The sequence below is a fragment of the Ochotona princeps genome, chromosome 4 (genome assembly GCF_030435755.1).
Source record: "Ochotona princeps isolate mOchPri1 chromosome 4, mOchPri1.hap1, whole genome shotgun sequence".
Lineage (NCBI taxonomy): Eukaryota > Metazoa > Chordata > Mammalia > Lagomorpha > Ochotonidae > Ochotona > Ochotona princeps.
Window position 1 is genome coordinate 16,531,881 of NC_080835.1, and position 287,238 is coordinate 16,819,118.

Consider the following 287,238-nt stretch of genomic DNA (forward strand, 5'->3'; position numbering starts at 1 on the left):
CCTCTGACTTCTGCTTGCAGCCATGATAGTAGTAGGGTGGGGGGCGGTTCCTGCTTCCCCTTCGGGATTGATATGAACACCTGTTTTCCTGGACAAAATTCTCCATCGCTGTGATTCACTTCTGGTAGTTCCCATTCCATTTCCTCCTTTTCTCTGCTCTAGGGCCACGGCCTTGTAAGCGGCCAGGATGGAACCAGAGCTTTGGGGTAAGGGCACTTGGAAGGCCGTTGGCTAGGCCTTCCCTGCTGCTCCCTGAGGCCCCTGTGTTCCGCAGAGGCTAGGGAAGAACTGTGTTAAAGAAACCATTCAGATGTGTAGATGAGGTCTCTATGGTAATGAGAAACTTGAACAAGTGTTGTGAGAAATCCACCAGCAAGAAGGTGTGTTTTCCTCCCACACTGGCTGGTGGTCTCCAACAAGCTGGCCTGGGAGTTGTGGGGGCTCAGGTCACACATGTGTGCTGCTGCGAACTGAACAATTATCATGAGCAGTTGGGATCATCTAGCCTGGCTACAGTCAGCATAGTTCGGTTGAGTACCAAGGTTGCCCTGGTGCCCCAGGTGCTGCTGGTGCCTGCAAGCCTGGGGCCAGAAGACTTGCCTCAGTAGGTGGTTCTGTCTTGCTGTTGATATAGGAGTAAAAATAAAACACAGAACAAAACTAAGAAAAAAAAAAAGATTTAAGATGCAACTGTCAAGTGGGATACATTTTTAAAAAGATTTATTTATTTTGATCAGAAAGGCATATTTACAGAGAGAAGGAGACACAGGGAGAAAGATCTTCTGTCTGCTGGTTCACTGCCCAAGTAGCCGCAAAGGTTGGAGCTGAGCTGATCCGAAGCCAGGAGCCAGGAGCTTCTTCTGGGTCTCCCATGCAGGTGCAGGGTCCCAAGGCTTTGGGCCATCCTCTACTACTTTCCCAAGACACAAGCAGGGAGCTGGATGGGAAGTGGAGCAGCCAGGACATGAACTGGTTCCTAGATGGGATCCTGGAATGTGCAAGGCGAGGATTTAGCCATTGAGCAATCACTTCAGGTCTTTGGGGGTACACTTTTAATTGAGTTTTGCGGGGGTGAGGTGAATAATGAGAGATCATTCATGGCTTCTGCCTGCCATTGTTAGGGAGTCTTAATAAAGAATGTGGGGAAAAGCAGCAACCCCAGGTAGCAGCCAGATCCTCCTCCTCCTCAGTGCCCCCTCAGCAGTACACTCATTCGGGACCCAGCAGGAACTCCATGGGCAGAAGTTTGGGGGAGTGGGCCTGGACCTGACACTGAGCACAAGCATGGGAACACCACCCTTCCTTACAGCACCCCTACAGTGGTGGCTTGGGGACCACTTGGGGTGCCATCCCCTACAGGATGTCACTGAGATGCAGAGAGAAAGCAGAGCTGACCTATGGCAATGACCTCTGGACATTCTATGTGCCCAAGGTCAGACTGCAAGTGAATAGCAGGTTAAAAGAGTAACAATAACAAAACAGCAGTGTGAATTCCTTCATGGTCCCTTTTAGGGAGCAGGCATTGTGGTACAGGGGGGTCATTTTGCTGTTTGCAGATACCCACAGCCCATATCAAGCACATGGTTCCAGCACCGCTTCTGTTTCAGCTTCCTGCTAACATGATCACTGGGAGGCAGCAGGTGAGGGCTGTAGCACTCAAGTCCCCATGTCACCCACATGGGATTTCCCGGCTCCTGGCGTTGGCTGGGCCCAGTCCTGGTTGTTGTGGACATCTACGTGAGTGAATCAGTAGATGCAAGATCTCTCTCTCTCATATCACTCTACCTTTCAAGTACATCAAGATCCGTAAATATTGGAAGCATCTTTGTTCTCAGGGCCGAAGTAGGGCTCAGTGGCTGGTTCCTATTTTCCAGCCGCCAACCTCGGCTGTCTTGGAAGAAATCTAGGTCTGCTCAGGCCTGGACAGCCCCATGCTCTTCACCATCAGCGTGTGGCCGACCAAGTTCTTCCTAAGCTGTCCCATTTTCCATGTACCCGGTGGGCTTAGAGATCATCCTGCACCCTGGACAGCTCTCTGGTCCTCCTTGCGTGCCAAGCCCAGACAGGTCCCCATGGATCTGACCTTGTCCTGGATGCAGCCAGAGGAGCCAAAAACCCTTGTTGCCGTTCTGCAGGAAGTGCAGCACCTCTTCTAGTGTTTGGGCAAGGTGGACAGATGCCAATGTGCCTGGGTCCGTGGCTCTGCGTGATCCTGCCATCGCCTCCTGTGGACTTCACCTTGACTATCTAAGAATGGGATGCACCACTTAGGTATGGATTTAATGAGCACAGTCTCTTTACAATCTGGATCTCAGGGAAGTCCTGACAGGTTTCCCATCCCCTCCCAACTAAGAAGTGTGTCTGATGTCTGATGTGGCCGGGCTGGGCCTGAGAGGGAGGCAAGGGTTACGCAGTATAAAGGGAGTGGGGAAAACCTTGCTTTGCTTTTCTTTCTTCCTTCCCCTGGCGTTCTCTCCCCCAAATTGCTTGGGTTAGATGGCTCAGCCCAAACCCACACTACCAGAAATGCAGAGAAGGCTGCCAGGAGAGCGGGGTGCGGTGGGGGACGCTTTGAAAAAGATCAAGGGAATCCCAACAGGTGTAGAGTCCCCAGCAGCAGCAGCAGCAGCTGAGGAGGGAGGCAAAGGCACTGCACCCCAAATGTGACATGGTTCCTGATCCTGGCCTTCTGTGAGCCGCTGAAGGTAAGGTCCCCAAGAAACATGGGTTTAGACCATGCTGCACGCATGAGCCATTCACAATGGGTTTGCCTGCTGCTCCTGCCTTACAGGCAAGGGACCAAGGGAAAAAGAACTGCGAACCCGCAGGTAGAAGCGCAGGAGGCGGGGATCCCTTCAACTCTGCCTGGAGCCACAGCGCCACCTTCAGGCTTGATTCTACGTTGCAGTTTTCCTCCCAAAGCTCTCTTTCTGCATGTAATAGGCACGGAGCCGGATCGCATCCACTTCACTAAACCTGCCAGCTGTTGTGCCGCAGAGCGGCTCAGATGAGTGCGGGGTGGAGAAGAAGATGGTTGCTAACAGGCATATGGCAGCCAGGGTGTCCGGGCTGTGTGGCAGGCAGGAAACTGGCAGATCTTAGAGACTGGGAAATGGAGACTGTCCTGCGATGTGGGGAGTCTGCCACACAGGTGCGACCTGACCCCAGGCTCTGCACTTCCACAGTGACACCTGCAGTGGGCCTGCAGCACACACTGAAGGGTGTGTGTCCTCCGAAGTATCTGAGGATGAGGCTGTCTTTAGAAGCCTGAGCTCTGGAGTCATGAGGGGTGGGGCTGAGGATCAGCCTCTGCCCTCAAGGTGGTTGAGAAGCCAGTCAGCGCATGGATGCTCCTCTCCTTCACACTCACACGGTCCCTCTGCATACTCTTACTCACCCATCACAGCCCGCTCACACACTGCCTTGTGCGTATATCTCTGACTTTTCTCCTTGTCAACATACCCTCTTGAGACATTGCTCATCTGTGTGTCTATTTGTCTAGACAGAGAGGTCTGGCCAGGAGCCAGACTTAATTCTTTTTTGTGTCTCCTAGAGTCAGACACAGTGCTCAGAAAATGATCAATGATTGGCTGAGTGGCTGTGGGTGGATGGGGGAATGGGTGGTGAGCGGATGAGTAGATGGATATGTGATGGGTGAGTAGGTGGATGGATGGGGAGATGGGTGGATTGATGGGTGGATGGATTGCTGGCTGGCTGGATGGCTGGATGACGGATGAATGGGTAGGTGGATGGCTGGATGGTTGAGTGGATAAATGGATGGATGGATGGGTGAGAGGAAAGGTAGATGAATGATGAAGGGGTGAGTAGCAAATCAAATAAGTCTAGAGAATGGGGAAACTCCCGATAGAGCCCAGACAAGGATGGCAACTGTTTCTAAGGAGATGCACATCTCAGAATACCAGTTTGCAAGCCACATGCTAAAGGCGTCATAGAGGGAGTGAGCATGTGAAGAGATTCTGCTGGCCTCACCCTCTCCCTGCTGTCACTCTCCTCAGCATTCAAGGAATGAGCTGGAAATCAGTGGTTCTCAGAGAGCCTGTAGGACGGTGGACCTTTCCCTCAGAGACTCTGCCTCAGCCTGGGGACCTGAATTTTTTTTTTAAAAAAAGATTTATTTATTTATATAGGAAAGGCAGACTTACAGACAGAAGGAGAGACAGAGAGAAAGATGTTCCATCTGTTGGTTCACTGCCCAAGCGGCCACAACAGCCAAAGCTGAGGCTAATCCAAAGCCAAGAGCCAGAAGTTTCTTTCAGGTCTCCCATGTGGGTGCAGGGTCCTAAGGCTTTGAGCTGTCCTCGACTGCTTTCCCAGGCCACAAGCAGGGAGCTGGATGGGAAGTGGAGCAGCCAAAACACAAACTGGTGCCATATGGGATCTCAGTGGTTAGGAGGTAAGGATTTGTGCTGCGTCTGGGACCTGACTCTTAATCAACACAATCCACGTGCCTGTGTTGGCAGGGTAAGTGTGCCAACCACTGATGGAGAAGGATAAGCACATTGGGATGTGCTGGAGGTCGCCTTTGCTGATGTCCATCCCGAGAGGCTGAGCAATTGACCTAACAGCCTAGAATAACCAAGAGTACCAAGCACAAGTACCAAAGAGTCCTCAAACAGGAAAGCCCAGAGGAAGACGAGGGATTCTGGTTCCCTCTTCCTGCCCCATGCCTGTCCCGAGCCCCGGTCCTATTCCCTGGAAAACCAGACTTTCTCTAGCCTGCGAGCCCCCTGGTGAGAAGGACCAGCCTTGTTACCTCCTCCCTGGTGACACCAGAGCAGCAGGGCTTCCTCTGTTGGCCTTGCAGAGACAGACGCCAGGAGCAGTCCTTGCTGCCCATTTCTGCCCACACAAGCTAGTGTTCTTGGGCATGGGCTTTGCCAGCCAGCTGCATCAGTCCTGAAACACAAGCCCTGGTCAAGTTCGAGCTGGAAAGGGCTCAAAGATGGCAACAGGACCAGAGCATGGTCCTGGATCAGGGCACTGCCAAACAGCCTGTCAAATATAAGTGTGTGAACAGCCCTCCCAGACCAGCTGTTGAGCTCCTGGCAGGGAGAGGAGAGCCCAGGAGAGGAAGGAGTCACCCAGGAGAAGAAGGAGGGGGCTGGAAGAGGGCAAAAGCAAGCACACAGATTCCCCAGTGCCGACTGGCCCTAGGGGTTGGAGACGCTGAACTCCTGCCACACTGGGTCTTCAGGTGAGCACCTACTGCCTGCCAGATCCCTCATTTGGCGTCACCATTTTGACAAATTCTCCCATGTACATATTACATTTCATACTCAGCATTGTGCTGGAAGATAGGTAATATCACTCTGCCCTTTCCATATATAAACATACTGAAATTCAGAGAGGTAGGACAACTTTTCCAAACCCTGAGCTGATCACATCAGCTGCCAAGTCTGGACTGCAATTCAACATCTTTGCCTTTCCAGGCTCCCTTGCAGCTAGTATGCTATTCACCTTTCCCTGGTGGCTGCAGACACTGTCTCCTACCTATTTCAGACCCACATCCTAGGCCATGTCTTTCCCCCAAACATCCTGGAATTCCCTCCCCTCTTGAAGAGAGGTTCAGCGGTACACTTGGTCCCCATTTTCAACTCACTCTCCACCTCCACCCACCCCCCTCCCCCAGCCTTCATTTAGCAGGATCTCAGGGGAGTGCCATGGTTAAGTACACAAGTCCAAGACCATGTGTAGATTGAATCCTAATTAACTTGCATCTCCCAGCTAGTGGCTGCCGGCCATGACCAATCTAAAGGAATAGAACTGGACTCTAAGGAGATTTGCTCTGAACTCCATACACCATGAGGTCTTGGCCAAGCCTGAAAGTACGTTTGGGCCTCAGGTGCCACCTGGAGAATGGGTGTGTAGAACAGATAGATGGTCATCTCCCTGTCTTGGATGGAGGCATCCTGGGTGGGCTTTGGTGTCTGAGCCGAGCAGTTTTGGGGTGCCTGCATGGGGGAGACTTAGGCTGACTCAGAGCAGGGGATTAGGTGGTGAAAAGGAGAGAGGGTTGAGTGGGTCAGCCGAAGGGCCTTGGAGTCCAGCGAAGGGATGTGCAAACTGAACTAGTGTAGTGGGGAATGGCATGGAAGGCAGGAAAGCAGGGATTGGGGAAGACTCTTCTGCTGGAAGAAGACTCTGCTGATGGAGGGTGGGGGAGTGAGAACCCAGACCAGGCAGGCACCTACCATTCACAAGATGAGGGTCTGGGCCAAGTGTGTTTTGTAGTAAGGGGTGAGGATGGAGGCATTCTAGAAATGTCCAAGCAAGACTCTCTGGGACTCCATGATGTCACTGCGTGGCAGTGGGTGGGAAGCAGATAGGATGGCTTCAGAGGATTGATCTGAGGGTTGCTGAGCTATGGAGTGTGATGAATCCAGGGGCCGATGAAGAGAAGCAGGGAACTCACAGCACTCGCCCAGGGGAAAGAGCTGGAGGCTGGTATCTGTTGTTACCTTTCTCCTTGGACACATCAGCTCCACTTGGAGCCTGTCTGATCAGTAGGAAGCATAGCAAGCAAGTCCTGCCTGTGGGATAAGGATGCCGTAGGGGTTCTGCTGGGCCACCAGCACTGTGGTCTGTGCACAGGATGAGCCATACAAACAATGCCAATTGCCAGGGCTGTGTGCTCCCAACCCACTTGTGGTGCACAATGTGACCTGAGCAATCACTGCATCCTGGTGGCCAGCTGGGCGCCAGGCCCTATGATAAGGGATTTGCTTCTACTGATGGATGAGCTGATGTCCTCCTCCCAAGAATTCTACAAGATTCCCTTTCATTTAGCACTGAAGATCAGAGAAATGGGGTGACTTGGCCCAAACCTGATAGCTGTTAATAAATATTTAATGGCATACAACAGCCTCTCCCCCACACCCCATTGGGGAAGGACCCTGGAGGTCCTAGCTGAAATATGGCAATAAGTGGGAGTGGGGTGGATGAAAACCACTAGGTCTTGAACAAATGCAGCCCTGGCTGGCTCTGCAGGTTGGAGAGAGGTTGCAGCACGGAGTCCCCGCTCCCCCAGCCTTTTCTCCAACTTGGCGGATGCTATTATTCAGCTCAAGCCATCACCAGGAACTGCAAGGCAGTTAATTACATGGGGATAATCCCCTTCTTCACCAGCAGCTGATCTTCCAGGGTTGTGAGGAGATAAGATTTATGCCGCTTTCTCTTCCTTTCTCCTCTCATCAACATAGATTCATATTTCAGTTTCCCACCTCCGAAAACGCACACACAAAAAAACGGGTACCGGCTCAGCCCACCACTGCCGGAGAGAGATAAATTAGGCGACTACAAAGAGCCAGTCCTCTAAACTCCATCTCTCTCCCTGCCTTTCATGTGGGTGATCATAAACAGAGTCGAGAGCAGCTGAAATATATCCTCCACCGCCTGCCTGCCTCGTCCCACTCAAAGGACGGAGACAAACGCACTGATAACAATGTGTGTGCAGTGTCAGCGCAAGAGAGAGGCACACGGGCCCCCCGCCGGCCGATGCCAGCCTGGAGAGCAGATCAGATAGAAAGGCCTTTGTCCGGAGCCGTTCTCCGGTCACAAAACGGCTTCAAGAGGCCACCCGGAGAAGCCGGATGCCGGGCTGCTGCAAATGCTTTCATTTTCTGGATGGCAAAGTGTGTGATGCTATTTGCTCAAGAGAAAGAGCCTTTGGACTCTGTGGGCTGTGCAGCACGACCAAGCCACGTGGCTCTGGGCCAGCTTCTGAAGAGTGTGGACAGAGGTCGCCTACAGATCAGCCCACGGAGCCAGGCCAGGGACAATGGGCCCAGTTGGAACAGATTCTGAGCTCTTGAGAGCCATGGGTCCTCTGAGGTCAATGACATTAGCCTATCAAGGAACCAGATTGGGGTGCTGAAGGCTACTGTTGCAGCACACTGCCTTTGGTTACATTTTTTTGTGTGGGGAGGGAGGAAGCTTCACCGGAGTTCTCAATGGTAAAGAATTTGATTGGCACATGAGGAATGAGGGGACCACAGAAAGAAACCAGTTTGTCTGAAAAAAATAGAGCAAGTTGGCGGCAGACTTGGGAAGGATGAAAGTCCTAGTGGATGCTGTCACCTGCTGAAAAGCGCTGGGCATGGTTGTCGATGTCATTGCACCTGTTCATGACAGCTAAGAGGTCTCAAGGATCACCTGCAGCTCCCCACAGGAATGAGGAGTCAAGTTCAGAGGAGGTGGGACAAAAGCTGGAGGTCACACAGTTGGTGCCAGTTCCAAGCCTCCAGCACCCACGTTCCTGTGGTACCACCTTTCTCAGGGACTCCTGCCTGGTATCCCAATTTAGAACTGGGGCAGGGGCAAATCTAATATTTGAAAATGGTGGAGAAGGGCAGAGGTGTATGTGAGAAGAAAGCAAATACAAGAGCTGAGAGTGGCCCCTGTAATACAATGTCATCCCCCAGGACGTGAGACAAGGGTCTTTAATGGACTTTGAGATTCAATTATCCCTTTTATATCTGCAGCCAGACTGGCGGCCTAAGTCATTCATTCACCGCAAACACACCCTAATTCACAAATCGAATGCCAAGCAAATCAGGTTTGAAAGTCGCCCTGCTTCTGAACCATCTGTTGTCAAAGACGGGCACTCAGCGGTCCCTCCCAAGGGAAGAAGGCTAATCAAAGCCTTAGGCACTGTCTCTAGTTCAAGGCCTGGGGCTTGTCTCAGACAGAACTCGGGCTGAGTGAAGCATTTCCACTCTGCAACTTTTAAAGCAGGCCCCCACTCTCTTCCTGGGCCACTCTCTCTCAAACCCTTGAAGGGAACACCTCCTGACTTTCTGGATCACTCCACCCCACGCCCCCTAACAAAGACTTTGCAAGTGTGCGATTTCAGGGGAGAGCCAGTGCACTTGAGTTTTCTGATGGCTGCTAGGGCATGCCCAGCCCCACTCTCCTACAAGGCTGCTCCTCCCTACGGAGCCTGTGCCAACTTGGTTAAGACGACAGCCTGCCCAGCACACACCCACTGTCATGGGCTCCACACTTCCCTCCTCTCTAGCACTTTCAAAAAGCTTTCTTCCTCTTTGTAGGTCACAAGAGTAGTGAGTGTTCATTGCAACGTATTCTTTGATAGAGATGCATGACTCTCTGTACTTCCATCCCACGTTATTGGGTGGGCAGATTCGGTTGCCAGCAGCCTGATATATATCCTTCCACACGTATCTTTTGCTTCACATGGTTACCAAATGCCTGCCTTTTTCTTTTTTTAACAGACAATAGATTAAAGCATATGTGTTTTTTTTTTGTTTGTTTTTGCAAGGTGCTCTTCTGGAATTGACAAAATATCACGGACATTTTTTCAGGTCAGTGGAGACATCCAATTCATTCTTTGTAATGATATTACCTACATGATATCATGCAGTGTGCCTGTGGTATAACTGCAAACCGCTCTGTCTCAGTTGGCCCTCCCAGACGTTATGTCACGCCTAACCACTCAGATCTATGAGTGTGACACTTTCCCTCCACCAATAAACTATCTGGAACAAGACCTTTTGCCAGTCTCCGTGACCCCTTCCCCCTCACAATGCTTTTAAGAGCAGCCCTTGCCAAGGTGAGTTCGACCCTTTCAGCAGGACCCAGCCAAACTTTCAAAAGCAGGTTTCACTGCTAGGAGATCTGATGTTCTTTTTTAATAAAGGATAATGAAAGTAAAGTGCAGCCAATGCCCTACAACGCCCGCAACAGGCACACTTTACAAATGGGAGATTTTACAAACACCAGACTTATTAAAATTTTTTTAAAAAGCATCTGCCAGACACACTTAAGCATTGACAAGCCGAGGGAATACAGAAAGGGCTGATTAGGAAAGAGGGAGGTTGAGTGCGCCTGCGCTTTTTCAAAGAGGAGGGCCTGCTAGGTCGGGGTAGGCAGCCCCTGTGTCTTTGTGCTCAGTGAAACCCAAGGCTAAAACACTCCGGTCTGAAACGCAGCGAAGCTGCATGGGAACTCTCCCAGGCAATCAGCCTTTCTGAGGCTCTTCTGTAAACTGGTATCACAATTGAACAGGGTTTTTGTTGGTGGTGTTTAATATGAAATCAATCAACTAATTTCAAATTTAGCAAATATTTTAAGTTGGTATCCTTTAGAAATCCTTATTCCAAGACTCTATCCTGCACAAATAATCAGCAATGTTGGCCAAGATGCACCTGTAAGGATGTTGGTCCCAGCATACTTACAATGTTTAAGCATTGGAAATAAGCTACATGGGCTACAACAAGGAAGTGAAATATTTTATGTCACTATTTAAAAAGATATTCACAGAGCTGGCACAGTGGTACAGCAGGTTAATTTTCTACCTATGGCATTGGCATCCTGTATGGGTCCAGGTTCATGTCTTGGCTGATGGCCTGGGAAAGCAGCAGAGGATAGCTCAAGCCCTTGGGCCCATGTACCCCTGTGGGAGACCTGGAAGTGGTTCCTGGCTCCAACCTTTGACTTGCCAAGCTCTGGTTGTGGCAGCTATTTGGGAAATGAACCAGCAGATAAAAGATCTCTCTCTTTCTTTCCCTCTCTCTAATTCTGACTTTCAAGTAAAATAAAAAAAAATCTTTTATTCACCATGTTGAATACCAAGATTAACTGCTCATATTATGATGTCAAGCAAAAGAGAGATGAAACTATGTTAAAATGGCAAGAAAGCATACCTAGAAGCACACTGAAAGGAAAAGCAACAATAGGTTAGTGGTGGTTTTCTCTGAGGGGCGGTGCCATTCAGTACTTTTCTTCTTTTTTCTCTTTTACTTTTCTGTAATCTAAACATTTCCTCCGATGAACTAGCATTGCTTTTTGAATGATTAAACCATGCATGAAAGATGGAGTGGACTCTGCTGACTTTTTAAGACCATGGGATGATGTTACAAGAAGAGTTGGGTAGGAATAAGACTAGGGGCCTTTTCAGGTAGGGGAGCATCAATGACAAAAACTTCCTCACCCCTTATTGTCTTTCAGGCTGTGGGACTCTTTCATGCAATATCTTCTGCTGGGAAAATGACACACAACAATAATCAAATGGCACCATAGATCACATTGCACATGTATTCAATGCTGAGTATCCACTCACCCTGGGTCAAGCCCTAGGGCAGATGATCAACTCTGCATTCGACTTCATAAAAACGAGACTACACTATGACCCTGTGATTGTACATGGCACACAGCACAACTCCCTCAAATGTCCTTCTGCTACTCTCAGAAAGGAACACAAAGGGGAAAAATGAACAAGTGGAGGCATGCAGTGGATGTCAGGTGAAAACACAATGGCAGTGGCCCCAGGACCTCTGATAACAGAGTCTGTTCTTCATGTGCACCTGCTCTAGGAAGAGCTGCTGACAGGCAGGCCACCATCACACCAAGATCTGAGATGTCTGCCATCTGTTCTGAAAGTTCTGGACCAGTGAGTGTTCTCAGCAGGACCTAGAGGCAGTTATTAATCTATCTGTTCAGCAAACACCTACGGTGTGTCACATGCTTCAAGGAGCTGGAGTAACACAGGAGAACCAAGTGGAAGTCCTTGCATTCTATTGCAGGAGGTAGACCACACATAAAACTACAAACTGATACCACCTAGGCCATGATCACTGCTATGAAAAAAAATGGCAATGAGACAGACCAAGGGGACAGAATCTCAGGAGGCTCCTCTCTAGATTTGAGTATGAAGAAGTCCTTAGGGCCCGGCACTTAATCCTCACCTTGTGAACGAACGCCAGGATCTCATATTCAAGTGACTTACACTTGAATCCTTGACTCTCTACCTGATCTGGACGAAGCCAATCTAAGATAAAGGAATGAAGAACAACCTCCAATTTCTTACACCCTTTCCCTTTCCACATTCTTCTGGACACAGATGGCTCATCTCATCTCTTCACCATTCTGTCTGACGTCCTTCACCAGAACGATAGTAGCACAGACAAGACAATCAGTAAACCTTGGCCATGTGTGATGGGAACCGAAGGAAATGAACTTAAGAACTCAGCTTGCCAATAAATCTCTCTCCCAAATACCTGGATTTGCTTATCATCATTTTCTTTTTATCTCAGCCACCCTGTGCACCTGCTCCACCTTGCATTCTTATTTCCCAAAGAAAGAACACAAGGATGATGATGTGAAAGGATCTAACAGCAGCCAAAACTAGAAGTGGCAAGAGACTGAAGGACCCTCTCTGTTGCCTCCTGCATTGACAGCTCAGTGAATGCCTCGAGACAGGGAGGCCAAACACTATCAGCAACTGCATCAAATACTATTTTTTTATTTTTAGTATTAACTCTATGAGGAACTAAATGCTCTCATCAAAAGTCAGGGGACAAAGAAAACTGACGTGCCATATGCCGCATCTCTTAGGGCAGCACGCTTGTTTACACAGTAGCATTTTATATGTCACCGGTGATTCCGAATCATCACTTTTCATTTCTTCCTGCTGACATGGACTGACTGTAGAGGGAAGGGGCATATGAAAACAATAAAAGCGGCACAAAGATCCTTTGGTGTAAGCAACACACACATGCGCACGCGCGCTTAGTTCAAATGAACTGCCAGCAATATCCTTCAGACACTTGGTAAACATGATCATCCTTTCTACAAGCATGAAGGTAACAGGTGCACAGTACCATCAACAGGAAGAATGCTAGAAGCTATACCTCTGACATATCACAGTACTGAACTCTGGGTCAGGCTTTGGAGTCAGTCCATTGAGCCATCCAGTAGCTGTGACATTGGGCATGCTGATCCTACTCCTTAGGCCTCATTTTCCCTTTGAGCTTAGTGGAGATCATCCACCCACGTGTGGAGTAGCTGAGATGAATGGCGGCCAGCAATGAACAGAGCAGGCATTCCAAAGATGATCATTTCCTTCTTCATTCCACTCCTCATAGCTGGAGGCCACCTGGCAAATCCATTTGGACGTATTAGAAGTCTGAGAAGAACCAGTTTAGGGACTCTGGAGCTATAAGGAATTGTCACTGAGAGGTAAATGGTGGTACCCACAAGTGAAAGTTCTCCCCCGTGCCTTCTGTACTTGTGGCAAAGGCATCTTAGTTGGAATATGTATGAATCAGAACCATCCATCTTAGTTTTGTCTTTAGCATGAATTAGAGGATCTGGCACACGCAGGCAAGCAAGCATGGTTCTGTGGAAATAACACACACTTTTGAGCGAGGTAGGTCTCTATGAGGTAGGTCTCACCAAATCCTAGTGGTGCCCCTTGCCTTTTAGCAACTCATTCCTTTGGGCCTCGGTATTTCTAATCTACAAAATGGCTAATTAGCAGCTACTTTAGGGTGCTGTGAGGATGAACCGAGGGAGGAGAGGTGCACCCTAATACAGCACTTGCCACTCTGAGGCACTGGGAAACCATTACCTTTGCTTAACATATATCTGCTGAGCGAATTCGTGAATAAAGAGAACTCAGTCCACTTGGCAATACACACCTTCAACCCCACCCACAGCACAAACATCACATTTTCCTATATGGGTGTCAACAAGCAGCTATTTCTGGTAGTGGCAAGAATTCTTCTGGTTCTGACTTTATGCTAGACAGTCAGAGCAAGCTCTGGTTCAGATCTGGGATGAACAATACCAGTGGAGCCCCTGCCTGGTCCCCACTGCTACCCCAACACACATACATAACAAAACTCAGCGTACAAGTAAAAGGAGGGTCCCAGCACCTGTCCCCACTGCCATGCTTTATGAACACACAAGGAATCCTCCATCAGACTGTGGACAAGTCAGCCAGATGGCGCCCTAAGTTACTAGCACGAGTCACACACATGGAGTACCCTGAGGAAATGCCCTTCTTAGTACCATTACTTCTAAGATGTTCTTGCAAAAGCTTCTCAACTTCGGTATGGTTACAAGAGCTCACCGACCAAAACCACATGAAGGATGGCCTACAGGGTAGCTGAGACAGTAACTGTTCAGGTCCTGACAAGCAAGAAAAATGAACAAACAAGCAAACAAACAAAGATCTGTCATAGATGGGAACAAATAAAATCAAGTGCAATGTGGGATCTTGAATGAGATCTCCATAAAACTTGCAGTTTAGCTGGAAAAAAAAGGATAGTCTCAGGTAGTCTCAGAGAGGAGAAAGACAGACAAGATCTGGCCAAAGGATGTATGGGAAATGGACAGCCAATCCCAGGTCAGTCAATGATCTATTAGGGGTGAAAAAGATTGACGAAATGATTCAAGCTTAACCCTCACCTCCTTCTTTTTCCATTTGATAAAACCTGAGCTCCGGTGGTATTTCTCTTTCATCCCCGGCACTTCAAATCCAAATCCCAGTGAGACAGTAAACATGAGCCACTTCATCATAGTCTCCCACAACAGGATTTGCTCCTGACACTCAGTTATCAATATAAATATTGGATGTCATTAGTTCAGATGGCTTTTTAGATGAAACATATCATGTAAGTGATACCGCCAAATTGGGGTGTAGCCTTGTGTCTGAGTTTCCCTAAAAAGTAGGGTAGAGAGGACCCCACAGGCCCAGTTTAAGTTAAGTCTGTATTTTAAAGTTGCACAGAAGTTCAAGTAAACCTGCACTTGAAAAAAATATTTATTTATCTGAAAGATGCACAGAAAGAGAGATTTTCATCTGCTGGTTTGCTCCTTAAATGCCCACAGCAGCCTGGGCTGGACCTGCCACCCAGGTCTCCCACATGCTGGGCAGCAACCCAAGGAACTGGGCATCTTCTGCTGCTTCCCAGGTTATTAGCAGGGAGCTGAACTGGAAACCTGTGTAAGCAGGACTCAAACCAAGGAGTCCAAATCAGGGACTTTGATACTGGACCTGGATGTCCCAGATGGCATCGTTAGCCCTAGGCCAAACACCTGTTCCACCTTTCCTTTATATCTGAGGAAGTCTGGTAGCCAGGCAAGAAAAGTTGCTCAGTCTCACCCAACGCAGTGCTTAACAGATCCACAGCAGGAAGCCACCTGTTTTCTCCCAGCTGCTGGCAGCTACAGCATCCTTGTTGTCTTGAGCAAGGAGACGCATGGACTCGCCCTGGACCTCTGTCTCAGTCAGACTCTCCACCAGGAGGACACAATGTCCCTCCAAGGAAAAACATTCTGGGAGGTTCAGAGCACACATTGAGGTTCACCATTCTTCAGGCTGGGATGTGAGCATGAGCATGCAGGCAATATGCTTGTTCAAAGTTAAGATTTCTGGAACCTGTCGGTAGATTGCTTCTTTACCCTCTGCTCTCCACCGCCAATGATTCTCTTGCCTCTCTCTTATGTCTCTCAACTTCTGTTACTGCAGGGTGCATTCCACATAGCATTTTATCCCAGTACACCTACTTGAAAAGCAGCAGAATCTATTCACTCACCCATTCATTTATTCAGCCTGTATGCAAACATTGGAGGCCATTTGGGGCCTGGGAGATATAGGAACATACAAGGTCTTCACTTCAATGAAGCTTACATGTTAGCTGGGGGAGATGGGCAATAAGACAAAAAAAGATACATGAGCATGGCAACAGTGCCGACTGTTAGGAGCACATTGAATCAGGGTGATGACAAAGGCTCTAACAGGCTATTTTAGTTGGAAAGACCATTTGAAGAGGTTACATTTAGGGTCAGGACTAGAAAAGGTCAGTCTTGAGGAAAGAGAATTCTGGGCAAAGGGAAGCACTCTGGTGCAGAAACCCTAAGGCAAGCAGAAGACAGGAAGAGCAGATGTGCGGGTCAGGCAGCAGAGAGCCGAGGGCCAGCATGAGCCCCTGTTAAGACCGGGTGGTGTGGGGCCTTGAGGGGTACAGTAATTAACATGGCAAACAATGTAGCAGGAGCAACGAAGCCACAGAAGGTGTTCTGTGTTTGAAACAAATATGGCTACACTCTGTGGTGAGTTAGCTGGGATGGTGGAGACATGTCGCAGGATTAGAAGGAGGAAGCTCTCATGAAGAGAAGGTGGCAGCTAACCGGATGAACGATGCTGGTTCCTGGCCCAGGGTGTGCAGAGGAAAACAGAGAATGCATTGGGGATATCTTCTGGAAGAAAACCTGATAGAACCAGCTAATATGTAAGCTATGATGGAATAAGGGGAGTGAGCCAAGACGGTTCTCAGCCTTTTGCACAGGGTGCACTCAGGAGCAGGGGTGTCTCTGGTTGAAACAAGAACTTCCCCACCCCCCTTATCATCCCGCTGAAAGGAGGAATTGGGAGCAAGGGATGAAGTTTTATGAACCGACTGCAACTCCCACTGTATTATATATGTATCAGCAAAGGACTAGGAAATCCCAGATGTTGCCTTCCTTTTCAATTACTCGTTAAACAAGAATAGACACGTGAGTAAAATACTACGATGTTCATAAAATACTCTTGCGTGCAGACGTTTGGCAGTAGAGCCACAGTTTTCCCAGGCAGGCCTAAGTAACCAATCCATCACCACATCACAGCACGCAGCCATTCAGGGAGCAAACTCATTAAAAATGTAATCCTATGATTTTCATCTTAATCTCTTTTTCCCATTAGCTTTGATCAATGCCCACAAATACAATTTAGCATAACTTTTCATTTAGATGAATGACTGAGTGGGGTACCTAATTAGTCTGATACAAGTTAATTGATAACTAAAATCGGTCTGGTAATTATGAGAAACCACATACGAATTCTGCAAACATTTTATTAGCACCAAAGCCAGGTGACTGCTAAAGGCCCCATTCGCAGTATACCTACCACATGTTCAAAACTGTTTCTTTTGGCTTTTAGATGTTAGGTGACAGTGTGCTGTATGGGTTATAGGTCCGTATATAGGGAAATGGTTGCATATTCTGATCCCACACTATAACACACGCACAGGCCAAAGTTGGGCCAATTCAGAGTCCATGAATTCCTCTGCTACGTGCAATCTTCTGCTATATCCTGCCAAAAAAGAAAGTGAAGGAGGGAGGAAGAGAGAGAGAGAGAGAGAGAGAGAGAGAGAGAGAGAGAATTAGGCTAGAACCTATGTATAACTAAGCAAAATTGAAAGTGGGTGCTGATTTGGACAAGAGCAATCTTTGCAGCCTGCTCCATAGAAGGGGACCATGTCTCCACTCGCAATGTTTATAAGTCAGGAGTTACACATGTGGTGATTTTGATACCAGCTCATCTTTCTTACCACCTATGGAGAAATTTCTATGGCTTTCAGAATCCAAAGCATTCCAAAACTCTTTGCACCTAATAAAGTCATCTATTACTTCCATTTTCTTCTTGTCCTTGTTGTTTCGTCTTTTTTAGAGTTATATTCACTTATTTTTGAAAGGTAAGAGCGACTGAGATTTTCCACCCACCGATTGTAACAAAGCATTTCCTTAGCACAAAAACTATGTGACTGTTAGGAAACAAAACGTCCTTTTCAATTACATTCACCAATTCTTCAAAATTGCTTCTCTTGACTCTTGGTAGTCAAGTGATAGCATGTTGCATAAGTCTAGGACAGGATGTAAAAGCTGGGCTAAGAGGAAGCCACCCAGGAGCCAGGAGCTCCATCTAGGTCTGTCCTATGGGTGACAGTGACCTGTGCAACCAACCATTATCTGCTCCCTCCAAGGGGATGCATTAGCAAAAAGCTGGATAGGAAAGCAAAAGCTGTCACTCCAATACAGTGGGTGGGCATCTCACCTGGTAGCGTCACATTTGCACCACAACTGCCTGGCCCCAAATTGATTGCTACAAGCTTTTTAAAATTTCCTCCTCTTTGATACCAACATCCTCGAGTTCTTTCAAATAATAGGCATCTTTAGTCAAAGCTCAAAGTCAGTGGCCCTGACTCCTATTGTATTCACTGCTCCTGAACGGTGGGTTCTCCACTTGAGTTTTCAAAGCCATTCCAATAGGAGCCAGAAGAGTGAAGAATCGTGCCCACCATTAATGATGATGATGATGATGACAACTATCCTCTAAAAAAGCCTCTTCTAATGGCCTCAAAAAGAGGGTGAAGATTAGAAGGGTTGGTGTGGGTGGTGGTGGTTGGGTCCGCTTCAGTGGGCAAACAACACAGAGCAAGGACCTGGGTTTCAGGCTGTGGAGGTCTTCCCAGCATCACTATCCACGCATGCAGTGCACCTGCACCTACCCAGTACCATTCGGATCTGTCCTGCCTCCCAGCCCCGCTCCCTCCCCAGATCAAGGCTTCCCAGCAATCGCTGGGGCCGCGCCTCAAAGTCACTCTGCCAGGATAACGTTTGTGAACAAAGAAGCTGAAGATGGGGGAAGGCGGCAGACATTCTCTCTCAGATTTTTAGCATCTAAGGAGCTCGGGGGTATCTGGAAAGGAAGTGCCATGGGTCCTCAGCGGAAGTGGAAGTCTGGCTTGGACCCAAGTTGCCCTAATGTTAGTGTGGCAGGTGGGGGCTCTAGGCACCGCCCCTCTGTGCTGTGTTGACCTGCTGCGAGGGTTTTCTGGATCATTCTCGCGCTACTTCTTCACCTTCCCTCTGCTCCTACCCTGGAGCCTGTTCACTACGAACCAGATCAGCCTATGTTCACATTGCCTAGAGGTAGACATTAAGAATTCATCTCACAGGGTGCTAGTTGACTCCAGTTAAGTAGACTAAGACTGAAAGAACATTGCTGGAAGTGGTGCTAGATTGTGTGTGGAGCGATAGCTAGGCTCCTAGGCTGACTACCCACAAGAAAAAGCAGACTTGTGGGAACTGGTGAGAGATGCCTTAAGCCTGTGGGACTTGCTAGCGGAGGTGCACAGCAAACAGATGGACATACATACCTGCTTGGGTTTCTTAGCCCAGAGGCCCAAACTAGCAACCTGTGTCTTGGATTCATGCAGATGGTTGGGGATGGGGCTGGAGTGTGGTGAAGAGAGTACTTTTTGAAAAACAGGTCCAGGACACAGTGTCATGAGCTCCTCTAGTTAAAGGAAAGAAATAAGAAGGACAGGCAGCCCTAGCAGAATATCCAAGAGATGTTCCACTGCAGGGGGCAAGACAAGATTGTTACATGGAGAGGTTGTCAGCTGCATCACTTTTTCTGATCAATGACTGAGACGAGAATGAGAGATGTCATGATAAATCAGGCATTGTTGCTCAGTGGAGAAGGTTTGTTGGAAAGATAGGTTAAGCCAGCTTGGGGTGGAACTGAGGAACATGTGAGGGTGATAGTGAGAAAATGGAGAAAAACCATAAGCCTTCCAAAAAGTTGCCTGAGAGGAAATGAAGGTGATCTCGTAGGGCAATATTATTGTTCTCTACATTTGTGAAAATTAATATTTGATTTTGATATGTTTGATATGCTTTTGATAATGTTTGGTTTTGATATATTCCTGGGATAGTCATTCACTATCAATAGTGGCTGATTGGCTGCCCTTTAAAGATGCCTTTACATTATACCACCCTGAATGGATATCCCATTTCCAGTTCATGCAAACCTGTCTACCCTTCAGGACATGAAATGCGGTTCAATTGGTCACTGTTGTTCAGTCATTATAAGACCCACAGAAAGATAACCCCAAATATTCATTAAACAAAATAAAAATATTTTAAAATTGGAGAGATATAACTTGTTTAAAAATTGAACTAAGGGGGGCCAGCACAATATCATAGCAAGCTAATCCTCTACCTGTTGTGCCAGCATTCCATAGGGTGCTGGTTTGTGTTTTGGCTATTCCACTTCTGATCCAGTTCCTTTCTAGAGGCTGCAGAAAGCAGCACAGGATGGCCCAAGTCCTTGGGTGCCTGCACCTATGTGGGACATCCAGAAAGAGCTCCTGGCTCCCAACTTCAGAGCAATCCAATCCTGTCCTTTGCAGCCATCTGGGGAGTGATCCAGCAGATGGAAGATCTCTGCCTTTCCTTTTCTGTGTAACTTATTTTCCAGTAAAATAAGTAAATCTCTTTTTAAAAAGATTTATTTATTCTTATTGGAAAGGCAGACTTATAGAGAGAAGGAGAAACAAAGATTCTGTCTGCTGGTTCACTCCCCAAGTGGTCGCCATGGCTAGAGTTGAGCTGATCCAAAGCCAGGAGATTCTTCTGGGTCTCCTACATGGGTGCAGGGTCCCAGGGCTTTGGGCCATGCTCTTCTGCTCTCCTAGGTCACAATCAGGGAGCTGGATGGGAAGTGGAGCAGTTGGGACACAAACCAGTGCCTTTATGGGATCCTGGTGGATGCAAGCCACTGAGCCATTGCTCTGGGCCCAAAATAAATAAATCTTAAAAAAATAAAATAAAAATAAAGGTTGAACTAAGGAGCCAGGAGTTGTTTGCACAACTAGTCCTTGACCCACACCTTTGGGTCAATTCTTAGGAAGGTAGAATTGATGGAGGAGGGGTGCAGAGTCCAGGTGAATGGCTGACCCCAGTGACCCGAGAAAGGAAGGTAAGATGTGGATGGGAACAGACAGATTTGGAGTCCAGGCCGTTGACAGGCTGTGTATTTCACAAACTCGGGACTGCTGTTCACTGTAACGTCTACCCCTGAATCATTACCATGACTGTTTCCTTGGAGATGAAGCAAGCAGCTTCAAGGAGACTGCCTTTCTAATTCACACAAAATAGCCATGGCAGCTGTGGGTGGAAGTTTGGTACTGTTAATTAAGCTACTTTCTATCTTAGGATGTAGTCTGTCTGAAAAAAATGGGAGCTACATTCATTGAGGGAGGAGAAAGTTTGAGAACAGCAGAGAAAGGGTGCACAGTTGTCGGAAAGGGGGGGAGGAACAGAGCAAACAGACTTCAGCCATGTAGATCCCTGTATTGGGACCTACAGTCACTTTTTTTAAAAATAAGCTTTATTTGTTTTATTACAAAGTCAGATATACAGAGAGGAGGAGAGACAGAGAGGAAGATCTTCCATCCGATGATTCACTCCCCAAGTGAGCCGCAACGGCCGGTGCGTGCTGATCCGATGCCGGGAACCAGGAACCTCTTCCGGGTCTCCCACGCGGGTGCAGTGTCCCAAAGCATTGGGCCGTCCTCGACTGCTCTCCCAGGCCACAAGCAGGGAGCTGGATGGGAAGTGGAGCTGCCGGGATTAGAACCGGCGCCCATATGGGATCCCGGGGCTTTCAAGGCGAGGACTTTAGCCGCTAGGCCACGCCGCCGGGCCCTACAGTCACTTTTAAATGTGCGCTCGTCAGAAAGACAGGGCACTACCCTCCTTACAGAAGAGGTCAAGAAAAAACCAAACGGGGCTACCTTGTGGATGAACAGAGACTTATCTGCAAGCCCAAGAGACTCAGGGATTCCTGGGCCCACCTGCAAGTTACAGATTGAGTTCCTGTCACCTGCATTTTAGTAAGTCTTAACCAGACACCTTCGTTGCACTATAAAGTTTAGGGATGAGTGGTGAACACTGGGAGCAGGAGGCAATGCATTGAGACGATGCATCCCTAGGGATAAAGTCCTCACCAGCACATGTCAGAGCTATGACGACTCTGAAGCCTAGGCAAGGCATGGATCTTTCAGTGTTCACAGCATCTCATTTTCTTGAGGCATTTATCCTAAGCTGAAAGAGCTTGCCTCTGGAATCCGATCTTAACAGTTGTTGAAACTTCACTAATCATCTTGTGTCCCACTGCAAACATCTTTTCCATGTCTCTTAAAAGAGAGTAGAATGTTGGCTATAGTCTGTAAGGAAATGTCTTTTTTATTTTTATTTTTGATGATTTTTACATAATTAATCAGGGTGATAAGGGTCAAGGGCTACAGAAAGTGGGTGAAACCATTATTTCCACAGTCTCCTTTTTTTTTTCCTGTATCTGGAGAAAGAGGGGAGATAGGTGGAGAAGCCACACACAGCCTCCCAAATGCCTCTGCAACCTGGGATGGAGGACAGCCACCCCATACCACCTCAGGGTCTCCACTGTGGGGCATGCTCTGAAGATCCTGCTCAAGAGGTTTTGATAGTTCAACAGTGTTTAATTACTGCCAATCTTGCCACTCCAAGCACAATGAAATCTGTTCAGAATCCACTGGTTGACATAGTTCACCTTAGAGTCTCCATTTGCCCAGATATTTACTGCCAACAATTAGCTGGGAATATTGATTAATTTGTTCTGTCCTCTGTCCTCTGTTATGGTACCAGGTGTCCTCTGCAGACTCCAATATACTTAATGTGTACCTGGATATGCTGTCTACTGTTCTGTCTAAGCCACTGAGGAGGCCCACCTCTGACACATGCACTCCATGGTCGACCATAGAACCTGCAATTCTCTCCATGGTTGGGGTTCTGAGTACAGCAATTCAATTGGGGGATCCCCAAAGAAACTTCATCTGAGGTGATCCCAGACCTGATTCTTGTGTGTGCTTGCCAGTATGGGGTCTGGAACAATCTGTGGCCCCAAATCAACTTATGCACATGCTGGTGGTTGCAATTACTGGATCAGTTCTGTTTCCAGCCCTGTCTTCTACACAAGCCAATGTGTATTGCAGTCTTACCCAATCCTGCCCACCACACACCTAGTCCTCATGGACACCAGTGGGAGCTGCAGTCTAGTCAGAGTGACCCACAATAACTTCCACGGGGCATGCTCCTTGCCCTGGTTCCCGTGCTTGCCAGTATGTTCAGCAGACTGGTCCTGTCTGTCCCACATCCCATTCAGCTTTCATACATGTCAATGAGCATTGAAGCCTAGTTCAATCCAACCAGCCGCACTATCCAACCCACTCACAGGCTGCTGGGTGCTGTTCTGTCTAGCCACGCCTACTGCAGTCCTGGTTTTCATGCTCTCCAGTGGGAGTGATAACCCAAGAGGGAGGTGCCCACTGTTTCCCTACTGGGCCCACTCCCAGATCTTGCATTCTCCAGGTGGTTCTGCAGTTTAACTTGACAGAATTTGTGCCCCCGCCCTTGTGCCAGCATCTGCCAGCTGATGCTGCAACAAAGCCCAACCAACCCACACCCACTCAGGCTTATGCATGTACCAATAGGAACAGTCAACCCAGCCTGGCTTTCTCCTAATCCAGCTCACATGAGGCCAACAGATGTTGTAGCCCTGCCTGGCCTGGTCTGCCCCCATACCAACTCTCACACTTAACAATGGGAGAGGTGATCCAGCAGGGGAGCCCACATAAACCCCCCCTACTGGGCTTATCCCCCACCAGGACCCCATGTGTGCTGGTTGGGTGCTATGGCCCAGTTTGGCATGGCCTGCCTCACCTCGGCTTTTGTCAGTGGGTGCTGTAGCTTGGCCAGACCCAGCCCACCCCCAATTCCAGCTCACACTGGGGGGGGGGGGTGCTACACGTTAGCCCAGCCCAGCCAGGCCCCAGTCCAGGCCTTCATGTGAACTGGCTAGTGTTGTGACTGATCCTGGCCTGACCAACATTCCATTCTGGTGCTCAGATTTGCCAGTGGGTGATGTGAACTGGCCCAGCCTGTTTCGCCCCCGACTTACGCCAAATGTGTGCTGATGGGTACTGTAACCTGACCTAGTCTGGGCTGCTCTCTATCATGGTTCTTCTGCTCACCTGCAAGGACTGCATCCTGACAGAGGAGTTACCCAACTTCCTCCATCAGATCCTCTCCCAGTGTCAGATCTCGCACATACTGGTGGGTCCTTGGGCCAGCCCTACTTAGTCCACCTCCTGTCCTAGCAGGAACAGTGACCTTCCCTGACTGGCTATTCTGGTTTTTATTATTGGGTGTTACAGCCCAGCCAAGTCTGATCCACACCCAGACACAGCTCATACATGGCTCAGCAGGGGCAGAATCTTAGCCTAGCCTGTCCTATACCTGATCTGGTTCTCAGGAGCACCAGTGGGTGCTGGAGTCTAGCCCTGTCTGACACACCTCAGATCTAGTCCACACTTGTGTCAAGGGACACTGCAGCCATGTCCAGATCAGATAGCAGCCCCCATTCCGGCCCTTGTACTCACCAGTGGGAGCCACAACCTAGCCATGGTGTCCCCATTGCTTCCCAACCAGGCCTGTTCCCAGTCATAGATCATGTGCATGCCAGTGGTTGCTCTGACCCAGCTTGGCATAATCCCTCACTTATCTTGGCCTTTGCCTTTGGATGCTGTAGTTTGGCCTAACCCAGCCTACCCCCATTCCCAACTCCTGCTCGTGGGTGCTAGAACCTGGGCCTGCTCAGTCTGCTCCCATCCCTGGCTCATACAAACTGGTAGGTGTGACAGCCTAGCCTGAGATGATCTGCACTCCGTCCTGGTTTTTGCACTTTCCAGTGAGCTAAAGTTTGCCCAGCCCTGCCCAGTCTGCCCCCTTTCAAAACCAACTCACACATTTGCCAACAGTTGGTGCTACCTTGCCCACCCTGCGCAACCCCCAGGCCTGGACCATGTGCTCACCAGTAGGAGCTATGATTCACTAGGGGAGTTTCTCAAGTTCTCCCCACTTGTCCCACTCCCAGACCCAGATCTCATCAGTGGGATAGCATGCCAGTAAGTGCTAGGCCTTTGCCCAGCATAGCCTGCCTCTCAATCTTAGCCTTGTATGAGCTGGTGAGTATTGCAGCTTGGTCCACCCTCACCCTCTTTTAGGATGCACATATGGGTGTTGCCGCCTGGACCTGCAACCTGTGAGTGTTGGCAGGTTCCATGGTCACACCTAGCTCAGCCAATCACCACCCTAACTCTTGAACTAACCAGTGGGACTTGTATTTCCACAGAGTTTGGCCCACATAACCACCACAGAATCTACTTCTGGACCTGGTTCTTTCACATGCTAGTTAGTGTCATGGCCTTGCCTAATGTGACCCACCCCGTTTCAACATTCAGTCAGGTACTGGGATCTAGTCCTGCTAGACAGGCCCTCAGCCCTAGCTTTTGCGTGGACTGGTGTGTGGTGGTCAGCAATGTTCTGTGCTAACAAGCCTAACTCAGGACTCTCATGCGGGATGGCGCATCAGTCTGATCCATATAGCTCTTTCAGTCTCTGCCCTCCAAACCACTAGGTCTCCGTCTCCTTGCTTACCTGCAAATACAGTGGCCCTGTCATTGGATTCATTCCTTACCTACACATACAGTGGCCTTATCCATGGATGCCCCTAGGCAGTAATTTCACGACCCCAGAGCTCATCACCAGGCAGCCAGTGTGTGAAGCGAATGAGGAACTAGGATCCCCAACAGGATGCCTGACCCGGCACAGATTCCTCTAGCCACAACCACGTGTCTGGGAGAGCCAGACACCCGTGTCTCTGCCCAGACTTAGGAAATGTCTTTTATGAAGATAGAACCAGAGGTCAATTTAACTTTTAAGAATGTATCAGTACTTCTGCTCCTAGTAAGATGTAGTAAGTGGACTTTGCTGTTTTTATCACATGGCACAATGAAAACCCTTGGACATTACCTACAAAACAACCACTAGAAGATTACCAAAGGCAAAGAGAAGGAGTTGGCATGTTGGCAGCCAAGAGACACCATGATGGTGAGTGTCCTGAAGGTTTTTTTTTTTTCCTTGCATCAGATCTGAAGCTGAGGAATCCAGTGAACCTGAAATGATAAGAGTTGGAGAAAAAAAGAGAGGGCTGGGGGAGAGGAAAAGAGCTACAGGACAGAAAAAGGGACAGTCTAGATAACACAGGAAACTTTTGACAACAGTTGTTAACTTCAGCCAAACACATGTAAATCAAAGACAGTGCCTCTCCACCTGCTGATGTCCAGCAAATATTTGTGCAGAAAATAATAAATGGAAGAAGGTAAAGGGCTGTAAAAGATAGTACAGGTTTTTACTTCACTCAGATTGGTTCAATGATGACATCGGTACAATGTAATATTAAGTATATGAAAATAAGACAGCAACAACAACCGTTCTACTAGGTAAATAAACACACCTCCAAAACACTGTATATACATGAAAATACAGGAAACATGAAGGCAAAAATAGAAAATAGAAACAAGGAACAAAACACAAAATGGCAGTCTTAAGACCTAAAATATCAGTAATTTCAATAAATGCAAATGGCCTAAATATACAAATTAACACACATAGACTGGCAGAGTAAACGAAAAACAAAATCATGTCTTAACTACATGTTATCTACAAGAAACCCACATCAAATACAAGAATAAAGGCATATTCAAAGTAAAATGATGGCCAAGTTATACATACAAGATAAAGCAAGAGTGGCTATATTAGATTCAGATGAAGTAAGTTTCTGGACAAAATAGAAATATTGTGATCAAAGGATCAGTGTACCAAGAAAACTGGGTGTATATCAAATAACAGAGCTACCAGACATGAATAAAGTGAATGGAGAAATAAACCTACATGCCTCTCTGAAGCACTGACTGTGCAACTAGACAAAATCAACAAGGACATGGAAGAACTCAATGACAGCATACTCCACAGCTCATAATCTGCATTTATAGAACATTCCACTGTACAGCAGGCTTACACTCACTCCTATTCAATGCTCATGGCACCAACACAAAGGTAGACATATCTTACGCTCTAAAACAAGTCTCAACAAACTGAAAAGAATTGAAATCATGTAAAATGTGTTCTGTAACACCAGCGATACCAAAGTGAAGATCAGCGAGAGAAATGGGACAAGGAGCCTCAAGATATCTGGGATCCAAGCAACACCCTTGTGAATGGCCCACTAAGCAAAGAGAAAGTTTTATGGGAAACGAAAGAACAGATTGAACTAACAATGAGCATATCAAAATCTGTAGGACAAAACTAATCAGCGCTGAAGGAAACTCACAGAATTTGGAATTTGGAAAAGGAACATGAATTGTCCAACAGTAACCCTACTTCTATAACTCCCACCTCAAAAGCCCAGGGGGAAGAAACAAGAAGAGTGAGCAAACCCATCACAGTTAGAAGGAAAGGGATGGTGAAGAACAAAATAGCACGAGAGAAAATGAAATCAACAGGTAAGCAAGGGAAAAAGAACTGGCTCTTGGAAGAACAGTTCTCTTAAGGACAAATATGTAACGAGACTGATGAAAGAAAACAAGGTACAACTGATATTAAGAATGAAACATGATACAGATTCCTCAACATTCAAAAGAGAAGGGATTTCGGAAAATAGCTCAACATTGATAAATTTGGCTACTTGGACAAAATGAACCAATTTCTAAAAAAAAAAAAAAAGGCATGAACTTACCACCCAAATGCAGGCAATATGAAATAGATAATTTGAATTGCCCTGCAACTATTAAGGAAATTAAATTTTTAAATTTAGATCTCCAGAAAAGGAAATATGTTTGACGCACCCCCCCCCCGAGAAGTCTATGGAATATTTTAAAAAGAATACCAATTTTCTACCACCTTTTTCTGAAAGTAGGACAGCTTCCCAATGTATTTTGTGAATTGAGTATTACTTCAATGTGAAAACCAGGTTAAGTATTAAAGAAAACTACAGATTAATCTCCCTCATGGATACAGACACAAAGTTCTTAACCAAATGTTAACTGATGGAAATCAGCAATGTTTATTAGAATTATATATATCATGACCAAATGCAGTTTATTACAGAACTATATGCTTGCTTTGATACTGTAAAATCATTGTAATTCAACATAATAGCACACAAAATTGAAAAAAATTACATAATCATACCAATCCATGCAGAAACATATTTGACAAAATTCAGTATCCATTCAGGAAATTTTAAAAACTCAGAAAAGCTAGGATTAGAAGAAAATCTCTTCAACTTAAGAAAGACCATCTACAGAAACCCACAGTTAAATTTATACCCAATGAGGAGAGCCTGAATGTTTTCTTGCTTCCATTAGGACAAGGCAATTGCGTCCATTCTTGAGGCCCTTAGTTAACACAACTCTGCAACTTTAGCCATGTTGTAAGAAAAAAGTCACACAGATCAGAAAGGAAGAAACAAAACTAACTCTGTTAGTACATGACAAGATTGTCCAGGTAGGAAATCCCAAGAAATCTACCAAAAAAAAAAAAAAGCCCACCCAAGTGAGATTCATAAGTGAATTCAGAGTAAGACCAGAGGATACACAATAAACATGCAGAAATCAACATAAAATGAATACATGGACGTTGAATAGAAGACACAATACCCTGTTTGATTGCCTAAAAGTATAAAGTTGATGTAGCACTAACAAAATGTGGAGAATCAGTATGGCAAAAATGAAAAACCTACTGATGGAAGAAAGAAGTCAAAGAATAGAAATTAATGAAGAGACATATATTAGTGAATTGTAAGATTCAACATACTAAAGATGGTGGTTTCCCCCAGATTGATATATATGCTTCATGTAATTCTAATTAAAATTCCAGCAAATTTTTTTTGTATATACAGACAAGATTGTTCCAAATTATTTAGAAAGAAATCGTAGAATAACTAATACAAATTGGAAAAGAAGAATTGAGAGCACTCAGCCTTCCTGATTTCAAGACTACGTTAATATGATATTGGCATTGTGCAAATGGAAAAACACAGAGATCAGTAAACCACAGCAGAAAAGCAAGAAATAGATCCATGGGATTATCTTCAACTAATTTTTAGAAAGAATGCAAAAGCCCATCAAGGGAAGAAGGGTACTCTTTCCAACAAATAGTGCTGGAAGTAATTGAATATATCTGGAAAAAAAATCATAAAAAACAACAAAAATTTGCCTTAAAACTCAAAAAGAGATTCACAGTGCTGAAGAATGAATTTAAAATGAACCATGAGTTACAACATATAATAACACGAAGCTAAACATTTTAGGGAAAAATAGAAATTCTTCAGGCAGGGCTGTAGGAGAGAGTGCTTCGATTTGATAGCAATCAATAAATTGGACTTCATCAAAATTGGAAGTTTTGTTTCTCAAAGAAAAAAAAAGGGAAAAAAAAGACAATGTACCAACTTGGAGAAAATAGTTGTCAACCACACATCCAACAAAGACCCATTTATAAAAGTCTTTAAAAATCCCTTTGCCATGGGCATTTGTTTCAGATCGCCCACCCTCCGCCTGAATTCCTCCCAAACCTATTTCTCTGCATTTCCCAGTCATAAGCTCTAGAATACTGAATTTTATCTTTGTTCTCCTTTCCTTAAGCAAACCTTGACTGTTCTTGTCCAGCTAGGGGTTCTTAACTTCTTTCACACCAGGGGCCCCTTTGCCATAAAAGGGAAGCCTACAAGTACCTCATAAATATATTCCTTAGAATACAACTAAGACACTGCTAAAGGAAAACAGGACAGAGACAGAGAAAGAAACAGATCCTCTATCTGCTAGCCCACTCCCCAGCTGCTTCCAACAACCTGGGCGGGGACAGGCCAAAGCCGGGGGCTGGCAACTCCTCTGATGGGTGGTAGAAATCAAACTATTTATCATCAGCCGTTGCCTCTAGAGTGTACATTAACAGGAAGCTGATGTTAGGAGCATCCCTCCAATCCAGGCTGCAGGAACCCTTCACTGCTGCACTAAGCACTTGCCCTTCAAATATTTTATTTAAGGTGTGATAGAAGAAGAGTGGGCATTAATCTTACTGATTAGGCTGTCTGGGTTCCACATCAGTGCCCGAGTTTTATACCCTGCTCCGATTCCTGACTTTAGCTTCCTACAAATGCAGACCTTGGGAGGCAGCAGTAATAGCCCAAGTACAACTGGGTCCCTGCCACTTACATGGAAGCTCTGCATTGTGCTTCCAGCTCCCAGCATTGACCTGGCCCAGTCTCGGCCACTGCAGGGTTCTGGAAAGTGAATTAGAGGATGCGGTTCTATCTATATGTCTCTGCCTCTCAGATATGCAAGAAAAAAATTATATATATTTTTAAAAGTAATAGAATAATGCTTGCCTTTTATTAACACCTTACATAGCAAGTTCTAGCAATGGTCTACTAGCCAATTTTAATATGCAGATGAACATAAGCTTGATATCCACATATCTGTGACAATTACAATGTGACATGAAAATACCTATGTTGTCTGTGGGTCACGGTAAGGACCCATAATCTCACTGTGATTTATCGTCTACTTCCCCAACTAAAGTGCTAAGTGTTGGCTTAGAAGTTAGTGGATGTGGGGTTGGTGCAATAGCTCAACTGGCTAATACTCTACCTCCAACTATGGCATCCCATGTGAGTGCCAGTTGGTGTCCTGGCTGCCCCACTTCCTATCCAGCTCCCTGCTAGTGGCCTGGAAAGCAACAGAGAATGGCCCAATGCCTTGGGACCCTGCACTTGCATGGGAGACTTGGAGGGAGTTCCAGGCTCCTGGCTTCAGACCAGCCTAGCTCTGGCCATTGCGGCCATTTGGGGTGTGAACCAATGGACAGAAGATTTTTCTCTCTGCCTTTTCTTCTCTCTGTAAATCTGCCTTCCCAATGAAAATAAATAAATTATAAAAAGGAAAGAAGTTAGTGGATGTGAATGTGTTTTTTCACCTCCCAGTACACGATTTCCTCCAGGAACGCATTAGGGAGTCTGTGGATCCTGCAATAAGAAAGAAAGAAAACCTGCACCTGCACCTTCCTTGGTACAAGAAGCATGGGGGGAGAGCTTGAGGCAATTGGTTTGGGAGACAGAGAAAGAGAGAGCTGGCCTTTGGGCTCCTGTGTGCTCCTTGGGCAAGTGTCTGAAGTGCAGCCTTGGTGCCCTGCTGACTAACAGAGGAGCTTCAAAACCAGGCACTGGGCGAGGGTACCCCAGAACCCCGAGAGTCAAAGACCTGGGGAAAGCTTTGCAGATTTCTGATCTTCAGTGATTCAGTGTCATTCTGCAGGGCACACATGACAGACACATGTTTCGGAAGAGAATTGTCTTATGACTCAAGATAAAGGTAACAGCTCCCACCCCACCCCTGCCAGCTCACTTGCCTTCCTTCCTGGCGGGGTCTCTCTACTTCCCGGCCTCAAATAATGACCTACAGTTTGGGGAAAAAAAAAATCTGCCCAGGAGTCTACTTGACAAAGGCCAAACACTGTACTTTGTCGTTTCGGAAGCTTGTCATGCTTGCAGTCCTGCTCTGTCTCTCCCTGCGGCTCAATTAGCTCCTACTCTCACAGGTAGCTGCTATGCTATTTTATGTGGGAATGCTGGCCTTTGAAGTTCAACCCAAGTTTTTGATGCTGTTTTGAGTTCTTGGAAGAAGAAAGGAAAATCCTGCAACACCATTCCTCCAGTCCATCCCCCACCAGCCTTCTGGGAAAATTTTGGTTCCCCACATCTTTGGCATTTGGTATTTCCCATCATTTTAATTTCAGCCATTCTGTTCTAAATTGCATTTCACATGCTTATTGCCCTCTGAGACATTGTGGTTTTTTTTTTAAAGATTTATTCATTTTATTACAGCCAGATATACACAGAGGAGGAGAGACAGAGAGGAAGATCTTCCGTCCGATGATTCACTCCCCAAGTGAGCCGCAACGGGCCGATGCGCGCCGATCCGAAGCCGAGAACCAGGAACCTCTTCCGGGTCTCCCACACGGGTGCAGTGTCCCAAAGCATTGGGCCGTCCTCAACTGCTTTCCCAGGCCACAAGCAGGGAGCTGGATGGGAAGTGGAGCTGCCGGGATTAGAACCGGCGCCCATATGGGATCCCGGGCTTTCAAGGCGAGGACTTTAGCCGCTAGGCCACACCGCCGGGCCCAACACATTGTGTTTTTGGTTTGTTTGTTTTCTCAAATGTCTGTTTAAATCCTTCACCTGTTTTTCTGTTGGGTTCTATGTCTTTTTATTATTGGTTAGCAAGAACTGGTTACAGACCGCAGATACAAGCCCTTTGTCGGGTATATAAATTGCAAAATGTCTTTTTCAAATTGGTGATTTGGCTTTTTTCCTACTTAATTTGAGAAGAAGAGAAGTAGACAGAAAGACAGAGTGAACTCCTATTGGCTAGCTTTCTTCCCCATCCCTCCCCCACCCCAGCTGCTGCCACCCCCTGTCCCCTCCACAGCCTGTACAGGCCGGGATTGTGGCAGGCTGAAGTGGGGAGCCAGGACCTCAATCCAAGTTTCCAGTGGAGGTGGTAGGAACCCAAATGTGTGTGCCCTCACTCCTGGCCCCCCAGGGTCCTCATTACCAAGACGTTGTAGCCAGCAGCCAAAGCCCAGAATTGAACCAGACCTTCCGATGTAGGGCATGGGTACCTGAAGCTCTAGTTAATGCTTCACTACTGGATTGAATCTGATATTAAAACCCTCCAATATACATTTTTCCTTTTGTAGTTGATGCTGCTGTTATGATTCTCCTTTCGATGAGTCTGAACCACCTCCCTGAATTTCACAGGCACTGGGGCAATGTTTCTTCCACTTAACCTGTCTGGGAAAGAACTGACATCCATGGACTAGACCTGAGTGGGGCAGGGGATGAACAATGTAGAATAAGAATGTCCCCCCGAATGACTGCACATGCTACAACAGGTGTAAGTTAAAACATTCCCATAGCCACTCCTGAGAGAAAAATGTAAAAAGTATCAGGTAAGGCCCAGCATGGTAATCTAGTGGCTAAAGTCCTCGCCTTGCACGTGCCAGGATCCTCTATGGGCACTGGTCCTAGTCCCAGCAGCCCTGCTTCCCATCCAGCTCCCTGCTTGTGGCCTGGGAAAGCAGTCGAGGACGGCCCAAAGCCTTGGGACCCTTCACCCGCGTGGGAGACCTGGAAGAAGCTCCTGGTTCCTGGCTTTGAATCAACTCAGCTCCAGCTGTTGTGGCCACTTGGGGAGTAAACCAGCAGATGGAAGATCTCTCTCTCTCTCTCTCTCTCTCTCTCTATCTGCCTTTCCAATAAAAATGAATAAATCTTTTTAAAAAGTAACAGGTAAAATTATATGTATATACAAATTATTTGTACCAAGATAGGAACTGATCATAATCCACTTGTTTAGCTTTTATGAAATTTTTGTATTTTTGTTGTATCTTACTTATTTGAAAGTCAGAAAGATAGAGGGAAAGAGACAAAGAGATGGAGAGAACAAAACCTCATCCACAACAGCTAGGACTAGACTCCGCTGAAACTGGGAGCCAAGAAACCAACCCGGGACTCCCACATGGGAGGCAGGGATCTGAGTACTGCTTCTTGGGATGTGCATTAAGAAAAGCTAGAATCAGCAGAGCAGGAACTCACACCCAGGCACTCTGCCATCGGATGTGGGTGTCCCAAGAAGCAGCTTAACTGCTCCACCAAGCATCCACCCACCCTCCTACCCAGCTTTCTTACCTCTCATGGAAGCAGTTTCATCAACATTTCATCATTAGATAAGATTGATGGGAGTCCTTGGACTTGGGCTGAGCAACTGTACCAGGCCTGGACAACCCAATCCATATAAACTTTAATTACAATAACCTGGTTTGTGTTGTAGGCCAAGATTAATTATAATGGCATATTGTATTTGACCAAATATATCCTGGTACTCAGGTCACTTCAATACTTAAAAATTGATGAAACTTTAGTGCTTTTTATCTTAAATTTAATTTTTTAAATGTTTATTTTATTTTTATTGCAAAGTCAGATATACAGAGAAGAGGAGAGACAGAGAGGAAGATCTTTTGTCCAATGATTCACTCCCCAAGTGACTGCAACGGCTGGTGCTGTGCTGAAGCCAGGAGCCAGAAACTTCCTCCAGGTCTCCCAGGTGGGTGCAGGATCCCAAGACTTTGTGCCATTCTCTGTTGCTTTCCCAGGCCACAAGCAGGGAGCTGGATGGGAAGTGGAGCTGCTGGGATTAGAACTGGTGCCCATATGGGATCCTGGTGTGTTCAAGGTGAGGACTTTAGCCTCTAGGCCACGCCGCACCAGGCCCAATTTTTTTTTACTTTAAATTTTAATCCCAACAGCCACACAGGTGCATGTTAGCCAGATCAGTCAGGTAGCTACCGCATGGCATAGACAGGAGTGATTTAGAGGTTAGCAATGGGTTCTGGGGACACGAGTGATCTAATCTGGCTTTGTCACTTGCAAACAATGGCTAACACCTAAGGATGGCTTCCTGCTTATACACTGAGCACCTTAGGCAAATCAGGGACCATTCACACGTGCTCATTAAGTACTCCACCGACGCCTATTGATTTTGTACATCAACTTGTTAGATATTGGTGCCCAGTGGCTTGGTCAGATATCAGGCTAGAAATGGCTATGAAGGTATTTTTATGTTGTATTTATTTATTTTTAAAAGTAGAGCCAGCAGAGAGAGAGATCTGTTCACACATTCACTTCCCAAGTGGCTGCAGCAGTGAGATCTGGTTCTGGCTGAAGCCAGGAGTTCTAACTCTCCAACGTGGGTGACAGGGCTTCAAGCACTTGGGTCATCTTTCTCTGCCTTCCCAGGCACTATGGGAGGGAGTTAGATCAGATGTTGAACATTCTGGACTCAAACCTGACACTCTTTTATGGGATGCTGGCTTCTTAAGCAGCAGCTTACCCACTGCACTGCGACACCAGCCCGGTGTGAAGGGATTTTTAACTAGTGGTTAGTGTTGAAATCAGTACACTTTGAGGAAAGTAAGTCACCTTCCATAAAATGAGTAGGTCTCATCCTTCTGGAAGGAGATCATAGGAGAGAAGACAGATGGGAGAGGAATTTCTCCAAGGATGGGCAAGGTTCTGCCTCCAGGACGCTGTATGATTCAGGACCATATCCTTCCTATCTGCTGCAATTTCCAGGCTACCTGGAAGCCCTGTTAAGTTTACCCTTTCCAGCTGTCACAACTGCATGAATCAATTCATTAAAATAAATACCCACCTCTTTGCCCCTATCCCCCATGCATGCATACATGCACCCTGGAGAACCCGAACATACCACTCATCCTAACTCCCCTCCATGGGGAAACTGAGGCAGGAAGACTTGTGGGCTCACATCCTTACACTGCCTACGCTTCTTAGCTATTTGAAAAACTGTGTCATGTCTCTAGGTCCCAATCTCGTCACTGGGAAATGAAGACGAGCAAGAGCCCGGAGCTGATGGAGCTGTGGTGAGGACTTCTTGGGGTGGGGGAGGGGAAATCAAACATCTAGCATGCAGTAAGTGTCCAATAAACATTATTGATGGGCGTCTTCCATCTCAGAACTGTGCAAGCAGAACCTATCGCTGCATCACCAAAGATCATCATCACAGGATTAGAGGCAAGGGCGAACCAAGTTTAGAAAAGTATCTTACATTAGACAAATGGAGGATCTTTCTTACAGACAACTTTGAAAATAAATTTGTGCCATGCCCTGTGTCAATGATATAAAACTCACTGTTTCTCAGTGCCTCTCTGCTGTGCACTCAGATCCCACTGGTTCACGGTGTCCTTGCATTCATACTGCTGTGGAAGTGTGATTGCCATTTTCCATTTTATCGATGACAAATTGAGAGCGTGAGCAAATCGGAAACTCATTTACTCCAGCTCCTGGGTGGCGTCTCCCACCACCTTCATATCACCAGCATCATCAGGTGATTAGTTTGCTGTAATAATCCTTGACAAAGCAGCTTGTAAGTGAATGGACATTTGCACCGAGTCCTTGTGGAGAAATTGAAATCTGAATCGTTCCCTTCTCCCTCATTTTTCTCTGCAGCTGGGTGTGCACATTTGTAAGTCAGCTTTGAGGCTGTCTTATAATCTTAGGAGGTGCTCTGCTGGGCGATTTTGCACAGGTAATCCAAAAGAGGATTTTTCATTTAATCGGGTGTGATTAAAATTGCATGTGGCTTGTAAAAAAAATGAATTGTTAATAACTGGGAGAGCCTTGTGTCCTTTGAAAATATTTATCGTTAAATGAAAGGAGACTTCGCAATGTCAATACATTTCATTTTGTTTGTTCCACCCCACCCCCTGCCTTCGCTCTTGTGTCTTCCCCCTTGCATTTCAAATTGCTGTAATCCACAGATTAATTCGAAGGTATTTCTCTTGGTTATGTTCATGAACGTCAGGTTTTATAGAAAGATTATTTTTGCATGCTTCAATGCCTTTTTCTCCTTTACTCTCCTTTCTTTAATGTCAAGGATGAATAAATCCAGTTTAATACAGCTTTCATTGGGGAGATTTAACAAAGAAACCATTGGGAGCGAAGCCAAACCTCCTTCTGTTTTTCAATGATTATCTCTTTTACGTCAAAAGGAACCAAGCCCTCTAGCCTGAGGATTTGGAAGAAATCAGCCTAAAAACAGTGGAAGTCCAGGCATAGGGGTCCAGTGCAGATGGTTCTCAATACGCCTGTGTCTTCACACTCACTCTCCTAGGAAGGCCTTTGCCTGAGCTGGTTGCATTGGTCATGGAGGCAAGAGAATGTGTTCCAAGGGGTAAGTCCATCCTGTTTCTTGGGAAGTTGGATATTGTAACTTGTTCTACATGTGGTCTCTCTTACCTCTGGGCCTTGGCACTGCTGTGTACATGAGTTGGACTGGCACAGTGACATTGGGTGGTTTAAATAATTGGGACTCTAATTTATGCTGGAATAGATCCATTCCTCTCTGGACCATTAACACCTGTTTCAGTGGAAGTGCCATGTAATGACCTACCGGATTATGAAGTGACACACTCCCCCGAGACAGTGTTGTTCTTCTTGTTCACGAGCTCTTACCTTTCTCGCATTTTTATGAGCCATCTTTGCTCTGTCTCCTTGGGGGAGCTAGCAGAAGATACGAGCAAAGCTGTGGAGAGGATGCTTGCCAGAATCCGGATTTATTATGCTCAAATTATAACCTGTGCCTTCGGGGTAAGTGCCATGGTGTGCAGAGCTTTGCTCAGACCCTGTGTCTGAAGGTCAGCAGCACAGGGGCCAGCACGGTGTCATGTAGGCTAAAGCTTTGCTGCGATGCTGGCATCCCGTCCGGGCTCTGGTCCCAGCTGCTCTACTTCCAATTCAGCTTCCTGCTAATGAGCCTGGCAGAGCAGCAGAACATAGCTCCAGATCTTCTATCCCTGCACCCACGTGGGAAACCTGGAAAATGCCCCAGGCTCCTCATTTCATACTGACCCAGCTCCCCAAAATGACCCGGCCATTGCGGTCATTTGGGGAGCAAACCAGTGAATGAAAGCTGTCTCCCACTGTCTCTCCTTCTCTCTAAATCTACCTTTCAAATAGAAATAAATTAATCTTTTTTAAATCAGCATTTACTGTTCCAAGGTTAGGTAAGCAAGGAGCCTGAAAAATACACTTCCTTGGGGCTGGAATGGTGGCTCAACAGGCTAATCTTCTGCCCTTTGGCACCAGCATCCTATGTAAGTGCCGGTTTGTGTCTCGGCTGTTCCACTCCTTATCCAGCTCCCTGTTTACAACCTAAGAAAACAGAAGAGGATAGCCCAAGTCGTTCCACCCCTGCACCCGTGTGGAAGATCCAGAGAAATCTCCTGGACCCTGGTATCAGATTGGCTCAGCTCTGGCTGCTGTGGCCAGTGGATGGAAGCTCTTCTCTGTCTCTCCTCTCTTTCAAATAAAAACAAATACATATTGAAAACAAAATACACTCCCCCTTTGAGCAGGTAAGTCTACAGTCTAGGAAAGCCATGGAGGATGTAGATAAATATGTATGTGAAAAGGATATTCCTCCTAGTGGTTTAGAAGCATGAAAATTGGAAAACAGCCTAAATGTCTGATAGTAAGGCGTGTGAAAGCCCATCCAGTGGAACATTCTAATAACCATTCAAGCAGAATTATAAATGATTGAAATGAAGGAATATTATAGATATAACACCAAGTGGGGAGGAAAGGTCATTGTGGACGTGCAATGTATGATTCGGTTTTTACAAGTGAATACAGAGCTGGATTGCGCTGCCAGGCAGGAGCCAGACAGACACTGAGCCAGTCGAAGCATGGAGTGGGCTTCTGCTGGGCGCCTGGCCGTAGGTATACTCGGAGCCTTTCTTTCTCTAATACTTGGCTTGCCTGCATTTCCTGATTTTTCTCCAGAGACCAGCTATTGTTCTGGAAATTAAAGTATTCTACAAAAGTCTTTTTTTTTTTCAACTGAAAAGAGAAGAAGCAGGCCACTTCAGGGCAGCAGGCTGTGTGGGCAAGGCCTGGTCTGGTGGGTTCAGTATCCTCTGGGCCAGCTCCTGGCACTTGCCCATGACCCTCCAGTCTCCCCCATTCTGACCCCTAAGTCCTTGATCTGACCCCCGTCTTGCTTCCGCTGCCTTCTCAATCCCACTTGCTTTCTGTACAGCCCAGTCCTGCTCTAGACCTATGATGTTTCCAGTGCCTCGGACAAGGCAACCTTCTCATTTATCTGTAACAGAGGCATGGAAATAAATCATGCATTCACAGTCTTTCTCTCCCATGGAAAGAACACACACGCAGAGGGAGAGGGAGAGAATCCTCATGAACTTCTGCCAGAATACATCCTTTGCAAATTCACTCCATCCTTTTAAGGAAAGTGATCTGATACTTCCTTCTCCACAATGAAAGGTTAGAGGTCAGGTTGCTCCAGCTGGGCCATCCTGTGGCTGGACAGGAAAGGAGCAGGGAAGCAGTATTATGTGTGAGTCTGTCATCCTCACTCCTGGGGCACTGGGCTTCCTGGGGTGAACCTCGTGATTGGGTCAGTACCAGACTTCCATGGCTACCCTGCCCATGGCCATGTGGAAGGTACACTACGTTTCCTGCCTTTTGACTTTGGACTTGGACCACACGACTTGGCTGTGGTCAAGGACCATTACATGATGCTGATCAGTGAACACAACAAGAGGAAACATGTACTGTGTTTACGCCTCAGCTTGTCTTCTGTTCCAATGAGGGCCATGAGAAGACTCACAAGTGACCCTAAGCAGTCACTGTCCCTTCCCCTGGTCAACATCTTTGGGACACATGGGACAGACCAGCTAGCCACTGATCCAAAGATGATAAAAGTTAGATGGAGCAGAGTTGGAGCCAGCCTACAACTTGGAAACACTGGAGCCTGGAGCTCTGCCCAGCCCAGCCATGCTGTGGCTGACCATGAGCATGCAAATACTGTCACACATCATTGAACAATGGGCACACTCCAAGAAGTGCTCCATTAAGCGTTGTCATCATTGCATAGATATGGAGTGCATTTGCAGCTACCACATTTCTGGACAGTATAATCCTACCGGCGTTTCACATCAGGGCCTCTCTGCAGGGGCTCTGACTTGGCAATGATCTTCTACCTGGCCTGCCAGGTGGTCTCTGTGGAGGTTACCTTGACCTCATCACTCTTGCCTCCTGCACACCTGCAGTATCAGCATGATGTGGGCACCAAGGTGTGCAGCTGGCATGAGTTGCACCTGATCGCGCTTGAATTACAGCTGGGCCCCAGAGTGCTTTTGCCAACGGAACAGAGAAATGAATCCTGGGTGTCTCTGGGTAGTAAGCTTGAGAGAGAGAAAGAGAGAGAGAGAGAGAGAGAGATTGAACCCTGGGGTTCCAGGAGGCCACTGCAGCCTGGAAGATCTTAGCACCTGGGATGGAAGAGGTGATTGCAAAGATCCAATAGTCACACACACACACACACACACACACACACACACATTGTACTGATACAAAGCCACCAGCTCCCCTTGACAGCACTGATGGCTGTGGCAAGTGATTTCTAAGATATAACCTCACAGGTCTTCCTTGTTTGTTCTTCCTGGGCCAGGCTGTGAGTTTCCCAGCTCTTTCCACCCTGTCTCCTTTGGCTCCCAGGTCTTATCATAAATTGGACTAAAAGCAGCCAATAAGACCCACGTGGGAGCCTGTGTATTTTGCTATTCATAAATTCTTCCTGTCATCTCTTCATCTTCTTGCAGACTCCCGTAAGCTTTAGGCATGGCTATGATGGAGCCAAGGTCTTTGCAATGGTGTACCAAGGGTGGTGTTTCCCATTTCTAATCGAATCCTCACATGTGTTGACTGTTTCCCCAGTCTCCTCACCGAGTTCTCCCAAATGCCTACAGTGCTCCAGGCTCTTGCTGGCCTGCTTCTCCAAGTTCTTCCATCTCTGTCTGGAACCCAGTTGTTCTGAAGTCATTTGCACATTTGTTCATTGCTAGCAACAATCCCGCTTCTGGTACTTTCTGTATTAGTCCATTTGACATCACTATAATGAAATGCCAGAGGCAGGTTACTGCACAGAGAAGAGAGATTTATTTTGGTCCCTGACTCTGGAGGCCCAAGGTTGTGGGGGGGTGGCAAAGGGAGGGGGAGTGCATCTGACAGTGGCCTTGAGGCTAATGAGTCCCAGCATGGTTCAAAGCATCATCTGGGAAGACGAATGTACCTGTGTGGATGTCCTCTGATCCTTACAAAGACAGCAGTAGTCAATCCTGACCACTCTTCCTGGTGATTGCATCTGACCTCACCCCCTCCCAAAGGCCCCCCATTAAACAGCACAATGGGTTAGGTTTCCATTCTGTTAACAACTCACAGCAGGACACACTAAAACCAAAGCGCTGCAGGAAACGCATAGGGCTACATGCAGCTAATGGGTCTTTCCACACTCAGAGATGTCACATGGAGAAATTGCCTGCCTGAAGCCACAGAGCCAGCAAGTAGCAGAGTTGGGCAGGAAACCCAGACAACCCAGTGCAAGGGCCCTTACTCATACCTGTCCAACCCACAACGACTTGTGGGGAAGCGACTCCTAGCCTGCAGCTATGTGACCACGAAAAGAGTGACAGGTATAAAATGGCCCATCAGAGGGCAGCCTGTCCTTGTCTCTGGTCTATAGGGTTGGTCGCTTCCAACCCCACCTGGTCCCCTTTGCCCCCTTAGTGCTGGGAGGGGAGCTGTTTTTCACAACATTATTCTGTAGGGCAGTGGTTGCTCAATCCCTTCTGCAGGCCCTGGCTGTCTGGATGGCCCACAGTTATATAAATGGTTTTCAGATTTTTAAATAGGTGGAAAATAATCAGGAGAATGTTTGACCTAAGAGCATGATATGCAATTTGGAACTTTTTTTTTAATTGACAAATTTTGAGAAATTCAAAATGCATAGAAAAATAAGTGGGAAGTACAGAGAATTCCTACCAATCCCCTCATCACCCCCAGCATCTTCTCAGCCTCTCTGATCATGACCATCTTATGTTAATCTGGTGTACTGGTTACAGCCAATGAAGCAATACAGACCTCGAGCATGAACCAGCGTGGTATTATATACTCTGTATGCATTCAAAGTTGCCTCCATGCCTTTTTGTCGCTTCATGGCTCATTTCTGTTTAGCACCAGATACAACCCATTGCCCAGCTATAATGCACTTGATTTATCCTGCACCTGTTTCTCTATTTGGGCGCTCATAAAATAAGGCCGCTGTGAATATCTGGGAGCAGGTTTTGTGTGAAGGTAAGTGTTCACTTCCTTTGGGTAGTTTCCAAGGAATAAGCTTGCTGGATGGTGTGAGCAGGGAATGCTAAGTTCGGCAAGAAACCACTGAAGTGGCTTTCTAAGTGGCTGTGTCGTTCTGCAGACCCACCAGGAATAGCAGCCCTCTCGTCCACATCCACAACAGCATTCCGCACCCTTGGTGTTGTCCATTTCAGCTGCTTCCGATTTTAACTTGCAATTAAGTGGTGATGACCTATGACCCGTGCCATCTGTTCTTTGTATGCTTATCCCATTCTTGGGTGAGACATCTGTCCGGACCATTGGCAAAGTTTTACACTGATATCCTGGGGTTTTATTGTTGAGTTGAGAGTCATCTTTGTCCTTTGGGAGATGAGAGTCATCGTCGCTCTCCTCCCGGTCCATAGGTTGTCTTTTCAGTTTCCTGACGGATTTCTTCAGATCCCATGGTCTGTACCTAAAGGGCGCTGGAGTCCAGGCATGCCCACCCAGTTACACACCGGCCAGTTGCGCCTTTGCCGAGCCCGAGCGCTGGCCAGCTGGGAGCTTTTCTCAACTGTCCCTATCCCAGGTGCAAGACAGCATCTCATTTCCTCCTTCACTCCTCCTCTGTCACTCCGGACCACAGTCACTGGGTCCTGACTGCAGGTGTGACTCTTGCCCAAACAACTTGTATGCTTCCTCTCTTTTCCTTCCTTCTCTTTCTCTCTTGCTCCTTTCTTCCCTCGCCTCCTCGTCTTTGCTTGGTTGTTTTACAGTCTCCAAGGGCCTGGCCAAGCTCTCCTGCTCTGGCGTTCCGCCTCCCACCCTCCTCCCTGATCCTAACCCTTCTCACTTTCCCACGCCCCGCCCTGCAACCCCAACCTCGCGCTGCAGGGCGATCGCCCCCTAGAGGCGGGTCCCAGTCATTGCGCAGCCCAGCCCTCCCTCTTCACCGGTGTTTGGGAGGTGATCACACCTGGGAGATTCCTTCTGTCCCGTAAATACTGGTGGGTGTCACAGTATTTCTCAATCTCCACATAACCTCCCTTCCCCCCACATTTCCTGCCTTTTGATTTTTTAAAAAATGTGTTTAACATTGAATCCCAGGGTTTTTGTTTTGTTTTGTTTTGATTTTTTTTTTTAATGAAAGGAATGTAAATCTAGAACGTTGTGGGCAGAGGCACGCATGAATAGCCTGACAGGCTTCTGGATTTATATTTTATCTCTTAAAAATTATTTATTTATTTGAGAAGCAGAGAGTCTGCAGAGAGAACTCCCGTCTGTTGACTCACTAGCCGAATGTGTGTGGCGGCTAGGGTTGGGTCAGGGTTGGGAATGGGGTTCAGGCCTCTTGCATGGGTGTCAGGAACCCAACTGTTGAAGTTAAATCAGGGGCCAGAACTGGGAATTGAACCCAGACACTATGACTCCAGACATGGATGTCTTAACTACTGGGATACAGGGTGGGTTTTTTTTTTTTTAAGTTTATTTATTTATATAGAAGACAGAGTTATGCAGAGAGAGAAGAAAAGAGAGAGAGCGAGATCTTTGATTCTCTGGTTCACTTCCCAAACAGCCCAATGGCCAGGGCTGGGCCAGGCGGAAGCCAGGAGCCAGGAGCTTCACCTGGCTGAGCCAGGGAGTGCAGGAGACCAAGCCCTTGGTCTCTCCTAGGCTCATTAGAAGGGAGCTGGATTGGGAGTGGAACAGCCTGGGCTAGTACTGGTGCCCACATGGAATGCTGAAATTACATGTGGAGGCTCAACCCCCTGAGCCATAGCACCAACCCCCTGCTCCTTGGGTTTTGACAAAAAGTATGTGTGTTAGAGTGTATTGAACAGTCAACATGTGCTGGGGGCCTTCACACTGGGAGTGCTGAGAAGGAGCCGAGCCGAGAGAGCCCTGTGTCCTAATTCCACCCCTGGGCCAGGTGGATGAGAAACCTGAACTCTGACATCATCAAATCCTGGCTCTTCCGCTCACCGACTGGGGGGACTTGGCCATGGCACCTTCCTTTCTGGAGCCTCAGTGTTCCTGTCTTGCAAGGTGAAGATTCCCAAAGGCACACGTCGCCCGGGCTTGCACTCAGTGATGCTGGAAGAGCCTGTGGGAAGGTCCATGGCACACGGCGGCCCTGCTGGAGGACGCGCATGGACAGCCAGCTGCAAGGGGCAAGCCTGTGCCAATTAGACTGTTGGTGAGGGCTACACCACTCTTGTACTCCCTGCCCAACCTGCTGGGCACTGAGCCTTCTGGTGCAAGAGGCATACAGGAAGCAACACACACACACACATACACATACACACATGCACACATGCATACATATACTCGTACACACATATGCACATACATGCACACACGTGCACACTCACACACTCATACTCTGATCCCTTTGGGCTGATCTCTAAGTGTGGTCTCTTCTATAAAACCCATTTAGTGACCCCAGGGATCTGCTCCATGTCCTACCACCAGCAGCCAGCCCAGCAGCCCCCTCCTTCCGCCCTCCTCCCTGTATCCAGAACAGTCCTCACTTGGCCATCTCCATCCTCCTCCTGGTTCAGGCCACCCTCCCCGCTCAGGGCTCTCCTGAGTTGTCTTCTCCTGTGCTCCTGCCACCTGCCCGCAGCGTTAGGAATAAGTTTCTCACAGGCAGCTCACTTTGCCACCGAAGCTTGCCAAGGTTGAAGAAAATGCCTGGTGGCGATGCTTGAACACAGAGACCTACAGAGTCTGGCCCGGACAGCTGGAGCAGTCATCTTTGCCCACTCTCTCTTACCATCCAGTGTACCTGCTGGCCCTTCTCATCCTTGACCATGGCCAAGCCCAGCCTTTTGCCTTGGCCACTCCTGATCTCTATCTGTGGGATTTTTCTTGGTGTTCAGAGCCCACCTCAGGTGCCCACAGGTCCTTCTGATGTGTCTTACCTGGGTGTGCACTACCATGGGACGATGCCCTGAATCAACCCAGTCCTTTTGTCGCTCTTGGGAGCAGCTAACCACAGGATGTGCTGGGGAGGTAGACGCCTGAGTTTCTGGTACGATTGGATGCTCCAATCTCTCCAGTCCTCTGCACTTGGGCACTCTTGTCCCCCTTGCTTGCCTCATTGCTCCCAGGGTTACGTTGGGTGCAAGGTGGGGCACACACGGACAAGCCGCTCTCTGCTCCCCACTCCAGGGGACTTCCTTGAAGTGGTGGTAGGGGCACCCACTCATGCTGAACCCTTAACATCTGATAGGAAATACACTGATTCATGGAAACTTACACAGGCACCAGAAGGCCAGTTCAATGTGCTCAGGTAAGCCATGCATGTGCAGCCCTGGGCGCAGGGAGCTGCGGTGGTGGGCAGCACACACAGCGCACAGTGACCCTGCTGCCCAAGGTCCCTCCCTGCCTCCATTGCCCCTGTGGTATCTGCAGAGCCCAGCCACCGACTGACCCGTGGGGCTGCTGACACATTCCCTGCACCAAGAACACAAGTATCTGTCCATCTGCCCGTCCCCTGCTGCTCTTCCACCCAGCAGTGCCTGCCCTTAGTAGGTGGCCCCAGGAAGGCATCCTGAACACGTTCTGAAACACACTTGGAAAAACCCCAGGCCCTATGTCTTGAAAACATCCTGCTAACACAATGAGTTAACAGCCTGGAAGACTCAGAGCATGCATTTTATTCTAGACCACAGAGTAGAAATGAACATTGGGGGATTTAAAGAACAAGTTTCCTGCCCTCCAAGCTTACACTCGGGAGGTGAGTGGGAGGAGGAGTGTGTGACCAGAAGACAGGTGCTGGGGCCCTGCGGCAAGGTCTGGGGTCTGGGGAGGTTGGAGACACCTGGAGCTATGCCTCCTGGGCCAGGCAGAGCAGCAGTGGGCACGGAGCCACGAAGGGACTTGAGATCCATCCTGTCCTAAATCATCACCTTGACGTGGCTTGGGAGAGGATCTGAGAATTTTCCAGAACTCCAAGTGGCAGAAAGCTGGCTGGAGACCCTAGAGAAGGCTGACAGTTGTGTTGAGGGCATGGGGAGTGACAATTCAGAGGACAGGATGAAGGAGCACACAGCGGCAGCCAGAGTGACAGCTGTGGAGGCAAGGGAGACCCTCTGGTGTCTTGCATCAGTCCTGGACACCCACAGGACACAGCCGGATGCGGAAAGGTGGGCTCCACTCATGGGAGGGCAGGTCAGAAGGTGTGGGGGTGTGAAGGGGGACCTTAATTGACTGTACTTGAGCAGGTCTGACAGCCACCACTTGCACTATTTGGTTCTCACCTCCCAGGGGACGGAGGTTAGGAGAGTTCACTTCCGTGGGAGAGCAATTGATGGAATCCAAAGCCCACACTTGCTGTGGCAGAGCCTGTGGCCCTTCTCTTTGTAGAATACTTGCATGTTCAGGCTGGGAGGACCCATACGTGCTAGGCTCGGATGGGACACTTGAACGTGGTCTAGGACAAAGGTTGCAGGAAACACAGCCACAGCAACAAGTTCATGCGCAGAGAGATCTATTCAGCTATGGATGAGACACCCCCAGGTTTCCCAGGAGGCCCAAGGACGCAAGCCTTAGTGATGGACAACAGCCAATACACACACTTCAAACACCCTCTCATCACAGGACTCTTCCTCCAGGCAGCCCTTGGGGATGGCGCCTGCGATCCACACCTGTGAGCTATGAGACTTCTCCCGGTTTCCCCAGAAGCATTTGAGCACATGCAGCTAACTGGAACACCTAGGGTACATGCCTGCAGTCTGCTCCCAGGGAACTGGGGCAACTTGCATTTCAACATTCCCCTTTCCAGAGGAAGGGGAAGAGATGGATACAGCCCTGAAGTGCTCATGCTGCAGGGGAGAAACTAGGGTTCACATTCCCAGGTTTCCTCAGTGCATAAAGCAACCCCTTGACCCATGCTACGTAAGTGCCAAGACTCCCATTGGGTGCTGAAACCGTGGTTAGCACCAAGCCTTACATGTGTGATGACTTTCCCTATATGTATACAGCTACGCAGTGTGCCTCTGTCAAGTTGGAAGTACAGATCAGGCACAGTGAAACATCACCAAGAGCTATGGATGGGATGGAGCTATGGGAAGCGCGCAGGGGAGTCGGGTCTGTGAATGTGGTCTCTCGTGAAAGAGTTGAGACAAATATTCATCCAGCGGCACTTGACCAAGGCTATCGTGGACCTCAGCCAGGGGAACCCCGAATAAGCAGGTGCAGCTATCAAAGACCTCGGGTCTCAGGTGTTCGAGAAACTCCCTCCTTCAGGGGTCCCGCCCAGCAATCAGAAAGAGGTCATGCCAGGGCCAAGGACATGCCCGCCTCCTTCTCAGGGTTCTTGCCAGCCCTTCCCTGTGTACTCTGGTGCCAAGCCTCTGTGTTCTGGCTGCAGGTGGTACAGGACTTCACAGCTCTCCTGAGAGAACTGACTCTATTTTTTGTTTGTTGTGTGGGCTCTTTTGGCTTCCTTGCTGTGGGTGTGACGTGCGTGCGTGCATGTGTTCAACCCCCTATCTTTTTAACAAGGAGGCAATGATTCCTAATTGAAGTCATTTTAAATTGCTTTTGCATTTGCTTGCAGGATTATTTCCGTTTGGCGCTCAGAGTTTAGTTCCGTCCTCTGCTGCCTCTGATGGTGCGTTTGCCACGAGCCAGCCCTGCGGTGACAGGGGCGTGCGACATGCTCCTGTGTCCTGCCTGCCACTCCACTTTCTCCCGAGCGTGAAGGAGGAAGGGTCACCACTCGGGAGTCACCCCAACCTAGCAAAGCTGCAAGAAGGAAGGGCAGAGCAGAAGATTCCACCTGAAAAAAAAAATCCCTCCCGAGTACACCCCGCGTCCCGGAGAGCGGATCCGAGCCAGTGGAAGCCTTAAAGTTTTCTCAAGTTCCAGTTCTGAAATGGGTCAGGCAACTGCAAACTGGGGGTGCCAGTAATATGACAGTTATGGTGATTTCTGCATATACGTGGTCCTCCGATCTGTTCTTTCCTCCTAACAGAACGCTGGGTTTGCTTGTTTGCAAAACATCCTGTCCTCTCAGCAAGGGCAGGTTCTCTGCAGCCACTTTGGGATAAGCCTACGAGAATCACCCCATGCCTGTGATCGGCCTCTGGTTCACCATGTGACCTCACTCTGCCTAGGCTGGCTGGGGCAAGCCTCTTGCAGAGTTCATGGGAAGCATTTCTTTACTGGAAAAGGAAAAAAGTAAGAGTTTTACAAAGAAGTTCTCTTTTTCTGTTCCATGCTTCCCATCTGGAAGGTGAACTGTGTGTAGACGTGACTCCTGGAACCCAGGCCGCCCACTTGTGGCCAGGAGAAAAGGCTGAGACAGCTACAGGAATATTATGTGAGATAGCAAAATATCTTTATTGATGAATTTAAAGCTCACACACATTTCTAGTCAAGAGTCAGATCTGACAAGTGGGCCTGGGGATCCCTCTGCTGGGTCGCTGTCCAATGGGCTTGGCATTCCTGGAAGCCTGGTGCCTTCTGGAAGATTCTGTCATCTGGCTTTCAGTTTCCTGGATAAGAAAGCGGAGGTCCCTGAGCAGCGACACGGCCTTCCCAGGGAGACACATCTCAGTCGACATCCCTAGCACCAAGTTTGGAGAGTTTCCCCAGGGTGTAGACAAACTTCCCCTCACAAGGGTACTACTAGCCTTTACAACGTTTCTAACCCAATTTAATTATCCATTAATTATTTCACCCTACAATCGGAGGATAAGACAGTATTCACATTTTTAGAAGTTATTTTCACTTTATTTGAAAAAGATGGAGACAGAGATCTTCCATCCACTGGCTCACTGCCCACATGCCTGTGAGAGCCCGGGACAAATGCAGGTGTGTGAACTCAGTCCAGGGCTCCCATGCAGGTGGCAGGGATCCAAGCACTTTAGTCATCAGCTCCTGCCTCCCAGAGTACGTACAGGCAGGAAGCTGGAACTGGAAATAGCCCCACTGGACTCAAATCAGGCATTCCCCTATGGGAGGCGGGAATTCCACGCATCACCTTAACCACTGAGCCAAATACCATCCAAGGTAGCTAGTGTCACGCCCACTTCATAGATGAGGAAATAAAGCCTTCAAGGGGAATGGGCCATGTGGAGGACTCCTGAGTAGACGGCGGCCTCAGGACTCTTTGTCTTTGGCGGCTCAGGACTCTTTGTCTTTGGCGGCTGAATACTCTCCTTTTTCAAGTCGTACTTAGATGTGGCTCTGGACAGAGCCGGACGCGGTGAGATACCATTCACCAACTTGTCCACCAGAGGGCAGCAAGAGGTGGCACTTCTGAAGCAGCCTGTTTCCGTTCCTAACTTCTGAATGGATTTATTTACCAGTAGGTGTTGTGTGTGCCAATGGTCATCTCCCTCACATCCCAAGAGGCTAAGGGGAACCAGAGTGTCACCCGTGTTGGAACATGGAAGATCCGGTTGAGGTGATGCGGTGGACTCTGGTGGCTGGGTGAGGTAAGAGAAGAAAGGAGGGGTAAGATGGCTAATGAGGTCACAGGGACCATGCACCAGCCACATGTGGTGTAGGGTGTGCTGTCTCACCACATCTTCTTCACAAACCCTTGGCTTACTAGCCATCATCATCATCAGAGTTGTAACCTCAGAGAACTTGAGCCACTCCTCCTAACCCACATAGCTGGCAAGAGGTCTTGCTGGGACTTGAACCTGATTCTGTCTGGCTCCTGAAACCAAACTTGTCCTCACTACTCCAGCAAAGGTGGGGCTAAGCCCCCCAGATCCCAAGTTTCATCCTTCATTGGGCCAGAGCCAAGGCAGAAATCAAACCACAGCAAAGGAAAAAGTGTGTTTGCCAGAGAAAGATACTTCCGGAAACCCACAGTAGCAAATGGAACCCTTGCATAGACAGGGCTCTAGACCACAAAAGCAGATTTACGATAACGGAAAGTGGCACCTCGTGGAACTGGACATGCCTGTGTGATGCCACAAAGCTTAGAGGGGCCCATGGCTGGCATTCAACATGGAGCCACCATTGCATTGCAGGGGGCTGCTTAAATATGTTTGGAATTTCCTGCCCCATACCACCTGCCCCATACCTGGTCTACTTTGTAGTTCACTTCAGCTTTCTTGCTTTTCCCCCTCATTGCATCTGAAAGGCAGACAGAACAGAGGATGATAAGGAGAAGGTGTCCCTCTGCTGGTTCATTCTACGGATGACTGCGAGAGCCAGCACTGGATCAAGCCAAAACCAAGCATTTGGAATTCTATCCAGGTCTCCTGTGAGGGTGGCAGGGATGCAAGGATTGGAGTCATTGCCCTCAGCACCTCCAGGATAACAGAAACTGGAATACTAAGTGTGGCCAGGCCTTGGGTCAGGCGACCTGATAGGGCATCCCACCCAGCATCCTAAGCGCTGTGCCGAACACCTGCCTCATCTTATGATGCATGAGCCATGAAGAAGGCCTTGGAAGCACAGCTTGTCAGTGTGGTCGAGGCTTACCTGCAGTGCTTCCTAAGCAGGTATCTGGAGGGCTTTCTGGAGGAGGCAGGATGCAGAGTAGATCTGGACCTCCCCCTAGGTCCAGCCCTTGGACAATCCACAAGAGGCATGGGTTCCTCTCCTTTGCCTTCCTTCAACTATCTACCCCCTTACTGCCCCCCTCCCCGCCCCTACCAAGGCGGGAGCCCCACCATCCCAAAATTGCCACCAGCCCTTTCTCCAGTCTCGTTGTGTCTCACTGCCTTCCACCCTTTTGCTCTCCAGTCTGGACAAGAGTTGTGCACTCATTCAGCAGAAGAAAAACATAAGATTGCAAGTTGGAAAGCCAGGGCGAAGGCTGGCTATGTGACCCTGGGTGATCAGCACGCCTCCTGCAACTGCCCCGCTGGGATCGAGGCTGGCTGGGGGCAGTGGCAGTGAGTGAGCCCTACGGTCCAGGAGCTGGGGTGCCAACATTCACATCTGGAGAGTGCGCACCACCACAGCTTCTGGTGCCGCTGGCCGTGAGTGCAGAGTGCCCATGTTCACAGGTGCCACTTGTGAATCTGAATGTGCCATCCCAGTGCTTTGCCCCACAGCTCCTCCCAGTGGCCTGTTTATTGCAGGTGCATCTTACTCACCCAGCAGAGCAGCCAGCAGGCTGTGGCCAGGAGCAAGCTCCTGGGGTGGAGAGCAGTGAATTCCCACCCATGTTGCCTTGTCTTGTTTCTGGGACCCCGAACAACCTCTCTGGGCTCTGTGCCTCACCTGCAGTATGGAACAGATAAGAAGACCGGCTGCCCAGTTAGGGGCTTGTCTCAAGTCTTGTTCCAGAAACAATGATTTTCAATAACAGGGACTGGTGTGTCTGGGGCTCCAGGGCTGGATGTGTGACAGGGAGTTGCCGATGGAAGCTCTCTCTCTTTCTGTCTCCCTCTCTGTAACTGCTTTTCAAAGAAACAATCACACACAGACAGACCACCACCAACAACAACAATAAAAAGAGAATTATGGAATTAGAGGAGCTTGTCTTGGGAAGGTATTAAGACTACATGCAGAGCACTGCAAAGTTTGTGGAACATGAAATTTAAAGCTAAGCTTCTTTTGGTGTAAAATTTTTAAAAGATTTATTTTATTTTTAATTGGAAAGGCAGATATACACAGAGGAGGAGAGACAGAGAGGGAAATCTTCCATCTGTTGATTCACTCTCCAAGCGGCCACAATGGCCAGAGGTGCACCAATCCGAAGCCAGGAACCCAGAGCCTCTTCCGGGTCTCCCACACAGGTGCAGAGTCCCAAGGCTTTGGGCCGTCCTCGACTGCTTGCCCAGGCCACAAGCAGAAAAGCGGGGCTGCCTATCTGGGATCCTGGCGCATGCAAGGTGAGAACTTTAACCACTAGGCTACCATGCTGGGTCCTTGTGTAAAAGCTAACCTGTGCATCGTGTTTTTATCATGCGGGCTTCCGGGAAGAGGTGAGGAGAGGGAGTCTGTATAAAGATGACGGAATCAGAATCGGGACCAGTGATACACAAAGAACTCCCACGAAGCAATAAGCAAACCACAGTGCCATGTGCGACCGAGCAAAAGGTATCTCTCAGAAGCAGCAGAAGGAAATGCATCAATGAAAAGATGATCAGTTTCACTGGTAACTAAGGAAATACAAACCATTACATAAAGAGATCTTCCATCCACTGGTTCACTCCTCAGATGGCCACAGCGGCCAGAACTGGGCTAGTTCAGAGCCAGGAGCCAGGAGCTTCTTCTGGGTCTGTCCCATGGATGCGGGGGCCCAAGAACTTGGACCATTCTCCACGGTTTTTCCATGGGCAGAGACTTAAGCTGCTATGTCATGGCACAGGGCCCATAATGACATTTTTATTTGACTGGCATTACTGGCAGAAAATGAAAGGTCAGGGAACACCAATGGCTAGCAAGTAGGAGGGACAATGGGAGCTCTCCAGTACTGGAGGGTGCACTGGTGGGGGTCATTCCACTGTGACTTCAGGGGTATCTCTCCTACAGCTTCACATCCATGCCTGTGTACTTCACAGAGCAATTCTTTCTTTGCGTATTTGTTTGTTTTAACATTATGTTTTTGCTGCAAAGGGAGATTTACAGGGAGAAGGAGAGACAAAGATCTTCTGTCCGCTGATTCACTCCTTTAATGGTCACAACAACCAGAGCTGAGCCAATGCAAAACAAGGAGCTATGAACTTCTAGGTCTCCCACAAGATTCAGGGTCCCAAGGCTTTGGGACATCCTCTAGGGCTTTCCCAGGCCACAAGCAGGGAGCTGGAAGGAAAGTGGAACAGCCAGACATGAACTGGTACAAGTATTTCTATTCCATAGCATAACTTAACAGTACTACCACAAAAATGGGCTGTCAGAGTTTCAGATTTCTCTTGGAAGCTCATTAGAGATAGAACAACTATCTATAAAGTGTTAAGGAGTTTTACAGGACACTGTTCAAACGATACTTCTCCAGAAAGAGCTACATCAAACAGGAAACGATAGTCTGGCAACAGGTACACCTCTCCAAAGCTTACTGCTTCTGACAACCCTTTCTAATCATCTCTAACGAGTATGTGGGCTGATGGGGCTCAGCAAGTGACCATGGTCAACCTGCTCAAAGTGGAGGGCTGCTGGAGTCCCCCTCTCCACATGGGGCACAAATACCTCCGGTAGAGGGAAGTGATGGTTTGCAGGCTCTCAGTGGTACTCTCCAGGTCTCCCCATGTCACAGAAAGCCAGATGGATCATCTCCCCAAGGATCTGTCTTACAGCACACCCAACTGGAGTATTTGCTAAAGAAAGCCCTCACTCCCACTGTGGCTGTCTCAGAGAAGGGGCTGGCCTTCATCAGTTGCTGAGACACTTAGCTATGAATGCGTGCAATTTTGAGACCGGGTTCTGCAATGGGATTAGTGGCTTAAAGACCACCTAAATAACTCAATGTAAAGGAGGAAGGGACCTTTCACTGAGGAGCAGCAGGTCACGGGATGGATTCCATCCACTCTTAGCCCCCAGGCCACGGTTGATTGGTCTCTGCATCCATCTGTCTTGACGGGAGTCCCAGGAACCAGCATTCTGAAGAAGTCACTTGGCCTGTTTTACTCCGTGTCTTCTTCTAATTAGAATCATTCCCAGGCCTGTTTATTCATTTAATTATAAGGATAATGCTCACAGCCATAAATCCATTCTTACTCATTTAGCATTTAACCACCCTCTCCGTACTTCTCACTGGTCATTCATTCCGCTCCGTTTTCACAATTCCCAAGCTTCCTCCGGCATCTTCAGTCCAACATCAGGTCGACCTTGGCTTTGCCTTCAGAACTCTTCAGTGGCACCAACTTCACTTTTGTCCCCTGGGAGTTCTGCTCTGGTGTGGTAGTAATTCTCCCACCAAAGTCTGCCTAAGTACAGGTGTGTAACCCAGCAGCTCCACTTCCAGTTCCACTTCCTGCTGCTAATGCATCTTGGAACGCAAGAAATATGGGCCTCTGCAACCCATGTGGGAGAACCAGAGGCAGTTCCTGGTTCATAGACTGGCCCTGTCCTGGCCATTGTGGCCATGTGGGGAAGTCAGCCGATGGATGGAAGATCTCTCTCTTCTCATGTCTGTCCTTCTCTCTGTCACTCTGCTTTTTAAATAAATTCATCTTGAATCAAGAAGGCCAACTGAATTCTTCCTGCACCTTCCTCCCGAAAGCCCACCCTAGTTGCAGGAGGGGAAGGGATTGTATCCTTGGGACCCCCTGGACCTTTCATTGGCCAGGCAAGAGGTGACCAAGCAAAGAACATGGAATATGAAGTCAGGAGGCCTGACCAGCCCCTCTTTGGACCTTGAGGACACCGTTGTCCATTAAGGGTGTGGCTACTGTCATGGGCTTCCAGGCGCCCCTTGGTTCCTTCAAGGTGCATGGTGGGAAAGGTGCAGGAAGAGGCTTGGTGAGGGGACCCCCAGTGATTCTTTTCCTCTTTTTCCACAAAAAATGATGCTTTTTCTTTCAAATTACCACAGATAACTGTGTTGGGGTTGAAGGGAGCAGATAGGTTCTCAAATAACAACAATGAAAAGTGTCTTGCTGGATCCTAAGACGTGCACATTGGAGCCCTTGGCCCAGGCACTGGGCCAAGTGTGTCTGGCCCATCAGATCCCTCCATTTTATAAATGTTACAACCAAGACTTGCTCAGATAAAGGGCTTGTCCCAGCCAGTCCTTCCTGCTCCGCATCCTCCCAAGGACCCCCAATTAAGCCCTGAGGTAGGCTGCCGGATCACCCATTCAGGTCACTACTTCCCAGCCTGCTAACCACCAGTCCAAACCAGAGTTCAGGGGCTCTGGCCGCAACCCCTCTCTTGGCAGCCTTGGAGAGATGAAGAGAGCTAGGGTTTCTGGGTTCTTTCTTGAGTAGTTGTGGGAGGCTGGGGAGTGGGACCCCTCAAAGGGGCTGTGCTCTTGACTGGGGTTGAAGTCCACATGGCAGAGCTGTGGGACAGGGATCCGGCTCCCATCTGGCCACCTGACGGCCATACCTGTGCAGGTGGTGCATAATGCAACTGCTATCCACAGGTAACACAAACCTCGCCTTTGCGTTCCTAGCTGAGCTCAGAACGTCGGATTTGCACAATCAGCGAGACAAGCAGGACAGGTAAAGAGAACGTCAACAAGGATAAGCGCTAAAGGCTTGACTAAGGCAGGGAAAGGAACAGAGTGAGTGCCAGCAGTGAGAGCCGGCAAGACAAGGGCTGAGATAAGACCTTGGCAGAAGAGTCACTTCCCCGCACAACCTCTAGGTGTCAGCATCATCCCACCCTTAGGGGGCAGGACCTCGGACTCCTCCCAAGCCCCTGGGCGCGCGTCCTGTGGGTCCACCTAAAAATGAAACCTGGAGAAATCCCAGAGACCAGAGATGAAACGTTTGTGGGATGCGAGTCTGGATCCGTCTCTTGGGCTGGGCACTCGGTAAGCAGGGGCGCCCACCCAGGCGAACCCGGGACCTTTGCGCTTTTTTTTTTAATTTATTTATTTTCATTGTAAAGGCAGATATACAGAGAGGAGGAGAGACAGATAGGAAGATTCTCCTTCTGATGATTCACTCCCTAAGCAGCCACAATGGCCTAAGCTGCGCGGATCCAAAGCCAGGAGACTGGAGCCTCCTCCGGATCTCCCAAATGGGTGCAGGGCTCCAAGGCTTTGGGCTGTCCTTGACTGCCTTCCCAGGCCACAAGCAAGGAGCTGGATGGGAAGCGGGGACACACGTGTGCTTTTCATCTGAAGGCTGTACATCAGGAGCTAGTTCGAGAGGTGAGGAGACAATATGGCGGTGTGGTACCCACCTGCCCACAGACTCCACATTGAGTCCCCGCACAGTAGCTACGGGAGCCGGCCGAGAGATGACAGTGCCTCTTACCTTTACAGTTCTGAGAAAAATCTACTTGTGGAAAGACTTGCCCAGCACCTGCTCCAAAGAGTGCATGGTGGAAGGCCCTGGGGATAAGCAGAAAGGAATGAATCCCAGTGCCTGCCAGGGTCCACCCTCTGTGAAACAGCCCTTGGGACCGGGCATCCCCAGCCCTAGGCCTGCGGAATGAGTATTTGGGGTCTTCTCCTTACCATCCCTTCCCCAGCCGCTAGCAGAAAGGCAGATGCCAGCCACATGGAAAAGCCTGAAAAAGGAGCTAAGGACAGGGCCTGGGAACTCCTTGGGGTCCCTGTAGGGGCATAAGAGCCCCTAATGAAGGCCAAGAGCCCCAGTTCCTCCGTGGCCACTCACCCACTCAATCATGAAACTTCACTGGCACCAGAGGGTCTCAATCACTTCGGCAGGTGTCCTGTTGGCCTCCAGGGGACAGGCATTGGCTGACACCCCAGGACTTTGCAGTGGTCTGTGACTATGCCAGGGATCACCAGAGTGGGGTCAGCCTGAGTGTCCGGAGGACTGCCTTTGTCGTTGGCAGCCAACCTGGGGCAGACAAGAGGGGGTCAGTCACTTGAGACTCAGTGCTGGGCTGGCGATGCTCAATACAGGTCAGTATAACCTTTCTGGAAAATGGTGTGGAGGTTCTGAAAAGCCCCAGAAGAGAACCTCTGTATGATCCAGCAATCCCACTGGAAATGAAATGCATCTGTCTAAGAGACACCTGCAAGTCATGTTCATTGCAGTGCTGCTCCTGATAGCCAGGAAATAAAAACACCGTGAAGTGTTGAATGAAGAAAATATGGTACATCTACACAATGGAACATTACTCAGCCATAAAGACAGGTGAAAGAAACCCTGGCATCCACAACAACATGCATGTAACCAGACCTTGTTAGGATAAGTGAAAAAAACCAAAGCACAGGAAGACAAATACTGTGTGTGCAGGCCAAAATATAGGTGATCTCACTGAAATTAGAAACGTAAGGATGGCTCCCAGGGGCTGGGGACGACCAGGGAAAGTGATGGATGCCAGATTACAGCAAGCTTGGAATGATGTTCTGGGGTTGTACTGCACAGCAGGGTGACTAAACATACTGTTATTGTGCTGTATGCTTCTCTATTCTTAACAAACCTAGGGGCCCAGCGCGGTGGCCTAGCAGCTAAAGTCCTTGCTTTGAATGTGCTGGGATCCCATATGGGCGCCAGTTCTAATCCCGGCAGCTCCACTTCCCATCTAGCTCCCTGCTTGTGGCCTGGGAAAGCAGCCCAAAGCCTTGGGACCCTGAACCTGCGTGGGAGACCTGGAGGAAGTTCCTGGCTCCTGGCTTCGGATCAGTGTAGCTCTGGCTATTGTGGTCACTTGGGGAGTGGATCATCAGACGGAAGATCTTCCTCTCTGCCTCTCCTCCTCTACACATATATCTGACTTTGCAATAATAAATAAATAAATCTTTTTTAAAAAGCCCTAGAAGAAGGCCTGGTATTTGGCTTTCAAGTAAATAATTTTTTTTGAAACAAAGTAGAAGATATGATTTGGGATGTTTCCACTATAAAGAAGTACTAGATGCTTGAAAAAACTACACAATATCCACATGTTATCAATATCACATGGTACCTCATAAACAGGCAGTTTATATCTGTTAGTAATCGTTAAAAATTAATAAAAGTCAAAATTACAACTGCAATTTAAAACATGTTCCTCTAAATCATGGTTTGCATTGCTTTGCTCACCCCTTGATGACCACAGCTATGTATCATTCTTCTTAACATTTATTAAATGCATTTGCACAAACAAATGCCCCGAGCAGTCCCTGACACGTAGGAAGTGCTTAATAAATGTCAGCCCCATTACCGCTAGTGTACACCAATGGTGTCTCATTGGTGATTTCCAGTTTTACATTCTTCACAGAAGGAAGAACTTATATTTCTCTGTCAATCTGATGGTAGGCAGAATCCTTCCGGAATTTGATTACTTTCCCTCCAATCTTTTACAGATCTCTGGCTCATGTCCTTTCTAATAGCCATCCTAAAGGCAGTGTGCAAAGCACTCACCTTTATCTACATAAAAGGAACATTTCTCATAATTCTATTTCATGAAGTGAGATATTGATTTATTAAATTTAGTGGTTAAAAATAATATCCACAGACTTAAACAGTTTTGGAGACAAACTCAGTTAGCAGAGCTTACAGTTCTTCTGGAGGGTGAGACAGAGTGAGGGCACCCAGAGCACAGGCCTATGGACGATGCTTCTTCAGGTTGCAGATCCAGGCAACAAGTTCCCAGAAGCACAGGAGAGCCTTGGTCAACAGGAACATTGGCTATTGGAGATTGGCTCGGAGAGCTAACATTGCAGTTTTAATGAGCATTAAGGTCTACAAGATGGATCCTTGCATAATTGTTACTGGGCTGATTTACTTCTCAGGTGTCGCTTTAAAAGAACAAGAAATAATAATCGAAGGGGCTAGGACTGTGGTTTGCTAGTAAAACTGCCACCTGCGATGCTAGCACCCCGTTTGGGGGCTGGTTTGAATCTCAGCTGCTCTGCTTCCAATCCATTGCCCTGCTAATGACCTGGTCAAAGTAGCAAAGGATGGCCAAGTGTCTGTCACCCACATGGGAGATACGGATTAAGCACCCCGCCACCGACAGCCTGTCTTAACTCTGGCCTTTGTGACCATCTGAGGAGTAGTTCAGCAGATGGAAGATGTGTGTGTATGTGTGTGTGTGTGTGTGTGTTTCCCTCTCTGCAATTCTTTCAGATACATATGTAAATAAATCTTTAAAACAAAATAATCAAAGCCATTTATTGTATAACTTTAATGAACCTTAAAATGTCTGTACTACTCAAAGCAAATGACAGATTCAAGGCAATCCCCCTCACAATGCCAAGGACATTTTTCACAGATATAAGAATACACCATAAAATTTGTATGGAATCCCAAAAGACCCCACAAAGAACAAAGCAGAAGACATGACATTACTTGATTTAAAAGTATATTACACAACTACAATAATTAAAACAGCATGATATTAGATTATTGACAGACTCACAGGGGCAGATGTTTGGTCTGGCAACTAAGACATTGGCTAAGACATTTGCATCTCACATGAATTAGAAGCCTGGCTCTGCTCCTGACCTCAGCTTTCTGCTAATGCAGACCCTGGAAGCAGCAATAACTGACCTGACTAGTTGCATTCCTGTAACTCAGTGGAAGGTGGGGATTAAGTTCTTCCTGCCTCCAAGCTTTAGCCTGGATCAGCCCTGGCCATTGCAGGAATTTTCAGAATGAAAATTCAGAAGTCCAAACACAAACACCAATTTAAAAAAAAAATAGAGGATTTAGAAGTAAACCCACATACATTTTCAGGCAACTGATCTTTGACAAAGGTGCTAAGAACATATATTGGAAACAGAGACTCTTCTTAATAAATGACTCTGTGAAAAATGATATCCACATATGGAAGAATGAAACTCACCCTTCCATCTCCCATATCGCAAATCAGGCCAGAGTGACTCAAAGGCCTAGATGTAAGGCTTGATACTTCCAGACTACTACAAGAGAGATGCTTCAGAACTTTGGGAGTGGCAAGATTTTTTTTTTTTGGATCAGACTCCAAAAGCACAGGAAACAAAAATTAAAAAAAAAGAGAGAGAAATGAGATTTTTGTCAGCTGTAAGAACTTCTGTACAAGAGAAACAACCAACAGAATGAAAGAAGATGAGAATACCTGCAAGCCATACCTCTACAAAGAGTGAAAACCCAGATATCTAAGGAACTCAACAAATCACTGTGAAAAAAAAAAACAAATAATACAGAGCTCCTAAATAGACATTTCTCAAAAGAAGAGATCTAAGTGGTCGATTGACACATGAAAACTGCTTTGATCATGGATCATCAGGGAAATGCAAACCCTACCCACAGTGAGGGATCACCTCACTCCAGTGAGATTGACTGTTATCAAAAAGGCTACACAAGTGTAGGCAAGGACACGAAGAAAAAGGAACACTATGCATTGTTGGTGGGAGTGTAAATTAGGACAGCCATCGTGGAAAACATTATGGAAGTACCTCAAAAAAGCTAAAAATAGAACTACTGTATTATCCAGGCATCCCACACCTGGGTATAGCTTCAAGGGAAACAAAACCCATCTGTCAAAGAGATATCCACACACCCACATTGGCTATAGTACTATTCACAACAGTTATGGAGTGGAAACAGCCCCAGGAGCCATCCACCGACTGACGGATAATGACAATGCCGTGTGTCTACATGATGGAATATGGCTCGGCCACCAAGACTGGGATTTCATTGCTTTCAACAAGGATGGACTTGGAGATCATTTCATTAAGGGAACTAAGCAGACATAGGAAGACAAGTATCACAAGATCTCTCCCGAGTGTGCCACCTAGAAACACTGACCTCCTGGAAGTTAAAAGTGTAACAGTGGTCCCCCGAGCTTGAGGGCAGGAGGAGGGAAGGAAAAAGAAAAGTTTATTGAATGGAGGCTAGGTTATGGCTGGGTTTAGTGGTCAGAAATTCTAGTGTTTTGGGTGACTCTAGTTAATGCTAGTGCCCTGTTCATCCTCTTAAAAGACTAGAAGGGATTTTGAAAGTTTTCACCACAAAGGAATATTAGAGAACACGAATCTGTTTACCCCAATTGAACTTTGCCCAATGTACACATGTCTTGAAACATCACATGATATCCCATACATATGTACAATTTATGTGTGTCTGCCAAGAACAAAGAAAGTTATAAAAATGAAACTGACTCAATACCATGCCATTCAAGCTTATTATTCATTTGCAGTACAGATTTATGAATCAACAGAAAAATAAAATAGGACATCTTTGCAGGTTCATGGAAGATATTGAAAGTAGTTAAATCACAAACAGGGCTAAATTAGTTCTCTGTTTTCAATTGAATGCCAATCCTTCCTTGCTCAGAAAGTTTTTCTTGCGGCTTTCCAATGTAGCCATGTGTTTTGTTAAAGTTTATCTATTTGGAAGACATTATTACAGAGAGAGGGAGAGAAAGATCATCCACCTGCTATCTCACTTCCCAAATGTCTACGACTTCTGAGGCTGGACCAGGCCAAAGCCAGGAGCCAGGAACTCCCTCCTGGCTTCCCACATGGGTGAAGGAACTCAGGTACTTAGGTCATCACCTGCTGCCTTCCCAAGAACATCAACAGGGAGCTGGATGAGAAGTGGAGCAGCTAGGACTGAAACTAACCGTTCATTATGGGATGCCATTATTTCAGGCAGTGGCTTAACCCATTGTGCTACAAGGTCAGCCCCCAAACATAACAATTCTTTGAAGTCCGTGAAGCGTAAGTCTTTTTAATCTCCACTTCAAGTTTAGGGAATTGAAAATCTGCGTTTTCAGTTTTTAATAGCATAAACGATAAAAGTACACATGAATATTAGAGATTAGCTAGGTTAATCTACTTAGTGATGAATAAGTCAGGACTCTGAAAAGCTGACACAATTTCCAAAGTTCTTAGCAAAGTCTTAGTGGATTCAAGTAAAAAGCAATGAAGTGCCAGCAAAGTTGGGCTCGATAGATCTGTTTCTCTGACAAAGTAAATCACCAGCTGTTTTCGTGCAGCGGTATGCAAGTAGAAATCAACCAGGGTGAGAGTATATTACAACAGAGGAATCAGCAAGTGTTAAAAATCAGATTTTTGTTTTACCAAGGGCCAATTAGTCCTGTGTTCACCTTGTCTATTGTACATAAGATCTTTGCACACGCCTATTTGTGATTTTCCACATGTGATGGGTAAGACTTGTCTGCCTTCCCCAGGGAAAGGAAACCTCCCAGAACACAGGCACCAGGCCTGTCTTTGTTGGTTATCTCTGCTCCATCACCAGGAACAGTGCCTGGAAGTGGACATATGTGGAGATATGTGCACTTGACCTGGAGCCCCAAGCTTTGTTTCTGCAGCAGACGTTACTTTCGCCTGTGCGCCTCCGTTTTTCCCTGTGCATTTCCCAGCCTCCCTTTGGCATGCTTCTGTAACCAAATCCCGGCCCATGCAATGAGACTCTAGTCATGACCTCTAAAATGCCTCACGTGGTCTTCAATGCACTTTCTCTCCTCCCCTGAAGGCTGGAAAAGGTAAAGGAAGCCCAGATTGGAGTGGATCTATCCAGGTGAATTAACCTGAGTCTCTTTGAGCGCAGTAGGAGGAAGAGGAATCTTTATTGAGAGAATCCCTGAAATTGTGAGCATCTGCTTTGCTCTTTTCCCAAACTCCTACTCGACTGTCATTGACTCCAACCCTCAGGGCAAGCCACAATATCTTGGACCCCAATTTCACAAGATGCTCCCTGAAATCCTTCTAGGATCAAAATCCACTTGCTCTGCTTGTCTGGTTGTGTTTCTCCTGCCTAGCATTGTATGTAGACACCACAGCCGTTTGCTTGCTAAGAGACTCACCCACACAGTCATGGGCCACGTGATGACAGACCACCTACACAGTGGTGGTCCTGAGAGCTTTTCTTTTGAAAAGGTCTGAAAAAATTTCCCTGCTGGTCGATGACTTTGTAAACCACACAGCATCACAGTGCAAGGTTAGCCGGTTGTTTGTGTTGACGTTGCCTTACACATCTGCCAGTAGCATGAAACCATGGCGCTTAGCATGATGTTCGAGTTCCCAGCTGGTTCATTTATTTAGCAAAAGGCAAAAGATTGATTCAGTCTGAAGATCAACCAGAGTATGGCTTATGTGTTTATAGAGCTATACTTTTTTACTGGCTCTTGTTTTTGCTATGTTATCCTTTTTGTGGTTATTCAAAAGTGTGTTATCTCTATCTGTATCAAAAGGTTGGCTGTCAGAAGGTTGTAGATGACAGCAGTATAACCTCCTACCTCTCCCAGTTACCTGGTCTCTTGATTCCCTCTAGAGGGTCCGTGTGGAGCTGGCCATCCCTCCCATGCTGTTCTGCATCTGGGTACTCTGTGATGGTCACATAACATGGAAGCCACCTAAGGACACACATCCCAGCACACGTCTTCATCACACACACGACTGTGCAGAATTTAAAACTTCTACAGAAAGCATTTTTAATATCTTAGCCACTCCAAGTGATTCCTCGGAATATTTAAGCACTCAAAAGGTACAATGTTAATCAAAACGGCAGCTCGTCAAGAGCCTGGGGAGTCTGCAGCAATCTGTCCCCCCTCTCTCACCCCGCATCTTGCACCACTTGCCCTCAGCATCCCAGCAGCCTCAACCTGCCCCATGATTTGCATGCTGCATCCTCAGATGGTTCCGCTTGGGTGACTTTGTGAATCACCTTTTTTTTTTAATAGACGTGACCTGGTTTTCCCACAAGCATCCAGCAATGCCTTTTCTTAGTTGTTACGGAGGCTGCCTGGTGAACCAACCTCAGCTCAGAGTCCTGCTGATTTCATTGGTTTCTCTTCCTGGCTCTCCCATAAGGGTATTATGTGTGAGATAGGTCAAGGGCTGAGGTCTCTCTTCCTGTTGTAAATGAAGGCCACTGCCGTGGCTCTCATCCTGGTAACCATGGTAACCACACACCATATGACAGGTGTCTGATTCTCATCAGGCATTTTCTGATAGGAAGCGTTTTTCGTCCTTCCTGGATGCCCTCTACTCGGCGTGGGGGTATCCAGGATAACCAGGGAAACAACTCAGCCTAGAAGATCTGGAGCTGCAGCTTTAATTAAATCTCCAGTTTCCCCAGAACATTCTGTATTGCCAGGCCTGGGAGTGAAGGAAATCTCCTAGGAAAGCTTTTATGAGAAAGATCTGAGGCACTTCTGCTCCACGGGTGGCAGCAAATGGGGCTCAGTAGGAAAATATGCCTGGCATACAGTAGACACACAATTAATACTTGTAGACAAGTTCATTTAATAAAATTGAGCTTATACAGTAAACGAGGTTCGTCCCAAGCCTGAGGAATGCCTGCATGAGATGGCCATGTGAACGATGCCACGGTTATTGAGTGCCTGCTGTATGCATCTGTGAGAGATTCCACGGAGGCCCTGAAGTCAGCTTGCTGACTGAATCCCAGCTCCCTGGAGTGGCTGGAGGGCATGTCGGGCTGTGTGGGGCTTAGAGGGACCACCTCACAGAGGGCTTGAGCTCCCAGCCCCTTGAATTTATTCCAGGAGAAACTTTGATGGAAGTTGGTTGGCACTTTGCATTTCAGAATCACGTCTTGGATGCCTTTAAGAGAAGAAATTAGAGGGAGACTATTGCTTTGACCAAAGACATGATGTTCTAGAACTTCTGGACCTAGGACTGGCTGTGTTGTGTCCTTCCTCTTGGAACCTGGTCAGCAAGTGGAGAGATGCTGCAGCCTGTGAGGGAGGCCATGTGGAGGACCAAAGTGCACCTGCTGATGGTCCAGGTGTGTTCCCAGTGGCAGTAAGCCCTGATCACTAACCCTGTGAACTCCCAGCTGGTGCTAATAAATAAATAAATAAATAAATCTCCCAGAAGACAGCACACAGAACACCCAGATGAATCCAGTCAATTCCCATGGTCATGCTAAGTCATCAACATAGCTGTGCAGAGATCTAAGCTGTGAGTTTTACGTAGGCATCTAGAAACCTGGGCATTTGGCACCAGGCTGTGGTCACTTCTAGTCCTGCTGGGAGGCCATGGACTTGGGATTCTATGAGCAGCTTCACAGGAATTTGAAAGCCCAGTCATGGGTGAACTCTGCACATCCCTTCTCACACACGTGCCCAGCACACCTACTGTCAGTTGGGGGTGAGCAAATGTTGGGCCGAATTTAATCAAAACGCTGCACACAATGAAAAGCATTGTGGAGGCTGGGGAATCACCATGTGCTTCATCTGAGAGAGCCTTCCTGATGCCTGGGACTTTTAGTGTCCTCTCCCTCTAAGCATACTCCTGTCATTCCCTATCACTACCATCCACCCCCCTGTTCAGGGAGGGTACTCGCAGCTACTGCAGGTGACCCTGCAGAATGAAGTTCTTCTTTGAATACAGACCCGAAATCTGAGCTGCAAACTTGACCTGGGGGCAGGAGGATGATTTTTCTAGCTATTCTCAGATTAGCTCAGCCTTAGTGTCTTGGTGTTTATTCGGGGAGAACAAATGGCAAATGATAACGAGCTGGAGATGAGCCCCTGGGCAGGCTGCAGACAGAAACCACTATGTTCATCTTCCCTGGACCAGTGGAGGCCCCAGCCACTGAGGGCTCCATCTGCTAGTCTGCTGTAGGAGACACCACCCAGCTGGCCGAGATGGCAATCTGCAGCCTTGCCTGAATGCTTGACAAGCTCTCGGAGGACTCACATCCCTGGCCTCTGTGCGCAGCCCCCAGGAAGAGAGAGAGAGTAAGCAAAGGGTTAGTAACCTGCCCGGGAGAAGGACCCAGTGTCTCAGGCCTGAGTCCCAGCCACTGTTTACCTGCTAAGGGAGTGTGTGACCGCCGTGGAGGGCCCTACAGTCCGTGTGTGTGTGTGTGTGTGTGTGTGTGTGTGTGTGTGTCTGTGTGTTCCAAGCAAGGAGAACCGTCTGAGAGAGCCCTCAGGTCCCGGGTGCACGGGTGGAGACGCCGGCCTTGTCACGTGCCGGCCGAGTGGGGGTTGCTGGGTGACAGCCACTGGGGCCAGCCACCTCCCTCCTCCTCTGACGTCCTCGCAGCCGTGCCCCCGCCTTCGCTCACTCACCGCCCCTGTGGTGGCAGGGAGCGGAGCTCGCCCGGATCCCGCGAGCTGCCTGGCGGCAGAGGCGGCGGGAGGTGGGCCCGACCACGGCAGGTGCGCGGCTGCCCGGACCCAGTCCCCGCGGGCAGCCGGCATCATGGTGCTGTCGGTGCCGGTGATTGCGCTAGGCGCCACGCTGGGCACTGCCACCAGCATCCTCGCGCTGTGCGGTGTCACCTGTCTGTGCAGGCACCTGCACCCCAAGAAGGGACTGCTGTCGCGGGACCAGGATCCTGACCCGGAGAAGGCGAAGCCCGGTGTGCTCCAGCCTGTCCAACAGGTGAGCTGCTGTACCTGCCACCGCCTGGGGGTTCTCGGGGCTACAATGTTGGGGGAAGTGGGGAGGTGGCTAGGGTCTCCTTTGCAAGACAGAGCCTCTCTGTCTCTCTAGGAGGAAAACCACAGACGTGCTTGAGGGATAGGGGAAGCCTGGTGGGGGCGGGGAAGATGTGCTGGGAGATGGACAGGAAGGCTCATTGTGGGCTGGGGACACTGCAGGGCCTGTGAAAGAACTGGGGGCATCCACAGGGAGGGTTAAAGGGGAAGGAATGGGAAAGGGGAGGTGAACAGGATGGAAGCTGGGAGGCAGACTGGGAAGGGAGACAGATAACCAAGCAAGTACTGAATGGGGCTTCAGGAAACCAGGGTGGTGGCACTAGGCAAGGGACTGTGAAAAATGAGAAGCCTGCAGAAGTAAGGGGGGACAAGGAGGAGACAGTGAGAGCGAGGAGGCAATTGTGGGGTTGATGCAGGATAAACTGTGCCACAGCTGAGAAGAGGGTGTCTCCTCGAACCAGGGCGGAGATGGCTGCTGTCCCCATGGAAGCCGGGGAGCCGGGGTGTATGTGGGAGTGGCATTTGAACAGGGGACATTGAACATCTGGTCCCCTCCCCAACCCAAGCAGCTCCCAGCTGCAGCCAGTCACAGTGGGTTGCTGGGGCCACCCCTCAAAGGTCCCTGAAGCTGTCCCTGGACCCCAGAGGGCTTTTTACCTCCTCTGGTAGCATCTGCTATCCTCTAGAGCTCCCTGGGGTGGTCACTTCCCCCTTTGCAGAGAGCAGCAGAAGGCTGGGGGGCTGCTGTCCCCCCTGCATAAGCTAGGACTCCTGGGGTGCATTCCCAAGGTGGGAGGGGTGAAGATTGGGGTCTGGGACCTAAGGGGAACAGCATCCTTGGCACCTGAAGGGGGGAGCAACCCATCTCCCTCCCTCCCTCCCCCAAGGGACAACTTGAATGGCATCTTTAGGCCTCCGGATGCCTCTTCCTCCTTCCCTCATCAATTATTCAAAAGCTCCTAGGACTGGGTGCCTGGGGAGAGGAGAGAGGCAGAGGCTGTGTCCAAGGCTGCTGTCTTTAAGCGCCTTTAAGAAAAGTGACATTGACACAGGCTCGGCAGGAGCCAGCTGGGCAGCAGGACGTAGGGCCAGAACCATCTGGAAGTGGGAGGAGTGGGCTCGTTGCTGCGGCGGGGTTGAACGAGTGCTTCTCCGGAAGCCGGGGCCAGCTGCCTCCTCCTTCCTCAGTGCACCTGAGGACAGCTACTCTGCCTTCCACGGTGACTCTCCAGGCTCCTCCGTCCCCAGAGAGAACCCCTGTCATAAGTGACCTCTGGGCTACCTCCCAGTTCTTGGTCTTACTGACACACAGGAGCCCACCTCACTGCTGGTGATCTGTGAAAGATCGACCAGGTTGCATCTCTCTCCTGCCTGCAATCCTCCACCATTTGCCACGGGAAGAAGTCCTAGCAAACACTGATCTGGTCCATAATCTGTACCAGCGCCTGTCCTAAGATCTTCATATTCATTGTGGCATTAACCAGCCAGGTGAAGGAGCCAATGGAGGATTCAACATCAAGATGAGGAAACCGAAGCCCAGTGAGGCTGACTCACTCAAGTCCACACAGCTGGAGAAGTCTGTGCACCTTTCACTGAGCTGGTTAGATTCTCTATCTGTGCCCTCACTAAGCCCCTCCCTGCCAGCACCACCTGCTCCATCTGGCTGGTGTTTGCTCTGCAGCCAAGTTCATGTCCTCTCCCCTACACTCTCTCCTCCCCTGATTTGTGATCATTCTTAAAAGATGCCACGACCTTTTTTCTTGCTCCCCTTCTGGATCTTGACTTTTCTCACAGGCGACTCTTTCTTGCCCTTTAGATCTATCTTTGTTGAAACATCAGGGAAGATTTTACCTCCTGCACAGGAAATAAGTCCACGCCCCACTCAGCCAGTGCTCCCTCCCGCATGGCTCTTCTCAAACTCTTACAGCATTTGTTACAAATAGATGTGATTCTGTACAGCCACTTGTATGTATCCCCAGTGCCTGGTCAGTATCAAGCCACTGCCAGGTGCCAGGTGAAATTGATGGACAAGGCCCCCATAATCCAGCCAGTTGTGTTGTTGTCCAAGATTTTTCTTCAGATGTGGGTGCGTGCACTGTGTGTGTCTTTTCAAGCCAGGCATATGCTTGGGAGGAGACCAAGTTGATACATGGCACCTAGCCATTCACAAGCCCTTGCTAGGTTCCCATGGGTGGAGGGAGGCATAGGATCTGGGACATGGTGGGAGGTGCTGAGGGTACAGGGGTGAATGTGGGGAGGCTGAGTCTTTTCGTTGCCCTAGCTGCCCTCGTGTTCAGAGGCATTTGGTTGCTGACTCAGACAAAGTCAACAGAGCAAGGCAACATTACTGACATTTCAGAATGAGGAAAGGACGTGATGTTCTCGGTGGTAGATGACAGCAGGAGGGCATGTGGGGCACAAGTTGGCCAGATGAACAACAGTTAGAGAGCTTGCTGAATATGCCCCCTAAATAGAGAGGGCACGGGGAAGGAGAAGAAGGGGTCCAGCTCTCTATAGACTCCCGAAGAGGCTTCCGAGGCTTATGGCATCCCATGAGAACTGACTGGCACGTGGATTGGCACAGTCCTGGCCTGGGCCTGGTTGAGATGATTGAAAAAAATCCCTTGGATTCATAGGCTGTACTTGGGAATCTGATGGATGAAGTTGAAGTTCCCAGTGAGAGAGTTTTAAGAGTTTTATGGTCCTGGGTAAGGGAATAGTCTAGCTTTGCTTTTACCAACCTCTAACTAAAGCTTGTCTTTTCTTGTAGCATTTCCCACACCCACAGCTCTGTTTTCCAGAGGAAGCCCGGGTTGTTTCCTCGTACCCCACAGCTGCTGCACTCTGCTATCACATTTGCACGCATCTCTTGTTCTGAATGATGAGTTGTTTATGAGGTTGGCTGCTAGATCCCGTTACTTATTGCACAAAGAAAGCAGCGCGCACACACACACATCTCTAGGTGTTTTTATAAATTCAGTTCAATCAACTGCTCCTTGGTACTCTCTTGTCTTGTATTTCCTCCTGCTTTGCACACCCTGGGGGAAGTATTCCTAGACCTCTTAGGAAGCTAACGGAGTCCCAGAACAACAAGGTCAAGGGTCCTTGCCAAGTGAGAATTGGCAGAGGATGTAAGCTCTTGTCACCTACCCCCTTTTGTGTCCCAGCCAGCTTCCACACCCAGTTCTCATGGGCTTTTCTATTCCCTTCTTTCTCCAGCTCCCAGGCACTTAGCCTTCCTATACCCACCACTCCTGCTCTGCCAGGATCTGCTGGGAACCCCCTTTTGGCCAGCCCAGCCCTGAGCTCTGTTACCACCCAGTGACCTGGAAGCAGGAGCCAGCAGGCAGAGTAGGGAGGCACAGGTGGGGAGGGTAACAGTATACACACGCTGTTCCTGTGCAGCAGCCAGACAGGTGGGTTCTCACAGGTGCTCCCCAGTCCTTCCTGGGTCCTTCTAGAACAGATTGCCTTTTGCCCAGCCCAGAGAACAGCTGAGCTAGCAGAGACCCCAGGGCTCAGCGCCTCTCTCACTCAGCACTTAGCGGGAGACCGCCCTGCTTTCCCAGAACTTCCGTTCTGAGCATCTTCTTGTTCTCCTCAAAGACCCAGTGCTGTCCCTCAAACTAACCTGTGGCCTGAGCCTTTCGGGTAAAGTTGCTCAGACCTCAGCAGTGGTGCCCAGGCCTCTCTCTCTCTCTCTCCCCCTGTCCCTCTGCCTCCTCCCATACAGCACTGCCATGTTAGAAAAACCCATTCTCCTTCCAGAGATGTTGGGAGTCCTGATATTGTGTTTGATGGAACTCTGGTAGAATGAGTTCCAGCTGCTGTGAAATCATGTAAGTGCTGTGTGTTAACACTTAGGTGCATGGTGGAGTATTTTCTCTCCCAAGGTCAGCAGTAGGCCCATCCATTTTTCTTGGGCCCCTGACAATGTCTGACGTGCTGGGCACCACGTGAGAGCGCTCCAGTGTTTATTTTGAGTTAGTCATCTGGTACCTAACACAAAATAAGAGATGCAGGGAAGCTGTGAATCCATGCACAGAAGCCTGAAGCCAAGCCCAATTTATAGAAGCTGCTGCTGCCCTGGGTTGGGGGTGGGGGAAAATAGGGAATGATTTGAGGGGTGAAGGGAGCAGCTTGGCTTCTGTTCCTGCCCTCCCTCCCCATGTAGGTACTGCTTGCGTGTGTGTGTGTGTGTGTGTGTGTGTGTGTGTGTGTGTGCTCACTTTACAAAATTGCATCCAGCTCCACATTTATGACTGGTTTACTTTCCTGTTTGTAACCAGTCAACCAGTAAGGTTCTTATTAAAATGTGTCATTTTGTAATATTAGGTTTGTGAACTTTGGATATCAAGCCCATGTTTTCGTTACTGGGAGAACCAGGAACTATGGTTGTCCTTTCTGTGGTCTGTGATGAGCCACTTGGCTAACTAACTGCCTCCTGCTGCTGGTCCTGCGGCTGCTTCCTTCTTTCCCTTTTGGGTTGGGGCCTCCACATCATCACTAGTGCCCCATTAACCCTCCTGCTGGCTTTCCTCTTCCTTGGACCTCCAGCACCACACCCTGTGCCCTCTAAGATGGATTATCTTCATCTGCACCTGTGTGAGGGTGGACCAGGGGTACAGGTATCATATTTCACCAGCTAATGGGCTCATGCATCCACGGTTCAAGAGCACATGTTGGGCACACTGATACAGCAGTGGAATAGACATATGCTCTTGCTGATGAGGGAGGAGACAATAAAACCCCCTTAGAACTGCAGAGAGGGACCCTCCGGGGGGCTTGGGACAGTTTGGGAGGGCATTCCTGCCTTCACCCCAAAATAGAGCTTTCTCCAATTGAAGCTAGCTGCTCTTCTGCATTGTCCCCTGCACCCCACTGACCACAGGAGGTCCCCCAGTGTTTGACCACACTCCTAGGACTGATTTGATTCTGTCTGGGCTGCTGGAAGGTCTGATCTTCGTGGATTCGCAGGCTAAAGCCTTCAGAGGGATTTCTTTTATGGCTCACGGTTAGTTGGTCCCCTGGCTGATGAACTCTCCCACTCAGGTGAACCACAACTGAAGATACACAGAGTAATCAATAGCACTGACAGAACAGCTAGCATCTACCAGGCTCTTGTACTTGTGTCAGTCACTGTCCTAAGTACTTAGGCTACCATATTAGTTTTCATTCTCACAATAACCCTAGGAAATATGCATGGTTATTATTGCCATTTTACAGATCAGAAAAAATGAAGCAAGGGGCACTTAAGTCCCCTGTGTAGCAGCAGAGATGGAATTGATTTTTACTGGTCTGGCATCAGATGCCACATTTGTGATTACAGAGCTGGAGAAGGGTAGAAAATGAGTCAAATTTTTTTTAAGCCACTGTGCCTCCCAGACAAGGCCTGCAGGTGTTTGTGAATGGACCTGCACCTTTGTGGGTTCACAGGAAGTACCTTTCCCAGGCTTCTGGTTGCTTCATCATCTCTTACTTCCATCACACTTTCAGGCTTTGGGTGCAACCCAGGCCCCTTCAAGAAATTTTTACACAGTAAACATGTTTGGGCTGGTTGCTTAGCAACGTGGAAGACAGTATGAATTTTTCATCAAGGAATTAGCATAGATTATTTCAGGGAGCTAAGCACTCCCCAGCTAGAAACAGCCCTTGGAAGCCCTCACAACAGAGATCTCTGTGAGTGTGTCCGTCTCGCCTTCCCCAAGGGCATGTCCCGACCTTTCACTGCTCCTACCTTTCCCAGTGGCTCCATGTAGGTGACTCAAGCTCATAGCTCTTGTCTGTATGGGACTGACTATTCATTAGCACCTTTAGTTAATGCCAGCAGAAAACACTGCTGTGTGTTTTTCCAGATTTTCTGACAATGACTGGATTACGATCAACTTCTTGGGATGCAGGGAGAGGAATAGAGATACCGTTAGTTCATGATGGAGGAAATGTGTGTTCTTCCAGGCATCAGGGGCAGTTCCCTTTCCACCTCTGCCAGAGCGATACTGTACTCTGCACCTCCAGACTTTGCTCTTGCTGGCAAATGTGGGAGAACCCTCATCAGTGGAGGGGTGAGAAGGCTTTCGTGGAGCCAACTGTTAAGAACTAAGGGATTCTATACACACACATGTGTGCCTAGGAAGGGTCCCCATCACCAATTTGGTAAGAAATCATGGGTCTGTAGACTTTTAGAAGAAAAATAGCTGACAAATGCATGATGCCTTCTACCCTCCCTCTCCCTGCAAATGGGCAGGGTGCCTCCAGTGCCACAGTGAGCCTCATGCACCTCACGGTGTAACTGGGAGGAAAGCTACATTAACAGAAGAGCACAAATCAAGAAGATACATAATGGTAAGTGACCCGAAGAGACAGTTCTGGTACCACAGAGTGCAAAGGGCACCTCATCTACCCAGGGAGGTCAGGAAAAGCTTTGCTGGGCTGGGGAGAATGGTGACTGAGCTGGGAGCTGGAGTTGCAGAATAAGTGAGCTAGGGTGCTGAGAGGTATGTCAGGGGCTCCACAATGAGAGCAAGGGGCATGTGCAAAGGCCCTGCTGCAGGAGGAAGAGCAGGACCCAAGAGGACCTGGGAAGAGGCCCGCCCGCCTGAGGAGCAGAGGGTCGGGATGCCCAGAGAACACAGGCCTGGGAGGTGGGCGGGGCCTGTGCAGACAGGGCTGTGCGCAATAGCCTTGTTTGTTCATTCACGCAGCAACCATGAATGTGCACGTGAGGGGCACTGATTGCAGTTGTTTTCAAAGCTTTCATTGAGATGAAATTGACATCAAACGAACCGTTTCAAAGTGTGTGAGTCAGCGCCATTTAGTACGTTCACAGCAACGCGCAGCTGCCACCTCCACCCAGTGCTCAACCATTTTCCTCCCCAAGAATAAAGTCCTGTATCTATTAACCAGTCACTTGCTATAGCACTCTCTCTTTCGGTCCCTGGCAACCAGAAATCTGTTTTTTGTCTTCATTGCCTATTCTAGACAATTCCATTCAATGAAATGACACAATATGTGGTCCTTGTGACTGGCTCCTTCCACTTGGCATAATACATCCCAAGGTGGTCCACATGGTAGAAGATATTAGTGCTGTGTTTAATTTTTTTGAAGGTTTGCTTAGTACTGTGTTTATTTTTAAGGCTGTAAAATATTCCACTTTCGATACACTTCATTCTGTGTATCCACTCATCAGATGGTGGACATTTTGGCTCTCGTGTGTACTGCTGCTCTGCTCGTTTCTGCACACACATTTGTCTGGATAGCTCTGTTATTTTTTATTTATTTTAAAGCTTAGTTGAAAAGCAGAGTGACAGAGATTTTGCCATCTACTGTTTCATTCCCCAAATGCAAGCATTAGCCAGGGCTAGGCCGGGCAGAAGCCAGGATCCTGATACTCAATCCAGGTCTCCAACATGGATGACTGGGACTCAAGTGCTGGATTCATCACCTACTGCCTCCTGGGATGCATTAGCAGGAAGCAGAGTAGCCAGGATTTAGATCCAGACTCTCTAACAGAGAATGTGGGCATCCCAAATGATGGCTTGACTCACAGCGTCACAGAATCTACCCCTTTTGTTTTTAGTTATGGCATGGATATATGTACGAGTAGAATTCCTGGATGATAAGGCAGTCCTGTACTCACACTAGTGAGGAGCCGCTGTGCCACTGTCCACAGGGTCAGCCCATTCCCGCCAGCAGTCTACAAAGGTTCTGGGTATCCCCTTCCCTGCCCACAGTTTTTCTTTTGCCTTTCCCTTGTTAGAGCTGTCTATGTGGGTGCAAAGCGATTCTTCACTGAAGTATTTCCTAAACTCTTAATAATGAAAAGAAATCCGAATTCTGCTCTTCAAAATATCCATCAGTAACCAGCAGGTGTATAACAAACATCAACTATGTGTGCTGGGTGCCCATTACAGGGGGCCACATGGGCACCGCAGTGGACACATTCCATGGTGCATAGAGAGTGTGGCCCTCTCGTGGAGAGCCCTGGCTCCTCTCCTTACCTCTCCCAGCAAGCTGGCACCTGCCCCATCTTTCTCTCCCAAGCATGGACCCCTCCTAGGTCCCAATCTGCTTCCCTAGGACACCTGGGGACCTTGCAATCCTGGGCCAACAGATATTTTTTGGTCTTACTTCCTTGTGCGTTGACATCACTGGACCAGTGTGATGCTGGGGGATGGGGAACACTGAGTGGTGAGATGTGATGAACACACATAAGGCTTTCCACCCAGGAACTGGCTGGAGGCTGACTTCCTAAGTGTAGGACATTATCAATGCTTTATAACATGGGAAAGTCCTGAGGATTTTTCACACAGGGCCAAAGGGTATTACAATGATACTTGGGGTAGTTGATTGACTGGATTGTGCACTTGGAATTTCTTATCATTTTCCCCATTACCATCAGTCTAACTTCTTGCTTTCTGAGACGCACTAGCCAGCGTGTTTCTGGACCTAGATAGAGTCAACTAATGAGAGGCAATTGTATACATGAATATGAATAAAACAGGAGTGCAGGGGCCAGTGAAAATTCTGCAAAATGGAGGCATTAGTCCACTTGGCCCAGACTGTTGGGGACTTTGACACATTTCATTGGCTTCCTCCATCTCCAGGTCCATCCGTGTAATCCAAGGTAGATTTCACTCTCTTAGCAAGTATAGTAGAGTGAGACGATAGCAGAAGAGAGGGGGAGTGCAGACTGAATGAGGGTGAGTGGCTGGGCAGGTGGATGAGCAGGAATGGATTCCTGGTGCCTCCACCTCTAGCTGCAGCCAATAGGAAAACTCCAGGCCAGGGAAGTGGGGCAGGGCGTGACTCGGCTAAAGGATGCCTCTGCGTGCCTTTGGGGATAAGGAGAGGAATGAGGTGATATTGGTGTGATATTCACTTATTTACTTACCTATTCAAAAGGCAGAGACAGAAAAAGAGAGTTTGCATCTACTGGTTCGCTCCCCAAATGCTTTGTAAGAACCAGGACTGGGCCAGGCTGAAGCTAAGAACCCAGAGCACATTCTGCATCTCCCACCTTGAGCCATCACCACTGTTTCCCAACTGCAGCTACAGCAAGCTGGAATAGAGTGGAGCTGGAACTTGAACCCCGACATTCTGATAATGGAATATGTGCCTCCCCCTGCAGTATCTTAGCTGCTGCACCCACTGCTTGTTTCAGAATTGTCAGTTTCTATTGACTTCCTTCTCTGCAGGTGTCTGTCCTCCACTTGCTTAGTACTAGGGAGAACTGCAGGCAGGTGGACTTAGCTGCAAGGCAATGGGGCATTGTTCTCCCCCCATGCCCCACACTCCCCCCCACACACACCAGAGGCTAGGGTTTAGTTGGAAATGTGTTGTGGACCACACAGTTGAACTAGCTGTTCAGAAGGCTGGAGCTGAGACACTGAATGGGGAAGGATTGAGTGGTCTGAAGGAGAGGAAGGTGAGGCTGGGCCAGGTGGCTTAGTGAGGCACTGGAAAAGCTGCATGCACAGAGTGTCTCCTGTGGACTCTGAGCTTGCCCTGTGTTCCAGATGCCCTCCACTCCCTGCCCTGTCACAGTCACATCGAGGAAGGGCCAAGGCTGCTGCAGAGGAAGGCAGGCAAGGAAGTGATATCATGCTACAAGTTACTATCTGGTGCTCTGGCGGACCCTTTGCTCATTTCCTGCAGTCACGTCATTTAATGAGCTCATCTCTGCCTGATGGAACAGGTGCCTTAGGCAGCAGCACCGTGACTACGATTTCAGACACAGCAACCTCAATGCTGGATATGTGGAAACAAACAATGGAAAGATGTGAACACAGGATCACGGATCTTAGCCAAATCTGGCCATGCTCTGGCCTTGCAATTCATATTGGCTTCTTGCTCAAATCAGCTATAGGTAACTAGCTTGAAGAGCACCCAGAAGCAGGGTCTCAGAAAGAAAAATGCTCATTTTGTGCTCAAGATGCTGAGCTAGAATTGAGAAGCAAGTGAGACTTATAAACCTGAACCTGAACTCAGACACTGCTATTTGAACCTGAAGGTTAGATGGGCTTGGCCATTGTGAATTCCTGCTCCCCCTTGGTAGCACCTATGGAATCCAAATTTCTAAGTGGATGAAGAAGATGAATGCCCCAAAACTGCTCTACATGAGTCAGTTAGGGGTTAAGCTGCCAGTTGCGATGCTGGCATCCCATATAGGTGCTGATTCATGTCCCAATTGTTCCACTTCTGATACAGCTCCCTGACAATGGCTTGAGAAAAGCACCAGGAAGTAGCCCAAGTGTTTGAGTCCCTGTATCCATGAGGGAGACCCAGAAGAAGCTTCTGGCTCCTGGCTGTTGTCCTGGCCTCATCCTGGCCATTGGGACCATTTGGGAAGTGAACTAACGAATGGAGGTGCACGCTTCCTCTCTCTCCAACTTCGAATTTCAAATAAATAGCTAACTCTTTAAAATAAATAAGCACAAGCCCTCATCACTGGCCTTGACTCTCAGGATATTTTACGTATCTGAGTCACTTGCAATGGTTTGGCTACCATAAGTTCATCTTGAAGGAAAGAGAGGATCTGTTATAAAGGATCTGAATGGGAAACAGAAGATGCTCCACTTGTCTTGAAATGGGAAGCTGGAGGGGCTTTCACTTGCCCTGTGACTTCCTTCATGAATTGCTGGAGAGCGCCTGCCCCTCAGCCCAACAGCTCACTTCTGGCAGGTGACCTTCCCCCATCCTGGTTCTCCAGCGTTCAGTTCTTCCTGGTCCCAGTATAGTCAACTTTCTTTGTGGATATCCTTGGTTGTCCACACTTTCATGAGTATCTGCTTTGTGAAATGTCAGTTACCTAGGTTGCTAGGATCCTTAGTGATAAGATCCTTAGCCAACGTTAGCTGTAGTCACCAAACCAAAGAGCTAACGACAATGAAGGGAGGGTCTGCACAACGTTTTGAAGTTATTTGCATATTCCCATGGGACCCAGCATCCAGCACAGTGTTCTGCACACCTCCCACCTTTTAATAAGCAGACATACCTGTAAGGTAGGAAGTAGGGGACTGCTATTATGCCATTTCTAGGCACTTGAAATGAGTTGAGGTAGACGATCTCCTGTTTACAGTAGCTTGAAACCAGGTACTCTGACAGAAACAAAATTTGATTTCTGTGACAATGGTTTTGTGGTTTGCTCCAGTGTTGGCCCAGTGACCCAGAAGGGAAATACAGTGGGTTTGTGTCTCTTTTAAGAAATGGTTTCACACTGGCTTTGGATATACAATGAAGAGGCAGATGTCAGAAATAGCGCCTAAGTGGGGGCATTCCTTGAAGTCCACCTGCTGGTAGAGAAATAGCACCAAAAATCTGTGATCCAGGCATTTCCATGCCTTTAGTCATTGCCTCACACTCAGGGACTCTTTCCTCCTGGTGTGGATCTCTTGGATTCATGCCTGCCCTTACACATTGCTATGTCCCCACCCCTTTCCTGGAGAAGACTCAGACATGCCACTTTCCCTCTCTACCTGAACTCTCTACCTTGACCCAGTCCTCCGTTTGCTGCCACTGAATCACTCTCAGCATGTCTTTGGACAGGTCTTACCTCACTTTCTCCATTTCCATGCTTCCTGTGTGCACCTGCTGATCTGATTCATTGAGAATTTTGTCAGTGCCATTCTCCTACTCACAAACTCTCCAAACCGATCTGCTGTTTATAAAATAAAATTCAGGATCTTTTGTTTGGTGTTTGCAGCCCTTTGGACCCTGGCCTCCCCGTCTCTTTCCTTACCTCCATGTTTCCAACCTCAACTTTTCTTGCCGGCTGCCTCCCAATGCTGTGAGCATGCCCTGGACCTACACTGCTTTCATTCTTCCCCTTGCATAGACCTCGGATTCTCCCATTATTAGCCATCCTCTAGCAAGTTTAATTTAATCACAATGACATTATGGAGCTACTCCTTAACTACTCTGAAGTACATGGTCCAGATGTGTGGTCTTTTACCACTCCCTTCTGTGTTTTTTTATATTTTCATAGACATGCCCCAGAAATAGCACATAGCTTCCATCTGGCATGTTAACTCTTGCCAATTGGTAGTGGTTCAAGGTAGGACCTTGAACCAAAGACAACATGAGAGTAACAGGAAAGCATGCTTTGATTGATTAGCCATGTCTGCCATGAGCACAGGCAGGTGGGTTGTAGCGCAAGTGCTTCCTGTTTCCCATGTATGGCACGTCTTGTCCCCAACTTGGATGGTCAGTTTCCTGGGGACAGGGAGATATTCACTGTCTCCCTTCATACTGAGGATAGGTGAATTCATAGTCAGCGAGTGACAAATGTATATTGATCTGTTTGGGGACCAATGTCATGTGGAGAGGAATTGCTGCTCCAACTTAATGCCATACCCCACCACTTGGCTGTTCTTTACATGGATGGAAAAGAAGCTTGTATTTCCCAAGTGTGCCCCATCAGTGGACATATGATGTCTCAGATGAGCGGTTCTGCCATTCTTGTTCATGCCACATCACCTTTGATGGATAATATCGTGGACTTGAAGGATTCTGCCAAATATGCCTCCTTCCTGTCCCATGAAACAAAGCTTGCCAGAATGCAAACGTGCAGAAGAGACATTTCTACAAAGATAACCTTGAATGGACTCTCATTAATTTTGAGATGGCTAAAAAAATGAACAAAATATTGCTTTCCAGTGCTTTCTCATTTATGATATGCTAAAGCAGCATCCAGGATGGAAACAGGTACCTTCTTCAATCACCCAAGCACCATGTGGTCAGAAAGTCCTACAGCTGTCCCGGAAGAAGATCCTGAATGCAAAGTTGAGAAAACTGAGCTCTCACCAAACTCTTCAGCCTTTCATACTCCTGTGGCTCTCTTAGGAAATCAAACACCAAAATACGGTGGCTGCAAAGTAAGATAACTTAGTGGGAGAAAAAAGTCCACAGACCTAAAAAGGACCACCATTAGGAAGATCACAGAAACCAATATCTTGTAGAAGTTATCAACCACACAGAGCGGAGGTCCCTCTGCATGAACTCAGAAGGACTCTGAATCCCGAGGAGAGCAATGCAGCAGGACAGGAACCCAGGTGGAGATGCTAAAGGCAGGAGGTGGCTGACAGGTGTCTCTCAGAGAAATCACGTCCCCTTGGCCCTGCTGATGTGGCCAGAGATGGGAGGGGAAAGACAGGATGGACCGGTGGGAAAACTGAGTGTGAGATCCAGGGGGGTTTGCTGGGAACTTTGTAACATCCCCAGTGTGTGAAGAGTGCTGAGATGCTAAGAGCATAGTCTGGACATTGTGCTGGCTGCCATCACAAGAGAAACATGTTTCTGCACCAAAAATGTGCAGATTTTGAACTGAGCACAGTCATGAAGCGGCTGTCCATACACCCAGACATGTTTTCAAATTAATGGATTAATTTATTTGAAACACAAAGTGAAAGAAAGAGGATGAGGGGTATACACGCGTGCACATGCACACACACACAGATTGTATGTGAGGGCAGGAATCAGCAACTGCCATAAAAAAATGTTCTCAATAGTGAATAATGACTGAAGGGGTGAACCAGTGATTGGCTGGACTATAGGGTGAGGACAGGACATCCTTCTGCCAGCCCCAATGGCTTTTCCTTGCAAGATTGAAAAGCACCAGATCAGGGCCCACTGCGGTGGTCTAGCAGCTAAAGTCCTTGCCTTGAATGCGTCAGGATCCCATATGGGCGCCGGTTCTAATCCCGGCAGCTCCACTTCCCATCCAGTTCTCTGCTTGTGGCCTGGGAGAGCAGTCGAGGATGGCCCAAAGCCTTGGGACCCTGCACCCGCATGGGAGATCTGGAAGAAGTTCCTGGATCCTGGCTTCAGATCAGCACAGCACTGGCTGTTGCGGTCACATGGGGAGTGAATCATCAGATGGAAGATCTTCCTCTATGTCTCTCCTCTTCTCTGTATATCTGCCTTTCCAATAAAAATAAAGAAATCTTTAAAAAAATAAAGAAAGAAAAGCACTAGACCATGGCATCTTTCATTCATTGGTCTTGCCCAGGTGAAGTTCCCATGGCTGTGCTGTAAAGCCTGCAGACTCTACAGCCTCGTGCCTGGGTTCAATTCTTAGCTCTGCATCTTTAATCACACATCAAATGTTGCTTCTCTGTGCCTCAGTTTCCTCCTCTGGAAAGTAAGCCTAACAGCCATGCCTTCCTCATAATGGCAAAATGCATGGGCCTATATCTGACATGTGGTTAATCCTGATTACAATTTGCCATTCTTCCAAATCTGCACTCAGGATGCCTTTCTTGTCCCTCAAATTGTTGGTGAACACAGCTTTTCTCCCACCCACCTGGCTCCCATATGTCGTGGTCTGAATAGTATTTACTGCCTCTCAAGCAGTCTTTTAGGGTCTGCTGGTCCCTTGTTCTCTGACTCTTGGGAAATGTCATCTTCATGAGGAAGATAGTTGGACACTGTTGCACCTGCAGCAGACCAGTTCTGCAGCTTTCATAATCGCTGGATAAACGCTTGAATTAATGGCTTACCACACAGGAAGGGCTAATGCAGGGGCTTGCGGCTGTTCCCAGTTGTGTCTCATTCTTGCTGGATTGGAAGAGGTGCATTTACTGGGTTGATGGCAGGGCTAACCCACCAACACATCTCCTATGTTGTTACCCTAGATATCAGTTATGGGTCAAGGAGTAGGCTGCATCAACCACACTCCCTGTGGTTAGCTTTCACTTTTAAAATAGCCATAGAAGGAAACAAGAGGAGGAAGCAGCAAACCTCCTAGAGAAATGGGGTTGGAGAAAAGATTGAGGATACATACTTAGTAAAAACAGAAGAGAAGATGTTGGAAGGGATAACAAAAGATAATGCTGGGGAAGCATTGCCATGGAAACACTGTGTGGTGCCTGGATCAGAAGACAATACTATAGTTTCAAAGTCAAGTTCAGCTTCACAGTTTGAAATCCATCACCTGCTTGGGACCTGGCCCTGTGGATTGGTTTCCTAAGCTGTCACAAAGGAGGGGATCCTGGTACTGGCAGCTTCTTAGAAGGTGGGGCAAGCTATCAGACTGACAGATTTGAGTAAACTCAACTGACAGAGAAGGGAGGGGATGTGCTGATGAGTGGCTCCCCGTATGAAAGACACTCTGAGATCCACTTGACCAGGCTGTTGGGGGTCTCCTGTGACCAGGATGTCCCTCAGTGAGCTGTGGGCCTCGCCTCATATGGGGACCCCGGAGAGCTTCTTAGATACACAGATTCTCCAGGTGCCACCTAAACTTGGTGCAGTCCAACCTCTGGGGGCCTGGGACTCTGGATTCTCCAGGTGAAAAGGGTGCACAGCAAAGGATAGAATCAGCATAGAGAACGTTATTCTCCCTGACGGAAGGGCTGCAGGAGGCAGAGCAGAGGGTGCTGGGACCAGGCAATGGCCAGGGCATCGATCTAAGTGGGCAAGTGATCAGGTCCACCTGGAGTGTGAGGCAGTAGATGAAGTGGATGGGAGGCAGCATGGCCAAGTGGAACAGCACAGGACTCTGGAGTCAGCCAACTTGGTTTGAATGGTGTCTACGGTTCTCTGGTAGGCTGCAACTATGGGTCAGACACTGACCTCTCCTACAATCTCAATGATTTCTTTCGTAATATGAAATTAATTGCAACAGTGCTTTCTGAAGGGTTATTAGGAGGATTCCATGAGTTTGCATGGGAACATTGCATAACACAAGTGGGCAGGGATCTAAGATAGAAGAGGTTGAGACCTTGTGTTTGAAGAGAAGCCAGGTAACTGATTTTGAACTTGAAGAGTCTCATTTTATTGCCTTCAGCCCCTGAGGTTTAAGAGCTGTTTGTTACATGGCAGTTGGACTTCCCTGACTGATATAAGGCTGTGCACAAGAGGTTGCTTGTCACAGAGTAGCCACCTATTGTAGGTGTGTGCAAGAAGAAGTTAGCAGGCATGCCTTCACCCACAAAAGAATTGGACAGAAGACATCCAGGCTAAGGAGTGGTTAATAACCCCTATGGCGGCACCCCAAGTTCTCCGCAAGGGTTGGGAAAAAATCTGGGGAAGATTCCAAGATGTCTTCTAGGGACAGAGTGGGCTGTTCTCTGCCCAGACTTGGTCTCCAGAAGTTGAGTCTCCTATGGAAGCAAGATGATTGGCTCTCAGCTACTTCTAGCTGGACCACATGGACTTCATGTTTATTGTTTGGACATTAGGGAGAGAGTCATATTTTTTGATGGAAAAAGAGAGATTGGGGCAGAGGACAGAGAGCATGGTACCTACCAGTACCCTGGGAAATGAGCCAAATCAGAAATAAAACAAGAGAAACTCTTCCATCCTGGTGGTAACTTGAAACATTTAGCACTAAAACCATCATATGGAACCAAGTGACAAAAACCACACATAATTGGAGATTTTCAGGGCAGGTTGGGGTGGGGGAGCACTTGTGTCAGATTACTTCCTCTTCCTTAAAGTACACATTACCTTCCTCTGCTTCCAGAGAAGAAAGGCTGAGAAATGCTGGTTCAGAAATTGTTGCCCCTCAAATGCAGGTCCAGACTGACTCTGGTTAAGATGTATCCAGGAATCACTTAGGAAGGCTACTGTAGCAGCTCATCACCCCTGGCTGTGATAACTCAGAATGTCTTCAGACACTACCAATGGCCAGTGTCCCTGAGGGCCAAAACTGCCCCTGGCTGAAAACCACTGGTAGATAAATTCATGGTGTATTCATAAGGGAGCTCTAGAAGGTTCATGGATTGGGCTGGTATGATGTCTCAACTGGTTAATCCTCTCCCTGCAAATGCTAAATTTTGTCCTGGTTGTTCCACTTCTCATTCAATTTCCCTGCTTGTGACCTGGGATAGCAAAAGAGGATGGCCCAAAACCTTGAGACTCTGTACTCACATTGGAGATACAGAAATCCTGGCTTCTCACCCCTGTCTTTGCATTGGCTCAGCTCTAGTTGTTGTAGCTATTTGGGGAGTGAACCAATAGATGGAAGATCTTGTCTCTCTTTCGGCCTGTAAATCTGCCTTTTCAATAAAAATGAATAATCTTTTTTTTTAAGGTTAATGCATTAAAAAATTTATGCTATGTATCTTTGTGCCAGTACCACGTTGTTTTGATAACCACTGCCCTATAGTATGTCCAGAGGTCCGGAACTGTGATTCCCCCTGCTAACTTCCTGTTCTTCAGGATAGTTCTAGCTATCCGTGGTTTTTTGTGCTTCCAGATGAACCTTTGGATCATTGTTTCCAGTTCCATGAAGAATGTTTTGGGCAATTTGATTGGGATTGCGTTGAATGTATATATTGCTTTTGGCAGTATAGACATTTTAGAAAGATACAGCCAAATAATCTTTGACAAAAAGACAAACGACAATCCAGGCAAATGGGAAGGTCTGTTCAATAAATGCTGTTGGGACAACTGGTTGATAGCCTGCAGAAACAAAAAAATAGATCCACATCTCTCACCATACACTAAGATCAGATCTAAATGGATAACAGATCTAAACCTACATCCAGAAACCTTCAAACTTTTGGAAGAAAATGTTGGAAACACACTGGAACACTTAGGGGTAGGCCCTCACTTCCTAAAAAAGACTCCAGATGCAGTAGAAATCAAGACCAAAATAAACAATTGGGACCTCATCAAACTAAGAAGCTTCTGTACAGCTAGAGAAACAATCAACAAAGTAAAAAGGCAACCCACAGAATGGGAGAAGATCTTCGCACACGACATAGGTGATAGAGGGCTGATCTCCAGAATATACAAAGAGCTACAAAACAACCAAAATGTCAAAACAAACAAGCCACTCAAGAAATGGGCACGGGAAATGGGCAAACACTTCACAAAAGAACAAACCCAAATGGCAAATAAGCATTGGAAAAATGCTCAAGTTCCCTGGCAATAAGGGAAATCCAAATTAAAACATCAATGAGGTACCACCTAACTCCAGTAAGACTGGCCCACATGAATAAAAGCACCAACGACACTTGTTGGCGAGGTTGCGGGGAAAAGGGAACCCTACTCCACTGCTGGTGGGGCTGCAGGCTGGTACAGCCTCTATGGAAATCAGTATGGAGAATATTCAAACAACTCAAATTCAACATACCATATGATCCAGCAATAGCACTCCTAGGAATATATCCAGAACACTTGTTCTATGAGAAACCAACATGCACTCCTATGCTCATAGCAGCACAATCAGTAATTGCAAAAACATGGAAACAACCAAAATGCCCATCAACAGAGGATTGGATAAGAAAGCTATGGTTCATCTACTCCATGGAATACTACTCAGCTATTAAAAAAAAACAAAATGCAGTTCTTTGTGGCCAAATGGGCCAAACTGGAAACCATAATGCTAAGGGAAATGAGCCAATCCCAAAAGGTTAAATACCACATGTTTGCCTTAATTTAAGATGATATGATGTTATGTATAACATGTTATGTTTTGAATGTTATATGTTGTGTATAAACTAAAATTGAAGTATAGGTGAGGTGGTCACAGAAGGTGGCTGGGAATTCGCATTTACTTTTAACATATTGGTTACTCATTACTATGTCAATTAATTCCATAATGATGTAAATTTTTGCTGATGGTATGTTGGAGCTTTCAATTGACTGGGATGATACTCTGCTGGCTCTGTCTTCAGACCAGAGAGGGTATACCTAAGAAGCCATTGAACTTGACGGGACAATAAGATACTGGACTCTATGTTTGGTATACGCTTGCAATGGGGAAATCTCAACTGAACTTGAGCTGTGGTTATGCAACAAGGTGGAGGAATCCACCATGGTGGGAGGGTTTGGGGAGGGGTGGGGAGAACCCAAGTATCTATGTAATTGTGTCACATAATACAATGTAATTACTGAAGTTAAATAATAAATAATTTTAAAAAAAGTTTATCAGGAAACACACACAAAAAAAATTTATGCTATGAAAAAGTTATGCATTTCAAAATACATGAACCACTGCATGAGCCATCCTGCTGGGCCCAAGAAGCAGCCGTTAGGTGAAAAATTAGTTGTCACAAAAGGGGTCGCCTAGCATCTCTAACAAGGTTAAGCATTTATTCACAGGTCATTAACTGCAAAATTAATTTCTGTCTTCCCAGCATAAACTCCATAGGGAAAAGACAGCATCTGCCTTGTTCATGCCTTTGTTTCTAACACACACATAGGACCAGCCAAAAGACAAGCTCAATAAATATTTGTTCATTAAAGAAATGTTTAGGGGGAGGAATCAAGACAGCAGAATAGGAAAAGGACACGTTTAAACAGATAGAAAAACATTAACCAGGGTGAAGCAAAGAGGGTACACTCCAGGAAATAGGAGAGGACAGAATGATAACAGAGGGTTACCTAGAGACTGACAGACACAGAAAAGCAGCGAACACAATGGTGTGGTGTTCCAGTGACCAATAACCACCAGCATTCAGAGAGCGGCAATCTGAACTGCACCAGTGTAGCTGGAATTCCACCAGCAACAATGTGGGAGGGGACGTTCACTGGGAGATGAACTCAGACAGAGAACTGCCCCTCCTGCTGGTCTGTTTGATTTGATCAGGAGTAGAGACAGAAGGGCAGGTCCCAGACGCACAGTGCCGGAACTGGGTGGATTTTACAGCCCAGTCTGTCCCCTAGAGCCAAATTGGGCACCATTTTGTGTAGCAAGGCAACAACTATGGGATAGGACTACACATGCACTGAGCTGCAAGTGAACTCATTTCTGACTCAGTGAACTGCAACAGCATGGCATCCTACAGGTTCTACCCAAGATAGGTCCTGGTAGCCCTCAGACATGATGGCCAGCTCTGATCAAGAACTCTAGTACTGGCATATCAGATGCCATTTTGTACAGTGTGGCAAAAGCTTTAAGACTGCAGGGACAACAATGAGCTGCACATGCCCTGAGCTGGGAGTGAACGTGCTAAGCTCAGTGAATTGCATTGGTCCCACAGGAAAATAATACCAACTTTGGCTTCATACAGGTCAAATAGGTTCATGTGGCCCTCAGACCTAATGGCCAACAGGTTCAGGCAAGATCAGCACCAACAACCTAGTTATATAAGTACCTGGTATCTCCATAATCCTGAGAATTGCTGTAACAGAAGTGGGAGAAAGGTTGTACAGACAACGGTGCAGCCTCAGTAAGGTATCACCGGAGGTGGAAGCTGGTGAGACAGGAGCTGGGTCTACGGAAACCATGGTGGAAGTCTATCATAAGAATCCAGACCTGGAATTCACTGAAGGAAGTGGCACAAATGAATGCAAACAAAAAGCATGTACCAACCACAATAAGTAAAACTGAACTGGGCAATACAGCTTAGAAACCTTCCCCAAAGAGAAGAATCTGATAACCAGAAGTACAATGACCAAGAGCAAAAGAAGAGACAGAGGCACAATGAATATGACTGAAGACTTCCCTGCAAAGGAGCAAAACCCTTTGCCAACCTCAGAGTTCACTGAGGAAGACATCGAGAAAATGGGGGATACAGAATTCAAAACACTTGTTATAAAACTTCTTATCAACAATGAGAAGCACATAAAGCAAGCACTCAGGAAATTTAAGGAGTATGTCACACAGGAAATGAATCAAATGAAAGCTGATATATCAGAAATGAAGAATACAGTGGAGCAAATTAAAAGTACCGTGGAGAGTCTCCAAAATATAATGAAGGAGGTAGAAGAAAGAATCTCAGAATTTAAAGATATTTCCTGTCACCAGGGGGGAACAAACAAAAAGCTGGTAGCAGAGCTGGGTCAAGCTAAAGAAAGTATTCAAGAATTAAGAGACATTACTAAAAGGCCAAATATAAGAGTTATGGGAGTCCCAGAAGGTGCAGAAAGAGGAGCTGGGTTTAAAAATGTATTTAATGAAATAATAAGGGAAAATTTTCCTAATCCGGAGAAAGAATTGAGAAACAACATTCAGGAGGGGCACAGAACTCTCAACAGGCTTGATCAAAAGCGATCTTCACCACGACACATGATAGTCAAGCTCTCTTCAATCGAACATAAGGAAAAGATCCTCAGATGTGCACATGAAAAAAATCAATTGACATATGAAGGAATGAAAATTAAACTCACAGGAAACTCTACAGGCCAGAAGAGAATGGAGCAACATATTCCAGATTCTAAAAGAAAAATACTGTCGGCCTAGGATAGCATATCCAGCAAAGCTTTCTTTCATCTGTGAAAATGAAATAAAATTCTTCCACAGTAAAGAAAAGTTAAAAGAATTTGCCTCTTCCAAACCTGCGCTATAAGTGATACTTAAAAGTGTTCTCTTGACAAAGAGGATTAGCACCCACCAATGCCAAAAGCAAATGTGAAGACTATCCCAGTAAAATAACAGAAGACTAAATCAATGAACAACTCATTGTTAAAATGACAAGACCAAATTACCACCCATACATATTAACCCTGAATGTAAATGGCTTACATTCAGCAATCAAACATCACAGATTAGTAGACTGGATTAGAAAAAAATGAAACCCCTCTAGTTGTTGCTTACAGGAGACATATCTCACAACAAAGATCAGCAGAAATTATATCTCATGGATTTTGATTTCTTTTAGTTTCATCTCTTCAAAACTCTCATTAAATTCTTCACTGATTCATAGATCATACAGTAGCATCATTTTCTTCAAGAAGCGTCTTGATTTTCTTCATTTCTTCAGCAACACACTAGTCATTCAGTAGCTTGTTATTTATTCTCATGATGTTTTTAATATCTTTTTTCTTCCTTTTGTTGATTTCGTATTGTGGCTTTTTCGTTTAAGGGGATGTAACTGTGTAATGGAGGCTATCATATCCAGGTGTGAGGATACAATGCAGTATGCATCTCTACTTCCAGATCAAAGATGGACTCCCAATGAAACTGTTTACTATATCTTGACAATAGGATGCTGGACTCTCTGTCATTGTCCATGCCCACAATGATGGACATATGACTGTGTATGAAGAACTATACGATAGTAATAACATAGGGGAACTCAGTGGGGGGAGGGGCTAGAAGAGGGGGAAAGGGAAATCCTACTGTCTATGGAACTATGTCATCAAATGATAATGATAATTCAAAAAGAGGTAAAAAAGAAAAAGAAAAAAGAAATGTTCAGGGGCCAGCACAATGGCTCAGTTGGCTAATCTACTCTAAAGATTTGTTTATTTTTATTACAAAGTCAGATATACAGAGAGGAGGAGAGACAGAGAGGAAGATCTTCTGTCCGATGATTCACTCCCCAAGTGAGCCGCAATGGCCGATCCGATGCCGGGAACCAGGAACTTCTTCCGGGTCTCCCACGCGGGTGCAGGATCCCAATGCTTTGGGCCGTCCTCAACTGCTTTCCCAGGCCACAAGCAGGGAGCTGGATGGAAAGTGGAGCTGCCGGAATTAGAATCGGCGCCCATATGGGATCCCGGGCGCATTCAAGGCGAGGACTTTAGCCGCTAGGCCACGCCGCCGGGCCCGGCTAATCTACTCTAGATAGCAGCTCTCCTCATCATGGCCATTTGAGGAGTGAAACAGAAGATAAGAGATCCCCTCTTTGTCTCTCCTTCCCTCTGTAAATCTGCCTTTCCAATAAAAATAATCTTTTAAAATTACTAAGATCATCAATTTCTTATGCAGATTTCCCCCAGATGGGCTAAAACTGTTCTATCATATCCAGGAGAGGAATATGCATATTTGGGGGTAGATAGAAGAAAACAAGAAGAAATGTTTACCCTCCCCACCTCATGCCATCTGTCTAGCCTTTTTCATGGGAAACGGACTCCAAGATCGCCACCACTTGTCCTGCGGTATCACTATTAGGCCTCCAGGTGACATCTTTCAAAAAGCAGCTGTCCAAGTATTGAGGAGGAAAGAGAATTTGCATTAGTTTTGTTGTTTAAGCTTTTTTTTTTTAAATTATTTGAAAGGTAGATTTAAAGAGACAAAAGGAGAGACAGACAAAGAGATCTTCCATCCACTGGTTCAATTCTCAAATGGCCACAATAGCTAAAGTTTAGTTTATCGTAAGCCAGGAGCTTGGAGCCAGGAGCTTATACTGGGTGTCCCATGTATGTGCAGGGATCTAAGGACTTGAGCCATTCTCCATTGCTTTCCCAGGTAATAAGCATGGAGCTTGATCAGAAGTAGAGACTGTGACTTCAACTGGTACCCAAGTGGGGTACTGGTACAACAGAGGCTTAGCCTGTGACACCATAGTGCTGGCACTGAGAATTTTGCTTCCTGTCCCTAGGAATCAAACTCTACCACATAGACACACTGGTGGCTGGTTTTTCCCCAATTGATTCTTCCTATAGTAAATCCAAAGAGCATCCAAGTTACCACCTCAACAATGTGTGTTTAGTTCCGGGGTAGTAAATGCATTCCTAATTCCCCACCATCTGTCTCCAGAACTCTCTTCCTCTAGCAAAAGTGAACCATGAACCACAGTTCTCCACTTGCCTCTGGCATTCTCTGTCTTCTTGATTCTAACCATTTGGCAGATGGTATCACAAGGTATTGGTTCTTTTGTAACTGACTTACTGTGCTTAGTTGCAGCGGGTGTCAGTGGAATATTCCTCTCCTTAAGGCTGATGTGTATTCCTCTGCATGCTTGCAAGAGCTCGCCTACCTACTGATGGCCGCTTGGGCTGCTTCCACACTGTAGCTGCTGCAATCAGTCCTTCTATGAACCTTGGTGCACAGCTATCTATCTCTTCAATGACTCTGCTCTCACATCTGGACTATACCCAGAAGTGGGATTGCAAGATTGTGTGTGCTAGATCCATTCATGATCTGCTCAGGAACAGTCATGCTGTTTTCTCTAGCAGCTGCCTCATCTAAATTCTCACCCATCATGCCCAAGGTTCCACTTTCTCCCCATCCTCACCAATACTTGCTATTTTTTGTTTTAATGTTTTGTTGGTAGCCATTCTTAGTGAGTGAGCATGAGGTGGTCTCTGTTGTGGCTGGCTTTGAATTTCCTCATTTTTGAAGATGTTGAGCATCCTTTCATGTGCACATTGTCATTTATGCTTCTTTGGAGAAGTTTCTGTTTGAATCACTTGCTCATTTTGAGCTGCATTGACTTACTGTTGTCATTGGGTCTTTGCAGCTCTGGGCTGCTGTTGAGTGGACAGAGTGTTCCTGTGTCTCAGCAATGCAGAAAAGCTACTGGACAGGAGAAAGAGGTGTGGCATGGGCGCAACTTCAGGTCCCCGGGGATGTGCCTCTTCTGTGAAAGGATCTGTGTAGAGTTGTCCACACTGGAAGGAACAAGTAACCAGAAGCCTAGAGATGGGGGAGACTGGGAGAGCCAGGGGGGGCATGTCAGGGAGCCTGAGGGTATACCAGGGGCACCCTTCCCCCATCCTCACAGGACATCTACCCTGACTCATTGTGCACCCACATTTCCCAGGTCCTATCCCCAGGTATGTCAACAGGAAGTGCTGGTTCTAAGCTCTGCTCCTGCTGCATTCCTGGAGTGAGGCTTCTTAAACCCAGGTCTTTCTATGGGACCTTGCTTCCCTGAGCAACTGCTTCTACCAGGTGTTCTTTCTGTCCACCCCAAGCCTCTCCTATGTTCCCTCCTTAAACTCCTAAGCCTCTTTTCTGTTTCCAGTTTCGGCTATTTAAGTGAAAACATAGACACATCTAAAAGATGTGGTGTAACCAGGCTTTTGAAAGGCAATAAATAAAATTTCACAGGAGAATGAGTTGGGAAATCAGCTGATGTTTTTGCCTCTTGAAGAGACTCATGTAGCTGTCATCAGCTCTGCTCTGTGTCTGGGCAAGGGCCATAAATCATTTGCCATGCAGACAAGGCTGCACAGCTGAGAATGCTTCTGGTCAAGTTCCTCTGCTCCACAGTCAAGGTCTTCAAAAACTCATGTTAAAATGCAGTACACCCCTGTGGGGCACTCTTAACCGCAGGCACCAAAGCACCCAATTCAGAGCAGCTTGAACAGTAAGCACAGGGCTGCTTGTGGGGCTGAAATGCAAAGGCAGGATGGACTTCAGGGTTGGACGACTCACTGGCTTTATGACATCATCATCACCAGGGATGTAGGTCCTTTGCATCTCTCCAATTTGCTGCTTGTTTAGTTAGCTTTGTCTTCAGGCTGACTCATTCTGCAGTCACAAGATAGAGGTACGCACTTCCTTTCAGAGTGGGAAGAGGACTTCTACCACCATGGGACACAAATCCTTCCATTCCATCCCTTGGGTCTCCCCAGGGCAAGGGATGATCTTTGGGCCAGGAATAGTCACCAAGATAATGTCTCAGAGGAAACTAGAAAAACTACACACACACACACACACACCAGGGATCCAGTAGCCAGGTGGATCCTAGATAACCTGGTGATGTACAGGGAAGACAGAGAAAAGAAGGGCTGTGAGTTGGTGATCAGCTAGAAAAACTGATCTAGTACCAGAAGCATGAGTTTTCAGCACCAGAGACAGCTCCTGGGGCTCAAGGGCACACACCCTGACCCCTTAGGATGGAGGAGTGCAGACTCAGGCCCCTTGGTGATTTGAACCATATAGAGTGAACCTGACTCCCAGGCCAGCCCAGGGATGACATCCCCACTGAACTTGCAACATCAGCCAAGCCAGACCAAACTGGAAATTCAACTAATATCCACAGTCCAAAAGATAAATATAAACACAAAAATCCCCTCCCCCTCCCAGCCCCCAGGACCTCCTGAACAGCCTTAATTTCAGTCCCCAAAAGTGACAAAGCAGTTGACACTGAGCCAGGGTGGTCTGTAAGAGATGAGCAGGAGGGAACTGCGGAATCTGACCCTGGCATGTGGTGATGGTCATGTAAAGCCCATTTGAGACCAACAGAAGCAGCTGTGGGGCAGTGGAAATGATTTAGATTTCAACTGAAGTCCTGGAAGCTCCACTACCCATACTGATCATCAGTTGTGTGATCTTGAATTTCCCCATGCTTGGTAACAACACATGTTGTAAAGACTTATGTGAAGGTGGACCTAGCTTTGTGGCAGATAAAAGGACATGGGGCATTAATCTTTGCTCTGAATGCTTCCTTGCAAGGCCTTTGGCTGTCCTGTATTGGGGACACATCCTTTCTCCCTTCTCCTCAATTTTCCTCCCAAAACTCCTCTCCCTCAAGGCACTGCATCTTTCCTGAAGTCCTGGCTGACCTCCCAGATCCCTCCCATTGCACCCTCAGGGTGTTGATGTCTTCTGCAGTGGTTCAGAGCACACATTGCCCTTGGCCCACTGCACTGTGATCCTGTAGCTCTGCCCAATGGACTGTGAGAGGCCTCTGTTGGAGAGGGTCTCCCCAGTTCACCTGTGGCCCAAAGTATAGCATGGAGTCTCCCCTCACTTTGCAGCTCAGAACAGTGAGTAGGATAAATCTAAAATTCACTTGTCACTTAAGGTGACAATCCAGCAAAGTGAAATGGCTGTCCAAAGTCACCCAGCCCCAGGTACAGAGTGGAAACTGGAAACCAGGTCCCTGGATGCCCATTTACATTCTCCATGGGATGGAGGTGTGAAAAGGACCTCATGCCATAAATTGTGCCAGTTACTCCAAGTGTCTAAAAAGGTAATGACAAAAGTTGTTGACAGGCAGGTACAGGCCTGGGAAAGAAATGCACTGTGAACCTGCTCGCTCCAGGATACATTCCACTGACCAGGTTAGTTTGCTTGCAACCAAGCTTGTTTGACTTGGTTTGCTTTATGGCCTAGTGGGTGAAATTTCTGAGAAGAGACTAGGACTGTTCTATTCCCATCCGAGCTTTATTTTGCCATCTCTACAAGAGGAATGACCTGTACCCCTTAAAAATGTACATCTTAAAAATTCCATCCTATAGTGGCCAACATTGTGGCCACCACTTGCTATGTGGGCGTCCTGTACTGGAGCACTGATTGGGTATTGGCTGCTCCACTTCTATTCCAGCTCCCTGCTAAGGCATCTGAGAAGTCAGTGGAAGATGGCTCAAATGTCTGGGCCCCTACACCCACGTGGGAGACCCATATGGAGTTCCAGGCTGCTTGCTTCTACCTGAAGTATCTCTGGCCTTTGTTGCTTTTTGGGAAGTGAACCAATGGATGAGAGCGTTTTCTTTTTAATCATTCTCTCTTACTCTCTCTCTCACTCACGCTATTTCTCTTTCTCTTGCTCTCATTCATTGTCACTTACGCTGTCACTCTGCCTTTCAAATACATAAAATAAATCTTAAGAAAATAATGTACCTGCATGCAGGGCCAACAACTAGGGTCTGGCAGGAAGTGGGCATTCAGGAGAGGTGGGGCTGCTGCCTTCATCCCTTGGGGCTCTGCCCTGCCTTTTTGTGCACACCTAAGCATTTGTCCAGTGGATGAGATAATAAAGAAATGTCCCCGTCACCCAGGCCCAGCCTGTCACAGTGATGTTCAGGGACAGAGTGCCCACCAGAGCAGAACATGCAGTATTTCTCCTGGGGCAATTCAGTGTCAAGGTACAGACCACAGAAATACAAGCAATGAAATGATCAAGTAGGGCTAGCAGTTGAACACCATCCCTCTCCTGTAGACCAATTTCCATGTCATACTGTCTGCCACGGTTCACTCTTGTCACTGGGTAGAAAACCTTGACCCCCACAGAAAGGTGAGGAGCAGGAGAGCCAGTGTGAGACTCTGCTATTACCTGTTTGTGTTAACTTCATGGTCATCTGGTGGCTTGTCTTCCCTGGAAACCAGGATTCAAGCGGAAATCCCATTATCTCCCATCATCAATTTGCAGTTTCCTGGGACCTGGTACTGCTGCCTGCTATATATCTTTGCATGCTTTTTTAAAGGATCCATTTATTGATGTCTTTGGGCAAAGTGGCAGTGGAGAGACAGAAAAGGAGCTCTTCCATCCCCAAATGGGCACCAGGCCAAAGCCAGGAACCTATCCAAGTCTCCCACATAAATGACAGGGATCCAAGTACATGTACCATCTACCACTCCTTCCCTACGCAAGTCCCTAGCAAACTGTTTTGAAAGTGAAACCACCAGATTCGAACCAGTAGTCCAGTGTGAGAAGCTGGTGTTATTGCAGACAATCACTTAACTTGCAGAGCCACAGTGCAGAACCCTGTTATGTAACTTTGCATCCACCAGGTGCAAGGGAGCTCAGTTCCTGATGGAGGCCAAAGATGGAAGAGTTTACATCTCTTTCTGAATCCTTTCCACCTACATAAGGCTTGACAAGCAGGCAGGTAGGGAAGGAGAGGAAGAGTGAGAGATAAATGAGAGAGGGTAAAGAAGCCAGGAGCACCAATGACATCGGCAGAAAGGGGTCCACTGTGATAGAGCACAGCTGTGAGCACAATCTTGGGACAAGTGCGTTGATGGATAAAGGAACAGCCCCGCCTCCTGGGGGGATCCCCCTACATCCCTGATGTTGTGATTCTGCTGGTCCCAGCCTCTCCCTTCTGGGTGTGGGCACCAGACAGGAAGTATTAACAGGCAGCCACTAACCAGAGTGTTCCGTGTTTGCAGTTCAATGTGAAGAAATCCACAGAGCCCGTCCAGCCCCGGGCCCTGCTGAAGTTCCCAGACATGTACGGCCCCAGGCCGAATGTGACCACTCCTGAGGTCATCAACTATGCGGACTACACACTGAGAACCACAGAGGAGCAGCCAGCACCTGCCAGCCCCCAGGCCTCACATGATAGTCGCCTCAAGCACCAGGTCACGGAGGAGTTGTTCATCCTTCCTCAGAATGGTAGGTGTCTCCTGTCCCCTCTCTCTTCATGAGTGGCACACAGTGGAGGGGGTGGTGTTGGAGGAGGGGTGTTACCATATGTGTGGCCTGGCTGGGAGCTGTGCAGGAACCCCATGCTGTGGCATTTGCTCTGGGTGAGCAGGTGGTCCAGGGCTTTGGGATGCCAGGCCTGTAATCCTGCTCATGGGCTATAGGTTGTTTCTGCTTGAGGTGTCCAGCTGTTGTCATTACAGACAGACCTCCAAGAATCACAGTGAAAAGCATGGGTTCTTATCTACTGCAAGTGTAGCAGGAGTCATGATGCTATCCTTTCTGGGTCCTTGTCTCGTCATCATAAAGTGGAATCACACTATCACCTGCCTGACATGGTTATTATAAAATCCAAATAGAATAATGCAGAGATAATGCCTGGCTCAGGGCCTGGCAATGAAGGCCATCTATACCAGAGGTGTATTTATTGCTTCCATTCTCCTTTTCTCCAGCCTCTGTATTCTGAATGCATCCCATTTATGCTTATAGAGCTGGTGCTGGACACAGGGGGAGGCAGGAAGGGCAGGGACCCTAGTCCCTTACCCAGTGGGTTATGGAAGCTTCACAGGAAGCCAAGCATCAAAGCAGGATGATGGGCTGCTGTGTGGTCTGGGGTTTCCTTCTCTGTGGCTGGCAAGGAAGACAGTGAGATAAGAAGGAACCTCATGGCTTTGACATGGCTCTCAGTGTATCTTCTTGCTCACACCAGTCCAGACCCATAGTGATAAGCCTGGCATTTAAAGAATAAACAGTCTGATTAACTCCTGGTTGGCTTCCATACTCCAGGTTTCCCCACCCATGTGTTAACCGCATTGACATTAGACCCACTCAGCAAGCGTTTAGTCTCATAGTTATGACACCATTTCAGACCTGTGTGTCCCTTCGAGGTGCCCGGGTTCTATAGCTGCCTCTGACTTCTGAGTACAGCTTCCTGCTAATGCAGACCTTGACAGGCAGTAGGCGATGGCTCAAGTAGTTGTGTCTCTGCCACCCAGTGGAAGACCTGGATTGCATTCCTAGCTCCTGACTTTGACCTGGTCCAGCCCTGGTTGTTGTGGGAATATAGGAAGTAAACCAGTGGGAGGGAATGCGCTCTCTCTCTCTCTCTCTCTCTCTCTCTCTCTCTCTCTGTGTGTGTGCACGCCTTCCTCTCAATAAATTTTTAAATTTAGACTTGCTTAATACTTGAGAGCTTACTGTTGGATGGGAATGATTTATATGAGGGCCCTTGTGAGTGGTCATTATCATCATCATAATCATAGCAGGGGGTTATCATCATCATCATTATGCTGTTCATCATCATCATAGCAGGGGTGCCCTTTCCTGTGACCCCCAATTTCTCAAAGCTCAGATGAAGGCATAATTGGACCCTCACTGGTAAGGAGAGCAGAACTGGTTCATACTGGGTCTGGGAAGAATTCAGGTTACTTCCGTTCATGGGTTGCCTTTTGTGGTTTCATCCCCAACCCAAAAGGCAACAACCTGCTTCTGATTCCATAGAAACCTACCAAGAGCTCCTGGTTCCTATAACCTGACGACAGGCAGCGGTGTGTACATGATCCAGATGGTTCATTCTTGGCCCTGTAATGTGCCAGATGTGGTCTGTTCTCCCAGCCACACTCCTCCCCACTCATTGTACAGCACAAGCACCCATTCCTGAAGCCCCATCTGCTGCTACTGCCTGGCTCTGCCTGCTCCCCACTGAGAACAGCAGCAGAAACAGTTTGTTCTTGTTGCACCTGAGCCAAGCCCCCCATGAAAAAAGATCCTAGATAAGGGTGGGGGTTCTAAACTTCTTTGGTTCATTTCCTGAATACTTTATAATAGCTGATGCTGGGTCTGATCAGAAGCCAGGAGTCAGGGACACAACCCTGGCCTCTCATGTGGGTGACGAGGATTCAACCGCTTGAGCCATCATTCACTGCCTTACAGGGTACACATTCACAGGAAACTGGAAAGCTGGAATGCAGGCAGGACTCGGACCTGGGAATCTGCTCCTATATGGGATATGGGCTTCTTTGCTGTTGGATCAGATGCCCTGCCTGGGGTTGGTCTTGATGTTGAAGGCTAAAGTAACCTTTGAGTTGAGTCAGGCTTATCCTTTCTCACATTGGCATTACTGCCATAGCCTGTGAATGTCTCTGGGGGCAACATGGATCCTGTGCAGCCACAAATCCAGTTTCATGCATATCACTGCTGATCCGTCTGTCCCTTCTTAGATTCCCAACAGACATTTCTCACACTTGCAGAGACTTCATAATGAACCATTTGGCAGCTGATTAGCCCTCTAGATGTCTATCCTTGCAATGCATTCTGAGAATCAGACTTTTAATTCCAGTTTACTAAAAGTGGAGTGTGCTGCAGCTGCTGGGTCCTTTCAGTGTGTGTACTGCCTCTGCCTGGTGAGAGTGCTTCCAGATGGCGGGCTGCTCCATGCAAGCAGCGTGAGGAGGGAGAGCAGTGCTTTTAGAAATTTCTGAGCTAATGTTAATGAGTGCACTCAGCAAAGAGGCACCGCACATGCACTCCAGTCGAGTGCCCTTCTCCTGACCTTGCCCCCAACATCTTCTCCTGACTTAATTCTTCTAAGCTTGCCTCTGGCTGCTGCCTCCAAGGATACAGGGACTGTATGGGCTGCTGTTTGACGAGTTCTGTGATGGGCTGCTGCTGATGGTCAGTCTCCCCCAGGGAACACTCACTGGGGACCAGGCCCTGAACTGAGGAGATTGTCCACCTTATTTCATAGCCCTCAGTGAGCCTAGCAGAGAGACACTGCTGCCACGCCCATCGTCAAGATAAAGAAACTGAGGCTAAAGAGGTCCGGTGACTTGTTCAAAGACACTAGCTACTATGCTGGCCCTGAAGCTCACAACCTGACTTCCAGTCCATGATAACCCCTTGGTGTGCCATGCCCACTGTCAGTGGTGTTACCTCTATGTAGCCACGGCATGTGTGTGGCTAAAGACTTTGGGTTTGGGTTAATGGCATACAGATGGGAAAGGGGAGATGGGGGCTGCAAGGCCACAACCTGGGTGGCTGCTACAGCTTCGTCTCTTGTTATAGGTGTGGTGGAGGACGTCTGTGTGACTGAGACCTGGAACCCAGAGAAGGCTGCGAGCTGGAATCAGGCCCCCAAACTCCACTACTGCCTGGACTATGACCGGCAGAAGGCTGAGCTGTTTGTGACGCGCCTGGAAGGTACTGCTCTTGTCCGATGCCCATGGGGCACAGGGTGATGGGAGTATCCACAGATGGAGGCACATTGGGCTTTGATCCCCAAAACAGATCCCCCAACATATGACAGTCATACACAGACTCCTTTCTCTGTCCCTTGTAACAGGCCCGGCTGTGGGTAGATGTCTTTTGAATCAAGTCTCTTGCAGCCTCGGTGGCTCTGGAATCTCCTTGGCTCCCTTGTCTCCCTCCTCTAGCAGGTGGAAGGGACTGAGACCAAGGAGTGCACAACTCTTCCTTAATAGCCTGCACCTGACCATGTCAGGCCTTATGTCTCACATTCCATGGGCTGTAGCCATGTGGCCTTACCTCCTTGCTGGTGGCCTAGCTGGATGCCTAGGAAGAAGAGGAAATGAGTTCTTAGTGAAGTCAGCTGTCTGCCAGAGGCTGGGCTTCGTGCGAGACACTAAGAGGTGTTGTGAACAGTTAGCAAAGTCTATGTTCCAAAGTCTCAGGGACTGGAGGGGTCAGGAAGCCCTCCTTCTCCCTGCCCTGGAAGTTTGCTTTACCCTCTGCAACCAAAGCTAAGACCGCAAAGTAATCTGGAGCAGCGATGAGGCCAGATCCATTCTGAGTGACTGTTTTTCCCCTTTCATTGTCTTTTGATGCTTTTAAGCCCTTTCATACACTTCATTTTGTTTCATCTTCACAATAGCCCCATTTTACAAATGAGGGAACTGAGGCTTAGCAGCTCTTATGACTTGTTCAGGGCCCCTCTAACTACCCATGGCAGAGCCAGGGCTGAAACTCCCCTAGCCTCAATGGAAGGGCCCTGGGGCCACCATGTGTGATCCCTGTTCTCCCAGGCAATCCAGCTGACACTGACCCCTTGAGACCTCCCAGCTCTCAGTGCCATTCCACTGTGTCCCAGGTGGTCAACCTTGGGGTCTATCACACGACCACGGTCATGACTGCAACCCTCCACAGGATCAGGTGTCTTCCCTCCTCTTGTCCTCAGTGCCAATTTGTGCTGCTTTGTCTTTGCCTGCAGCAATGACCAATGGCCACGACAGAGGCTGTGACTGCTATGTCCAGGGCAGTGTGGCCAACAGGACCGGCTCTGTGGAGGCCCAGACGGCACTGAAGAAACGGCAGCTACATACCACGTGGGAGGAGGGACTGGCGCTCCCCCTGGCAGAGGAGGAGTTGCCCACAGCCACCCTGACCCTGACTCTGAGGACCTGTGATCGCTTCTCTCGTCACAGTGTGGCTGGGGAGCTCCGCCTGGGCCTGGATGGTGTGGCCGTGCCTCTAGGGGCTGCCCAGTGGGGTGAGCTGAAGACTTCCGATAAGGTAGGCATTCCTCTGTGCCAGGGTGGGTGAAATATCTGGCCCCTGGTGAGGTCTTCCTTGGCTCTATCACAACAAGAAAGAGCTAAGGGCATGGGGTGGCCTCACTTAATGACTCCACTCCCCCCAGTACTAAGTCACTCTGACAAAATCAGTCTTAATCCCTTCCAAGGGCAGTGCGGTTCATGATCTAATGAGTTGGGCCTGGGGTGTACCTCAGTCACACCACACTGGAAACTTGGCTTCCAGCACATGAACAAAACACATGCAAACTGCAGTGCTTCCCGAATCACCCATGAGAGAGAGAGAGAGAATGAGAGAGAGACAGAGAGAGGACTATTCTGTTTACAGACTGGGAGCTGAGTCTTATAGAAGCATGGATTGCCTCACAGGGTCCCTAGCCAGGACACCACCAACTCAACCTAGTAAAACCTGCTGGTACAAATCACAGGTGCACCCGATGGAACTAGACTGTTCCAAGGCAGTGTGTGATTTGAGGTGCTGCTGGAATCACAAATGGAACTTGGGGAGAGGGACCCAACACTTGGCTTCTAAGGCAACTTCCTCTAGAGATGCATGGACTCCCCCACTTTGAAGCTCTGGTCCAGCCCCCAAAGGGCTGAAATTCAGCCATCTAGTCCCACTACCATCCCCCATCCCAATACAAACAGAAATTATCAACTTACTCTTTAAGCACCTTGACCAGCTGCTACAGTGTCCTGGGCCTTGAGCCAGGAACTCGAGTCCTGGCCATAGCAGTAATGAACACTATCCTCAGGGTTCGTCCATCCTGCCAGTCAGTCTATTCACTGCAGCTGCACCTGCTCCGTAGGTGCCCTCTCACTCATGCTTGGACTATTCAGTGCACCTGGGTGCCATCTCAGAGCATGTGGCATGGAGTCACATGTCGGAGGTGACCCTGTGAAGGTGATCATGCCATGGAACCCCTCATCCAGGTGGGAGTGTGGGCAAGTTGGTGCCAGGTGGTTGGAGCCTGAAGTCATGGCAGCCCAGGTGCTTTTTCTCTAGGCAAGCATGGGTTAACAGAGGTGGCAGTGGTGCCCCTCCTCTGTCCCCTCCTCCTCACACCAGTCCTGGCTGGAAGATGCTCAGCACAAAGTAGCAGCCAAAAGTGGCTCATGCGTCACCAGGGGCCACAGTGTAACCCACTGAGAGTGCAGCCTTGAATGATTTCTTGAGAACCTTGGGGAAGGAGGGAAAGTGAGGGAAGAAGCCAAAAAGACAGAGGATTTTGGTCAACAGCTGTTTAAAGCAGCAGTACTAAGAAGGGGCAGGGACTGTTGCCCCCTGCAGGGACTCTCACCTGTCCTCAAAGAGCCCAAATCTGACTGTTGTGCAGTTCCAGCACAGGCCATTCCTGTACCTTCAAGAAATGACCTTGAGTCCAGCCCAGCTCTGCTGCCACCCTGCTGGATGCCAGGAACAAATCACTGTGAAATGAGAGGCAGAGGCAGACAGCACTGGGAAGGGATTGGAGAACAGCAGATTCAGGCCCTGGGCTTTGGCTCTGGTTGAAACCTCCATCCAGGTCTCAGTCACTGGCTGGGTAAGCTCAGACGTGGAGAGGTAGGTCCCTGAGAGTGACAGGTGCCAAGACCTCAAGTGGGAGCCCCCTTAGGATGCTTGTCAAGACAAAAATAGAATGGCCAGGTTTTTTTTTTCTTTTCACAAATTTCTTCCAAAAGTTCATGAAAAAAAAGAAATGAAAAAGAACTGAAGATTATAATATTTATTGGAGTACAGAAAACTTTGAATCTATCCACGGTTTTTCTATAAAACACAATTCCACAAACCCTTTGAAGATTGAGTACATGGATTTCAAAATCTTAAATATCAAAAAGAAGTGGGCCTTTCTTTTAATCCCATTTTCCATGAACTTTTGGAAGTACCTCATGCATTATGAAGCACCTGCTATGTGCAGGGGCAGGCGATGTTTGCTGCGATCAGTCTTCTGTGCAACGACAGTCCGGAGGTACATACAATGGAATCATGCCCCGCACGGAGGAGGTGTGTGATACATACTGGCTGGAATCTTTCATGTCCTTGCCAGGGATCCTCAAAGCTCCTGAACCACCAGGCTGGGTGAGCCCCTCGGCTCATATTGGAGACATCTTTCTTGGATGCAAGTTGTAAATGCAAGGCAAGACAGGAGTGGGGACATGGCTACCCGTCACTTTTAACCAGCTTCATTCCCCAAGTCCAGAAAAAAATGCTCCCCACTTTAATAAGCTCATGAAAAAGCGGGTGCCCTTCCTTGATGTTGGTGACCAAGTACCATGGTTCCTAGTAATGTATGCAGGACACTCTGCTTAAATATGCACATCATTCCTTGCATTGTTATAACAACCCCATATAGTGAAGGTACCAACACAGGCTCTCAAGTAGCCAAGTCCAACTTCCCACTGACCCCCAGAAACCTGATGGTCAAGTAGTGATTCTCACCTGGGGTTCCCTGGAGCATTCCCAGGAGCTTGGAGGGACAGAGACAGGGGGCAGTAAAGGAGGAAAGGACTTCTTGCTGACTGCCTCTTCCATGCTCTGACTGGCATCTCTTGGCTCTGTTTTATGTGCTGGGTTTGAATGGACAATCAAAAAGTCACTTGTGTACATCAGCTAATTGCTACGGTTGGCAAATGCCCACGGAGAGCTCCTTGGTATCTGGCTCCCGTTGGGTGGTGAGGGTGGAGAAGACAGCACTGATGGGCAAATGGTTTCTAGGCTGCTTGTTAGGTGGAAGCCCAGCATGACCTCAGTCTCAATGTCAGTGGATGGGACAGAAGCCACCTTCCCAGTGCATGGTCTCCCGTGTGTCTCTTTTTGCATTTCAGGAGTCTTCTGCGGGGAGTGGAGAGATTCTTTTGTCTATCAGCTACCTGCCGGCTGCCAACCGCCTCCTGGTGGTGCTGATTAAAGCCAAGAACCTCCACTCTCACCAGTCCAAGGAGCTCCTGGGCAAGGGTGAGTGAGGTGCCAGAACAGAGAGCCAGGACATGTGAGCAGAGGGAGGCAGCCCCTGGGAGGACATGGACATAGTTAAACAGGGAAATGACAGATGCACCTGCATAAGGAGTCACCCTCAGCAGGGTCCTCTGGCCGAGGCCCACAACTCACTCAAAATGCTGCATCAGGATCCAGGTAGGAGATCCCTGGACTTGCTAACCTTTAAGAGCCACTTGGAGAACCATTTGCCCTAACCATTGTTCTAACAGAAGCCAAGGGCCAGGTGATAGCCAGGGTGTGGAGGGACCTGGGCTACAGAGCAAACTGGACCCTGTCCTTATCACCCAACTCTGGCTGGGCCACCTCAGGCAGGTGTCAGGAAGCCCAGCCTCCTCTCTTCCCAAGGTCTCTGCTAGCTGCCACCCCCACCCCAGACTCCTCTCTTTTCTCAGCAGCTAGGGTGTGGGTGACAACAGACGGTGTGTAGGCCCTGGAGTCAGGGCCTGAGGCTTCACGCGTCTGTGCCCCATATACCCAAATAAGTCCCTTGGCACCATTCCAGAAGCCCTGGGCACAGCTCCCAAGTTCAGGGACCAAGGCAGGAAAGCAGCCTCGGCTCACTAGGTAGTACCTGGCCTGCCAACCAAGTGCTCATACCAGGTTAGCAAGTCATCTCTATTTATAGCAACTCTATTTATAGCTTGGAGCCCAAGATTTGGGGTGAATGCAATCAGAAGTTCACCCATCTGGCAGATTAAGTGCCCCCCTTTGCAGTCCCTCTGGACAACTCCGTACCTTTCTTAGGGGAATTATTCTGACTCTCCATGATCTCTGTTGACAAAACCAACGACGCCCCCTGGGCTGGCTGTGATACCATTTGGTGCAAAGTCACCAGCCCTCCTGCCGAAGCTTGGGGAACCTGGACTAATGAAAAAGTGTTCAAGTCCTTCCCAGACTTGGGTTGTGAAATGAAAGTGCCTCTAGGAACACATTTGTAGGCTTCTGGGGGAGAGGGGGCAGCTGTAATGGTGCTGAAGGGATAATGTATTTATTTGTGGATTTTAAAAGCAGAGAGAGAGAGAGAACCTGCTATCTGCTGGTTCATCCTCTAAGCAACCCAAGCAGCTGGGGCTGGGCCAATCTGAAACCAGGATCCTTAACTCCATCTGACATTCTCATGTATGTGGCAGGGCCCCAAACACTTGGACAATTTTTCCACTGCTTTCTCGGGTACAGTAGCAGAAAGCTGGGTTGGAGGTGGAGTAGCTGGGACAGGAACTGATGCTGGAATGCTAGAGTCCAGGCAGTGGCTTAAATCGCTTGGACACAAGCCAGGTCCCAGGAGGAGCCTGATAATAGACACAAACTCTGGAAGGGGAGGGTTGATGGGGATGAAGATATGAGGATGGCATGATTTCCTGGTCCGAGTTGAAAATCAAGCTGTAGGACATCTGAGCTGTCATGTGTTCCTGCTTTGATTTGGAGTTAGGAAGCCCTCAGGAAGGGTTCATGGCAGGGGTGGCTTCAACACATGCCACCCAGTAGCTCATGTTACATATCATGGGAAAAGTTGAGTAACCCTTACCCAAAACTGTGCCATCTGAAGACTCCAAACTCCAAAGCTATTTGGACATTGATGGAACACCACAGGCAGAAACTTTCACAGCTTGAAAATTTGCTTGGTGATCAAAATAATCAGAAAAAAAATATTGTATGGAATTACCTTCAGTGTATCTTCTAAGATGTATCTGAAACATGAGTGATTTCTGTATTCACACTTAGGTGTCGCACCCAACGTACCTCATGAGGGATACACAGCAATCTCTTCAAATGCGTAAACTCCCCAAATCCAAAAATGTTTTTGGAGAAGTGATAATGGACTAGTACTGTCCATTTCCCACAGCTGAGTGTGAGTTCTATAGGGTATATTTTTGGCTCCAGGCCACTTCCACATGGCAAGCATTTAACAATTATTGCAGGTCTAGCACTATGACATAGTGAGTTAAACCTCAGCTTGGCCGTGCTGGCATCCCATCTGGGCACCGGATTGGGGCCAGACTGTTCCACCTCCAACCCAGTTCCCTGTTAATATATGTGGGAAAACAATAGAGTATACCTTAAGTCCATGGGCCCCTGCACCCACATGGGAGACCCAGAAAAAACTCTTGACTCCTGGCTTAAGTCAGGCCCAACTCCAGTCATTGTGACCTTTTGGGGAATGAGCTAGTGGATGAAAAGGTCTTCTCTGCCTCTCCCTGTCTTTCTCTTTCCATGTAACACAGCCTTTCAAGTAAATAATTAAGTCTTTTAAAAAAAATTGTTGGATGACATATAGTCCAGTGCTGACATGGGTGGGCATAGAGGGTAGGTACTGTCCTGAGCCCTAGAAACTACTTTTTTGCCTTCTAGTCTACCTCATGTCTCCTCGCCTTCTTCCCTAGATGTCTCGGTCAAGGTGACTTTGAAGCACCAGGCTCAGAAGCTGAAGAAGAAGCAGACAAAACGGGCCAAGCATAAGATCAACCCAGTGTGGAACGAGATGATCATGTTTGAGTTGCCAGATGACCTGCTGCGGGCCTCCAGCGTGGAGCTAGAGGTGCTAGGCCAGGATGAGGAGGGCCAGAGCTGTGCGCTGGGGTGTTGCAGCTTGGGCCTGCATGCCTCGGGCTCTGAGCGCAGCCACTGGGAGGAGATGCTCAAAAACCCACGCCGCCAGATTGCCATGTGGCACAGGCTGCACTTGTAAACCGCCTTCTGCGTAACATCTGCTCGGGCACTGCCCTGTTCTCTGGCCCCCGCTGTCCTCTGCAGTCTCCTGTTTCTGCCCTGTCCTCTATCTGACACCCAGAAGACAGGACCCTGCTTCTTAAGTCATCACATTCCCATCTTGAAAACATCAGCAAGGCAAGACATTGGCATTTCACTGAGAAATGCCCTCTGCCATCAGTGAGACTCTTGTCACCTACACCTCATGGGCAGGCGTTGCAGGTGGGCCTAGGCCAGATGTGGAAATGCTTCAGTTGTGGAATCTGGGTGTGATGACAATAATGAAGTTTCTAACAGGGAGCCCTTCACCTGGAAGTTGGGACTGTCTGGGTGGCGGGAAACCTTAGCCAGCATTCAATCAAGCCCTGAACAGTCACCCAAGCACAGTTCTCAAGCCTCTGTGTGTGAGAGATCACCAGCAGCTCCTGGGACCCCCGGAGCAGATGTCCCAAATCAACTCCCCTGGCCCGAGCCCAGGAGCACTCTTTTTTGTTTCTTTAGCAAGCACCAGGAGGTTCTGAGGCAGAAGTTGGGCCACTGCACTTGGAGGATCCCTGCTGCTACATTCCAGGAAGCTTTCCAGCCACACCCCTTGTTAAGGTTCCAGCACCAGTTCCATTGCTGGACATGTGGGCCATCAGTGGGACATTTGGAGGTTTAAAATGCAATTGTTTTCATGTTTCGTGTTTGAACTTGTGCTTTTGAGATCCTGCTTTTGGACCAGATGTTGTGCTGCTTTTTCTTGAAAAGCTTTATGGTTTTTGTGTTATCACCATCAGCCTCTACTCTTCTTGGGGCTGAGAAGCCCCTTTGCTCATTGGGTGGGATTCTGAGTGCCCAGTGTCAAGACCACCAGCTTCACCATGGGACCCTCTGAGACATACCTGGTAGCTGCTTCTTGACTCACCAGCCATTTCAGAAGGAAATTTCATGTTTGATTTGATCTGTTGTGCCTGCCTCCATGGACACAGACTTGGGAGAGAACTTCATATAATAAGGATTTTGTAACCATTCCTCCCTCCCTCGGTGTCCAGGACTTAGTATTTTAATCAGTGTACAAACAAAAATGCATCCGCTCTGTTTCAAATGCCTACTTTATTAGTCCAAGTAGATGCCCCACATTGTTGATTCAGTCTAAATCATGAGCCTTATTGAGTGAATAGCGCTCACCTGTGAGCCCGAATTCCTGGGGCATTGGCCCACTTCAGCCTCAGTCTAGCCGTCTGTAAAATAAAACCAATGACACTGGAGCCTGCCTGTGAACTCTCAGATGGATGACATAGTATTCACAAGCTGTTAGGTGCTCCATGGCTAAGCACAAATATCAAGTTCACTTACTGGTCATCTTTCAGTTAAGGTATTATGTTGAACTTCAAGTTGGTGACTGAGAATGCCCAGAAAGTGCCAGAACCTTCCAGATCCTTCCAGGACCACAGACTCTGTATTTCGACTTTGGGTTAGAAAAAATGGTTTCAAAAAGTTGGTGGAAAAATTATGTGAGTTTCTCACAAATTATTTGATGCCTCCTACACTATTTTCCAATAGTGTAGCCCTTCGGATGTCAGCTCAGTCCCCTGGTCTAAGGAGGAAGTTCTGGGCAAGATTGGCCAAGTCTTCCCTCCTCCAACAAGACAGATCCTTCCTGGCTGTCCTTGGGAATCTGAGCCAGAACCTTAGAACAACATTTCATCATTTTTCCTTTCTTACAGAAATAGAAGACCCTTAGTAATAACTTCAGCCCACTCTCTGAAGAAACAGAAAAAAAATCCATCTCTGTTTTAGTTAGTCAGAAACTTTGATCTCTAGGATTGAAAAGCCCTTGCCAGGTTCCTTTTCTCCCACTCCTTTCATAAGTGAAACACTGGTTAGTGGCTTCTTAGAACGTGTCTCTTGGATTCCCATCTCTTCTTTTTTGTACAGCTTAATACCAAGAGGACGAACAGTCCCAATGTGAGTCAATCAGCATTCCCTTCTTGGCAACATCTGCTAGTCTAGTCTAGAAGAGTTGGGATTCTGGATATCAAACCCTCTGACTTGAAGTATTTAGATTTGAATCTATGTACTTCTTCCTAATAAACTTGCAAACCTGCCTGATAGTCTCACCACCGAAGGACATTTGAGGTAGGCTGGGCAGGATTCTGGATCCTAGGGTATCAAGTCCTTCCAGTCATCCCATCACAAGGCATCCATTTCTTTGGATCTCAATATCTTTGTCTTCCAGAATCCAAGCTTGAGGATTGGCCCTGGGCCATCACCTCACCTGGCAAGGATGTACAGTGTGAGCAGGCTTTGTAGAGGGTTTGACTCCATATTCATTTGGTTATTCCAAGCCTGGGAGAGACCTGTCTCTTGGTTGTTTGATAAATACATGTTGAATACGCAAGGGATGGATGGGGTGTTGAGTAGAAGAAGCCACTTGAAATGATAGAAAGATGGGCCCGGCGGCGTGGCCTAGCGGCTAAAGTCCTCACCTTGAACGCCCCAGGATCCCATATGGGCACCGGTTCTAATCCCGGCAGCTCCACTTCCCATCCAGCTCCCTGCTTGTGGCCTGGGAAAGCAGTCGAGGATGGCCCAAAGCTTTGGGATCCTGCACCCACGTGGGAGACCCGGAAGAGGTTCCTGGTTCCCGGCATCGGATCGGCGCGCACCGGCCCATTGCGGGTCACTTAGGGAGTGAATCATCGGACGGAAGATCTTCCTCTCTGTCTCTCCTCCTCTCTCTGTATATCTGACTTTGTAATAAAAAATAAAAATCTTAAAAAAAAAAAAAAGGAAATGATAGAAAGATGAGCTGAGCTCTCAGTAGTAAAGACATCAATCTGACATCATAGTGGTTGGCCTAGAAATGTGTGACGTAAGTCTCACTCAAAAGTGAATCTAAGTACCATCACAGCCATCCTGGTAGATATTGTGAATAAAATAAGGAAGGGGAATGTTGTACTTTTCCACCAAAACTCTGTCTTTGTGTGTTTTCAGTTACCCAGAGATGTCAAATTGCCAAATGGGAAACTTCACTAATCCGCACCAAGTTCCCACGCATCAGACAGACACACTTATGATTTACTAGCAAAGGAGAGTGATTGGGCTGGTATGACCACACCAGATCATTGATGAGGGCTGGTGTGATTACACGAGATCATTGATGAGAGGAATGCCTTGTAGTTGGCCAGGGAAAAGCATATGACAGAGGTGAAAATACAGTAAGAGACCATCTCAGACTGGGCAGTTGTCCTGAAGGTGACTTGATCCCTTCATAGACATGAATATGGGGTTCATCCGATGCCGGGAACCAGGAACCTCTTCATTCATTCATCTGGGCCTCCACATCCTGCATCCAGTCAGATCATTTGTGTTGAGTGCCTCTGGCTCAAACTCTTTGACCTCATTTCCATTGGACACATGACCTTGGCCTAAAGGACAAGTCGTCCACCCATGCAGTGAGGCCAGGAAAGCAGGCTGGGAGAGCAAGTGTTCAGATCCATCCTTTCGGGCTGTGGAAGAGTCCTGGATGGAAGGTGGCTGTAGCCGAACCTTAGAAGAGAGACCTAGTCCTTGCGATTTGTACTCGTGATTTGTTTCCTGTTGTCAAATGTCAAGTGTGTGCTTGTTTTGTAGTCATGAACCGAAGCACAAAAAGCTGCATGAGACATCATGGTCATTGTCTGGTGCCACACTTGGGAGTAAAAATTCTTGCAGTGGCAAATAAATAATTTCCAACAGGGTCAGCTGCCTGTTGTTTTGTGTTCTTCCATTTTCTTAGTAGTTCACACATATAAAATGCAGAAGAAACTTCCAAGATCACACATGAACCACTGCTAACCTTAACCAGACCTGATCATTGGAGGCCCCTTCAGTGCATTTTGTCTGGGGTATCATGATCTTGAATGTGAGATTTATCATACCAAACATTTCTTTATGTTTTGACTACATGTATATGACAACACTGTTGCTTTTTAAAAAATTTTGCGCTCACAGGATGCATTCTGAACATGTATCCTTGTGTGAGTTTCTCTAAAATATAAAACAGAAGTGAGTAGAATTGCTGGATCATAGAGTGTGAGTATGCACACACAGACATACATGCATGTACTGTGGCCTTGCCTGGGGACTAGATCTAAGGGGCTACATGTAGCTGGGAATGCAGGGATTGATGAAGACCTCTTTGGGCCTTGCTCTCACTCCTGAGAAGAAAAATGAAGCAAAAATAGTGACCATCTAAAACACTCCCACCGCACATACAGTCAGTGCAGTGGTCAGTGCTATTCCTGAACTCCAGAGGGTGTGCAGGGACAGGGACCCCCTGGAGTCCTTTCACCCCATGTCTTCTTGGTGGTTTCTGCAACCTTGGGCCCAGGAAGAAGAGACCCCGATGTTGAGGTGGGGGTTGGGGGTAAGGTTTGACTTTCAAAGTCAGTAGGAAATCTGTCAGGCCATGTGGAATCAAAGTCAAAGGCTCCTATGTAGGACAAAGGAGCCATAAAGAAAGTGCTGAGACAGCTTAGCTTTCCAGGTCTGTGCATATAATGTCTCACCCTAAGTACATAGACATCGATTTTTAACAACATGAATGGCTCTTATCCTACAGTGCCAAATATCATGGAGATGATATATATCCACAGGTGCTTAGGGGTTTGGCTTACCTGGGCCTCAAATGCCTATGGAAGAGTCTGGATTTATGTAAAAGAGGATTGGAAGGAGGGAGAAGAGTTCATTCATCACTTGACATAGGGCTTTCCAATGAAGTGCCTCCTATAGCAGACTCAGATCCTGCAAATGACACTCAATGCACCTCCAGCACCCCCAGGACCTAATAGCCTGCATGCAATCCAGCTGGGCTGGGCTTGTTTCCATCTGCCAAGTTTTAATTCTGAGTAAATAATGCTCCAAGGCCTTCACTCGAGTGACATGTCTGGGATTCTCCAATGCAGATCAGCAGCCCCAAATGCATCGCACGCATCTCTGGCTCCCTATCTTTTACATATAAAGACGTGCTCATGTGCCATGTGTCCTGGCAGCTCCTCCTAATGGTCACCCACTCCCCTAAACAAGAAGCAAGGGCACATTGGTCCTGGGGTTGCAGCATCTTGTCTACTTCATCACCAGTGGAGATAGTGGTATTTTTCCAACAATGAGTTTCTGGGTGCTCAGAGGCATGGAGAAGCCTCTCTATTTTGGGACTCAACTCTAGCATCTGTTTTGTGTTCTCTTGGGGCAGGAGCCTGGCAAAGATGAAACTACAGGATGTGGCTGTGATGTATTTGAGGGTTGAGTATTAACACAGGTGTTGGGAAAACTGCCCCCACCCTTCCTGCATTGGTTTCCTGCAGAAGAGCCAGCAGCTTTCCCAAGCCACAGATGAAGGTATCTACCTGGCAAGAGGATGGAAGGAAGCCAGTAGCAGCACTAAACCCAGATGCTGCCATTGAAAGCTGTTTAAAGGGATCCACCTCAGGAGCAAGATCCTGAGGTTCTTGCTCCGTGCTGCCCAGGTGAGGCCATAGGTCCCCCACCAGGTGCCTCTAAGCTCCTTCTTGCTGTTTCTGCATGGCCAGTGGGCAAAGGTGGATGGCAGAAATCCTGTTTTAGAAACCAGGGACTCAAGCCAGGACAACACTTGCTCACATCCAACACAGCCAAAGCCTCTGCAGTCTGTCCCCTACCCAGGGCTCAGAAGGACAAACTGTCAGAAGCAGAAGATGCCTGAGGGTCTCCTCAAGGAGGGGTGGGATCCCCACACAGGGGCAGGTGTCATTGGCTGTGCATTCAAAGCCACAGGCAGCTGGCCCAAGAAACCTGGAGAGAAGAGGACAGAAGGAGGAAATCCCCGGACACTTGAGCACCCAGCTCGTTTAAGCTAAGAGGCCAGCACCATGATGAGAATCCATCAGTACACAGCAAGTTTGGAGCTACACTGACACTGAAGAGACCCACCAGGATATGTGAGCGCAAGTATTGTGATTTGAACTCGGAGCCCAGGCTGTGAGGCGCAGCCAGTAACTGAGGGTGTTGGTCATCCCTGAGTAGTCCTTTAGATACATCAGCTTGAAAATGCAACATGGAGTCCAAAAATCACTGAGCAGAGAAAAGTTCTTCTGCATTGGGACACCTGGCTGGATTGGGTGGGTCGGGAATTATTCAAAGGGCAAGTGTAGGTTGAAATGCAAAGCAGCTCAAGGACAACCTTCAGTTTTATGGTCAAGGGCAGATGGAACTAGGGGTCAGGTGCAAGGTCACTTAGGTCCAATAAGGAAACAGGATGTGAGAGAAGTCAGGAACTCGGCTGCCACCCAGAGGGCAAAGCTGGAACAGCACTGCCACGAGGAGCTGCTGACTCTCATCCATCCCTGGTTCAAAGGCTCCGTGGCCATGTGCAGCCCAGTGCTGCTATGGAATCCCCACTTTTCCTTGTGGGCACTCCACCCTGCAGGAGACAGAAAGAAGCCGTCTCTCTCTCTCTCTCTCTCTTTCTCTCTCTGTCTCTCTCTCTCTCTCACACACACACACACACACACAAACACAGCGGCAGAGCAGGAGTGCCTGGGGGTAGCTGATTGGAGAGAAGGGATCATGTCAGATTTTTGCTGAGAGGTGGGTATTTTCACTAAGATCTGGAATAGGGGAAAAACTCAGCACGCAGCCATCCTGGGGGGCAGTTGGTTCAAGACAAGAGCTCAGGGTGTGTAAGATTGCCCAAGTGGAAAAGAATGTGCTAACCTGGAGGCCAGCGTGGTGAAGTGTCAACTCCCTGCTGACCCAACTCCCTGCTGATGTGCCTGGGAAAGCAGCAGAGGATGGCCCAAGTGCTTGGGTTCCTGTGCCCATGTGGGGAACCAGAAAAGAGACTGGCTCCTGGCTTTGTTTTGGCCCCTGCTGCCATCAGGGGAGTGAACCAGCAAATGCAAACATCCCTCCTCTCTTTCTAACTTTGCCATCCAAATAGTACATTCAAAACATAAATCTTAAAAGGCCCGGCGTGGTAGCCTAGTGGCTAAAGTCCTCACCTGAACATGCCAGTTCTAGGCATCAATTCTAATCCTGGCGGCCCGCTTCCCATTCAGCTCCCTGCTTGTGGCCTGGGAAAGCTGTCGAGGACAGCCTAAAGCCTTGGGATCCTGCAACCTGTCTGGGAGACACAGAAGAGGTTCCGGGCTCCTAGCTTCAGAGTGGCTCAGCTCCAGCCGTTGCAGCCGCTTGGGGAGTGAATCAACAAACAGAAGAGCTTCCTCTCTGTCTCTCCTCCTCTCTGTATATCTGACTTTGCAATAAAAATAGATAAATCTTAAAAAGAAAGAAAGAAAATCGCCCTTGAAATGGTCACATGGCAACCCTTCAGGTCCTCAGCATGCCAGCCAACTTCCAAAGTGTTCTAGGGTGAACACAACATGCCCTTGAACCTTGGCAAGGAGGAAGGGTGGAGGGCAGCCCTCATCCTGTGACACCGTCCCAGCCCCACTCATGGCCAACTGCAGATGGTGCTGCTCCTCATTTCCTTGGGATGAGATCATTATCCTGCTGAAAATGCTGCTGCAGCAAATGTGGGTCCCGTGGGGGCTGCTCTGTGGGGTGTGTCAGTGGGGGGTAGAGGGGCTGTCCCAGTCCACTCGGGCTGCTGGTCAGACATGGACTTGTGGGCCTTTTGCTCCTCCCTCCTCTGCTCTCTTCCTGGGAGGAAGAGAACTGGAACTGGCCAGGGGAACTGAAGAGTGGCTTTGACCATGGAAAGTAGTAAAAGTGATTAGCTGTGGCAAACGCAGGGGCCCCAGGGGCTGACAGGAAGCCTGCAGACAGGGGATGACTCCAAGGCTCCTGGGGCGTTCTCACCTCCCTCACTGGGGGGACCTGGATTATAGGAGCCCCCTCCCCCTGCCCCGAATTCTGGGGGGACCCTGAAGGCATTCCTGACTCTAGGCTCCAGCTGTTGCAATTTGGGAGAATGCATCAAAAAGGGGTGGGGAAGACCCATTTTGCAGCCTCTGGATGCCAGGCAAAAGAGAGAGACAAGCAGGTGGGTGCAGAGCACCGTGTGAGCAAATTTAAATGCTTTTATTAACAATCCTCTTACATGACAAGGATAATATGACAAAGGAGAGTCCGCGTACAGATTATGATAAACCAACATAGCTCTATTTGTATCCAGTGTTCTAGGTCCCGCCACACAGGTACTATAAAGCGTAGTCTGAAAAATAATAACATCAAGGGTCTTTATTGTTTCAGAAAGAAAGTATTAACACATGCCTAGGTATGTGATAAAGAGACTCCTGGGTGTTCCCCCACCCCCACTTCATTTTTCTTTTGTGATCCAAACGAAAACACAGCAGCGTGGGGGTGGAGAGAATGAGAGAGGCAGGGGCGGACCCGGGTCCATCAGGCTGAGATGGGTCCCCGGAGAGGCGCACACGCGGAGACACAGGGTGCCCTGGGCAGCCTGGCCTTCGTCCTTGCGTGAACCCCCTGAACGCCCATGGCACACTCTCTCTGAGGTACAGTGCATTGTGGGATTGCTACCTGGAGGGGGTACAGGATGCCCATCCCTCCTGACCGGGGGTGTCTGAGCCACTGCAGTGGGAGGAAGGCTCGGCGGGGGGACCCTCATGAGCCAGGCTCTAGAGGGTATTCCAAGAGCCAGGCTGGCAGCAAGTTGTGGCTCAGGGTGAGGAGTGGCCATTGGCAGAGCAGACCCCAAGGAGTCTGCCGGAGACTGAGGTACATGGTAGGATGGTGAGGGAGAACTGGACAGTGGTTGGGGAGAAACACCAAAGGGGAGCAGGCTGCGACCCCCTGGTGTTCCACCCCTGATTCCCGCTTCCAGAATAAAGAAATGAGGCCAAGAATCCTGGAGGTGAATGGGCTTCAGGACTCCCCGTCAGGGCTGGGTGGCCCTCCGTCAAGCCTTCAGTGGCACAGGGGCCCCTGTCTGTTCCCTATCCCCACCCTACTCCCCTCCAAAGCGCCCCCCGTTCACATCAGGACACAGGCTGAGGACGGTGGGGAGAGGGTGGCAGAGGGTGACCTCTGCCTCGGGTCACAGAACCAGAACAGTGTACATGAACTCAACCTGCCTGTGAGGGCAGCGGCAAAGTGAGGGGGCCACCGGCCTCTTTGCGCACGCAGGAAGAGTGGGGACAGCATTGTCCTGAGTACGGCCAGAGTCCTGCTGCGGAACGTGGGTTGCTGTGGGGTCTGTGCGGACAGGTCTGTCCCACCTTTGCCTGGTCGCCGATGCTGTAGCCAGAGAGTAAGCTTCTCCTGCTGCCTGCTTCTCTGACAGTTGGCTGAGCAGGTGAGGGTGGGGGACGGCTGAACTCCCGGGGCACGGCCTCTGGGGGTGGGGAGGTGGCAGCGGGAGAGGTCTGTGCACCTTACCTGGTGCCCTCCCAGAGCTGCTGAAAGGTGCTGGGGGAGTTTGTGCAATGAGTCCTCCCACCAGGGGGGCAGAGGCCACGTCCTACTGCCAAACAGCTGGGGCCACCTAAGCATAGGCTGGGGTTGCAGAGTGGGGAGCAGGGGGCACTTCAGCTGGAGCTGGGGGCGGGAGGTATCTCCTTCCAGCCTCGGACCAAGCCTGTGGAAAGGAGAGCAAAGTGCACACGGAGAGGGCTGGGACCCAGCTCCTCTCCCCTCTAGCACCAGGTTGGGGAGTCCCGCAGTGATCAGCACTTCTGGCTGTCCGCTTCATTCCCTCCCCTTCCTGCACACAACCTGCCATCCCTCCCCGCCCCATCGCTCTTCCAGCTCTGTAGACTCTATTTATATCTGTTTAAAACATAGAAATGTATAAATATATAGCATATTATTTATAGATATATAGATGTGATTTACTCTTACTCTGCGTGTATACGTACTATGTCCATATATACAACATGTATGCTGTAGCATTTGCACAGCCCTGCGTCCATGCATGGTCTCCTCAGGAGACTGGATTGCATAGGTATTTCCAGGGCGATACCACTTGAAGGGACAGGGTGGAGAGGGTAAGGGAATGCCAGATGGGCAAGGAGGACCGTACCATTTTTTCCTCCCAGGGGGCCACTTTTCCTCCCTCTGGCTAAACATGCAAAGCTCACCACCTCAACAGCTGCTTAAAATACCACAGCTCTCTTAACGTTGCTGAAGCCATGCACCAGGGAAAGGGAACAGGGGACCAAGGGTCTGGGGTGTCTCATTCATATCGGCCTTCCCCTTCCTTCCCCAGCAGCCTGGCTTCTGCAGTGGGCACTCCCAGGCCACTGCACATTCCTCCTCTTCTCATTCGGCTCTGGCCACTTGGCCCAGCTAGGAGTCTGCTGCCCAGACTGCAGCTATAGAGACCAAGTGGAAGCACGGATTCTCCTTGGACATCAACCCAGACCCTAATCCCAGAGCAAATCTCCACACAGAATTCCTTTCCCTAAAGGGGGAGACGGGCGCCCCTAGAGGGCATAAGTGGTATTTCAACCACCCAGGCCAAATCCTGGACCCATCCTGCTCCAGGTGGGCCAGTTCTGGAGCCCCTTTTGCTCCACTGCTGTGCTCAGCCATCTATTTCTTTCCCCCATTTCCTCCTCCTCCTCACCTCCAAACAAATGGGAAATAAACCCCACCTTCAACAAGAGCCTTTCTCCAAACTGAATGGTTAAACAGCATGTTTAGGGGAGGAGGCACAGTAAAACCACCCATCTTAGAAACAGAGAAAAGCTGAGGCTACTGGCAACCAAGTACCCAGCACTGAACTTGGCTGCCAAGGGCCCTGGGGACCAAGCTTGCTGTCATCCTCAAGTAAAGATGGGGGAGGGGCGGAAGATGTGCCAGATACTCAAACCACTCCGCATGGAGCAGGCAAGACTTGGGGACCCTGATGTGGGCAGAGAAACACACAGGGCCATCCTGCTTCAGATAACCTGTCAAGGAAGGGCACATGGTTTGCACCCTAAGGGCTTCAGACCCCCAGGCTCTACAGCGGGTCTGCCTGGCACAGCTGGCCACAAACTTGGCTCTCCAGGGTTAACTTCACTTCCCACACTCTTCCCTGAGCCAAAGTCACCCATCAGCCAGCCCCATGAGGACAAGGCTCAGGTCAGAGTCAACATCTTATTCAAAGCCTACAGTGATCATTCCCAAGCTGTGGCTAGAGCAAAAGGCCTCTGCCTCAATTGGAATGACTACACTGGGGACGCAGAACAACAGGTCCACAGTTTCTTACACTCATGCAAGGTCATCAGGCTGGGCTGGACCTTGAGGGTCCTATCCTCTAGGAGGCTGAGGGTGGCCACACAGAAACCACAGGAGAGAGGAGCCTGTGCCAGCTACAGGGGTGTGCCACTCTGGCTTCCTGGTAACACCCTGTCTCAAGGCAAAGTGGCTTGCACAATGCTGACCTGGCTGAAGGCTTAGAGGCACCTGCCAAACTTCCAGACCACCCTGGGAGCTCAGCTTTTTCCCAGCCAGCAGGTGAGTTCCTACCACCACACAGACTGTCAGAGACAACTCCTGGCTCTCTATGGAGACTCAGGCCAGACACTGGCACCATTGGCCTGAAGGACTTTAAGATCTGAGCTCAAGTTTGGCCATGACTTGGAAACAAGACACAGCCCTGACTGGTTGTTCAGGCAGGTCAGGACTCTCTCCTCTTGACTTTGACATGAGTGGTCGAGGGACACTCCCCATGGGAGAGGGTCCCCCTGGAGGGGGAAGAGGAGGAGAAGATGTAAGGCAACAGTCAACGAAAAGAAAGGATCCCAGCCTGCCGTTTCTGTTCCACCTCACCAGCTAGCTCTATCCATGACCCATCCAGGTCTTTGTGAGAGTCACACAGAACCTTCTCAGACACAAGGAAGGAAGAAGTCCCAGGAGGGAGCTGGGAGAGGTGGGCTCTGGGAACCTCAAAGTCCCACCTGACCCCAGGTAGGCTTTCTGGCCCAGGTGGGAGAAGCAGGGGCAGGTACCAGTTCATGGTGGGAGCAGGGAACAATGCTGCGGATGTCACAGCATCAGAAAGGGGCCTGTGGATCTTTCCTTACCAGCTCCTGCTAACTCTCCTGGCTCAGAGGAGGGTGTGGAAGCAAGTGTGAGACTCGTGGGGGTAGGGAGTGACAGAGAAGGGAGTGATGTTACCAGGCAGGGGGTGCATTGATCTGTTGAGGAAGGCAGCATATTGAAGCCTGGCAGTGGGACAGTTGGAGGAACCTGGAATTTTGTTTTGTGTTGTTTTAACATGCTACATCACTGTTGAAAATAAACAAGAATGTTTCAAAAATAATATAATATATATAATATATTTATATAATGAAAAGCTATTGACTAGCAGCAATGATTCTAAAGTTATCTTAGCACCAAGACCACGGTGGTGAGGGAAAAGTGATCTCTGGGGTGGGGGTGTGGGGTTCAGTGTTGATGACATTTCTGATGGTGGCCTGAGGCCTCGCACATGAGCTACGCCAAGAAGGAAGGAAGCCACCAGCACCTGATGACGTCTGAGCCAAACAGGTGCGCTGGGGTCCCATTGGTGGCCACTTTGGCTACACCCTCTGCTAATGACAGGGGCTGCTTGTCAGTTGGCTGCTTGCCAACTGAGGGAAGCACCAAGACTGGTTCACCCGCCCCCAGACCCAACCTGCATCCCTGTTAGAGGGTCTCCACATCTAAAATGCACACAGATTGGATGCAGAAACATAAACACGAGTTTTCAAACAGCTCACGCACAGGTTTCAGAAACTCCCTTGCGAGGTATACCGGCAGTTCAATGAATGAAAAAGAGCAGTGACCTGACTCCTTTAGCTTAAACCACTCCTTGCCCCAGGGAGTAGGCAAGTGGCTATTTCTAAAGCTTATATCATGGTTTTGTGTGTGTGTGTGTGTGTGTGTGTAAGCTGATATTTTCTTTCCCTTTCCTTAGGACATTTCTACCCTGTTCCGCGAGAGAAGAGTCCACAGGCATAGAGGTATGTCCTACTTTCCCATGCCCTTCCTACCAGGCTGTGGCATGCCACCAACCTTGTCACCAAAGAGGGTTCTCTATGTTGCTCACTGGTATTAATGTCTCCTGTTGGTGAACTTTTTTTCCTTCTTTTGCAGGCATCTCTGGAATACTAAAAGAAAAAGAAAAACTTCCCCTCTCCCAACATGTTGTATGACTGGAAAGACAGTACATCAATATAGTTCATGGAAAGTGAACAGTTACTTGGACTTGTTTTTAGCCAAGAACTGCCATTTTGGGGTGGGTGGGGAGGGGCTAGGCTTTTTGGCTCTTCTCGCCCCTCACCTCCCAGCCCCAGCCCTGGATCTGGATGGAATTAAGTTGTTTTCCATGCACCATGGAAAACTGGGAATGCACAGAGCTTCCTCTCCCCCACACTCTCCATTCCTGATAGAGGGAGATTCATCCCCCAGGGTTGCCAGGTGACACCTTTTGCATCCAGGGGCTGAAACTCAGGGGTGAGTAGGACGACAGAGGGAGGAGAGGTGGGGTCACTGTTTGATCCCACCATTTGGTTTTATAGGACAGTGAGGGAATTTTCACTGGGAAGTGAATTTTAAGAAGCCAAAAAAAAAAAAAAAAAGAAGAAGTCAGGTGGGGGAAGAGAGAAAACATCAGACATTGCAACCCAGATAAACCCCCCCACTCCCACCCCTGCCAGTGGAAATTAAAGATTTCAACAACAGAAGGTCAGTGAGGAATGCCATGAAATCCCTCCCTTGTTGAACCAAATGGAAAAAAAAAAAAAAGACAGGTGAGAATCCAATGAATCGGAAGACTCGAACCCAATGTGCTACCTAAGCCGGCGATGGAGGACCCTAGTTGCTTCAGCTTGGGCTGGCATGGGCAGCTGTGGAAGGCCATGGACAGCCAGGTGGGGACACCTGTGGCTCCCAGCATGTCTCTAGCAGGGATGATGAGTTGCCACATACGTTGCAGCTGCCAAAGGTTTTGACGTGATGTAGAGCCAGCATCCGCCATTATTCCTCTCTGAAAGCTTGCAGCTTCCTGTGGATGCGTCACCTTGGTTTTTTGTTTTGTTTTTTTTTTTGTTTGTTTTTTAAAAACTTTCAGTGTGGGTTTATAGATATTTATATATAATATAATATAATATATACTTATATAATATATCAAAGCTTAGGAGTATAGATTAAAAAAATATTCACCAGCTTAGCGAACTCTGCAGCATGGGGCTCCCTTACATGTCTGGGTAAAAGTCAGGTCCGTGGTCCAGGGGCTGGAGCACCGGCTTCTGCTCCAGGGCAGACATCCTGCTGAGGACCTCGGCTGACAGCGCGTAGCTGTTGCCAGATTTCTCCTCGAACCAGCTGTCCAGGGCCCGCTTGGCATCGAAGTTGGCGATGGGCGGCCCGTTCACGGCGATAGTCAGCAGGTCGCTGAGCTGCTCCAGGGTGAGGCGAGAGCGGTGGTTCTTGCGCACGCGCTGGAGGGCGTTGCGGCCCTTCTCACAGCAAGCTGTGGATGTGGGAAGAACCTTGAGGACCTGGATGATCTTGTTCAAGAGTGGGAACCTCTGCTTGTACTTGCCGATGTGGCTGAGCAGGTCTTTAAAGCCGTTCTTGGCGTAGTAATCAGCTTTGAGCTCCCGCCACTCCATGAGCAGCGTGCCCCGGGGGTCCAGCCCTTCCCGGCAGATGTCACGCGAGAAGGCTGGGATGGCTTCCAGGTGATCAAATATCTGTACCATGTCCTCTTTGCCATAGCTCACCAGCTCCTCGCTGCTCCGGGGCCAGGCAGCCAGGTCGAACACCTGGCAGGCCTTCACAAAGAGGCGGCTGCGGGAATCAAACCTCTGGGCCAGGATGACCTGGGTCTTCTGACAGATCTTCTCCCGGATGGACTGGAACTTGGCTTCCGCCACTCTGAGGTTCTTCATGGCGATGCCATTGAAGCTCTCACGGAAGTTCTCCTCGAACTCCTGCAAGTACTCACCGGGGGAGTCGGCCAGCCGGCTGATCTCCTGGATGGCCTCCTCGATCCTGTCATCTACCTGCGACACCAGCAGGTACTCACCCTGGAAGACGTAAGCCAGGCGCGACAGCACGGCGATGACGTCCAGCAGGAAGTAGATGAGCTTGATGGACTGGTAGTCCATGAGGAACTGCAGCAACGCCAGGGCAATGGCAGAAGCGTCCGCCCGCTGGGTCTGGCTGCTGATGTCCTTAAGGTGTGCCACCACCTCTAGGTAGTCCTTGATGAGCGCGTTGAGGACATTCTGCTCGCCGATGATCCACCTCACGGCCCGGATGTCCCCCAGGAACTCGGTCTCCTCACATAGGGTGGCGGCTGTGGACCGCAGCTCACCCAGCAGTCGTGGCGAGTAGCGGTAGAAGCTCAGCAGCTGCTTCAGATTGCTTTCCAACTCCTCCAGGCAGGGCAGCTCCTTGCCGCTGATGGCATCCAGGATCTCCAGGTGGGGCCGGTGCACCATGAAGGGCAGACACAGCAGCCAGGGCAGTGTCTTGCGGATGGTCATGAACATGCTGGCACGCAGGCTAGCCGTGATGTTGGCCCCGTCCACGCTCAGGCCGACGGTTGGCTTCTCATCCTGCAGCCGGATGCCCAGGCTGGCAAAGGCCCGGTCCAGGGCCTGCAGATAGCTTTCTGTGCTGGAGAAGGCCAGCTCCTGCAGGGACAGGAACTCTGTGGCTGGGGGCCCATCGCTGCTGGTGTACTGTACGTAGACAGCCACCGTATCGGCCAGCAGGTCGTCACTCTGCCCATCTAGGATGATGCCAAGGCAAGGCGACTGGCGGATGCGCTCCACCAGATCCTCCCTCAGTGCCCGGGCGATGTGGTGGATGAGGATTTGGCAGTCGCCCTCATTCATGTACTGGTCCACCACCTTGAGCTCGCACTTCCTTAGCAGCTCAGCCAGTGGCCGGAAGTCCAGGTAAGGCCTGCCTTCGAGTGCCAGGTGGTAGGCGGTATTGAAGAGCAGGGTCATGTTGCGACACATCTCCTCCGTCTTCTCAGGGTGCATGCGGAGCTTGTACAGCTGCAGGCACTTCTTGTGCAGGTTGCTCTGACTGTGCAGCTTGATGGTATGGATCTTGAACTGCTTGGAGCCGATGATGAAGGCCGAGGTGCGGGATGACTGCACTGTGTACTGGCGGCACACATGGCACCACATTTCATTGAGGGTGGGCGAGTACCGCAGGAACCAGAACTTCTTCAGCCACTCCTGCTTGAAGCGCCGAATCCGGCGCCCTGTGGCAGCCGACAGCTTGGAGGGCTCATCGGCCGTGGCTGTCATGTCATTGGAGACGGACTCATCGGCCGAGTCCAGCTCCTGGTCATCGTCCTCCAGGACAGTGGGACCGCAGACCATGCTCTCGGAGGCTGGAAAACAAGTGAGAAAGAAACGTTTACACTGGCGGGGGAAACACCAATTTTTATTCCAGAAATAGCACCAAAAGACAGGTGCATGCCATCCAAAGCCAAGGTTCACTGAAACCTACGATGGACTGAATCCCAGCCCAGAAGTCAGGCATGAGCACTGCTGTGCTCCATGCATGAGAACACACTGTGCATGTGTCTGATGTGCTGCTGTGACCTTCTGTCACCTCCCACCATGCTCTAGGGCTGCTGTCCCCACCCTCCTTTGTGGGAGCTCAAGGCATGGAAAGGGTTCACATCCTTGCCAGGGTCCATGCCAGAGTCCATGCCAGGGTCCACTGGCAGCACAAACCAAGGGAGTAGCTCTCACAAGGGGAGGAAAAGCACCCACAGGTGTGCAAGTTAACACACCCAAGACTCAGAACTCCTTTGCCTACTACCAAATCTCAGATGCTGGCTCTAAGTACCTGAAATATTTCATTGGGAGGTGGAAGTCCAGGGAAGGTCCATGGGACTCTGCTGTGGGCATGCACTTGAAACCCTCCCAAGAGGTTAATAAATGCTGTAAGATCAAGGTGGCCAGCAGCAATGGACACAGCATACAAACCAGGATGCCCTGGGCCTCCATGCCTCTCCAATGCTGGTAAAAACTCCAGGCAGGGGAACCAGGGGCCATGTAGGGGCAGGTCAGACATTCAGAAAGACAAGGACACAACGGTGCTTCTGAACTGAGTTTGGGCAGCTGTGTGATTCCCTCCACTTGGGACAGGGCAGCGATGGAGATGTGGGAGAACCACACAGAGACTGCCTTGAGAAACTAGGCTTCAGGGTCAGACAGCAGGAGGATCTACCAGAGCAAAGTATGGGTCAAGAACACAGCACACACCACTTCTGCAGTGGAACTTCCTTTATTGACAAGGACGATACAAGGGTGACAGGTGAAGCCTCCCCGCTCCCACCCCAAGCAAACCCAAGCATGTGGGCTGCCACTCATAGAGGTTGCCACTCTGTGTGCCACTGCTCTGCCCTTCCCACCCCCAGGGGGGTGTCTAGCAGAGGGCTGCAGGCACCCCCACTATATGGCCCACTGTGCGCTCGGCCCGCCGACAACAGCCTCATCCACCCCAACTTACCTGCAGGGTCTGAGAACTCTGGGAGCTCCAGCCCCGGGGGTGGCAGGACAGGGGGTTCGGGAAGCTTCCCAGACTTAAGCATGGCTAGTTCTGCCTGCAGTTCTCGGACCTTCTTCTTTAAACGTATACAGTTAGGGCAAAAGGATGTGGTGGGGAGTTCATGAGGGTCAGATGCAAGGGAGGCCTCGGCAGGACTGTCGGCCTTGAATGACGAAGGCTCCTCTTCTTCATCCTCCAGTGGGCCTGGCTCCTTGGAAGCCCCTGGGGGCATCCTCCAGTGCCCTTCCCGCTGGGTCCGGCTGAGATTCTGCATGCCATGCATCACGGTTGTGGCACAGTGGCTGTAGGCACCATCCTGGTACTTGGGGACCTTCCTGATGACCAGTGAGGTGGTCAGGACTGGCTGGTGGGCTTCGACCTTGGCAGACTCCAGCGAGGCCTCCAGCACATCCTTGAATATGAGGTCAATCTTCTTCTTCTTGGCATGGGGCTGCATATCCCCCTCATCCAAGCTGCGCTTGTAGGGACTTTTGCCCTGTCTCAACACAGGGAGCTGATTGGAACCCCTCAGGTCTTCTGGGCTATCCAGAGCCTGCTCAGCCTTCTCCCTCTGCAACCTCTTCTCTCCTAGGAAGGAAAACCAGGGTGTAAGGAAGTGGGGCAAACCCCCAAGTGGAGAAACCCACAGAGAACAAAGCAAGCCTGCTGGAGGAAGTTCGCCTGACATGTCCCTCGGGGTCTAGCCATGGTCCTGGGGAGGGTGCGACAAGATCTTGGGAGCAGCGGGTCATGGCTGGCACCAGAGAACTGGAAAAGTAGGAAGACCTCTCTAAAGACAGTTGCAAAGACAGTTTATGTACATACATGTATATTCAGACAGCAATAGGCCAGGGTCATGGACTGGCCAGCCTCCAGCCTGGGGAGTTACCGTCACATGCAGTCTAACTGGGTGAGTGATAACACATCTCTGGGCTGAGTGAGCGTTGATTCTCCTGACGTCTGAGCTTTCTCTCCAGCCCAAGCAACCAGGAGATGACTGCTTAGACTTGGGGAAGGTATGCACGAGATGCCACGAGTTACACTCCTTTCCCCATGGCTGCTCAGGAAGACAGCTCACATATGGAAAAGTTCCGGCTTTGCAAACTCATTCTGATTCTCCTACTCTTGAAAGATGAGCAACATGTGACAGAGCACACTCAGAACTTTGCTGGTTCTCACTGATCACCGAGGCACCCCCCAAAAGGGAAGCTGGGGATGGCTCCACCCACTGTAGCCTCCAAGACCATAGGCTCTAATTACACCTCAAGGAGAAGGTAGCCACAATAATACAAAATGATCTCAAATACAGCTGTGTGTCCTTACCTGCTACTTCAAAAGACAGCTCCTGTTTCTCTTTCTGTCAGTGAATAAATTCACCTTGAGTTTCTCTGCATGACTTCAAAGACTTGGGGTGAGCTCTCTGTAACATAGACTGCTTCAGCCAGATTCTTAAAATGACCAACATGGTTTCAGAAACTGCTACAGAAGTGCTAGTCCTCTGCAGAAGCAAGAAGCTGGCCAGGCAAGCAGGGGAATCCCTGAGTCCTCAAAGGGGGGCAGCAGCCAAGGGGGGACTTAGGGATCTCAGGGGCTTCCTAGAGCAGGCCATTTGTGCTTCTGAGCAATGACTTGGTCTGCAAGCAAGTTTTAGGAAGCTTCCAGGAGCCATATCTCCTAAAGACCCAAGATTTGCACGAGCAATTGGATCTTCTCTGCATGGCTTTCCACAGCTGTCTAGCATGAGACACGGTGCCCTGCCTTTCTCAGGCACGTCTCCTGGATTCCTACAGTTCATTGCACAGAAGGGAATCACTGATTCAGGATTTCTCCTTTCAGTCCTCACAGGAGTATATGCAGGAGGAGGCTTCTAGAACTCAGGCAGCTGTCTCCAGCCTTCCTCTAGGTAATCCCCCAATGGCAGGAAGAGGCCAGATGAAGCGAACTTTGCAGCAATTCAATGAGTTTGTGGAACAAATCAGATAATGGAAATTCTCAGAATCTCTTAAACATCAACGCCCACCCTTCATCCTTCCCCCAGGCCCAATCAGTCCCACATGTTTTTGGAGACAGACTTGTCTGTTGAGTCCATCCCTTGGTAGACTGCAGATATAGAGAGATCAAGGCTATGCATGGCTGAGGATGCCTCCAGTCATCCAAATTTCCTAGCATGGACAGGAAACCTTTCTATCCTTATGACTTCTGGAAAAAAAAATCACAGAGTACATGAACTTTAAGCATTCTGAATTTGATGGCAGGGCCTCTTTGAACTCTAAGGAGGAAAGAAACACCTCAAAGAACATCAGTGACTCAACATGGATCTAATGACACAAAAACATTTCAGGGGCCAGCGTGGCAGAGTAATCTTGGCCTGCAGTGCTGGCATCCCATATGGATATCAGTTCAAGTCCCAGCTGCTCCACTTCCTGATCCAGCTCCCTATTAATGGCCTGGGAAAGCAGTGGAGGATGGTTGAAGTTCTTGGGGCCTTGTATCCATGTGGGAGACCCTGAAGCTCCTGTCTCCTGGCTTTGAAGCAGCTCAGCTCCAGCAATTGTAGTCATTTGGAACGTGAACTAGCAGATGAAAGATCTTGCTCTGTCTGCCGCTTCTCGCCCTCCTCCCCCCTCACACACCATGACTCTGTTTTTAATTAAGTAAATAAATCTTAAAATATTTGAGTGCAAGCATCAGATATATCCTGTGTTTCCAAGATAAGCAGCAAGGACTAATCTACACCCTCTGCAAGAAGTAGGCCTTGGCCTCAACCAATGTCTCCACTGCACAGAGACCAGGGTGCCAGTCTCCAATAACAAAGATGCTTCCTTCCACATGAGACCTAAGGGATGGGTAGAGGGGGCCTCCTTGCCATCTGAGCCACCTCCAGAGGGGCCCAGCGGTGCTAAAGGGGCAGGCCACAGACACAAACACATAGCCAAATGTCACTGTACTCCACAGCTGCTCCCAAGGACTGCAGGGACAAGGCCACCCACAGTTTTGCCACTGCTTCCCTGTGGCTTTGCACTTCCTTCCTGTCTCCTGTTGCTCAGCCTGGCCAGGAACAGATACCCATTTCTCCTGTGTCCTCCCTGGGCAGGGGCTAACCAGTCCCATCTCCTTTGAGTGGGACTAAAAGCCCACTCCCTTCTCTGAGCAGGGTCCGTGGGTCTCGGGGATCCGAGATGATGTTCTGGAGAAGACACTGGGGAGGGTATGAAGGAAGGAAATGACAGGTCCAGAAGACTTCCAGAAACTTCTAACCAAGGGATGAAACCTTGGTCCTCAGAGATGACTTCTTTCAGTTCTCTCTTCTGTGGGATGATTCTTTTGGAAAGTCTTGATTATCTTCATTTATTTCTTCTTGTATCCATGCAACCAAGGCTTCGTGCACACATTACACACCGGGCACTGCCACGAGGTATCTCCCGAGGTCAAACAGAGACCACCATCATGTTGTCTTGCTAGTGTGCCTTCTTGCATGAAAGCAACACGAGTCTCACTGGGTTCCAAAGAGGACAAGCCGGAAATCTATCCACTGGGACTACCCAGTTGCTCAGGCACCTTTTACCAAGCCAGGCAGCCGCTGTGTATTCCATATCCACAACTGGCTTTGTTCTGTTGTCATTCCTGGGTCACTTCCATCCCTCTTTTAGGCTGCCCGACTCATACCCCAAATGAAGCTCTATGTGCCACATATAGGCTGGACAGGAAGAACCCAAGATGGTAGGGCTTCAGCAAAGACTTGGTTCTGGAGACCAGATGGACTCTGGGCTACTTGGATGTGTGTGTGGCCTCAGTTCAAAGAGGTCCTCTTTAAAAAAGCATCTGGACTCAACGGTTCACCCTAGCCTGATAATGGAGCCAAGAGGTAGAAGTTTGAGGCTGACAAGTATTTGAAGTCATTTTCAAGTGACTCATTGAAATGAAACCATCGGGCCCAGCGCAGTGGCCTAGCGGCTAAAGTCCTCGCCTTGAATGCGCCCGGGATCCCATATGAGCGCCGGTTCTAATCCCAGCAGCTCCACTTCCCATCTAGCTCCCTGCTTATGGCCTGGGAAAGCAGTCGAGGACGGCCCAAAGCTTTGGGACCCTGCACCCGCGTGGGAGACCCGGAAGAAGTTCCTGGTTCCCGGCATCGGATTGGCACAGCACCGGCCGTTGCGGCTCACTTGGGGAGTGAATCATCGGACGGAAGATCTTCCTCTCTGTCTCTCCTCCTCTCTGTATATCTGATTTTGTAATAAAAATAAATAAATCTTTAAAAAAAAATTAAACCATCTACACATCACACTGGAGATGGGAACTTATGGGCTGATCTGTAAGAAACCTGCAGAATCATGTAGCCTGGCCTGGCCAAGGCAAGTGTAAGCAGGGTTCGATATATCTCCAGCAGGTTGATTTTTGAGCTGATAAATCTTCATGACCCATGAATGATATTATAAATATACAAGTATCCCTTGGCAGCAATAAAAATGTTCTCCTCAACCCCTGATAAACCCTGGCAGATGTAGGACAGTATCTAGCTATGCCTGCCCAGCCATGTATTGCTGGAGCTATCAGATGCCCAATTTGTACATTTGCACCATGGGGCTGATGATTCCCATGGGATCAGAACTATGGATGGTTGAGAGTTTACCATGCTCAAGGTAGACACAGCTCGCAACGTAACAGGTGCCTTAGTCCCTCTAGCCTCATGGCACTGCTCACACAGTCCATACCACTGTGGTGGTGATGACATGGGAACAGGTGGAAACTTACTGAGTGCGTGTTAATGAAGCACTCAGTGAACAGTTCCCCTCACTGTTACCATCCTGGAGGCCACTGCAGTGTGCAACACGTTTTCATCCATTGGCTAGGAAAAACTGCCAACAAAATTCCTTTGCTTGGCTTTGGGAACTTGTCTCTCCCTGACACTCTGAGATGGGCATGGCAGGCAGGGTGTCTCATCTCTTCCAGGGGAAGGAGAACACAACGGGGTGGCCACTGCCTGGTCTGTAGCTGCTGCTCCCACTCGAGTCATTAGCTCCCACACAAGCTACTCCGGGTTTTCTTGGCTGGGGACTACACTGCTCACAGACTTTGTGAGGTGGTCCCTAGAGAAGCCACCGGCTACAGCCTTAAGCCTGAGCACACTCACCTCTGGCCAGGTTGCGGTGGATGGTCTCCTGGGACATGCTGTGTAGCCGCTTCATGTAGTCCTCGCTGTACCAGACCCGCAGGCGCTCCCCAGGCTGGATGTCCCGGCACGCCCGGAAGTAGATGTGCTCGCTGTGCTGGAAGGCCAGGAGGTTCTGTTCCCGCTCCTCCCGGGAGATGACCACGTACCTGGGGGGCAAGGTGGGAACAAGTGAGAATGTATGGGCTACTCCAGCCGGTGCTGGGCATGGGACAGAAGTACCAGCTTGAGCCAGTCCCTGTTCTTTCGTCACTGCTGTGTGTGAGATCCTGAGATGGTCTCTGCTATTGTCTGAGAATGGCAATGACGCCCTGTCTCCCTCGTAAGTTATAGGGAAGTTAAGGTTCAACAGCAGGTAGAAAGGTAACTGGCAGCTAGTCTACTCCTCACCCTTGGAACTATAGCCATGGCCTACATTTTCAGGCCTTTGGTGGCCTAAAGGTAGAGTCCCTGCCTTGTTTCCATGATTCACGGAGTTTAGTGGAAACAAACCATCTGACAAGAGTATCCATGAGATCAAAGAGCATGTGTCCAAGGTTAACACCTGTAAAAATGAGCGATCTTCTGGGGACAGAGGCAATGAAAGGTTGGTAACCACTGGTTATGCTAACTAAATGACTTAAGGTGAGAATTTGGAGGCTCAGAAAGGCAAAGTGACTTGTCCAAGGTTACACAGCTGAAAAATGAGAGCTGGACAATGGTGGCCCAATGCTCTTCCCTTAGTGACTCATAGCTGTTACTGGGCAGAGAAAGCAGTAACTGAGCAATGCCCAGATCGCCCGTCAAGTCTGATCAAGTTCCCCAAACCCACAGTTTTTACTCCTTCTCTCTAACATAACATTTCCAGCATCCACCCTGTCCCCTGGGAGACAGGAGGACAGGTGAGCATGTTCTGACACCTGCTGAGAAGTAGAACAAAAGGGGAAAGGGAAGTCACTTGGAGCTTCACGGAGTTCCAGGCATCTAGGCTGGGACAGGCTGAAGCCAGGAGCACTGTCTGTTGCAGCCATTTGGGGAGTGAACTAGCAAAAGGAAGATCTCTTTCTGTCTCTCCTTCCCCATGTAATTCTGCCTCTCAAATAAAAATAATTTTTTTTTTCAAAAAAAAAAATAATGCTGTGTGGCCTAGTGTGGTAGCCTAGTGGCTAAAAGTCCTTGCCTTGCATATGCTGGGATCCCATATGGCATCAGTTCCAATCTCAGCAGCCCCGCTTCCCATCCAGCTCTCTGCTTGTGGCCTGGGAAAGCTGTCGAGGACAGCCCAAAGCCTTGAGACCCTGCACCTGCATGAGAGACCCAGAAAAGGCTCTGGGCTCCTGGCTTCGGATCAGAGCAGCTCTGGCCATTGTGGCCGCTTGGGGAGTGAATCAACGTACTGAAGATCTTCCTCTCTGTCTCTCCTCCTCTCTGTATATCTGACTTACCAATACAAATAAAATACATCTTTAAAAGAAAAATGCTGTAACAACAAGCTTTGTTCAAGTACCTGGAGAAAGCACTATCAACATTTTACCAGTGACTTCCCAAGACAGGTGAATCATCTCTGTGATTTCCTGAACTTTCCCAGTTTTCTCCAGTAAGGAGTTATCATTCTTATTCACCTTCCCCCACACACAGACAAGAAACACACCAACACCAACCCCAGCATGAGGTGGCAGTGACAGCAATCACGGCGGCCAGCAGCACGGAGCAGCGAGGTTGGAGATGCCTGGGGTAGTGCCAGCTGTCCTTCCCCGCCCCCATCCATCCCACCCTTCTCAAATGGGCAGTCCCTTGTGGAGTCTGCTCCACTCAGCCTTGGAAGGGTGACGGGTGGAGACTACTGAAACCTGGGGATCGCTCCATTGTGCCAGGAGGGAGACCGCAGCCCAGGATGGGGAAGAACCAGAGAAACAGGGAGATACAGTAGCTCTGGCCACTTTCCTTTTAAAAAGGCAAGCTCCACTCTGTGGGTGTGTCACTTGCAAAATCCATCATGCTCAGAGCCCCGGAACGTGCCATCTGGTCCAGGATGCAGCCCCTACATGAGAGCTCTGTGATCCAATCAACACCTGATCCAAATGTCGGTCTCCCTGAGCTGTGGCCTCAACAGGGCGATGACCTTGTTGGGAAATAACTTCAAGGTGAGGGATGGGGCAAGAGAAGAGCATCTCAGGTTCACAGAAGTCATTCCACACTTCCACCACACAAATCCCAACTCTCCCCAACCACAGTCTACTTTTTCTCCACCTCCTTATGTGTGTTTTCCAAAACCCAAATGCTAGAGAGCGCCTGGGCTCTGACATCCAAGAGTCACCCTAACAGCAGCAGCGTGGAACAGAACTGAGGCAGTTCCAGCTTCTCTGATCCCAGATATACAAAACAAACCCTTCCATCATCCACTCCTCCCCAACAGTCACTCTCAGAGGACATAATAATGCAGTGCCATCTCCACCCTGTCCCTCGGTTGTCAAGCAGCTGACCATCCAGCTCTCAAAGCCAGGAGATGTGTTCAAAGAGAAGCAGGTGGCTGAGGAGCACATGACAGCTAAAGGTTTAGAAAGATTCTAGCCGACTCCCTATCTCTCCATCCTCTGGTGCTGCTCTCCCCTAGAGGAAAGGGAACCCCCAACACAGTCTCTGCACAGACCACAGAGTATCTTGCATAGTAGATCAGAACGTTAGGCAACTCGCTATGTTTGGATATTTGGAAACTTGGCATTTGAAACACCAAGCGGCCGCACACATACATCACAGTCAACCCATTTCCCTGACAGTTGTTCCTGATGCTAAATGAAGCCAGGTAAGCAAGCCCCAACACCCAGGCCTGCCGGTTTGGTCTCTTTTCACCTGCTGACTAGACCCACTCCTGGAATCTTCCTGTCTCCCTCCCTCGCTCATCCATGGCAACCCCTTTAGAAGATTCACACCTGTCCCATTACAGGGCTGGAGATACATGAGTTCACCCCCAATTGGGAAAGGCATCAGGGAGTGAAACACCTGTGTGGTCACAGCAGCTGGGTAGCTGTGTGCAAGGCCACGGGAGTTCCCAGACCCCCACCTCCCTGAGCAGAAGGCCCTGGGTATGTGCAAAGGGAGATAGCTTATCTGATCACCCTTCATACCCAGCCAATGGAAGTGGGGACCTCAGGCACCATCAAGGGCATGGGGGCAGTGGGGTCAAGACAAGTCCTGGATCCAGCCTTCCATAATGCTAATACATTGTAGCCCTGGGACCCAGCTAAGCACAAAAACAACAAACTCTGACAGGGTTCCTGTGTGTACACAGACACACACACACACACACACACAAACAGGTTTTTATCAGGAGTGCCACATGTGCCAGCTGCGGCCGGAAGTGACTCGCAGTCCACCCAGAGTGCACCTGTTTTCATTGGAAGGGACAAAGCAAGGCCAGGTGCCACCCATACCTGACTGATAGAAGGACTCAAGGAGGCAGAAACAGGAAGAGATGAATGAGAAGTAGTTGAGCTTTGTCCTCACAGGCTAAACACTGAGGTCTCTGGACTGGGAGAGTGTTTGGGTCATGCATCCATGCCCCAGCTACTCAGCTGGCCTCCAATAGCTCTGGCGTGGCTGGAGGGCCCCTTTACTAGGTTTCCATTTATCTCCATCCACCAGTTTTTGCCTCTTCTTCTTGCTTCAATCCACTGGCCCCGCTACCCCACGGAAGCCCAGTGGCAGCAACTACAAGTCTCTTGGCCTCACCATCCCTTTTGTTCTACTTCTGTCCCTTTTATAGCCTCCAACTTGGCCCCTTGTCTCCCTAGAACTCAAAGGGAGAAGCTCGTCAGAAGCTGAGAAGCTCCCTGCCCTACACCTCCCGGAACGTTGATGTGTCTGGTTTCCACAGCCAAGAATTGTAGAGAGCACCCTAGATCCTAAGAGGCGATAGGAAGGATAGAACCTTCTAGAAAGAAGATCTATGGTCAAGACTCAAGGGTTCCCTGCCTTGGGAGAAGTTTTCTGGGAGGCTGGTCATGGGCTGCAGCACTGCCCAGGTGGGGATGATCCTTCTCCGCAGAGTCATGAACAGCCTGAGCCCTGAGTGGGCAAGGCCTTGTCTGTGACAGGCAGCGTCAGGGAGGTATCCCAACAATGCCCCCATTGCAGGTGTTCCCTAGAGCATACCAGGCCACGGGCAGTCCCTGACCTGCCTGGGAGTTCCCTGCCAGAAAAGGTGATGATCCCCTCCCATCCCAAGTCAAGCCAAGGCAGAACGCACGGGCAGCCTGCCATTGGTGATGCACAGAGGGGCAGCTGCTTTGCTTCCTGCCTCTCCTCTCCTGAAGCGACCTGGCACAGTGCCGGATGCAGGCACCCACCTGCGAGCTCATGGCATCCAGGCAACATGAGGGGCACCTGAGCCCTTCATCCCAGCATACCTCTTCCTACTCATCTAACCCCAGTTTTTATGGGCCCTTGAGGGGGGTCTCATGGGCACAAAGAAACAGAAGACACACCAAAGAAAGATCCTGGAGCCTGGGTGTGTTCAAAGTGTGAGACTTGAGTTCTTTTTATTGCCATCTTCACAAAAAGGGGGAAAAAATACTTAGGAAGGTAATCTTGGATTCCAGCAGAGGAAGAGGGGGCAGTTCTGGGCAAGAATCAAGCCCTCAGGCTATTGAACAAAACAGTGTTAAGACTGGAGGAGCAGGAAATGCCCCCCACCCCAACCAAAGAAGCACAGAATCCAGGACAGGAAGCCAGAGGCATCAGGATGTTGCGGTGGCCTGTGGTACCCGCCATGGAGCACAAAGCTCGGCCAGGCTCATGAGCAGCACAGCAGGTCCACCCACAGCAGGCCTCTAGCCCTTGCCACAGATGCGGGAGGGCAGGATCAGAAGAGGAAGTTCTGCTGGGGTCAGCCTCCGCCTGGCAAGCCAAGAGGTCACAGCTAAGCTCGCTCCTGCTCTCTGCCATCTCCCTCCCTAATGCTAATAGCCCGGTCCTCTCCCCATTCCCTGAAACGAAGCCTGAAGCTAGAGGTATATACGTGTGTCGCCAGTGCGGATGCAGCCCAAGCAAGCGAGGCAAGGCATGCTGGAACCCAGAATGGCACACGAGCCGAGCACTGGGTTCTTTCCAAAGCCAGAGGAGAGGATGCCTTTCTGTTTCCCGAGACCTGAGCCCTGGCCTTTCCCCAGCCACTGGCCTGGAGCCTTCAGGCCAGTGTGAGATACTAGAGTCACCTGCTAAGGGCTTCTGCTATTGCCTTGCATTTCCACCTGCGACAGCTGAGGCAGGGGCCAGACAAGGAGCAAGACCCCTCCTTCCTGCTACTCTGTCATCTGGTCTCTGACGAGGGAGCTGGACAACTCCACTGTCTTGGCCCCATGGCTAACTGGCCATGCCACTGGACACTTAAGGAATGCAGACAATGACAACATTAATGATCCCAATCATGCCCCCATCTGACTGCCTGAAGATCCACTCAGATCACGCATCCACCAAGTGCAGCACTGGTGCTCGGAGGGAAAGAAACGGCTTCCTCCGCGTGCTGCCCTCCTTCTGGCTTTCCCCCACGAGCACAGCAAGCAGAGCACACGCAGGAGGAGCGCAAGCAATGGGCGCGCCACCCAGGGGAGGGCCTCCAAGCCTTGGGGGAGGGGAGAAAAGCCCCTTCGGCAAAGTCTGAGCTCGCCCTTTGCCTGTGCCTCGCCCCTGCCATAAGGAGCAGGGCTCTACTGGCACGTCCTCCCACCACTGTCCCACCTGCCTGCTCCCTCGGGCTACAGACCGTGGGAGGCTGAATTTCCAGGCCAAGCAAGCAGCAAGCAGGAAGCTCTGCTTGCATTGGGAGCTCCTGCCAAGGGAGAGGGGAGCACGGTGTGCTGGGAGCCCAGGGCAGCCGGCTGCATCCTCCGAGGAGATGACTGGTCCCTGTGTCCTTTTCCTTCCGGTCCCACTCCTGGACATAGAAGCTGGATCCCACTCTTGCATCCATCTTCATCCTAATGCAGACCAGCCAGGTTAGAAATTGTGCTTTCTCTTCCGCGATCTGGTAGTCCGGGCTGGGGTTGGTATTGGGAACACCTGTGGGGGCTCCAGCGGAGGTGCCTGGGCTTGGAGGGTACAGCCCGTGGGGGCTGCCCCATCCGGTGCCCGTTGCGATGCCTGAATGCCATCTCGGATCTCAGCTAGCGTCTGGCACATCTGACTGACACGGTTGCTCAGCTCGGCCATAGCCTGGCCAAGGACATGCATGCTGCGGGCCATGTCCTGGTGCACGGTCACCAGCTCCTGGCAGAACTGCTGGAAGACCTCAGTCTGCTGCGTGTGCATGTGGAGGAGCTGCCAGTCAAGACCTGTGGTGGGTGGGCTGGGGTGCGGCCGAGGGGTCCTGCACGTGGCCTGGGGCGAGGACTGGGGCAGAGTCTCGGGCTTGGGGCCCACCGTCTCAGACTGGTCTGAGGAGGAGGAGGAGCAGAGCAGGGCAGGCCTGGCCAGGTGAGCTTCTTCCTGCAGTGACTGCTGTAGGGGCTGCCGCGAGGGCCCTGGTGCCTCGTCCTCTTCGTCATCTGAGTAAGAGAGACACAGAAGGAGCATTGGTTACTAGGGAGAGGAGGGGACAGCCCTGGGCTCAGAAACTATCCAGGCCAGCAACACTTCCTTACCCTGCCATCCACCCCTCCAAGTGAAGTCCATGTTCCCTCAAACCCTGAGGTACATGGGCTAGGCAGCCCTGGGGGATGGGGAACTTCAATTGCTCTCAGTTTCCCTGCTCTGCATACCAGTAGGTGACGGCTACAACTGGGAACCGGGAGTTTCCAGGCTTGGTGATGGCTGTGTCAGCCCAGGGGTCTGTAGCACCTGAGCCCCCTGCTACCCTACACCACGAGGGCATGTGGCAAGGCTGACAGGGACTTAGATGCTCTTAATGGACAGCTGTGGGGCACCCTAGCCTCCAAGTTCAGCTCCAGACCCAAGAGGGTTGGGCAGGCCATGGGGAGGGCGGGAGGGAAGCAAGGAAAACCAACCAATCCCAGCCACTTGGAGCCACCTTGTGGCCTTGTTGGAATCTGCACCTCTACACTGCCAGGAAGGGACAGCCGCAGGCAAGGGAAGACTGGCAGGTGAAGCACCTCTGCCCTCACCCACAAGCACCTGACCAAAAGCTAGATAGTGGGAGGGGTGCAGCCCGCATAGGGTGGGGCTCCGTCTTCCAGGGGAGGAGCTAATTTCCCAGGGTAGGAAGAAAAATGCTGGCAACGTTCACCACTGGGGCATTAACAGGAACCACAGGTTTGCCTGGCCGGTCACTCAGGGTCTCATCTAGGCCAGCACAGGAAGAGCAAGTGCCTCTTGAACCTTCACAGTGGGGCAGTACCCATGCCCTGGGATCAAGCAACCTGGCATGACCAGGGCTGGAAGGAGCGAGGCCAGTGAGGGGCTGCAGCTTCCGCCCTTCCTGGGCCTCAGACCACTGAGCCCATGGCCAGTGCTGGGACATCTGGCTGCTGGCTGGGGAGACAGGGCTGGCTGAGCTGTGGTGGAGGGCACCTCTTTGGTGTCAGGGACACAGAGGGGTGAGCAGGGCAGGTTCAGGGAGAGCCTCGGCTGGCACTGGGACCCCTTCTCTTTCTCAGGATCGGATGGAATCACCGTGAGATTCAGGAGAATCCTAACACCCAGGGAACTGGTTGGGCCAGGTTCAAGTCCTGGTTCAGAATTGAACTTGGAGCTTAGGCTCCCTGGTTTGGATACCAGGGCCTCTAGGGTCCCTTCTAGTCCAGGAAACCTGCCTCCAGGACCGTTCACCTCTCAGAAGCCCCGAGTCAACAGGAAGTGATCAAATGCCAAAGACAAGGTAGGGAGAGGGGAGGGGAGGGCTTGGCAGGGCTGGCAGGGTTCTTGTGTCCCACGTGTCCCATGGGCTGGCCCTCAGCTGACTCCCTGCCTCCGGGAGATGCCCATGACAGAGGGTGGGAGGGATCCCCTTGGCTGCTGCACCCCTGGTCTCAGTCCATCTGAGATGCAGGCAGCAGAGAGGAAAGGCACGGAGCAGGAGGAAGGGAGAACGGGACAGGGAAATAGGACAGGGGCTGGGGAGCCAGCAGGGATGTTCTTGGGCCAGCCAGAAGCAGAGTGGAAGGGTGAGGGGGTGAAGAAGTCAGGCACACAGGACAGGAGAGTGCAGGCAATGTGCAGAAAGAGAAAGGAACCCAGCATAGTGGTTTTGACAACCTGGCTGCCTCCTCTCATGCCACTCCCCAACACCCGCTCCCCAACACCCAGGCTTCCCCAACCTCTCTGCTGTTCTGGAACGTGCCAAACGCCTTCCTGATGTGGGGCCTCCTCCTCCTCCTCCTCGTACATGCTGTTCTCCCGGCCCCAGTCTCCCAGCCCCTCCTCTGCGCCCCACACCCTGCATGGCCTGCTTAACTCTTACTCAGCCTGCCTGTCTCAGTCCAATTGTCACCTCCCACGGCACACAGCCAAACGCCAAAGGCAAATGGGGGCCCTCTTGTGCAAAAGCCACGAGGGATGTCCAAAGGCAAGAGCAGAGCCAGAAGCCCCTGGCCCCTCTCCCGGGGACTTTGGGGACTTGGTTATAAACTGCCTCATGCAATGTCTTTGGAAAGGTGTAGGCTGACTCTTGAGAGCCCAAGAAGTCTCTGGGAACGGGGCCAGGGAAAGAGAGGTCTGGCATGTGAGAAAAGCTCAGCAAATAGTCTGCAGGGGATGGAGAGGGGAACAGTGGGGGAACAGTGTGGGAACAGGAGTGAGGGCGAGGGTGGGGAGGGAGAGAGGGCAAGGTGGAGAGGCACCACAGAGGGAGCAGATTAGGCCTCCGTGGGTGAATACTCACAGCTCGTGGATGGGCTGTCGGCGACGTCCAGCTCTGCCCTGGTGAAGCCATGCCCAGCCCGGGCTGTGAGCAGCGCCGATTCGATGACCCTCTCATGGGCAGTGAGCACGATGGTGGGGGCCCGGCCACCTGGCCCAGGGCCTGACAGGGACTGCCGCATGAGCGCCAGCTTGTCCTTGGTCCTCCGTTTCATGTCATCCCATCTGTGCTTAATATCCTTGACGGAGCGGGGGACCTGGCTGACGGAGGTGACCTTCCGGGCTATGCCTTCCCAGATCTTGTCCCTGTCGGCATGGGACAGCCGCATGGTCTCCCTCCCAAAGAGAACCGCTTCGTGGCGGGTCACCTCGGTGACTAGAATGTCCAGCTCCTCCTTGGAGAATTTGGGTTTCCTCTTGCGCTCGGCCAGGGGCGCCATGTTCCTTGGGTTGAATATCCCACAAAGCACAATTGGGTAAATGACCGTCAGTGTACGTGGTCTTTTTCTTTCCTAATGGCTGGTACCTCCCCAGCCGGAGCAGGGCAGTGGAGTGGGGCAGGGGAGCAGGTGCCAGGAAGAGCCTGCGGTGGCCTGGTCCCCACTACACCCTTCTGCTACTGAGCACCCCTGTCCCTTCCACTGCTCCGTGGAGGACAGGGCAGCATGGCAGGAGGAGATGCATGGTCCATAGGTGGGAGGGAGAGGGTGTACTGGGCGTGGTCGCCTTCCATGTCAGCCTTGCCCCAGCTCCCCCCAGCCTGGCCAAAGTAGCTCATCCAACCTCTCCCGTTTTGTTCTCCTCGTGCAGAATGGGAGCATAGCACATAGGGGTGGTCAGGAAGGCAGGAAAGGCAAGGCGACTTCAGAGAGCTATGACGCTTCCTAAGGGACCCTAAGCACCAGGTGCTGTATGCAACAGAACCACACAGCTACAGGGAAAGGGTGAGCAAGCATGCACACAGGGACACAGTTTGGAAAGGCCATGGTGCGTGGCATCCAACTCAGGCTGGACCCTGATGGGGTCCCAGAAGGCTTATCCTGTCACATGACTCTTCCCAGTCCCTCTGTGCACCCCTAGGTTCCCAGCCCTGAAGCCATGCAGGCAATGGGCTCCCCAGCCATGGGGGAGGGCATGCCACTACCATTTTTTCACAGAATTTGGGGATTTTGTGAATGTCTGCTGAGAGACAGACAAGTCCCCCTAGGATGGACACCAAGAGTGACCTCAGTCTGTACTGTGGCTGAGCAGCCAGGACACCAGCCATGGTGTGACTGTTCCATTAGATCTGGCACCTGCCACCAAGGCCCTGGAACTCAGCTTCCCCATGCTGTGGTTCTGCCCACCTTTCCACGCCCAAACGTTCATCCAAGAGAGGTCACGGGGCAAGGAGTGAAATGCAGAGCCTGACTCACCTCTCGCTGCTCCCCAAATCACACAGCCAAAACTCTGCAGCCCTTATTACCCCACCTATTCCCACCCCGAATCCTGAAGAATGGGAAGAGGGAGGAAGGCTGAAGTATGAGACAGAGGCATCTGGAACTACAGAGCAAGTGTCCCTGGGCAAACCTTGGGGCCTCAGGGGAACCAGAGCAGTCCTTCCGCTGTCGCCTCCCAGGGCTGGTGGGAGGACTCCCTGCAGGTCTGTGTTACCACCACTGTCAGGTAAAGCTGGGGAGCTGCTTGCTGGAGGGAGAAGGCACACCCCATGCCATGCGGAATCCATACTCTCCATAGAAATCCATAGCATCCACCTGCAGAGCAGGGGCTGCCAAAATGGTCTCGAGGCCCCACTAGATGCCGCCAACACCACAGCAGTTCCTGGTGGAAGAACCCTGCACACAGGGCACCTGACACTGCTGGGCTGCCACAAAGTTAAGGCTCCAAATATGACTGCCTATTCCTTTCCTGGCCCATCACCCACTGCAATCCATCATTCCTAAGCCACGAAGAGTTGCTCACATGGAAGCTGTACAGAAGGTAGGTGCAGAGCACTGCTCCTAGAAAACTGGCTCTCCCTCCCCCCTCTTCCAATCATTATCAGAAAAGGGCATCTCCATGGCAATGAACCACACACCCATGACCTAAGCTGCTCCCTGAGTCTTCATGCGATGTTATCTGCTGGTTCTGACCACTCAGGCACTGTTCCCTGGTCAGGAGTCAGGGTGTGGGGGATGAGGGGCGTGGGGGAACCCCAGCGAGCAAGGTGGTGGTGGTAGCAGAAGCCACTCCCAGGGCACACCCACCATGCTCTAACGGGTTCCCTGTGCTGCTGTCCCCACTCCAGTCTGTTACCTGGAGTAAGATCCTGTCTTACTGTGGGCCTTGGTCTGATCACTGAGGCAGGATGCTGAGCACATAGTGGCGGCTCTCAGGCACTGTGGAGCACTTGGAGCCATCCCAGCACCCCAGGCCCAGTGCAGCCAAGTCAAAGTCCATGGGGTGCCAGACAATGGCTGTGAGTCCTCCTAAGGAATTCCTTATTTCTGGGCTGTGAGAAAGCCTTATTTCCAAGGCGAGAGCTCTGAGAGGGGTGAGGAGTGGACAGAGTCATGAGCAGGACAGTGCAGAAAAGCCTGACACCAGAATGGACAATCATAGGCACACTCTCCTAGCCCTGGAGCATAGCCAGGGGTCAGGGTCAGGACCGCGTCTCCACCTGCACACTGCACCCCAGACCCAACCCTAGCTACATGGAAGGCCCACAGCCAAGGCTTCTCCTGTTCTGTCAGGGCCTCCATGCAGTGACATCTCTGAGGAGTGGGTGCTAGCTCCTGGAGGGCACAGATGCATGGACTACCCTGGGCACCCAGTGGCGCAGAGTGTAAAGCAAGCAGGTGCTCAATGCCTGGGGCAGGAGCAAGTACAGGTGCCCAGCTAACCTGGACCTAGGGGCTCGGAGCAGGTAGTGTCTCCTGCCTTCTCAGGAATCCTTTTAGGGTGTTGTCTGGGTCACAGGGGCTGGAGAGGGTGCTTGTCCCCACATCACAAGATCTCCCATGCTGCACCAGCGAAGAAGCACTGAGGACAGCAGCCTTGTGTGAGGATGCAGCTCAGCCCATTCAGGCTCTCTGGTTGGAGCACATGTGGGCACAGGGCCAGTGGGAAGGGCACCTCATTGTGGCCTCCTGCCTCCCACCAATCTCTACACTTGCTCCAGAAAGCTCAGAGTTTCAATGCCCAGGAAGTTGCCACTGGCACAGTCACTCTGCCACCTACAAGCATCCCCCACCTCTGTTAACCCATATCCAAACCCTCAGGCAGTGTCCTTGGTCCTAGAGAGAGACTATCAAGGAGGCAATGAGGAGCCTGTTTCCCACCACTGCCCATGCAGCCCATGGCCAGGGTCCCTGGCACACTACACAGACTAACACACAGCACAGTCCCAGGCTCGGCTCAGCCATAAGGACAGCCCGGGACCAGGCTCCTGCTCTCCACTGGCTGGCCTCTAAGGATCCTTCTATTCCAAACCTCTATTTCAAGAAGGCAAAATCACTCCCAACAGAACTCGAGGCCAGGCAGCAAGTCCTGCTGGAAATCGAGCTTGGGACTTGTCCAGAAGCCTTCTTGTCCACTGGGGACCCGGGAACGACTCCTGCATCTCCCTCCCTTGGAGAAGGTGCCATGATCCCAAGTCCTGGGGCCTGGGTGCACCAGACCCAGTGCCAAGCGTGTGTCCACTGCCCTGGCCACGGCCCTCCTGCAGAGCTTCCCAAGGGAAGCCTGGGCATTTCCCACCACCACCACCCAGGGAGTGAGCCACATCCCAAACTCCAGAGAGTCAGAACTTTCTAGGACAGTGCTCCATTCACTAGAGATACCTTTGACCCTTGTTCCTCATGGCCTCCTTTCCAGAGGCCAGGCCAGGCCCCGTGGCAATCAGCAGAGGGCAGGACTCACCTCATCCAGTTGGCTTTCGTCTCATCCGACCCGTCGATGGACTTGTAGCGGTTGTTCTTGTCCACAATCTGCAAGGCAGAGAGAGACTCCAGCATGGGCCTTCCCAGAGAGCCCTCCCTGGGCCTGGCCCGATCTGCTGGTCCTAGAATGAAACCCGAGCTACAGTCAGAAATCCCTGCACCTTCCCTTTCTCCTTGTGATGAAGGAGACAAGAAAACCCAGGACTCCCTGGAGCTCACAGCACGTGAATGGGACCATCTTTCTCCTTGGTATTGATGGACACACCCATCTTGGCCAATAAGGACATTTCCAGTAGACTTGAACTGCAATCACGGGAGCTTAATCCATCGGACTCTCTATATATACACACACGTTCAATGGGAGGCACAGGTTACCCCACACCACTGGCACAAGTGACATGAGAGGGTTCCTCTTCTGCCAACATGTTCGCAGCCTCAGGGCCTGCTGCTGAGGGCACCCTGTATTCAGTAAAACAGGCCTTATTTCACCATCACTTTTTTTTTTTTCTTCATTTTATGACACAGTTTCATAGGCTCTGGGATTCCCCTAACCCCTCCCCATCCCCTTCCCCCATGGTGGATTCCTCCACATTGTTGCAGTAGAACAGTTCATATCCAGTCATGATTCCCTCATTGCGAGCGTGGACCACCCATAGAGTCCAGCACCTTATTGTCCAGATAAGTTCAACAGTTTCATTGGGAGACCATCCGTGGTCTGAAAGTAGAACTGGCAGGCTATCATCCCCTCCAATGAAAAGCCACTAATCTTTGTGTCCTACCTAGTAAGGTATATGTGAGTCCAAGCTGACTATCCTAAAATTCGCCTCCATGGAAGAAACCTTTTGTGACCTGAGTTCTCTCCTGTGTTATCTTGATGGCATCAGCCTGTCTGCCTTTAGAACATTAATTACAAAGAGTAGGTATGCAGTAAAGAGGGCTTACCTATCTGTTGGTCTGATAATAGACCATTTATCTCTCTAGACCATTGGTCAATGAACAAAGCTAAATAAAGCACATGGCTACCTTGTCCACAATGGAGACCCAAGTTCCTAACACAGTGTATGGTGGGATACTGGTGCAACGAATGACTGAATGGCTGGATAGTTGGATGAAGAACATTTTAACTGAAGGAAAGTTAAAAGGGGGGTAAAGAAGTTTATATAATGTAAATATTTTAATAAAAAGGAAATGAATGGTTTCCTGAAGCAGACTTCCACTGATTATTAACCAGGATGGAGTATTAAAAGTTACAGCAATTTTGTGGATCAGCTATTAAACAGAGTCATTACTGAAAACTAAACGATCTAAACTCACAAGTCAACAAATCACAGCATTTTTTAAAAGGTAATACTCAGAGCCCACCCTTTACCACTGTTTCACCACATTCCAGTATCATCTGTGATCTGGAAATCTCAGCATCAACTATGTCTACAGTTGCTACTATGTTATTTCTCATGAGAATTGCCAAGGTAGGAGCATTCACAACTTGGAATTCACCCATGTCCTCCTCCCCACCAAACCCTCCTCCCCTGGACACACACTGAGTAGCACTAGCAGGTGGTCAAAACACTGACCAGCATAGCACATTGCTCATATTGATGAGCCCAGAAAGTTTCAAACTCTGTGATTTTGCCTGCCTGGAAGGCAGAAGTCAGTGGAAGAGCCTTTGCTTCCTTGTCTACGAGCCTGTACCCAGATTCACTATGGCATTCTCCCTGAAACTCGAAGTGGGAGGGCTAGCCCTGTGGCGCAATGGGTAAAGCGGCCATCTGTAGCACCAGCATCCCACAAGGCAGTTGGTTCGAATCCTGGCTGCTCTATTTGCGATGCAGCTGCCTTCTAATGCACCTGGGAAAGCAGCAGAGCATGACTCAAGTGCTTGACCCTCTGCACCCAAGTGGAATCTCCTGGCTCCTGACCTTAGACCAGTCCAGCCCAGCTATTGCATCTATCTGGGAAGTGAATCAGTAAATGGTAGATCTCTCTTTCTCTCGCTCGCTCTCTTTTTAAGTCTCTTCCTCTCTATATATCACTCTTTCAAACCAACAAATCTTTTTAAAATAAGTAAGAAACTCCAGTAGAGCACAATGTTCCTTCTGTTTTCCAGCCACTTTCCAGCTGAGCTGATGGAAGAGCAGAGAGGAACAGACTAGCCTGAATTTGGACTTGGACTGTGGCCTTCGCTATGTCCAGCAGTACAGACTGAAGGACTAAGGCTGCAGGAGGCCTCCCCAAGGACGCAGGTCTCGGGTCCTAGCCTGGGGCTGAAGGACACCACCAGGAAAGCTCTTCAAATGTGAGCAGCACTCTGTGAGTTCTGGAATGTGAGAATAACTTCTTCATGGTTCACAGATCTTAAAGAACCTCGATGTACCCCATCAGTTAGACTCAACAGATAAGGACATCAATGTTTCCTTCCATTGTTCTGAAACGACTTTTATCAAATTCCTTTTTTTAAAAAAAGATTTATTTATTTTTATTATAAAGTCATATATACAGACAGGAGGAGAGACAGAGAGGAAGCTCGTCCATCTGATGGTTCACTCCCCAAGCGGCCATAACAGCTGGAGCTGAGCCAATCTGAAGCTAGGAGCCAGGAGCTTCTTCGGGGTCCCCCACATGGGTACAGTGTCCCAAGGCTTTGGGCCATCCTTGACTGCTTTCCCAGGCCACAAGCAGGGAGCTGGATGGGAAGTGGAGCTGCCGGGATTAGAATCGGCGCCTTGATGGACCCCATCAGTTAGACTCAACAGATAAGGACATCAATGTTTCCTTCCATTGTTCTGAAACGACTTTTATCAAATTCCTTTTTTTAAAAAAAGATTTATTTATTTTTATTATAAAGTTATATATACAGACAGGAGGAGAGACAGAGAGGAAGCTTGTCCATCTGATGGACGCCCGGGGCGTTCAAGGCGAGGACTTTAGCTGTTAGGCCACTGCGCCAGGCCCTATCAAATTCCTTTTTAAAGAAGTGACGTGGTTGAGGTATAATGGACACAGATAAAGCTGCACATGTTTAACATACAAACAGGTAAGTTGGTATACAAGAATACTCCTGTGGGGATAGGTGTTGGGTGCCGGCGTTAAGACATCAGTCGGGGGCCCGGCGGTGTATGTCCTTGCAGTATGTCTGCAGCACTGCCTCCAAATGCCCCATGATCACCAGGGCTGGGCCAGGTCAAAGCCAGGAGTCCAGCAGTCAAAGCTTCAAATGGTCCTGTACGGGGTAGGCACCACTTGGAGGGCCTGCACATCATATATGGAGAGCCTCATTGAGTCCCAGTCCCTTTACTTCTGATGCAGCCTCCTGCTAATGCACAGCCTGAGCACAGCAGGTGATGGTTCAACTAGCTGGGCCCTTGTCACTCACAAGGGAGACCTGGATCGGGTTCCGGGCTCCTCACTTCAGCATTTGGAGAGTGAATCAGTGGAGGAAAGATCTCTTTCCTCCTTCCTCTCTTTCTGTTTCTGATGTTGTAATAAAAACAAACAAACAAAACAAAAGTTTGCTATTTTTTGTATGAAGGCTTTGAGACAAGGTCTCTCAGATCTGTTTGCACACAGCCCCGGATTCCACACACAAGTGTGACCTACTTCAAGTTCAGATTTCATCTCTGTGACCAGCTTTGTCTGATACTCAACAAAGCTACCTGTGACCTGTCCATCACCTGCCTGTGATTCACACCCGCTTTGGGGGTGGGTCCCGTTAGATAGGCAGCTTGGCAGGCACAGGCGATTAGGTTCAGCAGGCGGTGCCTGTCAATGAACCAGCCTACCCATGGCATGGCGCCTCCCTCTTCTGCACGGAGAGCATTCTGCAGGGGAAGGCAGAGGGTATCTTGGAGTTCTCAAACGGTCCCCTAAGAAGCAGCCCTCAGTGATTCCAGCCTGAGTCCTGTTCCTCAGTTACGACCTCCGGGGAGGGTCTTGGTCAAGGGTGGGAAAGAGAAGAAGGAGCATCTGGCAGGGCCAGAAGTTAGCAAAAACGTAAACCAGAACGGGCCTCTGGTCGGAGAAAAAGCAAACAGGAAGAAACTCAAACTATCCCGCTGAATATTGGCAGAGGCTTCCAAGTTAACATGGAAGAGGGAAGTAGCTAATTGATGTGTAAAGTACCCCATGTGGCTGACCAGTGTGCAACGTGCATACTTGTCATGGTCTACTTCCCTTCAATGGCCAGTGCCATGAACATCAGTTCTAAGAAAAAAGAAGCAGAGGGAAAATTCAAAAGCTCAACTATGAAATATTACTTTTCCACTAGGGTGGCCTAGAACCAAAAAGTAGGCTAAAAGCAAGTGTTGACAAAAATATGAAGAAATTAGAACCCTTGCATATCATTGGAAGACATGTCAAGTGGTCCATCTGCTTTAGAATAATACTTGGACAGTTCCTCTAATGACTAACCACCAAGTTAGCACCTGACGCAGCCACTCTACTCACAGCTGCTCACCACCATAGAAATAAAGACATGCACAACACATTATCCACAGCTGCCAAAATGTAGGCACCACGGACTGAATAAACAAAATGCAGAGGACCCACAAGACAGGAAATGATCCCACAATGAAAGGGAAGGCTATGGGTTGCCACATGCATGACTCCTGAAACCATTAAACTAAGGGAAAGAAGTCAAACACAAAAGACCGCGTACTATGAGAGCTTATTCCTATGACAGCCCGGGACAGGGCGAGCGACAATCAGAAAAGTAGACAAGCAGTTGTCTTGGGCTTGGGTGTTGTGAGGAATGACAGTGGGGCCAAAAGAGATAGGATTGTGTCTTAAGGTGAAGAAATGACTTCAAATGGAATATGGTGATGTCTACACCTCTCTAACTACACAAATAACCTATCCCACACTGCACGCTTTCAATGGATAGACTGCATGGCCCATGTGTTCTATCTCAATAAAGCTGTTAAAAACTCCAATCGGGCAAGGGTTGTGTGGCAGCAACCTGACCATGCCAGGGCAGCGTCTAATACCACATGCTCGCAAAATATTCCACAGAGTCATGAGAAGACAGCCGAGGGGACATCACGTGGGCAGTGAGATTGGGCACGTCCAGGGCTGGGAGAGCTCTCGGCTCCAAGTGTTGCCCTGTGGTTAGCCTCGGGGAAGTCATCTGGCTCCTTCAGCCCCAGTTTCCCACCTTGTACAGGGGACATGCCGGCATCGACCACAGCACTGCCACGAGAGAACAAGGCAGCAAGACACACTGCACCTGAGGCTCAGTGAGCAGCAGCCACTGCAGTGACTGACTGTTGTGGTTCTAGGGTCCATCAGTCCCAGGGGCAGCATTTGTAGAGGTTCCATGGGGCACACGGTGCTTAACTGGGGTTCAGGGAGCTTCCATCAGATAAGAGCTCTCCTTGGAGAACTTAGGGAATACCAGGAACCTCTCAGTCCCCAACTGTCAAAAGTCACCAGATCCAGCAAAGTAGCCTAGTGGCTAAAGTCCTCGCCTTGAATGCCCCGGGATCCCATATGGGCACCGGTTCTAATCCCGGCAGCTCCATTTCCCATCCAGTTTTCTGCTTGTGGCCTGGGAAAGCAGTTGAGGATAGCCCAAAGCCTTGGGACCCTGTACCTGCGTGGGAGACCCAGAAGAAGCTTCTGGCTCCTGGCTTCAGATTGGCTAAGCTGCAGCCATTGCACTCACTTGGGGAGTGAACCATCAAACAAAAGATCTTCTCTGTCTCTCCTCCTCTCTGTGTATCTGCCTTTGCAATAAAAATAAATAAATACTTAAAAAAAAAAGCCACCAAGTCTACTGGGACTCTATGTGTTCCTACACCACAGTCTTTAGACACTATCTCAAGTGCTGAATATTCTGGAAACCTTGAACTTGAAGTTTTCATTTTCTAAAGTCAGACCATGAGATTTCTGTCCCCCACAATAGCACCACATGTGTGACTGAGCTGGTACCTGTGTCAGTGAAGGCTTGGTCTTAGCGTTACTCCCATCCCCCATCAACTGTCACCCTTGGCCACGTGCCTCTGTGCTAGACTCCACTGAATGGGTGGCTTGCATTTCTCAGCTCCTGACCATGGGTTCAGCCATGGGACTCAAGGGATGGGGAGGCCGATGGAGTTTAAGAAACACCATCCAAGTAAAGTCCAGAAATGCAGACGTACTTCCTCCAGGTTGTCCAGTATGCCCCACTCGATTGGTCAGACCACGGTCAATCACAAACATCTATCAAGAGCTGCAACCCATCAGCAGATGCAGACGCAAGAATCATGGCTGCTGCACTAGGCTGGTGCTCAGCAAACACTGACAGCGGGTTCAAGCCAACCCATACCTCTTTTTGTACAGCCCACCAGCTAAGAATGGCTCACACATTTTTTAGTAGCTGAAAATAAAGTTCTACTACAGTAGGCTTCACGACGTAGAAAGGAATCAAGTTCTGATGGGAACACCGCATGACAGAACTGCGTCCCCAGTTACCAACACTTAGGCTCACAACATCTCAACTTGGCACTGGCACCTAGGTGACATGGACTCAATCCAAATTTTGAATTTGGATCTTTTTTTTTTTTTCAATTGGAAAATCAGATATACAGAGAGGAGGAGAGACAGAGAAGAAGATCTTCTGCCCATTAATTCTCCCCACAAGTGGCTGCAACGTCCAGAGCTGAGCCTATCCAAAGCCGGGAGCCAGGAGCCAGGGGGAGTCAAGTCTCCCACGTGGGAGCAGGGTCCCAAGGTTTCAGGCTGTCTTTGACTGCCTTCCCAGGCCACAAACAGGGAGCCAAATGCTAATCTGGGCTGCTGAGATTAGAACCGGCACCCACATGGAATCCCAGTGCATGCAAGGTGAGGACTTTAGGCGCTAAGCTACCATACCAGGCCCTTGAAACAGGATCTTTACCTTGGTGGGCAATAGGTGTGGTCAGCCACACCAGCAGGAGGGACAATCACAGATGCCCCGGGGTGTGGTATAAGGCTCAGCTGCAGTGGGCAGTGGCCTGGGCATAGCCTGGGAATCGGCCAGCCAGCCAGGGTGTCTTCAGGGTTCGGTGGACCTCTTCAGAAGGCAACTCCTGCGGAAGCTGAGATGCATCCGTAGTTGCAACAGACATGACAGGGTCTGTAGAACATAAACCCTGCAGAGAAAAAGCTTGCGGAACCCTCCTCTTACTACCTGCCATGAACCAAGATGCAAACCTAGGTAAATGCTGGGTTCCAGAAAAACAAAACAAAGCAACAACAACAAAAAAAACCACTTCTGGGGACACTCGGGCAGTCACATTTCCCAGTGTCTCACACAGTGGGAAAATCGACAGCAACAGCACAGTCTGCAAAAACACTAGCCATGCAGATGCCCAGGAGTCTGTGTCCTGCTTGTTCCTGCCATATTCACTTAACAAAGAGGCATTTAGTATTCAGTTAATGGCATGATCCATCACAAGGGATAGGGGATCAAAGCTGGGAACAGAGAACTCAATCGAGGTCTCCCAGCAGAGTGGCAGGAACCCATCCATGACTGCTACCTCTCAGGGTCTGCACAAGCAGGAAGCTGGAGTTACGAAGCACGGCAGGCGCCAGACTCAAGCACGCTGATGCTGAAGGCTCACTTCCTGTTTATTATCCTTTTCAGTGCTGTTAAAGTAGGATGCACGTAACAACAGCATTCCGTGAGCCTTAAAAGTTACCTGAATGCAACACAAGTTAAGACACAGCTGCAGGGCCCGGCACGATAGCATAGTGGTTAAAGTCCTCGCCTTAAAAGCACCAGGATCCCATGAGGGTGCCAGTTCTAATCCCAGCGGTCCCGCTTCCCATCCGGTTCCCTGCTTGTGGCCTGGGAAATCAGTCAAGGATGACCCAAAGCCTTGAGACCCTGTACCCGCGTGGTGGACCCCAAAGAGCTCCTGGCTCCTGGCTTCGGATTGGCTCAGCTCCAGCTGTTACGTGCATTTGGGGAGTGAACCATTGGACGGAAGATCTTCCTCTCTGTCTCTCCTCCTCTCTGTATATCTGCCTTTCCAATAAAAATAAATAAATCTTTAAAAAAAAAAAAAAAGCAGCAGCTGCACTGGAACTGTTAGGGGCCAAGCAGTGTGGGAGGGCAGGTGAGAAGCGGTGCACTCCTGGAGACATGGGCCAGCTCAGCATCAGTTTCCTTGTGCTGCTTTTGGGATTTTTTTGAGACTGGCAGATTCCACTGCAGTCAGTGTGCAACACTTTCAAGTGGAGCTCTTTTTTGTTTTACGATTTGATAACCAAGTCACTAGTGTTTACAGAACAGCCACACAGCCTGACCTGAGCACAATTAATGCTGCTGATACCAAGAGGAGTCAGATCCACTCCTGGAGACATTGGTATTGAATAAATCATGTTTTTGTGAACCACAGCATCTGAGAACATGAGTAATATAGTACCTTCCACTTTGCCATCTAAGCACACTGCATGCCTCTGCCAACCCTTACCACCACATCATCCCACACGTGGCCCTGGACCCTTGCATGTGTTGTGCCCATTGCTTGAGATGCCATTTCCTTTCATGTTCTGGCTGCAGAGGCTATTCCCTTCTATGCAACCCCTCCACGCGTAGGTCAAATCTAGAAGCACGGGCACGCCAGGAGCTATTACGTACAGGGATCTTGGTTTCTGAACACGGCTTCCCAGTAGACTGAATCAGGGCTCCTAACAGAGATGCTGGAAGATCTTTCTGCACAGAAGGCGGGATGTGCTGTATTGATGATGAACACATTAAAAAATGTCAGGGATTCTAGGGGCCCCCAGGAAGGAAGGAGAAAAACAGAGCAAAGAAAAAACACATGCCTTCACTCTCCAGGAGCCCCAAGGAGGGGGAAACAGGAGGAGGGAACACGTACAATGTATCCTTCAGATGTTTTTGCATCTGCAGAACAGACCTGACTGAGCACTCTCCATGCTTCTTTGCAAAACAAGCATGACTCAATGGCACACACTTTCAGTTCTCTGGTGGATTGCTATTCTGGCCTCCTGATTGGTTGCTATCCCTGCCTTTTGATTGGTAATTCTTCTGCACGCCCCACCCCCCCATCTTGGCTGGTTAAACTGGTACTCACTTTTCAGAAAGGGGTCAGAGAGAGCCAGGTTGTGTATGAAACAGCCATCACTGGCAAGCTTCTTTGGCAGCTCCCACCTTGCAGCCCCGGTCCTGACTGCTGCAGCATTTTTCTCCTTCTCAACATCTCACTTTGCTCACTCCCCTGGCCCATCATGCAGGACTTCTTTGATGTGGGACAAGAACTGAGATAACCCTCATCATCCCCAACATCAAAACAAACCATCACTACAGCACATTGAGCGAAAGAGGACCCATGAGCTGATACAGATACTGAAAGTGGTGTTTCGGTTGGAGATAGGGTGGAGGAGATGGTCAAATTCTTTTTTAAGCAGAATAATGCCAAATAATGCCTGGAGAAGCAATGGAAGAAGCAAAAATCTTTAGAAATCATGAATAGTAAGTAGTAATGGATACAGACAAACAACATCAACAGGTGCTGGAACCTTGGGGTAAAAGATAAAACAAACTGACATTATGTGTCTCCCCCTGATACCAGGCAATGAGAAAGACCATAGCATCACTTGTGCAAACACATGTGATCGGAATTTGTCGTGGCAAAATGATCGAATACATTTAAACTGTGCAACATTCTGCAAGCAATCAGCCTGGGGTCATCATGAGTGTTAACATCACGGAAGAGAAAACAACAATGCCGGGGAACTTTTTTAGAATAAAGGAGACTCATGAGATGTGACAACCTCACACACTGCGAGCCTTCAGTGGGTCCTAGTTGAAGGAGCTACTACTGAAGGTAGCTGGAGATGCAACCTGAATTTGGGGCCGGACTGTCTCCTGGACAGACATCCCACGTGTGATCACTACATTGTGTTGCCACACAACAGGGGCCGGCCAGCTCCCACCCGCTCCCCCTCTCCTATCTCTACACAGAAACAGCTAAGCATGCTTTTGCATTTTTCTACGATGGACAAAAATGTGTTTTTTTTTTCCTGGTAATTTCATTTGCATGACTTTCAAAAGCATAATTGGGATTTCAGTCTTCATAAACAATATCAGAACACAAGTCATGTAGCATGACCACTTCACACTACAGAGGTGGCGGTGGTGAGTCATGACGAGACTCCTAGAAAAATCCAAAGTATTGACAATACGGCCCTTTAAGAGTGCACTGTTGGAGCTCCAAGAAGACATAGAGAACAATGCCCCTCTTCCTTTATATAGAACAAAAGGGAGGAATGTAAGGAGTTATTCAAACATCCCACCCTGGGCCCTGCACCATTTCTGCTGGCCTAGCCATCCACCAATCAGATGTAACCCAGCATTCCACCTGAGAATCCCACCTCCAATCTTCCAGCCCCTTCCCCAACCCCGCCCACTCACCAACCATCCCTAGGCATTCACCTGCAGGCACCAATCCCCTGGGGCCTGCCCTCAATCCCTCCCAATCCCCGCCCCCCACACACCTTGCAGACAAAAAGGTCCCCAGGTGTGGCTCTCTCTTGTCTCTCTGCCCCTTCCGGCTTCCAGCTTCCCTTCCCCTCTTCCCCTCTTCCCTGCTATTCTCCACCCCACCACACCCCATTCCTGCCCCACTGGAATAAACCTCCTAAAATACAAAAAAAAAAAAAAAAAAAAATAGTGCGTTGTTGGGCCTGGCACGGTAACCTAGTGGCTAAAGTCCTTCTCTCGCATTCATCAGGATCTCATATAGGTGTCGGTTCATGTCCCAGTTGCTCCACTTCCCATTCAGCTCCCTGCTTGTGTCCTGGGAAAGCAGCTGAGGACAGCCCAAAGCCTTGGGACCCTGTACTCACATGCGACACCCGGAAGAAGCTTCTGGCTCCTGGCTTTGGATTGGCTCAGCTCCAGCCATGGCGGCCACTTGGGGAGACAGAAGATCTTTCTGTATCTCCTTCTCTCTGTATATCTGCCTTTCTATTAAGAAAAATTAATCTTGGAAACAATGATCCAAAGGTTCATCTGGAAGCACAAAAAACCACGGATAGCTAGAACCATCCTGAAGAACAGGAAGTTAGCAGGGGGAATTGCAGTTCCGGACCTCTGGACATACTATAGGGCAGTGGTTATCAAAACAGCGTGGTACTGGCACAAAGATAGAGAGGAAGATCAATGGAGCAGAATAGAAACACCAGAAGGAAACCCACACAGATACAGCCAAATAATCTTTGACAAAAAGACAAACGACAATCCAGGCAAATGGGAAGGTCTGTTCAATAAATGCTGTTGGGACAACTGGTTGATAGCCTGCAGAAACAAAAAAATAGATCCACATCTCTCACCATACACTAAGATCAGATCTAAATGGATAACAGATCTAAACCTACATCCAGAAACCTTCAAACTTTTGGAAGAAAATGTTGGAAACACACTGGAACACTTAGGGGTAGGCCCTCACTTCCTAAAAAAGACTCCAAATGCAGTAGAAATCGAGACCAAAATAAACAATTGGGACCTCATCAAACTAAGAAGCTTCTGTACAGCTAGAGAAACAATCAACAAAGTAAAAAGGCAACCCACAGAATGGGAGAAGATCTTCGCACACGACATAGGTGATAGAGGGCTGATCTCCAGAATATACAAAGAGCTACAAAACAACCAAAATGTCAAAACAAACAAGCCACTCAAGAAATGGGCACGGGAAATGGGCAAACACTTCACAAAAGAACAAACCCAAATGGCAAATAAACATATGAAAAAATGCTCAAGTTCCCTGGCAATAAGGGAAATCCAAATTAAAACATCAATGAGGTACCACCTAACTCCAGTAAGACTGGCCCACATGAATAAAAGCACCAACAACACTTGTTGGCGAGGTTGAGGGGAAAAGGGATCCCTACTCCACTGCTGGTGGGGCTGCAGGCTGGTACAGCCTCTATGGAAATCAGTATGGAGAATATTCAAACAACTCAAATTCAACATACCGTATGATCCAGCAATAGCACTCCTAGGAATATATCCAGAACACTTGTTTTATGAGAAACCAACATGCACTCCTATGCTCATAGCAGCACAATCAGTAATTGCAAAAACATGGAAGCAACCAAAACGCCCATCAACAGAGGATTGGATAAGAAAGCTATGGTTCATCTACTCCATGGAATACTACTCGGCTATTAAAAAAAACAAAATGCAGTTCTTTGTGGCCAAATGGGCCAAACTGGAAACCATAATGCTAAGGGAAATGAGCCAATCCCAAAAGGTTAAATACCACATGTTTGCCTTAATTTAAGATGATATGATGTTATGTATAACATGTTATGTTTTGAATGTTATATGTTGTGTTTAAACTAAAATTGAAGTATAGGTGAGGTGGTCACAGAAGGTGACTGGGAACTCGCATTTACTTTTAACATATTGGTTACTCATTACTATGTCAATTAATTCCATAATGATGTAAATTTTTGCTGATGGTATGTTGGAGTTTTCAATTGACTGGGATGATACTCTGCTGGCTCTGTCTTCAGACCAGAGAGGGTATACCTAAGAAGCCGTTGAACTTGACTGGACAATAAGATGCTGGACTCTATGTTTGGTGTATGCTTGCAATGGGGGAATCTCAACTGAACTTGAGCTGTGGTTATGCAACTAGGTGGAGGAATCCACCATGGTGGGGGGGTTTGGGGAGGGGTGGGGAGAACCCAAGTATCTATGTAATTGTGTCACATAATACAATGTAATTACTGAAGTTAAATAATAAACAATTAAAAAAAAAAGAGTGTTTTTGCTCAGCCCTGTTTCAAAAGAATGTCTGGCTCAGAAAACACAGGCTGACTGGTTAGAGGGAGAGTCAGGACAGCTACAACTGTATCTCAGACAGTGCAGAAAAAAACCTAAATGTGTGTATGTGTGAGAGCAGGTCTACAGAGAGATAAAACAATGTCGTGAAATATAAGTAAAATAGCAGGTGAATCTAGCAGCAGAGAGAGTGAGTGTTTATTATACTCCTCTTGTAACTTTCCTACAGACCTCAGCATCGTTCAACCCAACAGCAAATAGAGGAATGAGTATTTAGCCCAACAGTCCGAATCTCAGCTTCCTGCCAATGGAGACTCCAGCCGGCAGCAGATGATAACTCAAGTGGCTGGGTCCTTGCCACCCACACAAGAGACTTAGACTAAATCCCTAGCTCCCAGCTTTGGTCTGGCCCAGCCCTGGTGGTTGCACATGTTCAGAGGAACAGAGCAGCACACAGGCTCTCTTCGCTTCCCTTTCTGTCTCACAAATTTTAAAAGAATTGCAATAATGCAAGAAAGTAAGTGGGGAATTAAGGGAAAATATTTTAAATTCATAGAAAGTACCAAGCAAGCATGATTCTCGTTCATGCATGAGTGTCCCAGTTCACTTCCCACCTACCTCAAATGCCAATTCTTTTTTTTCCTGAATCAATCCATTCTTCCTTCCTGCTCTGAGCTCTCTCACGGTGCAACGGTCTGCTTATGTTTTTATATGGTCAAGGCTCTAGAGGTCTCCTAGACCCTTCCTTCTGGAGGCTATGGCATGAGCTTTTGTACTTACAGGTTCAAGTTTAAAAGAAATCTCTACTGGTACCAGTGCTGTGGTGCAGCTAGTTAGGCAGCTGTCTGCAATGCCATCACTCCACATGGATGCAGATTTCTTTTTTTTTTTTAAGATTCATTTATTTTATTACAAAGTCAGATATACAGACAGGAGGAGAGACAGAGAGGAAGATCTTCCATCCGATGATTCACTCCCCAAGAGATCGCAACGGCTGGTGCTGTGCTGATCCGAAGCCGGGAACCAGGAACCTCTTCCAGGTCTCCCACGCGGGTGCAGGGTCCCAAAGCATTGGGCCATCCTCGACTGCTTTCCCAGGCCACAAGCAGAGAGCTGGATGGGAAGTGGAGCTGCCGGGATTAGAACCGGCGCCCATATGGGATCCTGGCGCGTTCAAGGCGAGGACTTTAGCCGCTAGGCCACGGCGCCGGGCCCATGGATGCAGATTTCAAGTCCCAGGTGCTCCAGATCCAAGCGAGCTCCCTACCAATGTGCCTGGAAATGCAGTGGAGGATGGCCCAAGTGCCTGAACTCCTGCACCCGCTTGGGAGACCTGGAAGGAGCTCCTGGCTTCTGACTTCAGTCTAACCCTACCCTGGCTATTGAGGTCATTTGGAGAGTGAACCAGAAAATTAAACATTCTGTCTCTCTTTCTCTCTTAGTCTCTCTTTCTCTATATCTGTAACTTTTTCAAATAATAAATAAATCCTTTTTAAAAATCTTGACTCTAGGGTCCATGCTAATCCTCCACCCCATGGCACCAGCATCCCATATGGGTGACGGTTCACGTCCCAGCTGCTCCAATTCTGATCCAGCTCCCTGCTTGTGGCCCAGGAAAGCAGCGGAGGGTGGCCCAAGTCATTGGGACCCTGCACCCACGTGGGAGACCCGGAAGAGACTTCTGACCCCTGGCTTCAGATCAGCTCAGCTCAGCTGTGGCCATTGCTGTCATTTGGAGAGTGAACCAGCTGATGGGATATCTCCTCTGTCTCTCCTTCTCTCTGTAAATCTGCCTTTCAAATAAAAATAAATCTTTTTTAAAAATCTCTGCTTTACAATGGATGCTGAACTGGGAAACTCTGAAAGACTATTTCACTTCTGTCTCTTCCCAGAAGAACAGGCCTTGGGCAGGTGGGCAGGCTGAACAGCAGAGCCAAGCAGTTCTGAGCCACAGCATCCTCTGCAAAAGGTACCCAGGAAATCTGCTCTGGAGCCATGCCCGGAAGGGCTGACCCCTTAGGCCCCCATGGCACTTATGGTTTGGAGCTCCTCTAGGCTCTCCTCTTACTGTGGTGGCTGGATTTGAGTCCTACACAACCACAAGTGCATATTCAGGTCGTTGTGCTACACCCCATCAGCCTCTCTCTGCTGCAGTCTGCCTTGCTTCCCTTATTCTAGCTGCAGTGCAAGAGGATCTTCTGCACATCTCACTAGGGTGAGGCTAAGTCCCTTCTGGAACAATAAGGGTCTGCATGAAACTGTTCCACTCTCCTCTCTGTCTTTGCCTTTGGACCAAACCACCTGGCTGTGTAGCATCCTACTGCACCTTACCTGCAGCACTGCCCCTGGCCTGTAGTGTCTGAAGGCATCCTGGGACTTTGGCAATGCTCTGTACCATACAGAACTTCCAAGCGGATGAGAAAGCAAGATGACGGGACATTTCTTCTCTAACAGGCAGAAGTGGGTACAAAATTCACAGCCAGGAAGCCAGACCACTCAAAAGAGATTCTGAGAGGAAATGACCGCTGGGTCTACACAAGCCCTGGCCCACCCAGTGCACACAGCAGGAGCAACTCCTCTCCTGGTGGACAGCAGCTACAGAGGGAACTTGAGCTTGGCAGGAAGGGGGAGTACAAGGGCCAGCCAAGGGGACTCAGGGTAGAGTGAGAGGGCTGGTTCTGGGGCTAGAATTCTAGTCCAATGCTGCAAGAGCTTTGTGCAAAATGAATCATCCTCTCCAGCCTTCAGTTTTCTCGGCTGCATGATGGGTGGGATAACGTCTATGTCAAAGGATTGTGGCTCGGGACAAAGGAGTTGAAGCTCAAAGGTGCCAAATAAGGGCCCGGAGGCACAGGAAGTGCTCCATAATCACAGGTGACAGCCCAGTAAGACATTAGCACTATTCCTACCAGAGTGGAGTGGAGTACACATGTTGCTGAAGGTCCTGGGCTTGGGAGCCAGCTATGGACGGCACTTGGCAGGTCAAGAAAAGACAGCAAGCAAGGCTTCGGCACGCAGGATTTGACAAATGATCACCATCTATTTCAGATGCAGAAGTCTCCAGGCCCTGGTCCAGAACTGGCACCGTGGTTCAGTCCAACTCTCCCTGCCTCTCCCACCAGCACAAGCAGGCAGGGTACTCCCTCCCAGCTGTGGCCCAAATACCCAACCTCAGCGCACACACACACAGGCACACAGGCATACATGCATGCATGTACTCACAGGTGTGCATGTACACTGCACACATGCACAATGCACACCCACATTTCAGCCCCAGCTCCCTGGAACCATTTCTAGCACCTGTTCGCTTCAGACCTGCAAAGGCTCTTATGCAGGCTTTCAAAGGGCATAGTCTCCCACATACTTTCAGGCCACCTCCAGCCCCTCCCTCCCTAAAACCATGCCTGCACTTGCCGCAGCTCCCAGACCATGGGAAGGAAACCTCCAGATGGCCCTGGGCAGCTGCCAACCCCATCCCTGGCCACAGGCCATGTCACCCCCACCAGTAGGACTGTCCAGAGTCAGGCTGCCAACCCCAGGACGTCTTACCCTTCCTCTTCTCCCAGACCCCACCAGACCCATGCTACAGAGCCAGCCTGGTAGAATCGGTCCTCTTTTGCGACTCTCAGCTTTCCCTGGCTGGGCTGGCCCAGGGCACGGGCTGTAGCAATAGAGGAAGACTGGACCAGTCTGGTGGCAGGCCTGTCTCTATATTTTCTCCACTACACTTTTCCTGCGGGCTGAGAATCCATGGGCTTTTTGTGTTGAGCTTCTGTCTGCTTTTTGAGTCCCTCTTCCCAACATCCTGTCAAAACCAATTCCACTTGCCTTGCCTCCAGCCCCGTGTAGCACCGTGGGCCCAATAAGCCTGCTTCTGCCTTGCATGGCTAGGTGCAAGCTTTTTCCCCTCCTATCCACCACAGCCCCTGTTCCTTGTAACTGAACCACAGGCACCACAAGACACAGCGCAAACCTCCTCCACCTCTGTGAGATATCAAGCACCCTGCTTGAGGTGTGGAGTTGCCAGTTGCTCTGCAGCATGAGATGGGGTGACTTTGGACCCACTCCACAGCAGGCTTGTGCAGCCTGAGGACTGCTGCACACCCTCAGTCACATCTCCCAGCATAGGAACTCTGACAGTCCCTGGTCCAGGAGACAATCAGCATCTCTGAAGTAGCCTGAGATCCTCCATGTGCCAGTCGGGGCTGTGGCTCAGCCTCATTGGCCCTGTGTGTCTTTATCTAAACAACATGGGTGGCATGGCTCCCTGTGGGATTGTCAAGGGTAGTAGGGGACTGAGAAATGACAACAGGGGACCTTGTATGCAGTTGGCACATAATAATTGCTCCATGGGCCACCCACCGACGCATGCTCACAGCTGCATCCACGGCAATTTCTCTGAACATTAAACTACTTTTGTCAAGTACACCAGGGTCTTCATGTTGTCCTTGAGTTGGTAGACCCTGTCCCCACCATCCTTTCCCCTTTCTGTCCCTCCCCCACTTCTCACCAGTTCTGCAAGACCCAGGAGGAGGAGATGCACCTTGCATGTGCTTTGAACCATGCTTACCACAGCCTGAGCTGGCCTCAGTTGTCTTCCGTCCCAGGTACCAGCTCACCTCCCTGCACAGCTGAACTGTATCCTCTAAACCCCTCAGCAACCCTCAGTAGCTGCCAACACTGGCTCCAAATCCCACACACAAATGGATTCTCCTCCATTCCAGGTCCCAAAAGGTGTCTGTTGGCAGAGCTTTCTGGAAGCTCTGTGAGGAACCCATGTCCTGGCCTGTCCTGGCTCCCAGTGGCTGCCTGCATCCTTTAGCACCAGGCTCCCTCACTTGTCCTCAAGGCCAGCAGGGTGGCACCTGCCAATCTCTTACCCTCTAATTTGGAACCTTATGTCTCCCTCTTAGGAAGCTCGTAAGGGCACTGGGGACAGCCAGAGAGTCCCGAATGAGCTCTCCATTGCAAAAGTCTTCACTTCGCTTCATTTCACCTACAAATACCCTTTTGCCAGTAAGGACAATGCACACAATTCTGGTGCCTAGAACTTGGACATCTTCAGGGGGGTTATTACTTGGTCTCTATCCACTCGAAGCCTTGGAGCTGTCCCTCTAGGGATGGGGAGGGACTGCCCCCATGCCTGGCCATGCCTGAGGTCTCCACCAAAACCATGGGAGGTGATGGGACAGCACTGGTGGCTGCCTCACCTCGCCCTTCACCTATCAGCTTCTGAAGGCTGCCAAGGCCTCTCTATCCCTACCGATCCCCCTCGGTCTCAGGAGGAGCAGCAGTCGCCGCCTTACTCCTATCTCTCTCCTCCATGTCTGAGCTCATCTCCAGCCCAGATGCCCAGAAGTGACCCCGCTGGTCACTGCCACCCCCCTCACATTAATCAGGTCTCCACGGCCACACTCCCCTACAGGGAGGGCTGCTGCAGATAACCATGGTGGCCGCCAACCTTGACTCTGACCTTCTTGCTACCACCCCCACAATGTCTCCAGACAAGGCAGGGTCTGAACTGGGAACTGGGCACTGACAAAATCAGGGCACACCTCTTGCTGAAGTCCCCAGTGGCTTCCCTAGCACCAAATGCAGAGGAGACTTTTGGTCCTTCTCTAACGCTCAGTGGCTTTGCAGGATTTGGCACTTCCAGCCAAGGAGGCCCTTGCAGCCTCTCTTGTCCCTCGACTTCCAGGACGCCTGTTCTTCCCACCTGTCGGGCTGCTCCACTCCCTTCAGGACCACACATTGTTACAGCTTCTCCCAGCTTCCTCCCAGACCCCGTCCACCTGTCGCTCTGCCCCTGCTCTCCCCGCTGCTGCTCTCCACACACCTGCCTTCCGACTGCCTAGGCACAGGTGACTCCAAGTGACATCTCCAAAGCTCTTCATCCTCCAAACTTTTGTGTCTAGCCTGCCACTTCCACATCACTCGAAGCCCAGCCCTGGCACAGGTTTTCCTGGGGTATCTGCCTTAAGGCCCTTGCCCAGCACTGTAACCAGGACGTGGGAAGTAAGCAACCCATCTTGACCAATGCCTCACTTCTACTCTCCTGACCCATTTCTCCAGGTTGCACCCAGAAGCCCTTTCCAAAACTGTAACTGGATCACCCACATCATCACCTCCAAATTTAATCAATCTGAAAGCTGCCCACTATTCTTCAAAACCAACCGCCACATTCCTAACTTGGCACATTGGATCCTACAGGGCCAAGCCTCCAAGTGCTCGTCCTCCGCCAGGCCCCTGTACTAGCTGCTACAATCCACACACACTGACCGCCCAGCTGCTCACACGGGGCATGTTCTCTTCCACCACAGGGCCTTTGCTCATGCTGCTGCAGGCACCAGGAGGTCCCTCCCCCGTCTTACGGGTGGACTTTTCCTCCCTATGACCACAGCCCAGCTCTCTGAAAGCTTTCTCTGAGCCATGGCCACCTCTATGCCCCTGACTGGTCACTTTGTCCCAGCCTCCCCACTGCAGTTCCTCTTTCTCAGCTCTTTCGTCCACACACAGCTTTCTGCCGCCCCCTTGCCAAGACGAATCAAGTCCCAGGCCAAAAGGAACCCATTCCAGACCCCTCCAGTAGGCCAACAATGATGACAGTGATAACAATAGTAGATGTTGGCTGTGATTACTTGGTGCGAGAATTCTAAGAAGTTGACCATTGGCTTTTCTCAGTCACTGCCATCTTCTCACTCTCAAGGCAGGTGCACAGAAGTAAACGACTCCACCAAGGTCACAGTGAGGGATGAACAGCAGAGCCGGCCAACCCAAAGAGCTCACAGGCTGCGGGCACCACGGACATTGCCATATGCCTCTGTGCGGTACCCCATCTTCAGTCACAGCACCATGCATATCTGGTCTTGTGGAACGCCCCTCTGACACCACAGGCAGCCTGATACCATGTCAGTCTTGCTGTGGACTCAGCCCAGCACCTGCAATCACTGTTTTTCCCACTTTCATTACGCCCTTCAGTCTCCCTGCCTACAGCTCCAAGTCATCACCCATTTCAGGACAAGGGTCAGCAAACCCTCTATAAATGCCATACCATGGCCCGCTGGATGCACACACACCAGAGAATTATGGGAAAACTGCTCTGACCACCGCTTGTCTTGATGCTCCATGCATCTGTCAATCAGCACTGGGGGGCGGGGCTCCCCCTGGCCCAGCCCTGGGCCACCAAGGCCCACAGACACTCTCCTAGGGCGAGGGGCCAGTGAGATGCACACATCTGAGAGTAGACTAAAACACTTGGGGGGGGGGCCAGCGTGTTTGTAGCTCCCCCTTGCAGGTTCCCCTCCATGCCCCGGGGGCCACTCACCAGCCACGAGAAGAAGCCGGCTGACTTGTCCTGTGTGGAGATCTGCCCCTCGTAGGGGCCGAAGATGTGGCCCTTGGGGATGACATCACTGAGGCAACGCACGTCACTCTCGCCGCTGGCTTCCTTGACCACCTCCATGCCCTGTGGGATGGTGAGGGCCGCCCGATCCGCAATGCCCATGGGCACCGGTGTGTCGGACACAAACACAGGGGGGCCGTGGTTCGGGCACTCGTCCACGAAGTACTCCTGGCAGGACTCGCAGACTAAGGAGAGGAGGGAAGGGGGAACGGGAGGGAAGCAAGCACGAGAGAAGGGGTTTCAGTGGTGGTGGGATAGAGGGCCGACCCGGAGGACAGCTCAGAGGCAACGCACCGCAGTTGGCAAGTGACTAGGCAGTGCCAGGTCTGCCCCTTCCCCTGCCCCAGCCCTGGACCCTTAGGAGCAAATCATGCTTATGCTCCCTGGAGACTCAAAGAACACACCTGCCAAGGTCAAGGAAGCCACCAGCTTCCTAGGACTGTGAAGAAAGCTGGCTGGCGAGTCTGCACTGGAATGGATAGAGCCCTTTGTGGGGGCTACGGCACCTGGAATAGGACACTTACCCCTCCGCAAGCTTTAGTGCACTCCCACTTGGAAAATGGGAGGAACAACAGCACCCCGCCCTCCCTCCCGTGGGAAGCTGAGGACTCCCCAAGGGCCTGCACCTGCACTTGGACCTTCATAGGTAAGTCAATTTCCTCAAGCACCACTGAGCCAAGGGCCCCAGGGAGGGAGGGGCCCAGAGCACCAGGCTGAACTTACACCAGAAGTCCACCTGCTGGTAGCTTTTAGGCACGATGAGGTCACGCCTCCCCTTCAGCTTCTTGGGCTCAACTTCCATGATGGAGGCATCGGGTCTCCTGGAGCTGGCCAGGGTAGGGGCCAGCAAGGAAAGCCAAGAAAGCTATCATCAGATGGGGACTGCCTGGGGGAAGGTACTTGGCCATGGAGGAGGAGGGCATGGGGCAGTGGGCAGAGGCGTCGCCACCAGCTGCTGCTCTGCAGGGGATGTGCCAAGACTGGAGTTCTAAGGCCCATGCCCAGCTTCCCCTGAGGGATCCGAGGACCTGGGCTTCACCTCCGGCCCTTGGGGCTACCCAAGTACATGGTTAGGGAGCATGGTGGGCAGGCAGGGGAGTGGGAAGGGTACCCAGAAACCCCAACCCACACAAGCAACCATGCCCCCCATCCCCAGCCCCTCAACACGAGAGCCTCACCAGGGCTGGCCATAGTCCTGGTCATGCAATGGAGAATAGGCCTCGGTCTTCACCACCGTCACCGTGTCCCCCATGGCAGCCTTGGTCTGGGCCAAGAACTCCTTCATGTTCTCAGTCATTCTGTCCTGAGGACGCAGGAGGCAGGGCCAGCACAGGAAGCGGATCAAAGAGACAGGCGAAGACGGGTGAGTGGCGCAGAGGGCACGCAGGGGTCCCTGGGAGTCTGGTTACCCTCCCCTGCCATCCCCAAGAGGAAGCGCTTGAGAACACAGACAACAAAAACAGCTGTAGCTCAGCCAAGAGGAAATGCCATTTCTATCCCGGGCTGGTCCTGGGGACGACTGGAGCCACCAGCCCCATGGGGGTCAGGCACCAGAGGCAGCTCAGGCCAGGAGACAGGGCTGGGAAGGACCAGGCTGAGACCTCAAGGCCAAAGGGCAAAGGGCATGGGGGAATGGCACAGCGAGCCCAGGCACAGAAGTCAGCCAGGAGAGCAGGAAGGGACAAAGCCAAGTTCGCCTGGGTATCCCCCACCCTCCCCGAGGCGGGTGAAACCCACCCTGCTGAGTGCTTGCTAGGGTGCAGGCCCAAGGACAGGTAACAGGCGGGACCTCGGGCGCTGGAATGGCCAGCCAGGGTGAGCCCACCCACTCCATGTCCCGGACGAGGCTTACCGCCCTCCAGCCACCGCTGGGCTTCAGCCCCGCCCTCGGCACCCCTGGGTTCTCATGCCAAGCCCTGGGAATGCCCCCAACTCCTATTTTCGGTCAGGGCCCCAGGGCAGTGCGGCAGCTCGCTAGTGCCATGCAGAGCCCAGAGACTGGGCGAGTGGCGTGTGTGACTCACTCCCCGGGGCCCCGCTGGCCACACCCCTGCGCCTCGGCTAATCAGCCCCCTGCTCCCCACCGGGGCCCCAAAGCCGCTGCAGGCTGGGAGGGGTGTGGGCCATGGGACGGCCTCCCTTCTCCTTCTCCACCTCCTCCTCCTCCTTCTCCTCCCGAGAGCGCCCGGGCCGGGGGGCGCGCCCAAGGGGCCGGCCCAACCGGGCGCTCCCTCCGCGGAAGCCTAAGCGCGCCCCGTCGCTCGAGTGCCGGGGGCCTGCGGCGGGGTGCCGGCTCGGGCTTTCTGCAGCCTGGGCTCCGGGACGCTCGGCCCGGCCCCCGGCTCCCGCCCCGCCCAGCCGCCCAGCCGCCCGGCATTCCTTGCGGGGCATGTGGCTTCTTGCCGGCCCTGGGGCACGCAGTTGGCGGGCGGCCGGGAGGGGGGCGCACAGGCAGTGTGCTGGCAGCCGCTGCGGACTCGGGACTGGAAGACTGGAGAAGGAGGGCAGAGTCCACAGGGACCCTCGGGACCTTCTCACCTGCGCAGCCTGGGATGGGAACGCGGTACCCATCACCCCAGCCTCCCGGATGCATACCAGGGACTCCATGTTTGGGGCCTGGCCCACCCAGCCTTGAGCTGCCAGGTGCTGGAGGGTGGGGTCGCAGAGGTGTGGAGTGGCAGGCCCAAGGTCACACAGAACATTTCTGATGGAGTCTAGCAGAGAGGCCAGGATGCCCCTAATATAAATTGGAAAAAGGAGAACCCCAGATTGAAACATTGTGGGGGCTGGCACATTGGCTCAATAGGCTCATCCTCCACCTCCAAGCGCCAGCATCTCATATGGACACTGGTTCGTAATCTGGCTGATCCGTTTTCTATCCAGCTCCCTGCTTACGGCCTGGGAAAACAGTGCATGACCCAAGTCCTTGGACCCTGCGCCCACATGGGAGATTCAGAAAATACTTCTGGCTCCTGGCTTCAGATCGGCTCAGCACCAGCCATTGTGGTCATTTGGGGCGTGAACCAGTGGATGGAAGATCTTTCCCTCTCTCCTTCCCTCTATAAATCTGCTCTTTTAATAGGAAAATAAATAAATCTAAAAAATAAAAGAAACACTGTGGCTCTGGTCTGCCTCATCATATCCATGCTGTATCTCTGTGCTCCTTTGAAGCAACCATGGTCACCACCCTGTGGAGGTGGAATCGGGCCTTGGCACCCAAGTCCAGCTTTCAGTGGTTTAAAAAAAAAAAAAGGTCTGGTCATTAGGAGCCTGGGCTACCTTCAAACTTCCCTGCTGGGCTTCATGGTCCCTGACGGGTGGTAAAGAGCCCAATGGACCCTGGACGCCAAATTCCCATGTCGAAGCCCTAGGCTTCCATGCCACTGTATTTGGAGATGGGATGGTAAGGAGACATTCCCCAGTGAATGAGGTCGGCAGGCTCTGGTGTCCTGGTGGGAATGGGGGGACAAGCCAGGGCTCTGTGCAAGGGAGGCCTCAACAAAGTCCTGGCACCTGATCTTGGCTCTTCCACTCTCAGAACTGTGAGAAATCAGTGCATAAGCTACCCAGGTGTTCTGTTGTGGAAAGTTATCTAGTTTCTTTACTTTGATTATTTATTTACTTAAAAAGTAGAGAGACAGAAGTGGGGGGTGGTGGAGACAGAAGGGGAGGGGTCTTCTATCTGCTGACTTACTCCCCTAATGCCAGGCAGGGCTTTGTTAGGCCAAAGTCAGGATCCTGACACTCAATCCAGGTCTCCCACGTGGCTGGCAGGGACCCAAGTACTTGAGCCTTCACCTGCGGCTTACCACCCAGGGTGCACTTTAGCAGGGAGCTGGACTAGAGAGCGGAGCTGCCATGTGAAGCCAGGCATCGGGATGGGGCACACCAGTGTTGCAGGTGCCAATTTAACCACTGTGCCCCACGCCCATCCCTGCAGCAGGTTACCTACATTTTCTTAGTGCTGTGGAAAATGGGGCTGGTAAGGGAGTCCCCCGCAGATGTGCCTGTGCTGCGGGGGCGGAGAGGAGTCTGCAGGGCGGGTCGGGCCCAGTCTCTACACATCCCACTGAGGAAGGCCGGTCAGGAAGATGAGGACAGATAAGCACCTCCCGTATTGCTTCATTTGGACTGAAGTCCAGGTTTGTTCAGGTACACTGTTTAGGACCATCCTGTGCAGTGCTCCCCTGCTCTGGCCACCCTAGAACAGGGCCTGGGGTCCCAGCCGCGTTCCATGTTCCATCAGGCCATGCATGTCTGCTGTGTCCCCACCTGCAACAGTACACGTGGGAAGCTCTACTCAGCCCTCTCCTAACCCCGGCCACACATCAGCGTGCTTCCCACACTTAGCTTGGTCCTTGGTTAGCACAATTATCTGAATACCTTTTAATCTGTAGTTTATTCTCACTCTTTTTTTTTTTTATTAACAAAGCTTTATTTATTTGAAAGAATTATAGCAAGAGAGAGGGAGAGCAGCTCCTCCATCTGGTGGTTCACTCCCAAGATGACTGTAATAATTGGGGCGGGGCCAGGCCAAAGCCAGGAGCCTGGATCCTCTTTTGGGGCTCCCACATGGAGTGCAGGGGCTCAAGAACTTGGGCCATCTTCTGCTACCTCACCCAAGGCCACTATCAGGGAACTGGATCAGATGCGGAGCAACCAGGAAACAAACTGGCACTCATATGGGATGCCAGCATCGCAGGTGGCAGCGTTCTCTGATATTCCACAATACTGGTCCTTTATTTGCACTTTGTTTAAAAGAGAAATAGAGGGAGAGAAGGAGTCAGGCTGACCAAAATCTCAACTGCTCATTCATTCCCCAAATACTGGGACAACAGCTGGAGCTGGACCAGGGTCTCTCAGAAGCATAGCAGAGAATCAAGTCCTTGAGCCAGCTGCAGCTGCCTCCCAGGGTGCACATCAGCAGGAAGCTGGAACTGAAAGCTGAGCCAGTGGTCACTCTGATACGGGATGTGAGTGGCTAAGGGGTATCTTAACCACTGCCCCAAACACCCACCCCCCAGAACAATTATTTGACATAGAGTTCCCTGTAAGAACAGAAACCCTCCCTTGACTATGCAAAGACCCTTAAGAGGTTCCTGGAAAAAGGTATTAAAAGGCCAGTTTATTTTGAGTACGAAGACATTTTGAAATCCACGCTGTATTTTCATCACATGCCTCTTCATGAACTTCTGAAGGCCAAGGGTGAGCACAGCTGCTGCCCACTCAACTATTGGCACTTTTCACCACACCTGGCAGGAAGGCTGAGGCTACAGAAAGGTAAACCAAGCCCAAGGGCAGAAACTTTTAAAGAAGCACTCCACCTATGGGACATGCACTTGTAGAACTGGTACCCAAAAGTCAGAGCCTCCTTAAATGCTGCACTCCAAGGCCCTTGTCTCAGCCTAGCCTAGCCTAGCACATAGCATATTCTCAGTAAACAGCCACCAAAGTGATCAAATGGCCCATGCCAGCACTCAGCACCCACCTCATGAGGCTTGCAAAAAGAAAACAGAGCTGCCAGGTTTTCCACCCAAGATAAGGCTGATGCAGGGCCTGGGGATGAGCCGAATGCTACCATTTATTATAGCGAATGCTCTTAGTGAACTTCTGGCTGTCCCAAAGCAATGGGATGAGAAAGAAGCAGGAAGGGAAAGAAGGCCATAGTAGGAGAAAAAGGATAAAGAGGAAGAGGGGGAGAGAGAGAGAGGGCATGAGGAGATGGGGAGGGCAAGGGAGACAGGGCGAGAAGAACCAAGGAGCCAAGGAACACATACCTTCTAGCTCTCCAAGGCTCTGGGGGAAGAGGCGCTTATGGATCACTTTCTTTTATGTCTTATTTCACATTTACATCCCCCTCTATCACATAGCACATCTGGCACATCTTATACCCTACACACACACACACACACACACACCCCCCAAACAGGACTGTTGAGCAGCAACCCAAAGGGTGTCAGAGACCTCTTGGAGAGAGAGGTGCCAAACACAGCAATCATCTGCCATGAACTGGTGAGTGACCCAGATGTTCATGGAGTTATGAGCCTTCTGGCAGCCAAAGCAAAGAAAAGGAAACCTTTTGGATCACAGAACTCTGAGTGACTGACAACTGTCCGTTAAGCATATGCATACCTGAGCTCCTCACCTTCTACCAAGTGACCAGTTATCTAGAGGCTCAAGAACCAGCATTACCTGTGGGCATGACAACCCTCGAGCAGCCCAGGGAGACTCCAACTTTGAGATGAAGACAGATACTTCATGTTCACAGGGAATGTCAGGAGAACAGGGCAGAGGAGAGAGGAGATGGCAGGACCAGAGGAACCTCCCGAGACACAGACAGACACACACATAAAGACTCATGTCTTCCCCTGGGTCCGCCTCAGTGAGCACCATGAGGCCTGAGCGAGGCAGAGCCTAAGCTGCCTTTTCTACAGACTGTTCTAGGTGCCCAGTACAGGGCTGGGGCTGGGATGGGGTAGCAGGCGGCCTCCTGAAGGACTCCACGCTGCTGGCAAGGATCCCCCTGAGCTGGCTCCTCACAGTCTGCACATGCAGAGATTAAGCCTACTGCAAGCACAGCAATGAGATGCAAACCAAAGAGCAGGGGGCCAAATGCAGAAGACCTGGGCCTGCAGCTCTGTTTTCACCCTTGGCCAGGTGCCAGGATCCTGTACTACCCACCCTCTCCCTGCCCCCAGCAGCCAGTGTGGCCAGGGTCCTGGGAGTCTGTGACTCACTTGGTTTCCCCATGGGATGGCACTGCAAGAATCCAGCAAGGATTCTTTGAGACGGAGACAGATACTCCATGTCCACCGGGAATGTCATGAGAACAGGGACCCACCATCGCATCCTCTGCTGCTCCCTGTGCCAATCAAAGCACAAAAGGCTGGTGCCTTTCACACAAAGCCCTGGGCTGGGCACCCAGGCCCTGTGCTCCTGCCCTGGCTGCATCATGCATGGTGTAAGAGACACTGAGGAAGTTCCTGCGTTACTCCAAGGCTCCTGAAAAACATAAAAGATCCATATACTTTATGAAAAACTTGAACTTTATTACTATAAAAGTAGATATAAAGTAGAAAATGATTCTGTCTCCTCTATTTTTTAGGCAAGCATTAAAAATTGTGATTTTTGAGTTGGTCATAGGAGGGGGAAATGGGCACATTATCCCCAACGCATTGGAGTATAAACTGGCATCAGCTTTTTCTAGAGGGCAGTTTGGCAACCATGTTCAAAGCCTTGAAATGAGCAGACCCTTTGTGGGAGCAAGTCTATATGGAGAAATTATCCTCAGGAGGTAATCAGCTGGGTGTAAAGACATTCCTACCAAGCTGTCCTGAGCAAGCTTACTTATAGCAGGAAAAAGAAAGAAAGAATTCATATCTCCAAAACAGGAAGGAAGGCACTATATAGCACTGAAGGAAATACTAGGCTGTAGTGAACAAGCTGTGCTTTCTGTTCAATGTCACTGTATATATAAAATTGCTCTTAAAAATAATGCTTATTGGGAGAGACCTTCCAGCAGCCTGGTGATGGCCAGGAGTACCCAAACCAGGTTGAACTCAATGCTTGGGGCCCTGGCCACAGCCACCACTACCACGCAGTGAGTGAGTCCTGGGCTTGCCTGGGCCCAAAAGGTTAGGTGTAGGATGGGCTGGGATAGGTGTCTGCCCCTGCTGAGCCATGCGTGAGCTGTGTCTGGGTGTGGATGAACCTTGGCTGGGCTGAAACATCCAATAGTAAGAACCGGAATGGGTTGAAAGCCAGTGAGGAAAGGCCACTGTTCCTGCTAGGACAGGAGGTAGACTAACTAGGGCTGACCCATGAACCTACCGGTGTGTGAGAAATCTGACACTGGGAGAGGTTCTGATGGAGGAGCTTGGAAAATTCCTCTGTCAAGACACAGTCCCTGCAGGTAAGCACAAGAACCACGATAGGGAGCAGCCCAGACCAAGCCAGGTTACAGTACCCACTGGCATACATTTGGCACAGGTTGGGGTTGGACCAAGCTAAACCAGTTCACATCACCCACTGGCAAATCCAAGCACCAGAATGGAGTGTGGGTAGTGCAGGGTTCAGTTGCAACACATACCAGAACACATTACAGCTGGGACTGGGTGCTGGCTGAGCTAGTGTAACCCCCACCAGCATGAGCTGGAATTAGGGGTGGGCCAAGCCAGGCCAGGCTACAGCACCCACTAGCAAACGCTGAGGCGAGGTGGGCCATACCAGACTGGGCCGCAGCGCCCAACCAGCACATGTGAGAACCAGGGGGAAAGGGGGCAAAGCTGGTAGGGGGAATGTGGAGGACTTCCCTGTTGGACCACCACTCCCACTGAAGAGCGTGAGTTGGGATGGGGGCAGACAAGGCCAGGCAGGGCTACAACACCTGTTGGCCTCATGTGAGCTGGATCAGGAAAAAGCCAGGCTGGGTTGACTGTTCCTATTGGTACATGCATAAATCGGAGTGGATGAGGATTGGTTGGGCTTTGCCACAGCATCAGCTGGCAGAGGCTGGAACTGGGGGCTAAATCTGTCAAGTTAAACTGCAGAACCACCTGAAGAATGCATGATCTGGGAGTGGGAGTGGGCCCAGTAGGGAAATAGTGGACACCTCCCTCTTGGGTTATCACTCCCACTGGAGAGCATGAAAACCAGGACTGGGGCAGGTGTGGCTAGACAGAATAGCATCCACCAGTATGTGGGTGGGCTGGATAGTCGGGCTGGTTGGATTGAACTAGGCTTCAATGCCCATTGACATGTATGAGAGTTGAATGGGATGTGGGACAGACTGGACCAGTCTGCTGTACATACTGGCAAGCACGGGAAACAGGGCAGGGGTAGGTCTGGTGGGAGTTACTGAGAGTTGCTCCAACTAGGCTGCAGCTCTCACTGGTTTGCGTGAGGGCCTAGTGTGTGGTGAGCAGAATCAGGCTGCACTGCAACACCCATTGGTTAGTGTAGAAGGCAGCGCTGGAAACAGAACTGACCCAGCAATTGCAACCACCAGCATATGCATAAGCTGACTGGGGCGACAGACTATGCCGGACCCTGTACTGGCATGCACACAAAAGAATCAGGTCTGGAATGACCTCAGACAATGTTTCTTTGGGGATCCCTCCAACTGAACTGCTGATCTCAGAACCCCAACCATGAAGAGAATTACAGGTTCCATGGTCTGACCGTGGAGTGCATGTGTCAAAGCTGAATCTCCTCAGAGGCTCAGACGGAGCAGTGGACAGCATATCCATGTGCATATGGATGATAATGCAGTCCATCGGAACCTGCAGAGGACACCTGGTGCCACAACAGAGGATGGAGGACAGAACAAATCGATCATCTACCCAAGTCACGCATTGGCAGCAAAAATCTGGGCCAACACGTGGCTTTAAGGTGTACTATGTCAACCAGTGGATTCTGAAGAGATTTCATTGTGCTTAGAATGGTGAAATTGGCAGCAATTCTGAACTGTTGAACACTCAAAACCACTTGAGTAGTGCCCTCGGGGTATGCTCTACATCGGGGACCCTAAGATGGGCGGGAGGCTGGGTGGGACTTCTCCCTTTATCTCCCCCCTTATGCCAGATACAGAAGAGAGAGAGAGAGAGAATGCGGAAACAATGGTCTTACCCAGTTTTCTCTAGTCCTTGACCCTTTTTGTCCTGATCAACTATGTAAAGATTATCAAAATAAAATAACAATTAAAAAATGATGCTTATTAAAAGTCAAAGTATGGAAAGGTAGGTCAACAGCTCTGTGAGGCGATGTGGATTTGCATGACAGGTTGGGGAAGAATATTTGATGAGCAATAAATCAATCAAGTGATCCACAAGAGCCCCAATATTTCTACCATGAAGAATCCCTGTGTTTGTGGCCATTTTTGAAAATATATTTATTTGAAACACAGAGAGAGAGAGAGAGAGAGAGAGAGAGAGCTGCCATCTGCTGGTTCACTTCCCAAATGGTCATGAGAGCCAGAGCTGGGCTGTGCCAAAGCCAGAAGCCAGAACTCCATGGAGGTGGCTAGAACTCAAGTACTTGAACCATCATCCGCTGATGCCCAGACACGTTCCCAGGGAAGCTGGGGCAGAAGTCGTCAGGAATCCAATGGGCACTCTGACATGGGATTTGGGTGTTCCAAGCAAAGTGCTGGGTTAACCCACTGTGCCACAACACTGGCCCGTTTCCACAAAAATTCTAAAAGATTTGTTTATTTCTTTCAGGGAAAGACAGAGATCATCAACCCACTGTCTGATTCCCCAAATGGACACACATCCTGACCTGGGAGGCCAAAATCAGGAGCCAGAAATTCCATCCAGGTCTTCACATATGGGTGGTCAGGATTCAAGTGCTTGAGCCATCATGTGTTGCTTCTCCAGCATGTTAGCACACAGCTCGTCCAAAAGGGCAGTGTCAACATGAGCCAACATTGCTGTATTGGATGCCAGCACCCCAAGTGCTCAACTTTCAGTGTCACAGCTTTGGTCACTTCTTTATGATTCTGTTTTGAAGATTTCTTTTTCTTTCTTTCTTTTTTTTTTTTTTTACTTTAAAGCTGATATGCATTGAGTAGTCGTTCTTTACCTCCTAGTGTTTTAAACACAGGGAAAACCAGGGTTAACACACTGGCAAGTGGCTAGCATCTTAAGCAAAAGTAAGGCTATTTGGGATGTTCATTCACATGTCCTATATTATCCGGGCACTGTACAATATCCACAAAGCTTTTATATGTTTTTTTAAAATGTGATGGTGGACAGAATAGCATGCAGACATGAAAATGAAATACACACTACATGCTGTAATGTGCCCCCAAAATAATCCTGGGAAAAGAATTGCAACCCTCCCCCCAGAAAAGAGTTCATGTTGAATGATTCAAGTTACATGAAGCTTAAAAACCAACTAACCAGGTGTAACTACAAATACTAATGATCAAGTTTATGGTCCTCCCTGAGAATTCCTGGCAAGAGGCAGGAAAGGTGACTGCCAAAGTGCTGGTCGAGTTCTATTTCTTCATGTGGGTGTTGGATTTAAGTTGTACAGAGTGAGTCATGGTTTTATGACATGTACATTTCCTATACATATTTGTGCATTAGCATACATGAAGGACAAGTCTCTGCAGGGGGCCCTAAAGGCAAGAGGTGCTGAAGTCCAGCCCCAAGTTTTACAGCTGAGGCAAGTGGGGTCCAGCAAGGGGTGTGGTTTCTACCAAGCATCAGCAGCAGAGCTGGAGGTCCCTTCTCCCAAGGGGGTTCTGCCTACAGAACCTCTACAGAATCATCTGTGGAGTTCCTGGGAAGGAGCCCTAGGATTCGTGCATTGAGGAAGGATGGTCTGGAATGGCACCACTTATTGTGTGCTTACTTCCCAAAATGGGCACTGCTACTGGCATCTCTGGCATCCAGTCCCACTTCACTCCACTAACAGATCCACACTCAGGTGTCGCCCCTGCCCTTACAGGACTTACCAAGATTCAGGAGAAACCGAGCCTTTGTCCAGCTCCAAGGAAGAGTTCACAGTTACTGAAACCTGTCATAGCAAGGCCACTTGCCACCTCAGTGATTGCTTCTGGATCCTTGCCTTTAACCAACCCAGCATAGGACACTGCCCTCCAGATTCGGACACCTGACTCACTCTGTTACGGTGGGCAGTGGCAGCCAGGGCCTGCAGCAGAGCTTAGGAGGAAGTATGCTTAGCAAGAGGCCAGCTCCTCAGCACAGAGGTATTGACAGTCACCATTTGCATTTCCCAGGAATTTTCTGAAGACCTCATTCCTACCCCCACATGCATGGATTTCAAAATTTTTGCACCAAAATGAACTTAATTCTTAATTCCATTTTCATGAAACTTCATATTTGCCCTTGGCATCTGGTCCCTGGCACATTTTGTATTCTACCTAACATTCCTGGAATTGCCTGAGCCATAGAGAGGAAGGTCTTTGGCTATGAATAAGGAGTCCCTTGGGTCACATTCGCATTAATGCAAATGAGGTAACCCCAGATGAAGCCAAACACAAAATGAGTACATACGATTAGTCTTTAGTCACACCCACTGACCTAAGGGTAGAGACCTGAACTCCCTAAAGGGGCTAGGGCTAGTGTGTGGCACAGCAGGGTAAGCCACGGCTTGCACAGTAGGTATCCCAAACTAGAATGAAGGTTCGAGTTCTGACTGCTCTGTTTCCCATGAAGCAATGGCAGTTGGCCCAAGTGCTTGGGCTTCTGCCACCCACATGGCAGACCCAGATGGAGATCTGGGCACTTGATTTCATCCACTGTGGCCATTTGGGAAGTGAACCAGCAAATGGAAGACCTCTCTCTCTTCTCTCTCCCTCTCTCTGGAACACTCTACCTTTCAAATAAATAAATACAACTTCAAGGAAAAAAATAGTCTCTGGAACAACAGGATTCAAAAGTGTTCCCCATCAGGAACACCTGTAGGTGGAGTCACAGATGCTCTGTGCTCTTCTCCTCCCTCTGCCCTCAGCCTCTGCACCTGGGTGCCCCTGAGCTGTGCCCCCTACCCCAACCAGTAGCACAGTGAGGGAGCAGTGCATTAACACGTCTGAGGAGCGAGCCATGGGAACTGCAATGGAGATCAGTCGGGACAGGTGACCTAGGTGCTGGCACTGCTGTGTGAGCTCTGCTTGGTTGCACTTCAGCTATGGGAAGTCTAAGCGTAACTGAGCAGAACGGGTAGGAACCCAGTTGAGGTGCAGGCTCAGAGAACGGCTGGGGTTGGAAAGCATCTCAAAGATGGGACTCAAATGAACAAGTGGAGGTGCTGAGTCAAGAGGTCCTGGCACTTGCTCTACCCTGCCTGGCATACCACTTCATCCCTCAAGCTGTTTCCAAACCTGTATTAGGTACTCACGGCCAGAGATGCCTCACAGGTGGAGGATCTGGCACAAAGAGAGGTAGAATGCTTACTTAGGATGCTGGCAACCCCAGTGAGGGGCGGGGAGAGGGGTGAATAGTAGGCTAGCAGCTGGTCACCCAACACATACATATAGCTATAGACTATAACCATGCAAGAGGCATGCAGTGATGGGCTCACTCACATGTCCTGTTGCTAGCTGGGTCCTTTTCTAGTGAACAGGTCATTGTCACTCAAGCTTCCAGGAAATGCACACAAAATCACCCATTGGGTCCCAGCTTACAGATCTTTCAATCCCCCAAATAGGGTCTTGCCCACCTCTATGACAAAGCCTTTCTAGGCCAGGGCTTCTGTTGAGTGCAGCCATAACCAGCCACACCGTGACCCTGACCTCCTATCAGGGGTGCAGACCCACCTGCCCATCCCACAGCAGCTGGGTCCAGGGCTTTGCAAGGGGCCTTTATCTTTATTTAGTTTTATTGTTGGATGGTTTATTTCCATCTACTTGAAATGCAGAGTGACACAAAGACAGAAAGATTTCTGCCGTGTACTGATTCCCTCCCCAAATTGAAAGCATAAGAGCCAGGGCTGGGTCAGGCAAAAGCCAGGAGTCAGGAACTCCGTCTGGATCTCCCACATGAGTGATGGGGGCCCAAGCACTTGAGCTAACATCTTTGGTCTCCTAGATGCATCAGCAGGAAACTACATCAGAAACACAGTAGCCATGACTTGAACCAGCATCTGATTCAGTTAAGGCATGCCAAGCAGCAGCTTAACCCACTACCCTACAACACACACCCTGGGTATTTTCAAAGTGTCCACTCCCATGGCACCCTGGCCTACAAGAGGGCAAAGAGAGTAAGACCAGTCCTCCTCAAACCCAAGATCAGGATCCAACCTCTCATGCATCACGGAGAACAGATTGGGACCATTAAAAATGTATCTGATCGGGCCCGGCGCCGTGGCCTAGCACTTAAAATCCTCACATTGAAAGCCCCGGGATCCCATATGGGCACCGGTTCTAATCCCGGCAGCTCCACTTCCCATCCAGCTCCCTGCTTGCGGCCTGGGAAAGCAGTCGAGGACAGCCCAAAGCTTTGGGACCCTGCACCCGCGTGGGAGACCTGGAAGAGGTTCCTGGTCCCGGCATCAGATCGGCGCGCACCGGCCCGTTGCAGCTCACTTGGGGAGTGAAACATCGGATGGAAGATCTTCCTCTCTGTCTCTCCTCCTCTCTGTATATCCGGCTTTCCAATAATAATAAATCTTTAAAAAAAAAAAAGTATCTGCTCTTGCATCTGCAATTTCACTTCAAAGAACCTCTCCAAGACATACATGCAAAGTGTGTTCACGGTCGTGCTGTCTGGGACAGCAGGAGCTGCGCGTTGACCCCAGCATTCCTCTGGAGAGTGGCTACGTCACTGACAGCACAGCCATGCGACACCCACATGAGTGGCAGCAGCTGTCTCACAGAAGGAAGCCACAGGGCCCAGCGGCGTGGCCTAGCGGCTAAAGTCCTCGCCTTGAATGCCCCGGGATCCCATATGGGTGCCGGTTCTAATCCCAGCAGCTCCACTTCCCATCCAGCTCTCTGCTTGTGGCCTGGGAAAGCAGTCGAGGACGGCCCAAAGCTTTGGGACCCTGCACCCATGTGGGAGACCTGGAAGAGGTTCCTGGTTCCCGGCATTGGATCGGCACACACCGGCCGTTGCGGCTCACTTGGGGAGTGAAACATCGGATGGAAGATCTCTCTCTGTCTCTCCTCTTCTCTGTATATCCTGGCTTTCCAATAATAATAAAAATCTTAAAAAAAAAAAAAAAGGAAGGAAGCCACAGGACAGACACAACTTCCTCCTGCATGGCGTTCCTGCTGAACCTGGACACTCCTCCCTCTACCTGGAATGGTGCAGGGGCACCTGGCTGTCTTCTGGCTTCCACTCTGCCCCTACCATGCATTCCCCGCCTCCATAGCCAGAGTGAACCTGCTACAATGTAAGGCAGATGGAGCAGTGCCCCACTCGCAAGCCTTCCTGTGCACACCAAGATCTCACACGACTGAATGGCAGGCCAACCTGGCACACTGCCCCATCCAACCTCCCACATCATTTTCTACCACTCCCCCATCTCTTCCACCATAACCCCCCAGGCAGCACAGCCGGCCCAGCCTTCTGCCCTGGACCTTTGCAGTGGCCATGCCCTCTGCCTGGCACACCTTTCCCCTAACAACCCATGTGGCTTGTCACCCACCCTTTCCAGGCCTTTATTCAATGTCATGTTCTCTGGCCACACCCCTTACACTCTCCACCCCTCCTGGCTTGCTGTGCTTTCCTCCAGAGCAAATATCACCATTAATCTGGCATAGCACTTCCATCCAGGACATCTCCAGTACATGAGCCCGTTATCTGTCCTCCCAGCTAGAAGGGGAAGTTGTGGAAGGCAGCACTGGACAGCACTGCTAGCCTGTTCAGTGCCACAGCCTCTGCCGCTACACAAAATAGGCACGCAAGGCACATCCATCAGATGACTGAATCGGCAGTGAACATAAAATCCCAGTTGGGAACAGAAGCCATCATCTGAGAAGCAGCAGAAGATGATGCTTGAGGGGCCAGTGTTGTGGCATAGCAAGTTAAGCTGCCGCCTAAGACAACCAGCACCCCCATACAGGCATCAGTTTGAGTCCCTGGTTGCTTCACTTCTGATCCAGCTCCCTGCTAATGCGCCTAGGAAAGCAGCAGAGGATGGTCCAGGTCCCAAAACCCTTGCACCCATATGGGAGAGAAGACCAGACAGAAACTCTAGGCTCTTGGCTTTGGTCCAACCCATCCCTGGCTGTTTCAGCCTTTTGGGGAGTGAACCAACAGATGGAAGAGTTCTCTTTGTCTCTTTTCTCTCTATATATAAATCTGCCTTTCAAATAAAAAAAATCTTTCAACAATAAAATACTTATTAGTATTAATAAATTAAAAAACATGTCCCAAGCTTTCCCTGACCATATCAGCAAATGGGGAGGGGCAGTCAGGGAGGTGGGAAGTAAGAGGAAGGAGGGAAGATGTCCTCCTTGGCACCTGCTGCTCTTGTGGATAAGAACCCTGGAGTCCAAACAAATGCCCAGAGGCCCCCTGGCACAAGGACAGCCACAGACACACAAGCATGGAGAGGAGGACAGGTACCTGGGGAAGGCCATGGTCAGGCTGGAAACGGCTGGGCTGGGTAGGAAGGTCACGACTGAAGGAGACTGGGCTTGCGGTTTCACCTGCAGGCGCCGGAGACCCCACACATCTCTAATTTGGTCCCTGCCTATCTCCCACGAGGAAACCGGAGAAGTATTCTGGCCCCAACTCCTACTTGTGGCTCCCCTGGGTCAAGGAGATTCAAATCCCACCCTCACATCTTACTGCCACCTGTGCATCCAGCCCACCTGACCCATGCCCCTCCCTTCCTCACAAAGAAAGCAAGGCTCAGAGGGGAAGTAACCCCCTCAAGGTTGCCCAGAGGAAGTCAGTGGGAGAGAGGAACCAAGAGCCATCCACAGGGAGTGGATATTCCAAAGGGAATATTGAGGAGAAGCCCCACCCAGTCTCCCACCCACCCCCGGTCCCAGAAGTTCACCAGTTATGCACTGCTGCCAATCTCGCCACTCCAGACACAATGAGGCTGTTGAATAATCTACTGATTGACATAGTCCATCATAGAGTCTCCCTTTGTCCAGTGTTTCACTGCCAACATATAGCTGTGGTGGTTAATTGACCTGTTCTATCTTCTGTCTTTTCTTGGTTAAGGTTCTGAGTCCGCCATTTCGGTTGAGGGGATCCCCAAAGAAACTTTGAGGTGTTCCCAGAGCAGATTCCTTATATGTACTAGCAAGTACAGGACGTGGCAAAGTCCATCTCCCCGATCAGCTGGTGGTTGCAATTGCTGGGTTGATTCCGTCTTCAGCCCCGACTTTCACTGGAACCAATCGGTGTTGCAGTCCATCCTGGTTCTGCTCATCACATACTCAGCCATCACACAAACCAGTGGGAGCTCTGGCTGCTTCACCTCTGAACCGGCTCCCTACTAATGCACCTGGGAAAGCAGAGGAGGATGGCCCAAGTCCTTGGGCTCCTGCACCTACTCAGGAAGAAATTTCTGGCTCCTGGTTTGGGTCTGGCCCAGTCTCAGCCATTGCAGCTATCTGAGGAATGAACCAGCAGATAGAAACTCCCTCCAACTTGCTCTGTAACTATCTCCCAAACAAATAAACATTTTTTAAAAAACAAAGAATTAAGTTCCCTCCCATGTGTTCATGGAAAGGCTGACATATGGGGCTGCATGGAAGCCCTAGATTTGAAGGGATTCAGAGGGACCTGAATTACCCCTTGCCAGGCTCTATGCCAGGCTTGTTCATTGCCAGGTGAGTTCCCTCTCTGTACCATCTATCTAATGCCCACTGCAGCCCTGCACCATGGGTTATACCTCCTTTCTGCATCTGGTGAAATTGAAACCTTACCCACAGCTCCGTTTGGAGAAGGTAGGGACCCAGAAGAAAGGTCTGGGCCAAGCAATGAAGGAATCAACAGAGAATGCCATTGTCAGAGGATGACCTCTGTGAATGCCAGCTGACCTGATCACCCATGATGACATATGAGCTTCAAGCTTGCAGGATCAACCAGGGGTGCCGGGGCCTCTGTACCAAGCTGGCAAGCTCAACATACAGGAGGTAAGTGGGGCCATGACACTCTGCCAGGAATGCAGAAGACCAGGGCCTCTAGGGAAGTGACCAATGGCAGACTCTGAGGTAGGGGTTTTTACATCCACTGTGAGGAATAACCCATGCCCTATGGGCTTATCTTCAGCCTACATTCCCATGCCACCTGTGGCAGGTCCTGTCCCAGGTCCCAGGAGCCCCATGGTGGACAAGTCCCCACCCTGGTGGGGCTTGCAGCATGGGTGGAATGTCTGTGGGTTGGTCTGCTGGCCTCAAGCCCCTAAGTGTTCTTGGGGAGCCCACATTTCCGAATTTCCCACCCCAAGGGTGACAGTGTGACTGAGGACTAACCAATCAGGGCTCCTACCTGTAAGTACAAGGGAGGATCAACCAATCAGAACCCCTATTTTCAGGTACAAAGGAGGACCAACCAATCAGAATTCCTCTATACTGGTTCAAGGAAGGGAATGGCCTAACCAGGTGATAAGTTGATGTGGGAGGGCTTTAGGGAGTCTTTTGGGAAGGAGAGGCCCTTTGCCTGCAGGGGCTGCAGAACAAGTATGGATCCAGTGTGTTTGCTTGTGAATGCGGCCAGTACAGAAGATAATTAGAATATGAGGCAGAAATCAAGTCCTGATGCTAGGGTCTGAACCCCTGGAACCAACTGTGCCAGAAACTCCCAGGACCCTCCAGGACCTTTGCTCAGCTACTCAGTTCTATATTTACCTCACCCTGGTTCACAGAGTATCTTTCAGATTGTCCTTAGTTTTGTCAATAACCTTCTAGGCAGTTTCACTTTGCTTTCCAGCCTCAGAGAGACTACCTGGCTGGAATCAGGCCACACAGCAGCTGTTGGTGGAGTCCTTCCCGCCACTTCCAAGTGGCAGTTTAGTACAAGGTGGTGGCAACCTGAAGTTAGAAGGGGAAGGGGTTTCCCATGGCAGGAAGTAAAGAAGCTCCCTGAGAGGGGGATCCCTGAGGCACAACGAGAACAGGAAATTGCTCCAGGAGAAAGGTGACAGAAAAGCAAGCCCAAGTGGCAAGCTAGTGGCCATTCTTTTTTTCCATTTGTATTTTTTGCCAACTTTGAAGAGACACTAAATTCCATATAAAAATGTGGACGTTCAGCTTTTCTGCAAGATGAGGAGGGTTCCTAACACCACGCAGACAATCCCACCTGCTGACAAGGTGCTGGACAGGATCGAGGCCAGGCTTACCCAGACAGCCCTCCCCAGGCTCCCCAGCCAGCCCGCGCCCGTCCCGAGCTCTTCTGGGCATCTGAGTTGACCACCTCCATGCAGAGAACAAAGTGTTGTACAACAGACACTATCCAGAAACCAACTCACTGAGGGAGATGGGGTGCTGGTCTGGGACCCCCCAGAGCCTCAGTGCTCTGGTTCCTGGCAATGGGCAGGAACACAAGACACATTTGGTGATTGGATTAAAAAAACACTAAGAACATGAGCTGCAAACTTCTGGGACAGAGGTTAGGCATGGTTTAAAGAAGGGGTATGTCCTGAGATGCACCTCACTAGGCAGCGATTTTGACATGGGGCAGAGCACCGCATGTACACACACAAACTCGGAAAGCTGTGATGTCATTGGGCAGCAGAGTCATAGGGAACCATGATCATATATGCCATCTCATTCACCAAGGCAATGACACGTGACAACCGCTTCAGCAACCCTGCACACCCTCTCCCAAAGGCATAGGACAGGCGAGGAGTGCAGGGACAAAGGCCGCGCTTGGTCCCCAGGCAAGCGTGGGTGGTGCAGCAGCTGGGATGTGGGCTCTGGAGGAAGACAGCCGGAAAAGTCTCTCACGTGTTTTACCGCCTGTGCCAGGGGCCACAGTGATGCTGACATTCCCCTTGGGTACTCTTCAAGTCCTGACTGCTCCGCTTTCGATTTAGCTCCCTGCTTATGGCCTGGAAAAGCTGCGGAGGATGGACCCCTGTGGGGGACCAGGATGAGGTTTCTGGCTCCTGGCTTCGGCCTGGCCCAGCCTCAACCACTCTAGCCATTTTGTAGTGAATTAGCAGATGGAAAAACACTCTCTCGCTTTTCCTCTCAAATAAATAAATTGCTTTAAAGCAAATCATAGTCACACACAGTTATGGAAGCAATCTGAGCTTTCCCATTGCTGTCCTGACCTTGAACCAAGCCTCCCCCACAAGCCTCAGTTTACCCATCTGTAACGATGAAGCAGTCCATTAGGATTTACATGGCTCGTGTCCATGGATGGCCAGCCTTACGTGACGCCTGCTGCCAAGTCCAAGTTTGGCTATAGCTCATTTACCCCTTCCCATCCTGCCCCCGATCATGACACCCCAAAGCCACAAGGACATGTCTCAAAGGAGCCTACCCATAGGGACCTCTCTGTGGTCTAACAGGTGCCCCATCTTGGGAGGGCCCCTCCTAAGCCTGGGCAAGTACTGCGGCTGGCACCCAAGCGTCCAGCTGGCATAGCTGTTTCCATTTCTCTCACACACCCCCGGATGGGAAATGATTCATGAAAACCAAGAAGGTAAAATTAGCCCCAAAGGCTGCAGAGTAATTCACGCCACCAACAACCCCTGGAGGAAAGCAGGGCCCACACTGCCAGCTCCGGGGGGCATCTAGAACTCCTGTCTCTTTCTAGGGTTATTGGCTTCTGGAGCTTTCTCTGGCCACTCAATAGACCTAAAGGGCATGGGCAGCATGCCACAGGAGCCTGCTGAAGTGTGCATGGGTTGCTGGAATGAGATGGCCCACCTGTTTTGTCCTCTCTTCCACCCCAGAGGCAAAAGTCTCTCCTTCTCTTTGCCAGATGAGAAATCAGGTTTGTAGAGGTCAAGTGCATGGCTATAGGTAAAGTGCAAAGCCAGACACCAAAGCCAAATCTCCATGAGCCTCCAAGCTGGCTGTCAGCTGCTAGCTTCCAGGTCTCAGGTCGGAAAGGGGGAATGCTCCTGGCCACCCCCACGCACCCTGTCACCTGCCTTTCACAGCCTCAGAACTGTTCAATACCAGAACCTAGCTCTCCACCCCAAGCCCAGCTGGCAACTTGGGGGAGGGTTCCCAATATCCCAACACATGACAGGACCCAAGAAAGTACCAATCTGGTGCTACACATCCATCATACCCCTTAAAGGATGGACAGAATACAAACATTTCTGAGGCCCATGGTTCCCTTCATGGGGTGGGATGGCAAAACCCAGAGAGGAGGGATTTACTCAAAGCCACAGAGCAAACCTGGCTGAGCTGTAGCAGTACTATTGCCTGCTGCTAAGAATCTACTGGTAAAGCTATTGGCAAAGTGGAGGATCAGCTGGGTTGGTAGCTACACCCTGAGAACACCAGGTGCCCCCGACCTGGTTCTGCCCCCCTACACCTGTCCCCGCTTTTAGAAGCTACAGGGGACACCTTAGCAACTGGATGGGGACTCCTCAGAAAGCAACAGGGGAAGCCAACTGGCATTTTGCTGCATGCCCAAGGCACTGCCCCTCTGTACACTTCCACTAAGGAATTGACAAGAGGATGTGTGACTCCTCCAGGGCCAGGAGTGGGCGGTGCCTGCTCCCTGCACTGGTGGCCTCCTGCTTCTGCCATGAGGTTGCCAAAGCAGCCACAGGGGGCAGCCCACAGGTTCCAAGACAGACAGAATGTGCCCTTTGTCCCTAGGACAGGCAGCTGAGTGTCCAGGTGGACAGCTGGGAGTAGTACCACCCGTGCCCCAGGACACAGTGTAGAATGGTTCAGGGGCATTGTCCCATGCTCACCCTGATGCACACACCGGGTGACCACAGTTGCCATAGCCAGAGCACTAAGCTCAGCACCTGCAGACAGCAACACAGCACTCTCCCCTGGCCAGCACCCAAGGCAAGGATGTTAGGAGTCACTTGCCCAAAGCTTCACAGTCAATTGTGCAAACCGTTCATTGGACACATTGATCAGCCTTTGCCCTGGGTCAGGTGTCAGGTCAGGAATAAGCAAGTGGTGTGGCCATCCCAGTGGCCTCCCGGCCATCAGAGGCATCAGAGCATGTGTATTGGCTCCCACACAACCCTGCAGCCACACTGACTTTGGACAATCACTTAGCCTGGCGTGCCTCAGTTTCCTCAGCTGTCAAAAGGAGAATAATGGCATCCATCTGACAAGCTTCTTTTGAGGATAAAGTGAGACACGACAAGGCACAGAATCCTGTCACGTTCCTCTGATACTGATGACCACTCTTCACTCAGAGCTACACCAGGTGCATGGGCAGGGACACAGCAGGGTTAAAGAGACCCATGTCTAAAATCAGAGGGCTGGGGCTGGCATCGTGATGCCGCAGTTAAGCCAATGCCCGTGACACTAGAATCCCACATGAATGCAGGTTCACTTCCTGACAGCTCCACTTCTGATTCAGCTCCCTGCTGTAACACACCAGGGATGGAGCAGACCATCTTTGGCCCAAGTGCCACCCACATGGGAGAACTTGATGGAGCTTTTCTCCTTCTTTTCATCACTTTGCCTTTCAAACACATCTTTTTAAAACCTCCAATGAGGGCCCAGCGCGGTGGCCTACTGGCTAAAAGTCCTCGCCTTGAATGCACCGGGATCCCATATGGGTGCCGTTTCTAATCCAGGCAGCTCCACTTCCCATCCAGCTCCCTGCCTGTGGCCTGGGAAGGCAGTAGAGGACAGTCCAAAGCCTTGGGATCCTGCCCCCCATGTGGAAGACCTAGAGGAAGTCCCTGGCTCCTGGCTTCAGATTGGCACAGCACCAGCTGTTGAGCTCACTTGGGGAGTAAATCATTGGACGGAAAATCTTCCTCTCTGTCTCGCCTCCTCTCCATATATCTGACTTTGTAAAATAAATAAATAAATCTTTTAAAAAAATAAAAATAAAATCTCGAATGAATAACATGAGAGCAAGAGGTGGATGTGAGGGTCTCCTTAGCCATTCACCAACAGCTCACACAAGCCCCCAAGGACTTTCTGGGCCTTAGGTGCAAAAGTGGGACGACTGAGGCTGCCCAGAAGTCCCTGGAGTTGCACAGGCCCCTGTCCACAGCCAGGACAGGCAAAGGGTGCAGGTGCCCCCTCAACAGGGCAAATGGGGCCTCAACTGAAGTGGCCACATGCTGTTGTGAGTCACCCCTGCCTACCATGACAGTTTGTGTCTAGAGCTGGAGAAAAGTCAGCTCCAGGCCAGCCATGGTGCTTCTTACCTCTTAGAAAATAATCCCAACCCTCTGCACTCACCGGTTTCCCAGGTCACTGCCTAGGGAGCAAGAGGCCCAGGGGTGGGGGCTGTCCAGCTGAGTACCTTGTGCTGAGACAATCACATTAGTGGCCTGGGTGGCACAAGCAACCAGATGGCCTGGGTACTTCTCTCAGCCTGGCAGTCACTATGTGCCTGTGGGGGAAAATCACCTAACCTCCTGGAAGTTCAAGTCCTGTTCCCCAGGGTGGCAGTGAGGAGCTGGTGAGAAACTGGAAGGTGGTTTGGGACTCGACTAAGAGTAAAGAGCTACATGGCCACCACTGCTGGCAAAAAATCAGTGAGACTAGTGACTAGTACCAGCTACTCTCAAACAAACCCTCGCCTGGATGAGCCCAGAGATGCCCTGGGGATCCCAGGAGAAACTGGCCCCCCAGCAGCTCTCTTCCTCTGCCTCCTCCACAGCCCAAGGGAGATCAGATCTGCCAACCACAAGGGCCCCATTCAGAGTGGGGAAAGAGGCACAAGGTGTAGGGTTTCGCTTCCAGGCTCCTGGCCACCTCGGCTGGCGGAGCCCAGAGTCGGGATGACCTCCTTCCTTGGCCATGGGCCCCAGGCCAGGCCCTCCAGGACAAAGCCCAGCACAGCAGCCGCTGCCTGCTGCATTCCCAGCAGCAGCTTCCTTTGGGACGTCCTAGCAGCTGGCGCTATCCCAAGCTGTTAGCTGGGAGCACGGGTCCTCTGCCTGGGAGGAGGTGGGGCTGATGCAGGGCAGCAGCCCAGTAGAGTAACCGTGACTTGGCGTTTACTCACATGCCCTGCTTGGCGTCTCGTGCTTTCCGTGCGTCAGCCCCCTGGGTCCTACACAGCACTGATATGTAGGTGCCGCATCCTTCCCACTTCACAGAGGGGAAGACTGACACAGACAAGAACACAGAGCAGGTAAGGGGCTGAGTCAGGACTGAAATTGATGAGACCCAGTTTCAAAGCCTGCCGACCAGGAAGGCTGCCTGAGAGAGGGGCTTCTCAAAGTTGGGATTCTGCGCAAGATCCCCCAAGTTTCCCAAGAGAAGTCTCCAGCAATCAGGACCACTATTTTTAAATTTTTTGAAAAATATTTTTTAAAGATTTATTTACCTTATTTAAAAGGTGGAATTGAGAAAGGGAGAGAGAGAGATCGTTCATCCCCAAATGGCCACAACACCTGGAACTGGGTCAGTTCAAAGTTAGGAGCTTCCTCCAGGTCTTGCACTTGGGTACAGGGGCCAAAGACTGGGTACATCCTCTACTGCTCCGTTAGCAGAGAGCTGGATGGAAAGTGGAACAGCCAGGATGTGAACTAGGACCCATATGGGATGCTGGCACTTCAGGCAGCAGCATTACCTGCTATCCTACAATCCCATCCCCAAAACCACTCATTTGGACGACAGCCCCTTGGCTCAAAGGGAAAATCCAGAAATAAGGGGAACTCCACGGGCAGATATTTAGCTGTGTGCAAAGTCTCAGCACACAGACTGTAAATACCAGGTAGAAAGGTTGTTTACCCAGCAGCAGCTGCTCTGGTGCCTAAGAAATCTCCGAAGACAAATCAAAACTAACTGCTCTGCCCAGCAGCCGCGCAATGGCTCTGTGCTCATGAGTGACGGTCCTCTCCAAAACCACCGGTTGTATGGAAAAAAAAAAACAACAACAAATAAACAAAAAAAAGGCAGCACCGTAAGTGCAGAAAGCCAACCCACAGCTTGGAAAAACCCGCAACCCACTTCGGAGGACCTGCGAGCAAGTTCCACCTCCGCTTCCAATCCAGCTCTCTGCCAGTGTGCCTGGGATAGCAGTGGAAAAGGGTCCAAGCACTTGGTCCCTGTCACCCACGCGGGAGACCCAGAAACAGTTCAGAGCTCCTGGCTTCAGCCTAGACCAAGCCCAGCTGTGGCAGGTGTTTGCGGAGTGAATCAGCAGACTGAAGATTCTCCCTCTCTTTCTCCCCTTTCGCTCGCTCAGTCTTTCAAATAAGCAAGTCTTTTAACAAGAAAGAAAAGAAACAAAATTCCAAGGGCGGTTCTTTCTCTAAAACCTGGACTGAATTTCCCAAGTACAATGTTAAGGGAGAAGAGCTATCTGCAAAAAAAAAAATCATCTAAGCTACATCAAACTATGTGTTGACACACACACTGGAGTGAGGCACAGCCAGCCGGAGGCTACCTGCATCAGGACACTGAAAATGTTCTCGATAGAACAAATTAATGACCAGGGATTAATAAGTCTGGCAGAAGAGCCTGGAATGTTGTGGCTGCCAAGGCAGACGTCACAGCCTACTTGTTAAGATTGAATGTTTTAATTGCAAAAAGGTATTTGTGTGTTGTTCCTGAAATAATTCAAATGCAGCAGGACAAAATAAGACAGACTTGTGTTGCCTCCTTCACTGTGTGTGGGGGGGGGGGAGCAGTGTATAAAATGTCCCCAGCGCTGGACAGGACAGGGAGGGGACTTAGTCAGAGGGTCCCACAGAAGCTCAGGAGCCTGGCAAGGAATCAGGAACAGAGACATTCACAGCACCTGCTGCAGGGGTCTCTGTCAGGAACCTGGCTGTACCAGACCCTGGGCAAGGGGGAAGACAGGAGCCAGGGCTCTTCATCATCTCTCAAGAGGAAAGCACTTGGGCCTAGTACGGTAGCCTAGCGGCTAGGGACCTCGCCTTGCATGTGCCAGGATCCCATATAGGCGCCGGTTCTGGTCCCAGTGGCCCCACTTCCCATCCAGCTCCCTGTTTGCAGCCTGGGAAAGCAGTTGAGGACAGCCCAAGGTCTTGGATTCCTATACCTGCATGGAAGCTCCTGACTCATGGCTTTGGATAGGCACAGCACCAGCCATTGCGGCCGCCTGGGGAGTGAATCAACAGACAGAAGGTCTTCCTCTCTGTCTCTCCTCCTCTCTGTATATTTGTCTTTCAATAAAAATAAACAAATCTTTTTAAAAAAAGAAACAGGAAAGCACTTGGGAGACTGGCGCTGTGGCACAGTGAATGAGCCACCACCTGCAGTGCCGGCATCCTATATGGGCACCAGTTTAAGTCCCAGCTGCAGCTCTGTCCTAATGACCTGAGAAGGCAGGAGAGGCCAGAGTAAATGTTTGGGCCTCTGCACCCATAGAAAGACCCAGTTGGAGCTCCTGGCTCCTGGCTTTGGCCCGACCCAGCTCTGGCCATTGCAGGGAGTGAACCAGTAAATGGAAGAATGAAAGATCAATCTCTCTCTCTTCCCCCTCCCTCCCCTCCTCAACTCTTTCAAATAAATAAATCTTAAAAAAAAAAAAAAAGAAAGAAAAGAAAGAGAGAGAGAAAACGACCTGGGCAGGGGTATAGGAGGAATGGGAGGAATGCAGACAGGCCACTGGGAGCCCACCTGGCACAGCCTAGCAACTGGCAGCCCCTCTGCCCCAGCAGTCTCTAGCCTGTGGCCAGCGGGACCAGTTTCTGCAGTAAGGATGGCATCTCCGGAAGGTCCTAACACTGTGGGCAGAGTTCAGCAAGGAGGGAGGAGGCAAGAGCAGCTATGATGTGCTCATGGTGCTACTGCCCCTGACCATGACATTAACCCTGTGCATACAATGAGTCCTTAGGCTCAATCTGTGAGCCACAGCCAGACACCCCCACCCTACCCTGCCGCCCATCAGGATCTGGGCCTAAACAATGGGACAAGCCAAGACCAATCAAGTCCTCTAACTCCCAACTCAGTCCCTGGCTTCCTACAAGACAAAATCTCTGAACCCTGTGCAGCCTCATCTTACTCATCCGCAAAATGGGCTGAGGGACTACCCACAAAGCCCCTGTATTACCACATTGGTTCTCACAAAACTTGAGGCCCCATCCACATCTGAGACATCAGCCACTGAGAAAAAGACATGCCAACAGCTGAGCCCCAGTAAGCAGCCAGTCTGACTATAGGTACAGGAGCCCGGGGACAGCTGGCAAGAAGCCCATGGAAGGGCCCGTCCTGGCCACCAGAGCCTGAGCTGGACCCAGGAAGTAGCAGACAGAGGAATTCTCTCAGAGGAGAAGAAGGTCAAGGCCACAGGGTTGGGAGAGTGAAGCAGAAGTATATCCTAGTGGGCACTGAGGCTCTCTTGGCCACTGTCTTAGGCCTGGGGCCAGGGTGCCCGGGGTGCGCAGGGGAGCCACTAGCAGGTGCCAGGCAGGAGTCTAGTTTTATCCTGAAATGGGTTGGGGGAGGGGACCCTCGGGAGCTGGGCCAGCCAGTCCTTGGCTCCCCAGGAGCCCAGGGAAGTAGGGCAGGGGCACGCCAGGACTTGGGCAGGAGCATGGCAGCGAGGAGGGGCACAGCTCTGCCACTGGAAGACCTAGAGCCAGGCAGCGATCAGACCCCCACACACACAGTGCTCTGCCCCCAGATGGCCTCAGGTGCATTGAGCAGACAGCCTCAACCCTGTGGAATAGGCTGGGGGTGCCCTGTGAAGGGGAGAGGCCCCTGAGAAAGAAAGAGGTCCCACCAAGCCCTCACAGTGGGGGGAGAGTGGTGCAGCAGAATGAGGCCTGGAGGTGACCTCAGAAGGGGCCCTGCAGCAAGGACCCAGCCCAGCGGGAGACCAGCCGAGGCAGAGAGCCAGCACTGTGGAAGGACTGGAGCAGCCTGTCTCCAAGCAGGAGCCAGGCCACTGCCACAAGCAAAGCACCCCGGTGACGCCTCCCCTCCTGGCCCCTAAAGCCTGGGCTTGGAAGTAGAAAGAGGGAGGAGAAACACCCTGCCCAGGACCCCAGACAGCGAGAGCCCCTGCTGAACTGCAGCCAGCAGTTTGCGTGGGGCCCAGCCTGTCTGGGAGCTGCAGGGAGGGAGGGAAGGAGGCTGGGCCCCCCACACCAGGGCCCCAGTGGAGGAGGAGGGTGTAGGTAGGGCTGCCGGGAGAGGCACTTAGTGCAGCAGCTGCCTCCCAAGCTGGGCCCCCTTCTCTCCAGGACTTGTGGCCACACGCAGGCCCAGGCACACCTCAGTCTGTTCCCAGCAGCCACAAGGAACCCGGCAAGGTGGCTCCTCAGAGACAGGAGGTTGCCTCAGAACTGAGGGCTGTGCTGACTTCCTGACCCTGCACAGCTGGCTCCCTTGAGCTGGCCCAGGTTGGAACACGCACAGAGCGCCCCACTGCGCTCCCCGCCCTGCTAACTCCCCGGGTCAGATCCCAAGCCTGGTCTGGGGCAAGAAGCAAACCAGACCGCTGCTCCCTTCAGTCCTCCCTTGTCCCTCAAACCCTCTTGAATGTGGCCTTGGATGGTGGCCCAGGCTTCATTGAAATACATGTTCCTGCAGCTGTGACAGTGTGGGGCAGTGGGACAAGAGGGGGTATCATCTTGGCCAGGAAGTCACATCAGGACAAGCCACGATCAGGACACATCTGAGGCATGCCCTGAGTCTGGAAATGAGAAGAGGCCTACCTTGACTCTGGGGACGAGGAGAAAGAAGCCTGCTCACCAATAACTGACTCCCCTGGGCCCCGGAGCACAGGCCTCCTATGGCTAAAGACCCGTCTGGCCATGACGTTCTCTCATCTCAAGTCCACTGCCTCTGGCGGAGCCTTTCTAGAGTATAAAGCTCGCAGGGTCTCTCCCAGCTTAGAAACCCTCAAGGGTGCCCCAGTACTTCTGGGATACAGTCCCAACTTCCTCACGTGGCCCTTGCCTGCCCCTCCAGTTGCTTCCATCACTTCTCCAAACATTCAAGACCATCCACCTTGCCTGGAACCACAGAGTCTTCTGATTGTCACTTTACAGTGCTGTTCCCAGTGCCTGAAATGCTCTTCCCTCTTCAATACGCCTCTCATGCCTGCCCTTCTTGTTCAAGGTCATCAGCACTCCTCCCAGGAAAGCCCAGCATTCTTCCTCCTGCAACATGCCTAAGGCCAAATGACTTGCTACTCTCTCGCCCAAGTCCACAGGCAAGCAGAACACTTCCTACCTTCCCAGTTTAGCACCCCAGCACCAAGCTGCTCAAACCATTGGCGGGGAAAAAAAAAGTCTTATTTGCTAAGTGTTCCCATATGCTGCCAATCCATGCTTTTGTAAAAGGCATTTTTTTTAAATGCCGCAGTGATGGTGATGTCAAGTTGCAACCTGCATCCCTCTGTGCTCACGCTCAACATCTGAGCTCATCTCACACTGGCTCAGGGATGGCGGGCAGGGGTCCCTCGGCATCTCTCTGCAGTCCTAGAATGCCACTGTATTCCTGCTGTTTTCAGAGGAACCCAGGTTTAGGGCTCCAGACACAGCTGCTGACCCAAATATTGGACAAGAAGGTCCCGGCAACCCTGTGGACACCCACGACTCGTGCTATGGCACTGTACTTCCCAGAGGCATACAGTGACCCAGCTGCCCACATCCTGCGTTTTCTCAATACCCCTGCCATCCCCCCAGCATCCTAGGTGCAGAACCTTGGCACCTGCCACAGGTCATCCAGTCTGAACCCCTGCTGGCACAGGCTACAGCCACCCCTTCCACTGTAGTGAGAGCGAGGCAGTTCCAGGCAGCAGAGCTCTGACTACAGTAAGTCACTTTGCTTCTCTAGGTCTCAAACAGAGCCTGGTGCTGCCAGCATCAAGTGGCAACTGGGACAACTAAATACAACTTGCAGCCTGGGGTAGAGCCCATGCATTCCCTGCAGCCTCATGTTACGAATGTTTATCAAACATTCTGAGGCCCACATCACAGGATAGTGAGCTAAGCCTTAGACTGTAGTGCTGGGATTCCATATGGACACTGACACAAGTCCTGGCCACTTCACTTCTGAACCAGCTTCTTACTGATGCGCCTGAGAAAGCAATGGAAGATGGCCTCGGTACTTGGGTTCCTGCACCCACGTAGGAGATGCAGAAGAAGCTCCGGGCTGCTGCAGCCATGTGAAGAGTGAATCAGCAGACGGAAGATACCTCTCTCTCTCATACACACTCTGCTTCAAAACTGAAGAAAGGAAGAGGGACAAGTGGGGAAAAAGGTTATCAATCCTGAGCTTCCCAGCTGGAAGTCCCACCCTAGATCTTTCCACTTCACAGTCCCCTCCCCCAAACAACCAAGCTCTTCTCTTTGAGGTCAGTGCTACCAAGGCTCCCTGTCCTGACTCCATGCCTCCAGTGGAGGGGCTGTTCTGTCCTCACCCTCACTCCCTGGGGTACCTGGAACTGCTACCTCTGGAATCACCAGGAGCTGCTGGCTAGTCTGGTTCTCCCAGCACACAGCTGTTCTTACAGTTCTCCAAAACCTCCTCCCCCTACGTTACAGGAAAACACAACCCCAGGGCTCACCACTGGAGAGAGCTGGGCTGTGGCGAGCAGAGGGTCCCAGCCTGTAAGCTAGGCCCACCCCACCCCCTCACCTCCAAGTCCACCTCTCTGCACCTCGCACCATGACACCACTGAGTCCTCCCCAGCTAGGTCCTAGTTGGCTGCCCCTCAACCATCTCCAAGCCAACTACCTCCTGGGCACCAGGGCAGCAGAAGCCCTTCTTGGCCCAGACCCCATTCCCCTGGGGAAAAGCATCAGTTAATGGGAGCAGCCTGGGTAAGTCCATATTTTCTCACTGTTTAGTGACACCCACACCAGCCCAGCCCTGGCACGTATCCTTCCACCTGCTGGTTCTACCTTCGTCCCAGTCCTGCCCCAGGCCCCCTTTCCACATCAGGCATCTTCGAAGCCTGTGACCTCAGTCTGCCGTCTCTTCCTCCAGGAGCAGGTGTCCATGCAGTGGTCAGATCAGCATTCTGTTGGAACCCCAGGGCACAGAGACTGCCAACAGCCCCAAGGTCCCCACTAGGTTCTGAGTATAGGAGAAAGACCAGGAAGCAGAGGAAGGAGTGCTAGATGTGAGGTCACAATGTGTGTCACTGGACCCCCTGCAGCTTACCACCCACCCCTGACCCTCACTGATCTCAGCTATAAAGCGGAAGCTCTAAGAATCAGCCTGTCTGCTACCCTGTGGAAAAAGATGATGTTGGGAGAAAAATCCTGAGCTGGCCTTCTGAGTCAGGTGGTGTGGGAGAGGGGGATGGCAGAAGGAAAGCCATGGAAGGTTCTAGAGATTCCATTCCTGATCTGAGACTGAGGCTCAGGAGCAGGGGGACCAGTAGCAAGGCCCGAGCACTTGGACCACCACCTGCTGCTCTCCCAGGTGCATTAGCAGGGAGCTGAGTCGGAAGTGGAGCAGCCACTTCATATGAGATACTGGCATCACTGGCAGTGGCTTAATTCACTGTGCCACAACAGTACCCCCCACACACTCACACACCCTTTTTTAAGAAGCACTTAAACAACCTGCTAAGAATTGCTATCGAACCCAAGCAGGAGACTCCTAAGACTTTCTTTATGTGTATGGGTTTCTTCAGGTAACTGGGAAGATGGAGAATATGCCTGTGTGACCTGCAGCTTAACCTCTCTGAGCACCAGGTTTCCTCATTCATAAAAGGATGTGGCAGCAACCTCAAGGGGTTGTTGCTGACCAAGCGCCCAGGAAATTCACAGCTGCTCTCCCAGCCTGTGCAGGGACAATGGCACCTTTGACCTGACCCCCTGGACACAGAGGAAAACATCTTCACCCATAGAACGTGAGATTGCCATGACATCACCATCTATGCTTGCAGAAAGGATACTGAGATTCAGACATGGATGGAACAGGGTGTGGCCAGCCTACCCACCGTTCAGCAGCCACAGGGTTGCTCTCTCCCTCCCATGCATACATCTGTCCACAGACCATATGTCCCAGGAGGTGGTGGCCACAAAGCTGGCCCTATGTCACTCACGGCACTTGCAGAGAGCTGCACATGAGGCTGACCCAGTACTCACCCCTTCTTTGCAGAGGAGGAAATGGCACTGGGGGGAACCTGAGATCCACAGGCTCTCCTGGCACGGTGGCTGACCTCACCTGCCTCCTCCTCTACTCCCTGTGTCCTGCCAAGGCCCAACATGAGCAACTTGCAAGAACTTCTCTGGGGATGCCCAGCTCCTCCTCCGTCACAGAAACCAGGAACATTCTAGGACACCTGTAGCCTCTGAAACTGAACCTCAATCTATCTACATGGACCTTCTGGGCACAGGCCATGCATAGACCTCACCCTCACCTCTTCTCCCTCAGGTACTGTAACAGCCTCCAGGTTCAAGCTGTTGCTCACTGCTTTCTAGAACATGGATCTCAGCATCATACCAGCTTCTTCCTAACGCCCTTTGAGGTCCCTGTGGCCCAAAAAACGGAGCATGAACTCCACGACACAACACTCAACATCTATTGAGGGAGTGGGGGCAGCATTGTGACACACCCGATAAAGCAGTTACCTGCAACACTGATATTCCATATGGGCTCCAGTTCAAGTCCAAGCTGTTCCACCTCTGATCCAGCTCCCTGCTAATACACCTGGGAAAGCAGCAGATGATGGTCCAAGCCACACCCACACCCTGTCCTAGCTGCTATAGCCATTTGAAGAATGAAGATAGAAGATCTCTGTAACTCTTTCAAATAGTAATAGATAAACAAATGCATCTTTTTAAAAGAAACACACTCACCATCTCTCATAGCCTGGGTTCGGAGCCCAGCTATGCCTCTTACTAACTGTGGCTTCCGAAGCCAGTTATTTCATCTCTCCTCAAGCCTAGCTTTCTTAAAGTGCAGGATGGGCAGCCAAGAGCATCACTAGCAGGACACTGGAGAGAAGGCAGGAAGGGCACATGGCACACAGTAGGTGCTCCGTTCACTCATTGCTCACACACACACTGGAGTTCCTGGTCACCATGCACTGGGTGCTGTTCATTCAGCAGAGAACACAACTGCTGTCTGCCAACTCATATGGAAACAAGTAAGACATGGAGGGCAGCATGTGTTTTAGCCAGGGAGGTGGGGCGGGTTGCAACTTTAAGCAGGAACTACCCAGGAGATGAAATCTGAGCACAAGTCCTGATGGAGGTGACAGAGTCCAAGCACTGCTGGGAAGGGGCAGCCAGTGCCAGGGTCTTGAGGCAGGGTAGCAACTAGCATGTCAGTCATGTTATTAGTAGGATTCTCTGCCCAGTCTCACCTTTCTGCATGTGCCACACCTGCACCCAACCAGGCCCATGCAAAATGCCCCTCCCCTCTCAGAATCCTACCCATCCTCCAAAGTCCAGCCTAAAATCTTTCTCCTCCATGAAGCCTTTCATGATTTAGGGTCTATAGTGGCCTCCCCTAAGCTCTCACTGCCTGCTGATTTGCACACAGACCTGGGCCCTTTGAAAAGCAAGGATTGGGCCACACGTTATTAGCGCCAAGCCTAGCACAAGGCCTGGCACAGTGCTGCCATGCATGTGCCTAGTGAAGGAAGGAAGGAAGGAAGGAAGGAAGGAAGGAAGGAAGGAAGGAAGGAAGGAAGGAAGGAAGGACTGAATGACCCCAGTCAGCATCCCAGGACTCCCCTCTTATAAGGCCTCGGTCCCAGCACTGAGTTACCAGGGGCGCTTTCACTACAGATACAAATCTGCAATGGGAAACAGACTTTTTAAAAATAACAGCACATTTTTCTTCTTCTGTTTTTTTTTTTTCTTTCTGCATGGCTTGTTTTTCCAGCACAGCCCCTCGGCCAGCAACCAGGGGAACCCCTCCAAGACCCCACTTTGAGAACATGGGGCTCAGGGGATGCTCACATTCCAGGAGGGCATGCAGGGGCACCACACAATTTGAGAGCAACCCTAGCATCCTCAGACCCTGGGCCTCCTTTGCTCATAGCTCACGGGCACTTCCTGCCCTTACTCTAAGAGATATCCCTAAGGAGGGCTCAGCAGGCTGCCAGGGTTCCAGTCCTGGCCAACTGTCATGCCTGGCTACTCCACTGTATCTCCTGGAGCCTCAGTGTATTCAATCTGAAATGGGAATATTGAAATATGTGACATGTGTCATAAGCAGCTAGTATTAGCTATCACCCTCCACCTCCTCTTCCTCTCCAGCATCCCTGGACTGGCTGCATGTGACCCCTGCACTGTATCTCCCACTCCCCAGACTCAGAAATCTCAAGGGCCTCTGATGTCTTAGCCTGTCCATCTTCAGAAGCTTCTCTCACCCATGGTCTTCCTGAGACATGTACACCTGTGTAGGTGGGGAGTTTATCTGTCCCCCTTCCTCTCGCTGGCCCCACATGGCCACAGCTCGGGATGTGCCATTCACTCACCTCATCTTCAGCACCTCCCCAACACAGGGCCAGTCCCCAACATTGCTCAGGGATCTAGCTGGACACTCAACAGCTCCCTTGGCACTCCTATGCCGAGGGTCAGGCCAGAGAGTAGAACAATCGAGTCAGGATTTGATCAATGGATCTCAGCCATAGATGAGGGTTATGAAATAGGTGGGCAGGACCGAGAGAGACTGTCATCAAGGAGGACTTCCCAGAGGAGGCAGAGTGAAGCCACATGGTGGAAGGATCTAGAGGCCTGGTTAGGGCAAGGTAGGGGCAAGAGCATGAGGACAGCATTGTGTTGGCTGGAATGTGGCAAACAAGAGGGACATAGGTCGGTATCCCCATAGCCCCAGGAGGGCAGCTGAAGGACTTCAATCTTCCCCCTCGCAGCACAGAAGGACAGGCTCAGATTTGCATATCAAAAAGGTCAGCCTGCAGCGGCTGCTTCCCAAGGACCACACACTCCAGGGCCTGCAGCAGGCAGCAGGCCAGTCCACTGCGGTCCCCAAGGAGCTCTGCTCACCCAGCAGCAAAGGGACCAAGCCAGCAGAAGCAGCCACCATCCCTCTACCACCAGGGTTTGGAAGACAGAACTCTGAAAGGTCTCCATGGGTCACTAAGTGCCTGCAGGGCCTGGGGATATTTGAAAGATACATGAGCCCTCTAACCTCATCCTGCCCTTGGGCAAGCTTCCTTCATTCACTCACTGGAGAGGCAAGCCCTGGAGAGAAGCTTGAGGCAAGGGCCGCAGTTGGATCACCCGCTGACAATAGGGTTCTTCACCCTCAGTGCACTGGCAAAACCAGTAGGTGCACTAGATGGGAACTGGGAAGTTGGATGTCCTCTGACTTGGGACGGGTCCCTTTGGTTGCAATGCTGAGCTTGTCATGGAGTTCGGAGTTGCAGGTGGATATTGGGGGGCTCTTGCTGTTGTCATGGTGGGGTGAGGGCAACAGTGATGCCTTAACTAAGATACTGGGATACAGGAACCTCAAAGAGGTGGCCTGGCACCCAGGGGACCCTCCCTGAGACCACAGATGGAGTGTACTGGGGATAGGGGAGAGATGGGGACACCAAGGTTGCAGTGCCCATGGTCAAGGTTAGGGCCCTGTGGGTCTGGCTAAGAGGCTCACAGATGTGTCCTGCCTACAAGACTGACTGCCAAGGGGGCAGGCCCAGGATGCAATGGAATCTGTAGGGATGGCTCCTGACCTCCGGTCCAACGTTGTCTTTCCAACGACCCAGACTTAGAGAAATCCAGGTACGTCCAGGAGAGGGAAGATGCAGTTGTATTGCACACCAATGAAAACAGATGTTACCAAGCAGACCTGATCCAAGGGGTTGGGAGGACAGAGTCAGAACACAGGTCCAAACAGGACAGGTGCACGGGGTAATGGCTATCACCCCAGGGCCAGGGGTCCTTCGGCCAGGGCAGGGAGCCCCATCTGCCACGGTGCCCCTCCCCCCACTGCCAGAGACTGGATGATGCAGGGTGGAGCACCTATAGGCACCCCTGACAGGTGCATTCAGCTCCAGGGAGCGCCAATGCTTCCTCAACTACAAGCTAGGTGTCTCCTCTCTCTGCTGGCTTACTTACTCTCACCACTGCCATGCCAGGACAGGATCCCACTGGTCCCAATCCAAGGATGGAAAAACAAGGTTCAGAGAGTTCAAGGGTAACCAGGCAGAGCCCAAAGTCACAGTCATCATGAGGAGGATGGATTCCAAGGAAGAAGCTCTTTCCGCTCAACAAAATACAGCCAGGGACCTAGGAAGCCTTCCAAAGAGATAAACAGAACTCCCACCTGCCTACCATCACCCAGCTTTTGGGCAAAGACCAGGCCCAACTCCCCAGGAGGAGGGAGGAGACCCCCCCCAACCTGTCACACCTGTCTTGGGGGGACCCCCAAACACAATCCCAACCCAAGAGGAAACGAGGAAACGGAAGCAAAAGCCAGGCTGGATGCCAGGGGCATCATGCCCCGAGGAAAATTCTCTCCCTCCAGCAAAGATCAAAAGAGCCCCGAAGTGTACAAATCACACTCCCATAGTCTCCTGCACCCCCACGCCCAAGGACCTGGTGTGTTTGGATTCAGCCGCTCTGAATCACCTACGACAGCCTCCCTCCGCATGAAGCAAACATCCAGGACCAAAGAGATGTTGCACGGTTCTTCTTCCCAGCCCACAGCATCGGTGGGGAGGGCATGGATCCAACCCTTCCTTCCCTCCACCAGCACCGCCTGTATCCTCCAGGACAGCTGCCATTCTCCTTGCAGCCACTAACCTAGGGCATGCTGGCCTTGACGGCGCAAGGTCATAGGCAACCAAGTTTCTGCAGTTTCTGCATCGGAAGATACCTCGGGGACTGCGAATGGGGGGCTGGGTGCAGGTTAAGTGCCTGGAGTGATCAGGCACAGACTGACCGCCACTAAGACTCACTCTGCATCACCCTCCCAACCCGAGGGATCACGGGGGGTGGGGGAGCAATGCCACGCGAGGCCCCCACCCCCGAGACTCCCCTGGGAAAGACCCTCGCTCCTCGAGCTCCCCCAGCCACAGAATCCGGGCTGGTCGCCCCCCAGAACTAGGCCAGCAGCGGCAGCCGGAGCCCCTGGCCCCGCGCCCCGCCCCACGCGTGTCTCCGCGTTCCCAACGCCCGGCCGCGCCACCACTTTCATTGGTCGGCGGCCACGTCCGTCAAGCGGGCGGAACGTCGGCTACATTGTAACAAGGCGAGCAAGCGGGGAGGAAGGAGGCGGAGGGCGGCCCCCCGAATCCCGCGGCGGCGGCTGCTACCTGCCGAGGGTTAACCCACCTCGGGGCCCGGCGCGCCGCCGCCGCCCCCCCAACTGCCGCCCCCAACCCCCACCTCCGCCCCGATCCCGGGGACCCCCAGCCCTCATCCCCGTCTCCAGGGGGTCCCCCTCGCACCAGCCCCGCAGCCGCGCGCAGCCCCCCGTGCGCTCGCTGGCAAACTGCCGAGCGCTCTCCGAAGCCATGTTCAATGGCCACATTGGCTACCGGGCTGACTCACCTTCCCGGCAATGCTGCGGCAGCCGCGGGGCCCGGGCGACGCGGGCGGCCCGGCGGGCGGCTCGGCGGAGGCGGCGCGGCCCCCCGAGGCTGGCGGCCCCCGCGGCGGGAGCGGCCGGCGCTGCGGGAGCGCGCGGGTCCCCGGCGAGGCAAAGTTTTCAGCGCCAGCCTCGGCGCGGCGACGGCGGCGGCGGCGACTCGCTGCTGCTCCCCTCCCCTGCTTTGACCACCATCTTATTAGTACAGGAAATGACATGGAAAACGGAAGAAAGCGGCGTTTGGGGCCGACGCGGACCCCCCAATTCAGGGGCCGGAGCCGGGACTCGCCAGCCAGCGTCCCAACCCGGCCCCGGAGAGCGCTGCCGGGGCCCCCGTCAGCCCCCAGGCCCCGCGCCCTGCCCGCACAGGGAGGGTGGTGGGGAGCCTCAGCGCCTAGGGCGAGGTTTAAAATCCGGCCCCGCTGAGCCTAGCAGGCGAGACAGAAAGACGAGCGAGAAAGAGCTGGCCAGAACTTTGCAGCTGGGACACTTTGGGGGACCGGGATGAAAAGTTGAGGGATTTTTCACCAGTTACCCCCTCCTTGGAGAGTGGGGTGGGGCGCCCCCTTTCTCCCCCACCCCATCCCACCTGCGGCTGACCACTTGGAACTGCTGCAGGGATAAGGGGAGAGACGAATGCCACCTCCATTTTTAACCCGTTCGGGGGACACCCGCCCCTACCCCACTCCAGTTCCCATTAACCTTCTAAATGCCTGGCAGTTTGGAGATAGGAAATGAACTTATAAAAAAAAAGTGGGAGTCCTGCTGGAGGCTGTGGGTAACAGGTAGGGGGGTTCGTTAAAAATATTTAGCCAATTGTGGGGCCGAGGAGGTAAAGTCACCAACCGCACATGCATCGACATGTGTAAAGGAGACAGCCACGCTGACAGCTGTATGGGCTTCGGATTCAGCCGCACCAGCTGGCTGCTGCGTGGCTCAGTGTCTCCATCTGGGAAATGGGCTCAGCATCGGGGAGAGGAGGGGTGGGGGTGCATCAAGTGAAACTACTCTCCTTCTTTCCCTTCCCCACCACACACACACACACACACACACACACACACACACACACTCTCCCCCATTGGCAGGCTGGCATGAGACTGGGAGCTTGGAGGAGGTCAGGGGACAATGCCTGGGGCGCTATGTCCTGCCAGCCACTTTGCATTAGAGACAACACAAGCCCTGGCACGTTGGGTTACAAACCTGGCGATGGGGCAGAGACTGGAAGTTCTCTCCTCATTCCTGCCAACACTGGTCCAGGCAGCTGCCCTTAGGGTCCCCCCCTCTGGCCATTCCCCAGATGGGCTTTGTGGTCAGACCTTAAAACTGCTCTTTGCTGGCGGGGCTGGAAGAGGCAGAAAGTCCCACCTGTGTCCCATCTGCTGTGGCCTCTCAGGCACAGTGGCTTGGAATCCCACTTCTTTCTGCTACTTGCTGTATGATCTTGAGTAAGTAACTCTCCCTCTCTGAACTCCTGTTTCGGTAAAGTAGGGCACAGTGATGTGCCCTGGCTGGGTGTGCAGAGCCGTCAGAGCGCTTGCCGCACATAGCAGGCGTTCGTGATTGGCTTCTGATTCACACGTCATGTCCCCAGGTCTCCACAGGTGCTGTCTACTGGAGGCAGAGGGTCAGTACTGAGTGGAACCAAGACAGAAAAGACAGGATCCAGCTTCCCAGGGACATGGGCAGCTCATGCCACCTGCTAATTCAAGGATGAAGGGCACGTGGCCACTTTAGCTGTCTATTAGAGGCCATGTACTTGAGGGAGCAGAGGGAAGAGACAGGGCCCTGAGCAAGGAGCTTTTTATTCCTCCTGAGGGAAATGATGTGGGAGGCAGGCCCATGTGGGATGGCCTTCCAGGCAGCAGGAACAAGGAGCTCCAGGTGTCCCTGGGGCCACACTTTCCCACAAGGGGCATCCTAATAGGGTGGGTGGGACAGACAAAGCCAAATGCAGCCAGAAAGAGAAGTGGATAAGGGCAGAGGCACAGTCACGGGCTCCAGAACCAATGAGGCCTTTAAGGGAATGAGTTGCCACGGCACAGGGGCAACAGAAGACAGGGAGGCAGGGGGGGGATCTGTCCTACCAGCCCTGGTTGTCTGTCTGCCCTTGGTCAGGCACAGCCGGTCCTCACAATCCACCTGTGTAGTGGGCACTGTGCTTGGGCCATCCTTACTGGGCACCAGCATCCTCCTGACTGCAGGGTTTAGACTAAGAGGTAAGAAAGCAAGGCACCGGAATGAAGAGGGAACCACCTCAGAAGGGGAAGTCGGGGGCAGCTGAAGACCAGCACAGGTTCTCCCAGTCAGTGTGGGTGAAAGGCAAACCTTGGGGACCCAACGACATTCCGACTGAGGTGAGTCTAGTGTGAAACTGTGCCTCAGTTTCCTTTGTGGGCTGACTCGGAGCTGGAACCCACATGTGGAGGTGAGCGATTTACTGCAAGCAGCGCACGCCTTCCAGGGGCGTCACCATGTAGCATTTCATCCCAGGTAGGGGCCCAGGCAGTCATTGCCATTGTCACCCACAGTGAAGCCAGGGTTCAGAGGGGTGAAGATCTCATCCAAGGTCACACAGCTAGGAGCAGGATCAACCTGACCCTGTGGTTTAATGTCTCCCACACTTGGTCCATGTCATTTTCCAAAACTCAGTGTTTCAATCCACTGGTGGAGGAAAGGACTCCCTCATCCCCCCACCCCCATCCCAGAGCACAGGCCACAGGAGCCAGAAGTTGGTGATGTGAGCTTCAAGAATTTTTTTTAAAGATTTATTTTTATTAGAAAGTCAGATATACAGAGAGGAGGAGAGACAGAAACGAAGATCTTCCATCCGATGATTCACTCCCCAAGTGGCCGCAACGGCCGGTGCTGTGCCAATCCAAAGCCGGGTCTCCCACGAGGATGCAGGGTCCCAAGGTTTTGGGCTGTCCTCAACTGCTTTCCCAGGCCACAGGCAGGGAGCTGGATGGGAAGTGGAACTGCCGGGATTAGAACTGGTGCCCATATGGGATCCTGGGGCGTGTGCAAGGCGAGGACCTTAACCACTACGCTATCGCGCCGGGCCCTAGCTTCAAGGATTTTGTAACCTCCTCTTGCAAAACACTCTGCTGATGTTCTTGGTCACATCCCAGTGTCTGTGGCACTGAGATGCTCTGAGGGAACGTGGATGGCTCTCTGGAAGGATAAGCCACTTCAACCCCTTCTACTTCCATACTCCCACGGTAAGACCCCGGTGAAACACATGTGTCCCTGGCATTGATGGGGGCCAGCGGTCCCTGGAGAGTCACTTCCACATGTGCTTTAAACAACGGACATTGTTTATTGTATCAATTAATAACCTCGTCCCTCTCCAACCCCCCCCCCCCCCCCGCTAAAGCCCCAAGGGAGAAATTTCATTCAAGACTCAGCCAGCAAAGAACGGAAACAAACTGCATTTCCCCTGAGGACCTGGTGGGCATCTTCCCAACTCCTAAGAAAGAGTTCTGTGACCAGTCAGCCTTCACTTTTTGCTTGGGTTTCCAGGAAGCTCGGAGCCAAACGCTACCCTCCTTCCCAACAGCTTTGGCAGTGGCTTTCCCCTCATGCCTGCTTTCCCACTCTCTAATCCCCAGCCTGGCTCAGCCTGGGTTCTCTCCGCCTTTTAGGAAAGACGTTCACCACCACCACTGCCCTTTGAAATGGCAAGAAATAAATCCTCTAAATAAACCCACATTTGGAAGAGTTGTTGAAAGGGCCTGGATGCCACGGGCCTTGTGTTAAGCCAGGCACGGTTCTGCGTTGGGCTGGTCTTGTCCCTCTGCCCGGCAGCTGAGGGATCCCTGTCTTGGAAGGAAGGACCGACTGGCTGCCAACCAAAGCGCTGCTCACCCAGCTGCCGTCAGCGCCAAAGACTGAGATGTTACCGGCTGGGTTCTCATTGCTGTTTTCCCCTCCACTTGTCCCTTTCCTGCCGTCATCCCCTAACTACCCCCGGGGAAATGTGCCCCCAGCAGTCCCCCCCAGGGATGGGCCCCCTGATTGTAGAAGCTTCTGCTTCCTCACCTTTATCCCACGGACTGTGCCAGGCAAGGTGAAGGACTAGGGTGGAAATGGAGAGAGGGAAGTAGCAGTGAGAGCAGGGAGGGCTTCTCTGAGGCGGTGGTAGGCCCATGGGGGTCTTGCTAAGAGGCAAAAAGAGCCGGTGGCCAGTGTTGGGTTCATTCTGTGAAATGGCAGGAGGGCAAGTGTTCCTGGGGGTCGTGAAGAAGGGGGCCCAGGGAGGAGAAGTGCTGAAAAGTGGGCCAGACTTGGTTAGATTTGGTCACTCTGCCATAGTGGCATGGACTGGCAGCTGTATAGCTGAAGACACTCAGGATCTGATTGGTTTTCTCAAGGTCCCCTGGGCTGACCCGTGGATATGGAGCAGCCCCCGGCCCTGGTGAGCTGACGGCCATATCCACAGCCCACGCCTTTGAACCGTTGCCCCTCTGCCTACACTCCCTGGGGTATATCTCTTGCTCCAAAGCAAAAGCCCAGCTTTGGGCTCTTCTCCCCAGTGGTTGAGGAATATCCCGTCTTTGGAGCAATGAGAGGCAGCTGTTACGGCCTTCTCTGCCTGGTGAAGCAGCAGAGACACCAAGAGCTCCTTCTTCCAGCCTCGCTCTGTGTCAGGGACAGGTACAAGATGCAGTCCTATGTGCAATTTACCCGGAAAGGTCTTTCTGATGAAGGTCTTGGCTGCAGGTGCCAGGGTCCAGACCTGAGCATATCTGAGGATGGAGGGTGGGGGTGGTGACACAAGCTGTGGTTCCTGGTGGTCACAGCTGGGGAGCTGTGTGCTCTCCATGCTGGTCTCCCAGCATGATCTTGGTCGTGTGCACCTGACACCAGGCTGTGCAGTCTTCCCAAGGTCATGAGCTACCTAAAAAGCATTCTGTCAGACTCCATATAGTAGCTGTCTGCCTGTGCAGGACAGCTCATCCCCAAGCTACACAGTGTGAGCCACACAGTCCTGTTATCTCACAGGACTCAGGACTGAGGAAACCACAACTTCCCCTCATCAGAAGTGACATGCCGTCACCTCTTCCACATTCTGTTGAGCACTCAGACTGACCTTAGTGCTTTGACGATGGGGTTAGACCACCAGGAGGAACGGTTGTAGGTGGTCCCCTTGGAAGCTGGTGCCCCAAATCAGCCAGAATGATCACTTCTGCTTGCAGGATTAGGACCTAAGAAATTGTGCAGCTGGTAGACAATTGCACAGCTGGTCACCAGGAAGCCTTCACAGTGCGTATACAAAGTGACCTTCAGATCTTGGGTGAGTGCCAGCTACAGGGCTGGCCTTGGGAACTGCCCGCACTTCTGGAGAGGTCAGGTCAGGGGAACTGGAATCCTGGACCTAGATGTGAACTGGGGAGGGCAGGCTTGAGGCTCTGGGCTGCCCACTCCACTGGAGAGACCTCCGTGGTTGGAATTCCTAGTTGCCTCATCTGTCAGTCAGTCTGGGGTTGTGGATTTAGTCCTGGTTCCAAGGTGAGACTAGCTCTTCTTGTCTAGTAGGGAGAGGAGGACAGGAACGGGACTGCTGTGTGGTGCAGTGGATTAAGCTTCCACTTGAAAGAGAGTGTCCTGGCTGCTTTACTTCCACCCCAGTTCCGTGCTAATGCACCTGAGAAGATGGCAGAAGATGACCCAAGTGCTTGGGCCCCTGTCACCCATGTGAGAGACGTGGATGGAATTCCAGACTCCTGGGATGGAGAGGGAGACATTAGAAAAGTGATGTCCAGTTCCAGGGATTCCAGGATGACTTACTCCTAAGGCAGGAGGACCCCAAAGATAGATGGGGGCACAGATGGAGGACTGCTGGCTAGAAAGTGGAAGACAGCGTCCAGCTCCACGTGGCAAAAAGAGCTGCCTTAAGAAACAGAGCTCCCAGCAGCAACCGGACTGTCCCGTCCCCAGGAGGGGAGGCCTTCCTGTTGCCAGCATTATGCAAGCAGGGGTTTGGGGTGCTGACTTCCACCAGATGGGTGCTCTAGATTCTGGCGATAGGCCAGCTGGGCCGGTCCATGGTGGGTGCTGCAGTGAGTGGCTAGAGCTCAGCTCCTCCCTGTGTCATCTGACTCCTGGCTTTTGGTGAAATCCCACACCTGCTTGGAGTTCCCACTCTCTCTTGAGAAAATGAGGGACGAGTCCTCAGGTGTGGATCCACATAGCCACCCCTGTTGGCACGGAGCTTGTTCCCACTCCTGGAGCAGAGGAACACCTCGACAGCAAGAAAGCCTTGTCTCCAGGTGGACAGAGTCACTCCTTTCAAGAGACTATTGTCACGAGAGCGTGTACCTCCTGGGACGGTGCAGTTCAAGTGTTCTTTGTCCTAGGGAAGGGGCTTGAAGGTCACATACAGGATGAAGATAGGGATTCTAGTTCTTGTTGTTCATGATGAAAAACCTGACAAGCCTGCTGGCATCCCATGTGGGCGCTGGTTCAAGTCCTGGCTGCTCCACTTCTGGTCCAGCTCTCTGCTTATGGCATGGGAAAAGCAGAGGGAGACCCAAAAGAAGCTCCTCATTCTAGATCAGCCCAACTCTGGGCATTTTGGCTATTTGGGGAATGAGCCAGTGGATGGAAGCTCACTCTCTCTCTCTCTCTGTCAAATCTGCCTTTCAAATGAAACTAATTATTTAAAACAAACAAAAACAAAACTGAACTAAACTAAACAAAAAAACCTGACAAGCCTGGAAGGTCATCCAATTGCTTGGGAATTGTCTGAGTCCATAAAATATGGGAGTTGGGAATCAGGTGGTTCCAAGCAACCTCCAACATTATCTGCTTCTCCATCACACCACTCGTCATCCAGTCATCCCTAAAACATTGATTGACATCCCAGATGTGGGATCCACCAACGTGCAAAATGCCCCTTCCTGGGTGCAGCCCACAACATTGCGGGAAAGACCAACAGAGGGACATGAAGATGAATGGACACAGGTTCGTTCACATTTCTTTATTCTCAAAATGCTGCAATAGATGTCCTGGGGTACGTTGCTTCCCTGATGGGTCCCATGGATTAAATTCCAAAAGTAGCATTTCAGCGACTTAAGACACTCCCAGTTTTAATTCTGAAGCCTTTGCCAGATTATCCTACAAAATGACTTTGCGAAGGTTAGTTTTCATTGACCTTGTACCTTGTCTATTTCCCTGTTCTTTTAAGCAGTGTCTTCAATGTGCTTCATCTACAATAGTTTATCCTGCACGTAGTATGTTTCAATGTTGTTTTCAGTTACATAATACTGCTAACAAGATGAGGTTACATTCATGTGTTTACTAATATTATGTAAATTGTTTGATCCTACCCCAAAAGGGGGATTTTGTGTTTTTCTTATTGGTTTGCAAATGTACTTTACATATTAAGAATAATAAAAGGGCTTGTCAGAAATATGTAATGCAGTCTATCTTCTCAGTGAAGCAAAATTGAGAAGAAAGGCAGGCAGAGAGCAGGAGCTTCCTTCTGCCAGTTCACTCCCTACATGCCGGCAGAGGCCAGGTCTGGGCTGGGTCTGAAGTCAAGAACCAGGATTACAACCACATCGCTCATGGTTCTGAGAGGGGTTCAGTTCCTTGAGCCATCACTCCTACTTCTGAGAGAAGTGGAGCAGGAGAGTGGAGCCTGGAGCTGGAGTCAGACACCAAATCCGGGTATTCCAAGAACTGATGCAGGTGTCTCGAGCTGAGCTATTTGCCGGCTCTTAAAGCAACATTTTTTTGTAACTTTGAGAGTGATGTCTTTGCTATGGAAAGGTGTATGTTATCTGTATTTACTTCATGGCTATGTAGGCATGGCTAGCAAAGCATCCTCCAGAAAATTATAAAATCTGTCTCCTAGATTTTCCTCTAATTTACTCTTTTTGATTTAATTTGTGGTCAAATATTTGATCCACCTTGAACTGCTTTTGGAGTTAAGGGTAGCATAGACATCTGGCTTAATTTTTGTCCCTAGTGCATATTTGTCCCAGCAACACTTATAGGATCATTTGTATATCTCCCATTGTTTTGCTATGCCATCTGTCAGGTGCTAAATTTCTGAGCACATCAGTGCCTGTCTACTTCTTATCTTTATTAGGAATTATTGATCATTTATCGATTTATGTAGTACCAAATGATTCCACATTACTCTAGCATTTCTAGCACAATTCAGTATTGAGCAGGACATATCCCTCCCTCCCTAGGTGCAACAATTTTAACTCCTGCCTGGTATTTGGTTCCTGCATTTTTTGCATACATATCTAGCTTTGAATGAATCAGTTTTAGATTGTATCTGTTGGTTTTAGGCATAGGAGATGAGGGTTTTTCATTCACTGACACTGTGTCTTCCCTGATTCTCCCTATCCCCCAACCGTACCCACCACCTCTTCGTTGCAGGCTCAATCTGATCAAACACTGGTGGGTTGTTTTCCTGTCCAGTGTTTTTGTTCTGATGACCATGTAGACACTATGAACTGCTGATCACAAAATATTCTGTAATTAAACTTCTATTCATTTGTGGCTTTTTGTTTCTTTCTAGAGTTTATGGCAGACTTAGGCTTTTTATTTGCTTAATTTCCTTTTCTAACATCTAAGATTTACATACCCTCTAACACTCAGGAAAATGCCCTTCACTAAGGCTTTTCTTGGAAATTTTTTTCCTATAGCAGGGGTTAGCATGTTTTCTAATAAGTATGGTAGACTCTATAAGCTGTGGTGCTACCCATGGTCTTGTTTTCTTTCTTGCTTCCTTCCTTCCTTCCTTCTAGCAGTCCATTATTCCTTCCTTCCTTCATTTCTTTCTTTAGATTTCCTTATTTTTGTTGTAGAGTCAGATATAAAGAGAGGAGGAGGAGAGACAGAGAGGAAAATCCTCCACCCATTGATTCACTCCACAAGTGACTGCAACGGCTGGAGCTGTGCTGATCTGAAGCCAGGAGCCAGGAGCTTCTTTCAGGTCTTCCACTTGGGTGTAGGATCCCAAGGCTTTGGGTCATTCTCCACTGTTCTCCCTGGCCATAAGCAGGGAGCTGGATGGGAATCGGGGTTGCTGGGATTAGAACCGGCACTTATACAGGATGGAGAAGCTTACTTGGGCCAAACAAGATCCAAACCCAGTGGGGCAGATATTAAGTACTGAAACCGTATGTCCAGCATGCTGGTGAGAGTTCCTGCATTTTATGTGTACATATCTAGCTTTGAATGAATCAATTTTAGAGCGTATCTGTTGGTTTTAGGCATAGGAGATGAGGGTTTTAAGGATGACTGGACGACAAGTGGTGTGATGGAGAAGCAGATAATGTTGGAGGTTGTTTGGAACCACTTGATTCCCAACTCTCATATTTTATGGACTCAGACAATTCCCAAGCAATTGGATGACCTTCCAGGCTTGTCAGGTTTTTTTTGTTTTGTTTAGTTTAGTTTTGTTTTTGTTTGCTTTAAATAATTAGTTTCATTTGCATATGATTTGTCTCATCAACTCATTCAGGTTTTCAGGGCCCAAAACTGGGAGAACTAGAAGGACAGAGACTTAGCTCAATTACAGTATTTAGGAAGTGGACCAAAGAGGAGGGATTTGGATCACTGAGGGTAGACCCTGGGAAGGTAGTTTTTGCTAGACATTTGGTTATTAAAATCAACTTGGGCCTTTTCTCTCTCTCTCTCTCTCTCTTTCTCTCTCTCTCTCTCTCTCTCTCCCCGCTCCCGTCCTTCCTGGCTTTCCCCAGAAACGTTCTTTTGCAGGCATTTTGCCACCCACTACCCTGAACAGATGCCAGGCCAAAACGGTAAGCTGAAATAAAGCTGCTTACTTCATAAGCTAACTTCTCTCTGGTGTTAGAGTGATGTAAAATCAAATACCTGGAGGATTTCCATGACTTTATCGTTAAACAGTGTCATCAAGACACAGGTGTCACCAAGACACATAATTGCATGTTTTCTGTTTATTATCTCCTGAAGCTTCCCTTGTTTTTAATTGTTGCAATGTTTTCTGGAAGAATATCCTAACCCCTTTCCATTCTCTGCATCATCTGTTCTCTTGGGTTGTGGTTTTCTTCCCACATCTGGAAGTTCTTGGCTGTTCCTGCATTCTTGAGAATGAGCCACTCAACAGGGATGGACAGGTGGCAGTTGTAGCGTGAGACTTTCCTGGGGGGGAAAGTGTGTGGTCCTGTGTGGCATGGATCTTCCCTTCATTTACAAAGAGTGACCCTTCCTCACCCACCTGTGTATGCTGGGGTCGGGCATTGGTGGAACTTTACAGTGGTGCCAGGCCAGACGTCTGTCCCCTCAGTGCCTGGTGAGGTCGTTTTAGAACAATCTCCATACCCATTTCTCCAGCCAGGTGGTATCTAAGAGGTCCTCAGGGTCAGGAAAAGGGCATGACCCCTGGGATGTGTTAGGCAATACGGGACTCTCAGTATTTCTTCAAAATTTATTTATTTAAAAAGCAGAGTCTTTCTTTCTCTTTCAAAAAGGATCTGGGGCTTTCCCATACTTCTTTTTATTCAAAAAAATTGTTTATTTTTATTAGAAAAGCAGATATACAGAGAGAAGGAGAGACAGAGAAAGATCTTCTGTCTTCTGGTTCACTCCCCAAGTAGCTGCAATGGCCGGAGCTGAGTTGATCCGAAGCCAGGAGCCAGGAGCGTCTTCCAAGTCTCCCACACGGGTGCAGAGTCCCAAGGCTTTGGGTCATCCTCTACTGCTTTCCCAGACCACAAGCAGGGAATTGGATGGGAAGTGGAGCAGCCAGGAGATATGAACTGATGCCCATTTGGGATCCTGGCATATGCGAGGTAAGGACTTTAGGCACTAGGCTACCATGCCGGGTCCTCTCTCTTACACATACACACACACTGGTCTTCCATCCTCTTGCTTACTCCTCAACTGGCTGCAATGGCCAAGGCTGGACCAAACAGAAGCCAGGAGCCTGGAACTCCATCCAGGTCTCCCACTGGGGCAGGGGCCCAGGTATTTGAACTGTTGCCCTCCTCTGCTTTCCTGAATGTGTTATCAGGAAGCTGGATTGAAAACCCAGCAGCCAGAATGGGAATGGATGCTTCCATACAGGATGCCAACATTGGAGGTAATCACTTAGCCAGCTGCACCACCATGCTATCTCCTCTCCCTACTTCTTGAAGAAGCTTTGGACAAAGGGTCCCTTTATCACCATTTTTTTCCGTTTCTGCAAGTTTAGTATGGTCAACTGTGGTCTCAAAATATTAAATGGACAATCCCATAAATCATAAATGCATACATTCTGAGTAGCATGATGACATCTTGTCCTACCCTGCCTGGAATCTGACTCATTCCTTTGTCTGGGGTACCTAGTCTGAATATACCACCCAGTTGACCTGACAGAACCACCCTTCTGTAGTAGCCTGGTCACGGTGTCTTTGTCACTCATCTGGCCTCAAGTTACCACTGAGTCATTGTGTCAGCTCACATAATTCCCCGAAACAGGTGGGTACCGTGCTTGTCACTTTTATTACAGCTGTAAGAATAAATAAATCTGTAAATAACGAAACAAATCCATTTATGGTAATTGTTCCATTCTAGTATTCATTAGCATTGCTCAACTCTTGCTTGCATAATATATAGCTTTATCCTGGTGGTGTATGGATAGGAAAGCATGTAGTCTCTATGTAAAGGGTCCACAGTTTCAGGCATCAGTGCGAAATCTTGGAATGTATCCCCTGTGTATGGGAGGCACTGGGGGAACCCTCAACATAGGCCTCATACTGCTCTCAGGGACCTGGTTCTTTTATCCCCAAGGGGCTCCTGTGGTTCTGAGTGGGCTTTTTCGTTTCTAGTGGTCCCACCCAATGCACAGATTAGCTTCCTCTCTACTTCCCAGCATCCTCCACCTGCCTCCCACCCCACTGTGTCAATGTCTGGTGTTGCAGGCACCTGTCGTTTTATCCCAGATGGGTTGGATGGTAATTTCTACCCTGTTGGAGGACAGTTTTTTAAGATGGGGAAATGGAAACACCTTCACTCCACCTTAATGTGATAGGTCTCTGTTCATCTTTAAATGGAAATAGTGTATTTAAAAATTCAAAAAATGAAAAATAAAAAAATAAAAGAACAGAAAAGAAGGAAGAAAGAGAGGGAAGAAGAAGGAAAGAAAGAAGGAAGGAAGGAAGGGAGGGAGGGAAGTATCATGTTTTTAGGACTATATCTAGGAAATATATTCTCTATATTAATAAAAAGTGGATTTTCTAGAAAAAAAAAAAAGAGAGAAAAACATTCTGTCATGTCCTTCAGCTCCCATTCCAGGTAAAATTTAGAACAGTTTCCTCTTGTCTTCCCATCTACAGCCCATTTTGATGTTTTTTTAAATATGCTTTTTTTTTTTAATAGGAGCTTTTACATTTCTAGAAACACTACAACAATGTTGTACATAGCTCCCAGCTGCCCTTCAGGCAAAGTCCCCCGTCAGTAACATCTTCCATTAGTGACTGGCTAACTCTGATTCCTGAGCCAATCATGTCCAAGTTCATAGCTTGCTGAGCCAGTCCTAGGTTTCACTTTATGCTGTTCCAGGATCCTGCCCAGGTCCCCACGTGACTGTCCGCCGTGTTCTCTGCTGGCTGCTTGGCAGTTGCTCAGGCTTTGCTGGTTTCTTGTGCCCTCTTTGGAGGAGCAGGGCGCCCGGCACAATGACCTGCTCTTGTCACCCACCTGATGTTAGACCAAGGGTATGGGATTTGGGGAATGCTGTTACATTGATGGAATCATTTCATAGGAATAGACATTCCCACAATACTGGGCTTGCCTTCAGGGAGATAGTACATTTCTCCGCCGCCGTCAAATCTTGGATGGTCTTCAGTGAAGTTTTAGATGCCATTTGCATAGTTCTTGCTCTATTTCTAGGTATTTTATAGTTTTTGCTGATATTGTGAGTAGAATCTTTTTCTATTACATTTATTTTCTGCATTGCCCTTGCTGTTAAATCAGAGAGCTATCAATTTTTATAAATTTTTACATTCTGATCATCTATCTTACTAAATTTCCACTGTTTCTGGGTTGATTTTATTAAATTACAAATATTTATGAATGTTGATGTCTGCCTTAGTTTTATTCCATTATTGCATTTCTTAAAAGCTCCAAACACACTGCTCATTAGAGGTGGAAGCAGCACACATTCTTGTTTGTAACTGACTCAGTCTTTCACCGTTTTCTTAATGTTTGCAAGGTGTCTGATCATCTCATCGTTATACTCTAGAAATATCCTCCAATTCCTATGTTAGAAGTGTATATAATTAAAATTGGACTTTTATCAATGCTTTTTTTTTTTGCTGTCAGTGTTGGAGCTGGTTTTTCCACAGTAATACCCAAGTGCAATAATTGCTGTTCTGCTATAAAATGAAAAGAATGCAATGTATTGTAGGCTTTGGTAATTATTAAATCATCATTGAGTTTCTTGAACACCATACATCCGAGTGAGTCCTTCCTTCTGTTACTGCTACATTACATCTCCAATAGTATAGTTCCTTGTGTAAGTAGGCTTCCTTGGTTCAGGTGTTGAGTTTTCATTAGCCTCTACCACCCATGTTTTTTTCCTGATTACGTCGGGTTTTGGGACATCTTGGGATTATTTTGTCAGGACGCAGGCTCATGAATCTCAGGGAATAGAACAGTGAGATCACTCTCAGTTTTCTTCTGCTTTCTGCATGAACTCCTCTTGCACATGGATCCTTAGGTCAGACTCTTTAATTCTGGCTGCTGATTGTCTACAAACCTGTGGACCTTCTCTATCTGCTCCCATTTCTAGGGAAATGACAGGTGACCTTGTGATCCACCAGGCGCTTCAGGGCAGGAGTCAAGTTCTCCAGGGGTACCTTGACCTCTGGGCTGAACAGAGACACAGTGAGTCTTTGGCAGAGGGCATAAATTGGCAGACGGGCTTCCCTGCAGAGTGCCTGGGTTGGACTTCAGATTGACAGATTAGGGTGTGGTGCCTCAGCGCGGGGGGCTTCCTCTGCTGTCTTGTACCACGTGAGACACAGAATTGCGGTGCGTGGCATGATGGCTGCTCTGTGCGGAGGAGCTAGAGGCTTGCTCTGGCCTCAGGCCTTCTCACCGACTGTGTGCTCTTTGGGGTTCAGTGTTTGGTCAGCACTGAGCACTGCCTGGGAATAGGGAAGGGACAACCCGAGGAGCCGGACAGGGGTGTGGAGGGCGGGTGTCCCCAGTGTGCTGAGCTCCATTCACCAGTCTCTAAAAAGAAAGAAAAAAGGAAATTCAGATTAGACTACATGCACGGCTGGTTTCAGGGATTCAGACAATGTCAAAGGAAGTGTGTCTTTATCTGTCTCTCCACTATGAAGAAAGAAAAACGGTATGAGCAAAACGTTATGAGAATCAAAAAGAGCAAAATATCCTGGGAACCAAAGTGTTGGAGCACTCAGAAAGACAGAGTGGGTGGAAGTTAACTCAAATTTTCTCTTTTTTTTTTTGCTAGTTTTTTTTTTTTAAAGATTAACTTATTTTTATCTGAAAGGCAATTTCAGAGAGAGGAGGAGAGGCTATCAGGTTGCTCATCTGCTGGTTCACTCCCCAAATGGTTGCAATAGCCTGAGCTGGCTGGTCTGAAGCCAGGAACCAGGAGCTTCTTCCAGCTCTCCCATCTGGGTACAGGGCTTAAGCACTCAAGGCTGTCCTTTGAAAGGACGTTAGCAGGAAACTGGATCTGCAGTGGAGCAGCCAGAATTTGAACCAGTGCCCACATGGGATGCTGGCACTGCAGGTAAAGGCATAACCTGAAAAACCACAATGAAGCTCCGGTTTTCTCATGTTTGTCTTTTTCTGTTGTTATCATGTGTCTGCTTTCACGTGAGCGTGTACATTGACAATTCAAAGCGCATCATCTTCCTCATTGCTCGTTTAAACAATCCAATCATTTTACATGTATCCTTTGGGTACAATCCTTCCTGCTGCGAATTCTGACAACTGTTTTCTCTTGCCCTGAAAGACTCTTTCAACTTTTTATGATACTAGTAATTATTTTTAATGAAAATATGTTTATTTTACCTTTAATTTTAAAGGCACATTTGATGTGCATGTAATTCTAGATTGGCACTTTTTTCTGGCCTCCATAGATTACAAGGAGAGTCAGCTGTCAGTCTCAGTGCGGCTGCTGTAGGGTAGTGCTTCTCTGGCTGCTGTCGCAGTCTCTTTGATTTGGGGTTTAGGCAGCTTACTGGAGGCCTACATGTGATTGACTCTGTCCTTGTCCTGCTTGGGTTTTGTTTGCTTTATGAAGTAGAACCTGTGGCACTTGGAAAGTTCTCAGGGAAGATTTGTCTAAACTATTTATCCAAAACATCACCGAGACCTCATTTCTCTCCTCTTTCTTTCTGGAACTTTGATCACAAGCAAGTTCAAATTTTGTCTACACACACACCTGCATGCTCTGTTTTGTTTTGTTTTCCCATTTTTTTTGGAAATGATTAAGCTCACTAGCATTCACTTTCCATTCAGATGTTGTGTTCCATTTGCTATTAAGTCCAGCTGATCAGCTTCTGCATTCTGTATGTTTTCGATGCTTAGAATGGCCATTGGATTTCTTAAAATATTCTTATGATTGAAAGTCTCCCTCTTGTGTTCATTTGATGTATTTTCCTCCTTTCTTTTCGTTTCTGAATCAATTGCATGTACGGCTTTGCAGCTAGACCCAGTTGTCTATAGCTTCAGTGAGTTGACTGGTTTTGCTCACATGTCCCGGCTTCCTTGCTCATCTGTCAGTTGTTTCTCACCACCATCAGACAGTATGTATGAAAGGACCAGAGTGGCTGTCGGTTCAATCTGTCAGCAGCCTCCTCTGCTCTGTTAGAGAAATTGGGGAGGGAACTGATAACCCAACACTGAGCTCGATCGTGGCTGTGGACAGCCCATCCCCAATGAAGAACCTGCAAGCTCTCTCTCTCCCTTATCCCTGAACACCTGCCCTTTGGTGGTCCCAACCTTTTCTCTTTCAACTCCCACCACCCCCACCTTAGGGAAGAAGCTAATGTGCAGTGCTTGCAACATGATTTGATTTCTGATATCTAAACAGGAGCTCTGCTTTCCTGTGGGAGCCCTTGTACCAGACCCATGAAACCCTTGTACCAGGCCACCATGAAAAGAGATGATGATTTCTCAGGCTATGCTCCAAACTGGCTATTTCAATCTCACTATCTCTGACAGCTCATCGCTTTTCCTATTTCATGCATTTTCCCCTACCCTCTCCATTTGCACCAGCGAGGACTCTCAGTACAAAGTAGAGCAGAACTAATAGGTTAGACACGTTTGTCTTATTATTGATTTTTAAAGAAAAATGTTTTGTCATTTATGACTGTAAAATTAGCCAAACATGATCCACTGCTAATTTGCTGGATTTTTCAAATCATGAACGGGAGTTGAGTTCTGTTGAAAGCTTTTTTTGTACCTTTATTGAGATGATCATGTTTCCACTTCTGTGAACACACAGACGTCGGGGACTGATTTGGGGGTATAAAGCAAGCTCAACTCCCTGCCAAAGCTCACTGGGTCGAGCTGCGTCCTTGTTTTGTGTGTTGCCAAATTTAATCTGCTAACAACTTTTGGGTTTTAGGAAGCTGTATTTTCCTCAAGTTTCAGATTTACAGAAAAATTGAGGAGACAGTTTCTGTGACCCCTCTCCAATGTCTCCTTTCTGGAACAGCATGTAGTGCTGGTTTACTTGTTAAGATTCACGAGCCAGTGTCCACTCATCATTGTGAACCCAAGCCCAGAGTTTGTTCAGATTTCCTGGGGTCATCCCCAAAGTCCTTCTTATTTTCTAAGATTTCTTCCAGAAGTGCCACATCACACTTAGCTATCAACTTTCTGTAGCCTCCTGTTGGATGGGACAATTTCAGAGTCTTCTTATTTCACATGATCTTGACAGTTTTGTGGTGTTCAGGCCAGGCACCTCGTGCACCCACTGATACTTTCCCGCGATCTCTGAGGCCCAGTTTCACTTGTTCTAAACTTTTTGTTCTCAGACTGGATAATTTCTGTTCTCCAAGCTTCAAGTTCACTGGCCTTTCTGCCAACTGCACTCGGCTGTTATCCACAGCTAGTGGATTTTAAAAATATATTGTGCTTTCAACAACTATAATTTCTGTTTACATATTCTTTAGAATTTCCATCGCCATGATTTGAATTTTCTTCTCTTCATTCATTATAAACATTTTCCTCTGAGTCAGTGGTGGGGAATGCCCAGCCCAGGAGCCAGACAAGGACTGTAAAATCAATTGATCTGGCCCTGCCAAGGCAACTAAAGGCCTTAAAAATTGATAAATTTATAGTAGGCTAATTTGTACATTGATAATCTTGTATGGCTTGTAAGTGATGTTATAAATATTGGCATTGGTATAAATATTGCCTATTGGCAGAACAGAGTCTGGCTTAAAGTCCTTGTGCATATGTACAGTATCTATTTTAAATTCCATATACTGATTCCAGCATCTTTGTTGTATGAGTACTGACTTCTACTGAGTTATCTCTGGATACTCTCAGATTTGTTTTTTCTGTTTCCTTATATGTATCTAGTCATTTTTTAGTATGTGCTGGTCATGATGGAGGAGATGTTAAGAAAATGTAGAATCAGCTCTCTTTCTATGAAGAGTGTTGAAATCTGAACAGTTCACATGGCTGGACTCTGCAAATGAACTTTTTCATCAGTTTTTCTTCTCTTTCTCCTACCGCTTTTCCCTACTCATCTAGGAATCTCTAAGGTAAATCAAGGTTTTGTAGAGCTTGAATCTGGTTTGTAGAATTCCCCCCTTGCTGTGACTTACCCTCACGTTCTATCTGCTCTTACAGCTCCAATTCTATCATGTGATTTCTCAAGACAGGTAGGACTTGAATCTTTCAATTCCAGTCACTCTGTGCTACATGGACCAGAGAATGCTCTCAACTGAAAACCAAACACGGGAGATCTAAGATGGTTGAATAGGAAAAAGACCTGTTGGTTTTGACGAAGATAAAAGGGAGAACAACTGTGTTCTCAGGGACAATTAGAAGTTTGCAATAGAAATTCACAAAAGAGAGACTCCGTGGAACAGTGGGGAAGGCACAACCCATGCAGACGTGAGTGGTACGTAACTGGTGATTCCTGCAGTCGGTGGCTGGAGGGGACACCATCTTTTTGGAGTGAGGCGGAAGCACCTGTTACAGCCTGTGTCATCGGGAGAACCTTGTGATTTCATTGACTGTGAGTCTGTTCTGAAGTGCTAGTAGGCATCAGGATTCCCCACACTTTCCCTCCCTTCTCCCCACCAAGTTGCCCAGAGACCTGCAAGGAGGAGAGACCATGTTTAAATAAGGCAACTATAGACTTCTGTGGGCTGCATGTGACTGGGGGATGTTACCAGAAGGACAAATCCACGGTTGCCATTGATGTTACATCTGACCTGGAGGGCTGATGGGGGACAGCACACCCACTTAGGTCCATGACACAAAGGCATGTTGCTCATCTCCGTTCGTTCTATCAAGGTGCCCAGACTCAACTTGCTGAGGCAGAACACTGGACAACTTCTGTCAGGTGGGGGGTTGGCTCTCCTGGTGCACAGGGGCTCCTGTGCTGAGGGTGGATCTTCTGCTCCTGATGATGGTGAGAGTCCTGCACCCTGTGACTATGTGATAGAGGGTGGAGAGTGGCTGGGTCTGTGGGCAATCCCTCCATGTGGTTCCAGAGACTCCGAGTCTCCTGGTTGTATGGGGTGGGCTCATGCTTATACCGAGGGTCCTCTATGTGGTCTGTCTACTTGCAGGGGTGGGGTGTATACCCACTGTGGGCTCAGCCTAGACCATTGGCAAGTAGTGAGGGTGTGATCATGCCAGCTGTGAGGAGTATGTCCCCCACTCCCATGCCTGCTGGCGATAGGGAAGATCTACTATGCCCACTGTGGTTTCACCTTGGACCCCTTGCCTGACCCTCAAGCGCTGGCCTCAGCTCCCACCCTGTACTGCTCCCACCAGCCACAGCTCTCACCCTGCTCACACCTCTAGATAGCCCCTAAAGCAGCAGACACTCCTGCTAAGCCACAGAGGCTTCTATGCTCCAAAGATAAACGCCCTGAGAGGAGAAAACCAACAAAGTGCCTCCACAAAACCGAAAAATAAACATAGAAATACAAGAAACAAGAAAGACAATATGACTCCCCCAAATCAACACAACAACACTTCAATATTAGAACGTGAAGATGAAGAGATTGGTCATATTTCAGAAATGAAATTGAAAGAGAATGATCATGAGATTACTTAAAACCACAGAGAAGCAAGTACTTGAGGAAAAGAAGCCCACACATGAGTTCGATGAGAAATTCTGCTGGGAAATAAAGATACTGAAGAGAAATAAAACTGAAATATTATAAATGAAAAATTCAATATGTCATATAGATAACACAGTGGGAAGCCTTAATGACAGACTTGGTCATGTCATTAAGGCACATGAAGGAATAATTGAAATAGGAGGAATCCTCCCAAACTCCCGTGAAGCCAGAATCACTGTCACTTCAAAACCAGAAAAAGACACAATTAAGACAGAACTACAGATGCAATATCCCTGATGAACAGAGTCACAACATCCTCAACAAAACACTAGCTGATCAAATCCCACAACACACCAGTAAGATCATTCACTCTGACCAAGTGGAATTTAGCCCTGGTATGCAGGGACAGTTCAACCCAAGGCAACTCAATGAACATGATTGCAACACCTTAACAAGGTAAAGAATAGAAATTAGATGGTTGTCTCGGGGAGAATCAAGATGGTGGAATAGAATAAGGACACGTTTAAATGGACGGAAAAACATTTAATCAGTATGAAGCAGAGAGGACATATTTCAGGAAATAGGAAAGGACAGAACAACAGTAGAGGGGTACCTGCAGACTGGAAAGCAGCGGTCACAGCAGTGTGGTGTTGCAGTGACTGATACTCCAGCACGGCGATCTGAACTCCACCAGCACCCAGAACTCCACCAGCAACCAGGTGGGAAGGGACTTTCACTGGGAGCTTGGGAGGTAAACCCAGACAAAGATCTGTCCATCCTGCTGGTCCGTTTGATTTGACCAGAGACAGAGCAGAGACAGAGGAGAGAGACAGGAGCAGAGACAGAGCAGCGGATCACAGATGGGTAGTGCAAGAACAGGGCGGATTTCTCAGCCCAGTCAGCCCCCTAGAGCTGAATTGGGTGCCATTTTGCGTAGGGGGAAAGGGCAAGGGAAAGGACGGAGCATGCGCTGAGCTGGGAGTGAGCTCATTTCTGACTCGGTGAACTGCAATGACGTGGCATTCTACAGGTTCCACCCGGAGCAGGTCTGGGTAGCCCTCGGATCTGACGGCCAGCAGATCAAGAATTCCAGTAGTGGTACGTCAGGCGCCATTTTGCGCACTGTGGCAATAGCTTTGGGACTGCAGGGGCAACAGTGAACTGCGCATGTGCTGAGCTCGCGAGAACTCGCTGACGTCAGTGGATTGCACTGGTCCCGCAGGAAAATAATACCAACTGTGGCATCGTACCAGCCAAAATAGGTCCATGTGGCACCCAGACCTAACATCCAACAGGTTCTGAAAAGATCAGCACCACCAACAACCTAATTATATAGGACACCTGGTGTCTCTCTAATCCTGGGACCTGCTCCAACCAGAAGTGGGAGAAAGGTTACAGAGACAACGGTGCAGCCTCAGCACGGTATCACAGGAGGTGGAGACTGGTGAGCCAGGAGCTGGGGCTGTGGAGACCACAGTGGAAATCTGACATAAGAACCCAGACCTGGAACTCACTGGAGGTTGTGGCAAAAGTGGCTGCAAGCAAAAAGTTGTGTACCAACCGCAATAAGTAAAATCACATTGTAGACCTGTGGGTGACACAGCTTAGAAACCTGCCCCAAGGAGAAGACTGATAACCAGAAGTACAATGACCAAGAACAAAAGAAGAGACAAAGACACAATGAATATCACCGAAAACTCCCCTGCAAAGGAGCAAAACCCTATGCCAACCCCAGAGTTAACTAAGGAAGACATTGAGAAAGTGGGGGACACAGAATCCATAAGACTCATGTTAAAGATTCTGATCAACAATGAGAAGCTCATGCAAGAGTTCAAAGAATTTAAGGAAGCAATAAAGCAAATCAAGGCTGATATATCAGAAATTAAGAACACAGTAGAGCAAATTAAAAGTACAGTGGAGAGTCTCCAAAATAGAGTGAAGCAAGCAGAAGAAAGAATCTCAGAATTGAAAGATATTTCTTGTCATCAGGCAGAAGCAAACAAAAAGCTGGAAGCAGAGCTGGATCAGGTCAAATAAAGTATTCAAGAGTTGAGAGACACTATTAAGAGGCCAAATATAAAAGTTATGGGAGTCCCAGAAGGTGCAGAAAGAGAAGCTGAGTTTGCAAATGTATTTAATGAAATAATAAAGGAAACTTCCCTAATCTGGAGAAAGAATTGGGAAACAAGAACCAGGAGGGGCACAGAACTCCCAACAGGCTTGATCAAAAGCAATCTTCATCAAGATACATGATTATCAAGCTCTCTTCAATTGAACATAAGGAAAGATCCCTAAATGTGCACGTGAAAAAAAAAATCAATTGACATATAAAGAAATGCCAATTAAGCTCACAGGAGATCTCTCATAGGAAACTCTACAGGCAAGAAGAGAATGGAGTGACATATTCCAGATTCTAAAAGAAAAAAATTGTCGGCCTAGGATAACATATCCAGCAAAGCTTTCTTTCATCTGTGAAAATGAAATAAAATTCTTCCACAGTAAAGAAAAGCTAAAAGAATTTGTCTCTTTCAAACCTGCCCTACAAATGATACTTCAAGATGTTCTCTTGGCAGAGAAGAGGAATAGCACCTACCAAAACCAAAGGCAAATGGGAAGAACATCCCAGTAAAATGACAACAGAAGTCTTAACCAATGAACAACCCATTCCCAAAACGACAGGACCAAAGTATCATCCATACATGTTAAACTCTGAATGTAGATGGCTTAAGCTCAACCAAACGTCATAGATTAGTAGACTGGATTAAAAAACAAAACCTATCTGTTTATTGTCTGGAGGAGACACACTTCAACAAAGATCAGTGGAAACTCTATCACATGGGTTTTGTTGTTTTCTGTTAGTTTCATCTCTTCAAAACACTTTATACTGATTAAATCATTCAATGAGTCATAGATCATGCAGTGGCATCATTTTCTTCAAGAAGGTTCTTGATTTTCATTTCCTCAGCTACACATTAGTCGTTTAATAGCATGTTATTTAACTTCTTGGTGTTGTTAATTTTTTTTTTCTCCCTGATGTTAATTTTGTTTTGTGGCTCTTCATTTAAGCGGATGTATAGTAGCTGTGTAATGGAGTCTGTCATATCTAGTAACATGTCATTTAACTTTATGGCATTGTAAGTTTCTATTTTTCTTCCTATTGTTGATTTTGTATCATGACTTTTCATTTAAGGGGATGTACAGTAGCTGAGAAATGGAGACTAACATCCAGATGTGAGGATGCAGTGTGGTATGCATTTCTGCTTCCAGAGAAAGATGGGCTTACAATGAAACTGTTTAGTATATCTTGACAATAGGATTCTGGACTCTCAGCCATTGTCCATGCCCACAATAATGGACATATGACTGAGTATGAAGAACTATATGTTAGTAATGATATAGGAACTAGATGGGGGAGGGGAGCTGCTACTTGCCTGCCCATATCCAGAAGTGAATGAACACAAATGGGGCAGGTGAGGGCGCTGGGAGAGAAGGGAGGGAGGGTGTATGTCAGAGTGTGGATCCCAGAAAAGATAAACCTTTCCATCATGGGGAAACAAAGACGATGTTGAACGTTCTGTAATCCAGAGCTGGGATGAGAGCAGGTTGTGCAACATGGTGGAAGGAAACAGGCAGGTGGAATGCTGCTGCAGCTTAGGCAGCCTGCAGCCCACACGCTGGGAACTCAGTCATCAAGATGGCAGTGTCTGGAGGGGGCGTTTGATGGGTCCAGAGAGCACCGGGGTCGCTGTCATCAAGGCCTCAGCTGCCGTGGGACTGGGTGAGTGACAGCCGGGGTGGACTCCTGAGCAAAGAATTCTCATTCTCTCTTTTCAACTCTTTCTCCCGCTTCCCACATGCCTCCTACCATGGAAGCATGTAGCAGAAAGTCCCTTGCCCTGTGCCTACGCTGTGATTTGGGCTGGCCAGCTTCCAGAACTGTGAAAAACAAAACTGTTGTCTTCTTGCATAGCGTGCTCTGCTGCATGCGCTGTAGCCGTCCCAGACAGACGGAGTCCGAGGCCTGCAGACCCTGCTAGCAGGTGCACAGCGCGAGTGGGAGGCAACTGCTGATTCTGGATGCAGGGCATACATGGCGTCTCCCAAAGGTGTTCCGTCGATGGAATTCGGAAACACCCGCTGAGTCCTGGAGTTGAGTCTTGGGAGCTGAGGGCCTGTGGCATGTGCCCAGTAGCGTAGGTCAGGAAAAGGGCGCATCATGGATGGGGTGCACTGCTGCCATCTGCGGGAAACCCGAGCAACGCTTCGTCAGGCAGCCCTCCCCAGCCGGGTTTTGCAGCCTGGGACCAGAGCACAGACGGACTGGACGCTCCCTGAGCTGCAGGGGGTGACCGCTGCCCAAGGGTTAGGGAGAAGCGGTCCCTTGCAACAGCAGCCCGCGGAGCGCCTGGGGTCAGGCTGAACCTACAGCCCCATCTCACCCAGATCTGGGGCGTCAGTGGGTGTTGGGTGCTCAAGGGACAAGGTCAGCCTTCTAGGGTCCGCTTTGCCTCTCCACTTTCCATTGAGTGGGTCTGGCCTCACCAGCGTCACCGTCCCTGGAGAAAGTCCAAAGCTGTCTGCCTAAAAGGGGCGCAGGCGCTCCTCAGCACACCCTGCTGTGTCCCACACGTGCAGATAGCTGAGCTAGCACAACCACAGGAGGACCCTCCGCTGGAGGCCGCTCTTGGTGCATGGGTCTTCCATGTCTCTGGAAGCCCCTCACGTCCACCTGTGTGGACAGCAGGAAACACCCACCTGCAGGAGGCGTGGTGGCCCGGGGTAGACCTGGGGAATGGAGAGCAGTCTCCCCGAATGGGGCTCGGAGAGTGTTCTGGACCTGTGACTCCAAACGCAGAGGGCCTTGATGTTACAAGCAGCCCACTGTGGCTCCCCACCTGGTGCCTCCACCCCTCTATCTTCTCCCTACCAGGAGATGGTCAGCTTATGCTTACACGCCCCCAATGACAGGGAGCTCACTCTCTGACGAGCTTGGCCCTGCTCTGGCTGGCTGGCCTTAGAAGTACCTCCTGGCAATATCCTGAAACTGTCTGGCTTCATCCAACTGGTTCACTTTCTGAATACCTGCCAGAGCAGAGGTTGGGCCAAGTTGAATCTAGAAGCCAACAATTACATCCAGACCTTCCACGTGGATTGTCAGGGATTCAAGCACTCAGGCCTCTTCCATTGCTTTCCTAGGCACATTAGCAGGGAGCTGGATCTGAAGCTGAGCAGCCAGGACTCAAAGCATTCTTCCTGTATGGGGTGCTGGTGTTGCAAGCAGGGGCTTAACTCGCTGTGCCACAGCACAGGCCTCAGCCTCCAAAGGAGAATGAACAGGTCCTTCTCACAGGTCCTCCTCTCCAGGGAAGGCTGACTAATGAGGGCTGGCTCAACTGCGGAAGATGCAGGCCAGTTCTGCCTGGTTTGAGGGGGACAGAGGAGGTCACGGGGGCACACCCTATTAGCTCCGAAGTGCTGCTGGACCTGGAGTGCGAGCCATGTCGTCAGGGCATTGATGTCCGTGGTTCTCTTTGCCCAGATAGGGGTAACTCGCTGTGTTCCTCATTGCCCTGCGCCCTGGTCATGGCTGGCCACAGTTTCTGAGGGACAGACATTGGGGTTGGCTCGGAAGGTGTCCAAGCACAGTGCCCGGGTAACAGGTCCTTGCTGACAGGTGGCTGACAGTTGGGGATTTGCAGCTAGGAGTGTGCACAGGTCCCTGGCAGGTGCACTGCTGAGCTTCCTGCAGTCACTTCCCTGGAGCACTGGCTGTCCTGGGTGCAGACACAGAGAGTGACATTTGGAGGGTGCACAGAGATAGAAGCCTCATGGAGCAGCGTGCAGAACCTGTGGGTGTTTTTGAGACTAAGTCCTAGATTTCCAAGAGTTTGCACACTCACAGCAGCTGCCTCGGGCTGGTCTCCAGGTGGGCCGGGAGACACCTGCACATCCTGCTTCACATCAGGATGTGTCTCGGGGTGGACTGGAGAGAAGCCCTGGGGCTCCTGGCTGAGTGTCAGCCTGACCTAGTAGCCACATTTGGGCCACGAGAAAGACAGTCCAAGGATGTCTAAGCTGGCACCACTAATGGGTTCTTGCCTCCCCGAGGTGCTGAATGCCCTTGCCCTGCAGAAATGTGTCCTTATGGTCCCAGCATGATAACCTAGTGGCTAAATCCTTGCTTTGCATGTCTGGGATTCCACATGGGCACCAGTTTGTCTCCTGGCTGCTCCATTTCCCATCTAGTTCTCTGCTTGTGGCCTGAGAAAGCAGTCAAGGATGGCTCAAAGCCTTGGGACCCTGTGCCCATGTGGGAGACCCAGAAGAAGCTCCTGGCTCCTGGATTCAGATCAGCTCAGTTCTGGCTGTTGCGGCCACTGGGGGAGTGAATCATCGGATGGAATATCTTCCTCTCTGTTTCTCTGTCTTTCCAATAAAAATAAATATATTAAAAGAAATATGTCCTCACACAGATGTTGGGACCCAGGGCAAGGCTGTGCCTCCTCAGGTGCCAGAGCCCCAGGCTGGGCAAGACATTTAGGAGCCCAGCAGGAAATGCCATCCAAATTGGGCAAGAGCAGGTGCCAGCTCTGCCTTCTGGCTTTTTATGGGGGCAAAGGGCATATGGAAGCAGCAATCTTTGAAATATTTAACATCAGCTCTTGAGGTCAACCAAGCCAGCAGACCCCAGCCTAGAGCCTGAGCAGGTCTAGGGGGCAGGTCGGGGGGAGGGCATGGCTCAGCAGTGCGTCTGCCAGGCACCTGTGCGTGCTCCAAGCCACAAATCCCCAAACATCAGGCCCACCTTTCTATGCAAGGCAAGAGGCAACACACTGGGACCATGACTTAAATTATGTCGTAAGCAACCTAGGGATGGCTTATGGTGAATGGCAAGATGGGCAGAGGTTCTAGGCAAATGCCAGGGCTTTCCTAGAAGAGCCACAAGCACCTGAAGTTTCAGGTTCCTGGGCCTCTGAAACCCAGGTGCCAGCCTTCAGCCCGTTCCCCACTGTTCCCACCCATGCACAGCTCAGGTGTAGCCATCCATTGTCCCCCATGCTATGTGGGGACTCTGTTCTGGGATGGGCCTGTTCTCCCAGCACCCTGGCCCCTTCTGCACCCAGCACCCTCCCCTACCCCCGATCCCCAAATAAGCTGCACTTTGGCCAGAAGCCTAGTTTCCAGGGATGACAGCTGCTCTCCCTCCAGACGGGTGAGGCCCCTGTGGAGATGCCTAGGCTGCTGCAGGCCAGGCATCTCGCAGCCAGGGCAGCCCCACACTGTCTCCTGGCCATGTGCTCCTCTGCCTGGTGGCCTGGCACTCTGTCCCCTCCCTTTGGCCCCGGGTAGGCTTCTGTGATAACCCTGACTGGCAGAATGTGCTAGAGGCCACTCTCACTCTGTGGTCCCATGAGCCTTACTCTGCACGGGCTCACAGACCTTGTCCCCCAGAACTTAGGGCTTCTGGGATGCACCCCAAGTTCCTCACTCTCCCTGAAGCAGCAGCTTCCCCCAGGGAGAGGGAGGTGGGACTGGCAGCGGCCCTGTCCTTGCAATACTGTGTATGACCACTAGACGGCGGTCCAGGGATGCTCCTGGCTGTTCTGACCCGTCCTGCCTGGAGGTGACTGAGACCTGCAGCGCAGGTGTCACTGTGGCCGCCAGGAGAGGCCAGGCAGGGGTCAGCAGCGGCTGTGGGAGATCATGGCTGCATGCTCATTCCCAGGCTGCTAGGGAGCATCCGGAGATTTGAGACCCCGAGGATCCCCCACAAGGCCCTTGTTTCTAGGGTCTCCATGAGCTGAGTGGCCTCCTGCAGCCCACTTGTCCTCTTGGAAGCTGGGGCTTCTGTTCTGGCTCCAAGGTTCTCGCAGCAGCTGCGTCTGTGACTGGCCAATCCGTAGTTGGACAGGGGATCCCCAGCGTGGTGGTCTTGGAGAGAGGCTCTCACCATGGGCTCGGTGGCCTGGGAGATTGGGCCCGGAGAGCAGGTACAGGCAGGTAGCAGCTTCCCCCAGCTCCCCACAGGAGCCTGGATTTAGACCTTGACCTGCCCTGACCTCCCCTGTGCTCCCTCCCTTCTGGGGACCTTGGGGGCCTTAACTGGCCCCTGCCCTCTGCCTTGGAATCCTGAAGACCCCTCCCCAGTACCCCACCATGAGAGGGGGAACCACTCAGTGGGCCCTGAGGGCTGACCAACCAAGCAATGTTCCAGAACGATACTCCAGGGAGCATGTTTCAGCGGGCCTCCGCCCCTGAGCTACAGCAAGAAGTCCGCTGTGGGAGGGGATTTGTGGAAACCGGAAGTGAGCAGGTGGAAGGAACTGGAACTGAGGGGACAGTGTCACGGTCCCCTCCCCTTGTCCTTTGTTCAGCTGTGAGCCAAACCCCTGCCAACTTGGGCTCATGGGTGCTCCCTATGAAGGGAGATCCTGGCACTGCCTCCTGGGCCCACAGATGTTTGTGCCAGATGGCAGGGCGTTGGCCGGTAGCCATGCAAACCCTCCCCATACCGCTCACAGCTTACATTCCTTAAAGCGAGGAGATGCTACGTACATAACTGTCAGACTGCCAGGCCTAGGGCAGAGTGGCAAGAAGGAGGTGCACAGATGTGGTACAGTGTTTTTGAGTGGTTTCACAGATAAAGAATCTACAGAGATGGGGTCTGACCGTGTAGCACACAACCCCAGGGACCACCACCAAGGCCTCTTCAACACCCTCTCCAACACCTCACCAGAGCCTGAAGTTGGGGTGACTTAGATCCATTTTACAGATGAAGAGACTGAGGCTTAGGAAGGCTGCTAAGCCCGCCTGTGCCAAAACACACCAGTGATTCCCACAGACTTTTCAAGCACCCTGCCCCTGCAGGGATACGTGGTTGTCATTTCACCTCTCGACCACCAGGTGGAGGCAAAGAACGTACTGCAGAATTCAGGCAGGGCTTGAAGAGCAGGCAGCGCTTCCAAGGTTTGGGGGAGCAAAGCAGGGGAAAGGGGCCGGTAGCCACCCCGGGTCCTGACCAGCAGACACCGCAGAGTTAGCCCTGTTCAGCAGTGACGAGCCAGGCAGGACGGAAGCTTTGGGCTCAGTCTGAGATGGCTTCGGGCTGGGCCTCTGGTGTTTCCCCTGTCACACGCTCTCAGGCCACCTCCACTGCAGACTCTGCATCTTTCTTGCATCTGCTTCTCCTCTCCACGGTCTATGATTTCACACCAGCTAGCCTAGTAAGTTCTGCTCAATTGTCACCATCTCCATGAAGTCTTCCTGGTCATCTAGCAGTGTGACTCAGCCCAGCCCCTGGCCTTGAACTCAAGACTCTCAGGATGGTGCAGGTACACCATGGGTCTCTAAGCCCCTGGCAATGGTAGACGCAGGAATACCAAAGATGGGGAAAGCTGTTTGCTGGGGCATGGAGGCCTATCCAGGCCTGGCATGAGCCTTAGCAGGTGCACATACTGCCCCTGTTGGCTAAGAACCCAGCACCAGGGGCAACCTATTCCTGGGGTTTCCTTCTGTCTCTCTCATTCACTGTCTGCCTTCATGATTGGTTTTGGGAATTTCCTCATCTGAGAAATGGGAACAAATGCCCCTTCTGCTTTAGCTGGTTACTGTGCACACTGGGAGACACTTGGCCTGGCCCAAGGGAAGTGTCAGCCAAAGTTCCTGGCTGGGACTGCGTGGTTGAGGGCAGGAGGGAGTCGTTGATTGGCAGCTAAGTACACAAATCACCTCTGTGATGTCCAGCCACCTGGACCTATGAGGAGAACCCCAGGAGTCATGGGTGTGGCCTAGTGGGGAAGTAGGGAAAGAGACTGATAGAATTCCTGCAAGTTCAGGTGCCAGTCCAGCGAGCTGGGCTCCAAGCCCAGCCCTAGAGTGAAGAGTTAGGGGTTGGGGCCAGGTGTGCAAAGCTGAGGGGTCGGTTTCTTGCCCTGTGACACAGGACAGGGTTCCCTCTGCCTCTTTCCCCTGTGGTGGCGGGGGCGGGGGAAAGGGGGGAGGATATGTGAATACACTAGCTGTGTAACCAAGGTTTGCTCTTTTAATTACTCACACCTGCAAATGTCAGCATTGGCCTTTGATGGGATATTTTTTAAAAAGATGACTGATTTCCTTGCGTGTGGAATACTCACGCCGTGATCACTGTAAGAAGCACTACCGCTTCCCAAATCCACCAATGATGCCATATTTTAAATGATTTATTTCTTTTTATTTGAAAGGCAGAGTTATAGAGAGAGAAGAAAGACACAGAAAGGTCTCCCATCTGCTGGTTCACACCCCCAAATGGCTGTAACAGCTGGAACTGGCACAGTGTGCAGGACCCAGGCGTTTCATCTGGGTCTCCCATGTTGCACATGGACCATCCTCTGCTGCCTTCCCAGGTGCATTAGCAGGGAGCTGGATCAGAAATGGAGCAGCCAAGACTCGAACCAGCACCTATATGGGATGGGCAGGTGGGGCCTTAGCCTACTACGCCACAGCACTGGACCTTGATGATGCCATTTAGTTTAAAGAGCTGTGGCCTCGGGGTCAGCCATTGACCGTCACTGCCATCATAGCTTCTGCTTACCTTGACCGACTGGGCACCTTCCCACCCCTCACCTGCTGTGGGTGCCAGGTCAGGTGCTCAGCCCTTTGCCTGTATGTAGAGTGAGGGACCCACTCAGAAGAAAGAGCTGCGCTCTGCAGAGGCTCAGTCCCTGCTTCCTCGCTCCTTGACTTGGCTGCAGTCCCAGGAGATGTAGCCTGACCCTATGGTTCTCAATGGGGGCTGCGGTCATCCTTTCTGCTCTGCCACCACTGCCACCCCTGCCACCCCAGCCTTGCCCTTCCTCCCTGAGCCAACATCCCACCTGCCGAGGGTCCCTGCCCAGACCACTCCCCACACACTGCTGAATGTTCTCCCTTCCATTCCTGCAGAAGGAATCCCACACTCCCAGAGAGACTCTCTAGCCTCACCTCCAGAAACTCCAGCCTCTTATCTTTGCACATCCCTTCCATGTCCCATAGAGGATGCTGAATTTTTAAAAATATTTATTTTGTTTTTATTACAAAGTCAGATATACAGAGAGGAGGAGAGATAGACAGGAAGATCTTCCATCCAATGATTCACTCCCCAAGTGAGTGCAACGGCTGGTGCTGCGCCAATCCAATGCCGGGAACCAGGAACCTCTTCCGGGTCTCCCACGCGGGTGCAGGGTCCCAAAGCATTGGGCCGTCCCCGACTGCCCTCCCAGGCCACAAGCAGGGAGCTGGATGGGAAGTGGAGCTGCCGGGATTAGAACCACCGCCCATATGGGATCCCGGGGAGTTCAATGAGAGGACATCAGCCACTAGGCCGTGGTGCCGGGCCCAGGATGCTGAATTTTGAGGCTTCATAAACATGCTACTAAGTCCTGTCTCTTCCTTTTCCACTTCCTCACCTGGAGAAATATTGTCTGGGTATCACTGTTTCCATCCAGGAAGCCTGCCATCGTACCCTCCCCAGCTTCATCCCATTCATCCAATCCCCCCACCCGCCCAGCACCACCACAGTAGAGACCAAAGTCAGACTCCGCAGCCCCCATCTATACTTCTTTCCAGCTGTGTGGCCACTGGTAAGTTACCTGGTCCAGTTTATTCACCTCTAAACCAGGAGTAAAAACAGGAGCCCCCTGCTGTGCATCATCCAGTACTAGGTTCACAGTACCGAACACATGGCAAACACCCAATTAGTGTGAATTCCATGGCAAACACCCAATTAGTGTGAGCTCCATGGCAAACACCCAATTAGTGTGACTGCTCTTCTCTCCCCTGTAATTACTGGTTTGCACTCTTCCAACCCACTCCATACCTTTCAAGGGTCTCCATTCAACTGTGCATCTCCCCTGGCAGAGTCAGGCACGTAGCAGTCTCAGCAGTGTTTGAATGCATGCATTATGTCCTAGTTGACATGGCCTGGGAACGACAGATCAAGGCACTCTTATCTATGGTCGATGATGCCTGGAGACTCCCCACCCCGATGGACAGCCAGAGGGTGTTGGGTGCTGTCCGTGGTGCTGAACGGTGCTGCCGGGTGACTCATTTCTTGGCTCCTGAGTTACAGGGAGGATTTGCTTGGGAGTGCCGATCTCAGCCGGTGCGTTTCCTACTGACATTTTCCAGGCATGCCTGCCAACAGCATGGCAGTGTCCATGCAGGCTCTTGTCCTCTGAATTTCTCAAGGGTGTGGTCCTCAGGTCATGCTCCCTGACCCCCACCCACCCACCACATCTCCTATCAGCACCTTGCCCAGGGATGTGGATAAGAACAGCGTGGAGCACAAGCCAGGCCTCTTTCACCATCCAGTCTGCCCCAACTCTGCACCTCTGGGTGGTCCCCAGCCAGGCCTGGAAGCTTCTGTGCAGCCCCAGGGAGACAAAAGCAAAGCAAGAGAATGCTGGTCTCGAAATGGGATGGGTTGAACACACTCAGAGCTTATCACACAGTGAAATCAAATGGTGTGACGCTTGGACAGGCACCTGAGTTCAAATCTCACTACCCCATGTTACCTTGGGGGATGTCCCAAGCCTCAGCTTCCTTATCAGTTAAACAAGAACCATGACAGCTTCCACACAGGGATGTGGTCAAGACAAGACTAGACAATCCAGGCCCACGTGCTGACCGTTCTGCCTAAGGACACCAAATGCTTATTAAATAGCAGATTTATTCTTCAGATTTACTTACGATGAAGAAGCCTTTGCATCTCAGAGTTGGAAGGGCACTAGAACAATCCCCTTCTTCAGCAGACAAGGAAATGGTCAGGTGCAGGGACTCAGGGGAAGGTGGCAGTGCCAGCCCAAGATTCAAATCTGCAAGCTACTGAGGTGGTGCTAGAAGGGTGCTGCAGGGGCACATGGGTTGGAGGTAAAGGTGTTTTCTCTCTGGCTGCAGGAGAGCCCCTGGGTTTAAACCTTTGACCCAGTCTGCATCCCATATGTCTCTCAACTACACTGCCAGATCGGTATTTTCATTAGCCCCATTTTCTTGATGAGAAAGTTTAAGCTTGGGAGATGGCAGACACTGGAGTCTGGCCAGTCATCTGACTCCATGCCAGCGTTGGTGTGAAGCCAGGACTCCCAGGAGCAGGTCTGGCAGGGGTCACACTTGGGAATGGCAGTGCGCTCTGCTTGCTCCTGTGGGAGGTGGGCTCCAGCTGTGCGTCCAGTCAACAAAGTTGCTGAAAATGGCAGCCCGGCAAGTGGGGTGGGGATGATGGGGATCCCCTTAGCAGGCAGGAAGAGGAGAGGCTGCGTGGGGAGCAGGGGGCGTGGCATCAATACAGTCAGGATGTCTCAGGGAGATGGGAATCGAGACTTGGCCAGAGTAGAAGCTGCACAGACCTCATCCAGGCACTCAGGCTGGAGTGGTGGCTCTGGGATTGTGCCTCACTATTATCTCAGACCTCACTTTCAGATCTGAAAGATGGGAATGAAAGCTCATGCCAGAATGTCAAGAGGAGTCAGTGGGATGATTCAGCCAAAGCAGCCAGTGCCGTGCTGGCACTGGGTGGGTCCTTGGCAAGACCAAGTCCCACCTGATCCTTCCACTCCCACCTGCACGTGTTCCCTAGGTGCTTTCTGAGCCCTTGCTAAGTGCCTGGTGCTATTTCAAGCCGTGGGGAATCTGGCTGCTGCCACAACAGGTATGCTCAAGGAATTGACACATTACGGGAGCGAGCTGGGAAAGAGAGAGGAGCGATCCTATATCAGAGCGTGTTATCCAGTGGTAGGTGCTGTGGAGACCTGTCTGGGCTAGGGTACAGCAGCTGCACCAGTTCCATAGTGGACACGAGCTTGGTTTCCTGAAAAACATGCCCGTGTGGCTGACGTGGGAGTGGGCCTCATGGGGAAGTCAGTGGGAGCGGCTGGACACTTGCTTTTGCTTCCTTCTCTCCATTCTGAGGACCCCTCGCTCTCAGGGATTTTTTCATTCTCCAGACTCACTAGGTGGCATGTGCTGTCGGCTCAGGGGTCTTCAGGCCCAACCATGAGATTCTCTTTGCCTTGGATGTTGACCTTGAAATAGCGGAGTGGCAGGTGTCCTCGGACTATGAAATTCTCATTGCTCAAACAGCTCAGCTGAGACCTGGAAACAGGAAATGGACTCCCATGATCAGCCAGAATGACCTATGGGCACCAGAAAGCCCCACAACAAGCACCTTGCACAGGTCAGTTCCTCGCTGCAGTAAACAAGGTCAGGTCAGCATGTTGGGCAGGTGTAGCCACTCCAAGATCCCAGGGACCTGGTCTCTTCTAATTCACTGCTTTCCTTCACAAGTGACTTTTTCCTTTATGACCCAAGTTGGCTGCCCCAGCCATCATGTCTGTAGTCCAAATCAGAAAAGCAGAAGGATTGTAAAAGGGCACCCCTTCCCTAGAGGACATGTCCTTAGGGTCACACAGCACTATTGCACTTAGTCACGAGGCAGTACTAAATTGCAAAACAGGCTGAGAAATGTAGTTTTCACTCTGGGAAGCCATGCACCTAACACAGGCTTAGGGGTACCCCTCACCAGGAGGAGGGGAGAACAGAAGGCAGCTGGCAACTGCAGTGAGGCAGGGGTACCCTCTGGGGAGATCAGCTCTAGATGGGAAGGGGGCTGAGGCTGGAGAAAACAGGAGGAGGGGGCTGAGGGGCTCTAACAGGGGAGGAGGAGAGGGGGAGGCCCGGCTGCTGCCCTGCTCAGGCCTTTTCCCAGGGCAGGCAGCTGTCTTGAATGCCAAGGCCAGCAGACAGCCTTGACCCCTTCCTTTGGGGAGCAAGCCACTGCCAACAGGGCTGGGAATAGTTCCCCATTGTTCTCTGAGGGTGAGTGGCAGGTGGGAGGCTCCTTCTGTGGTGCAGGTGCGGATGGGAGCGAGAGTGGGGGTTAAGCAGCTGACCAAGCCAGCCTGCCCCGCCCCCAGCCCTGACTTTCCCCTCGCAATGCCTGTGCTGGGTGGGGGCGGGGACTGGCCCATGACTCCAGATGGCTGACAAGTTTTCTCTTCCTGCTTGACTCTGACCCAGTGCCCCACTTTTCTCCTTTCCACCCCCACCCTCCCTTCCACTGACTGCCCACTAGCCTCTTTTCTTCCCTCTGCTGTCCTCTCTGCCTCCCCACATCACAGCCCAAGCTCTGTCCCAAGCAGCCCAGAACCTGAAGACTGAGAAGCAAGCAGCCTGGGCAGCCCTCTTTGGGGCTCTTCCCTGCAAGCTGCAATGCCAGCCTGACACCAGGGGGCAGGAGAGAGCACATCTTGCACTTTCCTCTCACTGCTGGTCAGCTTGCTACCCCAGCTCTGGCCCTCCACTGGAGCCCATGGGCTAAGGCCCTCGGCAGAGCGTGGGCAACAGGTCAGCAGCTTGCAGGGCACCTAACAGCTCCATGAATTTCACTCCCATCACAGTCCCCGGCAGCAGACGGAAATTGTTCCCATTTTACAGATAAGGAAGCCAAAGCAGGGCTGTTGGAAACTGCTGGGAGAGGCGGCCCCAGAGAAAGAGAGAGAGAGAGGAACGTCCCACTTCCTGGGTCGTGGTTGAGAGCCCCGGGCTACTTTCTGTCTCCCACACCCATCCTAGTGGCCCAGTCCCTGCCTAGAGAATGAAGGGCAGGAGGCATGGCCAACACAGGGATTACCTTGATCTTGGCGGTGGGCCCACAGCTTGACAGACTTCTGGGCTCCCAAGAGCTGCAGCCAGAAAGTCTTTAAATAGCCCTCTCCCTTCCCAGCGCTGACCCCGGCACCCACGTGGGCAGCCCCAGGACAACCATGAGCCTCTGACAGGCGTGTGTACATGCTGGAGATGGTGGTGGGGGCAGGGCCAGGCTAAATGTGTCGCGTGCATCCTGGACACACAGATGGGAAAGCATAGCAGGAGTGTGAGTAACACTGTGATGCTCATGCCTGCAGATGGCTGCGTCCTGGACACTGGGCTGCACTCAGGAGATGGCCGGCTGCAGTGCGGCCTCGTGCATGGAGCAGCACCCCTCTCCACAGGGCCCATCTCAAGAGGTGGCTATGGGGAGCAGTGGTCCACTTGGCTCTAACCAACCCCCTCCCTCGCCAGGGAGCCTAGCCCCTGTCCCTGGCAGCCTTGGTTACCCACTCTCTCAGACCCTCATCTCTGCTGGGTTCACCTTACCCTAGGAAGATGAACTGGGCTCAGACAAGGGAGGAGTCCTGGGTGGGCTCCAGGGTCCACACTGACCAACAACGCACCTCACGCCCTGCTCATCCCCCAGGATTCCTGGAGTCATGGCCTTTGCTGTTTGGTGATGAGCTTCCTGCCTGGCAGGTGGGCGTACCCCGCCTTGGGGATCCACAATGGCTACTCAGTGTTGGTGGCTGTCTTCACCGACTCCCCTTGGCATCACTCGCACAGGTCCATTCCCTTTCCCCAAGGCTTGCGTTTTGCCTCCTACAGGTGAGAGGTTGGTGGTGACCACCACACAGCATCCAGTGTTAGCTGGGACGGGTTGCTGCTGCAAGGGGTCTGAAGCCTGCCTCTGCTAGCTCGTGAACTAATGTGGTCTTTATCTTGTGTCTGTGTCTATAGGTGGGTCTCACCATTCAAAGCAGGCATATATCCATACCAAAAGAAAAGAAAAGGAAAGAAAAGAACAGAAAAGAAAAAGACCAGCAACAATAACATAGAAACCACACTTTCTCTCTTTGTAAAAGATTTTTTTTTTTATTGCAAAGTCAGATATACAGAGAGGAGAGACAGAAAGATTTTCCATTTGCTCCAAATGGTTGCAACAGCCAGAACTGAGCTAATCTGAAGCCAGGAACTTCTTGCGGGTCTCCCACGTGGGTGCAGGGTCCCAAGGCTTTGGACCATCTTCGACTGCTTTCCCAGGCCACAAGCAGGGAGCTGGAAGGGAAGTGGGGCTGCCGGGATTAGAACCAGAGCTCATATGGGATCCTGACGTGTTCAATGCAAGGACTTTAGCCACTAAGCCACCATGCAGGGCCCCATACTTCCTTTTTTATTATTATTACTTCTAATATTGTATTTCTATTTTATTGGAAAGGCAGATTTACAGAGAGAGAGAGAGAGAGAGACAGGAAGATTTTCCATCCTCTGTTAGCACACTCCCCAAGTAGCCACGATGGCTGGAGGAAACTGAGCTGATCTGAAGCCAGGAGCCAGGAGCTTCTTCTGGGTCTCTCACATGGGTACAGGGTCCCAAGGCTTTGGGCCATCCTCTATCGACTTCTCAGGCTACAAGCAAGGAGCTTAAGCAGAAGTGGAGCAGCTGGGACATGAACCAGTGTTCATATAAGATGCTGACATTGGCAGGGGGAGGATTTGCCTGTTGAGCCACCTTGCCAAGCCCTAAAAGCCATACTTTCTGCCTGGGAAGGCCTCTGGTCCCAATTGGCCCAGGCCAGCACAACGGCCCCCAAGGCCGTGAGAGGACGGGGCTGGCAGGGTCTCAAGGACAGCCGGCTGGGCACTCAGGGAGTGTGGAGAAGGAGTCTAGACAAGCATCAGGCCCTCCTTTTAGGGCCCTCCCATCGGCCCAGAATCCCTGAGCCCTGGACCTGCTGCTCCCTCCCTCAGGGACCAGGAGGAGGGCTTGAGTGTTTATTTAAAGATGGGATTTCCTTACATGGCTAGATTAAAAAGCAAAACAAAACAAAACAAAAAACCCACTGTGCCCACAATAGCTTGTTTCAGCTGCCCAGCAGCTAGGGCATGGTGGCCAGGGGGCTGGATGGTAGGGAGCTGGGTAAGGGAGTGGGTGGGCAGAGGAGCCTGGAAACCCAGGAGGTCCATCCCAAGCAGCCTTGGAAGGAAGCAGACCCAGCCTGGGGTGGGGACGGGGGTGGGGAGGTTTAGGGTGCAGTACACACAGGTGGGGCATGGTGGGAGGAGGGAGGAGCCAGATGGGCCTGCTTCCAATGCGCTTCCCTAAGCTGTCGCACCCTGCACTTCACTTAGCATGTGACTGGTTGATAGGTTAATCACACCAATGGAGCCAACTGTTATTGAACCTGACCTGTGCCAGAAAATGCATTATTTAACCAGAGGAGCCAGCCGCTGGCATTTCGACGACGGCTCTTCGGGGAAGCTTTGTGCATTTTCTGAGTGGCATGAGCTCGGATTTCTGAACTTTTAACCTTCTGGGTTATAAATATGAATGGGAATCATTTTTAGACAAAACAGAACTAGGACCATTTCAGCTGGGTCAATGGGAAACTTTCGATTCTGGGGCTGGAGGTTAATTCCGTTTTCATTTGCTTGGGTTTCTATTTTTTTTTTGTCTCCAAGAAGAGCAGGGCGAGGTTTCCCGCATTTTGATTTCCCAGATGATTTGGAGATTAGGCACGGGGTGGCTTAGGGGAACCACGGGAGACAAAGAGCGTGTGAGCAGAGGAGATGTTGCCTGACTGACATGCCTCCTGCATTCGGGTGGGATCACTCCCTTCTAGTAAAGCTTTGAAAGATCCCTCACCCCCACTGGCTCCCAGGACACAGCCCCCGCCCTGGGAAGCCTACCAGGCCCCAGCCTGAAGGTCTGGCTCCCTGCTTCCTTCCATGCTGGCTGTCCCCCTCCCGCCCCTTCCCTGCCAACATGTTGTGCACTCAGGTGCATCAGGGAAGGCTTCCTGCAAGGCTGGGGCCTGGTGGGCTTCCCAGGGCGGGGGCTGTGTCCTGGGAGCCAGTGAGCTCTGTTTGCTCAGTGACCCATGTGTGCTCTATCACAGTGCTTGCATGGGTGTCCCCAGTCTCTTGTCTGCTCTTCTGAGAGACATTAAGCTCTGGGTTCCCTGCTGTATCCCTAGCGTCCATCATAACGTGTGACAAATGGCAGGTTTTCGGTTCATGTCAGATGAATGAGGTCACTGGATTCTGGCGGTGTGTCCTTCATGGCCTCTCATTCGTATCTCTTGAACCAATCACTCCAACCGTTCCTCCCTCTCTCTGCCTCCATCCATTATGTATCTATATCCATCCTTCCTTCCTTCTTCTGTCCACCTATATCCATCTGTCCATCCATCCATCCATCTTTATCCATTCATTAATCAACTCTATGGCTAGGCAAAAATGGAGAAGTTGAAGTAGCAAAAGAAGAAAGTTAGAAACTCATATGTCAAGGTCAGATTTGGGGTGAGGTGCTGCAGCATGGAGTTAAAGATGTGGCAGAGCCATAGGCGTGCGTCAGGAGCTTAAGCCAGTCAGAGCTTACATACACACACTTAGCAAGTCTGTCAAGGTCTGCCTCCCCCGCCTCCTTCCATCTTTTCTTTTTTTCTTCTTGCCTGCTTTCTCCCTTACCTTCTCAAGTCTTCATGGTGATCCCTCTCTGGCTAGGCCCTTTCTCTACTGACTCAAACCCAGAGTGCTATTCCAAGGATGCTCTGTTTGTGGAGGGAACCTGGGGTGGGTACAAGGGGCAGTGCTGGAGGTCCTGGGTGGCCCCAGGCAATGAGGGAAGCCCAAGCCCTGGGCTCTGAGCTTCTGGAGGCAAGAGAAGCAGGGAAGGCTGCCCATCGGAGGAGGCGTTTGAGCCTGATCTAGATGAATAAGGACGACATGGCTAAGTGAGGGGGAAGCAGAGTGTCTCAGAGGATGGAAGAGGACAGACAGGTGCAGAGGTGCAGGTGGAGAGTGGGGCATGCAGGGAGGGGCAGGGGGAGGAGCAGGCCACAGAGGAAGTGTGGCCCAGGCCTTGGAGACAGCAGGGAAGGACGTGCCAGTTCCAGCATACCCAGGCCAGGGCTCGGGCTCTGACAACAATGACAGCGCCTAGTGTGTGAGTCACATCTATGTCTCGGAGGCCTGCCGAGGGGCCTGGCCATGGTGGCTGCCTTTTCCTGCCTGTTACAGCCAGCATCTCCTCTGTCTGCACAGCTCCTTGTCTCCTCCCTGAGACCTGAAGGACCATCCGGCCTCCTGCACCAGCTCACTGCAGTCCCCTCCTCTACCCCCTACAGGCAGTAGGATCTCCATCAGAGGGGAGATAGTGCCCTGCCCCTCCCAACCCCCAGAGCTCTGCATGGCTTCCCAGTTCCCCAAGCATAAATTCCAACTTCCTTGTCTTAGACTTACAGCACCCCCTCCCCCAACATGCTTAGTGCCCCCGCACCCCTCCTGGAGTTTCTTCCATTTCCTTGGATAACCTGTCTCTGGTTTCCCCCAAGTCTGTGTGGGACCCCCTTGCACAACTGCAGTTTGGGGGATAGATCTGAGTTCTTGGAGAGGCCTTTCTGGCACCCAGGATGATTTATTTGCCCCACTAAACACCCTTGTTGCTGGGGCTGCCCATGTGCCTGGCTCCCCACCCGACTGTGAGGACCTGAGAGGTGAGATAGGAATTGCTAGGCCCAACATTGTGTCCCACCGTCCCCAGTTCTACAGTGTCTGGTAAGAAACAGGCCCTGGGATCCTGTGGGTCAAAGGCAGAAGAAAGTGGGCCTGAGAGGGGTAGGAATTCTAGAGCCCCCTTCCTGCACCTGACCCTGCTCCTGCATCTTTAGGCAGGCCCTACAGCTGCCACCGACAGCCTGCAGGTGTTGGATGGGGTACTTGGGGGGGGAGGATGCTCTGGGCTTCTGGGGCGATAGCATGATCTGTTGGTTTCCCAGGCTGCCTGTTTAAGGGAGGAGAATTGGGCAGGGTCAGCCCGGTACACAGCAGCCGTGGGCAGGAGGAGGAAGCTGGTGACCCTGGCCTTGAGGTTGGCCCTTGTGTTCCTTGGGCCTCCTCTGCTTTGCTCTTGCCCTGGCTCCTGTGCTTTCCATCTCTTCTTGTTCAAGCCGCCTCGGATTATTTTCGCTTTTCTTCTTGTTGGGCTGCCTGAGCAGCCTCGTAGCTTTAATTGGTCCATTTTCTGCTGTTGGGAAGATGCTCGCCTGCTGGTCCCACGGCCCACCCCCGCCGCCCTTTGGGGCCTGTGAGGGAAATCCAGAAGCGAGGCTGATGGTGCAGAGAAGGTGCTGGGAGGCGGTCTAGGAAGGAGAGAGAGCGAGTGGGAACAAAGGCTAGCAGCACAGAACAGCAGCAGCATTGGAGAAATAGAAATACACACACAGCCACATGGGAGAGATTCAGGAAACCAGGCATAGAGCAGCTGAGGCCAAGTCCGTGATGAGACACTGCGGAAGGCCTGACACCACTGTCTCCCCAACAGGGAGGTGGGCAACCCCCACAGGGAGCAGGGGACAGAAGCAGCAGCATTTCTGGGGAGACTCCTGGCAAGGTCAGGGTCGATGAGGAATCATGGGGCCATGCCAGGTGTAGTGGGTGGGCAGAGAGAGATGCTAGAATTTGGCACATGGCCAAGGTGCACAAGGGAAGACCAAGGTGGTCTCCAGTGGCTGACTTCCCACCTCTCGGGAGTGCAGTGGTTCTGTTGGCAGGAACCTTGTGTAGCTCACCTTGTGTTGTTCATTTGGTTTTGTTTGTTTGTTAAAGTTAGAGAGAGGTTGTCCACCTGCTGATTCACGCTGCAGATAGCTACAATGGCTGGGACTTGGCCAGGCAGAAGCCAGGAGCCAGGAGCATCCTCTGACTCTTCCACATGGGTGCAGGGGCCCATGCCCTTGAGTCATCCTCTGCTGTTTTCCCAGGTGCATTGGCAGGGAACTGAAACAGAAGCGGAGCAGCTAGGACTTGAACCAGCTCACTGCCCACCAACCAGCTGTTGCGATGGGTAGTAGGTGGGGGTCAGCCCTGCCTCCAGCACCCAAAGGGCCCTGGCCTGGGGCTGCTGGCTGCTGGTTAATCAAGGCAGAGACCTGAGCAATTCCTTCTCCACACCCCCAACTTTGGAGCGAGGCCTCCACCTTCTCGGAGTTTTTAACTGCTCAGCTGCAGCTGCCTGCAGTCCAGCCTGCTTCCTGGAATGGACAGTGGTTTCAGTGGCAGGCCCTGGGCGTGGGACCGGGTCCCATGGGGTTAAAGGCAGTCACTGTTGGCCTGTTGGAGCAGCCAGGCAGAGATGTGGTCCTCTGCATCTGTTCACTTTTCCAGTCTCCTCTTCTGCTACCCCATCCCTCAACCCCCCCACATCCAGACAGAACCACCAACGAAACCCTCCAGACTCAGTGCCAACCTGCACCCATGTCTTGTGGACTCCTCTTTCTCCTGTCCCACCCCTGTGCCACTCCCTCCAGGTGGCCCTCCACGTGGCCCGCATGCTTGTGGCTCTCATGCCTCTACTACCCTCTTGCTGAAGTCTGTTCCCCAAAGTAGCTGTGGGGCAAGGGTGCCTGGGTGGCTGAGACCCCTGCCTTTCTAGAAGAAGTGTTAGGGAGCACTCACCCTCCTGCCATGAGGAAGTCATCTGAAAGGGTAGGTCCAACTCTGACCTTGACCTTCTCCGTCTTCACACTGTGAGCGGCACATCTCTGCCCTCCGTGCCTAACCCAGCCTGACGTGTTTGCTTACAACAGCCAGAGGGACCCTATTGGAGTCTCCCCTCCAAGGCTGTTGACTGCCACTGCCAAAGCCAAGAACGTGTCCTTATGCCACCTGCTGTGCCCCCTCAGCTGGGAGCTCCTTGAAACCAGGCAGACACAGCCCTCTGTGTCAGCCAGCACGGCCTGGCACTCACTGGATGCTCAACAAACAATCTGAGCTGAGCTGTTCCAGGTTCTCTTATTTTTAAGATTAAAGAAAAAAAAAATTTAAAAAGACAGAGTTGTAGAGAGAAGGAGAAACAGAAAGATCTGCTATCTGTGGTTCACTCCCCAAATGGCCACAATGACCGAAGCTGAGCTGATCCAAAGCCAGGTCGCCTCCTCTGGGCCTCCCACATGAGTGCAGGGGCCAGAGGACTTGAGCCATTCTCTGCTGCTTTCCTAGTCCATTAGCAGGGAGCTAGCTCAAAAGTGGAGCATCCAGGACATGAACTGGCACTTACATGGGATGCCAGTGCCATGGACAGTGCCTTAACCATCCATGCCATGATGCCAATCCCAAGACACCAGCTTCTGTTTCTCACGTTCCCCCAGGAGCTGAGCAGTGTGGAGGGGCTGTGTGCACTACGGGTAGGAATGTGGTACACTGCCCGGGGACTGCTCAGAAAGGTCAGGCCAGGGACCCAGGTGAGGAAAGCTCTCGAGACGGGAAAGCAGACACGCACAGAAGTTGGTGGGTGTGTCCCGGAGACGGTGGCTGTGCCTGCTTGCATGTTGTGTGAGCATGCCCACAGCTGCTGAGACCACGTGCGCAGGTGGGTAGCAGGCAGGCCTTACTGCCTATGTGCGCGTGTTTCAGGTGCTCCTGTATCACAAGCTGTCAGTGGTGCTTGTCTCAATCCGCATGTGTACAACCGCAGACGTGTGTAGGTGTGTGTCTGCATGTGTGAGCTTGCGCGGGTGGAGTGTTGCATGAAGCAGTAGGAGGGAGAAGCGAGGAAAGACACAACTTGGAATTGTCAAGTGCCAAATGCCAAGAGCAGGAGCTCACGGCTGTTCCCAGCAGAGACTCACGTCCCCTGGCTGCAGCCTCAACTCCCATTCACTTGCTCATTCATTCATTCATTCATTCGCTCCCTCCACTAGACCCTCCACTGGCTTAGCCCCAGGATAATCACTGTGCATGTTATAGCATCCCTGGGCAGCCAAAGACACCTGGAGGCTGGAAGAGAACCTCCAGGATCTGCCCCAGGTTGCAAATCCCTACCTTTTCTGCCACCCCACCCTACTTCTCCATGCACCCAGCCCGACAAGGCTGCAGCCAGCAGGAGCACTCTAGTGAAGGGGAAATGGGAAGAAAGTGAGTGAGGAGCAAAGCCTTGAAAAAGCATGGATGCCCCTGGCACTGCAGGAACCCTCACCCCTGGGCCTTCCTGCATTGTACCTGCAGTGCCAGTGGGCAAGCAGCTGCACACTCAGCTGTGTGTGTGTTAGCCTGGAGGTGCCTGGAAGGTGGCGGGGGTGATGTGGGGGTGGGAATTTTCTTCCTTTCCTTCCCCACCATCAGGGCAGGCACTGGGCAGGAAGCTGAGACCCACAAAGCCTTGTCTGGTTGGCCAACTCCACAAGCTGATATGGAGAGGCAAAACTTGCCTTGCTGACAAAGGAAGTTGGAAGAGAAAAACATGGCCCTCGTGACCAATGGGATTCTAAGTCTCTGTTTGTAGGCAGGCCTACAAGTCACTTCTCTTCCATTTCATTTGGGAGAAGCCAATTTTAAAAGCTTGGTAGAATAAAGGGGATGGTGAGTGAGCCAGAGGCTTTCCGTCCTGTTGGTTCCTCTGGCCCTTATTGGATATCTGTAATACATTGGCACCCAGGCTGGCCATGCAGAGTTGGGAAGTGAGGGCCAGTGCCTTTGTGGGCAGGCACGATTCAGGTCTTAGCCTGGAGCTGCAGAGGAAAGGTGGAGTCTGGAAGAGCTTGGTGGTAGAGGTGGCATTTGCAGAAACAGAGATGGCTTTGAGCAAGGTCAGCATGGGCCAAGGCCCGGAGGTGAGTGTTAGCAGATGTATGTCAAGGACTTGCAGTTCGCACCCTCTGGCTTTAAAGCCAAGTGCTGGATTATCCAGGGAAGGCAGGAAGGAGTCAGCGAACCTAAAGGAAGGACTCAGCCCAGCCTTTGGCACCAAGCCGCCATGGCTGCCTGGCCTTGCTCTTCAATTTGCTCCCCTCTCTGTGGGTGCTACGATGTCACTGTTGGAGCAACATCAAATGCACTAAGACAGTTGGCTTGATGTTGAGGGCCAAAAAAGCCACACATTGGATACTTAGCTGCACAGACCGAGAGACAGGGCCAGCTTTCTGGTCCCTGCCATACCTGGGGGAAGCCACAGGCCCTTCCGTCCCCACAGTGAGCTTGTGTGCTGCTTTCATCAGCCTGCAGAGTGGAGTACAGGCACACAGACTCCACAGCTGATCGTCAGGGGTTCGGATCCCAGCTATGGCCCATCCTGACACTCACTGGGCAAGGTCTTCTATCTGTTGGTATCTCAATTTCCTCATCTATAAAATGGGGGTGATAGGAAGAGCTACTGGAGGGAAGACTGAACGAGCTATTCCACAGGATTTTACAGGTGGAGGTGTGGAGTGCTGGAAACAGCTGCCTTCTCTGTTCCTATTTGCCGGTTGCCCTAAGCCCACAGGCAAGCCCAGTGTTTCTCACACGCCCGTGCTGTGGCATGGTTTGATTCAGCCAAGCCTCCTAGCTATCACTGGGATGGAGAGTTCAGGTATGGATCTGGGTGATGTGGTGGGGGAGAGAGGAGGGTTCCTGCTCCTGTCTCAGAGCCACATAGGTCTACGGTTCACCGTTCGCTGAGTTGGTGAGCTGAGTTGCTTGCATACCAGTGAGTTCCAGCATGGGCTGTTCTTGCACAGAGAACCCCCACCCCTGGGTTTTCAGGGTGGAAACTTCTGGAAGCTTCTGGACCTTCTCAGGGCTGACAGATGTGACATCTCCTATAGGGAGGCTTCTCAACCAAATCAACCCAGGCTGGTGGGGAGGGGTATAGTTTGCCTCCCTGAGTCCTGAGCCTGCCGCTCCTGGGGCAGGGGTAGGGCATGGAGGGAGAAGCCAGTGTAGTTCAACTGGCTGCTACAGCTTCCTTCCATCTGCCCTCATCCCTTTCTTCTGCCTCCTTAGAACTCCAGGGGGCAGTCTGGGGTTGTGACCACTCTGCTAGCCCTGAATGGGAGGGCCAATGAGGGTCCACTCCAGGGCCACCCTCAGCCTTTAGGACACAGTGGAGCACTAGCACACTACATTTCCCATAAGCACAGGTGCTCACAACCCCAAGAGTACTTTCAAGGTGTGCTCTGAGACCAGGAGCAGCGAATCAGCTAGGTCCAGGGCTGGTGAGGAAAAATGCAAATTCCTGGACCCCACACAAGACTTGCTGGAGATCGGGGTCCTTGGGGCTATGGTTTAGGAATCTGTGTGCTAGCAAGCTCCCCACGTGAATCCTACTGACTCCGTTTGGGGAGCTCGGCCCAAGCAGCAATGGAAGTGAGAAAGCTGTTGGGACTGGGAGTCCCCACACAAGCTCCATGATGGCTTCCCGAGGGATAGTGGGGGTTCATGGGGGAGGGGCAGGTCCCAGCAGACTCTTCCCTGCTTCTTTGCAGCTGCCCACACTGCTCACACATTCCCCACAGTTTCTAAATCCACCGTGGGGCAGTCCTCACTGATTGACAGTCAGTTCCCTTCACCCAGGTACAGGAGCCTGTGGCCTGGGTGGGCCCTAGGCTCCCAGGTTCCAGGGGCTTTGGAGGAATCAGTGAGCAGACAGGAACCTGGGGGACCCTTGGCTGAAGCTCAGGGTTGAGTAAGGAGAGGGCTTCCTCCCCAACCATGACGATGCATCCCACTCCAGCCCCAAATGCCTCACCTGTGGGACACTCCTCCCCACCACCCACATGCTGTGCCAGGAGCTGGGTGTGAGCAGGGGAGCAGAACACTCACTCTGGCCTCTGCAGATGGTCTGATGATGGCTCGCACGCTCAGCAAGCATTCCTTGAACACCTGCTGAGTGCGGCTTGCTGTGCTGGGTGCTGGAGGGGGGAGAAGGGGAATGGGAGGCCACTGGGGGTGTGGAAAGAAATAGAAGAGTGGGGGCGTGGAGAAGCCCACACGCGGCTCGGAACAATTGCTAGGCAGCACGCTAGGTAAAGCACATCCAGCCAGATCCAGTCTGCACGGCTGATTCAGCGAGGGGCCCCGGCTGGGGGCTCTTGTCAGGGGATGAAGGGGAAGCAGGGGGGACCAGAAAGGGTGACGGCATGTGTGATCTAGTCCTGAGGCCACCACAGACTTGCTGTGTGGTCCTGGCTGAGTCACTGACCCTCTCTGAGCCTCAGCTGTTCCCCTACACGCAACCTCACCAACTAAGAAATGGCTGCCTTCCACCAGATGGGCCTTGGTTCAGTGAAAGGCATGGCTTTTTGGTTAGGCGAACAGACTAAGTGGGAAAGTGGTGTTATTCCCCTCTCCCCAGGCAGTGGGGCACAATGGTGAGAAACCTACCCCTGGAGGCCACCAACTCATTCCTGAGAGCCACCTCTCTCCCTAACAGTTCAACTTCCCCAGCTCTGGAGCAGGTGTCTCCTGTTGCCCTGTTTGCTGGAGAGGAATCCTGGATGGGCTGCCAGGATGGGGCTGGGGCACATGCCACTTCATAACCAAATACACTTGCCCCTCCACTTGAACTCATCATTGCCTGCAGTGTTTGCCAGAGGGGCAGGGAAGGTTAAAATACAAAAGAAGAGGGAGGGTTTCTCTTTTCCCCAAGACAGGATGGGGTACAAGGTCCAGGATGAACCCCTGGCAGAAGACGTGACTGTTCTCACCGACTCCGGGCTGCTGTCATGTTGGCCGCTGACGCTGCTCATCTCAGCTCACTCCCTCTGCCGGGTTTGCTCCTTGCTGACCCACTGGCTGGGACACCCCCTTTGGTCCAGGAGCCTGGGATGCCTCGTTCTGCAGCATGCCGGTCCCTCGCCTAACCAGACAACACACCATTTTGAAGTTCCTTGTGCAGCATTTAAAATAAAGCATTCCACTGTGGTTAGCTCAGCTGTCGCCTGGGGCACCGGCATCCTGGGCTGAAGAACGCAGGGTTGACTCTGGCCTCCACTTTCCATCCAGCTTCCTGTGCTCTGGAAGGCTCTGGAAGGTAATGACTCACATTTGGACTTCAGATTCCTGACTTTGGCCTGGAATTTGGAGGGTAAAACAACACATCCTTTCTCTCCTTCTCTCTGCCTTTCAAACATAAATGCACATTCAAAAATAAAAACAAGAGAAAGTTACAGATCCAAGAGCCAGCCCTGGCTTACTATTGCATAGCTGTGTGACCTTGGGCCTCTCTGTGCAAAGGACCCTACCCCATCATAGGTCAGGGCTCTTGTCAAGGCGAAAGTCACAAGTATCTGTGAAATGCTTAGAGGGTTCCAAGCCCTCCATAGCATTCTGTCTTTGTTGCTTGGCCTGTGTTGCCCATCCGCAGAGGTCAGTCTCCCTGAAAGTCACAAGGCGTGAAGAAAGAGAAGGATCCAGAAGAATGTGTGGCCAAAGCAGACGTTGCTGTGGAAGGGCGAGAGATGAGCCTGCCAGGGAGAGCCAGCCTGGAGTGTGTCAGCTGCGAGGCACCCACAGGTGGTCAGTCACGCACTTGGCCGCCTGCCGATGCTCACTGAGCAATCTTCCGTGTGAGCAAGAAGCCGGGACTGCAGGAGTTCGCTGCGATGGACGCTAGGCACCGGGACTCGGTGGGAAACTGCGTGGGGGCTGGGCTTGATCACGCATCATCACAAGTCGGGTTGGACTCCAGCCAACGGAGAGAAGGCGGAGCCGAAACCATTCTGGAGTGGAGTTTGGAAGTGGGGGAAGGGGTGGGACGTACAGCAGAGGCATGCTTGAAGCGTTCGAGGGTCCCGTTTTTTCCCTCTTCCTGAAAGGGGCTTTGGCCCCTAGTGGTGGAACAGGTGACGATTCAGTCTGTCAGCATGCAAACACCCTCAGGCATTGTTAGGCACTGAGAGTACGGGGCACCACTGGGCGCCTAGCCCTGGGAAGACCTGGAGATCACTGGGTGTATGCAGGTGCCCTAGGGCGGGGTCAATGGCAGCCTAGGAACACAAGCACACGGTTAGGTGCTCGAAGGCAGGACCTGCTGCCTCAGTGCAGACATCGGGTCAGGGATCCGGGACGTGAGCCTCAATTTTCTTTTTCTCTTCCTGACACAGAATCTGAAAACAGAGCTTAGGGTGGTCCCTAGGCGCCCACCAAGACCACAGCCAACAGCCCAGAAGTTTCCTCTCCTCCATGCTCTCCACCCATCCCCCTTACATGTGTCCTGGGACCAGGCTAGCTCCCCTTATAGGAAGCATCCCTTCCCATCAGGACTTGGAGTTCTTTAGACAGGTTTATGGGCATCATTCCATAAACCCCGGCATGTTACTCTGTTCTATGCTTACTTGTAATGCTGCAATAACTTGAAAATAACACTGAAAATTTAATTCATGGGCTGAGATGAGTGAGTTCAAGCTGAAATCTTTTTTTTTAAAGATTTATTTTATTTTTATTACAAAGTCAGATATACTGAGAGGAATCTTACTAAGCTTATACCAAGTCTGTTAGTAGCAGACTAATAGCATCTTGGGTTCTCCACACATTGGGTTCTTACACATTTAAGCTATCAAGTGTGTGAGAATGAGGAAAATTGAGTTAAGCCTCTGCCTGAAGTGCCACCATCTCATATGGTGCCAATTAGAGTCCCAGCTTCTGTACTTCTGATCTAGCTCCCTGCTGATGAGCTTGGGAAGACAGTAGGATGTCCAAAAGGCTTGGACCAGGGCATCGACCTGTGAGACCTGGAGGAAGCTCCTGCCTGTTTCCTGGCCACAAACTCCGTCCAGGTCTCCCTCTTGGTGGCAGGGGCCATTTGCTGTTGCCTTCCCAGATGTGTTAACAGGGAGCTGGATTGAAAGTGGAATAACCAACAGTTAGACCAATGATCACATAGGATGCTGGCATTGCAGGTGGCAGCTTAATACAGTGTGCCATGACACCAGTTCCTCTGTGTGTACGTGTATGTGTGTGTCTGCCTCACAGCTAATAGAGAAAATATGAATATTAAATACCAAATTTCAGCCTGGCACAGTAGCCTAGCGGCCAAAGTCCTTGCCTTTCATGCACTGGGATCCCATATGGGTGTCAGTTCTAATTCTGGAGGCCCTGTTTCCCATCTAGCTCCCTGCCTGTGCCTGGGAAAGCAGTCAAGGATGGTCCAAAGCCTTGGGACCCTGCACCCATGTAGGAGACTTGGAAGAGGCTCCTGGCTCCTGGCTTTGGATTGGCTCAGCTTCGGATGTTACGGCTGCTTGGGGAGTGAATCATCGGATAGATCTTCCTCTCTGTCTCCTCCTCCTCTCTGCATATCTGACTTTCCAATAAAAAAATAAATCTTTTAAAAAAACAAATTTATAAATGCAATAGGAGTTGCTTGAGGTGGACCTAGTTAATTGCATTTGTAAGCAGACGAGGATCTTTCAAAGACCTCGCAGAGGTAGTTACCAAAATCTGACAGAACAAGCAATGTGTGAAAGTGAGAGACGGGGTTGCGAATTTTCTAATTTAATAAACTGAACTCTGGTTATTGACAACGCCAACTTCTGTGTCTTTTCCTAAGGTCCTTGAAGCACTACAGAGCCCAGCTGGAGCATGCGCAGGTCTGGTTCCAGGCATAATCCAAAGCCCTGCAGGAATTCTCTTTGAGTGAGGCACCAGGCCTGGATCTTTCTTTAGATGGAAGATGTATCTCCAAGTCCAAGGCCACTTTCAAAGACACAGGTTTCACAGGTATTGCTCCTGGGATTGATGTTGCAGCCCAGATGGTTAAGTTGTTGCCCGTAATGTGGGGATCCCTGTTCAAACCCTGGTTACTTTGTTTCTAACCCAGCTTCCTGCCATGGGCAGAAGATGGCCCAAGTACCTGGGCCCCTGTCACCTATGCACATGGGAGGTCTGGATGAAGCGGCAGGCTCCTGGCTTCAGCTTGGGCCAGCCCTGCCATTGTGATCATTTTGGGAGTGAACCAGCTGATGGAAGATCTTCTCTCTCTCTCTCTCTCTCTTTCTCCTTTTCCTCCACCTGTAAAAAGTTGCTGAATGCATAAATCCAGGCTTTGGGGCTGATCCAACTCTTGTGTCAAAGCAGAAGAAACCAGAGAAGTTGTATGTAGTTGAAGAGGCTAGTACTGGGATGTAAGCAAAGAGTGAGTTTGGGAGACACGTCTTTGGGGGTGGGGACAGTCTGTTGGCTGCTTCAGCTCCAGGTCCGTGTACCATGGAGCTCAGCTCCCCTGAACCCCCAGATTCACTCCTGGCCAGTCCTACTCCTAGGAACTATAATATGCAGACACAGGTGGGAACCACTCTTCTTGTGTGTGGCTTTGGGGATCACATGGGAGTCTTTCCTCCCCTCCTTGATGTCAGAGCTGTTCTGACAACATCCCGCAGCCCTGACTGCCTGCAGGTGCACATCCTTAGCAGCAGAATCCAGGTGGGCTTGGAGACACAGCAGCTTCTCTCCCTTTGGAGGACCTTTCATGCAGGGATCTTGTGAAATCAGAGAGCAGGTGCTTAGCATGGTGACCCCTCCCCAGGCCCACCCTGCTCTGCTTGCCTCTCTTCCTCCCGTCCCAGTCCTTCTGTTGTGCATCCTGAATAATCCATGCAGTCACACCAGGAAGCCTCAGTAAGTTCAGGGAATTAAAAACTAAGTTTATTTGGGTGCAAAACTATTCTTTCTACTCTGGGTAATGTTTTCTTTATAATACACCTTTTCTGTGGATTCTATGAAGAACTATTGGACGCATGGATTTCAAAGTGTTTTTGTACCCAAAGAAATTTATCATTCTTCCTAGTGATTTTTTTTTTTGCTTGAAAGGCAGAGTTATGAGTGTTTAGGGTGGAATGGAGAAAGAGAGAGAAAATCTTCCACCTGCTGGCTCATTCCCCCCAGATGATAACAGGTGGGACTAGGCCAGGCAGAAGCCAGGAGTTCCAACCAGGTCTCCCACAGGTGCACGAGTCCAAACACTTGGACCATCCTCTGATGTATTCCTAGCTGCATTAGCAGAGAGCTGGATCAGAAGTGGGGCAGCTGGGACTCAAACCGGTATAATGCCAGCCTCGCAGGCAGTACCTTAACTCACTGCCAATATGCCAGCCCCTCAATGCATTTTTTAATCTTTTTTCCCCAGGAATTTTTTCTAAAAGTCCTTGTTACATATATTTTATACTCGACTTTCCCACACCCACACTCAACCTTGACCACTGCTGGTTTTTCTTGATCTTCCTGCTTCTTCTCCCTGTTCAGCCACTCAAAGGGGTATCCACCGCAAACCCTGAAGGAACAGGTGCCTTCTCTTCCCTCATCCATGCCTGAACCTCTTGCAGCCCTGGGTGTCAGCACCTGGCCTGCCTGTGGGAAACTAGGGGAGTGCCCCTTCCTCACAACACCCACACCCTTCCAGATGGGCACTGGGTTGTTTATTCAACAGCTCTCCCCTGGAGCTGTCACTCTTCATTCCAACTCTGGTCCCTCCAGGGACCACAAGAGTCCTTCATTCTGAAGGGTGTGACAGAATCCTGAAAAGCGCCCAGTGGCGTGGTCTAGTGGCTAAAGTCCTCGCCTTGAACATGCCAGGATCCCATATGGGCACCGGTTCTAATCCTGGCAGCTCCACTTCCCATCCAGCTCCCTGCTTGTGAACTGGGAAAGCAGTCAAGGACAGCCCAAAGCCTTGGGACCCTGCACCCGCCTGGGAGACCTGTAAAGAAGTTCCTGGTACCCGGCTTCGGATCGGCGCGCACCGGTCATTGCGGTCACTTGGGAAGTGAATCATCGGACGGAAGATCTTCCTCTCTGTCTCTCCTCCTCTCTGTATATCTGACTTTGTAATAAGAATAAAATAAATCTTTAAAAAGAATCCTGAAAAGATCATGGGTTTGGATGCAGTTTCTTGAACTCCCCAGTTGTGTGCCTTCCAGCAAGTCACTTACCCTCTCTGACCCCAATTCTCTCCTCTTCAGAGGGTGCTTTGTAGACTTGCCTTGGGGACTGGCAGGTTCAGGGACCAACTCAACACACACCTGAGTGTCTCTGAAGTAATCGCTTTTTCTCCCATAGAGGTGGTTCTGGGCTGGCTGTGGGGAGGGGTTGGGCTAACTTGGTGGAGTGAAGCTGGGGGCGGGACCCAGGATCTGGATTTCAGCCAGCTGCACGGTCAGTTGTGTCTCCAGCTGGATCCAACCCTCTGGCCCTGCCACCGGCTACCTACCACACCCCCACTGTGAAGGACAGCCCTCAGCCCCAGAATGGAGTGCTGTGGAATCTGTTGCCCTTCTGAGCCAGGATTCTATCATTAGTTGTTCTGGTCCATAATTGGGCTGTAACCACCCTCCAGCTTGGCCCTGAGATGAGGGTTGGGAACTGTGATTATCTGTGATTAGCCACTGGCTGTGGAGTGCTGACTTCACATTGTGTCCTACCCTGCGCCCCTCCCAGAGGCCTTCCCCTGCCAGACACCCTGGCGACTCTTTCCACTGCTTTGTTGCATCCGGGAGAGCCACAACCTCATATCTGGAAGCAGAGTCGTGGTCCCAGGCGTGGCCTCTTCTCCTTCAGATTCCCAAGGGGACTGAAGGTTCAGAGGAGAGAAACTTGAGCTTAGGGCAGTGTTGCCTAGTGGTGAGGGGCTCAGAAAGAGGCCAGACAAGGCTGAGCCCCATCCCAGCTATGCTACCTGCTGGACCAGTGACCGCACCTGCCTGGTGAGTGCTTGCCTGAGGCTCCAGCAAGGATCTGACGTCACCAGGTCAGGGACTCAGCTAGTGGGCGACTTGGACATGGACTAGGTGTACCTGCATGCAGGAGCAGCCCAGGTATCCCTGTCCCAGAGACTCTTGCTTTGCGGGGAAACAGCTGAGCACCCATCAGGCTCGAGGGGCGGTAGCTAGAGCAGGTCAGCCTGGCCGAGGTGAACAGGCCAAGGTACAGGAATTGCTCAGCGTGCTCTGGCCGTTCTCTCATTGCGATGGTGGCCCCAGCAGGGGCTCTGGCACTGGGGCTTCAGGGGCACCTGAGGGAACACTTCCTCCTGATGGAATGAATGCAAGCAGAGGCAGTGTCTGCATTAGATTTTGAGGGCCGAGCAGGTGTTCTGGAAAAGGAGGGAAAGTTTTCCTCTCTCCCTTCTTCCCACTCCAGAAGCATCTTTTTATCCTTACTGGATTCTGGGATGGGCAGGCCTATTTCTCCTTCCTTCCTTTCCACCCTCCACACCCGGCCTACTTCAGAGCTGAACCCGATTCCTCAAGATAAATTGGGGAAGGCTTTGCAGTGTCCCTGCTACAGATGACCTCTGTCGATGGCACCATCCTAGAGACACCCCCAATTCTGATGGCTCCAGAACCCATCCCAATTCAGATCACACACCTGTGCATGCGCAGCATCCATTTTCAACCCCACTCACACCTTAGAGTTAGTGTTGACTGAGCACTTACTGCATGCCCCACGTACGACTCAAAGTGCTATGGAGACATGAACTCTTCATATCCAAGGAAGGAGGCCCAGGGGAGAAGAGCATTGTCGCCACTCCCCTGAGACAGAAAGCAGGCTGAGCAATAGTGGGCAACGGAGTGAGGAGAGGACCCCATGATATGCTGGCTTTGGCTCACAGCCTGCTGCTTCACCGCTAGCCTCTCTGTCTGCCTTGGGAAAGCTGCTCAGCAGCACAGTTAAGATACCAGAGAGCACCTGCTTGGGGAGGAGAGGAGTTATTTCAGCTCTGAGTCCAAACCAGGTGTCTCCATTAGTTTGGGGTAAGCTCAGGCCAATAGAGCACACATAGTTAGGATCTTACAGGGAGCCTGAAAAAGACAGAAGGCAGCCAGGCCCAACCCCAACTTTCTTAAAACATCTTCTCCTAGGGACGACCTGAGCCAGTGAAACTGCTGCTTGCAGTGTTGATCCCCATATGGTACCACCAGTTCGAGTCCCATCTGCTCTGCTTCTGATCCAACTTTCTGCCAATGCATTCTGGTGAAGTACTCAAAGATGACCCAAGTTATTGGGCACCTATCACCCGCATGGGAGACACAGCTGGAGTTCCTGGAGACACAGCATACAGAAGCTACTGGTCCAGCTTGGGTCAGCCATGACTGACTGTTGCCGGCACTGGGGGAAGGGGGAACCAGTAGACGGAAGTGTGTGTGTGTGTGTGTGTGTGTGTGTGTGTGTGTGTGAGAGAGAGAGAGACTCTGCCTTTCAAATAACTAAATTACTCTCCCAAATGAAAAGAATGCTGTTCCTTCAGAATGCTCACCATAAGGACTTGAGATGTTCTCACTGGGTCTGACTCGGGGATGCCACAGTTGTGCCAAGGCTCTGCCCTTCAAGTCGTTGTAAACCCACTGAACCATTTACACACAGTTTTGAGAACCAAGCCCCAGTACACGGTCCTTTGGGGGATACCCAGGCCACAACCAAACTGCAGCGGCTGCTCTGTACTTCCATCTCCTTTTGGGCAGAATGGAGGAAGTGAGCCCCAGCAAGGCTCAGATGTCAGGGGTCAGAACCAGTGGCCCAGCCCAGCCCCTTGTAAGGGACATCAGTGAGGACTTAAAACTGGCTCCCTGTCCAGCAATTTCCCGGGAGGGTCAAGGTCAACCCAGAGGTGAATTTCCCAGGCAGGCAGACCCCTTGGTTCCCGGAGCTCTGGGCTGCTAATCCCAGGGTGCTGGTTCTGGACTTGACTTCCCAGCTCTGCCCTCACCCTGTGCACTGGCAGATTTATTCTGGAAATGACCAGTTGAGGCAAGCAGCAGGAAACTTCAATCTTGCCTGCAACAAATTGCCTCCTGCACAGCGAGACAGGACGCTTCCTGGGAAAGACACAGTCGTGGCTGTGTTTAGCGCCTGCACTGTGAGAAGGAAAGAGCTCTGTTTGTCCCCTTTGGTGCCCCAGGAGGCCAGGCAAGCTGAGGCTGCAGGGATTGGGAGCTGGCTAATGCCTGGGCTTTTCTCATTACCTCAGCATTACTGCTCAAGGGACAAAGCCAAAAACAGGGGATGCCAAGTGGACTCCCACCACCTCACTCTCCCCGGCCCCAGCACTTCCCTCCAAGGATGGAAAGACCAGGGGCTTACTAGGAGGAGGCCCCACAGCCACACCCAGCCATGCTACAAACACAGATGCCACCAAGCCTGTGCAGATGAAGTGGAATGTGGGAGGAATTCTGAGAATGGATTCTCCAGCCACCAGCGTGGGGGTGTCAGCTAGCCTGGCTGTTGTGCAAGGCCCTCCCATCAGGCTTCATGACGCAGCTACAAGAGACACTGGGAGGGCAGAGGACCAGGGTGCAGCCCCCTTGGGATGTCTGCTGTCCGCCAGACAGAGGCCAGAAAGGGGTGCTGGAGGGAGGGCCTGGTGGGGAGAACCACTGGGGGACCTGGGGCATGGTGGGAAGGCATTGCACGAGCCATTTGATGTGGCAGGAATGTAAAATTTGAGGTGGGCCAAAGTGCATACAGAAGTGCTGGTCCCCCATGGGGGGGGTCTCCACAGACCCCAGGGAGAAGGGGGAGGAGAAGCCGTCCTCTGCTGGCCGTTTCCATTTCCCTGAGCTCCCGGGAGTGGCCCCAACCTAGGTTGGGGCACCATGGTGGCCTCTCTCCTCCTGAACTGAATCCAGTGCTCTCTTGAAAATGGTGTTACTTGGCGAAGAGCTGGATTTTCAGCCTGCTTGTTCACCTCCTCTGTGGTCAGGTCTTGGCCAAGGCCAAGGCCAAGGCAGCTATTCCTTGAGTGGGCACTGAGGTTGTAATGTGCAGGTGTCTGAAGTTATGGGGCTTGCCTGGAGGCAGCAGAGGACCTGAATGGAGACCAGACATGGTTGGAGTCATGAGAGAGGTACAGGAAATGAGGTTTGTGGTTGTCTGTCCTGGGTTCAGACTGCTCAGGGGAACAAGCAGGGCTTTGGGAGTCTTTCATTTGGTCTATGTTGGTCTTTGTTGAGTCCAGAGTGGTGGCAAGTCAGTTAAGCAGTTACCTGGGACACTAGCTAGCATCGTATATGTACTGCTGGTTCACTTCCCATATGCTCCCCTGGTAACACACCTGAAAAAACAGCAGAAGATGGCCCAAGTGCTTGGGCCCCAGTAGATCTGGATGGAGTTTCAGGCTTATGGCTTCTCTCTTGCCCAGTTCTGGTTGTTGTTATAGCTACTTGGGGAGTAAACCAGCAAATGGAAGATCTCTCTCTCTCTCTCCCTCTGTGTGTGTTTGTGTGTGTGTGTGTGTGTGTGTGTGTATTTCCCCCTCTCTATCAGTCTTTTTTTTTTTTCACAGCCCAGTATGTCCCCTAGAGCTGAATCAGGCACCATTTTATATAAGGAAGCAAAGGCTATGAGACAGGACTACACATGCATTGAGCTGGGAGTGAACTCATTTTTTTTTAAGATTTATTTATTTTTATTACAAAGTCAGATATACAGAGAGGAGAAGAGACAGAGAGGAAGATCTTCCATCCGATGATTCACTCCCCAAGTGGGCTGCAAAGGCTGGTGCTGTGCCGATCCGAAGCCAGGAACCTGGAACCTCTTCCAGGTCTCCCACGCGGGTGCAGGGTCCCAAAGCATTGGGCCGTCCTCAACTGCTTTCCCAGGCCGCAAGCAGGGAGCTGGATGGGAAGTGGAGCTGCCAGGATTAGAACCGGCGCCCATATGGGATCCTGGCACGTTCAAGGCGAGGACTTTAGCCGCTAGGCCACGGCACCGGGCCCTCTCTATCAGTCTTTTAAAAATATACTAGAAGAGACCATAGGTGAAAATGCAGGGGTTCCTTTGTATCTGTTGGAGGTGGTCCCAAGACCCCTGGCAGGTACACAAACTCTGTAGGTGCTCACGTCCTTCCCATGAAATGGTGAGAGTTTACCTGGAGACCACACACATCTTTCCATACACTTCTCATCATCTCTAGACTTCTCCTGACCCCCAGCACCGTGATGCTACGTCAACACTTGCTGTAATATGCTGTTCAGGGAACAGAGACCAGAGTAAAAGTCTGTCTGTGTTTGGTTTAGATGGAAAATTTTCCCCAAATATTTGAGCTGTGGATGGAAGCCTGAGAGTATATGTGTGTACGTGTGTGTGTGTGTGTGTGTGTGTGTGTGTGTGTGTGTGTGAGAGAGAGAGAGAAAGAGAGAGAGAGAGAGAGAGAGAGAGAGAGAGGAAACTTGAATCCTAATTGAGGGAGAGAGTGATTGTCACCCCCCAGGCAACGAAGGAAGGCTAAGGACCAGCAAGGTCATGGGGCAAGTGGTCTGGGCAAACAGCGGGTGCAGTGTTGCAGGCTGGAGGTGGAGAAGGAAAAGCTTCCTGACATGGATGTGGGGGCTGTGCTAGGCCAGCTGCAGGCTGTGTGGCCTTGGAGGTCACTGAGCCTCCTGGGTCTCCCAGAAGACTTCTGTGCTAAGCACACAGAAGCCACTGTAAGACAACAGAAGGGCTGGCATTGTGGCATGGCAGGTAGAGGAATCACCAACTACACCTACATGGGTGCTGGTTTATGTCTCAGATGCTCCACTTATGATCCAGCCCCCTGCTTATAGCCTGGGAAAACAGCGGAGGCCCCTGTACACACATGGGAGACCTGCAGAGAAGCTCCTGGTTTTGACTTGGCCCAGCCCTGGCCATTGTGGTATCTGGGGAGTGAACCAGTATATGGAAGTGTACTCTCTCTCTGTTTCTTCCTGGAATTTTGACCTTCAAAATAAAGAAATGCTTTTTAAAAAGTAAAGGCAAAAGAAGCAAGGAGAAAGGGTGAGACGTGGCCTTATTAGACACCCTCCTCAAGGAGAGCCTCTCCCATAGACTCGTGCTTCATGCCTTTCCTCTAGTTCTTTTCCAGGAGTATTAATTCTACTTCCTGAGTGTTAGGTGTGGTACTCTCAAAAATAAAAAGATTTATTTGTTTGTTTTGGCAGAGTGACAGAGAGGTAAAGGACTCTTCCATGCACTGATTCACTCCCTAAGTGACCGCAGCTGAAGGGGCTGGACCAGGCTGAAGTCAGGAGCCAAGAACTCCAACTGAGTCTCCTACACGGGTGGCAGAGACTCAAGCACTTGAGTCATCAGCTGCTGCCTCCCTGGTGCATTCGCAGGAAGCTGGATATGAAGTAGAGCAGCTGGGACTCAACTTGACGTGCTTATATGCAATGCGATTGTCCTAAGTGGTGGCTTGACCCATGGCACCACAATGCCTTCTCCGGGTTTGGTTCCAGGTGTACTACTCTGGTTGACTCAAAGGCTGTGGTTCAGCACAGTTGCCATCTGGGTCAAGGAGGTCACATTTCCAGCTAGACCCCCTACAATAGCTTCCCCTGGACTCCTGATGGGAGGGTGGGAGACCCTGAGTCATGAAGAGTTCAGGTGAGCATGCTGGGTGCAGTTGGGGGTTGGCTGTGTTCACGCCCTGGGCCCCCAGGGCATTGGGCCATCGCTGAGAGAGTGAAGCAGAAATGGAGCAGATGCTACTGCACACTTGTGAGAACAGCTAAGCATCCAGTGCTCTGGGACATTGGGGCCTCTGCTGAGTAAAACGACCAGGCCCTCTGAGGACCCCTCCAAGAGTAGCTGGCCTTTAGGGACCCAGGTTGTGTGATCCCTTCCCTATGAGAGGGGTCGGAGCCCATAACTGGCAGAGTTGTAATACATTTAGGTGACAATGGTTAAGCCCATGGTTAAGTTTCATTAAGTAAGACTGGATCTTAGCACTCTGCAGAGAGAGAGAGAGAGAGAGAGAGAGAGAGAGAGAGAAAGGAGGAGAAGAAACATAAGGAGAAGAAGAAGGAAGAGAAAAAATGCGCTCCTTTGCTAGCTTTGAAACACCAAGGCAGCTACCATGTGGTGTGGGGATATGGAGGGGTCCCTGTGCCAAAGGCTTTGGGTAGCCTCAGGGTGGCCCCTGGCAAATAGCCAGCCAGGGAATGGCCGCCCCAGCCTTAGAACCACAGGTGGGCAAGGTCTGCTCCTAGCTGGAACAGGTGGATCTTTCCCCCATGGGACCTTTGCTGAGGCTGTCCCTCCAGGGGCCACCTGGTGTGGCCCTGAAGTAGTCCCAGGCAGCTGTGTGCAGACCCCTAACCTGTGGAAACTATGAAAATATAAACAAGCATGTACAGTGACAGCCTCCACTTCAGGCTTCATCGAGGCACCTACGTGCAACCTCCGTGCCTGTGTCCGCCTGGCAGAGAGGTAGGGAGAGCAGAAATCCCAGCTCTTCTCACCCCCCACGACTCCCACGCAGCTGTCTGATGATGTGCCATGAAGCAAATTGGATAAGTATCTATAAATTGTGCTAATAATCCTGCAGAAAAGTGCTAAAGCAAAGTATGCAGATTAGATCATCAAAGCAGCTTTTCATTTCATTCTGAAGGGAAATCTAATGAATTGGATGAATAGTTTAGGGGAAGACTTTGCAAACATGAAGCTCTCGGAAATGATGGGAATTGAGGAAGACTTCCCCCTGGAGGTGCCTGTTCCTTCTGACTAGAAATAATCAGGTAGAACAGACTTGGCCAAGAAGTCCTGCCCTTGGTCCACACCAAGGCATGGAGCCTTGAAGCTCCTCAGCCAGAGCAAGGAAGACCACAGAAGTTGGTGTTTCAGGAAGTAACTGTCACCCTCCAAGGTCAGATGGCACCACCTCCTTAGCAATGCTTTATCCTGATGGCTGTTCCTGGAAGGTGGCTTGGTGCGGCGTGGCCACTCTTTCTTGCTGGCGGGAGGAGCGATGATTCCAGCATTGTTAGGCCTAGTTTTCTCCACTTCACCTTAACATTTGAGGTGCTCACAGAATTTAGGCGTGGATGGTACATAGTGGGGTGGTGGGGAAAATGGTGGGCTTGGGAATCGGGTCTGGAAGACCCAAGTTCAGATCTTGTGTACTCTGTCACTGCCATTGGCTGTCACTGCTGTTGGTTGTCACTCGCTGCATAATGAAGAACCCCAAGCTTAAGGACTTGAAGCAAAAAGCATGTTCTAAGCTTGTAAGTCTGCACATTGGTCAGGCAGCTAGACTGCTCTGCACTGGGTCTGGCTCGTCAGGAGCAGCAGGAATGAGCAAACGCTGATGCATCCACACCTTGCAAGCACCTGCCTGTCAGGTATGCTGGTGTCCCTAGGAGCTGGCAGGCAGCATAGCCAGCCCAGAACTATGGGTACAGGTGGAGAACTGCTCCCCCTGATGGGAGGGGAAGGATCTGCAGCCACTTTAGCAATCATCCACTCTACAGGAATCTTCTTTTGAATGTTGGTATATTTGTTTTCATCTACTTGACAGGCTGAGTGACACACACAGAGAAAACATCCATCCACTTTGCAAATGCCCACCATGGCCAGGTATCGGCAAGGTTGAAGCCAGGAACCAACAACTCCATCCAGGTCTCCTAGAAGGGTGGTTGGGGTCCATGCCCTTGAGCTGTCACTTGCTACCTCCCAGGACATGTATGAACAAGTGGCTGTGTTGAAAGCAGAGATGCTGAGTCCCCAAAAGACTCTGATGCACAGCACAGGCTTCTTGACTGACAGCTCAACCTGCTGTGCTACAGAGTACCTCTTCCCCTGCCTCGAGAAACCTTCATTATCATTAAAGCAGTGAACACCAGGGAGGAGCCATGAGGCTTGATGACAAGCTACATTCCAAGAAATGCATCCTTAGGCGATCTTATTGATGTGCAAACATCCCAGAGTCTGCTCACATGAACCTAGGTGGTAGATCCTGGGCTATGTGCTGTGTCGATGTGGTACAGTCTATGACTCCTAGGTTTGTGCTAAACAAAGCAACCCAGAATCAAAGCAAGCACGAGAGATAATAAGGCTATCATGGGATGTGGTGTGGGGCTGCAGCAGGCATAACCCAACATACTGCTTCACAGTCTTTGTTTTCCTAAGTAATGACAAAGACATAGTCAATACAGGAACTTGTAAAATAGCCATTTCTTATCACAATCAAGTATTACATCAGGTACCCAGTAGTGCCTACTATGGTTCAATCCTTGCACACCGCTGGCAGCCTCGTGTTCCCACCACATCACAACACACATGGGTCCTGGGTTGAAGGATGACATGTCCATGATTCTGACATCACAAGGCCATAAGAATATCCATCTCTTGTAACTTTTGGGAAATCAGTCATATCTGCGCTTCCTTGTTTACCAAAATATCACAGTGAAAAACACCATGTGTGTTCAGCAAAAGCTTGTGGAATGTGGGGAGATGCTACTGGTCAGGTTGGGGACTGCACAGAACTCACAGTCAGCTCTGTGCCCCATGTCTGCACGCCCCATCTGCACGCCCAGTCTTCTCCAGCCCCAGGCCTTGCATCACCACTACTGCCCCTACACCTGCACAGGGCCCTGCCCTGGGCTCCTAGCTTGAGAGGCAATTTATTCTCTACAAACCTAATGGGATCCTAATGCATAGCTTTGAATTTTCAAACAGCCCTTTGAAAAAAGTGAAAGGAAGCAGAAAAAATCAATTTTTAATGATGTCTTCCTTGAATATATTCACTTGTCATTGCAACAGGTCATCCTTGTATAAGTAGGTGCTGAGATATGTGTTGACCCACCAAGCCTTTGGAATCCCGTACACCTGACTCTTAGAGCCCATCTCCACTTGGAACAGACATGGGGGCAGTGTCCAGCAGAGAGTGGCAGCTTCCGTAGGCCCTTCCCTGGCTCTCACCTTGTTGCGTCCTTTGTATGCAGCGAGGAGTCCCTGGAGGACCTCTGTAGGACACGCCCGCTTGGACCTCACACCTTCTTTTTCTAGGCCAGACTAGAATACTTGAGTTACCAGGGCCCCTTTCCCAAGTCAAACTTTCAGACAGCTGCCTTGCAGATCCTCCTAGAGCTGGGGCATTTTCCCAGCTGTGACTAGGGGATAGCGAGAGAACCGGAGAGGGCCTGGAGCTAGGGGCCTCCGTTGCTACTCTTGCCCCAGGCCCCCTAGACACCTGGGTAGGACCCAGGCACCATCATTGCCTTGGGGGAAGGCTGGAAGTGTACACACCTTTTTTTTTCCTACCTTCCTCTACATCCAATTGGCTGTCTGGCCTCAGCCTTTTTACCGACCTGGCTAGAAGCAGCTGTGCTTAGGCATGTCTTCTGTTCGAGATGCCTTAGCTAATGACACATGTCGTGGATGCCATCCCATTGAATTCATGCTGGAATTTGCCAGCGTGTGTCCTCTCAAGGCACTCACTGCCTTCCTGCACTTAGCAATGCTACACAGCACTTAGGTGCTGCAGTTGCGGAGCCACTTTGTGCCGTGCGGTCATCCACACACAACCCTACAAGCACTCCAGAAATGCGACAGTCAATGTATGACAAAAATGTTCCTGGTTTCCTCTCTTGATCTGGAGGAGCCGACACAAGAAGTCAGAGTATCATTTCTCTCCACTTGAGCTGCAGATGTTGGCCTTGGTGATAGGTGACTCGCTGTACTGCACATACGTGCAAATGACTATGAATGCGCAAGTGGAGTAAGAGGGGTGTTGGGGAGGCGCTCACCAAGGAAAGGGGACCAGCGGATGAATCCATAAACACAGAATCCGCAGATAACAAGGAAGAACTGTATACATATTTCTACTTACTCTATCTCTATCCCTCTTCCCATCCCCAGGCAATCAGCATGTCTGACCTGCTGGCAACTGGCAACCGCCCTGGCCCACTCTCCCCACCACCCCCGAAAAAGCACAGTCTGGACACATTGCCCAGTCCAGAGGGCCTGAATTTGGCCTCTGCATGGGACTGCCTCTGCATACCCTGCATCATCCTTTGTGGGCCACCCTGTGTGCCCTCACCGGACTCTCAGGTTTGGGATCAGAAACCGTAGGTACTCAAGTATCCATCCCCAAGACCTTGGCAGCTGCCAGGTTTGGGGGATTCGCTCAGGAAGTTGATTACCACCTCATGGGAAAACAGCATACTTCAATTTTTATTTATTTGACAGAAAGGAGAGAGAGAGATTGCTGGGGTCCATGTGATGGGTGTGGAAGACAGGAAGGTGTGAAGAGAATTGTTCCATTGCAGGCAGGGCCGCAAGGAATTTCCCACTGTATGGCAGGGCCCAGGCGGATGTCTCTACGACCACCTGAATGCAGCTCCACCTCCCTTTGCATGAACACCGGACAACCCCGATGAGATTTCTATAATTTATTTAGGCATTGTCTGCCTCTGCAGAGTTAATGTTTAGTATCAATGTGAGCTTGACAGTTGATGTTGCTGATACTGTTTTAGCCAAAAGGCCTTTCAATATCGCTGTCTGGGCTGCTCCCATTGACCATATGCTGATCAAGGGTGTTAACTCCCCCTTTGATCCTATGTTAATCAAGGGTATAGCAGAAACCTATGCTTAGGATTCTCCTCCCCCATTGACCATATGCTAATCAAGGGTGTTCTGTCCCCAGGTGTAGTGAGAATCTATTCTTTCCCTCTTTCTTCAGTCTTTAGGTCCTTCCTTCTGTGATGCCTTTCCTCCCTTAACTGATTTAAGATTAAGTTGTAGAATGAGGATTGTAGTAGGAATATGTTACTGATTGATATGCACCATCTATTGAGAACTTCCTGACCACAGTGTCAGGATGGATAACATCCTGCTTTAAGGTAAAACAAATGCAGAATTACCCTTGGAAGCACCCACTTGACCATGACGTAAAAAGTCTGAGCCGGAGTTTGACTGGTTCTATATAAATAAAGTGGACAGCTTTCTCGCATTGTCCATGATGATCATGGAATTGTAGTGGTCCCTCTCTCTCTCTCTCTCTCTCTCTCTCTCTCTCTCTCCACCTTATCCACGCACCCTTCTTGAGTTCCGAACTCAGCTGGAGCTGGATTCCAGCAAGAGATATTACCTTCTCCTATCTTGTAGTTAACTCCACCAATGCATGTGATGGCTCCCAGCTGGGGCTGAAGTCAGACATGAGAACTCTCCCACGGCAATGGTAGGAACCAGCTACTTGAGCCATTGTCCCCGCCTTCCTAGGTGCACAGGCACAGGAAGCTGGAATTGAAAGCAGAGCTGAGGGGGCTGGGGCTGTGGTTCAACAGGCATTAATGGTATCCCATGTGAACACCAGTTCTGTTTCTGGCTGCTCCACTTCCAATCCAGCTCCAGTTCGATGCTTATGGCCTGGGAAAGAAGCAGAGGTTGGCTCAAGTCCTTGGGCCCCTGCTACCCATGTGGGAAATCTGGAGGAAGCTCCTGACTCCTGGTTTTGGACTGGCCCAGCTGTAGCCATTGCAACCATTTGGAGAGTGTACCAATGGATGGAAAAGCTCTCTCTTTCTTTCTTTGTAAATCTGCTTTTTGAATAAAAATAAACAAGTCTTAAAATAGAAAAAAAAAAAGCAGAACTGAGATTCAAACCCAGGCACTGGGATTGTAAGGAGTTATTCCAATACCCGTCGCCATTCCTTCTTCCTCACAGCTCATGAAGTTCGCCGGCCTAGCTATCCACCAATCGGATGTAACCTGGCTTTCCACCTGAATCCCACCTCCCAATCTTCCAGCCCCCTCCCCAACTCCGCCCACTTGCCAGTCATCCCTAGGCATTCACCTGCAGGCGCCAATCCCCTGGGGGCCTGCCCTCAATCCCTCCCAATCCCCACCCCCTACACCTGGCCGACAAAAAGGCTCCCCCAGGTGCGGCTCTCTTTCTTATCCCGGCTCTTATTCCTCCCCCTCTTACTCCGCTCTTACCCCTCTCTTCTCCCTCTCTTTTCTCTCTCTCTTCTCTCTCTTGCTTTTCTTTGCTCTCCCCTTTTTCTCCTGGTTTTCACCACCTCTACCCGTTCCTGCCCCATTGAAATAAACCTCCTAAGATACCTCGTTGCGTCTGGTGTTTCAGCTCACGGTAAAGAACCAGGTTGTGGGAATTAGCTGCGCGTAATGGTGTGTTTCAGCTCACGGTAAAGAACCAGGTTGTGGAAATTAGCTGCACGTAATAATATCGGGATAATATCGTAATATCATATGAACTAGAACTCTATCAACTTTTTAAATAACTAACAGGGATAGAGGGTGTGGGCACCTCACGTGGAATTTTGATCTCTGTGCCAAATGCCTGTCCCAGCAACATTCTTAAACATAGAAGCCACAGGGCTGGTGATGCTTCTAATTTTGAACTCTCAAAATCTCAAAGGCCCCACCCAGGGAACTGACGAGGGAGTTGCTGTAAGGAGCGAGTCAAACAGAGACCCCCAAGACTGACCCTGCCATCCTGCCAGCCGTCACCTGGAATACTTTTCACCCAGCACTGCCGTAAATCCCCTAGGCCTTGGTCCCCTTAAGGTCCACATGCCTAAGTAAGCTTAGTAATCTTTAGGTTTAAATCATGCTATTCCACAATCTTTGTATTTTATGACTGCTATACCTGAGGGCCCTGCTCCACCAATCCCCTGAGGCATTTATCACTGGTGTCCACCTACAACCACGCCTACCAATCCCAGACCCGGCACTCCCCAAACCCACCTTGGGACTATAAAGTGCCTCTTCTCCTAGTTCTCTCTCTTTCTTCTCCTCATGCTCTCTGGCTCTCTCTACTTTGCTTTCCTCTCTGTCTGTTGCTTTCTCTCTCTCTACTCTGCTCTTGCTGTATGCTCCTGCTTTTTTCTCTGCCCCTCAGCTGGAATAAAGGACCTCTCATGTGGCTCATTTATAATGCCTGGCATCTTGGATTTGTGGTGGAAAAAAAGCTAACAGCTGCCACACTTCCTAGAATGCTGGGAGCTCGTGTCACCACACAAATGAGATGTTTTTGCTGTGATGTGGAATTTGAAATAAAAAAAAAAAGAAACCCACAGAAGCAGGCAGCGGATCTGCACTGTGTACCCCATGTGCCTGTAATTACAGGAAGACATAGCCCGCGCCCAGCCCTGTGTGCAGGCACGCCTTCAGTCCCAGCGGCGTGATGGGTGGATGTGTCGCTCAATGTTCCCTCAACTTCTTGTACTATCGCTGCCTTGATGATTAAAAAAAGAAAAGAAGAAAAAAGTGATAACAACGAACGCAGGCTCTGTTTGCCCTGCAGAGTGCCGGGGATGATTTATGGGTGTTTAATGCTGAGCTATTGCTGCTCGCCCCAGGCCTGCTGACCTGCCCGAGAAAATCACCGAGATTCATCATGATTACTGAAATCGATGACCCGGGTGCATGCGTGTTCTGCAGGGTAATGGATGAAGGCACGTGGGTGCCGAGGCGAGCAAGAGCACCCAGCTCAGGGGTCATGCTACCAAGGCGACTGTGCCATGTGTGTCCCGGAGGTGACAGGAGCCTGACAGCTAGGCCTGTCCTCTGGGCGTGGGGAGCCTGGCACATCAACAGCCAATGATGTGGGGTGGGTGGGGGCTGGAGACTCTCCCCTTCCCCAGGAGTTTATGTGGATGACTTTCTAGGGAAAGAGGTTCAGCAGGGTCTGAGAAGGGCATGGGGTCAGCATGGTGGCCCTGCCTTGACATACCCAGGAGACACGTAACAATGTCTGGAGACCTCCGTGGATGCTCACTGAAGATGGGGTGCTCCTTACAGGGTGGGGTGGCCAACCTCGCCCTAGACCCAAGTTGGGGCTCTGTCTTGGGGTCAGGGTCACAGGCTCCAGTGCCGGCCCAGCATCCATGGAGCTGCAGTGGGTGACAAGTGACACTGAGCAGGGAAGTAGCTGGCAGGTCTTCTTCTAGGCCATCTTTGAGGATCAAAGCTGGTCAGGGCTCCAGCTCTGAGGGACTCTCACCCCACCCCTGCCACAGCTCATCCGTCTCTGAGCGTGCCCAGTACTCTTGGGTCCTCTGTGCTTTTTGACTGCTGTTTCTGGGGCTTTTCCTCTTCCCCATTCTTGACTCCTTCAAGGCTTAACTTCCACAAAGCTTGCCCTGCATTCCTCCTCATTCTCTGGGTTAAGGCTTATTGGAGCAGGGAGGGGAGGATGGTATAGAAAATCCCATGCAGCCACAGGGCATGACTTTCAGTCCCTGACTTCCCCTCAGACAGGTTCCTTGAGTATGGCTGGACTCCATGTTACTGCATGTGGATGGTGGTTGAGAAGACCGCATCTAGCATACTTGCAAAGCTGAGCACACGGTAGGCTGAACTGGCCACCACTAGGCTGAGTTTTCTATGTGCTTAGTAGCAATGGCAGTGCTCTGCCCTAGAGCTTTGTCTATTCTGTGGGTGCCAGCCTTACCCCTGCTTTCCAGATGACCCCCATAGAGGATGGGCAGCCTGTTGAGAACTCTCAGCTGGGAAACCAATGCGGACACAGCCCCTGGGTGTCTGTTGATCCAGTCTGCTACTGTATGGCACATGGAGCATGCTCAGCTGTCTCTTGCACCATTCACATTAGCCTGTTACAATCATTCACTCAGGCCAGCGAGGTTCGAGGTTTAGGGGCACCTGAGGCTCTGAGAGGATGCGCAGTATGCTGGAGGTTATCTGGCCAGGGTTCAGATGAGGAATTGCAGATTGCAAAGTCAATGGGATAACATCTAAAGGAGACAGCCACCATCTCAAGTGTGTGAGAGTAGCTGATATCCATGGGTGCTGCACTCCAGGCACATGCTAAGTACTCCATACGAAGTATAGATGCTGCAAATTCCGCCAGCATCGTCATCACCAACACCAGGGTCACGACACAGGGGCTTCCAGAGCAACTTTCCAATGCTCCCAGGCAGTGAGCACCACAGTGAGGACTCTACCCACAGCCAGGAGTGTGTGTGTGTGTGTGTGTCTCCCTGGCACCGCCCAGTCTTAGCGGAAGGCCAGCTCAGCTGGTGGCTAATGAGAGCCTCTGGGAAACAAAGGCCGCCAGAACTCCCAGTGCAGGGCCTGTGGTTGGGACAAAGATAGGAACAGATGCAGTTGCTGTTCTTTTGTGCAAAGTAAATGACTTCAATTAAGTGGGCTGGCTGGGGGAAAGGTGCTGGGAGCGGTGGAGCTGAGGCAATGGGAGGCTGGGGGAGTGGGGCAGAGAGGATGACAGCCCTGGGGGTGGGGCGGGCAGGGTGGGGCTCTGAGGTATCTCTGCCCCCCAGAGAAAGATCTTAAACTCTGGTCCCTCCCTTCTCTGTAGAATGCAGCAAGAAAGGGGAAGTTTGGTCTGGGTTTGGCAGAGCTGTGGGCTCGCTGAGATCTGAGGCCGGGTAGGACCCACACTCTGGCTGGGCTCTGCTGAAACAGCCTCCGCCCTCTGACCTGGCTGATGGGCCAGGCTCTCGTCTTCACTTTGTGTCCTGGTGACTCAAGCATTATGGGTAGAAATATTCAGGGAAAAAAAAATCACAAGGGTAGGTGCTTGAAGCAGCAGTGGGGATGCTGCTGGTGACACCTGCTTCTCATGCTGGACCACCTGGGCTCAAGGCTTCGGATGAGCTGCTGATGCCGCAACTTGCTGATGCACACCTTGGGAAGGCAGCAGGTGATGGCTCACACACTCTGGTCCCTGCCAGTGATGGGGAGACCTGGTCTGAGCTCCCGGCTCTGCCCTGGCTGGTTAGGGGCTTCTGGGCGACTGTCAGCCTCTCTCTGTCTCTCTGACTTTCAAATAAAATTGGAAACAAACACAATTAAATCAAAAAGAACATTGCATCTGTATTGAGCACATAGACTTTGACTCCCCAAATGATACAATATAACAACTCGTTATGTTACATTAGGTGTTGTAAGTGACCTTGAGATGATTTATAGATATATTTTTTAAAGATTTATTTATTTTTATTGCAAAAAGGCAGACATACAGAGAGGAGGAGAGACAGAAAGGAAGATCTTCTGTCAGATGATTCACTCCCCAAGTGGCTGCAACGTTCAGAGTTGAGCCTAGCTGAACCGATCTGAAGCCAGGAACTTCTTCCTGGTCTCCCACGCGGGTGTCGGGTCCCAAGGCTTTGGGCCATCCTAGACTGCTTTCCCAGGCCACAAGCAGGGAGCTGGATGGGAAGCGAGGCTGCCGGGATTAAAACTGGTGCCCATATGGGATCCCAGCGTGTTCAAGGCAAGGACTTCAGCTGCTAGGCCACCGCGCCAGGCCCGAAATGATTTAAAATACATGGGAGCAAAGCCAGCATTGTGGCGCCATGGGTTAAATCACAGCCTGTCGTGCCAGCAGCCCATATGAGTGCCAGGTTGTGCTCCGGCTGCTCTACTTCCTATCTAGCTCCAGGGTATGGTGCCTGGGAAGGCAGCAGAAGATGATGCACCCTGCCACCCACATGGGAGATCCGGATGGAGTCCCAGGCTCCTGTTTTGGCTCGACCTGGCTCTGGCCATTTAAGGCTTTTGGGGAATGAGCTAGTAAATGAAACATCTCTCTCTCTCTGACTCTGTCTTTTAGATAAATAAGTAAATCTTTTGAAATTAAAATATACAGGGGCATATCTATAAGTCATATGCCAATATTGTGCCATTTAACACCAGGGACTTAAATGTCCTTGGGTTTTGGATCTGGTAGGGTAACCCAGTACCAGCCCCCATGGGAACTGGGGCAGACTGCTTCTCCCTTAGCGGGAGAGTACTGCCAGGCCGTGTGTCAGACAGATTGGGGCTATAATTCTATGCGGGGCAGAAGTGGGAAGCGGTGGAGGGTGGGGGGGAGCAAGACTGGGCCTTCCCACAGCAGGGTGGAGTGATTGGCAGAGCCCTTGTGGCAGGGGCTTCTGGGTCCAGTCACCTCTTAGTCACAGCAGCAAGGACCCAAGGCTGCCAGACCCACACCAGCTCTGCCTCCTAGCTGGGTTTGGAGAGTGACAAGGTGTGGTTGTAACTTTCAGAACTGTCTGGAGGGTAGTTAGGCCATGTTCCCCATGGCCTTCGATCCCCTCGCCTCCTAGCCTCACCCCACTCCCCCACCCTTGGCAACCTACTACAGCCAACAGGTAGGAGGGGGTTGGGGCCTCTCTCTGCCCACTCCTGACCTTGCCCTGTGCTTACTCTGTCCGTGCAACAGCTCAGGAGGCCTGGAATCCAGACAGGTGGCACCTCCTCCACGAAGACCTTTTGGGAAGCCGTGTCCGTGCTTGGAGTATCTTTTGGCTGTGTCTTCCCCCTGGAACTGGCACAGAGTGTGATTCATTTCCTGTCTTCGCAGTCCTGGCACCTGCATCACCTGTCACCGGAGGCTCAGCCAAGACTTTCTGCGCTGGCATTCTTCCTGCAGAGCCCTGGCTCTGTCCACCTGTCGCCCTGCATTTCCTGGGCAGTCAGGATGAGAGCTGGCCAGCGAGTGCTGCAGAGGCTCCCACACGGCTCCTGCTCCAAGAGCGGACAGGCAGTGGTGTGGAGAAGGCTCTCTCAGCCTAAGGACGAATCTCCCATCGCGCTTTTCCGCTCTGGTGGTACATTGCTTGGGGGTGGAGAGGGCCAGGGTAGATGACAAACCTCAGTGTGAACTTGCCCTTCAGGTCAGCAGGAATGTGCCCCTTCCCATTGACAGACCTTCTCCCATGTTCCTGGCCCTTCCAGGGCTGCCCACGGTGCCCAGGCTGATGGTTAACATGCGTGGTGGAGGTGAGTGCTCATCTCAGTTTATTCGTTTTTATTTGAGATGCAGATTTACACAGAGAGAAAGATAGATATCTAGATCTAGACATAGATATATATAGAGAGAAAGAAAGATTTTTCTACCCACTGATTCATTCCCCAAAACGCCACAATGGTCAGAGCTGAGCTGATCCAAAGCCAGGAACCAGGAGATTCTTTCAGGTTTCCCATTTGGATGCAGAAGCCCAAGGACTTGAGCCATGCTTTGCTCTCTTCTCAAGCTGTGGGCAGCGAGCTGGATCACAAGTGAAATATCTAGGACTCGAACCAGAGCCCAGCTAGGCTCTGGAATGTCGGCATCGCAAGTGGAAGATTAGCCTGATACACTACCACCCTGACACCCAGTCTCTAAGCTTAAAGATTAGGTGGGACGCATATAATGGAATACTACCCAGGCTGAACAAGGACAGAGGGGTGAGTATTTGGTGCAGTGGCTCAGTTTTCTCTTGGGTTGCCCATAGCCCACACCCGAGTGCAGGGTTCAAGGCCTTGCTTCCAATCCAGCTTTCTGCTAGTACGTATCCTAGGAGACAGCTTTTGTCCCTGCCACCCACCGTGGAGATTAGGACAGAGTTCTTGACTCCTGATTTTTGTCTAGCCCAGCCCTGGACACTGCAGATATTTGGAGAATAAACCAGTAGGTGGAAGATCTCTTTGTATCTCTATTTCTCTTTGCCTTTCCAATAGATAAAAACAACAAAAAAAAATTACAAGGACATTCTGACATGGATAAACTTGAGATCTTTAGGACATTGTATAGAATGCAATAGACCCATTGCAGAGGAATGAAGACTGAGTCTACCTAGATGAGGAGCACAGAGGAATTATCTCCAGAGAGGAAAGAAAATGACAATTGTCAGGTGGCAAGATCATGAGAGGAAGGAGAGCATCATTGGTCAGTGTATTTTTTTTTTAAGATTTATTTATTTTTATTGGAAAGTCAGATACACAGAGAGACGGGGAAGATCTTCTGTCCGATGATTCACTCCCCAAATGACCACAATGGCTAGAGCTGAGCTAATCCGAAGCCAGGAGCTTCTCCAGGTCTCCCACGCGGGTACAGGGTCCCAAAGCTTTGGGCCGTCCTCGACTGCTTTCCCAGGCCACAGGCAGGAAGCTGGATGGGAAGCACAGCTGCTAGGACACAAACTGGTGCCCATATGGGATCCTGGCGCGTTCAAGGCAAGAACTTTAACTACTACACTATCGCGCTGGGCCTGGTCAGTGTATTTTTAAAAAATACATTTATTCATTTATATTGGAAAGGCAGATTTACAGAGAGAGATACAGAGAGAAAGATCGTCCATCCACTGGTTCACTACCCAAGTGACCACAATGACCAGAGCTGAGCCAATCTGAAGCCAGGAGCCAAGACTTTCTTCCTGGTCTCCCATGTGAATACAGGGTCCCGAGGCTTTGGGCTGTCCTCTACTCTTTCCAGGGCCACAAGCAGGAGCTGGATGGGAAGTGGGGCAGCCAGGATTAGAACCGGCACCCATATGGGATTCTGGTGCATGCAAGGCGAGGACTTTAGCCGCTAGGTTACCATGCTGGGCCCAGGTTAATGGATTTTAACTGGCACTTTCACAAGATAAAGATGGACAGTAGGATGATCGCACAGCGGTGGTGAGCCTGGTGCCATTTGCTATGGTTTGTATGTGGTTTGTGTGCTGAGCTTCATGGGTTGGGAGCTTGGTCCCCTCCCATATGATGACCCTGGGTGGCGGGAACTCACCTGCCAGCAGGAGGCTGAGCAGGGGGCGATTAGATGGGTTGGGGGGGGCATTTCACTTGGAAGGCATGGGTGCACAGCTCCTGGGAGTGGGCGAGGCCTCATATGATCAAAGAGGCCATCTCGTGTGCCTGGCCCCTTCTGTGCTTGGCTGGTCACCTTGCATGTCTCTGCCAGGTGTGACTCAGCCAGGTGGGCCTTGCCTGATGCCAGCACTAGGCACTTGGGCCTCTAAACTGTGAGCTGTACGTAAGCCCATTTGTTTTATAAAACATTAAGCCTTGGGCGTGTTGTTATAGTTACCCAAAAAGGATGACATTATTATCCAAATGTACACTTATATTAGGCCATGGAGGCCATGGGCCAGCTCAGTATAGCAGGTCGGAGGTGGAGCCTGCCTTACCGTCTCTCCAGCAGATGGGTTGTGGTCCACCTGCAGAGCAGACATTGTGAAGAAACCACTTCAAGGAGCAGGTGTGATGACACCGTGGGGACATCCCTGTGGAGTTCCCGGTCTGGATCTGGGCACAGCCAGGGGTGGGCGGAGCACACACATAGCACAGTCCCTCCCCCTGGCACTGGGTACCTAGCACAAGTTCACTGGCTTAGCCAGGACACATTTCAAGGACAGGCAGCACAGAGATCTGCAGGAGACTGTGAGGTGGGCATGGCATACGTGATAGAGGTTACAGCCAGAGTAAGAATCCATTGCGAGTGAAGTCTAAACTTTTCTCAGAATTTGCAAGGAATCTTGTGTGGTTGGAATGAACACAATTAATGCCTGCTTCAGGCTACAAAGGCCACAAACTCAGGAGATGAGTTTCAGGTATGGCTGGATCCAGAAACCTAATGTGACTTGGACTCATTCTTGCTTGTCCCTCCTTGTTGTTTTGTTCTATGCACTTCTTGGGACTTCTTGTTTCAAGCCTAGCTAAGAACAACTCTCCCTAGATAATGCCAACCCAATTCTCAGGATGGATTCCTCTTCCATGCCAAGCCACTCATCAACTGGGCCCTATGCTTGGAGCTGCAGTCCAAGCTGGGACCTGGATTGGATCCAGCCCTGGATCTGAGCAATGGGGTCATCCCTTCCTGAATCACATGTACTTACAGTGGAGTCACGGTGGCCACTCCCCAAAAAAGCAGGATGATATTTCTGTAAGTGGGCAGGAGGCCCAGATGCTCTCCCCGGGAAGTGACACCTAAGGTTGTCAGAAGCCCTTCTGTAATTCACACCCTCGGTACCCATCACCTCTGTTTTCCCATCCATGGCACCCCCTCCTGTGCCCTAAGACACATCTATTCCCACCTCCTCGGGCCTCTTTGCACACATCCTCAACATCCCCAGGGCCCTGTATGTGTGATCTGGTCCCCACAGCAGGTGCCAACAACACCTTCTGGCAGCATATCATCTGTCACCCCCATTCGCAACCCCAGCCCTGGTCACATGGTTTGAGTTCATATTGGAAGCCGGTGACCAGGGTGCCTGAGGCTCAGCTTGGCTGAGGCCTACCTACTTTCACCTCCTGCTTACCATATCTTTGACCATTTGGGAGAGCCAGAAACTGCCCTGTCCCTCATGTCCTTACTTAATCAGGTTGGTATGTGCAGTCCTCAAAGATACTCATGGACTATGTGGAAAGGCCGGTGACAATTATAAAGCAGATTTGGTCCTCCCCACCCCCATTCCCTGCTCCTTCACTCTGTCATCTGCCTGAAATTGAATGCGAAGGCCAGCCTGGAGGGACATCATCCCTGATCATCCCAGTCCCCTGGGCTTGGTCTGGGCTGACATCAGTACATAGAGAAGCATGTGCGTGCCTCCAATCCTTCCTCCATCTCATTATCTTCTGTTTTTCAGCCCCCTATTCCTGACCCCAATGGCCATTGGCTGCTCTACACAACTCGCCCACCTCCAACACACACACACACACACACACACACACCTGAAATTCCTGGAGAATGCAGTATAAGATTGAGGGATCATTCCTTTTACTAATTCATCTACCCTGCAGATAATTAGTGAGCTCATGCTGGGGGCAGATGCTGTGTGAGCCTCTGGAGACAGGATGCCGCAGACAAGCCCGTGGCTGCCCTGGCCGGGGGAGGGGAGCCACAGCTCTCCCAGGGGCATTGCTGGAGAACTTTAAGGCCAAATCTGTCACTGAGGCAGTACGGGGAGGGACACCAGCATTATCCGCAAGGGCAGCAGGCAGGTGATGGGGTGTCAGGTGGCAGGTGTCCCACGAATTTGGTGGCAGAGCTGGGATTCCAGCTCTCAGCCTCCCCCAGGAGTCCCCTAGCCTCCTTTGTCCATGGCCCTGACTCCGGCCCTGTCTGGAGGCTGAGGCTAGCAGCCAGTAGTTTGCAAATGGTGACCTTTTGCACATACAGATGTGACATGACTGTTTCAGAACCTCCCACACCAGAACAGCAAGGGTACCTGCTAACCAGGGTCCCACGCATACGCTGGGCTTCAGAAGGGGGGCAGGGCAGGCAGAGTGCTACCTACGTGCCAGCATGGCAAGGCTGAAATTGGCTTCCAAGACATCATTGGAAGACATCATTTATAATCTCCCCAGTCCCCCGGGGTTTTGGTCCAGGCTGACATCAGTGAATAGGAAAGCATGCCCGTGCTCCAGCCCCTTCTCTGTCTCTCCTGCGAGCAGCCCTTGCAAGCAGCTGGGCTCCTCCAGGTGGGCAGGGAGATGAATAGGAGAGCCAGAACAAAGCAGGGAAGGAGGACTGAAAAGCAGTGTGCACCAGCCTGGGTCCTGGCGAGGGCAGGGGTGTAGAGGCCAGGATCTTGGCAGCTGGCTAGGTTGGTCCTTTGGCTCTTGAACCCCATCCAAGAGCACTAGGGCCACTTTCAGGGGACCCCATTGGTTTCAGCCCTGCCCCATAGGTACTATCAGCCCCGCTCCACGGTACTGCCAGCTCTGAAGCCTGGCCCTGTCCTATCAGCTTGGCTCACAGCGGGTAGGAGAGGTCCCAAGGAGGGGAACCTTAGCCTAGCTACAATGTTCTGATGGCCATTAGAATTATCCAGGGTCACCAGGGTACAGCGCATTCTACTGAATCATGGAGACCTTATAAGAGGAAGTGAATCCATGAATACACATGCTCCCTCCCTCATGCCCTCTGATGTCTTGCCCAGTCTCGCTAAGAAATCTGAGTACAGGGCAGATCCTTTAGAGCTGCTGCAGAAGAACTGCTTTCCCCACACTAGCTGCAAGCTAACGCTAAAACCCCCAAACCTGGGTCCATTCGCCCAATGTCACCAAAGCCAACCTCAGTCATGGGGGTGGTAGAACAGAGCAGGTGCTTAGGGCACACAGAGCATCCAGGCAACAATAGTTCAATCCCTGGGGGATCCCAGAGAGATTGGGAGAGGTTTCTTTAGACTGAAACTGGGGTTGAGAGCTGCTTGCTCAGTTTGTGTCGGAGCTCCTGGGTGGCCGTGTCCTCGTGGCTTTCCTTTGATTGGTCAGTGAGGTTGTACCCTCTGGGGGGCTTCCATAGTGGCCAATTGCATGTGAGTTTTTGGGGTTGTGTGCAGGTACTTTTACCAGACCTGGATTCCTCCAAGGAACCACGTCCCAGCAACACTAACCCCCTAGGTTTTGTCCATCAGAGGAGCAAATGATGACTTGAGTCCAAGTGTGAGGGCATTGTGGGGTTCACGGTACCACCCTTCCACTTTCGTGAGGTCCTTTCGACAAGTAATTAGTTTTGAAGGATGGGCAAGTAGACCTGGGACTCAGGGGGGTAGACGCAAGGCAGGGGGCCCGGGTGATATCTGCCTCTGTGTTAGGGACACTCACAGAAGGGCTCCATCTCAGGGCCATGAGCCAAAATAAACCTTCTTAAAACTCCAAATAAATGGTATTGAGTTGTTGACAACAGGAAACAAAGGCCCCAGGGTCCTCCCCAGGGTCCAGGGCCGGCTGTCACCTCCCAGCCCCAAGACCAGCAGGCTGATTCTCCAGGCATCTGTCACTGTCCTCAGGCCAGACTGCCCAAACCTGCCACTTCTCCCCATCAGCCCCCAGCTGGCTCCCGAGGACTCTTGGGGGTGCCATAGAAAGAAGGAAGTGAGACAGATAAACACCCCAAGAGAAGAACCAAGACCGGCAAGTCTCGGGACCTAAAACAAACCCCTCAGCCCCATTGCCCAATGCCTATCCAGTGCCCCTGCCTGCACCTCACCTCCCCTGCAGGAGGCCCAGTTTGTCATGAGCAGAGACTTTTTCTTTTTTAGAAGAGATACATTTATTTATGTGAAAATCAGAGTTAGAGAGAGAGAAAAAGAGAGGAAAGAGATCTTCTATCTGCCTCTATCCGCTCCCCAAATGGCGGCAACAGCCAGGGCTGGACCAGACAGAAGCCAGGAGACAGGAACTCCATCCAGGAACTCTCCCACATAGGTGCAGGGGCCCAAGTGTTCGGGCCATTTTCTGCTGCTTTCCCTGGCACCATAGGAGGGAGATGGATTAGAAGCGGAGCAGCTGGGATTTGAACCAGCACTATGAAAAGTCTGAGTCCCCAGTCCCTTGCATCACCTGCAGGCTTCAAGGGCGCGGTGTCCAGTTGTTTGCTGGACACTGAGAACCAGCCACTTCCTGCACCAAGCATCTTCCAGCACCTGGGAAGTGGACTCATTTGTCCTCATTGTACAGATGGGCAAACTGAGGCTGAGAGAGGGTGGAGACCAATACTGCAGACTGATGCTGCATGGTGTCAGGCCCACCCCTGTGGGCCTGCAGGGAACTCCTGGTACCACAGAGACCCTTGGGATGAGGGGGAGTACCCTCTTACCTTTCCCTTTCTAAGCCTAAGCCCCCTGCTGCTCCCACATCCTACCAACCAGCAGAAAGCAAGAATCTCTGTTCTCCTTTCTGAATCCCAGCTAGACTTGACCTTAACCTGGCAGAAACACATCAAGTGCTCCTCTCCATCAAGGACAGGGGTCTTGTTTTTCCCCTGGGGCTGTGGCGTCTACCCTTCCCTGATGCTCGAAGCCCTATGGGTACTGGTCCTCATCGCCTGGCCGCTGCAGCCATGTGGCTCCTTTGCCACTGTCAGACGGCCCAGCTTCTCCATGGCCACACGGTTTCCAGGCACCCAGGGCGGGAGCCCACTCTGTGGGCCAGGTTAGCTGTGTGTGGCAGTCCTGGACGCTTGCCCTCTGTGGAGATCAGTGCCCTCCCACCAGGAGCAAAGTCACTCATTCTTTTTTTTAAATTAATTTATTTATTTTTATTAATATTTAGCATTATGTGACAGTTTCATAGGCTCTGGGAATCCCACTCCCCCTCCCCTCCCCCCTGGTGGATTCCTCCACCTTGATGCAGTATTACAGTTCAAATTCAATCAAGATTCTTTCCTTGCAAACATATATTAAGCATGGAGTCCAGCTACTTATTGTCCAGATGGGTTGAACAGTTTCTTGGGGAGACCATTTCTGGTCCGAAGTCAGAGCTGGTATAATATCATCACAGTCAATTAAGAGTCCCAATATAACATCAACAGCAATTTGCAATATTATGGAATTGACATGGTTTTGAGTAACCAGTATGTTAAAAAAAACAAAAAACAAAAAACAAAAAACAAAAAAACAAAAAACAAGTCTTAACCACAACCTATGATTAGCTCATTGACATCTCAATTTTAGTTTATATACAGAACCGGACCGGCTGCTATATACCTTGAAAAGGCTATAGGGTACCATTCAGCTGTCGCATGTCCATTTCATTTTAGTATTTAGCCATTTGTTGTGTTGAAGTATAATTTTGTTGATCTTGGCAGATTTTGGGATAATTTAGACTGGCTTGTAACTCTAACAAGATATTTGTCAACATTTAAGGTGCAGAACATTTTTTTTTTGGGGGGGGTGGTGTGCAGGAAAATCCTCAACACCATGGTGAGGAGAAAGTCACTCATTCTTGAGCCTCTCTGCAGCATCAAGTCTGGGTGCCAGCAAATATCTTGGGTCTAGAGATCTAATGATGAATAAATGGAACAAGGATTTCCCAAACATTGACATGCTTCCTTATGGGAGCAAGGACAACCTTTAGGCACATGTGGGAGTTTAAACCTCAAATAACAAAAAATGCAATAGAATTGAAATGTAGGCATCAGGCACCTGCCTTAGGATTTAGCAGGTAGCCCCGTCATCTACAGTGCCCATGTCCCATATGGGCACTGATTCGAGTCCCGGCTGCTTCACTTGCAATCCAGCTTCCTGCTAATGGTCTGGGAAAAGCAGCAGAACATGGCCTAAGCGTTTGGGCCCCTGCCCCTGACATGAGAGGCTGGAAGAAGCTGGCTTCATCCTGGCCCAGTGCTGGCAGCTGCAGCTATTTGGGGATAAGCAGATGGAAGATTTCTCTTTGTCTCTCCCTTTCTCTCTGTCACTCTTTCAAATAAATCATTTTAAGAAAAGAAAAGGAAAATCCATGTCCTCTCTCTTCTTCATAAAGATTTATTTACTTGACATGCAGAGTTACAAAGAGAGACAAAAATCTTCCTTCCCCTGCTTCGCTCCTTAAATGGCCAAAATGACCAGGGCTGAGCAGGTCTGAATCCAGGAGCCAGGCGCTTTATCAGAATCTCCCACATGAGCAGCAGGGGCTTGGACCCTCCTCCGCTACTTTCCGAGGAGCATTGGCAGAGAGCAGAAGCAGAAGCAAGGCAGCTGAGATTTGAACCAATGCTCTGATATGGGCGGGCAGCGTTTGAAGTGGCAGCTGAAACTGCTGGGCCTCCATGCTGGTCCCTGTGCCTTTGTTCCTCTTGCAGATTTTAGCAGAAGCCACCTTGAGCTTGCCTGCTGCTCCCGATTCCTTCCCAGCCTGAGACTCTCTGGCACAAACATTGGTACAACCCCAGAGGACAGGCTGCCCTCAAGACTTCAAGCCTGGGCAGTGAGGGGGAGGGGCAGAACCTGCAGCCCCCAAGCGGAGTCCTTCCACTTTCCCGCGGGCTGGGGTGCCTCTCCTTAGGGCCCATCCTTACCGCCTACACCACCCCAACCCCCACACCCTAACCTCACACACTCAGGGCTCCTGGAGCGCACTCCAGGTATCCCCCAGGAGCCTCAGTCCGAAGCTCTGTGCTCAGGAGACCACAGGCAAACTGGGACATGGCCACTCCATACCAGCCAGGGCTTGAGAACAGAGGCCATATGCTGAGCAGAGTGAACTACTCTCCCCGGAGTCCCATCCATCCAAGGAGCAGGGTGTGACAAGAGCTTGGCCAGCTGTCCTCCCTACCTGGGTGTGAGATGACCACAGAAGGGGAAGCTGGAAGAGGGCAGCACTGTGCTCTCTGGGAGCGGACAGCAGCCTGGCCTCTTCCAGGATCCTCGGGCTCTTCCGGATCCCTCCTGCCACCACTGGATCCCCCAGCTGTCTCTGTGTGATGATACTGGGGAACCGTCACTGTGGGTAGAGGGGTATAGCAGGCAGTCTGCAGCTGGGCACCCTTGACTTTTGAAGCCTGGTTTTGCCTCTGTTCCCGGGCAACCTCGGTCAAGTCATTGACATCTAGCTGTTGGTCCAGCATGGTCAGATATAAAACGGGGACTAACCTGCACAGTTCCAAATCACTCAGGAAGTGGATTAATGCCCGGTAATTGCTGATGGGCACACCTGGCATGCAGCTGGCACTGTATCCGGGTGCCTCTGAGGTTATGCTGTCTCTGTTTTCACCACAACCCTGAGATTAAAGTGCTGCTTGCTTCTTACAGCAAGGACCACAGAGGTCGAGTGCCTGGCCCCAGGTAACACAGCAGGTCGGGCACTTGAATTGAGTCTTTTCCAGGCCAGAGTCCCTGGGGATTAAGGGGGCTGGCCTCAGTCGGCTCAGGATCCCTGGAGTAGAGGCAGCATCAACAACATGACTGTTTCTCACCATCCTGGGACCTGGATGTCTAGCTCAAAGGTGGTTTGCCCCCCAGTGAGGGTCCCTTCCTGGCCACCTCCCCTCTGTGTCTACCCGTAGCTGAGGGAAAGAATATTCTGATCCCTCTTCCTCTTCTGCAAAGGAGCCCTCATCTCCTGCAAGGACGCCATCTGGGTGTCCTACACCTGCGACCTCATGAGAGCAGAATCGCCTGCTTCCTGGGCACCTCCCACCACTAGGAGGGTCAGGACTTTGACTGAAATCTTGGCGTAGGGCACACAGGTGTATTCCCAAGAGTACCATTTCCCTGGTGCCCAGCTCTGAGCTGTAGTCTTGACTCTCTCCTCCCACTCCAGGGAGAAGGGAACCCTGGGCGCCCCATCACCCACCCCTCAACTCCTCTAGACTCTTTCTCCTGTTCTCAGCATCCACTTGGGCTCCAAGACGGCATCTGAAGGAAGGAAGCAGTGTACACAAATTTATTGCCAAGGCTGTCTCCCAGGGTCCCGGAGGCCTGTGGAGCGAAGTGAAGGGCAGGCTCTGGGGTTGAAATAGGGCTAAATTCATGCGGTCAAGGGCTTCCTCACCCAGGACTTCTCAGGCCTGTGATCTGCCCATCTGGGTGGCAGCATGATTGCTCAGGAGCCCTGCTCGCTGAGGGAGGATGATCGCTGGGGTTTGCAGAATTTGCTTTGGGCACAGATGCTGTCATGTTTGGCACAGGCTCCTCTTCCCCAGATGGACAGATTGCTGGAGCCAGATGGGGGGTTCCCCGAGGCTGGCTGCTCCCGCCTGGGAAGTCTTGATTCCCCCCCCACCACCAACCTCCCTCCCCCACTGCCCTTAACATGCTCTGTGGAAGAACAAACGTGGCTTGCTGTTATGGGCTTTGGGTGCCAGCTCTGGGGTGCAGCATCTGAGCTCAGTGGTGTGGGGGGTATGAGCAGACTCCTTGGCCACTGTCCTCTGGCCTTCAGAGTGAGACGAGAGGGGGCCTGGTATTACGGACGTTCTGTCAGGTGCACTGGCTCTTACTGAAATGTAGTTTGCTGCAATTCCAGTCTCCCACACGTTGGCTAAAAGTGGCTCCTCCAAGCCCGGGAGAACTCACATGGCCACTGCTGTTCCTGCCTCTCTTCTGGCATCTTCTGGGCCTTCCCAGGATCCAGCAAGCCAGGGGGATGCCTGGTGCAGGGGGGCCTTGGTTCCCTGCAGCAGCTTCTGGAAGGCCGGGATGTATCCTAGCCCTCCATGACCCTATTACGCTGGTCCATCAAGGATTTGTATACTATCCTTCCTGTCAACACTTGGTACCCAGCGGATGCTCTTTTTATTATTTTTTTAAAGATTTATTTATTCTTATTGGAAAGGCAGATTTACAGAGAGAAGGAGACAGAGAAAAAGATCTTGCATCTGCTGGTTCACTCCCCAAGTGGCCGCAATGGCCAGAGCTGAGCCAATCCGAGGCCAGGAACCAGAGGCCTTCTCCAGGTCTCCCACGCTGCTGCAGAATCCACTGCTGTCCCAGACCACAAGCAGGAAGCTGGATGGGAAGTGGAGCAATCAGGATACAAACTGGTGCCCATATGGGATCCTGGCGGTTGCAAAATGAGGATTTAGCCACTAGGGGATTGCGCTGGGCCCCCAGCAGATGCTCTTTTAAAAAAAGATTTATTTTATTTATTTGAAAGGTAGAGTTATGGAGAGAGAAGGGGAGAGGGAAAGGAAGAGGGAGAAGGAGAGAAAGAGGAGAGGAGAGGAGAGGAGAGGAGAGGAGAGACCTTCCACCTACTGGCTCTCTCCCCAGAGGGCTGCAATGACCAGGGCTGGGTCAGTCTGAAACTAGGGGTAAGAGCTTCTTCCAGTTCTCCCATGTGGTTGCAGAGCCTCAGACAATTGGGAAATCTTTTGCTTTTTCTTCCAGGTGCATTAGTAGGGGACTGGATCAGAAGTAGAACATCTGGGACTTGAACCAGTGTCTATATGGGATGCCATCACTACAGGCTGCAGCTTAATTCACTAAGTCATACGACTAGCTCCAGATGCTTTTTTTTTCTTTTGAAGAGAAAACTCTATTTACTTTTTATTCATTTGAAAATAAAAGAGAGAGAGAGAGAGAGATTTTCCATCTGTTGGTTTGCTCCCCAAATACCTGCAACAGCATGGGTTGGGCTAGTCTGAAACCAGGAACCTGGAACTCCATCCAGGTCCTCTGCTTGCGGTGGCCGGGACTCAAGCACTTGAGCCATCACTGGATTGCTTCCCAGGCACATTAGCAGGAAGCTGGCTGGGAAGCAGAGGAATAAATCAAACTAAGCACCAGGTGTTGGAAGGTCAGATGCTCTGAGCAGAGAGCGGCTGGTGGAATGCGTGGGCAGGCGTTATTCTCGGACTTTTGACTTCTGTCTCTGCCCTGCCCAGCCTTGTACCCTGGAGAGGAAGAAGGGTCCTCTCTGCTGGGTTTTGGTGATCTTGGCTGCAGACTGCCTCCTCCGAGGCTGCTGTGCAGGGAAGGAGCCCTGCAGCAGCATGGCGCAGGGACCACGAGGAAGGAGAGTGGTTTCTGCCTCCAGGCAGGATGCTAGCGGTGGCAGGTGTTTGAGGCTGTGCTGTTCCTGTGCCTGCACTAGCCTCCTCATTACTGAGGAGCTCCACAGCCTAGACTAATTACCCTCCAATGGCCCCATGTCCTGCTGAGTCTGCCTGTTCCTGCTTGCTGCCTGAAGCCACTCTGTACCCTGGAAGACTCCACTCCTGCTGGTGGGTGGGGGGACAACCTGGCTGGCCGGCTGGTTGCTGCCGGAGCCTTCCAGGGGAGGCTCAGGAACAGGAGCGGCCATGGACCGGCAGCCACTGCCTGGCTTTGGCTCAGTTCCAGCCTCAAGGATGACCCAGTGGGAAGGCCATAGGCTGAGCTGGTGGCATTGAAAGCTCAGTGCTGGCTTCTTTATCTGAAAGCAATTAAGACAGGCCTCTGTCCTTCACCTCCAAGTGCCAGCATCCTATATGGGCATCAGTTAGAGTCCTGGATGTTCCACTTCTGACCCAGCTCCAGGCTTATGGCCTGGAAAAGCAGTAAAGGATGGCCCAAGTCCTTGGTACCCTGCACCCATGTGGAAGACCCAGAAGAAGCTCCTGGCTCCTGGCTTTGGATCAGCTTAACTCTGGTCAATGTGGCCATTTGGGGAGTGGACCAGCAGATGGAAACTCTTTCTTTCTGCCTCTCCTCTCTGCAAATCAGCCTTTCCAATAAAAATAAATCTTTTAAAAAGAAAAAGCAATTGAAAACAACAGTTAGGGGTGCACTTGCAGCCTAAGAGACTAGGTTGAGTCCTCATACTAGCAGGTGCCCCCAAAGCCTCTGTGGTCCTCAGAAGAATGGGAATTTCCATCGGAAGAATGGGAATATGCTGGTGGGGAGGGGAGAAGAAAAGGACAACAAGAAGAAAAGTGGAACTCAGGCCCTATCCAGCCCTCAGGCCCCATCCAGCCCTCAGGTCCTGGCAGCTGTGGTCACAGTTGGACTCTGGCTCCAGCCTACCTTCCAGGGCCAGAGACGTAGACAGCCGCTCATTGAAGGCAGTTCGACTGAGGTGCTTTGCTTTATCTGCAAAAGGGGACATGGGGTTGCAGGGGATAAGGCGGCTGGTCTACAAGCATCCAGCTGGAAAGTGAGTCTCTTGGCAGCTGCTCCTGGTCAATACACTCAGCCCAGGACACTCACTGGCTGCCTGTCCATCTCAGTGAGGTCGGATACTCCACATGCTTTGGCCACTGAAGGTCTGGCTGGCCATGGACTGCCATTCCTGGCAGTTATTTCCAGGAAGTTATTTCACTTCCTGCCCCTTCTCCCTGCCTGCCTGTCTCATAGAGAGGAGTGAGACCTGCACGCTTGGCATCTACACCCACCTGCCAGCTAGAGATGGCTCACATGTGACATCGCAGTGCAGCAGGTGCAATAGGCAGTGATGAGCAGTCCAGTGCTCTTCAGGAAGCTTCTAACAACAAGTTCGAACCCCATCTTAGCCTCCCTCACTGTCTACTCCCTTCCTCCCCAGCCTGTCCAGTACCCAGCTAGCCCTGAGACCAAACACGGGCAAAAAACAACACAAGGGTGACCCTGTCAGCTGCGACACAGTTAGGAAAGTCAACTACTGCTGTTCTGGCTCTCAAGATCTGGCATGACTTACCAGGCAGCAAACTCTAAATCTGCTGCCCACTGTGGTCACCTAGCAGCTGGCTGGGGCGTCACCACAGGGTTTGGGGACTCTAATTGGCGACAGGCGGTGGGTGTCCTGGGGTATTCGTGGATGTGTGGAAGGTAACTGCAGCAGGCTGGTCGCTCTTCCTGGCCTGATGTGAAAGGGATAGAGAACAAACGCTAGGTCTGGGCTTTCACCTGGAACCGGGAGACTTTGTCCTGTGAATAGTTCTGATGCTTTTTGCTGCTACCCATCCCTGAGGGTCAGAAGCAGCCATTTACCTTGCCACGTCATGGCTGCTGACTCTTCCGCCCTTCTGTGATGGACATGCGTTTACTTAATGAAAAAGACTGACAGGGAAGGTGAAGGACCTTGGCATCCGTGCAGGGAGAAGTCTTTGGGCCAAATCTTGGTGATGTGGAATCGGCGAAGCTTGAACTGGGATGTTTGGGACGGGTGGCAGATTAAGGAGAGGGTAAAGCCCATGGTTCATTTTTTTTTCTCTTCCAAGCTAGCATGTGTTTGAATTTAACCTAAATCAGCGTAAACCCATGGTTCTTAAACTACCATGAGCACGGAGCAACCCAGGGCTTGCTATAGCCTGGAAGCTCCCAGCTTCTGATCCCACACTTCTGCCTTCAGAATTTGCTTTTCCAAGAAATCACTTTGTGATATAGCTGCTGCTGCTGCTATTGAAGCGAATATCACACACTGGGGACCACAGGCCTAAATGTGGGTCCCAAACAGATAGAAGTTTTCTTTTACTGTTTTTGTGTTTAAGTTTGGGGTCTCATGATCACAGGGGGGCTGCTGCTACTCCAGATCTCATGCCCGTCCCAAGAAGGCAAGGACTAATTCTGAGGTTTCTTGCAGTCTGGCCATGCACTCTCACTCTGCCAAGATCCTGCTGGTGGAGGTAAGGCACAGGAGTGGGATAGACTCCATGTCTGGGTGGGAGACAGCAGAGCCCTGTTACCAAAGAGTGGGTACATTAAGGTGGGGGGAGTTTACAGCCATTAAAAATGCTACAGCGAGGCCAGCGCCACAGTTCCTCACCCTGCCTACGCTGGGATCCCATATGGGCGCCAGTTCATGTTCCAGCTGCTCCACTTCCCATCCAGCTCCCTGCTTGTGGCCTGGGAGGATGGCTCAAAGCTCCTGGCTCCTGTCTCAGATCGGCTCATCTCTGGCTGATGAGGCCGCTTGGGGAATGAATCAGCGGATGGAAGATCTTTCTCTATCTTCTTTTCTTTGTAATTCTGCCTTTCCAATAAAAATAAATAAATCTTTAAAAAGAATGCTACAGAAGCAGACACTGGGCTGGTGGGGTTAAGCTGCCTCTTGTGCCATCCGCATTCACTATCAGAATGTCTGGGATCCAGACCTGCCTGCGCTTCCCATCCAGTTCACCTACTGCCTTCCAGGCATGCTAACCCTAACCCTAACCCTAAGGTGACTAAGTATTCAAGTTCCAGCCAGCCACATGGGAGGAGTTCCTGGCTCCTTGCTTCAGCTGTCCCAGCCCTGGCTCTTGCAGACCTTTGAAGAAATGAACCAGCAGATGGAAGATTCTCTCCATCATTGTGCCTTTCAAATAAATACATAAATAAATATGTAAAACTTAAACAGATTCTGCCACTTCTGCTTTTTGGCCATAAGTAATTTGCTTGTATAACCAATTACGCATCCCAGTGCCGCCTCCCTGGACTCTGCAGTCTTTGCTCAATTATAGCGAAAAGATAGAAGCTGGATGTCCCAAACCCTCCCTCACACACTGACCTGCAGTGGGGAGACGGCACAGATGCACCACAAAGAAAGGGAGTGGCTCTGGGCACCCAGCATCTCCCTGCCCCACAACATTTCAGAACCCCAGCCCGGTCCACCCTGCCTGGTGCCCCTGGGGATAGTAGGGCCCAGAGAGGCCCCTTGGGGAGCCCTCGGGCCAGGCTTTCTTTAGCCCCTATCTACACTCCTGAACTTCTGCCTCTGCTCTCTGAGATTTGTTTTCTTGGGAAACATTACCAGCTGAATTGATTTTCCCACCTGCTTCCACCTGTTAAGGTTCAAGGTCAAGCCCTCCTTTCATTTGGAACATGCCAGTCCCTTTGTGATCCTAAACATTTTGAGTCTCCTCAGGTGCCTCCAGAGCCATGTAACTTTCTCAGTAATCTCTCTACTTAAGGTATGTCAAGAGAATATAGATCCATGTGCTGATATTTTTTTAAAGATTTATTTTATTTATTTGAGAGGCACAGTTACAAAGAAAGAGAGATGTCTTCCATCTGCTGGGTTACTTCCCAAACAGCCACAAACAACAAGGGCCGTGTCAGGCTGAAGCCAGGAGCTTCTTCCGGGTCTACCTTGTGGGTCCAGGGGTTGAAACACTTGGACCGTCTTCTGCTACTTTCCCAGGCACAATAGCAGGCAGTTGGATCAGAAGTGGTGCAGCCAGGACTCCAACCAATATCCATATGGGATGTGGGCACTTTAGGTGGCAGCTTCAACCACTATGCCATAGTATTTTCCAACCTCATGTCCCAAAACAACTGGTGCTTCAGCTCATTGCAGTCTTCCAGAGCTAACTGGTTCTTCCCACATTCTGCCTGGGTGTTTCCTTAGCGGGAACCACAGTTCATCTGGGACATTTTTCATCTTCCAGGTATCTCTGGATGCTGGTCTTGCCCATGGTTCTGCCTCTCTGCAAGAGGAATCACCTCCCGCACCTCTGAGGCTGACTCCCTACCAGGGCCTTGCAAGCTTACACTCACTGCTGGGCCCCCAGGGCCAAAACTCATGATTCAGCTCTGGGTAGAGGAAGCAGACCCTTCCCAGGGACTGGTTTCTGCCATGAAAAAAACAAAACAAAACAAAACAAAATAAAAGCCAAAAAACCCTACCTCGTGACTTAGACTGAGATCAAATTCAGAATTTCTCACAGCCAGGGGCGCTGCAGTGGTTTCTCCTGGACTCACTTTCACAATTGCATTTGGCTTGTTGGAAGGCGGGCAGACAGTGGGGGCTGGATGGACTGGGGTGGTGGAGGGGCACCCTGCTCTCTGCTATGGGGTCTGTCACATTGGCTTATACAAGCGTGCTTCCAAAGGGCAAGGGCATAAGCTGAGGGGTCTCAGACTCCAGTCTGGGGTAAGGGACTGGAGCGGGGACCTTAGCTTTGGCCAGAGGCTCAGCACAACCACGGCTACCAGGTAAATGCACTGGGTCAGAAGGAGTTCAAGACCACTGAGGCCTTCTTCATTGCTTCCACCGTGGATGGCTGCCAGCTTCCTCTGTGTTTGCAAAGCTCTTCTCTTTTTCCATCCAATAGCAGTGGCTGAGTTGTGAAGAATAGAAGCCACTCCAGTTAACAAGGCGTAATGTGGTGGCAACACTATGGAGCTGAACGCAGAAAACTCCTTTCACTTGCTTCTTCTCTCTCCAGCTTCAGTATTGACTTTACTTAATAATTTATTTTTTTAGGCACTCCATTCTTCTTTCCCTGCCAACAGTTTTTGTCCCAGATGTGCAACGAAGAAATCTGTTGTTTTCCTGGGAGGAGGGCAGTGGGAACTGGGGGTGGGGAGAAGAGAGGATCATTGATACTGACTCTGTGGGGTTCAAACGGACCCAGATTCCACAGATCCAGATCCCACTGCTCATAAGCTAGAGCCTTCAGAGCTGTTGGTTCATATTTGCATGGGAAAAAGAAATGGGCCTGTGCCCACCCCCACCCACAGTAGACCAGCTGCCTTTGGATGCGCTGCCCACTCGTGGTCTGGTCAGCGGTTCATGTCAGGGAGAACCTTGCAGACACATAGATGCCTCCCATGGCTACCTGACTAGCTGGCATGGAGGGCGCGAAGTGCCCCAGGGCAGCAGAACTTGCTCTGGGGTGCTGAGACCCAGTGAGAGGCTTCTGATGTGTCTTCCAAAAGTTAAGGGAAGGGGACTTCCAGGGGACACAGCCTTGTTGGCCAATCCATCCATCATGGTCCTCCGCTTGCCTCGCTTCCAGAAGGGCCAATTTTCTTCCCTCATCTGGGTGCTGTGTAGGCAGGCCAGTCCTGTGTGACTATCTGGGTATCTTTGAGCGCTTGCATTTCTGCATCTTCAGCACACACATGGGTGAAAGTCAAGGGCCTGAGCTGACACTGGGAAGGCTGAAGCCCGTGGCTGGAGGGATGAGAGTTCCCATAGCAGGCAGTGGATCCTGTGTGCATTACAATGACCACTGTGTTTTGATCTGACAGCTTGGGATTTAGGGGGGTATGGGGAGGGGGCTCCTCAAGCTTGGGGGACCACACGGTTACACCTTTGATCTCTGATGCAGAGGTATGAACAGCAGCCCTCTGGGATTCAACAGCACCTAGTATTCCAGCTGATTTATTTATTTATTTTCATTGAAAAGGCAGATTTACAAAGAGAAGGAGAGACAGAGAGAAAGATCTTCCATCTGCTGGTTCACTCTCCAAATGGTTGCAACAGTCAGAACTGAGCTAATCTGAAGCAAGGAGCCAGAAGCTTCTTCTAGGTCTCCCACGTGGGTGCAGGGTGCCCGGGCATTAGGCCATCCTCTACTGCTTTCTCAGGCCACAAGCGGGGAGCTGCAGAGGCTGGGACATGAACCAGGGCGCATGTGGAATGCCAGCAGGGAGAGTATTAGCCCAGTGAGTCATTGAGCCTGACCCAGCATACCAGCTCTTAAACCAGCCAAGATGGCCCGGTGGGAGGAAGGGAGATCCCTGACATTGGCTCCCCGAGGTCTGTCCACCAAGTCTCTCAGTCAGCGAGGTCCCCCGCTGGGAATTTAGATCCAGTGCTTCAGAGTGAGCTGTGGGACACTCTGGTTGTGTTCTGAGTGGTGCCTTTTACAGCCCTTTCTCAGCTTCCTGCTTGGTGGTTGCAGATGCCTTGGAGTTCCACTATCAGAACAGGGGGTCGGGGTAAGCAGGTGACATTTGCCTTGATGAACTGGGCTCCCAGAAAGCAGCGGTAACAGAAGATCCAGAAGATTCTGTGCATGTGCATACATGGAAGGGTGTCCAGCAGGTAGGAGGCTGAACTCCCTGCTTGCTGGCTTTAGAGTCCGGGTCACCAGATGGTAGCTGTTGGCTAGGCTGACTTTGAGTTCTATAGGAGATCATCTTTCTGAAGTTCAAAGCCTTCTCCCCTACATTTCTGCTAGTTCCCATCAGGTGTTGGCAGAAGGACTGAGGACCATGTTCACCCCCTCTGGGGGGCCTCTTACTCCTGGACTCCAGCTGCCCAGAGGGGCTGCTTTTATATGCACCTCCCTGAGACTGGTCTGAGGCTGGCTTGCTTCCCCCCACACAGCAGCATTTGTCAGTTTACTTCTTGCTTTGAGAACAGTGAAACCAGTCTAGGGCATGCACCCCTGAAATGCACAGCCTCCCTGCTCCTCCACGGCCTTCGTCCTGGCCTCGCGGCTGGCAGTAGTGTCCTGGTGTGACCCTGGAGCTGGAGCTGGGACAGCCCAGGCACGAATCCCAGCACTTTTGTTACTTAGTGGTTGTATCACACAGGCCACACTTTTCCAACTTTTTGGGATCTCCATAAAATGGGAGTACGAGTGTCCTGGATGGGTGTTCTGAGGTTATGCCATGTTATGAGTTCATGTTTGTAAATGGTTCAGCCTGAGAATTCACACTTAAGCCATAGATAACATCACCCCACTTCTCCCCAGTGCTGTGGCTTATGCCACGACTCTACTGTAAGGGTGCCCGAGAATGTGAAACAGCTGTGTGGCCACCTCCCATCTCATCTGTGGGGGGAGCTCACAGCCTGCAGTGTAGGGGACCCAGAGCTCCCTTCTTCCCAGAGAGGCAACAAAGGGGCTCAAATGTTCTCCCTCAGTTCCAACCCCTCTGCAGTCGGAGCTCAAGTACGTGACCTTGCCTTTGACCTCTGCCTCTCCAAGGTGCCCAAAAGGAAACCCCTCCCAGTGGCTACCTGAGCTGCCTGCCCGTCAGCGTGAGGGGGCTGTGGGCCCCACCCTTAGTCACCGTGGCTCCTACAAGGCTTCTTTTGATTTTTTGATTTATTTTATACTTACTTGAAAAGCAGAGTTACAGAGTGAGAGATGGGGGGAGATACAGAGAGGGAGATCTTCCATTGGCTAGTTGACTCCCTAAAAGGTGACAACAGTCAAGGCTGTGCTGGGTGAGGCCAATGCCAAGAGCCAGGGGTTTCAGCCAGGTCTCCCTGGATTCAGGAGCCCAAGAATTTGTCATCATCCTCTGCTTTCTCAGGCACATTAGCAGGGAGCTGGAATGAAAGAGGAGCACCTGGGAGTAGAACCAGCACCCATATGGGATGCCAGTACTGTGGGTGGTGGTTTAACCTGTTACACCAGAACCCTCGACCCCCAGATTTCTGAGCCCCCAGTTTTATCTGGGCAGAGACTTCTGGATCCCCAAAAGTCAGCTGCCTTGCTTCTGTGGCAGTGCAACATTTCACTGGGCCAGGGGCTGCTCAAATGCAGCCTCCTTTCCCAGCCTCC

The 287,238-nt window shown here is 50.6% G+C and overlaps 2 protein-coding genes across 6 annotated transcripts; one reads left to right on the plus strand and one right to left on the minus strand.

Moving 5' to 3' along the window:
• Nucleotides 1-64,654: 64,654 nt before the first annotated feature.
• SYT13 (synaptotagmin 13) lies at nucleotides 64,655-104,237 on the plus strand. 2 transcript variants are annotated; one of them, XM_058662463.1, is made up of 7 exons: nucleotides 64,796-64,934; nucleotides 71,235-71,332; nucleotides 93,453-93,678; nucleotides 96,772-96,906; nucleotides 97,934-98,235; nucleotides 101,082-101,211; nucleotides 103,635-104,237. In XM_058662463.1, exons 2-7 carry the CDS (start codon nucleotides 71,330-71,332, stop codon nucleotides 103,937-103,939), a joined length of 1,101 nt encoding a protein of 366 aa, XP_058518446.1. In that variant the 5' UTR covers nucleotides 64,796-64,934; nucleotides 71,235-71,329; the 3' UTR covers nucleotides 103,940-104,237. The 2 variants fall into 2 exon arrangements, with proteins under 2 accessions (XP_004585437.1, XP_058518446.1); XM_004585380.2 differs by lacking the exon at nucleotides 71,235-71,332 and having other exon boundaries at nucleotides 64,655-64,934.
• Nucleotides 104,238-112,976: 8,739 nt separating this feature from the next.
• PRDM11 (PR/SET domain 11) lies at nucleotides 112,977-196,976 on the minus strand. 4 transcript variants are annotated; one of them, XM_058663130.1, is made up of 9 exons: nucleotides 196,470-196,976; nucleotides 160,682-160,806; nucleotides 160,227-160,330; nucleotides 159,426-159,688; nucleotides 139,310-139,377; nucleotides 126,581-126,768; nucleotides 121,408-122,034; nucleotides 118,081-120,277; nucleotides 112,977-113,281 (listed from the first exon to the last, which is right to left on the minus strand). In XM_058663130.1, exons 1-8 carry the CDS (start codon nucleotides 196,722-196,724, stop codon nucleotides 118,113-118,115), a joined length of 3,795 nt encoding a protein of 1,264 aa, XP_058519113.1. In that variant the 5' UTR covers nucleotides 196,725-196,976; the 3' UTR covers nucleotides 112,977-113,281; nucleotides 118,081-118,112. The 4 variants fall into 4 exon arrangements, with proteins under 4 accessions (XP_058519113.1, XP_058519111.1, XP_058519114.1 ...); XM_058663128.1 differs by having other exon boundaries at nucleotides 112,977-113,524; XM_058663131.1 differs by lacking the exon at nucleotides 121,408-122,034 and having other exon boundaries at nucleotides 112,977-113,524; nucleotides 196,470-196,972.
• Between the last annotated feature and the right edge of the window lie 90,262 nt (nucleotides 196,977-287,238).

Coding starts and splice junctions, on each gene's coding strand:
- SYT13 (XM_004585380.2), top strand. CDS start 64,752: ATGGTGCTGTCGGTGCCGGTGATTGCGCTAGGCGCCACGCTGGGCACT. Junction 96,907..97,933: donor GTTTGTGACGCGCCTGGAAG/GTACTGCTCTTG, acceptor CTTTGCCTGCAG/CAATGACCAATGGCCACGAC. Junction 98,236..101,081: donor AGCTGAAGACTTCCGATAAG/GTAGGCATTCCT, acceptor TTTGCATTTCAG/GAGTCTTCTGCGGGGAGTGG.
- PRDM11 (XM_058663130.1), bottom strand. CDS start 196,724: ATGTCATTTCCTGTACTAATAAGATGGTGGTCAAAGCAGGGGAGGGGA. Junction 160,331..160,681: donor CAGGACTATGGCCAGCCCTG/GTGAGGCTCTCG, acceptor TACCCTGGCCAG/CTCCAGGAGACCCGATGCCT. Junction 159,689..160,226: donor CCAGCAGGTGGACTTCTGGT/GTAAGTTCAGCC, acceptor TCCTCTCCTTAG/TCTGCGAGTCCTGCCAGGAG.